We start from the raw sequence: 249,637 nt of genomic DNA on the forward strand, positions 1-249,637 counted from the left end.
TGGTCAACAGATATTAAATATCGCAGATCGCCAACTGAGAAAACATCCATAGAAATATATTGAAAAGGATATAGAGGAACATCATGACACACCAGAGTTAATTTCTGTAAACTTGGTGAATGAGCTGCACATATTAAACATTTCTGAATAAAATCCTTTATGTCTGCTGACATGTTTGGCCAGTAAATGTTAGCTCTAGCCAGACGAAGTGTACTTGATACTCCATTGTGAGATACATGTAGTCTATGTAACATTTCACTTTGTAATGATTTCGGAATAACTACTTGATCATTTCGAAATATCAAGCCATCAGAAGTAGATAATTCGTGACTAATCCCATTAAATATTTTCAGAGACTCTGGTAGTGCAGATATGTATTTAGGGAATCCATACTTTATATATTCTATTAACTTTAACAAAGTATCATCCTTCAATGTTTCTTCTTTAATTTTTTTTAATAACTGATCTGCAATTTTTAAATACTTAATCCTGGATATGTTAGCTATAATTTTGAATACTTTTCTTTCCTTCAACTTAGTTTCCAACTCATAATTCTTATCTATCTCTGACGTGACAGGAGCTCTTGATAAAGTATCTGCAACTTGATTGTCTTTACCTTGAATAAACACCAGATGGACATTGTATTTTTGAAGTGTTAACAACATCATTTGCAGACGCTTTGGAGCGTCTACCAGTGGCTTGTTAACAATATTTATGAGCGGTCGGTGGTCAGTTTTAACTATAGTCCTCGAGCTTCCTGCAATATATTGATTGAATCTGGTACATGCAAAAACTACCGCCAACATCTCTTTTTCTATCTGCGCGTATCTTTTTTCTGTAGAGGTTAAACATCTGGATGCAAAAGAAATTATCTTGTTATCCTGATACATAGCCGCACCAAGTCCAAACTCACTGGCATCACATTCTATAGTTACTTCTTTGTTTACATCGAAATATTGCAAGGTAGGTAAGTTACTAATGAGATTCTTCAAAGCTTGAAACTCTTTTTCTTCTTCAGCTGTCCAAACAAATTCTGTATCTCTTTTAGTCAAATTTCTCAGTTTATGTGCATGGAAACTTAGATTATTAATGAACTTGCTGAGGTAGCCTACCATGCCGAGGAATCTAAGCACATCTTTTGCATTTTTTGGTGTAGGCATATTAACTATGGCATCTACTTTGGTTTCATCTACCTTTAGACCTTCATTGGTAAGTACATGGCCATAAAATTTAACAGACTTATGAAGCAACTTAACTTTTTCTCTATTTAATTTACAGTTAACTTTACGTAATCGTTGCAACAATTTCTCAAAATTTTTATTATGGTCTACTGTAGCCTCCTCAATGGTATCTCCCACTCCATATATTAGGATATCATCTGCTATGATTTCAATTCCTTTCAGGTCCTTCAGAAGACTTGTAAGTTGTTGTTGGAATATCTCGGGTGAAACGCTGAGGCCAAAGGGTAATCTCTTCCACCTGAAACGGCCAAACGGGGTCCAAAATGTTGTTAATTTGCTACTACTTTCATTTAGTTTACATTGCCAGAAACCTTTTTTTGCATCGACAGTACTGAATATCTTAGCATTTTTTAGCTCAGGTAACATTTCATCCAGGGTATTAAATTGAAAATGGGGTCGTTTCAGCGCCTTATTCAAAGGTATAGGGTCAAGACAAATTCTAAACTTCTCATTTCTATTAACAATCAAAATATTATTTACCCAATCCGTGTGCTGTTTTTCTTTCACAATGATGCCATCTTTTTCCAACTTCTCCAATTCCACTTTCAATTTCTCTCGAAGACAGATTGGAACACGACGAGCCGGTTGTATTCGGGGAGGAACAGTTTCATCAATTTCCAAAGAAACTTCACCAGGAAGACTGCCATAACCTTCAAATACATCTGCATAACTTTCCAAAATCTTATTTATGTCAGTATTATGGTGAGATGAAATAGTGTCGCAGTACTTAATGAAACCTAAGGCAACACAGGCCTTTTCTGAAAGTAGTGGCTCATGCTTAACATCAACAATATGGAATTTAATTTTAAAATTTGTGTTCTTTCTTTTACAGGTAAATGTGGCAACACCATAATTTGATATAGGAGAGCCATTAAAGCATTTCAACTTCTGAGTAGCTGGAGCAAGAGAAGAAAGATTATTTTTTCCAGTTATTTTTTTATACTGCTCGGCTCCCATGACACAAACTTGTGCCCCGGTATCTAAAGTACAATAAATTTTATGCCATTCATCACCCTTTTTAAATAAGACCAGATACTTTATTTGCTCGGACCTCTGAAATGTATACGCTGTCGTCCGATGAATCATCTTCTACTTCTATTTCCTTCACCGAAACACCTTTCTTCTTACATACAGATTTGAAATGGTTACGACCTCCACAGCCTTCACATCGGGTACCCCAAGCTGGACAAACTTTTTTCTTAAACACATGCATATTACCGCAGAACTTGCACTTTTTAAGTCCTTCTGTAGCTTCCTTCTTCACATGTTTTGATATCTTGTTAACCTCATTAAAATTCTGCAAGTCTGACACATGAGCTGATGCCCTTTCTGCTGAACGGCATATGTTAATAGCAACATCTAAGGTAAGGTTCTCATTTCGCAGCAGTTCTGACATAACTTTGCTGTCTCTAATACCTACTACGATCCGGTCCCGCAGCATTTCTTCCTTGATAGTGTCGGGATAATGGCAAGGTTTTATTAATTTTCTTAGACTGAGCAAAAAATCATCAAAATTTTCGTCCGTGTTCTGGCCTCTAATATTGAAAACATAACGGGAGTGAATAATATTAGTCTTCTTTATGATTTCTTCTTCCATTCTAATGAATATAGATTTTTCTTTCTTTTTATCTTTCTCTGACAGGTTAAAATCCATGTACTTCTTCATAGCTGCGTTCCCAATGGCATTTAGTAGAATGCCCGCTTTTATTTCGTCTTTCTCGGGGCCCCAATTGTTCATACCAGTGGCTATACAGTAGTTTTCCCATCTGTTCCGAAAAAACTCCATATTCTCGTACAGGTCTCCAGTTTCCACTTCAAGAGGCTGGGGCCAGGGCACGCTTACGCTGGATTTTAAAGTGGATCCGACGGCGGCGTCGCTGGATGGCGCCGACATCCGAGTAATTTGCTGTTGCATCAATTCCATCTGCGTCTCCATAGTGCGCATCAATTGCGTCTGCTGCTCCAGCAGACGGATCAGATTTTCGTCAGCCATTTTTATGACACCATGTTTCTAATTTAAAGATATAATTAAACACTATTTTATTAGAAGAAATATAGTTTTAATTCTTCTTCTTCTTCTTTTAAAAATGGCCGCCTCGGTGATTCTTTAGCACAAAGTGGTGTACAAAAGCGAGGGAAAACATGACAAGTATAATAGACAACTGTCATGACATTGACATTACAATCTCGTTCATAAACTATGTTCGGGAACAGTACCTTTAGTACCTAGTTACGCAAAATATGAAAGTAAAAGAGAGGATTCACAATATTTTATTAGAAATAGAGAACTAAAGACAGAATATAGCAAAAATAAACACATCGTAGCAATTAGGACATGAAGATTAATTACCTGTGAAATGTATATTTTTCAGGATTATTCTTATGATTTACACTGCAAATACTTACAGCACAAGTCACAATTTTTAAATATAATAATATTTATTAAAATTAACAAACAAATTGAACAATATATTGGAAATACCGAAGGGGCATAAAAATGACTGACGACTTTTGACGACCTGTCAAATGAAAGTGGTTACAATTTTCATTAGACTGCCTCTCTCTTTTCATCTTGTTATAATTCCATAAAGGATTTTCTTCTCTCTCGCACTCTTTGTTGGTCTTTAGCATTATAGGTTTGTGGTATTTACAGAGGCAGCCACAGATTACTAGTTTAAATTTGTAGATGACAGCTGTCAGCTGACCTTGACACTTGACAGTTCGGTCGAAGTTTTTTTTTTGTTGGCTTTTGGCACTGACACCGGGGCTATAATATATTCCTACAAATTACAATATTTTTCATCATCGTGCTACTCACTACAGTCTAGTCAAAGTCTAAGTAAAAGTCAAAACAGTCAAGGAGTTAAAGGGCCCATTCACGGCAGGACTGCACGGCAGTCCTGCAGTGAATGGGCCTCACTGATTGGTTCACACTCGGTGTTTCCGGATGGCAGCACCGAGTGTGAACCAACCAGTGAGGCCTATTCAATGCAGGACTGCCGTGCAGTCCTGCCGTGAATGGGCCCTTTTAGGGTATGAGCGCACGGGCAACTTAGTTGCTCAGCGATTTATTTGTCTCTTGATGAAGTCTATGTGCTAGTATGAAAGTGCGCGCACGTAGAGACGCAACCCTGGGTAACTTTTTCGTTGCCCAGAGCCCGCGACGCAACTGTCTTCTTCCCTATTGGTTTCTATGCAAGTGCGCGCACGGGCAACAAAAAAGTTGCCGACCGGCCAGTTTCCACTCGACCGCCGCTGCGTGAGTTTGTGTGTACTTGCAGCAATGGGTTTCTAAAATACTAGAGTTAATACTAGAGTACTTTCGACACTCATTCTAAAGTAACTAAATTTTTTTTTTGGGTATGCTCTCAATTTCATAAAACTAGTATTTTAAATTTCCCGAGAGTCAGCCGATCGCTCCATAGTGGATGCACCCAATATTCTATTTTTCGACGCTTTCTTCGGTTTTTTATAGCGAGTGCAACGACCACAGCCGTCTCGACCAAATTCATGTTGATGACTGTCAAGAAAAAAACTGAAAAAAGTCGGGTTGCTGTCGCTCTCGTGCGCGCACCCCGGCGACATGCGACATGGCAATTATTTTTTCGAAAGAGACAAATAAATCGCCGAGCAACTAAGTTGCCCGTGCGCGCATGGTCTAAGTGTACTGTGTAAACACCATAAACTTGTAAAGCACAGTATATAAATAAGTCTATGGTAAACACCGTTATCCTTGAAAGTTGAAACCATTGAGGTACAGCCTTATATCGGTGTATAAGCGTCAAAAGCGTGTAATGTTATGTCCTACTTACTAGGACATAACAAAGGAGTCGGTCGGCATATTTCATGTAATAAAAGTGTTAATAAAGGTTTTTAGTGAACATTTAATGGTAGATATTGTTGAGTTTTGTGGTTCCGCTAAATAATAAACCATAAGAATAGTCAAAGAATGTCTCAAACACGTGGATTTAACATTAAATACCTAAGTTTTGAATAACGTTTTTTGGGATTTTCATTTGGTATTTTTGTAAGCTAAAAAGATAATTTATAAGTTTATTAATCCCTTATTCGTGCTATATAAGGCATTAGTGCTAAAAATTTCACATCAATTAATAATTTGGCTATAAAATTGCATAGCTTTTTGCGTGTGGTTATGGATTCTCATCACTTGAACTATAGTTAATCGATATCATAAACTAATTGACTTTCTTTCCTGTATGATAATGTGCTTCGAAATAATCGACAAATAGAAATATTCTAGAAAATAAACGCACACTACTTGTATGAAAATAAGCACAAAATGGCCACGCGATGACGGGCTAAGACTACATCTATACTATAATACTTAATCTATATGGTTGAAACTATCAAATGAGCCCATCAAAATGAACAACTTTTTCTATGAGAACAATGCTGGGAACTCATTTTTGAGTTCCCAGCATTGTTCTCATAGAAAAAGTTGTTCATTTTGATGGGCTCATTAATTGATGGTTTCAAGGATAATGGTGTTTATGTTACGCTCAAAGACCGAAAACGCTCAGTGAGCGAAAAAATGGCTCACAACGCGTTGTGGTAATAGTGAAACGGCCACTTCTGCGTAACTGGCCTGGTTTCATTGAAACCAGAGTGCTCTTATGTATTGCGCACACACTTGGGCACTATAAAATTACTCCTGCGTAACTGGCCTAATTTCATTGAAACCAGTGCTCTTGTGTATTGCGCACACACTTGGGTGCTATAAAATTACTCCTGAGTGACGACTTACCTGGTTTCAGAACGCGTCGTGGCCGTTTTCTCTAAGGCCACAACAAGGATTCGCGTCGTGGCTGTTTTTAAATGCTCAGAACGCGTCATGGCTTTTCTCGATTACCACAACGCGTTGTGTTCAAATAGCACGTCAGCCACGACACGAATTTCGCTTTGTGGTATTTCTGTGATTACCACAACGCGTCGTGGCCGTTTTCACTAGGGCCACGACGAGAAATCCGTTTCACTATGACCAGAACGCGTTGTGAGCCATTTTTATTTTTATTTATTTATTTAACAATTTATTGTGCACAAGAAACAATTACAATAATAATACGCTTTCTTTGAGCGTAACATTTACATTTTACACTAACATCTTGTATTTCTATGGTCGCTTCACACCACGTCAGTCTGGCCCCGTGCTAAGACCTGAACATCATACTTGGGCCGATTCACATCGGAACCAGCAGCGCAGCGGCGAGCATTTTCAGTGTCATATGATTTTAAACTCATCGTACTTATATTGGTCGTTAACTCGTTCTATATACAGCATACGGGGAATCTCCGCAGCCGAGATAACAACTAATGAAAGTTACTAGTCGATACGTGTTCGTTCGTACACCGCTTGCGGGGATCGCCCGCATGCTTTATACCACAGCTTTATACCGACGACCGTGAATCGAGATATCGACCAATAGCTATGAATGAATGAATGAATGATTATAGAACGAGTTAATTAATTAACGACCAATGAAACTGCGCCATTCTGACGGATTTAGAAAATATTAAAATCAATGATATTCTACATAAACAGATATGTTACGTCCATACTATTTTCCGGCTTAAATCTCTTCCGAACAGTTTTCAAATTCAAAATTGCACACATTGACAAATTTTACAGATAAGTGAAACAAAAGATACGACAAACCATTTACATAAAAGAGACAGTTCTATTTTTAAACATCGAATCGTATCGCTGTCCCTTTCTTCGCCTGAGCTATGACGAAAATTTAATTTTTTCCAGATTGTTCGAAAAAATAATTGAAAATGTAAATAATCGAGGTACTTATTTATTGTAATCAAGACATGTGGTAAGCATCAGTTTACATAGAAGTCTTTGGTGGTAAGAGATTCCATGTGTTTTGTTTACTTTCGAGTCATAATTGGTACATTTTCTATACACGCACGACGTCATTTTCAATTTATTTAGGTACGGTAAGACAAGACGCAGCACGTTCGTGACTGCGCTCGATGCAGACTAAACAACAGACGGCCCAATTGGGCCGTATTTGAATCTTCACAACGCGCGCGGTAGTAACATAATTATCTGCTTTGAGTTTTTCATCATTTATTAAAATGTTAAAATGAAAATAACATAGTTACTATTAAACATTTAACTGTGCCTGCTTAGATATTTTATTTTAGGAATGCTTAAGACTGGCCATAGACGGACCGCAAGTTGCAATCGGGGCCGACTGCACTAGAGTGGTCTCGTTGACCACTGCACGTTGGCAACACGACTGCATACTGCAGTCGACCATACCTTTGTTGTTCGACCGCACGTCTCATAAATATTTGGACATGTGTTGTGCATATTTTTAAAAATATGCACAATCTTACTTAAAATATAGAATATAAAATTTAAACCGAATAATAAAAGACAAATATATTTTTACAAATGTATTAAAACAGCAAGTTCAGATTACAATTTAGATACAAAGTTGAATGATAATTTGTGCACAAACATATAAATAACAGAGAGATGACTACAAGTATATTATTATAATAATATTATCTGCATGTTTATGACCAGTTCATTTTTTACTCCTAGAATGAAATCCAGTAGAATTACAATTATAAAAGTTTTTAAAGATTATTAAGTAATTATTATCGTTATAACACAGAAAAAATATGAAACAGAGATTCCATTGTCATGGTATAATAGGCAAAAAGAATATCACGACGAATAAACAACTAAGCAAAATAAGCAGTACATTTTGGTAAGTACCAAATTGAGTGGCTATTAATGTTAGATAAAGGTATTCCATGCTTAACAATAGTAGGAAGATATTACTTTATGCGTTCATAATTAATTTAGGTCTATACTATATTTTCTCTATATTTCGCTTTCTAAAGCCTCCACCCTTTTTTTTGTCAAACTTTTAGGATATTAAAATTAGCTTCTTGTCATTATTTCATTCCTTACCATTCTTTCTTTGCCTAGGAAAATAATATGAATATTGTAAACATTGCGAAACTTGTGAACAATGTATAAAACATATAAATAACTTATTACAGTATTCCAATAGGATTTCATTTTGCTGTCTAAGGCCGTGCGCCCATTGCGACTTTTTGTAGCGATGCAGTCGGCAGTCGCGATACTGTCGCATATTTGCATCGATACAGTCGCGATGCAGTCGCTAGCTGTGTGTTTTGTATGGAGTTGCAAGTGCGCTTCATAGTCGCGCGACTGCATCGCTACTAAAAGACGTCGCAGTGGCCAGTGGGCGAAGGTCCAAAATTAAAGTCAGCCTTCGCCTTAACATTAAATCTATTGTATTATATTTCCTATCATATTATTGTATTGTACTTATACTAATTATTTTGTCGATTTTAAAATTATTGCTTTATGCGATAAATATTTCCAAATCTAAGCAGTGTAGGAATATTCAGTCCATTTTGTGATACAATTCTTGCCTATGTGCTTTACTCTATATTCTAGGATCTAGAATCTAGAAATTAGGCCGTACACAACGTTAAGACTTAAGATAGATTTATTATTCAGGATGAAAAACAAGGTGATTTTTTTCTGAAAGTTATACAAGAAACAAAATCCGTCACTATGTTTTTGGTAGGGTGAAAGCAGGTGCGCTTTCTTAAAGCGATCTTAATTTTGTGCGCGGCCTTCATCGACTATTGTTTTCCGTGAAAATTGTGTGTTGTGTTATGTGTATTGAAAAAGAGTGCAAATTCGTCAATAAATATTTTGGCGATATGCGCACATCTGTGTACAATATTGTAGTACTATACTTAAAATCTAGACTTGTGGTAATAAGTAACGATCTAAAATGGAATGAGGCTATGTATTACTTGTGCATTAGACGTCAGACGTACCGACAGTATTATTTTTTTCGTACAACCCATGCAAAATATCTGTATGCTCCATTTGATGACACCATAACGATGCGGCCTTATTTTACTGTAGATGACGCTCGCAACCTTGTTGCGATAAAATTCGTTTATCGCGTGGGAACCGTACATTTATCCTGGTTAAAAATATCCTATGTCCTTTCCTGAGACCGCATTTATAGTATTAGAATGGATTTCAGCCGAAAGCCATTTTGACCGGGTTGTATTCTTTTACTCATGGATTGATTTAACAAAAATAAATACAAAACATACGTAAAACTCTAAACAAACAATTCAACATCAAGTCCAAGTAGAATTCTTGATTTACAGCAAAGAAATAAAACATTGTGATTTAAAAGTAAATAACAATGGAATTAAAACTCAGGTCCCAAGCAGTCGATCGCCATGAATTTTTAAGACAAAAAAAAAAAAGGTTTTTCCAGCTGTAGTCCTGAAATATCATTAGGCGCTTTGCAGACGACTAGGCGGGCCGGGCCGGTCAATTTCGCCGCGTCTGCCCGTCGATGTCTGCGGCTGCCCGCGCCGCGTACACAAAGCACACGCCGTCTACGTTACTTCATGTAAACTGGTTTGTGTGATCTACGACGGGCAGTCGCGGACATGCGCCGCCAGTGCCCACCGGGCACCAGTCGTGCGGTCTTTTTGCCCGCCGTGTGCGTTGGTAATATAGGATTCCCTTTGTGCTATCGTTCGCGGCGAAATTGACCGGCCCGGCCCGCCCCGTAGTCTGCAAAGCGCCTAACAGACTTTCAACAACCCAAAATCTTTAACGAAAAATTTTCATTCTATGACGCAAAAGTTGCAATTAAAAACTGATGAGGTTTTTTATCAAGCATACATTTTGATCTGAATACATCAACAATTAAAAAAAGTTTCAATCTGCGTCTCATTAATATCTCAAGCTAATTATCTATGTACGTAAGTACTATACGCAGCTATATTTTGCTATTCGATAACTGGCGTATGCAATTGAAATATTTTTATAAATATGATATACTTTATCTATTTTTAAAATATTTCAACATAATATTATACTAGCAAAGTGCCGCTACATGTCATTCAGGAGGCATTAGATGCCACATTTGAACTGCATGATTTAAGACTGATATACTACTAAGGCCTGCTAGCGCTAGTTTTACCCGTCGTTCGTGGGAAAACGAGACACAATAGATATTCTATTGTTATGTGTCTCGTTTTGAATTGTATATTGAAGTCATTCATGTTGTCTCAAGGGTTTGGCCTATATTAAGCCATTTTTATAACATACAGAGTAAGAACGAGTGGTGCTCTGGACTTTTATAGTTTTATAACTTGTAGGTTATTCTTATATAAAATTGTTTATTTTTGTGGATGGATATATTTTTAATTGACGGCACTATATTTCATATTTTTAAAAGTATATTATATTAACTCCGGTTTTTGGTATCAAGATCATAAACAGATCGAAACTAACAATAGCGTAAAATTATGATAAATGTTGGATGAGTATTATTTGTTACAATAGTTTATAAATAGTGTTAGTTACAAATTACAATAGATACCCATAGAGATTGTTATTTGAAGATTCTCTAGAACTTTAGCCTGACAGCAAAATTATAAACAAAAATTTTCCTACAATTCCGACAAAAGTTACAAGTACCAACCATTTAGGCTATGGTGTATTTACATAGACGGTAAAGATTCACTGGTATAAAAAAATTAGAGTTTCAAAAACCAATCGAAAAAAATATTTTAATTAGTAATTGTAATGAGCTCCAATACTTTTTAATTGGCTCCAATGATGAGGAAGTTCTAATAATATAGATTATAGTAGATTCATCAACGAGATCGCCAATAGCGATGAGATATAATTATTAGTGTTATCACGAGCAAAAACTACGATTAGTCGGTCGACCTCGATTTGTCCTATGAATTATACTGTTACTTGTTATCTAAGGCATATGTGCTGTGTTAAGGCGCTTCGTATTTGTTTTTTGTATGTAAAATGACAGTATATAAAAGGATAGGCACTGAACGGGCAGTGCAATTGTACATCAACAACAAACTAACTAAAGCTCGTGTACATTGAGCAAAACACATTAACAAATGCTCAAAATGGAACTTGGCAACACTGTGGCGACTAGATTTTGTTGCCAACATCGAAAACTTCGCCATTTGCATATTATTGCTTTTCTCACACTTTTTAAATGGCATCAGAATTTTTGTGACATTTTATCTCCTAAATTATTGATTATAAGTTCACAACGAGTTTTCTAAAATTTACTACTTTTTAACTTTTTAGGCGATGCTGTATACGTAAATGCGTTCAAATAGCCGCTCCCTATTAAAACATTTTGAGGCCCCTAGCCAGAGTTTAGATCGATTTCTTACAAACCATTGGGGGCCGCAAGCTCCGGGCTTCGTACGTATAGGGCCGATGCGACTCTACGTACCCTTATAATATTTAGTATGATGTACTATAAGTTCAGCAGCGGTGACGCATTATAAGGCGCCAAAATTAAGTTTTTATTAACTCGCTTTAATTTACTATTATGTGACGAGAGGCATTATGATCGTTAGGATTTGGTTAATTTACCCTAGTCCCCGATAACATCCGCTGGATGTCGCTGAGACTAGTTACCACATTAGGCGGTGCTCGAATCCGTTTGCACGCCGCTGACGGTAGCGCTGAGGTGTCCATTGACTAGTATATCCGACAGCGGGCCAAGGACGCCGGTCAGCGCATCGCTGAGGCGGTAGTAGTTCTGTTCGAGTATGGAGGCGTGGTACGTCAGCTGGTCCGCGCTGATCAGCCGCGCGTTCAGCTGCAGCGCGCTGTGGCATATCGTGAGGAACTCTCTGTAAACATAGACGTTATGTGGTAAAAAGAGATAACAATTAATCTGTTTCTTGATGATTTGAATTTCTTAAGATTATTTGTTTCAATAATAACTACTCTTCGAGTTTGACAATGACGAAAAGTTTTATATTAAAATTTAAAACGTATCATCAGTCATCAGTACGATATTCAATATCGTATCTCGCAATGTAAAATCGTTCTTATTCGGCCATCTCAGTAGCCTAGGCCTATTTTAAAAATATATACTCACTTGAATACGTTCTTGAGTTTGTCGACCATGTCGTCGGGGTACATCTGCGAGAGGTCGGGGTCGAGGAACGCGTTCGCGTACGCCAGCGGGCCCGCGTTCACTTGCGCGCACACGCTGCCCTGCAGCCTAAACATACACAAACATTATTATACCAAGATATTGTTTTGTAAGTTATTATTATTTTATGAAATAAGGGGGCAAACGAGCAAACGGGTCACCTGATGGAAAGAAATTACCGTCGCCCATGGACACTCGCAACATTAAATATGCGTTGCCGGCCTTTAAAGAAGGAATACGCTCTCTTCTGGAAGGTTTTTAGATCGTATTACGTAATTATTATGAAATATTTCTGCCGTATCTGGATATATTTTTTTCACTTTAAAAGTAAAATATTTTTTTAAACACGATAAAGATGGCTAAGCTAATAGACATGTATGATATGATCTATAGATGTATATATGCTCTTAGAAATTGCGCAAGAGGCACGTGACAGTTGCAAAATAATTTAATGTGCAAAAGCATAATATAATATGTTATTTGACTCGCTGAAGCTTTAACTTTTTCATTAGAGCACTTTTACAACAAAAATCTCGTATGCAGTATTCCTCTTTATTTATGTTACCTCAGCTGGAGTTTCTTGATATCCGGCGTGTTGGCGTTCACGATCTCCGTGAGTTCGGCGACCTGGGCCTCCATCTCGGCGAGCGCCACCTCGATGGGGCTCCGCTCCTGGACCTGCGTGTCCACCACCGCCACGCGCCGCTTCACGTACGGGAACCAGCTCTCCGCTGTGAATGACGTGTGGTGAGTGATAGACAGTGGCGGAGCAAGCCATGGGGCTGCACATTACATCAAATTTTTGGGCCCTCAGCTCAATATTCAATTTAGGATAAAAAGTATCCTAATAAATAATCCACTTTAAACGTGACTTTCTATTGTAGTACTATATCTCATCAACTGTTTAGTTGTTTTTACGTAAAAAAGTAAGTTAATCATCCACATGATACTTATAAACTTGCTGTACTGCATATATTGCAGTATGTGCTATGATAATTAATGTGAAACGTTGCGAGTAGAGGACGCCTTGGACGTGAAAAGTATTGGGCGGATTTTGATGAAAAATGGTATGGTATGGTTTCAGTTTTGTGATTTGGACCAATGTCGATTTTGCTCCAATGCTAATCCTTATTCCGAAAAAGTATCACGTTACACTAAAATACAATATCTTTACGCAGACGGAATTGCAGGTCAACGCATTTCTAATATGAATGTTTTATTGTACCGGTAAGATGCGTGAGCCGCAGCCACTGGTGGTGCACGGGCCCGCGCGCGGCGCCGTCCCGCGTGAAGGGCGTCTCGAACACGAAGCGGCGCACGTTGTGCACGCGCTCGAAGGAGCCCTCGCAGCCCGGCGGCGCCGCCCCCGCGCCCTCGGGAGCCGCGCGCACCCAGGTCACCTGGATGTACGCCAGCTTGCTGTCCAGCTCATCGCGATTCACCTGTACGAATAGGTTAGGGTGGCTAACACGAACTAGATAACATAGGTTCATAACATTGTGGCATGAAAATTTTGTGTAATCGTAGTGTTACATAAGTAGTTGGCAATAATCGGTTACGCTCTCTGGCAAGCTTATCATAATAATATTATATTATCGTCTAAAAAGCTCTGTGCAGACTTTGTAAAAACAAATAGACACATAACATGTAAAGCTAAATTGCTTCCTAAACAGGTGTGCTCGAAACATATTGTCACCTCTATCGTAATTCTACTGGTAAAATGTAACAACATATTAAACAAATACACTATTAATACAAATTAGGCATAATATGCAAAATATGCCATTTACTCCTTTAACTCTTAAAACTTGTATTTTTGTATTAAATCAGTGTTCAAGCGATTTAACCTTGAGTCTAGAATTAAAATACTCTAGACATGAGCTAGACACTCAAACCACTAGGCGATGCTTCGTGAGAGAATATTTGCTTGACTATTTTAATCGGCATGAATGCAAATTACTGACATTTCTTAGTTTACATCGCTGTAGCAAACACAAAATAATATTTAATGAACTTTACCATTTCATTTAAAAGCATGCAATAATAAAAACATAATATCTACCGGCGCGGAGTCCATGATCATCTTGACGTTGCCGGCGCCGAACTTCTGCTCGTAGAAGTCGTGCAGCTTCTCCGAGATCTCGCTCAGCGACGTCAGCTTCGGCTCCTTGTAGATGAACTCCACCCCCTCCTCGTCCTCGCCGAAGTATGCTTTGCCGAAAAACGCAACCCGGTAGAATCTGCCGAGGAGTCTCTTCCCGGAGTTGGTGACTTCGATGACCTTAGCGTAAGCCTTCGTGAGGTGCTGGTAGCAGGCGAGGAGGGCCTGGTAGTCCCTCCTCCTCTCGTACATGGGCACGATGAGGCGGTAGAGCGGGCCGAGCAGCTCGTACCTCTCGGCCTTGTCCGCGTACTCCGTGCACACGGTCAGCTGCTCCAGCAGCGCTTGCTCATTGTAGTGCACGTCAGTCATGCCTGGAACAAATTAAATAGGTGTTAGTTCTTTAGAATAAGCAGTTTATATTTAGTAGATATATTATATAGTTGAGTTGGCGACAAATTTCATCCAAATATTATATAGTTGAGTTGACGACAAATTTCATCCAACGGGGTTTTTGCAAAAAGATAAAAAGGTGCACCGCAGGCGCCCCTTCTTTAGCTCTATCAGGCACTGGTTGAAAAACAAAACCACCGAACAAAACGCACGGTTATTGATAAACTTTGATTGCCGTTTTCTGACTGAAGTCGGCCGATTCAAAGTCGTGTGGAGAGAGGAGAAGCATATTCTTCTGAGAGGGTCTCAGCAGAATATTCTTTTAGTTATTAATATCGCTCTTGCTCCAAGAATCTGATATTGATTTTGAGCCGTGAAGTCGTGTCGAGTCGCAGTCTTGTCATAACGAGTGTTATTATTACAAATGTTATTTAATCGAGCTACAATAATTAATAATTTAGATTTCATTTGGAGGCCGTATTGCGAAATTATAAAAAAGACGGCTTATTTGCAGGTTTTTAGTCTCAATGTCAAACCAAGTCTAGATTCTACATAAATTAAGATAAAATTAGGTAGCGCACGAAATTCGCAAGATCACTGATTATTAGAAAAACACTTTAAGAAATACCAGTTGATCCTAATCAACATCATAAATTATACTCTGTAGGTAAGCACTAGGTTACTTATATAGAAACTTGATTAAATAGTATTCAAGTTATAATTCCCAGCGCTCTAAGTTAATCATAAACAAGTTAGGTAGACACTATTTTTCAAACATGACATTTAGCAAAAAGGAAAACTCTGAATGTGGAAAGCATAAAAACTTAATCATCTATATATAGATAATAGATATGTTCATACTAAGAGTGAAAACCATTTAGGTTCTTCTTTTTAGGGTTCCATACCCAAAGGGTACAAACGGGACGCTATTACGGAGACTTCGCTGTCTGTCCCTCTGTCTATCACCAGGCTGTGTCTGGAAAACCGCAATAGCTAGATAGTTTAAATTTTCACAGTTTATCTATATCTACTAATACTTAATATACTTAATATTATAAAGCGGAAGAGTTTGTTTGTTTGTTTGTTTGAACGCGCTAACCTCAGGAACTACTGGTCCTGATTTGAAAAATTCGCTTTTTCGCACACAAACACCGTGCCGAAGTCTGGCAACGCCGCACAGCTGTGTCGGTCGGAGTGGGGGTGTTAGGTTTTTTCGTTACAGAATTTCTTGATTCGGTCACCGCGCTCAAAGCCCGCTATAAGAGCTATGTAATAGCTTAATATTAATTTTTAGACAATAAACGCAATTTTTTGTCTATTTTTGCTCCAAAATAATATTATCATTTTAATAAGTGTTACATCTTTATATCCTGCAGAAAGTATGGTTATAAAAGACGCTTAACCTAATGGACTCATTGTAATAATTGCTCTTATTGGCATATGTTTACGTTTAAGGCACGTTTTAGCTTTAACTAATAGCAACTGAAGTTACTTTTTATCTCAATATTTTACAGTTACTAAATACAGGAGGATGCTAAGAGCGAAATACATGACATAGGGTACGTGGTCACGTTACTGTGCTTCGTATTTTGTTAAAAAATTACGAAAAAAATATTTTGATAGTAATTAACAGCTTAGTTGAAAAATGGCGTTACAATCAAATGGTTTACTTTAATAAATTTTGCATATAAATGGTTTATCTTGGCGGATTTTCTTTTGCAAATTTTGTGGTAAGCTAAAACTTACGTACTTAGTTAAAACCTTCGTTGATTTAACCAAATCGTTATGGAACCATAACAGCCTGTATATTGGAAAAATGTGCATTTATATGCATTCATGCATAGCAAAAAGAGTCGTCTCAAGATAATGTATGCAGCATCGTAATTCGTGTCTAATAACATAATAATATATTAGAGACAAACTGCAGCTCCTCAACAACGATCGACGCGTCCGATGACTGCCTTGTCTATTTAAAAATATTAAAGAATTAAAAAAAGCGTAGCAAATGTCACTCCTTCACTCCTCCAATCAATGTATCTAACATATAGAATTTTGCATACTTTTTATACCACCTCGAATAAATCCTGTTCTTAAAAATAGCAGATAGCTGCATCAATTTTAATTTTGATTGAATTATTTTTCTCTATAAATACCACGCCCGGCCATGCACCGCTCGTAGTGCGGGTCCATTCTCGACGGTCGTGCGATATTTTGCGAATATTATGTTTGTCCGGCTAGTGTGCGTGCTGGCCCTGGTCGCAGTGGGGATCGAAGCCCAGAGAAACGTCAACAATTTACGACGGAGACCGACGAGAGTCAACGTCAGGCAGCGCAACCTTGCCCGTAACTCGACCATAGACGATGGCGAGATTAAGCTGGCTTTTGTTGTATGTATCCTGCAAGATGATATGAGGCCAGCAGTGCACGCTGATCTTACAGTGTATAATTACAGATTTTCAGACATGGCGACCGCACCTCTGGTCCGGAAGAGATCAAGAGGTTCCCTTCGGCCCATTTAAACAACTCCGTGTTTTATCCTTATGGAGAAAAGGGATTAACCAACGTGAGTAAACAGTTTGTCCAAATATTAATACAAATTCGAATCGGTCTGCGCTCTGTTAGAACAGCTGTTTCACTATAAAATACAATTGTGATAAATAAGGTCAAATTGGTAAAACTGCACCATTTTACAGGAAGGTAAAAGGCACGCTTACAACGTTGGGGAATACCTGAGGAAGCGCTACGATGGGTTCCTATCGGAGCTGTACCTACCGGAGGAGATTTCCATCCGTACCACTGACTTCGCCAGGACGAAGATGACCGTTCTGGCCGCCCTGGCCGGTCTCTACCCTCCGAATCGTCAGCAGAAGTGGAACTACTACCTCAACTGGCAGCCCATTCCTTACGACACGAGAACCGTGACCGAGGATGATGTGAGTAAGCGTTAGCTTGACCGTTTAATGCGTAGCACTTAAAGACCAACTAATGAATACCACACAATATATTATTCAAAACAGAATATTATAATAATTGAAAGAGCTCAAAAAATATTATAATATATTTCTTAAAGCTTTTTCTTCAATATGATACAAAGGTTTTATTGTTCTAGCTGTCAGTATACAAGAGCTGCCCCAAATACGCAAGCATAAAGACTAAAGTCTACGATGTACCTGAAGTGCACGAGAGGATTGAAGAGAATCGAGAATTCCTTAAGAATTTGAGCTCAAACGCGGGCTACGAGTTCAAGGGAACGTCAGACATGTATTTCTTTAACAACCTGGTTCACAGCTTGGTAAGTAGAAATAATTCGGATAATGGACGTCCGTAACGGAATGAATCGAACTAGGCTTGATACGCTACTGTCTATAGAATCTAGCTGCATTTTTAAACGTGATAAGCATAGATGAAAATATTAATTTTAGCGTATCTCGCGTCAGACGAAATTTAATCATATTATTATACTTGTTTCAGGAAAACGTGGGAGTGAAACTGCCCCAGTGGGTGCAAGATGCTAAACCAAAAATTACGGAACTGACAAGTTTAGAATTCGAGTGTGAATTCTACACTCCAGAACTGAAGAGAATGGGAGGAGGTACAGTGACCTAAAATACATTTTTACCCGTACATACACTAAAAAGTAAGGACCCTATTATTGTGTGGTGTGTTGTTATATTTAAATTGCATGAAGGATTACCGAATCGTCAATATTTTACGCCCTTAAATAAAGGGAGATTTCGGTTATGTTGACGTGGGAGAGCCATGCTTCGGCACGAATAGGCCGGCTCGACCGGAGAAATACCACGGGCTCACAGAAAACCGGCGTGAAACAGCGCTTGCGCTGTGTTGCGCCGAGTGAGAGAGTTCACCGGAGGCCCAATCCCCTACACTTTTCCCTTCCCTACCCTCTCCTATTTCCTTCCCTACCCTTACCTATTCCCTTCCCTACGCTCCCCTATTACCCTATCCCCTTTAAAAGGCCGGCAACGCACCTGCAGCTCTTCTGATGCTGCAAGTGTCCATGGGCGACGGAAGTTGTTTTCCATCAGGTGACCCGTTGGTTCGTTTGCCCCTTATTTCATAAAAAAAAATCTAAATGTATTTCTGTTAAATATCCAAAAACAAAGACGAAACGACTGCATGACACATCTTTTGCAGGAGTTGCTTTGGGCGAGTTCGTGGAGGCGAGCCGCGCGATAATGTCGGGCGACAGCTCGCAGCCCAAGGTGCACCTGCTGTCGGCGCACGAGAACTCCGTGGCGGGCTTCATGGCGGCCGCCGGCGTCTTCACCAAGCCCCACCAGCCCAGCTACGGCGCCACCTTCTCCCTCGAGCTGCGCCGCAACGTCACCACCAGCAAATACGGAGTCATGGTTTGTTATTTTTTGCAAAAAAAAAAAACCGGTGGAACAACTTTGAGAGAATCCATTATTAAAAAAGAATCGCCTGAAGTCAGACATAAGCAAAGTCAAGTTTGATAATAATGTGGATGATCCATACAATCGTTAGGCGCCATCATTTTCTTGTGCGTATCGAATAGCAATGTCATCAAATGCGTCGGAATTTTTGAAACAGGCATAATTTTTTTAGTGACATATTTTATTTTTCGTAACATTTTAAACTTTTTCAGGCCGTGTACTCCGCCCAGCCCGGAGGTCCTGGAGTGCAGTTGCCCATCCCGGGGTGCGAGGGACAGACCCTGTGTGACTTCGACACTTACCTGGACCTCAGAAAGGACATCTACATTTCACGCGACGAATACAAAAAGGAGTGCGGTGCCCAGTAAATTATAGTGTTTTGTTTTTATATTGTTAATTTTTAATAAAACGTTACGAATTACTATTGTTTATTTAATATCTTTTAGTTATCATATCAAAGATTAGAATAGGTACCTATCACTTTTCAATATAGAAATATGAGCTTGTTGTATTACCCGTTGGAATTATAAAAAAAAAATCAAGTGATTATGTGTGTGAAATAAATGTTATAACTCTGTATCTATCTCACATTTTCGGGTCGTGGCGTCATTTTTACCGTAACCAACTGATATTTTTGTAAATGAATTAATTTAAAATCAAATAATCATATTACATATTATATACATTTTTAATAAGAAACTTACAATTACTAAAATTATTTTTTCGAATTACTAAACACACACTTCACAAATCACAAGTTTTGAGATAGCTTTTATATTTGTTAAAAAAAAAAAAAATTGTATTTAGACGTTGCCTTCTTTTTAATATTATATTAAAACTAGATGACGCCCGCAACTTCGTTGCGCCAAAATTCGCTTATCGCGCGGGAACCGTACATTTTTCACGGATAAAAAGTATCCTATGTCCTTTCCCGGGACTCAAAGTATCTCCATACCTTTCAGCAAAATCGGTTCAGCAGTTTAGGTCTTGGGCGTGAAGAGGTAACAGACGTACACATTTTCACATTTATAATATTAGTATGGATAAAGGTCGGCAATTAGAATTCATTTGTAAATAATATTGATGTTAACGTTAATGTGCATCAACCAGTTAGACTGCAGACTACAAGGTATTCTACAGATTATTTTTCCGACCCAAATATCGACCAATAGAATTGCACCATTCGACGTCACGTGGTACAACCTACATGGTATTATACTGATAATTTTTTAAAAATTTTCTCTGGTAGTTGCTATATATAAAAAACAAATTCTAATTCTATTGGCCGACATTTGGGACGGAAAAATAATCCCCTGAATACCACACGAGCTTCAAAATTATCTGGCAATACCCGATAATTTTGAAGCTCTTGTGGTATCATAAGTGATTATCTGGGTGGGTCAGTTAAAGTGCAAAATGTTTATTCTATTCTTATTAAATTACATAAAACAGGTTCTTGTTTGAATAAAACATGTTATTTAGTTGTAAAGAATTATTTAATATATTTTTTGGACATAAACAAAGGAATAAATTATTATTTTTTAGGGTTCCGTACCAAAGGGTAAAAACGGGACCCCATTACTAAGACTTCGATGTCTGTCCGTCTGTCTGTCAGAGTTACAGCTCAAGAAATGCTATAGCTAGACTTCTGAAATTTTCACAGATGGTATCTGTTGCCTAACAAATACTAAAAACAAAATAAATTTAAAATTTCAGGGGGGCTACAACCAACGTGTTTTTTTTGCTATTTTTTGCTCGACGGCAATACATAGGACACACTTAAAATATTCATGAAATACTCAGTTTTTAACCGACTTCCAAAAAACGAGGAGGTTATATGTTCGGCTGTGGATTTTTTTTTAATAAAGATCCGAGTTTCAAAATTCTTTTTGTGTTGTATAGGGTTTCGCTCGAATTTGGTACCATGTTTACAAAAGTGGTGATCTGATGATGGGATCCATGAGGAATCGAGGGGACTCCTTGAAATTTATATGGAAACATATAGTGATTTCGATTTTTTCTGAAGCGTTCGAGGTAAATGCTATCAAATAGTAAGATTTCGCACCAGGTTAAACCCTGGATCCGAAGGTACCCAACAGAACTTTTGAAACATCATAGATACAGGTTCGGAGATTTCGGCGTTGTTTAAACAACTGAAAGCATAAGCCAATATATCAATTTGATTAAACATCATCATCACAACCATAATTATACCATGGGTCATCACTCATCACATTATGACCCAAATATTAGTACTTTTGGTGATATTTTGCATCGAAGCTGATGTTTTTGATGATTATTTCGCTGTTTGTGGACCAATTTTTATTTTCTAAATTTTGTATAACAATTACGAAAGTGGTGATCTGATGATGGGATATAATATGAGCAGCCGAGTTAAATCCTTGAAATTTATAAAAAAATCAAATGGCGGTTAAGAAGTTGTTTCTAGTAACTTTAACATATGTAACAAATAAGTGAAATTTCAAACAAAGGTGTCTTTGTTTGATCCGATGGCACTGAATATAACTCCTGAACCTTTAAAGATAATAGTTTGGAAATTGCAGCATCGCAAGCATTTACCACAATTCCGCTCACAGTAACATAATGTGAATATGTAGTTAACAATTAACATACAACAGAACTTAGCCAGCTAAGTTCTATGTCAAGTATCTCAGTTCTGGGCTGGTACCGACTTCAAACGAATGAAAATTGAGAACAGAATTGGTTGAGGTTTAGTCGAATTTTGAAAAAGGCTCTAATAAGGAATAAAAATTATTTCATACTTTTTAGTCTAATGTCATTTTTTCAGAATGTTGTTTTTACCTTGGAAGTCGGTTTAAATTTGTTAAAAAATAAGAAATGCTCTATTTTGGTACGGAACCCTTCGTGCGCGAGTCCAACTCGCACTTGGCCGATTTTTTAAAGTAAAATGTTACTTCACTAATTAAATATAACAGATCATATCAACTAGAAAACAAACAAAATAACAACAGTCTTAGGTTGAGAAGCTAAGCCCGGGCGCGTAGTAGCGGCCAGGTGGCGAGGGCCATCGAGATAGATACCTACCTCATGTAGTATGAAACCGCCATAGACCACGCGCACCTGTTTGCACGGCCACAACATACTTTCGATGGCCGCCGCGACCTGACCGCTAGTGCGCGCCTGGGCTAAAAGTCAAAATTTTTCGAAGGAAGAGAATGCAAAATATCTATATGTCGCAGCCGACTGGTTTAAATAGCCGTTCAATCAAACAGCTAGCCCTTTGACTGAACAACGCCATTCAATCACACGGCTATACGTCGTTTAGCCGACTTGTTGACTACAACGTTCAACACTACAGCAAGACGACGCTTAGCCAACTGGTTTGTTTTTGTTTTGGGGGCTGTGCCCCCCGAACCCCCCTTTCGGGGGAGGCTGCGTCCACCCATTTCATAATCCCGTAATTTCTCCTCGAATATTTGTTGAACTTTTAATTCACTCGTATGTGCCTCCACAATTTTTGTCTCTTTAATAACACTTGTAACTTTTACTAACTACTCTCTTTCCGAAAAACAACCACAAACACCAACCAACACCTGCGAGTTGACGCCATATTGTAAATAAAACGCACCTAGCGCCGCAGCGGTGCGCGCTGAACTACTTCAATTAGACGGCGGCTTTTGAATCAGCTGTAGTGTTAAACGTTTTGAGCGACTAAAATATTCAATATAAAAGCTAGACGTGTGATTGAATGGCGTTGTTCAGCCAAAGGGCTAGCCGTTTGATTAAACGGCTATTTAAACCAGTCGGCTGCGACATATATATTAATACGCAAGCGAAAAAATTTGTATCCCTTTTGACGAAAAACGCGGAAACGTAGGTTGAATGAAATTTTGCAGTTATAGTTTATATGGTGAAGGAGTGCATCGAGCTAATAGTATTTTAAAATATGCTTTTATCATACATTTTTTAACAAATAAAACATCACACACACTACAACACACACACATGAGAAATGACAGATTTTTGAGTGACAAGCCTATACATACGAATTATACTCTTTTATTTATGGTTGGAGTTGTTGACAACAAGTTGACGAATTGAAAATCTATTATAGTTTTTTTATTGAATCTAAGATACTATTAGACAATGCTTACACGGCCAGTCTGAGATCAGCTAAGTCCCAGAGACCAGAGTTGAAAAAAAATGATAGTCAAAAATTTTTTACAAAATATAGGTAGTAGTCCTAATGTCGTTGAAACTAAGGATGAATTTCGACCATTGGGCGATCTCTAGTAATATTAATTAAGCTTTTTTTTATGTAAAAATTTCACACCTTAACGGATGGTTTCAGGAAATCTGCAGATTACCCAGATAATGTGCACTTAAACGTATTCTGCATTCTAACGGCAACATTGATACTAATATAAAAAAGGTAGACTATAGCTGGGGCCTGCGATAGACTTCAAGGCACATTATTTTAATAAAATTTTAAAACATGTTTAAATTATGTAGATGATAAAATCCAGTTTTTGTATAGCATCCATTTCATCAGTGTACATAAAACAATCTCTCCGTATAAAACTGTGACTATAAGCGCTTCGTTCGTAGTGCTGGTTGATCCGCGACGGTCGCGCTCGGCGGCGGTGTGGACTGTGGAGATGTTTGTCCGACTCGTGTGTTTACTGGCAGTCGCGGCCGTCGGGGCCGATGCTCAGAACACCAACCTTAGGCGCAGACCGTCTAGATTCAGACCACCCAACAGCCTTGACTATGCAGACGATTCCGAGATCAAGCTAGCGTTTGCGGTACGTAAAACCTCTTTTTTATGTAAAATAAGGGAGAAAACTAGCAAACGGGTCACTTGATGGAAAGCAACTATCGTCGTCCATGGACACTCGCAACATCAGAAGAGCTGCAGGTGCGCTGCCGGCCTTTTAAGAGGGAATACGTTCTCTTCTTGAAGGTTTGCGGTCGTATTGGCCCGGAAATACTACCGGTGACAGTTCATTTATTTACTTCATGTACTATCAGAGAAGTTGATTCCTATGCAAATCGGGGACCTAAGTAGTTTGGTTGCGTTACGTCAAACCCAGCCGACAGATCACAATTAACATTGAATTGACATATTCGACCAAATAACGTTGGTCTGTCAATTGCATAAGAATCAACTTCCTCGATGGTACTATAAATAAAAAAAATACTGCCGTTTCAGATGTTCAGACATGGCGACCGGACACCCGATCCCGAGGAATTAGACAAATTTCCCGCCGCTCATATCAACTCGTCCGTATTTTATCCGTACAGTCTCAAAGCCTTAACTAATGTAAGTACGTTTTAATTTACTTTAATAATATATTCAGCTTCACGGTAAATAATTCATTACTGCGGAAAGTGTAGATATTATTACACATAACACTTCTCCTATTGTACTACTCCTCCTACTACACTGTACTTACGATATGAATAACCCTCATTAATTACACTAAAAACATACCACATTGCACTCAACAAATACGTACATCTGTTACTGACATTCAAATATACATAGCTGCGGCTACGACTAGTCTTCAGTTCAAATGACATTAATAAATGACAAAAATAAAACAAGATAATAATATATTAATAATATAAAGTCTATAAATATCATGTTATAATATTCCCAGCAGTAAACATAAAATGACGTATTTGTAATTTGTACACAAAATTTTATGGCAGTGAGTTTTGCTTAGCTCATATTTTATTCGAGTAGTAATATTGTTTTATAAGTAAGCCCAGATAAATAGAGACACGTCCAAACGTCAATGAAAAAGATGATGATGATGCCAATCTAGATGCAGATTATAGCATAGCTGAAACAGTATTAGAAGATGTTGTATAATTTAATAATAAACTCAATATCATTATCAAGGAAAACAAAAAAATGTTCTTACATAAAAAAAATAAACTTGTTGGATTGGCTCTTAAGGCAAATGAAAGTCATTCCAAATTATTATCTTGCAGTGACAATCCAAAATATGTAGAAATCCAAATCAATAGTAAACATAATAGGAAAGAAAATATTATGTTGATTTACTTAGATTAGGATGGGTCAATATAACACCGTCAATATTTCAAACAAATCAACATACCAAATTATACATATATATAGCAACCAATAAGAAAAAGCTCTTTTCAATTTCAGCTTGGGAAAAAACATGCGTACAACGTTGGAGAGTATCTGAGGAAGCGCTACAACGGGTTCCTGTCCGAACTTTACCTGCCGGAGGAGATCTCAATCCGCACCACCGACTACGCGCGGACGAAGATGACGGTGTTGGCAGCACTGGCCGGCCTCTACCCGCCGAGCCGTATTCAGAGATGGAACTATTTCCTCAATTGGCAACCCATTCCATACGACACTAGGAACTTCAAGGAGGACGATGTATGATATAGTTTTCACGTAGCTAAAAATCCTAAATCAGTGCCTTCGATCACACTTAAAAAAATGTAAATGTGACCGAAGGTATGGATGATAAGATTAAAAAAACATTACTTTACATCTTTCAGCTGCAAGTGTACAGAAGTTGTCCGAAATATGAAGTCATGAAAAATAGCGTTTACGATCTACCCGAAGTGAAAATCAGGGTTGATGAAAATCGGGAGTTCATGGACGAGTTGAGTGAGCACGCAGGGCGACCGATGAATACGCCGACCGATGTCTTCTTCTTAAGTAATTTAGCGCAGTGTCTGGTGAGTTACAATTACCTATTGAGGGCACACGACAAGAAAATATGCCACACATACACCCCCTTACTAATAAACGCTGTATAAGCTTTGAATAGTTATACAGTGTTTTGTCTTCTTCAATCCAATTATTTTTAATTATCACTTGTGTGACAGGAACAAAACTCTGTATAACTATTCAAAGCTTATACAACGTTAATTTACAACTTAAAGTGTATAGCTTGTTTCCAACTACATATCAGGTATTATTTTCAGTTAAATTAAGTACATTGTTTTCTTGATGCGACGATCATAAAAATTCTAACGTAATAAATCTGAAAAAGAACCTAAACGTGCATAAATTTTTATATTTCAGGAAAACGTTGGGCTGGAATTACCACAGTGGGTAAAAGATGCGAGACCAAAAATAAAAGAAATGACAAATTTAGAATTTGAATGTGAATTTTATACCCCAGAGCTGAAACGATTAGGAGGAGGTAATGCAATATTAATAAGTTAAATCTATGGTATAACGGAGATAATGTAAAAGTTACAGGAATCAGGAAACCACCTCGTTTTAAAAAACAAGAGATATCTTAAGACATTCAAATAAAACATATCAATAACACAGTCAAATAAATAAACATATCAATAAGACAGTTAAATAAAGCATAATTATGCCATAGGACTTTCATTCGTTTTGTCTAATTTTTTTTTTATATGGCGAGCAGCATCTTTTTGAACCCGTTTAGTCTATTTTTGTCTTCTTTTGTGTAACAACTACATAAGAGCTTATCTACACCAGATTGGCTAACTTTTCCATTCCAGGCGTGGTCCTGGGCGAGTTCATAGAGGCGAGCCGCGCTATAATGTCGGGCGACAGCTCGCAGCCCAAGGTGCACCTGCTGTCGGCGCACGAGAACTCCGTGGCGGGCTTCATGGCGGCCGCCGGCGTCTTCACCAAGCCGCACCAGCCCAGCTACGGCGCCACCTTCTCCCTGGAGCTACGCCGCAACGGCACCACCAGCAAATACGGAGTCTTGGTAGGGTCTCTTGGTTATACCCCAAATCAGAGAGTTGTAACATATAGCTTTAAATCACTTATTTATTTGGGTTAGGGTCATGTCACGGTATTTCGGCTATGGGACCACAATATTAAAAAAAAAATCTTTTTATCTATAAGTACGTTATCTCTTTCACGATGTTCCTCAGAAATCAGTAGAGTGTTTGTCTCGCTTTAATAATCTCTACGTTCAAATAATAGCATACTTTCAAAACCGCTTCATTAATCATTTGCCAAGAAAGAAAATAATAAGCAAGGTGTTTTTTTTCAGGCTGTATACGCTGCCCAAGCCGGCGGGCCGGGGGTGCGGGTCCCGATACCCAATTGCGGCGAGGACCCTCTGTGTGACTTTGACACCTTTGTTAACCTCACAAAAGAATTTGTGATCTCTAGAAGCAAATTCCAGGCCCACTGCTATTAAACCTAAATTATTTAAAATGTATTTTATTCGGAAAATAAATCTAACAGTTTGGTTAAATGTTAAAAGACACGAGGTAGTTCAAACGTGAACTTCCTGTACGAAACTGTACAGTATAAGACTCATTCGCATGTAATACTCGTAATCAAACTTTACCTGAACCTTACTTCAACAAAAATCATGGCTATTGCAGTATTTAATTAGTATTTTTCTGTATGTAAGTTATCAACGACACCAACGGTTAAAGTAGGTGAGGGACAAGTCGATGGCATGCTAAACAGTGAAAAAGTATCCAAGGAATCACTGATCTGGATCATAAAACAGACACTGCACAAGCTCAGCATTCCAGGCAATTCTTATAAATATCAATAAGGCTGTAGTTACGACGTATATTTGTGAGGAAATGCTTATCCGACTGATATGTATAACTGCAATAACTGCAGTTGCTTTAAGCTCTGCGAACGTACAACGAAACGATGTTAATGACCGAACAGCTCACCAAGATGAAGATTCCGAGCTCTTGCTAGCTTAATATGTTGTACGTATGTCAATCGATCAAACAAATCTAATTAAATCTAATTAACCCTACGAACACTAAATCAATCTTAGAATGCATTACCTTTCAGATGTTTAGATATGGAGACAGGACACCCAATGAAAATGAATTAGAGACTTTTCCATCAGCTAATATAAATGAGTCAATATTTTTTTCCATACGTAATAAAGGCTTTGACAAATGTAAGTAGCGAACTATCCTATTGTGCACGACAATAGCTCCTAATGTGTTCGTTTGGAAAATTAACCTTGTAATATTGTTATTTTAATTAGCCGAAAGCCGCATACAATTATTGTTTTTATAACGATTTACAATTAAGTGACTTATGTTTTTCGGCTGAAAACAACTCCTAAAACTAAACTAACTTAATTTGTATCAATTTTAAACAATAATAATTAAGCTACTAAGTTTACTGATAAAGCTAAGGAGGTGTTGGTAAAAGTACGAAAGAAAATAGCAGAATAACATATAGTTTACCAGCGCCTAATAAAACATATCTAGCGTTGTTACTAACAAGTCAGCGCTATGTGTTTAAGGAAGGAAAAATGAAAGGATATCACGTCAGAGAACAGCTGTAAAATAATTATTTTCAGAATTGTATTTGCCAGAAGAAATTTCTGTCCTATCTGCGCATTCTGCGAGGTGCAAAATGACTGCCCTGACCGCACTGGCCGGTATGTATCCACCAAATGATTTACAAAAATGGAACGAACTCCTTGACAGGCAATCTGTTCCATAGAAAAGTCATTCAAAGAAACACGACGAGGTAACACAACTAATCCTCAATTGACTTGTGAAATAACAATGTTTTCTAAGTAGAACCTTTATTATGTTTTTGAATATTTCAGCTACATGTTCCCCGTAGCTGTACGGTATTCAAAAGCCTTAAAAAACAAGTTCATAAATTACCAGAAATAATGGAGAAGATTGATAAATATAGATATTTCTTTGGTGAATTGAGCTCCAAGACTGGATATCAGTTTGAAAAGCCAAAACACGTCGCTCGTTTTAACAACTTAATACACGGCTTGGTAACTCTCTCAGAAGATTAAGATCAGGGCCTGCTGTTGGTGCATTCAAATTAAATATTAAAACCAAATTTTCAGGAAAATGTGAAGATGAAACTACCCGACTGGGTGAACGAAACAATACCAACGCTCCAGGAAGTAACGAACTTAGACTTCGAATGCTCGTTTTATACAGATCAACTTAAAGGCTGGGGGGAGGTAAAATTATAGTCATTTAGTTGAATCAACTCAATAATCATTGAGTTGGCTGGTTTTAAAATTCGTTTTAGAATAATTATTACGTTTATATCCAGTTTATTCATTAGTCCAGTTTATTCATTGTGTCATTCATATGTTTAATATTTAAGTATATTCGTAAATTAGCACCGAGTTGACTGGCTTATTATTATTTAAAATGTCTGCGACATATACACCATCATGAATAATATACATTCCTATGTGCCTCAAAGCTGTATCTTACATAAGGATTTTTATGATTTTTATACTTTTCAGGAGTGTTCGTGTATAACTTCATACAGGCCAGCATGGATGGATGGATGAATGGCAGGGAACCAGACAACCAAGATGCAACTGCTGGTGGGGCACGAGACTTCCGTGGCGGGCTTCATGGCCGCTGTACCGTGTTCACGAAGCCCGACCAACCCGGCTACGGAGCGACTTTCTCCCTAGAGTTGCGAAGGGTCAAAGCTACTAATGACGTTGGAGTAACGGTATGGGTTAACTTAAAAAGATTTTTTAAAAGTTACGTAGCAGTAACTGCATGTTAGCTGCATAAGAAAAACTAGCTCTCAGCTAATATAAGGAGCTTTTTCACCCACGATGGTTAGATTCCTTCCACTGCAGTTGCCACCATAATTATTGTGAAGCATGCACAGTTGTCGTAGACTGTAGTAAGCAATTATTGTTGGTACTTGGTAATCGCTTTTTTAGGGTTCCGTACCCAAAGGTAAAAACGGGACCCTATTACTAAGACTTCGTTGTCTGTCCGTCTGTCTGTCTGTTTCCAGGCTGTAACTCAAGAGCGGCTATAGCTAGACTTCTGAAATTTTCACAGATTATGTATATCTGTTGCCGCTATAACAACAAATATTAAAAATAAAATAAAGTTAATATTTAAGGGGGGTTCCCATACAAGAAACGTGATTTTTTTGGACTTTTTAGCTCGTAACCAATAATGGCAACCGCTAGGCACTTGAAATTTTCACAAAAAACTTAATTATATTGTTACTTTAATAATTAATAATAAAATTAAATAAAAGTAAATATTTAAGGGGAGCTCTCATACAAAAACACAATTTTTTGTCTACTTTCGCTCTATACCGGTAGGAACCCTTCGTGCGCGAGTCCGACTCGCACTTGGCCGATTATTCATTTATTTCAAGAAACTTAAACACTAACACGGTTTATCGGCAAGTGAGTGCTTGTATAATGTATTGGTCCATTATGTACGGACACCACTGAAAACTCTGAGTATTATGTGAACCTATATATTAATACGCGAATGAAAAACTTTGTAACCCTTTTTACGAAAAATGGGGAAACGTAAGTGCATGAAATTTTGCACAGTTATAGTTTATATGGTGAAGGAGTGCATCGAACTAATATTATTTTGAAATTATGCTTTTATCATACATTTTTTAACAAATAAACATTACACACACTACAACACACACACATGAGAAATGACAGATTTTTGAGTGACAAGCCTATACATACGAATTATACTCTTTTATTTATGGTTGAAGACTGTTGACAACAAGTTGACAAATTGAAAATGGATTACAGTTTCTTTTATTGAATCTAAGATACTATTACACGGCCAGTCTGAGATCAGTCCCAGAGACAAAAGTTGAAAAAAAAAAATGATAAAGTCAATATTTTTTACAAAATATAGGTAGTAGTCCTAATGTCGTTGAAACTAAGGTCGAATTTCGACTATTGGGCGATCTCTAGTAATAATTAATCACTTTCGTTTAACACGTTATGATTTTCCGGTGACGTTCCTACTATGTATTTGAATGAATCATGAAACTTGGCAACGCCGGAGGAAACTTTCAGTGGAATCTTTTTCCTTTTTTACAGGCAACGTATTTGCCATCACCCGGTCAACCTTTGAAGATTCTTCCTATACCGAACTGTGGAGCAACGAATATCTGTAACTAATAATACTTTCATGAAACTTACCGAGGAGTACGCTCTATCCAGAGAACAATACTTCATAGAATGCGGGACTTCTAGTACAATTAAAACTTAAATATATTTTTTTCTCCAAGGAATACAACATATTATATATATATTTCTCGACGTTAGATATAAAATATTAATAGGCCGCTGATCATTAATGGCGTCAAAATTGTAAAGATTAGCATTTAAATATTATAATTCATAATAAACGTTTTCCGTAGCGTCGAGGCGTATAACATATTATATTATGAATCATTAAAATTATTGCTATTCCTACTAATAATAATTATATTATAATAATTATAATAATTCCTCAATAGGGATGATGACAAGGTCAAAGATTAGCGAATTTTGTTAATAAAATAAAGAAATCACGGTAAAAAATAAGTGTTCCCAAAGTTTCAGCTTGATAGCATTTGTTTTTTTTTTGTTATGCGCCTTTAAAGTTGGATATTCAAGTCGATTTTTTTTTCAATTAAATTTCTTAATATTTGTATACAATTCGATAACTTATCCAATTATAAGCAACTTTTGTTATGAAACCACTTTCATAAACGCAATATTTAATATACCTGTCGAATAAAGTTGTCTCCGGATGCGTACAAACTACGAAAGACTGACGTCATACTTTAGTAGCACTACAATGGAGCGTTTCGGGCAGGTCTTTTTTATGAGATATTTGAATTGTCATATCATGGTGAATTATTAAGCTATCAGAGTCATTCTTTCAACGATGTTTCTATTTTTTAAGTGTCTTACAATTACCGGTAAGAAAAAAATAGTCATCATGCCTATTATTCACTGAGGCTCAAGGCTTTTCAAGTTCACACTCCACAAGCCTTCTAAGAAAATGTACGTAGTTGATGACGTGCAAAATAAATTTCCACAAATAAATAGAAAATCCGTTTTAAATTTTAATTGCGAAAAACTGCTCTGTACCAATTGAAATTTCTGCTCTACGCAGATAATTCTGGCATGTTAATTTTTGTTTTATTAAAAAAATTATAAAGGGATTAAAATTGACAAGAACTCAATTGAAGACAGGATGAAGTGGGTGATTAACAATAATTTGAAAATGTTAGTTTTTTTGCATAAATGGCGGATTTAGGACCGGAAAATGATTTGAAATAAATAAAATGAGGATTTTATGTAAGGCCAGATACTAAATATACTAGCCAGATGATGAAGTAGGTAAATAGCAAGGTTGGGAAAAATATATTATTTGCCCTTATTCTTTAATTGTATCTTTGCTGTTAGCTGATAATAATTAGTTGGCTTTTGCAGGCGAAATCCTCACTTCTGCAGGCGAAATCCTCAACCGCCGTTTCCTTGGAGCTCACGCACCGAATGTAGACGTCCATTAATTATTATATTATCTAATATCTATTTGGGTATTGAGTAGGTAAATATAGTTTTTTGCAAGTGATGGGTTTCGTTATTTTAATGAATTATAATTTCTTCATAAGTCTTCGACATTTATTTTGTTTTTGCCTCACTTTGATATTTTAAATATGAGGAAATAAGATGACACACATAGCACACGACACAGAAGTTGCAGTAGTGGGAATGTGTAGTGGGCCAATTGCCCGTTTAAAAAAATTTGATGAATAAAGTTTAGATATAATCGGAAAGATTCGAAATAGTAAGGTTAATTAGAATGTTTATGTTTTGAATAAAAGTAAACATCCAAATCGAAGTAACAAAATGTAAAATAATATCTCTGAACTCTTTACACGGAATCATCCTTAAGTATTATCAGTTATCACACATCCTAAAGTATTATGACTTAGATTTGTTACACTCTGTATATCTAACTCTACTTTCTTTAATTCGATCTAAGATGGAGTGAGCATTTCATCACTGATCATACTCGTATTAGATTCGGCGATTATTTCGCGCACAAGTGGCACGGTTCTTATATTATCAGAGCGGTGTGTCTATTATACTACCTAATATATAAGCGCGGGAGAGGCTGGCAGTACGATAGTCGAAATCGGCTCGAGCGCGCGCGATAATGTCAATAGGAAAACCTCGATTTTAAATTTCGAATTAAAAATGGGGCCGATCTGTTTCGCTCTTCTGTCGGTGGTCGGCGGTGTGCTCGGGGATAGCCAGTACCTGAACCACGCGCACCCGGTGGGTCTGGTAGGGGATACCAACAACAAGGTCGATTCGGTCGACAATGGCTTGGCAGACACCGATCTGTTGATGGCATTCGCGGTGAGTTTGTAAGAAAGGCTTTTTAATTTAGTGCATACCAGTATCCCGGTGCAGTTTAGTTCATTCTTTGATTTATTCCCTTTTGCCATAAAAAGTGTTAACTTGGTTGGATGTTTTGAAATAGCCAATAAGAATATTTTGACATAAAGCGGACTCGATCGAACCAGGAACAAATCTGCATAATAGTGAAGTAGAACCAGGTTACTCAACGTCGCACTGCAGTTCTTTAAAAAAATATAATAGCATAAGAGTGAAATTGGTTTGTGTTTAGGTATTCAGACACGGCGACAGGACACCGGATGAAGAGGAAATGGCCAAGTTCCCATCAGAACCGGACCAATACAAAGATATATTTTTCCCCTTCGGGAAGAAAGCTTTGACTAACGTGAGTGATACTCGACATTCTTCTAATGGTTTCTAAAAGGTACAAGCATTTTATGTAAATTTATCAATTGCTCGAAGTATTTAACATGAAGCACATTTTAGGCGGGAAAACAACGAGGTTTCCGAGTGGGAGAGTTTCTGAGGAAGAGATACAACGGCCTCATTTCCAGCTTGTACTTGCCCGACGAAGTCGTGATCAGGACGACCGACTACGCGCGCACCAAGATGACCGCGCTGGCGGCTCTGGCTGCGCTATTCCCTCCCCCACCAGCTCAGCGGTGGAACCCATTCCTCAACTGGCAGCCAGTGCCCTACAGCACGGAGGCGTATAACGATGATGATGTAAGTAGTACACGGTACCTGCACACCAGGTTTAAAAAATACATTTAAGAAGCAACATCAATTTAGTGTTCACAATGATATTTAACAGCTGTTGTTGTTATTCTTGTTGAATTACGTTAGTAATTATATTGTACATATAATATAGAATTACATTCGTCGGATATAAGGTAAACTGAAACTAAGAACAGGTAATGCCGATCACGTTTGCAGAATGTGATAATTTACGAACGAGCATCTCGCTATATTTTTTGCTTCCCAGATCCCACATCTTTTATTAATTTAAAATAATCCATGGCCTACACAAATGTTTATTTCATTAGTATTCCCATATTGTCATATCAACTTTATTATAGGGATTTCCAGCTATTCGCTGGTGGCATTACTATATCCAAAATTTTTCAATTCGCCAAATATATTTTTTGGATCTATTACAAACTGATTAATCACATTATTTTCAGCTCATGTACTACTACAATTGTCCCCGCTACACGAAATTGCACAAGGACACTTACGACTTACCCGAAATAAAGGAAACTTTGAAGCAGTACAAGAAAGTTTTCGACTATTTGACCGAAAAGACTGGCGCCGACATTAATACACCAGAAGACGCCTTCTTCTTAGACAATTTATTCCAGACTTTGGTAATTAAAACAATAGCTACATTGTCATATCTTGACATTTTAAAGCAAACAGGTGCAATAATTTATGGATATTTTCAGGCAAACGTTGGCGTGAAGCCTCCAGCGTGGGCCGACGAGGTGATGCCCAAAATAAAGGAGCTAACTATCCTCGAATACGCGACGGAGTATTACAACAACGAATTGATTCGCTTGTCGTCAGGTAAGAAAAACTAGCGTAAACCCAATAAAGGAAATCGACGTAATAGTCAATGAAAAATAAATTGAAACGTTTTTGTTGCAGGTGTACTATTAGCTGAAGTCGTGAATGCAACCAACGCGGCCATCAAGGGTGACACCGAGCAGCCTAAATTGCGTCTCTACTCGGCTCACGAGAACAACGTGGCCGGTTTCATGGCAGCCATTGGAGTATTCAAGCCGCACCAGCCCTCGTACGGCTCGCTCATATCATTGGAGTTACGGAAGAAACGCTCGACCGGTCAATACGGAGTTGCAGTAAGGACATCAAATTGTCTTAAAATCTCAATAGCATATAATTTTTTTTTTTTATTTGGTTTGCTGACGATACGATTAAAGGTGACGATCCTTTAGACAAATCTTCGGTAGAGTCAGAAGATTTGTCTAAAAGATAGTCACCTTAATAATGGAAAACCATGATAGCCAAGCCACCTTAAACGCAGAATATATATTAGTAGTACCAACCTTAAATTCGTAGCTATCATATGCGTACAGTCGATTTCGATCAAAGGCGATTATTATTATTAGTAGTAGAGTATTTTTCCATCTTAGGCCGTATCAGATGGGGCGTGAAATATGCCGTCTGTATTATGGCTCTGAAACTAAACTATGAGTTATAACTGTGTAATATGTGTTCTATCTTTGACTTCCTTTCAGGCGGTCTACGCGAGAACACCCGAGAAACCAGAAGAAATACTGCCGATCGACGGCTGCGGTGGACAACTATTCTGTGATTACGACAGATTCATAACTCTATCTCAGGACCACATCCTAGCGAAGAGCGAGTTCAAGAAGAGATGTACTCTTTAAGTCGCAGTTTTATTGTTATTAATTTAAAAATTGATTTGAAATGAACGATATAAAATTAAGCACAACTTTCGTTATAAAATCTGATTTTAGCTCTACGTAGAGTTTTTTTTTTAAAGAAACTCCAGCTCGAAATATTTTTTCTTGGAACTTTTGCTGGATTTAAAGACGATGTGAAAAAAATTTACAAATCGTATTATTTATCATCAATTATATTTTATCAAGTTAATGGAACAAATAATTAATTAACTCGAACAGCATTTAAATATATTTAGTAGAAACAAGTTTATGAATGGTTAATAAAGCGGCTGTGATTATTATTATTGTGTTTTAATTACCCGCCTAACATTTGGAACACTGAAGTAATTATTTAGGTACAGACCTGAATTAAATATCAAAATTATTGAAATGTTAGCAATTTTCTACATACCTAGCAGGCAAAAGGCCATATAAAATCGCTTTAAATAATTTATGACATATTTGATTAAGTACAATTTTCTTAATTTTAAAATTACTAAGAACCTGTTTTACCACTTCCTGATAAAGTACCGGATAGGCTATCCACAACTTTTTTGACAGATTCTCCATACTCTATCTGTCAAGTAAAGTGGTGAATAGCCTATCCAGCACTTATCAGGAAGTGGTGAAACAGGTTAATATAGATTCCATTAGATATATGTGGTAAACCTAGTATGCGTATATTTTGTAAATGCTTAGCTTGGTAAAAAATTATAGCAAAATAGAATTCTAAATTAAAGTCTCAAAGGAAATTCTAGCAGGTACCAACAGTTTCCATAATTTTATCACGAAGTTAGTAACTTTATCATCAGTACTAGTAAAACATTTCGATTCGAGTTTCCTGGGATTATGTGTAATGGAAAACACAAGATTTTCCCTGATAACATAAGGAACGAAACCTGCTCAGCAGCCTTAACCTGAAAGTGAGGTTACTACAATCGAGTAGTAATAAAAAACTATATCTCGTTAATCATTATACACATTAGTATTATATTCATTGTGTTAGATAAGAATAAACATTGTTTGATGAGCATTTAGTATGGAGTTGTTGTAGGAGCGAGTTGCATGTAAAATATGTGCCGTCTATAGAAATGGTACAGCTAACGAGGATACTTTGCGTCAAGTGAGTGTTTTATTTGGATTTTTTCTAAGTACCGGCCCGCATATCCAGCACGCTTCATACGTAATGTAGTGCAGATTGCGAATTATTTCATTTGCATCTGTACGTCACATTTTAAGGCTAATTAAGTTATCTGTAATTATTATTTCAGCATATCATTAAGTTTGACATACGCACTCAGATACATTTAATTAACCCCCGACAAAAAAGAGGGGTTTGACGTGTCTGTCTGTCGGTCTGTCTGTCTGTCTGTCTGTCTGTAGCATCGTAGCATCCAAACGGGTGGACCGATTTTGATCTAGTTTTTTTGTTTGAAAGCTGACTTAATTGAGAGTGTTCTTAGCTATAGTTCATCATCATCAGCCTGCTCCGTGCTGAAAAATCGCGGTTCATCTGGTTCGTGAAGGGCCGATTAGCAACTTGCAGTCATTTGGCGGGCTTTATTGCATTCTAGTTCGTGACATTTATGAATATTTACACATTAATGGAAAGTTCACCTGGTGCTGCAGCATCACCTGGTAATCAATAGGATACCCAGCTCCTCACCAAATTAGAGCAATGGTTTCGTGTTTGGGCTCATTTTATTTGCGACAACTAGTAAGACGTAGATAACCACAAAATTTTTGCATGCTGCTGCTACAGCATCACCTGGGTCTATAGGAGCCGAGCTCCATATGAACCCAAAGTTGAGGTTTCATGTTTGGACTCATATTGACGGACTCATCCAAAAGGACATTCCTAGATAGTATTCATTGGGATATAATAATAATATGATCCTGTTGATAGAAGTTACTTTAACCAAGACTAGTTTTAAAAGCATGAAATAAAATTAAATTAAGAAATAAAAAAAAACCCCGTCAAACAACTTTAAAAAGTAATGAAATTATATATTTTACTGACTTTAAGTTTAAATAATTCCTAAGTGTACCTAAAGTGATATTTTAGTCTATAATTATTGTTGTCAAGGTGTGTCGGGTGACCGCTAATGTAGATGTTTGATTTCACATACCATTATAGTTTATGGGTCAGTTTTCAGCAAACTAAATCGAGACAATCAGTGACATGGCGATACAAAATGCAATGACACTGTTGGCGGTCCCCCGACACACCGTGACAACAATTATGGACTAAAATATGACTTTACACTTAGGAATTATTTAAACTTAAAGTCAGTAAAATATACTATTTCATTACTTTTTAAAGTTGTTTGGCGGGGGTTTCTTTAAAATTTCTTAATTTAATTTTATTATGATGTATGAGGCTTATGTGATTTTTTGTTAAAAATTAATTATAGTTAAGTAATTAATATTTATCTCTAAGTGCGACAGTTAGCGATCAATTTGAAGAAAAAAATGAGGATGAAAAAAAAACACGTGGGCTGTTTATTAGGATTTATTATGTAGAGCTTTATCCTTAAAGACGTCGTATAGGTAAACTAATCGAAATTAATGTATGATTTATTTTTATTATAATATTATACTTACTAGTTTTTTTAGTAATATATACTATTAAAGTTGCCACTTGCCGCTACTTCATCCCCATCAACGCATAAGATGAATGATAATAATTTTCTCCGATATTTCCATTGATTCTTTGCTCCCATGACCATCCTATGCCAGGTCGCAGCGTAATGTTATTTAGCCTAAAGCCTGCCTTTACCAGTGGACTATCCAACACAAAAAAATATTTTTTAAACATTTTACTATCCACGAAAATCGAAACGGGTAGTGTTTAGCCTAAAATACATGCACGACATGAGGGGACTTTTAGATCGACAGCTCCTGGACCATAAGCGCTTTGAAACAAAAACAATCTCTTCAGCTTTATAATATTATAAGGGTAGATTAGGGTTTGCAAGAAATGATCACCATAGATCGACAAAGAGATGATGTGAACATAAATTATGGACAAATCAGATACAGGTTAAAAAAGAAATTGATATTAAAACCAAATTAATTTTGTATAAATTATACGTATTATTATAAGATAATTTTATGGTTCTTTATCCAGTGAAGTTCTCAAGAAGATTATTTACACGGATTCAGATAAATTTAGGTACTACGTAATTAAGGATAATACAATTTCCTTATTGTTGTAAGCCAGTATTAAAACTTATTATAATAATATGAGTTCGGTGATTTTTAATGAAAAAGTATTTTTCTACTTTAAGCCAGTGCTATTCAGCAAGCACCAGAGGTCACGCTTTTTTAGCCTGAGGGCCGAATATGATTATTATATTGGCATATACAATGGTAGCTGCGCCTATGACTAGATTAAGGTCTAATAGAAAAAAAATTACAAGTGAAAATAAAAACTTATGAATTCGTTTTTTCACTTATTTTGCACTGGTGCTTAGTATTTATTCAATCTGCTAAATTGGACAGTCAGTCATCAACTCGTGGGTCCGCATTTTCTCACATGTGAGAAAATTCTGACCCCTCTTTGGAGTGCTATTGACAGTTCCGAGTGCTAAGATTAGCACCCTCATGCTGGTAGCTGGTCTAGATTGTTTAGTTCTAAGTCGTAAACGTTTCCTCAAAGTGAATCAGAAAAATGTTGAAACAAGAAAAACATACAAGTCATTATATTACAAGGTTCAAACACTTACGGATTTTGTCGCGGAGCACTTTTATTAATCCCGACGTTTCGGCTACTTTACAGCGGCCGTGGTCACGGGTGACAGGCGTCCAATTTATTGAAGTTCTTCAACTACCCGAAGATTCATCAATTTTTGTTTGCGTTCCGATCTACGCAGAATGAACTTACAGTGTCATGAAGCCGAGGTTTCCTAGATTTGTGCTTTAGTTTATTTATCACTGGATCCCAACTAGATGGCAGCACCCAACCATCTTCGCGGTTAAAATTAGGGTGTTTTTTAATTTCAATGGCCTCGCGTATCATTCTTGGGCGGTATCTTGCTTCTTTTGCCAGTACTCGTGGCTTATCAAATCTTATGTAATGGCGAGGTTGATCCAGTGTGTGTTCACAAGTCCGCAATTTGTGAACACACACTGGATCAACCTCGCCATTACATAAGATTTTCTATCTTGCTTCTTTTGCCAGTACTTGTGGCTTATCAAATCGAGGCCATTGAAATACGCGAGGCCATTGAAATTAAAAAACACAATAATTTTAACCGCGAAGATAGTTGGGTGCCGCCATCTAGTTGGGATCCAGTGATAAATAAACTACAGCACAAATCTAGGAAACCTCGGCTTCATGACACTGTAAGTTCGTTCTGCGTAGATCGGAACGCAAACAAAAATTGATGAATCTTCGGGTAGTTGAAGAACTTCAATAAATTGGACGCCTGTCACCTCAGTCCACCCGTGACCACGGCCGCTGTAAAGTAGCCGAAACGTCGGGATTAATAAAAGTGCTCCGCGACAAAATCCGTAAGTGTTTGAACCTTGTAATATAATGAGTGATACTCGCGTAAACCTAAGAAATCATAACATACAAGTCTCTCAATACTTTAAGGGAATTTAAACATCTTTATTTGCATAAGTCAGAGGGATAAGGGAACAAATACTTCAATATTTAACATGTATGTGTAGCGCATCAAATAAACACAAGTGCAGTATGCGGTGTGATGTCAAGACGAGCCGATTGCTCGCATTGTGACGCGCGCGAGGCGTAGCCCGCAGGTACAAGCGACAATGTCAACTCGCGCGCCTGTGAATAGACACCGTGTAATCGATTGGACAAAGTCAATCATCTGAGTGGCAGGTCGACGCGACCGTGAAACTCCCGAGCGTTCGCGCTCAGTGGGACCCGACTGCGCGCCTCGACCACTTCCGCCCCCGATTCTGTGACATTCGCGGCCATTAGGACACGATGGGCTTCTGACGTGCCATGCGCCGCGTGTGACGGAACAGTGGACGGATTGAAAAACGATGTAGAGCTGTTGACCCGGCGGAGGAAAATGTGAGTGAGCGAGTGCTAAACGATTCGCACGTGTAGATAATACACTCATTATGAAATAGTGTTGTCGCTAATAAATGAGACGTATTACACCTGTAATTCGCTGGTATTTCAATTGTTGATTGAGTTTGTCGAGGTCCAGAACGTAATTATTATGCGACTACGAGTGGTCAGATCCCGCACCGACATAACAATGCGACTCTATAATAACTACATTAGATGTTATCTTCGCGAACAGAACAATACTTCCCTACAATCACGGATTATTTTCGCAATAAGGGCTAATTAAGTAGGTAGGTATTTAGGTGGTTGTAAAAAGATGTAGCTTCCTTGTAATAATTAAAGTTTTATGGTGTTGTCTAGTAATTGATGATAACAATAATTATAGTAATATTATCTAAATCAACTCAAAGTTTTATTTGCATTTTACAGTATCAATTATTTTATTTTGCAACTTGTTTACATATACCTTCTGCTTGTAATTATTGAATTCACTGCCCATGCTCTACCGGCGAGCGTACTCAAGAAGTCGGTTTTCAAGACACTAAAGTTTTCGTAGAGGCTCTACGAAAATAAAGTCTACGATTTAAAAATTACTTTCTTTGGCATGAAGCTTAATAATAACAACCTACTTATACAGTTATGCTTAATATGTTCATGTTGACAAACGATAAATTTTTTCTTAATAATTTTTATACGTGGGAGAGCCATGCTTCGGCACGAATGGACCGGCTCGACCGGAGAAATACCACGTTGTCACAGAAAACCGGCGTGAAACAAGCCGAGTGAGTGAGTTTACCGGAGGCCCAATCCCCTACCCTATTCCCTTTCCTACCCTCCCCTATTCCCTTCCCTTCCCATCCCTACCCTCCCCTATTACCCTATTCCCTCTTAAAAGGCCGGCAACGCACATGCAGCTCTTCTGATGCTGCGAGTGTCCATGGGCGACGTGAGTTGCTTTCCATCAGGTGACCCGTTTGCTCGTTTGCCCCCTTATTTCATAAAAAAATAAAATAACAAAAAGCAATTTAGACGTATGAGCATAGTTTCTAACTGGAAAGAGGGTATGTCTAACTTTTATATATATTTTAACAGACCAAACCGCAGCCATCTTACAAATATTTTTGTTTGATAACATGTACCTAGTCACCGTTGCCCAAGAGCCGGGTGGCCATCAAAGTTCGGTACACCTTTACCACTTGATACCTCCTGAACTGCAACCTATAAGCTTCATAGTCGCTGGTCGTTTTTTCCTCTATAGGGGGACAAGTATAGAAAAATTTTCAGCTTTTATGGAATGACGAAGGTCTGGCAGACGTGGAGCCGTACAACGAAACCGCTTTGAGACTAAATCAAATGAATCGGAATGACGCGTCCCACTCTAAGCGAAATGACGTCGTTAGAGTAGGATGCAGCATTCTCATTCGATTGTTTGAGTCTCAAACGGTTTCGTAGTAGGCCTCCTGGTTCTTGCTCTACAAGGAACTATGTCGAATGTGTTTTGGTGCAGGAAAGAGGGCGGTCACGAGGAGGAGGCAAGCGCTGCGCCGCCGCCGGCTGCGGCACAGAGCACGCGCATCGAGCACGCGTGCTGCTGCCTCGGGGTGCTGGTGGGCATCTGCCTCATCTCAGGTAAGTGGATAGTACTTTTACTGAAAAGTCTACTTTTGGGACCAATAAACGAAATGTCATGATGGCACCACTGCGTAGACTCCTTTCTATATCACGATAGAGAATCACTGACTGGACTATGACTTGCAAACCTCATTAATCGCCTATAGCAGGGGTTCCAAAACTTATTTTGTCTACTGCCCACTTTGAGAACAAATTATGTTTTAGCGCCCCCTTTGTTTCAATTAAAAATTAATCCAGATGAATAATTAAGTCACCCCCCCAAGCCTCTCCACAAAGCCGCAATTTTTTTCTGGGTCCCACATTCTTTAGACCTTCAGCGCCCACAAGGAGGCGTTATCGCCCACTTTGGGAAAGGCTGGCCTATAGATGTCAGATGCCATGTTATAAAAAAAAACCTATTCTACAGCCATCGCAGCCGTGCTCATGATGAAGGACACCACGGTGGAAGTGACGGTGCTGCGACAGGTGCACGTGGTAAGGCTTATATTTCAGAACCTTGTGAGTAGGTACTCGAGTTATTCGAATAATCCAAAGCAACATTTCTGTGCAGCTGATGTCCCACGGCGAGCGCACGCCCAGCGAGGAGGAGTTGGCGATGCTGGGAGCTCCACCACCCGACCATGTGTTCGCGCCCTACGGGGCTGGAGCTTTGACCAACGTAGGTTCCAAAATTACCCTTACATATTAGCTGGCCGTCGCGTCGTTACAAGGCGCGTAAAATTTTATGGTGCTCGGCAAAACTAAAAGGGGGATGCAGGGCGTAGTGCTTTTAGGTCTCTTTGGTGGGGCGAGGAGCGAGTGAGATCTCGATATTGGCAGATCAGAGATCCGAAGGGTCACTTTTGGTAGATGGCAATCAGACGGTCTTATGGACAAAACTATGATATTGGATACATATGCACCGAATGCCCCCTCTAGTTTCTCCAAATGATCTCAAAATAGTGCGCGGCCTACACTACTTGGCAATATGATTCTATTATCATTTATTCATATATTAACAACAAAGTCTCCAAACGGTAGCTGTACCACTCTGGTTTTGCCGACGACAAACGATAGTATATTATAATTTAAGCCTTGGAATTATTAATGTGGATTTTTAATATCGCTATCTTCAATTCGTAATGCTCGATTTTATAATGGTGTTGCGAATATGTTTGAAATAATTGTGCAAGTGACATTGAACGTACTTTCAGCCATCGAATGATCACTAAATCAAATCAGCGAGTACGGTTGGCGACTGACGTAGTGTATCACTTTGCGATCTTATTAGCGGGCACCGAGGTTTGAATTCGGTACACCAGATATGTCCATGACTGTACCAATACCTAGTTAACAAAGGGGCATTACAGCGTGTTTCCGCGATTCATCATTTGCAGTATTATACCATTGCGGCTATTCACACATACAAATTATTTACAATACAAGATGACAAATTGAATTTTAAAAATGCTATAATATGTTCTGAATATGCGCTATTGAATCGTGGGAATCTCAGTTAAATTGTTGTCCAATACTCGAATATGGCAAAATAGTAATCTTACTTTAAACTAAAAATAATAAAGACTAGTCAATAGACCTGTTTAATACAGGTTCCAAGGGAAGACATGCAAATTACATTGAGAACCGATTAATGGGTGTGCGATCAAAGAGCATACATAAATTCCCATTAGCCAAAAATACATTTAAAAACTAGTTTTAACGTTTTTTAAACCGCGCGTTTGATACATTGTTTATAATTTGCACAAAACAATCAACCGAATTCAGATATTGTGAGGTTGTATGTCTAAGATATTAATATCTTGGCTAACGAAGCGGCGACTTCCCGCAGGGGGAGCGAAGGCCGGCTGTCGGCACTCGGCAGGATCGAGGTGTCGCGAAGATTAGCCGACAGTAACAATGATTTATGGTCCGCATCGCACTACGCCGCGTCACTTTCCACGCTATTTCTGTTACAGGAGGGCAAAATGCTGACGTTCGAGATGGGCGCGCTGCTTAGGAAGAGATATATCGATTTCCTTGGGCCGTATTATCTCGCAGGTAAATATCAATGTTTCATCCTAATCTTAGAATTGAAATGTCAGGTGTCAGGTTTGGCAGGCAAAGGCCACAAGGAGGCAAAATTAACTAAAAGCGGGTGGCAGGCCTTATACTCTATTAACCCTAAAAGTCCAATATAGCGATCTTTCTAGACCACAATAAAAAAAATCGTTTCAACCTCTCTGATGGATGGGCACTAGTAAAATGTAAGCTGTCAAAATTTGTAAAAGAGAGTATGAGAATTCAGAAAAATAAACAAAGTTTTTATTACAAAATGTCACAAGCAGCTACGTTTTCAAGTTGCGATAACTACTGGTAATATTAGAAAACATTGTTTTTGATACTCATAGCTTTTTCACAAAACATTCAAGGGCCGCAAGTAAGATGTTCGCGGGCCGCGTGTTACCGACCGCTGGTCTAAAGGAATTGACGTTGAATTTACATGAACTTATAGAAGGTCTTGTTGATTGTTCATCTTTTTAACTTAGGATCAATTCATACTAGATCAATACACAACGAAGCGAAAGTTTTGTTGAAAACGAACGAATGTCGCTGGATCCGAAATAACAATTACAAGCTCTAAATTTACCAGACCAACATCAAACATCCCCAACCTTTTTGAGATGGAAAACAACCAAACTTTTTTTCTTACAGACAAGAGCATCGTCATAGCATCAGACACGAACCTCAGCAAGATGACTGCCCTGCTGATATCGGCGGGGCTGTGGCCGCCGCCGCCGGACCAGGTGTGGAACGACACTATGGACTGGCAGCCTGTCCCATACACTTACCCGCCGAGGAGCGAGGATTATGTAAGTTGGAGATATTATTTTGAGGTATAGGGCCGGAAGAAACAGATGGATTGCTCAATTTAAAGCAGGTGATAGCGAATGCAGAGGGATGTACCCCCTGCACTCTGGTCACACTGGTTGAATCTAGAATAAAGCTGCTAAGCTTTCCTACCTCTACTACAATAATATAATTTTAGATCATCAGCAACTAAACTTGGGGGGGGGGGGGGGTTGGGGGGTGATTTTTTTCATCAGGTATCAGGATGCATTTTAAATTGAAACAATGGGGGCGCTAAAATATAATTTGTTCTTAAAGTGGGCGGTAGACAAAATAAGTTTGGGAACCTCTGCTTTAAAGGATTATACGTCATGAATGATATTACGTCATGAAATTCAACGTCTAACGGCCGTTCCCAATATTTGATCTATCTCTGGTTTTGCCCTACTAGAGATAGGAATAGCTCACATTAGACATTATGTCAATTGTGAGCTATTCCTATCTCTAGTAGGGCAAAACCAGATATAGATCAAATATTGAGAACGGCCGTTATACAGCGAATCAAATCGCCGATTGGCGTAACAACTAATTCAACGTTTGCAAGATTCACAAGACGTGATTTTCAGGAAAAAACATTCCTAATCTTGATAAACAGAATAAATACCAGCTGTTGATTCTGATCCGCCATTTTATATAAGCTATTTATATTAATGTATATTTAATACATTTGAAACGTTACTTTAGCTATTATATGAAGAGAACTGTCCCCGATACAGACAGGAAAAGGAGAGGTTGTTAGAAGCGTTCACAGAGGAGGGTCTACTCGCTCCGTACCGCGATCTCTTTCATAAGATAGCGCAGATGACGGGAGCCAACTTCACCACGCCGCAGGACGCGTACAACTTAAACAATCTGTTTATTATACAGGTAAATATGATCTATGAGCTGCAACACTACTGGCCACGCTCCACGTGTCTAGATATGAATATAGCTATAGAGTCCTAACTTATTTACGGACAAACGGACAATCAGAAAAAGTAGGCCGCAGTTTTTCTCTGTGACCTCTATCTATGGGCTTAGTCTCTACCTCTTTTAAGACATGTGAAAGGTACGCAGATATGTGAAAAAAAAATATAAAAACGAAATTGTTATGTTAACACAGAAATTATGTAACAGGCCACGGCCCACGAGTATTAAAATAGAGAAAATATTGTTAGATAACCAAAATATCTGTTCTGTCCAGTTTACATTGTGCATTGTAAAGAGCTCTATTTGTCTGTGTCAATTATATTAATGGCTGATTATATTTTTGGACAAAATACAATTGATAAATTACCTTAAATACATTACAGATTTTTGTTAAAACCGGAACCTTTTGTGGCGGTACCCACAATTCGCCTAACATTCCTGCATCGCGCTATCGAAGTTTTCTGAGCGCGTCGGTATATATGTCGTAGGATGATTTGATAAATCGGATTATCGCGAAAATTCTAGGGACTTCGCGAAAACACGGATAATTAGACAATGGTGATAACATTTTTCAACCTTACTGACAAAAGGTCGTGTTTTCGCGAAAACGCGAGTCGCCTTAGTAAGATTGCGAAACTAATCGTTAGTTATTATCTAAAAAAAATCACTGATTGGTCGGTTTAAGCGCTCCACGACAACATCTTCTCTGATTGGTTGAAGACTTGACGTTTTAAATGTCAATTCATTGTCACGCGTTGTTTTTTTTTGTGGTCGTTTTTGTAAGCGAGCTAGCAGTTTTTGATATTTTTAATGTGTTTAAACTTGCAGTCAACAAGACGTGAAATTAGTGCTGAAAGTTCAACAGATCCAGAAACTAATTCTGAGGTTATGGTTGAGATTGAGAAAAAGGTTAAATAAAAAGTAAAGTTCCTATGAAGAGGCATTGTCATATCTTACCCTTTATAATTCTATGGTGTAATACCTCAAAGATACATATAGCAAAAGATCCGGCCAGAAAGCAAAAATCAAGCCAATCAGCGTTAAGAATGTGCAATGTTACTAAGGCAACTCGTGTTTTCGCAAAAAACCTAGAATTTTCGAGATAATTCGATTTCTCAAATCATCCTACGACATATATACGACAGCTGAAATGTATCACGTGGGCTTCGGCCTGACCGAGCATAACACCTCGCTCGGTCGGAAGATCTTCCTTTGTGGCGGCCACGCACAATCCCACACATTACTTTTTATTTTGTCATCATTGAAGTCCAGTTTTCACTTTATTTATGGTTGCCTTTGTTATAACTTACAATCCAAACACTCAAAATTCTTTTTAGGATGACATAAAAGTAGCGAATCCAAAATGGGCAAAGCACGTGAAAAGAAGGCTGCTGGAGGTAGCGCGGCTGGAGTACTCCATGATGTTCCACAACAACCTACTGAGAAGACTTAGCGGAGGTAAACTATAACGATTCTATTTCCTGCAGATTTTGCGAATCGAAGGGCGGATTCGACCAAACTGGAGTAAAATTTTACTCGAGTATAACTGTTTCCTAATCTAAGAGTAAGCTGGTTTTGCGTTTTTCCAATGTCTTATCCAAGAATAAGGTAATTACACGGGAGTAAATTTTTACACGGGCGATTTTGATGGAGTAAATATTAAACTGAGAATAGTTGCACCTATGATAATATATTAACCCTATCTTTCTATGATATAGTAACTAGTAACCCTTTCTCAACTCAAAGAGTTGCACAGCAGAGTGTCAACTTTCACGGTCGGTGTCATTATGAACTATAATTGACATTTTATTTCATACTCTTCGAGTAACTTATAATTGCGGTAAAACGAAAACGAAGAGATCCTAGAGTAAATTGAAAGAGTAAAATTATTCTCATATAGTTATACTCGTGTAACTTCAAGTTTGGTCGAATCCGGCCTAAAATTTTTTATCATGTTGTGCCATTTTTTCGCACATCCGTGATACTTTTATACATATTACAAAACAAAGTCGCATTTTTTCCTTCATGTCCCTTTGTTCACTTTAATCTTTAAAACTACGCAACGGATTTTGATGATTTTTTCAGTGTTAGATAGCCCATTTATCGAGGAAGGCTATAGGCTATATTAATATCTAATATAATATAATATCTATGGACGCTTCACACCACGTCAGTCTGGCCCCGTGCTAAGTACCTAAAGGACTTGTGTTACAGGTACCAGACAACGGAAATATATTTAATACTTTTATACTATACATATATTTAAGATTTTTATTATATCATACACATATTTAATACACATCCAGACCCGGGAACATTGAAAACTTTTTGTTCCGTCGGCGGGATTCGAACCCGCGACCCCCGGCTTGAGCTACCAACGCGCTCACCACTGAGCCACAGAGGTCGTATATTTTATCACGCTAAGACAAATAGGAGCGAAGAAATAGAGGAAAATGTGGAAAAAACGGGGAAAATTATTTGAAAGGGCTAACTTGGTCGCGCTACTAGTCTAAGGAACTACTGGTCCGATTTGAAAAATTATTTCAGTGTTAGATAGCCCATTTCTTGAGGAAGACTATAGGCTATATTTTATCACGCTAACACGCAGGAGAATGTGGAAAAAACGGGGGAAATTATTTGAAAGGGCTTATCTCGCGAACTACTGGAGCAATTTTTATGTTATTTGGCACAGATAAGAAGTAGACCACGTGAAGGATCATAGGATTTTAATATTTTTTTCTGGGGCTATATATTTCATACCCGTGCGACGTCGGGGCGGGTCGCTAGTAATATTATAAACCCGAAACTATTTCTGTCTGACGAACCGATTGTGGTTTAATTTGGTATGGTACTTTGAGTCCCGAAAAATTACATAAGATTTTTTTATGCCAATAGAATTTTCGAGCGAGAAATTAATTTCAGCGCAACGCAGTTGCGAGCAACTCTAACTTAGGTATGGAAAATTAGTTAATATTAGTTTATTGATGAATGACTGTATTAAATCATGCTAGGTAACAAATTAACATTTATCGGGTCTTGAGAGTACGAACGAAAAAACAAGAAAAACTTGAAATGTCAAGTAGTTAAATACTACCTAACTAGGCGGAAATTTAGACAAATTCCATGGCGCTAATAGCCTGTAGGTGTCAATTAATTTTCAAAAATAAAAAAAGGCAAATCAATTATTGCTTTAACCTATTAAATAACGCGGAAATACGAAACTAATCTGCCTAAAACATGACTTATTACATTGAGGACCAATTTCAATGACGATCGTTAAAGTTAATACTCGAATTAGTATCACGTCACCTCTTTCGTTTTTTAAATCAATGAAAGATACGAAATGACATTTTAACAAGCTGTTAACACTAACAGATGTTAGTGAAATTGGGCCTGAAGGTTGGGTCACTATTCTCGATAAAATATATATAAATATAAAAAGAACCACTCTGGTACTTTATCCATTGCAGTTCATACCTTTAATAACTTATTAATTATTATAATACCACGATCATCATCATAGTAAGTATAAATAAATAATTGCCCCTTCTGCTGTAAGATAATAAAGACTTAAAGCAGAAAAACCGATCTAAAGTTTCTATAACATGCAATACGCTGATGAAGGAATCTACATTCCAAACTCATCTTGCAAGCTGCGGAAAATGGAAATGTTACCAGTCGGCAACTGGGCAACTTGGCATATACAAATCAGTATTACATTATGTGTAATCGACATTGTTGCTTAACTGATACAAGTTTTCATCCGATACCTACTGGCTACGGGGAACCCCGCTAGGCGTCTCTTTGCCAATCCTTTAATTTATGCACGGCTATTTATAGTCACAAGTCACGTGATAAGTTTTTATCATGTAGGTCACGTGACACGTGTTACCTATTACCGGTACAATGATCTTAATTATTTTTTAACAGCTCCCCTAATCGTTTAACAATGTTAAGTTTAAGTTAACACAAATGGAGAACCCATGATTACTATAGGTAGTGTAGAAATTAGTACAGTGATTTTATTGATAATGATCTCATTAAGGTGACACCTTGAAAATAATTTAGCTGCAACGATATCCATTTTTCTCAACAATGACTAAAGCTAAGAAATTAAAGTTCATTGTCAGTATTAATCATGTCTTTATCTTTGAATTACCCATAGCATAACACGATTGGTCAACTTTTATAACACAGAATAATTAATCCTCTATAAAAACAAAAGACTCTATAAAAACAGGGATTTTATTTTTGCCAACAGAGGAGAGTGATTTAAGCTTCCAAAATTTGTATACATAGATTAGTTCAAGCATACACTATAATTTGCCCATAGCTTATATGAAATATATTTATGGTTTTTAAATTACGCGACAAAAACCATTTTGTCGCTTACGCCCTTTCCATTTCTTGTTTTCTATGAGAGGCCGGCCCGACCTCTCATAGAAAACAAGCGATTTAAAACATATCCAAAATGATTTTTTATTTACTTTAACGCGGCGTCACCTTAAACTATTGAATAGATAATATTTAACATAAAATATTTATCTTTACTTTTTATATCTGCTGGCAATTTTCCAAACGTGTTACTTTTATTCGACATTCAAAAACACCTCTTTTATTCAGAAAATCTACCTAATTAAAAATTCGACCAACTAAGCGTTTTTTCGACTTCCATAAACTACTCGTAATTTTATTTCAGGCGCTCTGCTCCAGCAAATAATCAAGGAGGCGATATCGAGCACAGCGGACGCGTCGAGTCCATCCGTGATAGTGCGTATAGGGACGCCGGTTACGGTCGCGGCGCTGCTGTCGGCGTGCGTCGCGCCCCCGCCCCGCCTCCCCGACCCCGGCGTCGCCCTGTTGTTCGAGTTGCACGAGCGACAACCCAACAGAAACGATCAGAACAATTTGAGCGCCGAAAGGAGATACGGTTTCAAGGTTATATTGGCGGTTTATTAAGTGGATACGTGATCTTGCATATAAAAATTAAAAAACGCAGGGCTGCGTGCGTGCTCCACGAGAACGTTTTGCAAATTAAACGCCGGCTTTTTAGATACGAATTAGAGATTAGTGTAGCGTGCAGTAAGTAGTAATTGTTAACATCACTGTTTTGTTAAAAGATGGGTTGACAAAGTTTAGATTTTGTATGAAATAAATAATTTTTATCTCGATTAACATTACATTTTATGTATTCGATTGTTTGGCATTAAGCTTGTCCTAATGTTTAATTACAGATATACTATTGGGACGACGATTCTGCCGAGCCACGTTTGATGGAAGTACCGGGTTGCGACTCGTTCTGCCCGCTAGACACTTTTATTGACATCACCAAATATATTGTGACACACGACTATAAGAAAGACTGCACGTTTGATACGGACATCTAGTGTCCTTATTATAAAGAAGCACCAAAGAACGCAACGGAAAGGAGCTAAAATATTAAATAATTGGGTGTGATTTTAAAATACGTATTTAAGTAAAAATATAAAATAAAATAATGTGATAAATTTGAATAATCCGTTTTTATAGGAGATAAATATAAATTAAAGTTAGTAGCGTTGTTTCACTTACCTTCGTCGATTTTCATGCCGATTTCGTCTTTGGGGATGTTCATGGAGATATCGGCAAACACCTCAGCACCCCAGCTCTGGTTACCACGAAGCTTCAGGTACTCAGCTATCAAGGCGGCGATGTGAAGTTGACAGCACATAGCCTATGAATTATTTTGCTTTATAGGTATTGAAGAAGTTAACAAATTGATTAGACTACCATGATACGAATCATAACATTAGTATTGTTTTACTGTAAAACTATTCATAAGTTTTCAGCAAATCATCAATCAATAAAAGATCGATAAATAAAGATATTTACGCATTGTGTGTTGCCGGGTTTTGCATATAATTAAAAAGATTAAAAAAACCCCCGCCAAACAACTTTAAAAAGTAATGAAATAATATATTTTACTGACTTTAAGTTTAAATAATTCCTAAGTGTAAAGTGATATTTGAGTCCATAATTGTTGTCACGATGTGTCGGGGGACCGCCAACAGTGTCATTTGCATTTTGTATCGCCATGTCACTGATTGTCTCGATACTATAATGTTTTGTGAAATCAAACATCTACATTAGCGGTCCCCCGACACACCTTGACAACAATTATGGACTAAAATATCACTTTACACTTAGGAATTATTTAAACTTAAAGTCAGTAAAACATATTATTTCATTACTTTTTAAAGTTGTTTGGCGGGGTTTTTTTTAAATTTCTTAATTTAATTTTATTTCATGCTTTTTAAACTTGTGTTGGTAAAAGTGCAAAATAATTCCTATCAACAGGATCATATTATACCCCAATGAATACCATCTAGGAATGTCCTTTTGGATGAGGCCGTCTTGCGTCAATATGAATCCAAACATGAAACCTCCACTTTGGGTTCATATGGAGCTCGGCTCCTATAGACCCAGGTGATGCTGCAGCAGCAGCATGCAAAAATTTATTGGTTATCTACGTCTTACTAGTTGTCGCAATTAAAATGAGCACAAACACGAAACCATTGCTCTAAGTTGGTGAGGAGTTGGGTATCCTATTGATTACCAGGTGATGCTGCAGCACCAGGTCAACTTTCCATTAATGTGTAAATATTCATGAATGTCACGACCTAGAATGCAATAAAGCCCACCAAACGACTGCAAGTTGCTAATCGCCCTTCACGAACCAGATGAACTGCGATTTTTCAGCACGGAGCAGGCTGATGATGATGAATTATAGCTAAGAACACTCAATTAAGTCAGCTTTCAAACAAAAAACAGACAGACAGACAGACAGACAGACAGACAGGCAGACAGGCAGACAGACAGACAGACAGACAGACAGACAGACAGACAGACAGACAGACAGACAGACACGTCAAACTTATAACACCCCTCTTTTTTGTCGGGGGTTAAAAACAGTATACCTCGTCGTGATCCGCATGTCTCACATGATGCTCAGCTAGCGTGTGCAGCCACGCGTGTCGCAGGCGGGGCGAGCCGCGACACGAACGCGCCAGTGCGTACTGTAGCTCCGCTAGCTGCACGCTGCCAGCACCTAAACAGCAATGATATTATTTATTTTGTTCAAAAAGCGATTACTTACTGTAATCGCTTAGTTTGAAAATTCTCAGAAAACCCTGCGTCTTCTGTAGTTAGTAAAGTAAACTGACCATCAGCCGAGGCACCAGCGAGACGGGCGCGCGCGCCCACCGCTGTGCGTACGCGCCGCACCAGCTCTGCAACTTCACCCGCTAGACCTGCAAAACAGCTTTACATAAGCACTAGAATTTAAATTTTAATAATACAATAACGTAATATTTATGGATTGTTAATTACAATAAAAAAAAAATTATTACAAAACTATAGAATATAACTATCTAGAGGTATAATATATATATTATTAACAAAGTATTTACCCATTCCTTTCATAACTTTATCACCGGTAGCAAAGCAGTTGATGAACGACAATGATTCTTGGAAACGTTTGCAGTTGAGAGAATTGGGACTATCCAGTAGCTTTGACACTGCAATGATGACCTATAAGAAATATAAAAATCTTTTAAAAGATAGGAAAAAATCTACATTTTCACTACATCTGAATGTAGTTGGCATACATAACATACCACAAGTACTAGTAGTGGTGGTACTACGCCAAATCTAGTATTTGTGACAATTGTAAATGGTAATCAATGAACCGACTATCGAAAAATACTAATAATCTCAATTTAACTTCTTAGCAGTCTTTAATTTTACAATTAGTTAATGCCACGGTTATGAAATTTTTAACTATACCTGCAAATGCACACGCGTAAGACATCCGCCGTTGCCGTGCGAGAAGTTCGCCCGCATGAGCAGGTAGAGCGCGGCAGCCGCCTCGCGCCGCACGCCGCCCGCGCGCGCTGCCATCAGACGCACGATCGCTCGGACCACGCCCCCGCATAGTGATCCGCTCCCTATATTATATCAAATTATTTTTTATCTACTGCTACGTAGAATGTTGTAAAATATTTGTCGACTTTATTTGTGTATTATGTGGGAATCAATTAGGGATTTTTATACGTCTTAAGAGATTTTCTCTATGAATCCTACTAATATTATAAAGGCGAAAGTTTGTTTGGATGTATGGATGTATGGATGTGTGGATGTATGGATGTTTGTTACTCTTTCACGCAAAAACTACTGAACGGATTTTAATGAAACTTTACAATAATATAGCTTATACATCAGAATAACACATAGGCTATAATTTTAACCGACTTTCAAAATGGGGGAAGTGTTATGTTCGTTTTCTTATGTTCAACGATTACTCCGCCGTTTGTTAACCGATTTTCAAAATTTTTCTTTTGGTATATAGGGTATCATCCCAATTTGGTATTATATTCACAAAAGTGGTGATCTAATGAAGGATCCATAAGTAATCGAGGGAAATCCTCAAAATTTATAGGGAAACATGTGGTGACTTCGGTTTCGTGAAAAGTATTCTAAGCATATGCTACCAACAAGTAAGATTTTATACCTGGTATACCGTGGTTCGGAAGGTGCTGAGAGAACTCCTGATTCTTTATAGATACAAGTTTGGGAGTTTCGGCGTTGTTTTAAGAACGGAAAGCATATGCTACTATGCAAATTACATTCATCATCATCATCATCACTACCATAATATTATATCATGCATCGTCCCATGGTTATGACTTATGAGCCTATAATGACCCTGTTATTGGTACTTTTCATAGTCTTTTAGATCGAGACTCGAGTTTGTCAAGCGATAATTAAAAAAAGATCTATACCTACCTAATATTATAAACCTGAAGAGTATGTTTGCTTGAACGCGTTAATCTCAGGAACTACAGGTCCGATTTAAAAACTTATTTCAGTGTTAGATAGCTCATTTATCGAGTAAGACTATAGGCTAAATATTATCACGCTAAGACTAATACGACCGAAGAAACTCAGGAAAATGTGGGAAAAACGGAGGAAATATAAGAAATTACCAACTACTGGAGCAATTTTTATGGCAATATTAAGCACAGATATAGAGTAGACCAAGTGAAGGGAGTAGGGACATAAGCTACTTTTTATGGGAAAATGTACGGTTTCTGTAAAATTCCTAATTTACGCGGGCGAAGCCGCGCGGGACATCTAGTCTCTTTATATTCTGAAAACACGGACTTAACCATTGATAACTTCATCAAATTTTACTACTGGCAGAAACGAATTAGATGAAACGAATTTGGCATGGAAAGATTTTGAGAGACAGAAAACATAGTTTTATTGCGGAAAGTTTCTACGCGATAAACAAATTTTGGTGGAGGTGTGGGCGTCATCTAGTAAGTGTTATATTGCAATTCATTTTACATTTTAACTCTTTACAATATTTCACCACGTTACCTTGGAAAAGTGTCTCCGAAAACTGATTAATGTATGCTCGCAATGCTGCGAATAGATGCTTGTACAGCGTTTCACTTTGTGGATACTGTAATAGCTTGAGGTAGGGTTTGGCGGCGACGCCATCGGCGGGCCCGAGATGTTTCATAAACAAGCACGCGCGGTCGATTATCATGAGACCCACTTCGGTTGCTAAGCAACCGGCAGATATCACCATGTGCTCTGCGATTTCTTGTTCTGAAATTCAAAAACCATTAACACATAAGAATGATATTGTAGATAATGGGCCACATTGAGTAAGCGTAAAGGTGAGACTGCACTAGGCGTAATTACACTGCAGTAAAACGACGCGACATTTCAGCCTGCCTAGCAATACGCCAACGAGATATCTCACTCTCGAGATAATTAAAAACTACTCGTCTCATAATGTCAAAATCTCGACATTATCTCGACAAAACTCTATAAAATGTGTTACTTCGATGATAGATCTACGCGAGGAAAAATGTTTTCCATGCTAGGGTCAATAGAGACGAAGAGACAAACCATCAAACATCGAGAAAACATGTAGAATGAGATATCTCGTTGGCGTATGCTAGGCAGGCTGGTTTCATAGAAAATGACGTCTTGTGTCGCGTATGTTCATACATTCATGATTTCATGCAAATAATATTTGCCGTGACGTGTCACGACTCACGTAGCTCCGCTGCAGCGTAGTGTCGTTTAGTGCGGTCTCGCTTTAATTTTAAAACCCACCTTCATTAATTTGAGTATTGACTAGATTCTCTCTATTTACTGTGTTGTTTTTTTCTACTATAATCGGTGGTTCCTTCGAGAAATCAGGCGGGCTCATTCTTGCGGGTAGAGTTCTAGCCTTCACCGGTTTCGGTTTGCCGTTACAATCCGGTGTCGTCACTTTCAATTCGGACAGAATTTTCTTTCTACCCACATATTGAAATTGTTCCGCACAGATTCTAAAAGAAATAATGTATTTGTTTAGTGCTCTATGCTCTGAATAAATAATTCTTAATTATAATATACACATACAGTCCATACCAAAAATGATTGCAAGACGTAACCATCTGTAAGATAATTTTAAAAAGAAGAGAACACTAGAGTAAACTTACTCTAGAACATTAAAGAAGGACTGCTGCTGTGCCGGCGAGTGAGTCTTCCACCACTCCACCAGTCTTTCCTCGTCCAAATACTTCAAAACGAATAAGAAACACAGAAGCACGTCTCGCACCTCCTCGGGGGACATCACACCAAACCTGAATGCAGATAAACGTGTTTCTTGAGTTTACTCTTATTAGCTCTAATATAAAATTATCAGGTAGGTAAGTAGAAAAACCGGTCAAGTGTGAGTCAGACTAGAGCAAGTACCTATACTTTTATATGAAACGGCAAAACAACAGTTTGTTAATATTCTTACATAATATATTATTTTCATTCTGTTAAGAATTAGTTATATCAGCTACGGAATTACCTCATTTCTGAGAATTTCCAGTGTGTTACAATCACGTTACATAAGACACAGCCCAGTGACAACAGAGATACGGACATTGGAGTGTTTTAAGTTTAGATAGGTAAAACTATACGAAATAAATTGAAGAAACAGCAGAAAATATTTGAGTACAATAGTGGCGTTTTACCTACCAATAAAACGCATATTAATTTACTTACCTTATTCGAAGCTTATTTAATTGAGATAGGCACTACGTTTCCCGCCATTATATTCATACTATTGACTTCCGGTTGCTCCCACTTTCGTCCCACCATGGTGAAGAGGTAGGGAGTGTTTATAAAAGCGAGCTAACTCGTCTGCCAGTTTATTGCGTCTTAATTCACCAGGCAGAATTTAAACTATAAGCTTCGAATAAGGTAAGTAAATTAATATGCGTTTTATTGGTAGGTAAAACGCCACTATTAATTCCCTGTACCGTTATTCGAAGCTTATTTAATTGAGAACTGTTTGTTATCGCCTGGTGGGAACGAAAGCTTAAAGAATGTATATTAGACGCCAATGTGAATGATACAAAATTATAATATAAACTAATTAGTTTATTTTTAAAAACCAGTTGTACTAACAAGTACATAATATAAATAAACAAAGAAAATTATCAAAAAAATATTAATATCATAATCAATTGTTTTTTAAAGTAATTAATCTATCGCATTAAAAAACCTTGTTACAGACCTATTTGAGGCCGTTGCGGGTAGAACTTCTCGTCTATAGAACTTACTGAAAGTATTCTGGGATCGCCAATTTCCCCTAGATAAAATATCGTCTATTGGAAAATTGTCCACCCAATTTTTTGATGCAACTGCTGAGCGAATACTTCCCGGCGTAGCAGTTATACCCGCATCTTTGAAAAGGGATTTGATCCACCCTGAAATAATGGTCCTCGAGGCAGGTCTAATCTGACCTCTGAAAGTAATAAATAAATTATGTAAATTATTTGTATTCCGCCTAGAATCCAATACCTCAATAGTTCTTATGACCCAATAAACAGGATCTAAATTAATATTACTTAAGTTAGCAGCCAATCTCCATCCAGATTGCCTGTAATCAGAAGAGTCAGTTTTTGAGCCAAAAGATGGCCAAAATATTATTTCATTAGTATTTTGTATACAATGGTCATTATCAACCTTTAGCAGGGTTAGATCGTGAATTCTTCTACCAGAACATAAGAGCAGTAAAACGGCTGTATGTCTTTGTACTTGAAAAGGGTTGTCATGTTCTAAAGCGTAATTACTTAGATATGATGCCAAACTATCTGTATTCCATATTGGTGGTTTTGAAATTACAGGTTTTTGTAAAGCTATAGATTTTAACATTTGCTTAACTATAATATTAGAACTAATTACTCCAGCCGAATTCGGGTTACATAGAGTTGAAACAACAGACTTGTGCAAAAGAATAGTGTTATAAGATAAGTTATGAACTAAATGAAGGTCTGACAAAAACCTGGCTACATCTTCACCCTGTGGATTATATGAATCGACTTGATTTTGGTTTGACCAGTGTAGCCATCGTTTCCAAGCAACATTATAAGTTTTTTGAGTAGAATTACGCCATGACTTACGTAGCAGATCTACTTGCCGTTCGCTCCAGAGCCTGTAGACAAGTGGCAAAGCGCTAACGCTAACGCTAGCGCTAACGCTACAAAATGTATGCGATTTGACATAAGTCATCGCTTCGCTAGCGAATACTAATGTCAAATCCATACATTTTGTAGCGCTAGCGTTAGCCTTAGCGTTAGCGTTTTGCCATTTGTCTACGGGGGCAGGTTCTTATGCTCTGACTCCACCCCCACATTTCCAAACTTCCAGTGTCATCTTGTGGACACCGGGTGGTGGCAGACCCGTCGACACGTCGATGAGAAACTTGTTCAGGCGTGGAATTGTGTATGGAGCGGCTATCGCTCGGGCTTTCAGATCTGCTCGCCAGTAGACTTTGCTCCAGCGGGGGACTACCAGCAAGTATATTCCCACATGCGCCCGACTGGAAGCGAAGAGATCGATCACTGGAATGCCCCATCTGCGGAAAATTTTGTTTGTGCATTCGGGCGTCAGATGCCACTCTGGGTTCCGACGAAGCCTTGACAAATGGTCGGCTTGGCTGTTGTACATCCCTGGAATGTGAAAAACTTTGAGGTGTATTTGATATCGTTCCAAAATTTCGAAAATTTTGTAAGTTAAATCTAAAAGTTTTTGAGATTTGGTGCCGCCTTCGTGACGAAGGTAAGCGATTACAGTTTTACTGTCGCATTGTACTAAAACTGTGCTATTAGTCATTATTTTATGATGACTTTGAAAAACTTTTAATATCGCTAACATTTCTTTTTGGTTACAATGGAGCGTGATTTCGTCTTGCGACCAAAAACCGGCCAGACTCAAATTATTAAGACGAGCGCCCCATGCGATGTCAGAAGCATCAGTCGTAAGATAATGCGATGGTGGAGACATATGAATAGCTGAAGGCTTACGGCAATTCTTGAGCCACCAATCCAAATTGTTCCTGGCATCTGCCGGAATCGTATGCCATCTGGTGTCTGATTTTAACATTCTGTTGAGCAGCATCAAAAGCGCACGGAAATTGAGCCGACCTGTGGGTACAGTAAAACTAGCAAAATTTAATAGACCAACTAAGCTCTGTATCTCTTTAAGGGATACACGTTGCTTATTACGAATTTCACACATTTTGGTTTTTAGAAATTGTAATTTCTCTATAGGAAGTCGCTTTATATTAGTAGTAGGATTCCACTCGACTCCTAAATAAACTATCGACTTAGATGGAACAAGGATTGATTTTTCCTTGTTGATAATCCATCCTAAAAATTCCAAGGTTTGTACGGCAACATGAACATGTCTCCTTAACTCATTAGCCGATTGATGGGCTATTAAAAAATCATCTAAATAAACCAAGATACGAATACCTTTTTTGCGAAGAACTTGAGCCACCCAGTTGGTAACTGTCGCGAAAGCTTTTGGAGCAGTACTCAGTCCAAAAGGTAGACACGTCATTTCCCAAAGTTGCTTTTGATATATCAGGCGCAAGAATCTTCGATGACTCTGTGCGACTCGGATGTGAAAGTATGCCTGCGACAGATCCACTTTGCAGAGCCAGTCTCCTGGTTGAAGAAAATCTGGAACCCGAAACATGTTAAGAAGTTTGAACTTCGTTGTTATGATATAGTGATTCAGAGCCTTTAAGTTGAAGACAGGCCGTGCAGTACCGTCCGTTTTGCGTACTAAAAACATTGAGGAAAGGAAGCTTGGGGATGGATTGCATCGCTCCAAGACTCCTTCTTCGCTCATTTTGTGGATAGCGGCAGTCATATCGCGAGAACGAGGAATCCCTACTGTTCTCTTTTGTATTCCCACATGAATAAGAGGGGGCTTTTTGCGAAATGGTATACGATACCTGGAAATCATTTTCAGTATTGTTTCTGGTGCTCCCAACCGCCTCCATTGATCCACATATTGAGCGAGACGGCCGGCCTGATATTTTGTGTCAAAAACGCCGTCGCTTAGCCTCACCGGTGTTGCGAGAAGGTGAGGCGGCACGTTTATGTCCAGATCCTCTGTTTGCCTGTTTAAAGTGGTTACGTGATGTGCCACGTCCACGAAATGACCCACGATTACTCGGTAGGACTGAATGAGAGCCGTGGTGACTGCTACCTTGCGGGGGCAGATCGTTTGGGTAACAACCACAACAACCCTGTAAGGGTTTTTTATGAGATGCGTGCTCCTGGAAGGAGACGCTGGGCTTTTTACCCTCTGCCTGCAAGGTGACCGCACGCGATTTTCTCAAAGGCCAAAAACACTTTCGACTACCACCTGCTTTGTCTACCGTTGATGTAAATTTTTCTGCGTTAAAAAGATTGGTACACGAAGGAGGTATTTTCCGAATCACTGCCTTTATTGTCGGATCGCGAACTTGTTTTGTTATAACCTCTCGTCTCATTTGCAGAACCTCAGCACGGTGACCACATATGATCTGCAACATATCTGAGGAGATTTTCTGATACTCACCATCAGAAAAAAGCTCAGATAATTTGTTATTAACACCTGTATAATCAGGATTCTCCTCCTTAAACCATTTTGTGAAGTCAGTGAGTAGTTTTTGTAGAGAGTCGCGTTGTTTTATGACGCACATAGTAAGCGCTCCAAAAGCCTTATCTAACTGTACCAAATGAGAAGATTGGAGATTTAGAACCTCTTCATTCATCTCCAAGCTCGTGAATCCCGGAGATGATAGATAAGTTTTTTGTGCTTCTGCATACCTTATGTCACTCCAAGAGACGTCGTCTAAATGTTGGAGGTCACATAGAAGCTTTAAATGATTTTCTGAGGATTTGGGAACCGATGGTTCCTTTAATTTCGTTTGAATATTAAGCGTTAATTCTTTTTCAGGAATATCATCATATAGGTTGCGGCTAACGCTGGAAAACACAGAAACATTGTCTTCGTCCTCATTTAAATACTGATTATTATTCTGATGTGGCTGAAATTGGTTAGCTAAAAATTTTTTTATATCACTCATTTCTTTGTACATCCGTTTGTATTTTACGGTCCGAGTGATGCCTGCGTTTGCCCCTCCTTTTTTTGCTACGGTGCTTAGCCGACTCTAAAGAGTCAGTGGATGAGCTATCACTATCGGAGCTAGAATTCGAATCGTCATAAACATTACGTTGCGGTGCAGACGGACCTGCAACTGGCTCGTCATTTTCGCGTATTCCACTAGCATTCCCACTCATCCTAAAAATAAAACGTCAATAATGTTGCAAAGCTAATCATTAAATTAATAATTTCATTAAAATAAACAAAATTGTTTATAAACTTGTAATAAATAAAATATATTATTTGTTATTTAATTTTATTTGAACGGAAAAAACCGTTAAAGAAAAATAAGATGAAAATATTTTATACTATTTTCAGTAATAGTACATAATTACAATATAATTAAAAACGATCGTGTTATTATAATATTATAATAACAAAATAAATTATTAAATACGATTATTTATTCTCGTATTAAATTTAATTATTATTAAAAGAAGATAACATACCTGTAGATACTTATTAATTTTTATTTCTTGAAAATAAATTGCACTTATAATACCTGTGTAGAAAAACACTACCGTCTCGGGCGGGAAACAAGACGCCAATGAACTGGCAGACGAGTTAGCTCGCTTTTATAAACACTCCCTACCTCTTCACCATGGTGGGACGAAAGTGGGAGCAACCGGAAGTCAATAGTATGAATATAATGGCGGGAAACGTAGTGCCTATCTCAATTAAATAAGCTTCGAATAACGGTACAGGGAATTAATATACAAATACTCTCATTGCACCCACCTATTGACTTGGTCTCCGATCTCGCTCATATCGATCTTCGCATTTCGAGGTAGCGAGTCTCCGCCGGACATCGTGGACACTGACTCTAGAGAGCTTTGCGACATACTATTTGCATTATCTACAAACAAAGTGATAGACAAATCACAAACATTTAGGAAGAAAACTAACGAAAACACACAGGTACCAATAATAATCATTAATACATACCTTTGGCTAGGTTAGATAGGTTAGGTGGTTCTTTGAAATGCGACGAGTTTCGAACGGGCGTATGATCGAAATGTAACGTCAGTCTGTTCCTACGTGGCGTACTGTTGGCGGATAGAGCTTCCTTTTGCACGTTGTTGAGCGGTAAGATTGCCGTTATATCCCCATCTACTTTATCATGACCATTCTCTAAGATAGGACTTGCTAAATTTTTTGTAACTAATCTATGAGCATTTTCTGAAAGGGACAAAAAATGTTTTTAAATTAGCGCGAGTCAAAATCATTCTGCATACATTCAACAGTTTTTTGGGCTTCAATAATCGCAGCAACGCGCCAATTACATCACCAAGCAGCACATATCTCCCAATAATATTTGGCATTTAAAAACTATATCAATTGGCTAGTAATAAAAAAACTTACCAAGTACCACAGTAAGCCACGGTGCGTACAGTTGCGCGAGCCGCGCGCGTGCTTGCCGCGAGCGGTAGCGGTCGTCGTGCTCGTGTTTGGCGAGCAGCGAGCGGAGCGCCCCCAGCGCCGCGCGACGCTTCTGCGGAGCCTCACGCAACGACTGTTCTGTCTGCAACAAAGTATAAAATTAATTGTCACCGGAAAAACATTGTTCAAAACGAAACAGCGTGTATGTATCAATATGTATAACGTAACGGCGTTTTTAACATTTTAGACTCCCCTCTCCGCCAACGTAACGCATCCTAACATTTCATAAGAACCCCACTCCTCAGACCTGACAATCATGTTATCTTAAAGCATTTTGCTTAATAATTGAAATGTATTAACTTACATGTTTTAATAGCATACCGGCGAGAAAGTGTCTCATGATAAAATCATCTGTTAGTTTTAACTTTGCTGGATCTGAAAATAATGGCAATATAAGTAAATCAGAAAATAATTTACAAGAGCAATTTTAAGATGAGAAATAAAAAAAGATATCATATAATATGGGAAACAACTGAAATACCTGTATCACAATCTTTGGCTAACTTATTGGCTTGCAATGGCAAGTTAAATGGCACGTAGTGTTCATGAGCGCATATCGTTTGTAAGAAGGTGAACTTGAAGTCGAACAAAGCTTTCGGATCGCACGTTTTAAACTTCTCCAAATACTTTTTTATCTGACGAAATATGAAACCTCTGTCCATGAACGATAGGCACGACTGAAAAAAAAGGTTCATTATTTAAGAATAAACCAATGATATATTATATGAAAAACTCAAAGCAGATATGTTACTACCGCGCGCGTTGTGAAGCTTCAAATACGACCCAATTGGGTCGTCTTTTATTTAGTCTGTCTCTTTTATGTAAATGGCATTTCGTATCTTTTGTTTCACTTATCTGTCAAATTTGTCAATGTGGTTCGGAAGAGATTTAAACCGGAAAATAGTATGAACGTAACAGATCTGTATAAGTAGAATATCATTGGAATAAACAGTTAAATATTAAATAAAACTAGAACAGAAGGGTTTAAATCTTGCTTAATATACAACAATATTACCTTCAAGAAGAGAGCGAGATTCTTATTGAAAACATGAGTTTGGACAGGTTGCTGCAGTATATAAGACGGTTCGACAGTGCTCACTAACTTGTCAATGTTGTCCAACAGATCAGTGTGAAAGCGCTCATGTCGAGACATCTGAAATGATAAAATTCGCAGTAATAGAAACTGGCAGAACTTTAAAGACATTTTAAAAAATAGCAACAAAACTTACTTTTATTCTTCCCGTATTTATCAAATATTGCGCCATACTTTTTGTGATGATGTCGAAGAAGAAACTTGAGTATTGCATGAATTTGTTCCCCAACAGAAAGTCTTGCTGGTTCGGATCCACGAACATGTGTAGAGGCGCCGTCAGCATTGTATGAAGTTTAAACTCAACACAGTTGAACACATACTGAAATCAATACATGTTCTGATTATGATGAAGTATTCAGATGAAAATAATTACATGGGAACCACAAGTGCCAGTTTAAGTTTTAGTTCATTAAAGAAAAAATATCAAGCCGTTTAAGTTTCTTTCCTGTAAGTCTTGAAATGCGTATCACAGTATTTAATTTACCTTTACGTAACTATCGAGGAGATCTTTGCGTCCATAATCATGAAGCATATGTACGAAGTGAACAATCAGCTTTACCACTTGATAGCCCATGTCATGAGAATAGCCTCGTTCAATTGTCTGCAAACAAAGATAACCATTACAACCTACTTTTTATTTACCCTCGTAAATTATTGAAAGCTACGTTGTTTTAGTTATCCGCTGTGTTAATATTTGTATTAAATGGAGTTTTTGATTGGAGGATTAGAGAAATTACACTTCGCCGAGCGCACTAACACTCACCATGAGATCAAACAGCTGGTTCAGTATAGTGGGCAGGAACGCAATGAGGTCTGCGAGCGCGGTGGCGTGCGCGGCCTTGAGCGCGGCGCACACGTCGTGCCACGTCGCTGCCGCGGACCCGGGCGACGACGCCGGCTCGCCGCCGCGTACTAAGCGCTCCACCTGAAAAATAATGATTACTATTAAACGACTTCTAAAAAAGAGACGTGGGAGAGCCATGCTTCGGCACGAATGGGCCGGCTCGACTGGAGAAATACCACGTTCTCACAAAAAACCGGCGTGAAAAAGCGCTTGCGCTGTGTTTCGCCGAGTGAGTTTACCGGAGGCCCAATCCTCTACCCTATTTCCGTCCCTTCCCATCCGTACCCTCCCCTATTACCCTATTTCTTCTTAAAAGGCCGGCAACGCACCTGCAGCTCTTCTGATGCTACGAGTGTCTATGGGCGACGGAAGTTGCTTTCCATCAGGTGACACGTTTGCTCGTTTGCCCCCTTATTTCATAAAAAAAGGAGGATGTTGCTTATGTAAGACGTTAAACTATAGATAGAATATTATGGTCTCCAGTGATGATTGATTGAAGTTTTTTAAAAACTATATTAACACTGATAACTATAAAAAAACGACACCGATAATGGCACCAGTTATACAGATTGTGATGCTGGATCAGCTTTATATGAATGTAAACAGGATCAAAATACGTTTTAATACAGTCGAGCATTCAGTATGTGATGACTACCACTGTAACCAGTAGACAACTCACAAAACTGGATAAAATAGTAAATCCGTGTTAGTTACTCGCATGTGTATCTAGTTTGAAATGTAAAATTTGAACTAAAAAGTAGAGAATATTACCTGTGCGAATAAATTATGAAGGGGCGTGTCTCTTGTTACTACTGTAGACTCCAGCACAAGTTGACATCGAAATAGCTGCTTTTCGCTTTCAACCCATACTACCTCTGGTCCCGTATTCTGAAAAAAAAAATACAGAATCTGAATTTAGCTTTTGACAATATACTGACCTCAGTATTACCTTACCTTTTGCATATTAAATTACTTTATATTTTTATGAATCTTACCCCTTTGCCAAGTCCTAGCGGATGGATGGATAAGTATCCAGAAGGCAAGTGTGTAGCGATGGGCAAATTCACGAACTCTTCAATCAGCTTATCATTTTTTAACAAAGGCACCCATGCGTAACTGTAACAAATTATTGATTTTAATTGAAGTAAATAAGCAATAGGCTACTTGACCTCATTTTTTTCTTCGTGCTAATCGCTTCATAATCATTCATTATTACAAAAAAAGCTAATATTTTAATATTTTACACAGTAGAAACCCATAAAAATGTTAATTGAAAAATATGCCTTATAAATGGCGCCGAAAACACTGTCCGCCATAGTGTGACGTCAAACGTTTTGTATTTTAAGCTCTCTTTATTGAACATTTTTTTATATGCTAAATGTACGCGTCTAAAAGTGCCCAAAAATTATAAAAGAATTAAATAAGAAATTAAAAATCATTTGTAATGTTGAAAAATTTTGGAGAAAAGTTTTGGCCATTTCATTTCCCGTCTACAATAAATGGAGATAATTTATAAAACTGATGTTTTATTTGAATTATTCAAGAAAATATATTTTACAAATCTTACTAGGCTTATTTTTATTATTTATGTACAAATAAACTTACATATAACGAGCGCGATAAATAAAAGATATTAAATTACGAATAGAGTGACGTCACATCCAATTCGGAAGTACCGCAAAAGCGTTTTCGTCAGTACAAATCCTATTTTCATAAAATCATATTTTCAAATCGACTTTATTTATCAATCATAAGCTTTTATTTGATGATAAGGGTGAAAAGCAGACCCCTAGACGATAAAGTTTATTGCGCAATATCACGAATTATGCAATAATATTGACCGTCTAGGATTAACATTGAACGCGCCTTTCAATCTTATTGTCAGATAAATTGTTCAATAAAATATTTCAATGATATCGATTATCGCACTATAAAATTGATCGTCTAGGGGTCCACTAACACAAAACTTTGCTTACCCAATACAAGTCTCGACGCTGTTTTCGTTCTTCTTAGCGATATCGCAGGATATATGGTGGAAGGTGAATAGCAGATGGTGGGAAGTGGTGATGGTGGTGGGCAGGCGGATTTTCACCTCGTCGCTCCAGCTGGGACTGGCGTTGTGGTGGAGCACCGAGCAGCGGTATTGGGACGTCATGCCGTAGCGACCGTATATCGCCTGTAGAAGGTTCCAGAATGAAATATGTAATTACAACCAAATCATAGAATGAAATTAAATTGAATAAAGCAATATTTGGATATAATTATGTAGGTTTTCACCTTTATATACAGATGGTAGTAGATATTGTAGTTAAATACTAGCGTATGTCTTTGTCTAACCAGCAAATTTTCCAAGTTTTCAGAAAATTACAAAAGGCTAATGTTATATACGCGTATTAGTAACTTCATTCTCAAATCCTCAGTGAATCAACATAACAGGCGCACGTATACGCATGCGAGTACGCAAGTTGCGGCTGCTTAAATTGCTTAGCAATTTCTAACTATACTAGTTTTATATTATTTATATAGTGAAAAGTTTATTTTAGTGAAAAGCAAGACCTTCACACACCTGTAAAGAGTTCCCTTCGCCCGTATCATTCTCTTTTAGTTCGACCGTGCACGCAATGTTGCGCGCTCTAGCGAACATCTTCTGCGACTCGAAGTTGAGCGACAGTGGGCGTACGTACAGATGATGAACGAATGCAGCGTGCGGCTGTTCTGTGTCTACGGATAGATTCGCCAGTTCTAGTGACAGTGGCGCCATCGGTGGTAGCGGGAAAGGCTTGAGCGCGGCGTATGAGGGGGTCATACAATCTGCAATTAAAGATTGAATAAGCTTTTGATACTAAAGAGTAAAATAATAACAACATATTTTGCCGTCGGAATAAATACTGCTTGTGACTGATACAGGATTAAGGGATTTTACATATCTTTTCGGATCTATTAATCATTAAATTATGAAAGATATAGCAAACAAATGCCTACTTTGTATTTGTTCGTTGCTCTGCTGTATCTGTATGCTCAGCCACCCCGGTATTGCAGTAAGTTTGGCGAGTTTCTCTGGTTTCCTGTAGTCTGACAGTATTTTTAGTAGATCGTCATCGGACATTTTGTTCGGTTCTTGCCTATATATGGCTGAGAATTCTGGCGCTGTGTCTAAGTCATTGCTGTATAATCTGTAGAAGAAAAAGAAGCATCCTACTATATCATATTTTAGGTGTTATGCGCTCGCTAAACGGTAATTCTGCATTACATGCATTACGTGCTGTAATGCACGAATTATCGTGTATTGCAGTGAATGATGCGAATTACATGCAAACTACGTGCTGTACCACGTGCTGTACATTGAATTACAACTTCTTTAATTTTTCAGCACGACATGAGTTACGTGCTGTAATTCACGCATGATCGTTTATTGTAGTGAATGACGCGAATGACATGCAAACTACGTGCTGTACATTGATTTACAAGTGGTTTAATTTTTCGTCATGCAATAATGCAGCGGATCGCGCGATCGGCATGTCATCGGCATGCCCATGGGACAACTCAGTTCCAGGGTGGTGCTCCCGAACACTTAAAAAAATTATGCGTTTCTTTGAACAGGGCATACAAACTGTTAATGTGCGCAAAATTAATAAATCAAATAATATGTTTTGCCATAATATAATATTTTATTGCTAATAAATAACTTTTGGACGAATATAGGCTGATATGATGATGATGATGATGAAATAACTTTTTCAATTTAATTTATACAAAAAACGTCGGTAAGTATTTACAAGAACGTATCGTGATCTCCGTGGTCCAGTGGTTTAGCGTGGTCGTGGGTTTGATTCTCGCGTTGGAAACAATATTTTATTTCCAAGATTGGTTAGGACAATGCAGGCTGATCACCTAATCGTCTGACAAGTAATGATCCATGCGTCGGATGGGCATGTAAAAAGTCGGCCCTGCGCCTGATCTTTCGCCAGTCGTGTCGTTCTTTCGGCCCACTGGGCTAGGAGAGTAAAAGGAATAGAGAATATACCTACTCTTGTGTACTGTGCACACATTTGAGCACTATAAAATTACTCCTGTAGGATGGTCTCAATGAAACCGGCCACCGTCACCGAAACCTCTGTGGGAAACCGGAAATATTTGTACAATAATTTATTCAAGGTGCAATGAATAAGATTATCATCATAAAAAACTTGAGAGGTGTCAAGGGACACCCGGATGGAACGAAGGTCCAGTTTACATGTTATACTAGTTACTTTAAAAACTATAGCAAAAATGCTAAATAGTTGTAAGCCGTGCGGTAGTGCTTGTTTCTCTCCCCGTCTCTAGCATTGAACAGTGCGGTGAAGCGACGTCTATTTTTGAGTGTAGGGGAACTGCATGCAAAACGGACCATGCAGGCAAAACGGAACGGTCAAATTACTTGAAACCTACTAGGGCCATCTATTTGCTAGGTAACGCTACTAATTACTCGGGCCCTTCCCGTTCTCGGTCATTGCCGGCGAAACTGTCATACGGAACAGCGGATTTTTATTGCGGTTAAATATTTTTTTCACATTTTGATTTAAAAAACACAATTTTTGACCAGTCCGCACTTTTGTTGTAATTAATATTTTCTATTTAATGATATGACACAGTGTTCTGCATGATTTTAATTTTAATATAGTATGTAAAGAATGAAAGGGGTAAAACGGTTAACTTCAAAATGTGACATTTATTCATGAGAACCTAAAAACAAAAAAGACGGGTGCAGTGCATGATTTGTCTCCTCTAGGCAGATTGTAGTTTAGTTGTACACAACATTTATTTGTAAAAGGTATTTCCCAAATGACATATGCATTGGGACCATTTTGCCCTTTACCGTGGTCCATTTTACCTTCACACGCAGGCAAAATGGCCTGTGTGATTAATAGGAATTGTAGAGTGATTAATAATAAAGATATTCTATAAAAAATTTAATAGTAAAGCTATATTTGTTGATGTAAGACGAGTTTTGCCTTAAATATACAATTTTGCCTTCAGTTCCCCTATACAGGTTTTTATTACTTACATAAGAAATAATACCTATCTAAGCCCGGGTGTCCTTTGACACCTCTCAAGTTTTTTTTTGTTTATTTTCCGTTATTATGGTGTGTGAAATATTTTTGTGACATTATACATTTATTCGAGCTAATTTTTTTTTTTAATTTTTGGCAGTTTAGAGTTTAGACTGAAATGTTTCTTAAAATGTTTAACCTATACTTGGTACTACTAATATATATTCTGTGCCTAAACATAAATTAAAAAAATATATAAGTACTTATCGGATATAATAGGTACTTATGTGTTTTTTTTTCTTCTGTTCTGCGTAGCTAGCACGGGGTTTCCCAGTCGATTCTTCGGAAGAAAGTAATGGCAGTTTCTTTCCCATGTCTACATATCTTATTCCCGAGCATGGCACCACCCATCGACTTGAGTTTCAGTGGACAAAGACAAGAAACTCTTTCCATAGCAACCATTAAAGCAACGGCAATTTTTTTTTTTGACATTTAGTTTCTTGGTTCTTTTTTTTTAATTATGGCACCTCGGCTATAAAACCATGGCCAGTGTCGAGTAAATGGCGGCAAATTCAAAAAATCGACGTGTAGCAACCTTGTCTATAGCCAGAATTATAGTTTTGATCTACGAAATACGAATAATAAAAACTAAGGAACTTTATTATTCGTAGTTTGTAGATCAAAACTATAATTCAGGCTATAGACAGGGTTGCTATACATCGATTTTTTGAATTTGCCGCCATTTACTCGACACTGGCCATGGTTTTATAGCCAAGTGCCATAATAAAAATAAAAACAGAATCAAGAAACTAAATGTCAAAAGCGGATCGTCATGCTTGACTTATAGATTTTCAAAAGCAAAAGATATCGAGATAGGAAAGAAACTTTTACTCCAATGTTTTTCCGGTAAAACTGTCAAAATTTAGTTTCTTTCGTTTGTCTACGTGCTTGTGCTAGCTATGCTGAATTTCGAAATTTAATAATAGAATAGAGGAGGAGATAATTTTCCGAGCTCCACGCGGTAACTTTTTTTCGCATTTCATTTAATTTAATTTTATTTGTTTATTAATTTACGTTTTAGTTTTATTGTTCAATATAGTGTTTTAATATGTAACTTCTTTCAATACATATCTGTATCTATCTAATATCACAACTAATATATAAAAATAAGTCGGGGTTTCCTTCCTGACGCTATAACTCCAGAACGCACGAACCGATTTCCACGATTTTGCATTCGTTGGAAAGGTCTCGGGCTCCGTGAGGTTTATAAAACAAAAAAAAACAGAAAAACCTCAAGAGAAAAGCAGGAAAACTGGGTAAACAGGCAAAACAACATTTGCCGGGACAGCTAGTACTTATAAAACAAAGTCGCTTTTTTTCCCTCATGTCCCTTTGTTCCCTTTAATCTTTAAAACTACGCAACGGATTTTGATGATTTTCTCAGTGTTAGATAGCCCATTTATCGAGGAAGGCTATAGGCTATATTTTATCACGCTAAGACTAATAGGAGCGAAGAAATAGATGAAAATGTGGAAAATTATTTGAAAGGGCTATCTTGAACGCGCTAATCTCAGGAACTACTGGTCCGATTTGAAAAATTCTTTCAGTGTTAGATAGTCCTTTTATTGAGGAAGTCTATAGGCTATATTTTATCACGCTAAGACTAATAGAAGAATGCGGAAAAAACGGAGGAAATAATTTGAAAGGGCTTATCTCGCGAACTACTGCGGCAATTTTTATGTTATTTGGCACAGATAAGAAGTAGCCCACGTGAAGGATCATAGGCTATCGATTTTAATCAGTTTTTTAGTGGCTATATATTTTATACCTACCCGTGCGACGCCGGGGCGGGTCGCTAGTTTTAATTAACTTGTTAATAACACGAGTGTGTTTATTATGGCAAAAGCTCCGCCACCCGTGTACAGACACCAGCACTAAATTTTAATTATTATTTTTAATAGTTTATAACATAAATTATAATAATTAGTTTTTAATAGTTTATAATATAAATTATAAACTATTGAGAACAATTAAAATTTTGTATATTTTTTTAATGAAATAAGGGGGCAAACGAGCAAAGCAGGTCACCTGACGGAAAGAAACTTCCGTCGCCCATGGACACTCGCAGCATTAGAAGAGCTGCAGGTGCGTTGCTGCCGCAGGGCCGTCTCTAGCCCATGTGGCGCCCGTGTGCAAACATTACCCTAGCGCCCCCTAAGAAGCGCGCGCGCGGTCAAAATGAAATGGGTACAAAGTAAAAGTACAGTTTGTCCGGCCGTTTGAGGGTGAGGACTCTAGGCGGTGGCTTCCTTCGTTCCACCAGACGAACTATAACAGCACATCAAGTTAGTATAGGTACTGTCAAATTTCTCCAATATAAATAGATAACAAACTCTATTGTTATTTGTTTGTAGATTGAAGTTTTTTTCGGTTTTGACCATGATGTCTTGACTGACCCTAACAAGCTTAACCCCAAAACATAAATTTTATATCGCTTAAGTACTTCAATTTTACTTTAAATTTCATGTTATATACTTATTAAACATCACATCATCACAACATCGGTATTAATTCGATTTCATTATTCGATTTCATTGAAGAGCTCTAACTTCTCTACATCCGAAGAGCCAGCATGGCACAGTTTGTTTTCTAAATTAGAACACTATGCTTTTCACATTTAAGGTTCATTTCACGTTGAAAAATAAAGATTATAATATTTATATTGCAAAAGCCGAGCCGCTAATGGCGCGCCTTGCTTTGCTGTAATTCTACAAATATAAGAAGAGCTTCGGATATTACACAAAAATTATGCTACAAATACCCATTCTGTTTAGATCTTGCAGATTCTGTGAAGAGGAGGATGAAACACCTATTCACCTTCTCCTCGACTGCCCTGCTCTACTACAGAGCAGGAACAGGCACCTTGGTCGCCACGAATACTCGTCCACAGAGGAAATTCGTGGCACCAACCCCAACCATATCGTTCAATTTATGAGCAGTATTGGGTTGGGGATGATATTCTAGTGCGAAGGAGTCACAATAGATCCTCATGGGTCGCAGTGACGTCAGGGCTACAGAGACCTGCCTTCTTTAAAAAAAAATTACCCAAAAATGTTTTCAAACTGGAGTTCTTTTTACGTTGGTCAATAAAGCGTGGGCCGTGGCGGCCGGCCAGCGCGGGCGCGCGCCAAGTGCGAGCGGCGCTCGGTGCCCCTAGGACCGCGGCGCCCGTGTGCACCGCACACGTTGCACCTATGGGAAAGACGCCCCTGAGGGGAGGGTAGGGATGGGAAGGGAAGGGAATAGGGTAAGGGATTGGGCCTCCGGTAAACTCACTCACTCGGTGAAACACAGCGCAAGCGCTGTTTCATGCCGGTTTTCTGTGAGAACGTGGTATTTCTCCGGTCGAGCCGGCCCATTCGTGCCGAAGCATGGCTCTCCCACGTATTTTTTAGTTTAGTAAATAACATTATTATTATACTCTTGAATTATCCTCCTGAATTATCATGCTGCATGATGAAAAATGAGCGTTCATCATGCAGCATGTAATTCACGTAAATGAATGGTCATGCTGAATTACCGTGTACGGGGTACTTTAGAAATTTATACAGTATCTGACAGTAAATGTAAATTTTTAGACCATTCATCGTCAATCACGTGAAATATAATTCCCGAACTCAAAATATTTCTATACCTTTTTCAAATCAGCTCAGCATTTAAAACATGAAGAGGTAACAGACAAACAAACATAGTTTCTATAGTATGAATGTAGGGTAAATGACTAGTAGATTGGACAGTACTAGTCATTGGAAAAAGCACAAAAACACCATATTTATTAATGTTGCTTTAAAAACTGACTGTTTTTCTTTAAAAACAGGCGTTCTTTTACTGTAAAAACAGGAAATTTTTAAAGCAACATTAATAAATATTGTGTTTTTGTGCTTTTTCCAATGACTGGTACTCTCCAATCTACTAGTCATTTACCTTAACAAAGAAGGTTATGACACTTACCTAAACAGTGGTTTTGCCGCCCAAGCGAAGGGCATCCTGTAATTGCCAATTCGGTTGGCATACGCTTGAACGGTTTTGTGCACTTTCAGTCCCAATCGAGGGTCTTTGGTTGCCTTCAAATAGGGCTCCAGTACATGACTCACATGTCCCTGAAGTATTTTATCTATTTTCACTACTAAAAATAAATCCGGGTGTGGATTGTTCACTGATAACACCACCTAAAATCATAGGGAAAAAAATTTTATCTCCAAATTTAATAAGCACAAAAATATTTTTCCTCTTAGGTACTAATAAAGATATCACAACGCATCAATATTCCAGATATAAACAAACAACAAGGTTCTTGTTGTTGTGTTGAATTATATTCATTATTTATTAGATGACGCCCGCAATTCCGTTGCGCCAAAATTCGTATATCGCACGGGAACCGTAAATTTTTCCGGGATAAAAATATCCTACGTCCTTTCCCGGGACTCAAAGTACGAGGGCTGCTATTTATGTATCCGGAACTGGCCACTTACAAGAACAATATTTAAAAAGTAATTACAACATTTGAAAATAGAACTCTTTGGTTGAAGAATACATTTTGTTTCATGTGACTGTCAATTATTTTTCCATTGTGGCGTCATTTTGAAAATTGCGTGTCTTCATTTGCCATGGATTTAACGCGTGAACATTTTCGTGCAATGATTTACTACGATTTTCGGCGTGGGCTAAATCAACAACAGTGCTTTATTCAACTCACCGCAACTTTTGGAGATGAAGCACCATCAAAAACCACTGTTTATCACTGGTACAGTGAGTTTAATCGTGGGCGGTCTATGCTCACGGATGAAAATAAAGAAGGTCGCCCAAAAACAGCTGTTGTCCCACAAAATATAGATGCTGTGCGGGAACTAATAATGCGTGATCGTCATGTTACATATCGCGAGATAGAGGCGTCCTTAGGCATAAGTATGACGAGCATACATAAGATATTACACGAACATTTGGCTGTAAAAAAAATATGTTCGCGTTGGATTCCGCACAACTTGACAATCGATCAAAAACGGGCTCGTGTCGATTGGTGCAAAAAAATGATAAAAAAATACAACCATGGTACGTCAAAAGCCGTTTATAATATCTACACAGGTGATGAATCTTGGATCTATGCATATGACCCCGAAACTAAACAACAGTCAACGGTGTGGGTGTTCCAAGATGAGCCGAAACCAACAAAAGTTACTCGTGCAAAAAGTACTTTGAAGCAAATGGTCGCCTGTTCTTTTGGAATTAATGGACATGTGGCTACAGTGCCATTAGAGAATCGTACAACGGTTAATTCTGAATGGTATACGACCATTTGTTTACCAGAAGTCTTTGAAGAAATAAGAAAGGACAACCGACAACGCAGAATCATATTACATCACGACAATGCTAGCTGTCACACCTCAGCGGAAACAACTCAGTTTTTGGAGGGTCAAAAGATCGAATTGACTGGTCATCCGCCGTACAGCCCTGATTTGGCACCTAACGATTTCTTTTTATTTCCATACGCGAAGAACATATTACGTGGTCAACGTTTTTCGAGCCGCGAAGAGGCTGTTGATGCGTTCAAAATGCACGTTTTGGAGATACCTCAATCAGAATGGAAAAAGTGCTATGAAAATTGGTTCCAGCGTATGCAAAAGTGTGTCGATCATCGCGGCGAATATTTTGAAAAGCAATAAAACCATATTAAATGATATATGTTTGTTTCTTTTTTTAATTCCGGATACATAAATAGCAGCCCTCGTATCTTCATATCATATTTCATCAAAATCGGTTCACTGTTCAGCGGTTCGAGCGTGAAGAGGTAACAGACAGACAGACACACTTTCGCATTTATAATATTAAGGGCCTGTTTCACCACTTCCTGATAAGGCTATCCACCACTTAACTTGACAGATGAAGTATGGAGAATCAAAAAAGCTGTGAATAGCCTATTCGGCACTTTATCAGAAAGTGTTGAAACAGGCCCTAAGTATGGATTAAAGTTAATTATAAAGTATTATAGAATTTCTTAATATCACATTTAAAAAAAAAAGCTAGCGCGATAGCTCAGCGAGTTTTAAACACATGAAGGTCATTTCAAACATACTGTACTATGTTTACTACAGACTCTTTGTTTTGTTTAACTCGCATACAGTACATCTAAACGTTGAACAGCAGAGGAACTAAATGTTCCATTTATCTCGGCGAGCTAACTGGCATCCATAAACAAATGAATAGGTATGCTAATACATTACGCAAATATGTATGTGTTACTTTGTGTTTCCAAAATAGTGTTCCCATGACATTGAGATTAGACAAAACGTGTCTGTTTACTAGATGTAGCGCCATATAAGTTATCTAGATTGAGATGTTTATCAGGTTACATGAGTGAGTAGGTTTATTCTTTGTCTATTAGAGTAGGTAGGTAAGTCAATAGAATTATTAATAAACAATTATAGTTCCTTTTTAAGTGTATTATCTACCATACTATATCATTGACAGATAGTATTGTTTGTAAAGTCTCCATCCATTTTGACAGAATACCACAGTGAGATAGAGTGTTACTTGTCTAATTATTAACGTTCATTTATTGCCAAGTTCAAACTATATAGTCTGCAAGGCCCCTTTCCATCACGAATACCACAGTAACATCACTATCCCCTGGAACTCCTTTTGGCCTGCTCAGTGATGTAGCCAATGACTGAACAATGGTAGATCCTTTCACGTAGATTCATTTGCCTCTTTGCCCCGCAATTCTCATAAAAAAACAATTCACCTGTCGCTTCGACCTGAACCACTCCTCGGGGATCTGTTTGACGTCGACCTTGACATCGTAGCTGAAGTTTTCAACCAGCGTCTTGGTGCACTCCACCTCCTTGACTAGATCCCGGACTGCCGGATGGTTGAGGTCGAAGTGGAAGTCCTCGGTCAGCTTCCTCCCCAACCGCGCGTCGTATAGCGCGAGCCTCGTGTAGTAGGGTTCCACTTGGCATAGCAGCTCCTTGTCGCCGTCAATCGGCGCTTGTAACCTAAACTTCAAGCTGTCGCACTTGAGCAAGTATCTTTGGCCGAAATGCTCCCTGAAAAAAAAAAGAAAGAATATTCAGTTTTCTCGCACTTTTTATTATTTATTCTTGTTAAAGGTTTTTTTAATCTATATGAAATAATACGTGGAAAACGTTTCTTGGAAGTTTAAGAACCTCTGCTATAGGCATTATACGATATCGTTACTTATGTTTCGCTAAACAGAGTAGTTTTTTTATATCTTTCTAATTTGGAGTTACTAAATATTACTACTACATATGTGCATGCTCATATCAAGGCTACTTTTTGTTCACATTTAGTTTTTCACCAAAACCACATGTTGTTACTAATAATATAGACTATAAATAACTAAATTACTTTTAGGAACATGACGAAGAACTAATTGATTTTAAATGAATGTATTCAGGATAAAGATATTTTTACTTTTTTATAATTAATAAAGTAATACTGAGATATTTCATTCAATAAAGCTCCTGCTTTATTGAATGAAATATCCCAGTAATAATGGATCTCGTTGGGCAGAAGCTGCGACGAAAAATGTATGTGTCTAGACTCTAGTCTAGCTTAACCCCAGAGAATCCGTTCAATGAAGGCCGTGACCTCAAAAGCTAGACTTTTTGGATGTCTTAGTTAGAACGGAGCAAAGAAATTAATTTAAGCGTAACGCAATAAACGAACGTGTACAGAATACTAATCGAGGTCTTTATCGAAGCACCAGCGGGCAGCAACGTCAGAGCTTAATGTCAGATGGACAAAACTTGATTTTGTGCACTCACATATTATTTGCATTATGTAATAGCCTTAATTCTCTGCTCAAATAATCTCTAGCCAAACATGTTTTATTTACACACGTAAAGTCAGGTACAATCAGTATGTTGGAACTTGGAATACCATTCATGAAGATCCAGACTCGTTTCGAACCGCACGAGTCAGATCGGCCTGCGATCAGCCCGAACGAATAGATCAACCGTCCCGTATATGTGTGCCTTTATAGTCGTTTCCTTACCTACTGTAATTCATGTTACAATTATTTTATAAATAATTCGAGTTGCTGATCGTATCTACTCCTAATTATATTCTTTCTTTTCGTATTAATTGGCTTAGATAACTATCGATATCTCCATGTGAACTGCACAACTACAAGGCTTCCTCGTTACATTATAATACTCAACGATACTTTTGTGGCACACTGTTTATAAAGTAGATGATGTAATGACTAATGTAGAACATCAAACTGACATGAGAACTCATAAATCATATTTTTTGTAGACATTTGATAAGAACTCGGCATATTAATGGTTGTAACAATGTAAGTAAGTATCATATTATGCACTTCTCTACTTTAAAAAACTTTTATATTGTACTATCGAAGTTTTTTTTTTTTTTAATGAAATAAGGGGGCAAACGAGCAAACGGGTCACCTGATGGAAAGCAACTTCCGTCGCCCATGAACACTCGCAGCATCAGAAGAGCTGCAATTGCGTTGCCGACCTTTTAAGAGGGAATAGGGTAATAGGGGAGGGTAGGGAAGGGAAGGGAATAGTTGAGGGTAGGGAAGGGAATAGGGTAGGGGTTAGGGGATTGGGCCTCCGGTAAACTCACTCACTCGGCGAAACACAGCGCAAGCGCTGTTTCACGCCGTTTTTCTGTGAGAACGTGGTATTTATCCGGTCGAGCCGGCCCATTCGTGCCGAAGCATGGCTCTCCCACGTATGAAATACGGTTAATAAGTTGACGGAGCAACATCATTTGGTCGAATTATGACAACTCAATTTTAGTCCGCTGGGTTTGACACAATGCGACCAAACTACGTGGTCCGCCATCTGCCTAGGAATCAACTGCTCTGATAGTACCATCATAGAAATTGATTCCTGGGCAGAGGACCTTCACTATTTGGTCGAGTTCTGTTAGTCGTGATCTGTCGGCTGGGATTAACGTAGCCGGACTAAACAAAAATCCATCATCTGCCTATGAATAAATTTCTTATAGAACATTCGAATAAACATTTGAATAGCGCCGATAATGAGTTGTTGATAACAGTACGTTCTAATGAACTTTATATTTAGGGAGTTCCCATTTGTAACATTGTCGGTAATTACTAATTAGCTTTCAACCGCGCGGGCGCAGTGATACGATGAGTAGCACGATAACAAAAAATAATTCTCATAATTGCTTGTTTACGGATACAAACTGAAAAGCATACAAATTACAAACTATATATAGATAAATGTGAAAATTATATAAATAATGAAAAATAATGAAAAGTATACAAACTTTTGTACAAAAAACCTTGCACATAAAATATCAATTGATGCAAAAACGTTACAAAACTTCTCAGATAACATTTAGTTTTATAGACGCTTGCCTAATCGATAAATATAAATTGCGGCGAATTTATAAATCCTATGCAACGTTGTAAATGTTAAAAAGTCTCAGCATAGGAATAGAAAATATGTGTTTAATTTTTTTTCCAAATATTACTGATTTACTATCAATAATATTATGTAAATATGACCGAAACTCATGTATGTAATGCAACATCTATTGAAGATACCGTTATATTTACATTATTTGAGGCTAGGAGTATAAACTATAAACGACGCGGTGACGCAACGTACGTTTTCACTGCACTTGCGTACGGTGTGTGCGCATGGGACGCTCAGGCATCCGCAACCTTTCGCAACAAATATACCTGTCGCTACATCGTAATGTCTGGTCGCCAAGCAGATAAAAATTTGACCCATTGGTTTATCTCTCTCATCTTTTTTCACTCACGCATTAGAATTGAAAAGATACAATAGGTCAATTGACGATTTCTGCATACTCCACTACAGGACATCAACCAGTGTTATATCCATACTAATATTATAAATGCGAAGGTGTGTCTGTCTGTCTGTGACCTCTTTACGGCCAAATCGCTGAACCGATCTTGCTGAAATTTCCCATGATACCTTGAGTCCCGGGAAGGAACATAGGATACTTTTTATCCCGGAAAAACGGTTCCCGCGCAATAAAGTAATTTTGGCAATCTAGTAAGTAATAAGCTAATAAGTAAATTACATATCGCCACAGCAAGGCTGTAACAATCACTATGATACATACTTGAAGGGTTCCAACTGCGGTTCCGGTGTGGGTTCCCTCCGGAGCGGCAAGGTGAATATGTTGGTGCGGCAGTCGGCGCGCGCGGCGGCAATAGACATGTCGGTCTCGCGGGAGTACCGCATCAGGAGCGGGTTCATGCTGTGCTCGAGCCCCTTGAGGGTGCCGTACGTGGCGGGCGGGGGCTCCGCCGTCAGAGATATATCCGCGTCTGCGTGGATAAATATTTATTAAAACCTTTCGACTATATAGCAAGATCACATTATTTAACACTAGATGTTCCACGCGCCTTCGTCCACGTAAATTAGTAATTTTACGGAAACCGCAAAAAATAGCCTATATCCCTTCACGTGGTTCTTCCTGACATCTATTGGCGAATAATAATACTATTTTGTTAGCAACTAATTGTTTTAACGACCAGCAGATGGCGTTATTAAGTAACAAGAAGTCAATGAGTGTTTGCTATACCGAGCAAAGCTCGCTCATCCAGGCTAATATTAGTATACATAGAATATGTAGATTAGACATCATTTTTAATCTATTAACATCTCAATTATTAAATTCAAATTCACTACTTCAGGCGCTACTTTAGAACAGCTAACATACACACATATATCACCCTTCATGGCTTAGCTTAAGTCGGATAATAGTACAGATCAGTTTCTCACTTTTACCTACGAGTTTTCACACCTGATCGCTTGTTTGTAGAAACCTGTGACAGTTAGAAACTCTAGAAAAGTGACAAACTCTCGAGGAATAAAGAAAACGTTTTGCGGTTGAAGAGTCAAGTGACCATAAAATTGATCTTCTATAATGGTTCACTGGATCTAGATAGTGTCATCTAAAATAATCTTGATTCGTAACAATAATAATTTGGAAGTTTCTTCATAGAAATGAATATTTGAGATACTTGAACTACATAATTGATAGGTCATAATAATCAATATAGAATCTAGTAATTACTTTTTAAGAAAAAGTCTCTTCTAGACTTATTTTGCCTAGTCTGTCTTAGGGCCTAGGAATGGTACACTAAATAGATTGCCTACAAAAAGCGATTCAATTTCAATAGCCTATCTGCACAATTATGCAGAAAATCGCATCGCGTGCATCAGGAGCATTGTCATTTTGTGTGCGGCGGAAATGTGGAGAGAATTCAGCACAAACGCACATCCAGACACGGCAATTAATCTACACAATGATATTCACGTTTTGTAAACGTATGAAACCTGTACCATATGTATAATCACCAGCTATGTTATAAATTACAATGTTAAGTTTAATGAAGTCTGCAAAAATGCCTGTTGCCTGAGTGCAAAAATACTTTTGTAAGAATTCATCTTGACAATATTTGCAGGGCGCAAATTGTCAAGATGAATTCTCACAAAAGATACAGATTAATGATACACAATTTTCATATTAGCTTTATGCTTCAATAAATTATTATTTTTAACAAAAAATTAAAACCGACTTCCAAGGTAGAAACAATAATAACATCCTTATAATATGAACTAAAAAGTATTAAATAATTTTTCGTATCTAATAGTGCCTTTTTCCGAATTCGGCTAAACCTCAACTAATTCTGTACTCAATCTTCATCATTTTGAAGTTGCTACCAGCTGAATCTTTAGTTCTCTGACAGAATATTTGAAACTTTTGGAACTGGCACCGACTTCAAAATTATGAAGATTGAGTACAGAAATAGTTGAGGTTTAGCCGAATTCACTATTAGATACGAAAAATTATTTAATACTTCTGCGCCTCCATTTTTTCTAATTTCTTCTAAACGGAGAGTTTTCTGGGGGTGGAAACGGTAAGTAGGAGTTTTTCTCACCCAAAACAATCCTCCTTAACCCATGACACCAACATTTAATTGACGTAGGTTCCTAAACCTTAGCCAAATTTTTCTAAGTATTTTCGCCATACTAACAAGGGTCACTTTTCGGCCTGTCATTCGACAGGGGTTGATTTTTGAGAAAAGTTTATCTGAGCTTTTTTGCTTCCCTTGGTGCCCCCTATCGATTGGTATAATAAAAAGGGGTGGTCATAGGGGGTTGTATTTTTGTCGTCAAAATTTTTCTTAGTATTTTCGCCATACTAAAGAGGTTCGTATATCGGCCGTGGGTTGATTTTTGAGAAAAGTTTATTTGAGCTTTCTTACTCCCCTTGGCGCCCCCTATCGATTGGTGTATTCAAAAGGGGTGGTTATAAGAGATTGAATTTTTTCGTCCAAATTTTTTTAAGTATTTTCTCCGTGCTAACGAGGGTCACATTTCGGCCTGTCTTTCGACAGGTATTGATTTTTGAGAAAAGTTTATCTGAGCTTTTTTGCTCCCCTTGGCGCCCCCTATCGATTGGTATATTCAAAAAGGGTGGTTATAAGAGGTTAAAATTTTGACGAATTCTAAGTATTTTTTCCATAGTGCCCCGTTTCCTTCAGTCCAACCCAAATGTGTGCCTTACGCTCTGGAGTAAAGGTTGAATTTGTTACTTATGTTCAATTTTGTGGTACTTGAAATATTATGTATTTTGAAACAACATTAAGTATATTTTTTTATAATAAAATCGCTTTGAAATATACCAAATAAATAAGGACATAACGTGATGACTGATGATATTTTATGGTGTTGTGTGTATATTGTATCCATATACAACCATGTGAGTTGTGACATTGGTGACCCTGACATGGTAGTGATGATGATGATGATGATGAATGTAATTTGCATAGTAGCATATGCTTTCAGTTCCTAAAACAACGCCTAAACCCCAAAACTTGTATCTACAGGGTGTAACAAAAATAAGTGATAATACTTTAGGGTGTGTACGTGTTCCTTGAAGAGACTTCACTGTGAAAGTAGCAGCGCTGAAAGACCAAAATTTTTTTTACTTTTGTATGGGGAAACTCGTGACGCTCGGGCCCTTGCCCATACAAAAGTGAAAAAAATTTTTGGTCTTTCAGCGCTGCTACTTTCACAGTGAACTCTCTACAAGGAACACGTACACACCCTAAAGTATTATCACTTATTTTCGTTACACACTGTATAAGGAATCCGGAGTTCTCTTAGTATCTTCGGAACCATAGTATACCTTGGTGCAAAATCTTGCGTTTTGGTAGCATATGCTTAGGATGCTTCTCATAAAACCAAAATCACCATATGTTTCCATATAAATTTTGAGGAGTTCCCTCGATTACTCATGGATTCCATCATCAGATCACCACTTTTGTGAAAATGGGACTAAATTGGAGTGAAAGCTAATATAACAAAACAAAAATTTTGAAAATCGGTTCACAAACGGCGGAGTAGTGGTCGAACATACAAAAATAAAAAAAATAAAAAAAAAATATCCACAGCCGAATATATAACCTCCTCGTTTTTTGGAAGTCGGTTAAAAATTCAAAGAATGAGTAACTTCGCCACAATGTTCAATCGAATGGGCGAGATCCCATTCGTTTTGTCCGAAAGATTTTTTTTCTTTTGCCTAAGTTTGTCAGGTGGTTGTTGCTGTAGGACAGTTTGGGTAAATACCCAATCTGTCATATTGTAACTTTTACTACCCACTCCTCTTAGTTCTTACTCATATGCAGTAAAACGAATTACTGATAAGATATTAATATGTTCTTATCAGGGACCAACCCAACTTTGGAAACTCCTAATGGAGTTAATACTTTTTGTAAAGTTAATACTTTTTGTAGCAAATTTAGATGTAACACTGTTTTGATACAAAAATAATAAAAACATTTTAGACGCTTTGGTGTACAATGGTCTATGTAATAATATGTTACAAGTGTAATTTTTTTTTTAATGAAATAAGGGGGCAAACGAGCAAACGGGTCACCTGATGGAAAGCAACTTCCGTCGCCCATGGACACTCGCAGCATCAGAAGAGCTGCATGTGCGTTGCCGGCCTTTTAAGGGGGAATAGGGTAATAGGGGAGGGTAGGGAAGGGAAGGGAATAGGGGAGAGTAGGAAAGGGAATAGGGTAGGGGATTGGGCCTCCGGTAAACTCACTCACTCGGCGAAACACAGCGCAAGCGCTGTTTCACGCCGGTTTTCTGTGAGAACGTGGTATTTATCCGGTCGAGCCGGCCCATTCGTGCCGAAGCATGGCTCTCCCACGTATAAAATATTAAGTCTGTACTAACTCTGTAACTCGCTGCAAGCAAAATCATATCATAGATGTTACAGTATCCAACAGGAACACCACTTTTTCAGGATAAGTAATATAATAATAATAATATAATAATAATACGTTTATTGATATCCCAAAAACTTACATCTTATTTACAGGCAATGAATATTGTACACAATTAGGATTTAAACTCGGATGGCACAGGTTGGTTGATCTCTGACTTCGAAACTATTATAATGTGATATCGGAGTCAGTGATTCTCACAGTTGAGGCGGTTGTAAAAGAAGTACAATCCAATGTTCATGTTATTATAATTTAATCTATCATGTTTTTGGGTTTAGTAAACAAATACTTTTAGATATTATATATTAAATGTAAAACATATGCTGGAGTTAAGGATAAATAGGTCATTTTGTGTGTGTGTGTGTGCGTGTGTATGTTTGTGTTTATAATGTCCTAGCCCTACGACACGAGTGTCTTGGGTTCAGTAAATGGTACTGTCTAGGGGGAAAGAAGGGTGTGTGTGTGTGTGTGTGTGTGTTCAGTGTATTCGTGTGAGTGCTTGTATGAGCGCTGAAAGTGCGAGCCCCATAGCCCTACGACAGTGTCTTGGGTTCAGTAAGTAAAAACTGCTATGGTGCAAGAATTAGAGATGTTGTGTGTTTGTGTGGGTACTAAGTATATTAAATGTATACTACATTTATTTTCATGCCATCATGATTCATATCTAGGGTGCAAATATTTGTGATTACGGAATCAACTTTTTGACTTTTAACACATAAGACCTAATACATTGTGTCATGGTGCGAGTGTGTGTGTATGTGAGTGTGTGTGTGTGTATGTGTGTGTGTTTGTGTGTGTGTGTTAGAGTGCATAATATGAACTCAGGCGGTGCATGCACCATAGCCCTACGACAGCGTCTTGGGTTCAGTAGAAAATACTGCTATGGTGCATTAGTGTGGGATGTGTGAGTGTATATGTGCTATGATTGCCGTTACTAAATACATATTTTAATAGATCATAATATTATATCATATAATGTATGCTACAAGTTTTAATATACGACTACAAGGAGACTTTCAGTTTCTTGATAAGATAGCTTAAGGAGGTATGTAGTGATGGCTTTCTTTACATCATATCTCGAAAGCGGATATATAGAAATTATGGAATTGATTTTATTATATATTTTAGACGAGAGTATATTATATTGACGTGCAGCGAAAGTGGTTTTATGTTTATTTACTGGGCAGATTCTTCCACGTGTACGTCGACTAGTGTTAGGTGAATCAAAAGGTAAGGAGGCATGCTTACGAAGTACTGTACGCAGAATATGTAGCTGGCGGACAGTCAAGACATTGCATTCAGAGTACAAAAGTTCAGTGCTATACCTGATATCTTTAAATGTCATTATTTTTAGGATAGCTCTTTGGGCTCTCTCAAGTGACAACATTATACTGGACCCAGCCCAACCAAGCCTGGGATGCAGTATGTCAGGATTGACTGGCATAATGATAAGTATATCATTCTAGTCAATTCGGAACTAGCCATGTGCCTTATAATTTTGAATAAATATATTAATTTGCGGACGCATGCGTTGAGAGCTGATATTTGGGAATGCCAATTGAGATTTGCATCTATATATACTCCTAGATATTTTACTGTCGAGGTGGTTTTTATAGTAGTACATCCACAATGATCAGTCGGTGATTTACAAGTGTGTGATACTATTGTTGATAGATTGAATTTTGGACCTGATGATGGGGTGACAGAGAAAGCAATGATATTAGCTTTAACTATGTGTTAGACAAGATCCTAAGCCCTACCTTTGATAAATTAGACTTTCATATATTTTTAAGTGAAAGTTTGGGGGTGTTAGGTGTATAAACATTATATAATTATACAAACCCAAAACTGTATAATAATAGATAGTGTTTTAGGGCTGTTAAATCACCACTGACCTTTATCAATAATCTCGTCATTCTGGTGATTATCCTGGTCCTGGTTCTTCTTCAGAGCCGCGTTGAACACGTTGAGCCAATCGTTCAACTCCTCCTCGTTTTCAGCAGCAAAGGTGTAACCCTTGTTGCCGGCCATACGAAGTTCGAAGCAGAACCGACCGCGCTTGGCATTCTATGAGGGAAGCAAATGAAAAGTAAATATTTTCAGTTCGAAACTTTTTACTTTAGAGTAGATAAGTTGCATGTTTTCCCACGGCTGCAACTTTGCTGTATAAAAATAAGCTGTTTCATAAAAAAGCGCCTTAGCAGTTAGCACTTATGTACCAGTTATCTTATGTACCACCAATTTTTTCGTTAGTACGGAAGTTTGTGCCATGTAAAAAGTTGCCAAAGTCAAGAGCATATTTAGGCACTGTCGAAACGGAATAAATATTCACTATGACGTTTTAATAAAAGAGTGTTAAATTGTCCAATAAGATTTGGGACATCGTAAATAACAAAAAATTTAATTAGTCTAACCGACTGACCTTTTTGGAGATTTGAGCAAGTTATAGAAGACTTAAACAAAATTAGTTATTTTCTTTCAGACTTGGGCTAAGTTAAGAAATTGTATGTTCGTCATCCTTATTTAATTTTATTGACAGCTAGAAAATGGAGCCTGTATAGGTATGCAGTTGATGAGAGCAGCGGATACGTTAGCTCTCACGAGAAACGCGTCCTCACTCGTCAAATGACCTACTGCACGCCCTGCGCTTTCTACATACCGCGCGACATTGTTTTGGTGACTACAGTATACTCATAAAAATATTAACGAAAGAAGAATATACTACGAAATGTAAAAAAAAATATTTTTCCTGAACCTTGTCGTTTTTTTTTTTATTTCGCTAAAACGTGTATCCTTTCCTGCCTGCCTGGTACTCAAACCAGTGCCGTAAATAGCCTTTTTTGCGCCCTGTGCCGTGTGTGAGATTCTATAACTGCGCCCCTGTTTATTTTTTAGATATTATAGGTACCCGAGCAATGCTACGTATAGACCCCTCTGATCTGGCCATTCTTGCGCCTCCCCCAAAGTCTACGCCCTGTGCCTGGGCACCGGTGCTACCGCCCTATTTACGGCACTGACTCAAACTACCAAATTGCATTAAAATCGGTTTAAGCGTGTAGACTGTAGAGGCGATAGACTTACAGATTACAGATGCATTCAATTGTATGTACATAAGTACATACTTTGTTCATTCCAATGATTTGTTTGAAAATTAGACTAATGAATTTGGTATTACAACTACGGTAAAGGTACAGTCCATCAAGAAAGTGAAGAAATTAAAAAGTGGCAACATCGTAGTGTCATCCCTTTTTTTCTTACATTGATTTGAAAGTGATGACACTACAATGTTGCCACTTTTTAATTTCTTCACTTTCTTGACAGACTATAGGTCCCCGTACCTAAGACTTAACTTAAAGCTTTCAGAAAGAGACATCAATTATAATTTACTAGCTGTTGCCCGCGACTTCGTCCGCGAGGACTTTAGTTTTATTAGAATCATAAAAAGTTTATTGTGCGGGAACCGTATATTTTCCGGGATAAAAAGTATCCATTGTCCTTTCCCGAGACTGAAAGTATTGCCATACCAAATTTCATCAAAATAGATTGAATAGTTTAGGCGATAATCATAAAAGTTTATTGTGCGGGAACCGTACATTTTCTGGGACAAAATTAGTATTCCTTGTCCTTTTTCGGGACTCAAAGTATCTTTATAACAAATTTCAGCACAATGGGTCCAGCCGTTTACGCGTGATGTCGTGACCACGCGAAATATAACGTTCCGCGCAGCATCGCCCGCGTAAATTAGATATTTCACAGACAAATTAGTCCACAAAAAAATGATCCTTCACGTGGTCTACTTCTTATCTGTGCCAAATAACAGAAAAATTGCTCCAGTAGTTCGTGATATACGCCTTTTCAAATAATTTCCCCCATTTTTCCACATTTTACTCTATTTCTTCGCTCCCATTAGTTTTAGCGTGATAAAATATAACCTATAGCCTTTCTCAATAAATGGGCTATCTAACACTGAAATAATTTTTCAAATCGGACCAGTAGTTCCTGAGATTAGCGCGTTCAAATAAGCCCTTTTAAATAATTTTCCCCCGTTTTTTTCCACACTTTCTTCTATTTCTTCGCTCCTATTAGTCTTAGTGCGATAAAATATAGCCTATAGCCTTCCTCGATAAATAGGCTATCTAACATTGGAAGAATTTTTTAAGCCGAACCAGTAGTTCCTGAAATTAGCGCGTTCAAATAAGCCCTTTTAAATAATTTTCCCCCGTTTTTTTCCACACTTTCCTCTATTTCTTCGCTCCCAATAGTATTAGTGTGATAAAATATAGCCTATAGCCTTCCTCGATAAATGGGCTATCTAACACTGAAAGAATTTTTCAAATCAGACCAGTAGTTCTTGAGATTAGCGCGTTCAAACAAACAAACAAACAAATAAACAAACTCTTCCCAATTATAATATTAGTATAGATATGCGTATTTTATGGACTTGTCGAATCGTAAGTAAACCGCTATTTCTTATACAGTTTATGTACTTGACATGTAGTACGTATACAGATACTGCATATTCATTTACTCAATTTATGAACATGACTTATAAAAACCGTTAAATTCAAAAGTAGGACGTCAATTTACCTTAACAACATCGGAGCAGAAGTCCATGACGATGGTGAGCTTGGTGTCCGTTTTCTTCTCATCTTTATACACCTCGAGTATATAAGCACCGTCTGCCTCCTTCACCATTGAGCAGTACCGTTTCTTGAACGACTTCGATGCCAAATTACTGAATATCCTGTCTGAACCGATTTCAGGTCCCTTGAGTAAGTAGCCCTCTTTGGTACCAATATCGACTTTAGTTTGAGCATCATGTTCCGTGTCTGTCTCTGTATCAATGTCGTAAACTTCCTCTATCAATTTGCTATCAATTGGCCTGTATAAAGTAAGAAATACAGCTGTTTTTAAATATCATGAATTACACTTAATGCTTTAATAATTATGCATTAATATACTATAAAAAAGTTTATAAGATGCTATTGTAAACAGTCATAACTTCTTCTATTAATATCACTGAACCTAGGCTATATTAATATTATAAGTAAATAATGTAATATTCAAAACAAACCACATTAAAAGGTTAACTATGAATAAAATGCAATTATGAATTTAAATTATAATATAAGGATAGGTCAAATGGTCACTAACAGTTTTACACACAGATAAGCTAATTTATACAGAAACTGCAACAAAAGATCCTTTGTACGCATACATACAAATTCGCCTTTGAAAATAAACAGTCAGTTTATTGTTTAAAAAAACAACATTGTAAAGATAACAGAGGGGCCGTTTTATTGAATTAAATATAGTACATTCTTTAATTGAATCTGTACAAATCTATACTAATATTATAAAGAGGTAAACTTTGTTTGTTTGTTTAATTGTAATGAATAGGCTCAAAAACTACTGGACCGATTTTAAAAATTCTTTCACCATTCGAAAGCTACATTATTTACGAGTAACATAGGCTACTTTTTATTTTGAAAAATATAGGGTTCCGTAAGATATTTCAGTTTTTCGGAAACAATCAGAAAATTTACTTATTTTGCGTACGCTGCCTAAACTATAAAAGATAGAACCATACAATGTTCTAAATAAATGTAGATCTTATAAATATCTACAAAAATGTCCGCGACACACTATACCTATCTATGTCAAGTGAGGCACAACAACCATTTTTTTATTTAAAAATCTTGATTTTTTTGGACTACATTTAAACGCATTTAATTTACTCATGCTAATAATCCTTATCAAAATAAATTATTTCATCTCTAAGTACAGTTTATGTAGACAATATTTGGTCTTTGATTGATTAAAATTGGACGTTTGGTTTAGAAGTTATGGCGAAATTAAAATATTGCGATTTTCGCCCGTTTCGAAGTGGGCGCTGCTACCAAGGCGGGGTCGGGGGTGCGCTCGCGGCAGAGGAGTTTAGATCTATTCAGAGTATTGACTATTGAGTAGTAATGTAGATCTATCAGTAGTATCGACGGAGAGCTGACGACCAAATCAGCCATGTAGCTTCAGCTGTGTTAAAACTCCGTTAGCTACTTCCCTGAACAACCCTTTCTGATAATTTGCGTGCTGGCAGGCTGTGGGCGGTGGGTGTGGGAGTAGTGAGGTGGGGAAAAAAGAAAAAAAATGTAGGTTCAGCTGTATTAAAACTCCGTTAGCTACTTCCCTGAACAACCCTTTCTGATAATCTGTGTGCTGGCAGGCCGTGGACGGTGGGTATGGAAGTAGTGGGGTGGGGAAAAAATTGGAAAAAATGTAGTTTCAGCGACTTAATATACTATGACTTAATAGTGTTTGCGATGGTACCTACATGTTAATTTATAATTTTTTCACATAGATAATAAAGAATAACCGGCCAAGTGCGAGACGGGCTCACGCACGAAGGGTTCCGTATTTCAGAAGTCTATCTATAGATATAAATTTCAGAAGTCTTTCTATAGCGGTCTTTGTGATACAGCCTGGAGTCATACAGTCAGTCATATTTTTTTCATTTTTCCCCACCCCACCACTCCCACACCCACCGCCCACGGCCTGCCAGCACGCAGATTATCAGAAAGGGTTGTTCAGGGAAGTAGCTAACAGAGTTTTAACACAGCTGAAGCTACATGACTGATTTGGTCGTCAGCTCTTAGTCGAGTAGTAGTAGAAGATCTATGAGTAAACAAACAAAGTTTACCTCTTTATAATATTAGTATAGATTAAAAACTACTGAATCGATTTTAATCATTTTTTCAGTGAGTGACATAGTGAGTGACATATTTTTAACCCGTGCAAAGCCGGGGCGGGTCGCTAGTTTTTACATAAAGGTAAAGTTATGATACAGATAATTCAAAATATTTGTGTTTGGTTTTAGTTCAAATTAAAGTTGAAAATTTTACTGTATACAAGGGCACACTCTTACAAAACAAGTATAAGTTGGATAAACACTAATACTTGTTATCTAATGGCTCATCCACATACAAACAAGTGAAGGATTGGTTTTTCTATTACCATGTTCTACAGCAAATGACTCAGATTTTAGTGCATGTGCTATTTATTCCTTCTAATGTGAAAACAAACATGACCATGAAATGTATGCTAAGTGGTATGTTAATCAGATGCTTTTGTAAATTATAATCAGTTATTTCAATTAATTTATTCATATAATTCATAGGTGAAAGTTGTGGATAGTAGAATTGTAAAAATAAAAAGGTTGTATAAAATCCATGTTCATATAATTTTCTTTTTTTGGTATGGTAAAAAAAAATATTTACTTAACTCAAAAAAACAAAGAATGTTTAAAATATTTTAGCCCATTTATATTATTATGACCACATAAACATAACAGGAAAATGTGTTACCTTGGTAAATTCAGATAAGTGCCAGAGTAGCTGCTATATTTAAAATGCACTAGATTCCAACTGGAGGCATAACTGAGCAGAGCCTGCCGTGTCAACAGGGGACATGTTGAGGCAGTTCTGACGTCCGGCACGGCAGTGGTCACTGTTCTCCATCTCCGAGGTAGAACAACACTCTGGAAAATGTGTAAAATAGTAGGAAAAGTTGACTATCTCATAGAATGCTAGTATAATCTACTATTATTATTATTATTAATTAACTAAAAACAATTTTATTTACGTAAATAAAACTTACCGAAACATCATCAGATGGATAAAGAAGTATATCTCGAAGTGGATCATTCAGTAGTAAGGTTTTGTTTTCCTGTATGTACTTTTCAAAGTCCAAAACCGTACACTTGTTTGCAAGAATATTCTACAAAAAAATTACCACAGTATTATCAAGTAAGTTTGTACCTAGTGACTTGAAAAATATTTAAAAAAAAATGTTAAAAAAGTGTTGTATTTATTGGAACTATTATTAGAAATGAATTATGAGTAGATAAAAATAGTTAAAAGCTCTGATATTATTAATAGGTACCTAGTTTATAATGAATAATGATACTGCAATCGTGATAACAGTAAGAAGCATTAAAAATTTAAAACGTGAAAACTAAACTGTTATTTCAATCGCTACAACATTATTTCTCCTAATGAGTAGTTTAAATATAAATTATTATTAGAAACACCGCCTTATTTTCTAATATTTACCTCGTACTCAGCGCCATTCTTTTTGCTTTTAGAATTAACAGGAGGCATTTTAAAAGCTTAAAATTAGGTCACTGCTAAGTCCACATAGTACTGTTTAGCAAAGATGTTTATTTTTTAAACCATTTTCAACAGAAATAAAACACGAAAGAACCATTACAACAATAATAAAAAAGCCGATATTTCACAAACCACTTCTGCAAATTCTAGGCGACATTTGACATTTTGACAATATTCAAATCTGCCAGAAAATAGTTTGACATTGACATTTGACAGGCATAGACATCGACATAAAGTTATTTTTATTTATAGTTAACTTGTAACTATGAGTTAAATATCTAAAAGTCTTAACAAAATATATTTTTTTCATTACTCGCTCGTGGCTCGATCGCAAGGAAGGCACTCTCTCATTTCACACCTCACACAGATGCTGACCAGGCACGGGTACTTCGGTCGGTACCTGTGCGAGATCATCGGAAGAGAAGAGACCCCAAGATGCCACCATTGTGACACGGACAGGGACATGTCACATGACCGCTCACCGCGCACACTGTGTCGGTCTGTCCCTCTTCAAATGGACAACTTGCGGCCCTCACGACTGCCATCGGATCTGGTACCGCACCGCCAAAGAGGAGGCCGAGCGCACTACACGAGTGGGAGGCGCTCGCGGCTCGACCCCCGAAGAAGAAGTCGGCTAAGGCAACGTAGAGTCAACCATAACGACCAAACGTTCCGCCGTAGCCGGGGAGCTTGGGGGAGGACAGCTTGGGGGAGGACAGGACAGGAGGGGGATGGACATCGGCGTGCGCATCACATCATCACGCACGACCCACTCGGAGGCTCTCCCCCGATTGGGTCGTGAACGTGATGCACCAGCGCATCGCGACGTAAACGCAGAAAAATGGCTTAGACAAGCCCTTGTAGGTCTCTGTTTGGCCTGGGGGGCGACTGAACGCCCCTACATAGATGTGTCTACCTGTCTGCTAGAACTGCGATACTAAAGTAATAATTATAACTTCTAAATGGGTAGGAAAATTAAATAAATATTATTTAAGTACCATTATCTTCCACAGATATTTATTAAAGTTCATCACATCACTTGTTGGATGGATGGATTTACACAGTTGTGTAAATCCATAGTAGTTACCTATAGGTCTACCAAAATCTGATAGCAAAAAGTGAGAAAAGAAATTGACTAGCAATACCGGGGTAATTGGAATAAAACATTTTGTTCCTTTTTAGGGTTCCGTACCCAAAGGTTAAAAACGGGACCCGATTACTTAGACTTCGACGTCTGTCCGTCTGTCTCCAGGCTGTAACTCAAGATCGGTAATAGCTAGAGAGTTGAAATTTTCACAGACTATGTATTTCTGTTGCCGTTATAACAACAAATACTAAAAACAAAATAAATTAAACATTTAAGGGGGGCTCCCATACAACAACAGTTAGGCACTTGAAATTTTCACAAAAGCCTTAATTATATATGTACTTTAATAATTATTAATTATAATATATCTAAATAAAATAAAAATGTACTCGTAGCTTCACTCTGCATCCTCTATCGGTTGTATCACGAGGAGTGCTCTGAGGAATTGTTCGGAATCATACCACCTGCAACATTTCGCCATCGTCCCACGCGAAAAACATACCATCCTCATTACCTTGATGAGTGGCAATCTTCCACCGTGGGTTTTTCGCGTAACTTTCTGCCGCGCACTGTAAAACTCTGGAACGAACTGTCACCAGCAGTATTTCCGGACCTATACGACCTGCAAACCTTCAAGAAGAGAGCGTATTCCCTCTTAAAAGGCCGGCAGCGCCCCTGCAGTCCTGCAGTCCATGGGCGACGGAAGTTGCTTTCCATCAGGTGACCCGTTTGCTCGTTTGCCCCCTTATTTCATAAAAAAAAATATATATATATCCTCTACAGAAACATCATATTTTAACGTGATTAAAATATGTTTATTACTAGAATTAAGATTAGAATATAGATATAATTAGAACCAGGACAGACGCAAAAACTGGAAGACCCAATAAGGCCTGCATTTACTGCTATTAATTAATTTTTATATTATATTAATCAAAGTTAAGACTTTGCTCGGTACATAATAAACAGGATAAGTCCTGTGATATGCGTAAAGCTCGGAAATATAATGAAGGTTAACACTTCCCACATACTTATCTAAGTTTTCTTTTTGAAAACATTTTTATGTTTGTGATTTTTTTTCCTTCATACTGCCTTAGGAGACAAAAGAATTTCTTGTCATGAATATTAGTGAAAATTAAAAAGACAAGTGTTGATAATGTATTAAATGTATATTTTTTATAATAAACAAAGTGTGGTTTATTTAATAGAATCAAAAAAGTATAAATATTACTTTGTAAAACCTGCATTTAATGACATTTATGAACGCGATCAAAATGCTCTACGCGCAAACTGTACTCGTGTAATTTTTAGGGGCGCGGGTGCTGGCGGGCTAGGAAATTTTATAATACAAAATGTTGGTAATCAGAGAAGGTGATTGAGGCAGATGGCGGACCTACGTTATTCGGTCAGGTTATGCAAAACCCAGCCGATATGATGGACATAATCCGACCAAATAACGTAGGTCCGCCAACTGCCTATATGAATCAATTTCTTCGATGGTATAGTTCCTTCTATAATTACAGTCCTAACGAAACATGTTTGGTACCTTGCTCACGTACCATAGAAATTACTTAAGTAAAATAAAAAATATGTACACAATATTCTAAACCAACACACACGTCACACTAGTCATATTGGTAGGAAGGTACTTTATTTGTTTATACCTTTGCTTTACAAATAACAATATTTTGCCTTTACAATATTTGGCACTGAGTAGGTATATTTTCATAGATTTAAACTTTTCATTGTAGGTACCTACCTATTGATAGTTATTTTATAATATTATACTATCTCTTATTCACTCACTTTTGATCATTTTACTAATAAAATGCCCTAATAATAATATTATTAAGTAATATTATGTTTGTTCATCAAGTACAAATTTAAAACACGATTTTGACGAAACAGTTGTAAAATTATTGGTTTATCCGCGATTATAATATTTAGGTACAATATTTTATATTATGTTACAACAAAATTAAAAATAAAATAAAAATATAATAATTATCTAAAATATATAATATGTTATCAGTTATATTTCATCATTGGCACTGTATATTTACAGTTAATTGGTTTTTTGGTTGACATAATATGGCACTACATCACGAAAACGTACAATTAATAAATTTTACATCGTTTTATTAACGTCTTTTGGCAGCCTAAACCTGCTAACTATTCCCTTCAAAAACTTGCCGTTCTATGGTAGGTATACGCAACTCATTTGACGACATCATTTTACCACCAGTTTTACTACGAACGAGGTGCGGCTTTAGCAGTCGTACTGTTCGAGGGCAGACTGCAAGAGCAGCGCGACGTCGGGGTAGGGCGCAGCCCGGGGCGAGGAGCGGGGCACGTAGCGCGAGCCCGGCGCCGCGGCCCCCCGTCAGGTGAACTCCTCCACGTCGTCGTCCTCACTGAACTCCGAGTCGGGGTCCGAGTCCGGCAGGGGCTTCAGGTAGTCCACGTTCGGCGGCGTCGTCGGCACCAGGTACCCGGCCGAGTCCAGCGGCGCGGGCGGCGGCCGCGGCAGCCGCACCGGCTGCACCGCTCCGCCGGCCGCCGACGCCGTCTCCAGCTTGCCGCAGATCTCGTCGAACCCGATCCGGTCCCGGGGGTCGGTCGCCCAGCACGCCCGCATCAGCTCGCACGCAAACCGCGGGCAGTCGTCCGGCGGCACGAGCAGGATACCCTGGAGGATCTTCTTCGTGGCCCCGTCGTTGTTGCAGCCGTAGAAGGGCTGCTTGCCCCGGCTGTATATCTCCCACAGCACCACGCCGTACGACCACACGTCCGACTCGTGCGTGAATCGGCCGTATACGATGCTCTCGGGCGACATCCACCGCACCGGCATCGGCCGCTCGCCGCCCATCTTGTAGTAGTCGCACGTGTAGACGTCGCGCGACATCCCGAAGTCCGCGATTTTCACCGCCAGGTTGGCGCCGACCAGGCAGTTCCTAGCGGCGAGGTCGCGGTGGACGAATCTCCGCGAGGCGAGGTACTGCATCCCGCACGCGACCTGCAGGGCCACGTGCAGCAGGGCGGCGTCGTCTAGCGTGAGGCCGTTCCGACCTCCTCCCCTCGAGCCGCGCAGCACGCCCGCTAGGTCGCCCCACTCCATGTATTCAAATACCATCCATGGGCTGACGTTTGTGTCATCTGTAATGAAAAATGGAATGCTTTACCACTATCACTTGTTTGACACACCAAATACATTGCATTTCAAAGACCTAGGAACTTATTAAAATATTATGATAGTTTCCTCTTACCTCTGTACACCACACCGATCAGGGACAGAATGTTGGTGTGTCGGAACGTGGACATGATGGACACTTCTCTGACGAAGTCCTCTTCTGCAGTCCGGCCCGCGCTATCTTTGAGGACTTTAATCGCGACCACCTGCTCATTCGTTACACTCCGAAGTACTCCTGTCCAAATTAAGTTTTTCATCAGTAAATATCAAATCTGTGATCACGAAGAACGATCATACATTTTTAAAGCCAAAGCTCTTAGTAACGTTACTGGATAGTGGATACTAATTCGAATTTGAAAATTAATCCTTATATTCCAAGTGTTTGGCTATAGAGTATAAAAGTTATAGAACCTGTCTCTACAATACCATTATAGGAATTTTGTCGTTGGTCAAGGTATGTAAAGTCAAGACTCAAGAGTGTAACTAACCTTTGTACACTTTTCCGAAGCAACCCTCGCCGACCTCCTCTAGGAAGGTGAGCGCGTTCCTCTCCAGCAGCGTGACCTCGGCCTCGTCCGTCTTGTTCGGGAGAGGCGCAGGTGTGGGGGGCGCGGGAGCGGGGGCGGTGCCGGCGCCGCACACGCCATACTGCGGGTTCGTTATATACCGTTCAGCGAGCAGCGGCTCCCCCGGCCGTACGCGCTACAACATAACGCATACTAAGCCACATCGCCAAAGCGAAAGCGTGGTAATGGACCCTTAAACTCGAAATACATGCACTTATCACAACGAGCTTAGCGGGCTTATCATGACCACAGTAGAAATGCGAAAGAATAGAACACTGATATGACTTTTACTGTCTGTCACTTTGTCCTTTGTCTATTCTTCCGTAGAAACAAACCCTTTCTTTCATAATGTGGTGGTCGTGCTAAGCGCACTAGATATTCATGGAAAAGACGATGTAATTTAATACCCGGCTTAAAGCTTATAAGCCAGAATCGAGTGCCGTCTCGTTAAAAATGAGTCCCGTATCTTGGCAAAGCTCCTTGAGAGTTTTCGAGGGGATTGTATGATTCAATGAAGACGTATTATGTTTCCAACAGCCCATAACGCAGACATTCCATATTTATTTAGGCCACTTGAAACTAGAGTGCAATATTTAGGTAATTATCAAACATAATATTATTAAACTAGACCCAATGTTAATGATAATATCCCATTTAAGAAATCAGAATATGTAGTAACCTAAATTCGTTTAGAAATGATCATTGAAAAGTTGCACGAGCAGATTTTATTGATTCAGATGTGAATTTCAGCGAGCGTAAGGCCAAACAACGGTATAAAAACTTACGGGCTTTATTTTTCCATCCACGTTGCACATTCGCCTTTTAATATACAGAGCGACCACAAATAGAACTAATATGAACACGGTGCAGCCAGATATTGCTAAGACGCTCGAACTCATATAAGTACTGGAGCTTATGAAAGATTCTTCCCTCGAGGACTCCTCGGTTATCATTTCACTAGGGTAAATTCCGGGCACCTGAAACAAGAAATTAGAAAAGAATGAATCTTTTAGTAATATCTACGAGGGCTGCTATTTATGTATCCGGAACTGGCCACTTACAAGAACAATATTTAAAAAGTAATTACAACATTTGAAAATAGAACTCTTTGGTTGAAGAATACATTTTGTTTCATGTGACTGTCAATTATTTTTCCATTGTGGCGTCATTTTGAAAATTGCGTGTCTTCATTTGCCATGGATTTAACGCGTGAACATTTTCGTGCAATGATTTACTACGATTTTCGGCGTGGGCTAAATCAACAACAGTGCTTTATTCAACTCACCGCAACTTTTGGAGATGAAGCACCATCAAAAACCACTGTTTATCACTGGTACAGTGAGTTTAATCGTGGGCGGTCTATGCTCACGGATGAAAATAAAGAAGGTCGCCCAAAAACAGCTGTTGTCCCACAAAATATAGATGCTGTGCGGGAACTAATAATGCGTGATCGTCATGTTACATATCGCGAGATAGAGGCGTCCTTAGGCATAAGTATGACGAGCATACATAAGATATTACACGAACATTTGGCTGTAAAAAAAATATGTTCGCGTTGGATTCCGCACAACTTGACAATCGATCAAAAACGGGCTCGTGTCGATTGGTGCAAAAAAATGATAAAAAAATACAACCGTGGTACGTCAAAAGCCGTTTATAATATCTACACAGGTGATGAATCTTGGATCTATGCATATGACCCCGAAACTAAACAACAGTCAACGGTGTGGGTGTTCCAAGATGAGCCGAAACCAACAAAAGTTACTCGTGCAAAAAGTACTTTGAAGCAAATGGTCGCCTGTTTTTTTGGAATTAATGGACATGTGGCTACAGTGCCATTAGAGAATCGTAAAACGGTTAATTCTGAATGGTATACGACCATTTGTTTACCAGAAGTCTTTGAAGAAATAAGAAAGGACAACCGACAACGCAGAATCATATTACATCACGACAATGCTAGCTGTCACACCTCAGCTGAAACAACTCAGTTTTTGGAGGGTCAAAAGATCGAATTGACTGGTCATCCGCCGTACAGCCCTGATTTGGCACCTAACGATTTCTTTTTATTTCCATACGCGAAGAACAAATTACGTGGTCAACGTTTTTCGAGCCGCGAAGAGGCTGTTGATGCGTTCAAAATGCACGTTTTGGAGATACCTCAATCAGAATGGAAAAAGTGCTATGAAAATTGGTTCCAGCGTATGCAAAAGTGTGTCGATCATCGCGGCGAATATTTTGAAAAGCAATAAAACCATATTAAATGATATATGTTTGTTTCTTTTTTTAATTCCGGATACATAAATAGCAGCCCTCGTATGTATTTGCCTCTATTTTAGGTTCTAACAGAGCTTTCAAAGTGAAGCTCGAAAGCTCATTTGTATAAATTGTAGGTATTTAAATCTGAATACAATTCTAGAAGATTAGAACGAAGCTTTAATTTATTTATGGTGCACGTATCTAGGTCATTCATTCGTAAATTGAAACTACGGTGATGTTTTTAAGAAAGAAGGAGAAAGGGCCATCTTTCACGTAAAATAAATAAATAAAAATTGTTTTATTCTCTCATCTGAATAAATTTGAAACAAATGTTTAAAGAAAGTCTACATGGTGCCTACCACCGGTTCGGAATAACAATTTCCTAGTTTTCCCTCAAACGTTTTACGCCACCAATTTAGGCCGAAGTTCAGTTGATATATTATCCTAAGATCCGACCGTAAAATCCTGCATGAATCGTTTATTTCGATCAAATATATTTTTAAATAATCTTTAGAACGTATAGAATGGATTAATGTTGGGTTGCCTTGTTAAAAATAGCCGCAAGTACCTCTAATTGAGTAAAATGAAAGCCCGTAATACAAATTTGCGTGTATTCAATGGAAAAATAAGAACTAAGAAGGAATGACATTGAGGAATGACAGGACACTACGCATAAAAATAAAAACGCCTGTTAAATAAAAATTGCAATCTTGCGGTTTCTCGACGTCCTCAAATTATCCCAGGCATAATAATTGTAGGCCTGAACATTTATCTTAAACAAAAGTGATGGCAACCCCAGTTTGTGGCTATCGTGCAACTGGCAACCATGGATATTCATGCACAAAATGCATAAAACTTTAATTTTGTATCAAAATTATTAAAAAAATCGATGCTTCAATTTTGATGATGAACTATGTCTGTTTACGGGCTGGCAACCCTAGGTTGCGGCCGACTTAGAGCTGGCAACCATTTATACCTTATTTTGTCTCGTCATTTTCTTTCAAATGATGTAAAATTTACTGAAAAAAATATTCAAACAAATTATGCATTTATCTCATGAACATTAAACTTAATTAGAGTTACTTGCGGCTACTTTTGACAAGGCAACCCAACATTAATCCATTCTATACGTTCTAAAGATTATTTTAAAATAAACTTGATCGAAAAAAACGATTCCTGCAGGATTTTACGGTCGGATCCAATATTAATACGTCATTATTGCTTCGGCTGTTCTATTCCAATAAAAGCAAGCAGCGGTGCCGAATAATTAAGTGCACCATGTACGAAATAAAAACTAGCCCATGTAGTACAATAAAATTTGATGGTCGCTTAACGTGAACGACAGGACGTTATCATGAATATTTATCAGCTGCGATGGAAAAACACTGATTTAGGCTCCCGACCGCTTAGCAGTGACAGCGTAATAAATCAATAGTCTAATTTATAGACATAGTACTCAGAATATAGATTGGATAAACTTTCTACTCTAGTTCTCCTCGAATCTAATTTAATGAACGTTAAGCACTTTCATAATGAGCAAAGTAGAATGAAACACCCAATTTGCTCTATATAGCTTTATTGGTGAATGTGGAAAGACAAAGTTATGGAGTTATAACAAACTACTAGTACTTTAAAAGTAATATAGCATATTAGGGTGGGTTACACCAACTTACTTTAACTATAACTTTATATTTAACCATAACAAAATGTCAAAATATGAACTATCAAATCCCTAGTAAAAGTCCATAATGGACGCCATATTTATATACCTATATTATATAGACTAGCGACCCGCCCCGGCTTCGCACGGGTAAAAAATATATAGCCTATGTCACTCACTGAAAAAATGATTAAAATCGATTCAGTAGTTTTTAATCTATACTAATATTATAAAGAGGTAAACTTTGTTTGTTAACTCATAGATCTTCTACTACTACTCGACTAAGAGCTGACGACCAAATCGGTCATGTAGCTTCAGCTGTGTTAAAACTCCGTTAGCTACTTCCCTGAACAACCCTTTCTGATAATCTGCGTGCTGGCAGGCCGTGGGCGGTGGGTGTGGGAGTGGTGGGGTGGGGAAAAATGAAAAAAATATGACTCCAGGCTGTATCACAAGGACCGCTATAGATAGACTTCTGAAATACGGAACCCTTCGTGCGTGAGCCCGTCTCGCACTTGGCCGGTTATTCTTTATTATCTATGTGAAAAAATTAAAAATTAACATGTAGGTACCATCGCAAACACTATTAAGTCGCTGAAACTACATTTTTTCCAATTTTTTTCCCCACCCCACTACTTCCACACCCACCGTCCACGTCCTGCCAGCACACAGATTATCAGAAAGGGTTGTTCAGGGAAGTAGCTAACGGAGTTTTAATACAGCTGAACCTACATTTTTTTCTTTCTTTCCCCATCCCACTACTCCCACACCCACCGCCCACAGCCTGCCAGCACGCAAATTATCAGAAAGGGTTGTTCAGGGAAGTAGCTAACGGAGTTTTAACACAGCTGAAGCTACATGGCTGATTTGGTCGTCAGCTCTCCGTCGATACTACTGATAGATCTACATTACTACTCAATAGTCAATACTCTGAATAGATCTAAACTCCTCTGCCGCGAGCGCACCCCTGACCCCGCCTTGGTAGCAGCGCCCACTTCGAAACGTGCGAAAATCGCAATATTTTAATTTCACCATAACTTTTAAACCAAACGTCCAATTTTAATCAATCAAAGACCAAATATTGTCTACATAAACTGTACTTAGAGATGAAATAGTTTATTTTGATAAGGATTATTAGCATGAGTAAATTAAATGCGTTTAAATGTAGTCCAAAAAAATCAAAATTTTTAAATAAAAAAATGGTTGTTGTGCCTCACTTGACATAGATAGGTATAGTGTGTCGCGGACATTTTTGTAGATATTTATAAGATCTACATTTATTTACAGCATTGTATGGTTCTATCTTTTATAGTTTAGGTAGCGTACGCAAAATAAGTAAATTTTCTTGTTGTTTCCGAAAAACTGAAATATCTTACGGAACCCTATATTTTCCAAAATAAAAAGTAGCCTATGTTACTCGTAAATAATGTAGCTTTCGAATGGTGAAAGATTTTTTAAAATCGGTCCAGTAGTTTTTGAGCCTATTCATTACAATTAAACAAACAAACAAACAAACTAAGTTTACCTCTTTATAATATTAGTATAGACTAGTATAGATAACCTTAACCTTATCTATAACTACGCCTCTGGTGCAACCCACCCTTAATGAAGTGAAGTGTGAACATTCAAAAACCAGAAAATGGCTGATGATGTTGGTTGTTTGCTGCACAAATAATATATTATACTCAATCAATTCAGGTGACAATTTTACACAGATCGATGCGTTGTATTTTAATTAGGAACATCCATTACACATCGCGATAAACACGTATCCTCGGAGTGGTGATGGAAGATTAGGACTAAGGATAATGAAGATTGATCTCACCTGCGCGGTGGGCGGCGGGAACCGCTCCGTGGCGTTGGACGGCCGCGGCGGGATCACGTTGTGGATCGCCTGCCGCTGGGTCAGGGGCACTGGAACATACGAATAAGTATAAGAATATCACTAACGTTTAGCTTCAGACAGTTCGGATATATAAGAATCTCAATCTCCAGTTCCTAATAGAGTTTTTTGGCATCTAGAACTGTCCCGGGGCAGGGCAGGGAATGGATACGAAAATAGCCAAATAAAACCGGTGATCCACGAAGTACTTAGACTTCGTACTAGTAATACGCAGTAATACTTAAGTAGTAATTTAAACTTCGGCTATCCGTTTGTCGTATCCATTCGGCCTACCCTGCCTCGGAGCAGTTCTAGATGCCGAAAACTCAAAACGCTTTATTAAGGGTTTTTGGCATTAATCGAAAGTTGACCTGGTGCTGCAACATCATCTGGTAATCAATAGGATACCCAAGTCCCAACTCCTCACCGACTTCGAGCAATGGTTTCGTGTTTGGACTCATTTTAATTGCGACAACTAGTAAGACGTAGACAAACAGTAAATATATGCATGCTGCTGCTGCAGCATCACCTGGATTTTATAGGAGCTGAGCTCCATATGAGCCTAAAGTGGAGGATTCATGTTTGGACTCATATTGACGGCCTCATCCAAGAGGACTTTCATAGATTGTATTCATTGGGATATGATTCTGTTAATAGGAATTATTCCGCACTTTAACCAACACAAGTTTAAAAAGCATAAAATAAAATTAAATTAAGAAATTAAAAAAAAAACCCGCCAAAAATCTTCAAAAAGTAATGAAATAATATTTACTGACTTTAAGTTTAAATAATTCCTAAGCGTAAAGTGATATTTTAGTCCATAATATTGTTGTCAAGGTGTGTCGGGAGACCGCTAATGTAGATGTTTGATTTCGGATAACATTATAGTTTAAGGGTTAAGAGTCCACACCGCCCTTTTATCCATACAAACGTTGTCCCCTGTTTCCTCCCTGAATATTGCTAGTAGAGTTATATTTTTTCCTGAATATCTACGGCCACTAATACAATGTCCCTATGTTTTCTTTTTTTCATAATTTAGTTATTAAATAAGATATGAACGTTCAAAAACCCAAAAAAATGGCCAGATTTTCCGCCGTGTTCAAACATCCAGAAAACAGATTTGGCTAGATTATACAAAAAAAACATAGGAACACAACTCAAGCCTTTATTTAATCTTTATTGAAAAAAGTGCTTAAATTGGTTAAGTTTTGGAGAAGGAATCAGGGGACAACGAATCGTGATTTTCTGGATTTTCTGCAATTATATCTATCGCGTTCTGCGGTATGGGCTTGAGGTAAGGAAGACAGCTATAGATATTACATGTACTTTTTATTCATTTCTCTAGCCCCTGGTGTATCCTCTTAAGAGCGCACCTGACCCTAACTGAACTACATACTTAAACCTAGATCTCAAAATCTGTAAGGTCTAGAAAACTGATTTTTTGACACAAGTAACTTCAGTTCATGAAGATTAAATGCTCAAGACGAAAACACGATTACTGAAAAAATGCTCGATAGTTTATTTTTTACAAAAAACCTAGTTTTAGACACATTTTTGCTTGGATCTTCGAAGTTGCCTGTCTTTTCTTTAATATTTTTTAATATCTAAAAAGGCGTTGATAAAACTTAAATTTGCTCAAAACACTTTTTCATAATCACTATAGTTCGTCTTTTATTCAAGTAAAACTAACTTGGGGATGATTCCGCGCCGCCTTTTTCACCTGGCATATGAAAGACGGGCGTGAGTGTGAAGAGAGGAGGACGATGTTTGATTTTTGGAGTAGGAACGCTCTTAATTCACAGCGAACCGAAACGAGACAATCAGTGACTTGGCGATACAAAATGCAAAAGTCGCTGTTGGCACTTGGCGGTCCCCCGACACACCGTGACAACAATACCTTTACACTTAGGAATTATTATTTGAACCTAAAGTCAGTAAATATTATTTCATTACTTTTTGGTGTTTTTTGGCGGGGTTTTTTTTTAATTTCTTAATTTATTGACGTTAACCAATCAATGATTCGGACGTTATAATATATTCTGGGTTAAGTCAATGTTAGTCGTTGATCTCTACGAATAATATATTATTCGTAGGGTACTGGACATACAGTTAATAATCCGACCAAAATCCGGCATGTTGCAGACGTCATAATGTCAAAATGTTGGCAGACACGTTTTCTAGTCGAACAAAACTTTTTGTCAACTGTCTGTGCTGGCGCTGCCATCTACCGTGCGACTTTCCATGCATTTTTATTTTGCAGTTCACTGATTACTCGATGCAATCGTTTACAACCTAGACACTGTAATGCCGCAATGCAACAAGTTCCGGTGTGGGATTAAGCGATCAGTGTGTATCGTTCATCACGCGGCTAAAAATAAAACATATATTGCAGTCTAATTATATCTGTTACAGAAGCTTATAATTAAGATTAAGGTTACAGTGAAAAGGCATTTCTGCTGATGCCTTTCGCAAAACTTTATAGTCTTTTTCTTACGGTTGTAGCACCATATGCAAGCTTAGCTTGTAGACCTAATCGGTACCCTTTTCCCTTTCCTACCCTCTCCTATTTCGTTCCCTACCCTCCCCTATTCCCTTCCCTACTCTCCCCTTTTACCCTATTTCCTCTTAAAAGGCCGGAAACGCACCTAGAGCTTTTCTGATGCTACGAGTGTTCATGGGCGACGGAAGTTGCTTTCCATCAGGTGACCCGTTTGCTCGCTTGCCCCCTTATTTCATAAAAAAAGACTAGTATAACGACCGAGCATTATAGGCGGTTAATGTTCCATAACAACCATTAAACCTGCAGTGTTGTGCACATTCATATGAAAATTTTGTGCTAATTAATAGTGCTCGTAAACGTATGTGCTTGTCAAGGTCCTCTTTCCTCCTGTCTCCTCCTGACAGTCTCTTGTGGAACTCTACCTACTTTATGCTACTCTACGCACTTTTAATCTATTGTCCAGACAACTCCTTTTTTGGCAGGCTTGTGGATGAATACCCATGCACTAATCTAAGTGCCTGCATGATCCTTTCAACCGGTTGGTCGCGATTAAAGGTGCCTGTGCTTCTTAAGCATACCCTTCTTTTTGGTTTCACAAATCCCTCCACCTACCGATCGCAGTCTGAGGTATAATTCTATTAAATGACACACTCTAATCTACGCACCTGTACTCCTGGGGCATATGACGCCCTCCTTGGCGGGCTCCCCATTGGAGGTGCAGACGCAGTAGTGGACGGTGGCGTTGACGGGCTTGCAGGCCGCCTCCGCGCCGCATGACGACGTGCCGCAGCCCCCGTTTATGTAGTTTACTGGAAGAGTTAAAATAAATTGTCATTTATACAGTAATACAATTAATTATGTACACCAACCTTTCCTAAAGTGGGCGTTAACGCCCTTGTGGGCGCTGAAGGTCTAAAGGATGTGGGACCCAGAATAAAATGGGGGCGTTGTGTAGCGACTTGGTGGGTGATATTTTGTAATTTCATTTCATCTGGATGGATTTTAAATTAAATGCATCTACTCCCTCACATTAGTTATAATTATAAAAAAAATAATAAAGGTAATAAAAACCCCGGAATTGCATTCCCGAATTTTCTTCAATCCCGGAAATTGAAGAAAATTCGGGTAAAAATATGGTTCGAAAAGGACTAATTTAGCATTTTGTATTCATGTTTATATTTGAAAATATAACTTTACGTTAACAATTTGTCCTGTAGGCGGTTGATTATTATTATTGACAGGTTTAATTGTAGCTGTAGCGTTGGTACACAGCGTATGGACGTGTCACTGCACAAAATCACCACACCCAGTCACCCACACTGTGTAAAGTAAATGCCCACACAATGTTTCATGTCAAATTTTACTCGTTACCTTGTGTCTAATTCTATGATTTCAAGTTGCTAATTATATTTCTAATATTTATTATCTGCTGTAGACAGACCATAATATTGTTATGTTTAAAACACATTCATTAAACTTTCAAAGTTTTTCTAACAAAGCCAGCTGGCCTTATAGGAAAACTTAGCAAATTTTTCTTATAACATTAACGGCTATCTTTGTGTTGTATAATTTTGAATTTGAACGTAAAACATCAAGAACTTACTTGTGGAGTCTTCCGTCCACTGCTTGGGGCGGGCTTCCTCCCGCGCCACACGCGCTAACCTCTCAGACTTCCCACGAGACGGCTGCAACAAAAGAAAAAAATATTATGTAGATCTAAGTACTGTTTAAAAATTGTACTATTAGAAAAATTTATTCATTCATTCTCTGTCGTTTTTTCGAGATATATAGAGCACAATCGCCAGATCTTAACTAACATAATCAGGGCCCCCGTAAGGACTACTGGCGCCTGTGTGCAAAAAAAAAAAAAAAAGGATTTTGGCGCCCCTTTAGGCAAATTTTTTGGGTCCTTGGTTTTGGAGCCCTAAAGATGTCGATTTGGCGCCCCTAAAGGATGGCGCCCGTGTGCATTGCACACATTGCACATATGGTAGCGGGGGCCCTGAACATAATTGACCTAGCATAAGCGACCAAATACGAGCACCGTAGGCCCGGCATCTGGACAATGAATCAATTTCTTTGATGATAACTACCTTCGATGGTAAATATTGTACTTCAGGTTTATAAATTTTGCACTGATTGCTATATTTTAATATCGTATAAATACGACGTCGTCTTTTGCACGTCTAGCATTTTATCAATCTTAAAAATAGTTTCATTAATATTGTAGGTACTATTCACGAATGCTCTACAAAATATATTTTCAGATGTGCATACATTTTCCTAATTGTAATTACTAATTACGGCACACAGATATTTATAACAGTTCTCAAATAGATCACCGTTTCTCCGAATCAATTAGTAACATCGATCATACAATCCATTTTCTTCCGCGATTACTATGACTAATACTGGTGATTGATCAGTGATCACTATTATAAGCATCTCAAATTAAATGTTAAAGACTATCATTGTTACTGTAAGTGCTTTTGAACCTGAATTTATGCTTTGATTCTACTACATTATGAAATATCTTCTTCCTTTTAAATTTTAGGATTTAAAGAATTTAGAAAATATTGACGCAGCTTCATTTCTTCTTCGATTCAATTCGTTCTCAGACCACTAAATAGTTACACAAAGTACAAAAGGTATCACACAAAGTATAAAAGGTATATCTATAGGGCAACGCAAGGGCAAAGGGGCCTTCGAACTATAACGTTTAAAAAACCCTTTAAACGTTAGTTTGAAGGTCCCTTTACCCGTTGGGTCATGAGTCATGACTCATGACGGATAACTATGAATTCCACCATGTTTGCTCTTGCTTAATTTTTGCTCTAATATCTGCTAATAAACTCAATCTTAGCAATAAAAGTGCGAAATGATTGTCACTAAAATTGCAAATGTGTATGCAGCATGCATGCCAGAATTCGTAGAAATTCTTTACGTTCGTAATCGCTTCTATTGGAAAAAAGTGGAGAGGAAGCATTACATTTTATTGGAACAAACATTTTTAAAGGTATACTTGATCGAAGGAACGAAGTTGCATTATTGTAGCGATAGAATCGGGGCTCTGCAGATGCTGCAGTTATTTCGGATGTCTTATCGGTCGACTCGAGGCGGGCGCAGCGAATCGATATTCATAAATAAACGCATAAACTACGCTTATTGATATTTTATGACCCTTATTTGAGGTTCGATCGCCCATACGTATTTCAACGATTTCATAACTCCCAAATATTGGTATTTCAACGGATTCTACGATATATTGTCGCTTTATTGTTATTGTATAGTAAAGTTCGAGATCATTCGTCGTATCGTGTAACGGTGCAGTCGATGAACAATATTTATGTATCGATTTCAATATAGTTCTCGATGTCAATGACCACACAAGACGCATATCGGAAATGCAAGTGTTTATTTTAATTTGCCCGTAATTCATCTGATTGGGAATTGTTATAGTTCCTTACCGTATTTAACCTACTTAGTTCAAAAAGGATCCAACCACAGTATACAAAAGGTTCGACTGTATTTTTTTCTTCCTAGAAAGTGTTATTAGTTATAATCTGTATATATAAAACTCAAAAGTGACTGACTGATTGACATAGTCATCTATCAACGCACAGCCCAAACCACTGGACGGATCGGGCTGAAATTTGGCATGCAGGTAGATGTTATAACGTAGGTATCCGCTAAGAAAGGATTTTGATAAATTCCAACCCCAAGGGGTTCAAATAGGGGATGAAAGTTTGTATATAATAATACTTCTTAACGCGAGCGAAGCCGCGGGTAAAAGCTCGTATATTATATGGCCAAAGATCGTCATATTAGAAAACCTGGGTAGGCAATAAAAGTAGTCTCGTGTAACTTAAACAAGTATTTTCTTTTCATAATTTATAAGGTTGTTATAATATCTAGGCTGGACTCATGCTTTGAATACCATGGCTATTAAAAACTTAAAACTAAAAATATACCTTTATCATAGTAAGTGTGTTACAAAGCACTGTAACAAAGTACTAGTCGTGTGTTACAAGCGTGATGCAGTTACCAGCAACAGGTATTCTGCTATTGCTGATTTCAAAACGTAGTTGCTCTTTAATAAATAAGTTTTTGTGTTGAGGGTTTTACAGTTTTTAAACAAAATTAAAATACTTAAATATATCAAATTGTTAAATGGTTCACTAAAATATTATGATGAAATTAAACTCCATATTATGTCATAAAATTAAAAAAGATTGGCGGAAAAAGTGTAGGTTCTATGGATAGTTTAGTATAGAGCTTAAATTAAGCTTTGCTTCTCTATGTGCTAAAGTTTGAAACTATAATATCGTTTAATCCTTCGATCGTGGAAAAACCAGACACAATAGCTTATCTATTGTTATCGCGGTCGCATGTGGCCGCTTGGAAGTTGAAACTAGAAGCAACCATTTGTTAGACTGTAGAAACGTAATGACATTTTCCTTTTATCATTGAGGTCCGATTTCATAAACGTCTGTTAAAGTTAATGCTCGAATTAGTATCACGTTAAGGCGCAGACAGCTGCCAATTTGACATCTTTGTGCAGTTTTCTAGACGTATGTATTTCATTGATTGGCACAAAAAAAATATATGTGATTTTTGATTATATTTGGAAAAGCTTGTCCGATTTAAATAATAAAATAATGTACTCCTACTGGATGAAAAAAAATACCAAAGTCACATCTTTCGGGAACTTTAAACAGTTCTAACTAAAGTAATAATACAATCTATGCTTTAAAAATTTGTTTATTTGATACCTTTTACAAAAATCCAAAGATTGCCCGATTTAATTTTCGGCTCTGACATCTAGATTTCCCACAATATTTATTTTTCCTCTAACAAACGAAAAATGTATCCACGCTTCTGAGTGAACATTTCACATCTCTCTCTCTCGCATGAAAACCGACAGTGTTCGCTGAGGCGCGGTGCTATGTGGACGTGTGACGGATTTCGCTCTGCCGATATTGTGATTTAGTGTAATTGAAGCGTTTAGTTCTTAAAATTTGTATATAGGTATTTCTCATTGTTTTATAGTATATTAAGTTTATTCTGTAAATATTTGAAATTATATTGCGCGTCTGTAAAAATGGGTGACAAGAAAAAGAAAAGACGTCCAGCAAAAAAGCGACAGCTTCGTGAAAGCCACAAACACATGATGGAAGTAAAAGTAAGTTCAATTTTATCTACTGTCTAGTTGCGTACGTCTTTATTAAAAAAACAACGAACAATTACGACCCCGAATCAAAATATTTCGTCTCTCTCAATGTGTTTTAGGATAGCCAGGATCGTTGTGCCAAATAAAACATAAAAAACTGTTTTACGATTGATTACGATTTACGAAAATCCTCTAAGATTCGAACCATAGACCTTGGAAATTGACATAATAATGTTATCACAATCGTTGTGATAACATTATATCAATTTCCAATCGGCCTATGGTTCGAATCTTAGAGGATTTTCGTAAATCGTAATACAGTTTTTATGTTTTATTTTATCACTGATAATAATTTTGCTTTGTATCTGAACATTTATGTTGGAGTTTTGCACTCCAAAATAAATGTTCAAAAAGTTAAAAAATCACCACTCATAAAGTTGATTATTTCGTTAGCCTAAATAAGTTTTAGCGTCGCGCGTCGGGGATCGTTCTGATAAATCAATATTCAATCGGTCTATGGATCGAGTTTCAGAGAATTTTCGTAATACTTTTTATGGTTTTTTTTTATCACTATTAGCACAGAATAAATAATAGTACAAGTACTATAATTAGGTACTATAAGTTCATTTTGCTTTGAATCTGAAGTTTTATTTAGGCCTTTATTATTTAATTTTTTATTGCAGGCGGCGGAAAACCATGGATAGTGCAATTATTGATAACCCAAACGAATCACCAAATGCTAATTCAGATCCAGCGGCAGGTAGTATGTTGGAAAGGTAATATAAGTTTATTTATCTACTTATTATAAGTTGTAACCAAACGTCCTTCACGACTACGAAACACAGCGCAAGGGCTGTTTCACGCCGGTTTTCCTGAGTCCGTGGTATTTCTCTGGTCGAGTCGGCCCATTCGTGCCAAAGCGTGGCTCATTCATTGTATTTTTTATGATCCAGTTTATCTATTACAAGCTATTTTAGCCTTTTTATGATATTATTATGATTTAATTTTTTTCCAGTCGACCGAAAACGATGGAATTAGATAATAACACAGTGGGAAATGTAGCAAATGCCGATCGCAATATAGCGACGGGTAGTATTTTAAAAAGGCAAGTATATTTTTACAATTACGATAGGCTAGGTATAATAAGTTTATTACTATTTGAGCGCGATGCGATTGCGCGATTCTTTCAGCTCTATTCAAGGACATGCTCCGTAAGGGCCGGGACACAAAATCACGGCATGACGACGCGACGTCGTACGGCGCCGGACCGTGTTTTTGTGTTACGGCCCTAATAGGGTGCGGCTTCACTGCGGAGTAGGGGTGAGCGTTATTTCACGTCACTATAGTTACAATAACTAGCTACATACAGTAACCGAATAACTAGTTTCGAGTCGTATTTATATAGTAGAGTAGTGATTTTTGTAACGTTTTTATTGCATTGGGTGGTATGAAGTACCGTCGAGCGATCGTCGCGTTGTTTCGTTTGGAGTCGCAGCGCCCGCCGCCCACTGCACCGGTCGACCTAGCGAGCGACAGCGAGTTTGCTATAGTCCGCGCGGAACTAGTTGGCCGCGCCGCCGGTATGTGAGCATACCAGCGGCGCGGCCAACTAGTTCCGCGCAGATTACCTAGCAAAAATATTAATTAGTTTATATCAATACTAATATTATAATTGGGAAGAGTTTGTTTGTTTGTTTGAACGCGCTAATCTCAGGAACTACTGGTCCGATTTGTAAAAAGGCTATAGGCTATAGGCCCGCGCGCGCGCCTCATCCCGGCGTAACCCCCTTTCATTCCGAGCGAGTGACCTTTCTGCAACGATTTTAAATGGGATAAAATATTGTCATTTAAAAAAAATAACACCCATTTTTTTGGTTAAATGGGCTCTCCTAATGATACCTAAGCCCTGCGGGTCTAAAATGGTAATATTTAGCAATTCCTCTCAATCAATTCAGCAAATGAATTGTCAAAACTGACAAATGTCAAATCAGTACAAAAATACAAAAATGAATTGCAGGCAGAGTTGCATTTTGCGATATTAGAGAAATGAATCATATTATGATTCGTCTCATGATTCAACAAAGCGACCATTTTAGCCCCGCTGGAATAATTGGGCAGGAAGGTTTAATTGAGAATGTTTCTAGGTATGCCAAATTGCTTGAAATTTTATCACAGTAAAGCCTGTATGTATACAAATACATTAGTTTTTGTTGCAGTCAAAAATACCTTGTAGTTTTGATTTTATAGGCATTCAAAGTTTCGAAAAATATCGATTCCCGCTAACAGTCCCGCGACCGCTTGTGACGTCATATCACAATTTCGGCGCGCGGGCCCCATACAATAAACGTGATTTTTTGCTCTATCTCAATAACGGCAACAGGTAGGCACTTGAAATTTTCACCGAGGCCTTAATTATATGTGTACTTTAATAATTAATAATAATATTATATTATGTTACTAATCGGACTCACTTATGAATACACATACCTTTATAGTGCAAAATAGGCCAAAATTTGTGATTTTTGTATAAGCCCCCCTTAATTTTTTATTTTATTATAATATTATTATTGATTATTAAAGTACATATATAATTAAGGCCTTGATGAAAATTTCAAGTGCCTACCTGTTGCAGTTATTGAGATAGAGAAAAAAATCACGTTTAGTGTATGGGGCCCGCGCGGCGAAATTGTGATATGACGTCACACCGTTACCGGGCGCCCGCGTCGTACAGTTACAACTTGTTTCGTCGGTTAAAAATCACATAACGACCCACCCCTACTGCGGAGTGCAGCGTATTAGCCTAATAAATTTTTTAGTATACCTTTTTAATGAAATTAGAAGGCAAACGAGCAAAAGGCTTTTTTAAATATTGAGTTCTGTATAATTTTATCCTAATTCCCATTTCCCAATAATCGAAAAGTTTAGTAACATAATATTATTATTAATTATTAAAGTACATATATAATTAAGGCCTTGATGAAAATTTCAAGTGCCTACCTATTGCAGTTATTGAGATAGAGCAAAAAATCACGTTTATTGTATGGGGCCCGCGCGGCGAAATTGTGATATGACGTCACACCGTTACCGGGCGCCCGCGTCGTACAGTTACAACTTGTTTCGTCGGTTAAAAATCACATAACGACCCACCCCTACTGCGGAGTGCAGCGTATTAGCCTAATAAAATTTTTAGTATACCTTTTTAATGAAATTAGAAGGCAAACGAGCAAAAGGCTTTTTTCAATATTGAGTTCTGTATAATTTTATCCTAATTCCTATTTCCCAATAATCGAAAAGTTAATCATTTTAATTTATGAAATTTTGTGGTGATCCAGTTTTTAAACTGTTGTTAAATGTCGATGTCTCAAAGTATAAACTTACTTACAGGCTGGAAGAAAAAAGTACCCATGACACTGGACTATGTAGTTTGGAGGCTGAATGTGATGCTGAAAAGCTTATTGTTGAAACTGCACTTCCTCAGAAGAAACCTGATGTCGGAAGAAGAATTATAAGTGTTTCATATTTTTATAAGAGGTTGCAAGAAATTTCTCATCATGGTCCTCTTGGATGTGCTTTAACTGACATAGAACTAGTAGGTGAAAAGCAAGATGGCCTCAATTCAAAATTCACATTTCTATGCATACTTTGCAATCTAATATTGATAATTGATAGTGACTCAAATGAAGACCATTACATGCCTATCAATAATAATAAGGCAATATTCGTAACCTGAAATATGGAGCTGCCCTTGCACCTTATAAAACCAGGAGTGATTTTTGTATATATTTAATTTGCCCTGTTTATCTATTTTCCAAAATGTAACTTTTTGTTGTGTTATAGCAGCGTCTACACCAATGTTATATGCTGTGATGGGACATTTAATTTCTAAAATAGTTTTTTCATCGCAAATTCCATCGGGCGTTGCTCCTAAAAATGGCAAGTCTGTATCTATAAATAGCCCGCAAGGCTTTACTTTAATTCCTTCTTGTAATTCTAAATCCCTTATTGCTTGTTTTTAATTTTCTTGGCCATGTTTGATAGAAGAAAGGAAGCTTATTTTTTATATAAAATGTCTTTTACTAGGTTAGCACTTGCAGTGTTGGGTCTTCTTTTTATCACCCGGCCAAAGTTTTCTAATAATTTTCTAATAACTTCATCATGATCACGCTTTGGGTCAAATTTGTGTCTTTGATGGGATATTTCGTATCAGTTTGTAAATTTTTAGCCTATTACAGAAGTTCCGAAGTAGGTGATTTCGGCATTCAATTTTCTCGACACAGGGTTTGTACGTGTTCCTTGTTGAGAGTTCACTGTAAAAGTAGCAGCGCTGAAAGACCTTATTTTTTTTTCTTTTCTATGGGGAAAGTCGTGACACTTGCCCTTGCTCATACAAAAGAAAAAAAATCGTCTTTCAGAGCTGCTACTTTCACAGTGAACTCTCTACAAGGAACACGTACACACCCTAAAGTATTATTACTTGTTTTTGTTACACACTGTATATACATATATATATATATATATATATATATACATAGCTGGGCATTAACTCGTTAATCCGTTAATCGTTAATTAACGAAGTTAACATTTTGATTAACGGATTAACTTTTAAAAATATTAACGGACTGGTTAACTTCCATTAATATGCAGAAGTCCGTTAATCGTTAATCCAATGCCTACTATTTACCGCACGGCACCGCGGCGCCGCGCGAAAACAGGTTCAGACGAAACATAAATAATACTAGATATACATTTTCAGGCGCATGCGAGTGAGAAGATATTTGTTTCGTTTTATCATTTCATTACTCAGCGCCGATGCTTATAGAAAGAGTGATTTGTTTATTGTTATTATAAATCATATTTTGCATGTTGATAAAGAAGAGTGCAGTATAATTTAGTTACCTAACTAAATTATACTTATATACATGCAAATGATTTATAATAACAATAAACTATATCTATAATAATTATTGTATTGTAATTTCTACCTAGAATACAATAATTATAGAAGTATTTTGTTTTGTCCCTAACCTGTTAACTTCCAAAACCTTAAACCAACAGGTTTTATATGTACACTAACGCAATGATATAAGTTACAACAAAGCCATATTACACATATTAACGGATTAACGATTAACGTTAACTTGCGCTAATTCGTCCGCAGTGTAACGCTGTAACGTTTAACGAAGCTAACATTTTTTTTAACGGATTAACGAGTAACGAAGTTAACTATTTGATTAACGGTGCCCAGCTATGTATATATATACTATGGGTACTTTATATATTGATAAGTGCATTTGTTGAATAAATAATAGTAAATTATTATAACCTGAGACTGACGGCGACCATTAAGTTTGTGCGACGGGATAGCGATCAACGTTGCCATGGTGACATACTTACCTATTTACGGCCGTTCCCAATATTTGATCTATCTCTGGTTTTGCCCTACTAGGAATAGCTCACAATTGACATAAAATATATGTCCCTAATGTCTAATGTGAGCTCTTCATATCTCTAGTAGGGCAAAACCAGAGATAGATCATATATTGGGAACGGCCGTTAGTCACTTAATTAAAATAATAATATTATCGTAAATATAATATTATGGCAAAGCAACGTTTGCAGGGACAGTAAAAAACGATTCCTGAATTTTGTTTTATTTCTTGCTGTACTTATGTAATTGTAATTTTAATGTAAATTGTAATGTAACAGAAAAAATGTTTATGAAAAAAATTTAATGTTTTTACGCAGTTGGGTTTTGTCATTATTTTATAATATAATAGGTATATTATAAAAGAATAACTGTGTTTTATTTACCATAAGTAAGCCTTACACGCTACGGTCTACCGGGGACGGGAGAGATCCACCTGTACAGCACGCAGGTATGCCTGCACAGGTATACCGGTATGTGTGTGGGATCTGGTCGCCTGCGCAGGTCCAAAAAACTGCACAGGTATATTCCCTCACACATTCCGGTCTACCTGCGTAACGTGTATGGCTTACATTACTACCACAATAGACATAACGAATCAGTATAATATCGACTTCAAAGATTCCCGCGTATCCTCGAGGACAAACGTGCATTTTTTGTAAGGTTCAGGCATTTATGCACTTTAGTTTAATGATTATAAAGTTTATTTTCAAGTGCGTTAATATTACCTCTCCGCTGTGCTCCGTTCTATCTGCATTCTGCACTAATCTTAACATGAGTAAATAATATAATTTATCATCATCGAAAATCGCTTCCGCTCCTCAGTGGAGCCGCACTCTTATAGTTCGCTCACGGAAGTATAGTATATAGTATTTATTTATTACGCGCCATCTATTGAAATCTCTATGCGACAGCTCAATATTAATCAAACCTATCTTTTAGAAGTTCCCGGTTTAGCCGCTAGCAAAGCTGGCGCTGTCTTATCGGACAATTAGGGGGCGTGGCTTAGAAATGCGAATCCTCAAGGTCATTGGCAGTTGTCAGCGTCTTAACTTTTTCGTTTTTCGCACTAATGAAAGAGAAGACAATATGACATTTTAACAAGCCGTTTACACTAACAGACGTTGGTGAAATTGAGCCATAATATCAGAGCACACATCACACTCCATGAGCAGTTTGTTGACTAGGTCTACTAAATGACTACATTTCCCCGAGTCTCGTCGTATTTTTTAAATATTAATAATAGTATTCGTTTGAATAGTCTCATTATACAAGATGATAGTGTAAACACCAAATGAGCCCGTTAAAATGAATAACTTTTTCTATGAGAACAATGCAACAAACAATTTTAACAAAAAGATAGGGCAAAAGGCCCCATTCTTTGCTTTTTCATACCAGGGGGTCGCATCATGAAAAAGGCTCAAAAACGCTAGTCTCTAGTCTATAACTCTACACTATACCAAAAGTCGATGTCGATCCTGAGCAATCAAAGATTAATAATATGTCCCTTACTCGTAATCACGGCATTGGTGGACGTGGACTGCAGTGGAGACGCCGCGAAGCTAGCCGGAGGACAAATTCGTCGCCTCGCGAGACAAACAGCGTAACGAGCCGTGATAATGATATATTTCTCTATTAATAATATTGAGATTAAAATGCAAGTTCGAAATATATGGGGGCCGTGATTGCTGGTATAAATCATTTGTACCAGTTGAATCACGCCTCCTCTAGCCTACACCGTGCGCGTGAGCTCTAATCCGCCTAGGGCACTATTTTGTAGATAAATAATAAATGCTTATGAAATTAATTATTAATTTTACGCCGCGGAACCGTTCGTTATTTGAAAGCGCACGTACCTACTACGGAATGGAGAGTTTTTTTTTTTATAAATCAGTAAAATCACTTATCACTAGATTACTGTTAAACTTCGTATCACTTTCCTTCCTGTATAAACCTTTCCTGGACTTCTACCACAGACTTCTACGGATATAAGACTAAAATGAGCCAAATCGGTTCACCCGTTCTCGAGTTTTAGCGAGACTAACAAAATTTATTATTATTTATCTAAATAAATAATAATAAATTTTGAGTCTAAACTCTGAGGCCTAATTTACACCATTGACCATTTTGATTGAAAATTCACACCTTCTACTTCATATCTACAGGGTGTAACAAAAATAAGTGATAATACTTCTATACTCTACACATACTAGGGTGTGTACGTGTTCCTTGTAGAGAGTTCACTGTGAAAGTAGCAGCGCTGAAAGACCAAAATATTTTTTTTCCTTTGTATGGGGAAACTCGTGACGCTCGGGCTCTTGCCCATACAAAAGTGAAAAAAAAAATTCGTCTTTCAGCGCTTCCACTTTCACAGTGAACTCTCTACAAGGAACACGTACACACCCTAAAGTATTATCACTTATTTTTGTTACACACTGTATAAACTTCGATGAAACAAAAAAAAGATATAAGTTATAATGATGTTTAACTTTAACCCAGACTGGCGCAAGTATTATGACGACTATTATCGTATAGGACCTATACGGTAATTGCTTATGAAATATAGTGTTTTCTGCTTGTAAATATTATTTTAAGTGTAAGTGCGGTTAGTTAATTTCGAAATGACTATAACTTTAGCATAAACAAACATTTAAATTGAAGGTTGACGAACAGTTACATTCATTACATTTCAAATTAATATTTAAATCCATACTAACTATTATAATAAATGTGAAAGTGTACTGACTGTCTGTCTATGTATTACGTTTTCACGCCCAAACCGCTGGACTTACTTTGGGTCTGAGGAAAGGACATTACGATACTTTTTATTCTGGAAAAATGTACGGTTTCCGCGCTTCGATCACTAATATTAGTGATCGAAGTTTCCGCGTGATAAACGAATTTTGATGCTACGTAGTTGCCCCGGACGCCATCTTACTAGTAATTAAAAAAAATGGTAAAATATAAAATATAATCTGCCGCTAATCGCTACACTTTATTAAATGGAATCCAAAATAATATTCTACTACTTTTATAGTGACGACCTCTGTGGCTCAGTTGGTGGGCTGTTGGTAGTTCAAGCCGGGGGTCGCGGGTTCGAATCCCGCCGACGGAACAAAAAGTTTTCAAAGTTTCTGGGTCATGGATATGTATTTAATATTATGTGTATTTGTGTATTATATAATAAAAATCTTAAATATATGTATAGTATAAAAGTATTAAGAGGAGTCCACACCGCCCTTTTTTCCATACAAACGATGTCCCCTGTTTCCTCCCTGGATAATGCTAGTAGAGTTATAATTTTTTTCCTGAATGTCTACAATACAATGTACCTATGTTTTATTTTTTTCATAATTTAATTATTAAATAAGATATGAACGTTCAAAAACCTAAAAAAATGGCCAGATTTTCCGCTGTGTTCACACATCCAGAAAACAGATTTGGCTAGATTGTAAAAAAAAAAAAACATAGGAACACAGCTCAAGCCTTTCTTTAATCTTTAATGAAAAAAGTACTTAAATCGGTTAAGTTTTGGAGAAGGAATCAGGGGACAACGAATCGTTGATTTTCTGCAGTTGTCTCTATCGCGTTCTGCGGTATAGGCTTGAGGTAAGGGAGACAGCTATAGATATTACACGTACTTTTTATTCATTTCTCTAGCCCCTGGTGTAGCCTCTTAAATACATTTCCGTTGTCTGGTACCCGTAACACAAGTCCTTCGAGTACTTTAGCACGGGGCCAGACTGACGTGATGTGAAGCGTCCATAGATATATGTATATAATATTCTACGTTTTAGGTCACTGACCATAGGTTTATATCACGTAAGTATATTATAATGACTCAAATGCCCTATTTAATTGTTTCTTAATACGGTACTGATGTTATAAATTACATTTTTTTCTACCGACTTGACCTTCCGCAGCCGGTGATAAGATATAACAACACTTTCGTCATGAGTGGATTCCGGGTACCACCCGGTATCCTTATACCGGGGTGTCCGCACTGTGAATTTTAACCGCGCGTATTTGTCGCAGTTCTGTAACACATTGAACCTTTTGAGAGTATCCGCACTGAGGATGAAAAAAATATATGAAAAAATTCGCGCGGACAAAACCGGGCGGTTAAATTCACAGTGCGGACAGGCCCTAATGCAAACACAAACCACCTTCCCTGGAAATAAACAGCGAACATTACAACGTCTGCTTGTCTTTGTCTGACACATTGGAAAAGTAACTTTTTTTATAAAAAAGGGGGCAAACGGGTCTCCTTCTGGAAATCAACTACCGTCGCTCATGGACACTCGCAACACTAGAAGAAGAGTGCGTTGTCGGCCTTTTTGTAGCGTATTCCCTCTTAAAATTATTGCAGGTCGTATTGGTCCGGAAATACTTACATCAGTATTACCGGACCATTACGACCTGCAAACCTTCAAGAAGAGAGCGTATTCCCTCTTAAAATTGTAATTCGTTTCAGAGTTGAATGAGAGAATGTTAAATACGCTTGTACGAAATACGTATATCAGTACGAAATACGAATTTAAGAATCTGTGATATAATGACTAATGAGTATGACGATCAAATCGAAAAATTTCATATCCATACATAAATAATGTGAAATTAATAACAATATTGGGACAAAACCATAAAGTTAATATACCTAGTATATTAACTTTATGGTCAAAACACAAAAAGAAAATTGGAATTCCAATTTCAGTTCTCTCCAGATTAGTTTCAAAATTTTATAAAATATATTTACAAGCTATTTGCTCATTTCCTTGTAGTAATTGATTATTGTTGGTCAGGTTGTTCTAGGAAGGGAACAAAAGAATGAATTCGGGAGGCGCAGGGCGCACCGGGTGTGTACACCTGGCAGCGCGGCCGATCATTAAAAATGTTTATTTAAAAATCCGACCGCTTAACTGCGCACGATTCATACGAGAGAGATCTATGCAGCTTCGCAGATAGATTTTTTACTATTTTTGTTAAATTTGTTCCTCCTTTTTTGCTTTCTACTAAATTTATAATAAATTAGTTTTCTTAACAAGCAAACCTAAATGTAACTCATTGGGGAAAACTGTTGGAAAAACTTTTTCGCAGTATTCTTATTATTTACTAACTTTTGCTCATGCTATTTTGCTTTCTACTAAATTTATAATAAATGAATTTTGTTAACTAGCAAACCTTTGTAACTTGCCTACTGGGGAAAACTGATGGAAAACATTTTTCACGACATTTTAATTTAAGTAGGTATTTTTTTTTAAGTTTAAGTGTTATGTAAATCATACATTAATTACCTAAAAATACACATAGTAATCTAAAATCAGTATTAAGTATTAAACTATAAAGTTTCCTATCTTGAACTTAAAGTTATACTAGCATTCTTACGAGTTACGAGTTACGACAGACGTCCATTTGTGATAGTCTTCCTATTCCACCGATAAAAGGACTTCTGCTTATTGAACTACGATTTTCAATATTATTTTTTATTCTAGAAGAATGAGTTCACAGTAAACATTGCATAACCCGCGTCCGATCGGCCACTATAGTTGTCTATTTTCCTACTGCCGGCCCCAGCCGCTCCGACTTTGCTATTTAACAAAACAAAAGTCTCTCCCAAATATAAACAACATATCAATCCGTTAGAGGTTTAAATATACAAAGTAAGCCCTTCATGTATTGTTTTATTTAAATAATAATACAATATATTACAGGGGGAATAATAAGTGGTTTTTTCGGAGGTTATCCTTTTGAAATAGTTTTTGTGGTATTGATCAAAATGTATAATTAATTACAAACATCGATTTAAGCTTTTACGTTCGTAAATCTTCATTACCGTCGGCTGCCTAGTCACTGTGGGTATTAATAAACTGTGTTAAACAGTACCTACCTACTTTCTAAAAAATTAAGGCTCTAAGAACATTTGACGAAAATTATGATAATTTTAGTAGAGTAAATACGTCTTTTGCTTTTTACATGTTTTCCTCAAAGAAGCTCACACAAGAAGCGCACGCAAACACGAATCTTTGGATAAGAGTTATTATGTAAATATTTGGAGTCACGGTTTGTTTCAAGGCACCGGAATAGCCCCCTAGAACTGTCAACTCCCAACACTTTTTAAGATCCCGCGGCTGCTGCGATAATGTCGGAGTGTTTACTCAACAATAAAAGGCGCCTACGGCACTAAACTACGACATAAAAAGTTTAAAAAGCTCTCAGTAGATCAAACAAGACGAGTCGCAGTCGCAGGCGGCGCGGTGTACGGTTACCGCGCTCGGGTCACATTTGTCCCATATAATAAACACCAGATTGGTGTCAAAACGAACGCTTTTTATTATCCCATCAACCCGTAAAACGCCCAATTCCATATGGGCTTGTTTGTTTACGAATAAATCTCGGAAGACAAAAGTGACTCTTCATCGTAAATTATATTCGGCATGTTTTTGTAGTAGCAACACAAACTCTCATTCATGAGTTTTTCGTTAATATTATAATAGCGGTAAGTGAGAATTAAACGTTGTCCGTAGATTACGTTTATTAATTTTGTATGAAACAATAAATTAAATCTTAAGAAAACAAATTCTAAAGTTTCAGATATCTCCAATTTTTTTTGTTTGTGCAACGATAACTAGCGCGACGTTATTTAGAGTTTCAGCACTTTAGCTTTCGAACTCCTGGACCCAGGTACTCTATGATCAAGAGTCAATTACGAAAATATACCCCTGGTAATAATAATAATATGGTTGTCCTGGTAATAATAATATATTTATTTCGCTAGCCAAGCTGTCCTGTAAATTCGCAAGTTAAAGAGAAAGCTACACTCTACAGCAAGCGCGAGAAACGCGATAATTTAACATTGAGCACTGCAATTTGTCAGTTGTGTACTAACATGGCTTTCATGTTTTTCATTTACATTAGAATTTGTTTGTTAGAGAGATGTGCAATAGTTTTCGTTGGGTATGTAACACGAAGTAAAAGTTTTCTTTAAAATCGTTTTAAAAAAAGAAACAGACATTTGATTTGGAATATCGCTTAAAAACTAAAATCCCACTTTTCGTGGTGTAAATATAAAACATTAGAAAGCTTTAAGCTTTCAATTGTATAAAAGTTTAATCGTTCTCGAATAATGAAAAAGCTTCAGGCATTTTAGTCTCTACATTCACAATTTTCTGTCGACTTCTTTTGAGTTCATACAGTAATTTCATTTAAGTAAATAAGTATGTTTGTATCCTTGCAGCCGTAGGACGTAGGTATTTGTCACATTCGGGCACCGCGTCACCGCGCCTTAATACGGATATGCGCATTTGGAGCATGGAACATTATTGCAACTCGCTAGGTGCACGACTATATCCAGACCGGCTGTTGACCCACGCTTCCTTTTGACAATTTATTTATATCCATGGTCAGGGTCTCGCACCTGGCTCCTGAGAATCACGAATAGAAAGGCTTAAACCCGATAAAGCCTACGGGAACATCGCATCGAGTAGGTATATCAGAGAGAAGATATCACTTTAAGAGAAGATTTATAGGCCAGTGGCCGACTTAGGTAATTTGGTCAGATTATGTCAAGCTAACCCGAAAAGTTTAAAATCTTTTTCACATAACCTATTCAAGTCAATTATGATAGTACAGTTGGTACAGCTACATAGAGTAATATCCTGAAAACATTAATATTGTTTAGTTTATTTGTCGTCATGATTATTAACTGCACTAGTTTTTAATACTTATTAACTTCAAAAGTATTTCTTTCACCGCTATCGATTTTAATGAACTTGGTAAGGTCAAGTCTCTGGAAAGTTTCCTGTGCGAACTGTGTGTTGTGGACATCTTAGGTAAGTGATATCTGCTGGTACCGTACTCATAGTGATTTCGAGGGAACAATGTGAAGCTGTCAATACAAATTGCGGTAACGACGATCGGCCGACCCACATACTCACCATGAACCTTTAATAATTAGAGTAGCAGAATGCATTGCGCAATATGCATTTGTATTTACACTTGAAATTTGATTTGTGAGCACGATCCCGATTCCGCATCATTGATTTATCTAATTATGTAAAGTTTGTTATCAATCAATGTAAAGCTTTGTGATTAGAGCCAAAGGGAGTATTTTGCTCTCTGGGTTAAGTGGATATTACTCTTTGGCTCTGGACACGCAAGAAAATTTTTGCTCCAATCGACATACAAATTACAAATTCATAAAATCGAAGGTTTCGGGGGAGACTCCGGAATGAAGCGCGCGTCACGTCACTGATAGCATCGTGATAAAGTGTAGTTATTAAGTGTATATAATTTATATGTATGTTAGTCATTAAGGTATATATTGTATGGGCCTATGTAGCCTGATATAAATAAATAAATAAATAAATAAATAAAAAATAAATAAAATACACTGTTACAACGACTGCCTAGATATTGCTCTATTATTATCAAATTATTTTCGTTGTCATAGCATTAGATAAGTCGATTAACTACACATTTTCAGAACATAACGAATCACTTGAAAAACAATAAAATGTAATTTATTTTCTGACTGCGCATTACTTTTAATATTAGCAAATTCTTTTTGACTAGCTTGTCTATTATTGCAAATATTACAAGACTTCGAGCCATACATCGGTTTTATTCATTTGTTTCGTTAGAAAACAATTATTTTTCAATGAAAATGAAACATCAATTGAAAAGTTATGAATGATTTTGATGAAATTCATCGTTTCTTAGTTTTTCTCTATCTAAATTAAAAGATTTTGGTAAATCTGGCTGAAACCTTTTGTAATTGATTGCGTTGAGGTAATACAATACGTGAGATGGGTAACGTGGAGATGATCTGCATAAAATCGATGTTAGTGTTACCATTATTATAATGTCGTTACAAGCGACGTGCAAACAATGAGGGGTGACAGGATTTCAGCTTGACTGTAAATCCAAGAAAATATCCACTTCTGAGAACGTGTACTCTGTAGTGTAACACATGAATCGACGTCGACGAGGGGAGGACTTAATTTAATATTACCTACCATTTAAATCATTGTTGTCTTTTTGATAATGTTTTTTTTAATAAATTATAGCATTATAATGTTAACATGGGCTTGACCTCCTAAAATTTCAGTCTTTTTATTGACAATTTCATAAAAATGTGATCGGATAATGTACACTCATACATGGGCGTACCGAGGGGAGGGGGGGAAAACAGGGGCAGGGCAGCTGGCCCCCCTGGATCATGTTGACGTTCCTACTAAGTATATTATCTGGTACTTTCATCTATAAAAATTAAACTGGGTACGCCCATGCACTCATAGCAATCATTGTGAACTATAGAAGTGCATGACGGACGACGGTGTAGGTGGTTGGCAACGAGATTCTGATCCCGGTGCCCCACGATAACACCCAAAATCAATATCTGTCTGTCACCATTCGCTATCAATTATCGAGACGCATTTCACTATCTCTTATTTTGAGCCGTAACGAGCTTCACAAAAAATGTACTCCGATACTCGTGTCATCCATGCAGCCTCAGAAATAGCTTCGTAAATAATCACACGATCTATAAATCACATAAATAATGGAAATTTCGATACGAGCCGTGTTTATCGATCGATATATCGTATGGGAGCAATAGATACGATAAAATATTTACATTATGTAGAACGGTTGGTAAAAATTGTTCGCGTGGGTCGGTTGTCTAGTGTCAGACGGCGGGAGTGCGGCGTGGGATGTATCTTCTAGCATCCACATCACAAAAACGCGATCGCCCTTGAGTTGCCCGGATCTGTTTATTCGACTGTCGTCTAACACTTAGCCGGCGCGGGCGCTCGCTATTTTCGCGCGGCGTCTAGGGAACTGCTCCTTTGATATGATGAAGACTGAAGGCAGCCCGATCTCGCATCTCAATGGAGCGACAAGGTCGCAGCGCCCGGTTCAATTGGCAGTCGTGTGCTTTCACCTAGTTCGTTTAGCACCATATTGCACGCTAGACTGACGGACAACGTACGTGTTCGGAGCGGGCTAATAAACAACCCAATTTTATCGTGATACATATAAATGAAGTGTATGTAGTCCGAAACCAAACTTTATCTTGAAGCTCCATCAGATAAGCTGCGTAACATTGTTTTTCGATGTTCCCATTGAGACCGTTCCCGGTCTAGTTTCTCGAAAAAGGCTTTCGAGTAAACCTACTCATTTTGCAGAATTTTGAGTCTAGATACAACAGATTATTCGAATAACGGATTCGAGAAACTCACTATTATATCAAACTCCGAAAATGCAAGAAAATTTCAATAACTCGCAATCGATATCTGCAATCGAGATGAATGATATCTTCGGCATACCATCGATTACGCGGTCTCGGAACATATAATTATTAATTAGCCGATAAATTTAGAAGACACTATCGATTTATCGTCGCAATTATAGTCGACGTCGAGGAATCCTTAATCTATCGAATCTGCGATGGCTGTCTTTGGTGTTGGCGGGAAAAACGCGGGAATTCGCGCGCTGGCCATGTAGGGCTAGCCAGCTCGCTGGGCCAGTGCGGTTTATGGAAGGGCCCGGCGGGTAAGTGACGTTAATTAGCTCCTACATCAGTTCCCACTGTACGAGGCGCTGCGGGAGCGGGTAGAATGCCATTATGTCGAACCGATTGTCGCCAATAAATTCTTAGCGAGATTCTCATGAGCCGGTTCATGCAAACATAACAATAAGGTGGAGTATATTATGTGCATTTTGCATACTTTGTATTTTTTCATAAACCCAGTAGCTTATAAGCATGTTTTTTCAGGGCGTTCAATTTTATTCCCATAGAACAAATCTCAAAAATAACGGCGAGTTAATGAATCGTGTCACGACGGAGTCAGCGGGCCGGGGATAATACTGTTTGAAGTGTCATTGATCACCTCGGCCGATCTCCGATCAGAGTCAATGTTGGGACTCCTACTATCGGTACATGTTTTATTACGCTAATTTGTACGTCATATAAAAATTATCTAGCAATAAAATTGATTTACACAGACATTCGACTAATCAATGTGTTATTTATTGCGGCGCATAGAGCCCGAGTACGGACATTTACATTTCAATAGGAAACGTTGGACCAATCCAACACGTTACACGCGTTATCGATGGCTCCATACAATCTGACATTGGACAATGAGAATTTTAAATAACATTATACAGTTGAAAATGCGGGTGGCTAGACTTCTTGAGTCTAGAGCTTAGACTAGACCTACAGGATCGGATAGAACGCCCAATGATTGGAAATTCTAAATTTAAATATTGTAGTACTTAATTCATCCTAAAATACAAGTTTTAAACTACATCAAAATCATCTAATGTTACGTATTTTAAGTATTACTTTGAACACAAGGCGGTGGTGTAAAGCAGTATTATATTTATAGAGCGCGGCTTTTGACTCGGTCGTGGGTTCGATTCCCGCGTTGGAAACATGTTATTTCCAAGTTTGGTTAGGACAATGCAGGCTGATCATCTGATTGTCTGACAAGTAAGATGATCCATGCGACGGATGGGCATGTAAAAAGTCGGTCCTGCGCCTGATCTCTTGCCGGTCGTGTCGGTCTACCGTCCCACTGGGTTATGAGAGTAAAGGAATAGAGAGTGCTCTTGTGTACTGCGCACACACTTGGGCACTATAAAATTACTCCTGCGTAGCTGGCCTGGTTTCAATGAAACCGGCCACCGTCACCGAAACCGGTGTGGGAGCTATTATTATAAAGCAGTATTAGATGACTCTACAACTAATGCTTCTTTAGTTGCAACTTAAATATTAAGTCTCTTCATAACTTTATGCAAAATGTATTTAGCATTTATTTAAGCGGAGTTAATTTGAGTATGATAAGGGTCCAACTCGGTATGAAAACACCGCGATATAAAAATGTTTATATGACGGTCGTAAAACATAGAGCAATAATTTAAGATGCTTTCGAAGATAACCTTCTCACTTCTGTCAAATATTGTGAATAGTCTTCGTGTTTACGTTGTTTGTTATCACAGCTACTTTAACATTTTCTAACTATAAACACTAAATAGCTTTAGATTATCAAATATCAATAAACAAAATCTTTTAAGACGTCCAGGATTTTAATGCTTACCTATTTTGGTACTCAAACACCTCAAGTATTTGCAACGGATACCCAAGGCGATTACATTAAATACTTGCAAATAATTATATAACTCTAATATAATATAAGTTTATACTAGGAAAACTATATACTTAGAGCCATTTCAAGCTTAGAGTTTTTTGAAACTCCTTTCTCTCTTTATGAATCAAATCATACGTAGCTCATAACAGCTATCTTGTTCATACAAGATAATGTAGCCAAGCCACAGAATATACAGTGTGTAACAAAAATAAGTGATAATACTTTAGGGTGTGTATGTGTTCCTTGTAGAGAGTTCACTGTGAAAGTAGCAGATCCGAAAGACGAAATTTTTTTTTCACTATTGTATGGGCAAGGCCCCGAGCGTCACGAGTTTCCCCATACAAAAGTGAAAAAAAATTTTGGTCTTTCAGCGCTGCTACTTTCACAGTGAACTCTCTATAAGGAACACGTATACACCCTAAAGTATTATCACTTATTTTTGTTACACCCTGTATATTAGTATGGCCAAACATAAACGCCTCTGTGGTCCTGTGGTTAAGAGCGTGGCTCTTGACTCGGAGGTCGTGGGTTTGATTCCCGGGTTGGAAACATATTATTTCCAAGTTCGGTTAGGACAATGCAGGCTGATCACTTGATTTTCTGACAAGAACGATGATCCATGCGTCGGATGGGCACTGGTTTATGAGAGTAAAGGAATAGAGAGTGATCTTGTGTACTGCGCACACAATTGGGCACTATAAAATTACTCCTGCGTATATGGCCTGGTTTCAATGAAACCGGCCACCGCAACCGAAAGGTGTGGGGAGTTATCATTATGTAGCCTGTCTGCCTTACAATATATTTTTTACAAAACAATTTTCGAAGTTGTGACCATAAAAAGAATCGATTAAGTCACCTTAAACCACTGATTAACTTATTTAATAAATTAGCTGTTTAGGGAACCTTAATTTTAATAAATACATTTTAAGGCTGATACGCCTGATAGCCGATTTTAAGTACGCTGTATAAATACGTCTTTAAAACGCATGCAATCCGACAATTTTTCAATTTGATTGCCATCATATTTTAGAAATCAAGCTTAATTTATCACAATATAAAGTAAACACCTTATATGGTTCGTATTTATACGGCAGTTAATCTTACTAAATCGATTTATTCCACAGTAATTGTAAATTATTAATAACAATTATAACTTACGTACTCAATATTTTTGGTTTAGAAGCCAAAAGAAAAAATTCCAAACTTCCGTGCTTGTGAGTTGTGACTTGTGACTCGTGATTTCCACTATATTTTTTTACAACAGTACCTACGTACATTAGTTACTATAATTATTGATGTTGGATGGACCGTCATGGATGCGAGAAAAAGGTTCCAGATCTATTGATCGATCCATCCGATGATCGTGCATCCAGCATCCAGCGTGCTCTAAAAAAACGTCTCTACACTATAATAGAGCCCATAATCTGTGTAATATAGTATTTTGCATTATCATACTTTTCAGGGTTTACCCTGTAACATGTTTCTACATCTCTTATTCATCAGACTTTGAAAAAATATTAATGACCGAAGAATCATAAATTCCTAGAAAATATTCGAAACTAGAAAATATTTTTGACGTGGGAGAGCCATGCTTCGACACGAATGGGCCGGCTCGACCGGAGAAATACCACGTCCTCACAGAAAACCGGCGTGAAACAGCGCTTCCGCTGTGTTTCGCCGAGTAAGTGAGTTTACCGGAGGCCCAATCCCCTACCCTTTTCCTTTTCCTACCCTCCCCTATTTCCTTCCGTACCCTCCCCTATTCCCTTCCGTACCCTCCCCTATTCCCTTCCCTACCCTCCCTTATTACCCCTTAGAAGGCCGGCAACGCACCTGCAGCTCTTCTGATGCTGCGAGTGTCCATGGGCGACGGAAGTTGCTTTCCATCAGGTGACCCGTTTGCTCGTTTGCCCCCTTATTTCATAAAAAAAAAAACTCCCAACAGTATATGGAAACAGCGGTGTATTCATTTACTACGGGTATCGCCTGTCAAAGCCAGCTTCGTCCAAGCGAATGCGAGAGTCGAATAAAATATTTCGATTCTTTAGAAAATATTCCATTGAAAATATTCTGTAAACCTTGTGCAAAGTTAGGGAAAATTCTTTGCTGGTGCATAAAGTACAAAGTGCTGCAGATTTTAATTGGGACTAAATTAAAAGAGATCTTTATTTTATTGCCGTCTAAAAAGCAAAACTATCGTCTACGCAGAAAAACTAAAGCTTGTTTTTGGAGTCTAAACTATTTTCTACGCAATACGGAATTATTAAACTAAAATCTAAAACTAGTTCATCCTCTATACCCTGTACAATATATAGGAAGACGTAATAATCCAGGATAAAATTATGAATACTATTATGCAGTCAAAAATAACTCTTAGATAGGATAAAATGTCACACTGCACACATAATGAAACCACAATATTAACGGCCTTTTTCTCATTTCCATCGATTTTGCCTGTTTCGTCTGATCTGCAGCTCGACTGATGCTACTTTTTCGTCGTAGTGTCAACATACATGAAGTATACACACGATCCACGAGGGCAAGACAATCGCAGTGAAGATGTCTGCGTTATCTGCGTTTATCGGTGGGACGTGACCCCGCTATCGCTCCGCCCGCCCAGCCCCGTGCTGCGGACTGCGGTGAACGAACAACGCTCTCCTCGCTTAGAGCAAGCGCTGGGTGCAGTCGACTATGCGAAATTTGAGGACCGCGTTCTGTGAATAGTTAGCTCAGAAAAGCATGCAGATTATGACTCTGAATGTTGCCAGGAGATGTATCGGTCCATTTATTTATTTTTTAAATCTTTTACATAAATTTTAACATTTTGTAATAAAATCGAAAAATGCTACTGGCAAGTGGCAACATTCAGAATCATAATTTGCATGATTTTCTGAGTTCCACCTATTCACTGAATGCGGTCCTCGCATTTTGCATACTCAACTGAATCCAGAAAACGCGCTACTCGCCTCGCTCGCTTGCCGAACTAAAACCATTCATTTAGAAATGCCCATCCGTCTGTTAATTTATTATAAGACCACCTTCGTTGCATCAGATAAAGTTTTTGTGTGAGAATATTATTATGATTAACGATTAATAATTTTTGTTATTAATAAAGGATTTAATTGAATATTCGATACCCACAAATCAAATTGTTTTAATTAAAATTGACATAACACAGAATGTAATTTACAGCTGTATGCCGTATGCTTTCTTTTTTTTTTTTTGTTACAATCATTACTTACGACGGTTTTACACGACTGTTCCAGAAGATGTACTGTATATTTGGCTAGAGTTTTTATTTGTCAGTAATAAGATCAAAGCGGTAAATTAGTTTAACAATTAGATCATAGATCTCCTAGCAAGAAATTTCAGGATCTTCTATTAATAATGTTATTGTTTAAGGTAAATGTTAGAATTTGACAAGTTCCAGGCGCGCCCGGCCCCGCACCTGAATCAATCTCTACCTGAAAATATGATTTTGGCATTTGACATGGTATCATCTTCTAACGTAAACATACAATAATTAAGTATTCGCTTTAAACCCGTGGAAATATATGAAAAGATCTTATCTTCCAAGCAAAGAGTTGCATTTAGTTTTGTCCACTAAAGTTGTCGTTTTAAAAGCTCTTTTAGATTTTAGATAGCGGCACAGAATGAAGATTGTTTTAGTCATTTAAGGCTTCAATTCTAAGGTATTGAAACGTCATGCACACGGTCTCATTGTTTGATAAAACCGGATGGCAAAGAAATGCGCACAATAAGGGTTGTTGTTCGAAGACTCCGCATGCGGTTATAAGGCGTGCTACCGGGGACGCCAGTAGATTGGTGTTACTGATACTCATTTAGGTTAGTATGAATTAATCCATACCTAATATTATAAATGCGATAGTGTGTCTGTCTGTCTGTTTGTTACCTCTTCACGCTCAAACCGCTGAACCGATTTGGCTAATAAAATTTGGCATGGAGATATTTTGAGTCACGGGAAAGGACATAGGATACTTTTTATCCCGGAAAAATGTACGGTTCCCGCGCGATAAACGAGTTTTGACGCAACGGAGTTGCGGGCGTCTTCTAGTTTGAACTTTTGAACTACTACATAATATTACGGCCGCAACTCCTACATTTAACTTCTTATTTTGTTTTACAAACAAATTTTCCCCGTTGTTTTACAACCGATAATACTTTAAAAGTTATAAAATAGCATTTAATTCAATGACTTCAATAATTTGAAACTAACGGTTCATAATATTTCTATTCCAATAACAAGATTCTGGGAATTACCAAAATTCTGTTGATAAGCACGCAGAGGTCAGAGTGTAAAGTCGGTTGTAGGTACATTAAAGGAGTAAATTCAGATAAAATTACTACGAACGTTGTTTTGCCACAAAAAGCTCATTATTATAAGCAGAAGGTCGTTAAATTACACACAAATAACACTAAATAACGGTACAAATTAGTAAAATCACCATACGCAGTAAAATAATGGAACATGGAATCCTCTTACGGTTCGTGTCATTATTATAAAATATTATCTATTCGTTGTACAAAAAATTCATATGAATATGGCAGACGTACACGTCCAGTTCGGGTCGACTCAATTTTTGTTTTTTGTTTTAATCTGTCGGTTATTATAACCCGACCAAATTGCGTAGCCCCACCTATACCTATGAATCAATTTCTCTCAAAAACGATGCTGACAGTATAGCTTTAGGAGGGGCCATGCTGGGCGACAGAGCGCCGGATAAAAAGGGGCGCTGAAGGCAAATAAAAGGGGTGCCAAATTTTTTCAATACTTTCAGCACCCTGGGCGCCGAAGAAATCTCGCCCAGGGCGCTGGTAGTGCTAAAACCGGCTCTGGATGTTGAAAAGATTAAACTCCTGTCAGTGTTAGGTTTATTTTCGTTACGGAATTTCTTGATTCGGTCGCCGCGCTCAAAGCCCGAGGTAAAAGCTATACAATAGCTTAAAAGCTTCAGAAACCTGGCAGCAGTCATGTACTTACGACTTGTACAAGAGGAAATGGTGGGCAGATCTAATTAATTGCATTAGTCAACTTAATGACGAGATTATATTTTAATGTCTCACTTAATGCCGTTTCGGAGGATTTCAAAACGGGCAACAAAGTTCCGATCGTGTTATATTTTACGACGTTATAAATTAAAAGCCTGTTTTATTTTAAATAAGTTTTGTCAGCAATGTCAAACTAAGGCTGCGTTCACACCAAACTGACAGACAGCGCTGACTAGGGCTGTAGCAAGCTCACTTTCTTAAGGCGAGGATAAAGCCCAATTTGTTATATCGTGACTCCCGGTTTACCTAGTTCCAATATAATAACGAAGTGTTAAAAAATATGAGATATAAAGCACAATATTCAAAATACCTTAAACCATAAACATTTTAATAAAACATAATACTTTGGCTGTAATTAATTTACAAACTTACCTCCGAAATAACTCTATTTCATCGAAATATAAGTATTAACTAGGATAATTGTACATTTTATTTGAATAAATTGTTAGTAAATCTATAATAAAAATTCTTTAACCGAACAATTTTGTTTCTTAATATTTATTTCCAAAGATATTTAAAAAAAACACGAAAAATAGAGAAGATCTGCCCGAACCTGTAGTTTTATGCTAAGCTAAAATTAATCTTATTGCGATGCGTATACGCTTGGTCTTTGGTTGTGTGCAAGGTTATCGTTTTTGATTGAGATTAATCCCCGCCTTAACGAAATACTTAATAGCTAAAAAGCTGTGTAATTACACACTTTTTAGCTATTAAGTATTTATAATATAATACTGTCGGTTAGGTATTAATGAAAAAGTGATATTAAGTTGGAAGTACTATAAACGGCATTAAACTCGCTAACTTTCGACGGCTGACAACCAGTTTGGCGTGAACGCAGCCTTATTACCAAAAGGGTTAGGCTACGTGTTTTATTACACTATTTTATTAGTGATTTTATTAGGTGGTACAGAATTTAACCTTTTTAATGAATGACCTATCTTTACATCAACTTATTATACTTTTAAATAAAAACGACAATAAAAACGTTTTACTTAGAAGCTGTATCTAATAAAATTTCTGTCTTTCAGATAACATTTGTGTAAACATAAGTACCGTATTATCTGTTTCGTTATTATTATGTTAATATAATCCGTATGTGTAGCATGTAGAGTATTGTAGGATATGTCTACGAAATATTAACTGTTAAATATTTTACACGTCTCCAAGGGAACTTTCGCCCTCTTTAGTTATTACTATACTAAATTAAAACCTTTAGCCTATACGACCTACGATTTTGAGATAGGCTACCTTGAATCTATATTATATTTTTGCTGCTATTATATTTTTACTAGCTATGCAAATATCAAATATAAAATATCAAATTCCCTGTCAAATTTTGTCGAAATCGCTCCAACTGTTTACGCGTGAACAAGTAACAAACATACAAACTCACAAACTTTCGCCTTTACAATATTAGTATGATTCCCATTAAGAGGATACACCAGAGGCGAGAGAAATTGAAAATAGGTATTTGAAAATGTATGTCTCACCAATCTCAAGTCTCCCACCGCAGAGCGCAATAGAGACAATACGACAAAAGTTCTAATAAAAGAACAGAAAATCTTCGATTCGTTGTCCGCTGATTCCTTCTCCAAAACTTAACCGATTTATGTACTTTTTTCATTAAGAATTAAAGCAAGGCTTAAACTGTGTTCCTATGTTTTATTTTTTTTGTATATTCTAGCCAGTTTTGTTTTCTAGGTGTTTGAACATAGAGGAAAATCTGGCCATTTTTTTGGGTTTTTGGACGTTCTTATCTTTTTTAATAATAAAATTATAAAGAAAACATAGGGACATACTAATAGTGGCCATAGATATTCAGGAAAAAAATTATAACTCTACCGGCATTATCCAGGGAGGAAACAGGGGATAACGTTTGTATGGAAAAACGGCGGTGTGGACTCCTCTTAAAGCGCTTATTACACTTGTGCACAGAGATAACTAAAAACCAAAAAATTAATTATAAACCAAAAAACATTTTGAAAAAAAGATTTTATTTAAATAGTCTAAAAAGAAGAATATTAGATTCTCCTTAAAAATTTTAACTATTAAGTTATAATCCTCAATATATTAAACAATTTGCATGATAATAAAAGCTTGTCGCGAGACTTAACAATCTATCAGTACTTACTTGATAAAATTAAAATAAAAATATAATATTAATTTACTCAGTTAAAACGTTATATAGAAATTGGTACTAGTTTATTTACAAATTTTATTATCATGCAAATTGTATAATATATTGAGGATTATAACTTAATAGTTAAAATTTTTAAGGAGAATCTAATATTCTTCTTTTAGACTATTTAAATAAAAGCTTTTTTTCAAAAAGTTTTTTGTTAACTAAGTACTTTTAGTTTTTTTATCGAAGCTGTTAGTAATATCCAGAATTCAGCTCTAAATTATTTAGTTATTAACTCGTCGAATAAAACTGTTTTGTGTATAGTTTCTTATTGTTTTAGCACACCGAGTAACACAGCTTGCCCCATTTTCTTTACGTGAACTTTTCTTATAATAATTCATGAATAATTACAAAAAAAAGAACATTAAATTTTAAAGCTCAAAAAAAATGGTACTTAAGTAAAGTTTTTTTAACAACTTTCTTTTGATAACAATAATATTTGCGAAGATTTTCATCTATTATAATTTATATTATAATATTTTAGTACCTAAATATATAAATCAGTCATGATGAAAAAACACTAGTTAAGCATTATTAAGTAGCTTATTTCTTTTTCTTTTTAAGTAAAAGTTAACATTATGGTACAAAAGACATCTTATAAAAAATTATGTTAAACTAAAATAACATTTGTACAAGAGAATTCAAACGCTAACAACTCACGCGACGTTCTTTACGCAGAAAATATTTCTACATCTACATACCTACTCGTAGCTAGATCAAAAAACTAACCTGGCATATTCCCAAAGTGTGTGACATACTTAGGTCAACCTACCGTATGTCAACGACCCAAGCAACGTGGAATCGCACGTACGTATTCCACATTAGATCTGATAAGGACTAGAAATATAATAGGGTAATTTATTACAATAAAGATAATGATCACCAACACTCGGTGAACATTAAGTGAGAGTTTCGACATTTTCCGCGGCGGGACATCCACTGAGCATCTGACGCGTCGCAAATCTATGAATTTATCTCGCGTGTACAGTCAAACAAATATCCGATATTCAAATGTTGGACCTTAATGTTAAAGTATAAGCTCTAAAAGTAGTCAACTTCATGTTTTATCGACCGTGCTTCATACGGCTATACCACAACTAACCAACCGCAGCATATCAGATTTATAAGAGCTTCATAACAATAATTTTATGATTATACTACATATAAGCCAAGTCGAATATGAATGCAATTCATTAGGTGTGGCTGGTGCTTGCAATCTTTTTACTATCGCTACCATCACATTTGAAAATCAGAAATCTGCTTATTTATTCCATGGAAATCTTTAATAAATATGATTTTCAAGATAATCTAACTTGTGCCTAGATACTGTTATTATAAATCTGAAAATGTTTGTTACCTTTTAAAGCTATTATACAGTTACAAAGTTCCTGTGTAGTGTGTGATACTTAAACGAATTATTGCTTAACCTATTCATAATAATAGTAGAGACCTAGAAAAAATCGAAATAGATCCAGCCTTTAAAAATATTTAACGAATAAGAATAAACAGTCACTTTAATCTCCAAATCTATAACTGAGTAGGTATTTGGTAAAACTGACAAGGAAATAGGTTAGCCAAACAAAACTCATAGTATTTACGTTAATCCTTCGGAAACTTTTTAAAACTTTAAGCTCTTAAAGGAATTTCCTAGCTTAGAATGCAATGTTAAGCTTTGATTATATTGTAGTTATTTTTTCTCTAAACATAAATTACTACTTATCACATTTTATCTCCCGAACATAATTTATATATTTTTTTTATAAACCGAAAATTTTCGGAGTTTCACAGTCAATGTAGGAGACTTATGTTCAAACCTCCATTTAATTACAGTTTACGTCTCTGAGTGCGTCAGTAGTAGATTTAATTTGAAGTTTTAACTTTAGACTTTTAGAGTAACAATAACAAAACAAATCCGTGTAGCGTGGCATCTCGGTTACTGCAAACACTGTATATAACAGCGATTACACGCAGATCGACGGTAATGTTGCACCGCGTCACCGTTTAAGTGTAACAAAGCCTTAATGGTTACCTTACCCGGCAATTCCAGCCTACGCCTCCACCCTAATCAATCCATAATAACCGATTGGAAAGTTCACTCTATCATTACTCTGTAATAGAAACATCGACTATCGAGAGCTTTAGCCAAACAACTGTTGGATTTCTTTGTGTTGTAATTTCAAGCCATCGTCATGCTCATCAAATAATATCTAGATTTAAATAAAATGTTTAAATAATAGGTATATAATATTTGGCTTACTGTGATTCGTTTGATTTTATCGGATTTAAATGACAGCTAATAGCAGTTATTAAAAAACCATTTCTTCTCAAACTATTGCTATCGTTTATAATTAGTTTTACTTATATTCGTTGGTTTTTTCTTTATTTATTTTTATAACAATAGATGTTGATTGTTACACATTGTATACGCCCGTGGGCAGCCTCCCAGCAGGTAGGTGTGAATCACGATTATTCACTTAAAAAACCAGTCGATAATTGTTCGACAAACAGAATTCGTTAAAATCTGATTGCAGTATATTTTGTTAGCCGCCAATTAATACCTGTTTGTTCTTCGTATTGTCAATTAATCGTTTTAGTTTAAAATTCTAACGTTCTGTAGAAGTAAATTATAGAAAGAGTATGTTACAAAAAGTTATAATATAACACAACTCGGAAATTTCAGTTCAGATCTTGGTTTTACTTAGTAAAAGAAAAAAGAATATCCAACCTTCTACTTTTTTGGAAGTAGGTTAAAAGGTAGAAAAATAGCACAACAATTTTGGTAAAGCTGAGTAACTATTTAGAAATCTGTGAAAAAACCTCGTTATTAACGTTAACGGAAAAGAAATCTGGACATTTTCATAATTGCATTGTCAAGACTTTTAATCCTTCGATATTCCACCATGTGGCTGAAAGTCAGTCTCTCAGAAGCTAAGAGGCAGACTTTCAGCCACATGGTGGACTGGTATGATCAAAGAAATAGCAGTAAATGGTATAAATCAACCACCGAAGAATGAATTTCTAGGCCCAAATATACTAGGAGAGCCGATCCTACGTAAAGTGGGAAAGAGCTAAGAAGAAGATTTAGCGGCAACATGGTCAATATTACACATGTGAAGGTTTTCATTACATCTGCACATTTATGATCTGCTTTTAGCTCAATTTACGGATGTGAAACCGCAGTAGTATGTGGATCAGTAAACTGTATGTGGTGGGACTTTCCTGTGCAAACAGCACGTCATATGCTCCAGGCTTTCACCAATTAGCCTAGACCTGACATGGACTTTTTTGGTGTAAATTTGATGGAAACGAGTGGTGATAATCCTAACTAGAACTTGTATTTTATGGTGATTGGCTATGATGTAAGCGTTTAACTTTAGAGATAAAATCAAATACTCGTTAATTTGTCAGTCAGTTTACTTTACGAGACAAAACAAGACAAATATTATATTTTTGGCTGAGAATTAAATATTATATTCAATCGTAAGCAAGTTTTCGGAAACGTAGCACCTCCATCGTGGGTATCGCAGACACAATAGAAAAAACAAAATGAATTAATTTATTAATAGTTAATTAATTACATTCAGTTAATTAATTCGGAAAAAGATTTTTGAGGCATCCAATGCAGAATTTGAATCAATACGAAAAACTTATTAAAAGGAAAAGAAATATTTTTCACGGAAACCAGTAGTAGTTCTTCTAAAAAGTCATCAGCCGTTTTGGGCTTCTGGCTTATCAATGAATATTATTTTATGGAAATGAAATTAATCATATTGTATAAATGTATTAGTCAATGGTATAACTATTATTAATCAGATTGTGATAATTGATTATAATAATTAGTTAATCTTAAATCATATTTATTGTACGCAAAATCTACTCTTGTACAAAATTTTAGCGCGCAGTTTGAGCGCGGTGTGAGCCTGAAGAGGTAACAGACAGACAGACAGACAGACAGACTGACACAATTTCGCATTTGCAATATTAGTATTAGTATGGATACATTTTTTTTGTTGGAAAACCGGACGATCAGACGGACGGACAGACCGAAATTATAAGGGTTCCTTGTTAAAAACGGAACATTTATAACGTAATAAATAATAATATATTATATATATCAGTCTACATGTCTTTGTCCTCTAGTTCCCTACTTGTTCTCTACTACACATTTTTTATAGTTACTATAATAATTATATTATTAACTATTAATAATTTATATACTTACTATAATTTCAATTTTATAGTCCGAAGGAAATTATTATAACAATAATTGTTATTGCTTTACTTTGGAAGTAAAAAAACGGATTGGAATTTTCGTAAAATGTAGAGCGATGTAACTGAGATATATTTACTCAACCATATAAATAAATATCATATGAATTAATTGATGAACGAAAAAAAAAAAGTGTTACAAGTGCAAATACTCCTTTATGTAACAGGATACTTATCAGAGTATCAGCCATAACGCGGCCACTAGAATGTCTGTATAAATGATTTATTTATGATCGTGGGACATACGATGACGTGCAAATCAGCGAACGGAAATGACGCACGAAGGTTTCTATTACTGGGGGACGGAACCCAAAATTTGTCTGACACCATGAGCACGTCACGCGAAAATTACACGCGCGGCCCGTAGAGTTTACACCGGGCACCGACATACGCGTGTTTTCTTGCGTACTCCTAGTCCAGTGCCCACTGCGCCAATTGCCAATTCTCACTAATATTATAAATGAGAAACTGTGTCGATCTCCCTGTTATACTATGCCTGTGACCTCTTCACCATTCTTCACGCTATGAAGCTATTAATATGACATTTGGTGTGGAGATACTTTGATACGGGAAAGAAAACGGGAAAGTTTTTGTTGCGAAAAATGATGATTAAAAAATAATATATTTATTATTCTACAGTCTGCTTCAAAAGGTTAACCGTTAACGCACAATAATTATGGGAGTTGTGGCCACGTAGCTGCTCTACATCGTAGCAGCTGTTTGTATATATTCTAGTGTTCATATTATATTATGTAAGAACTTATGGAAATTAATAATTTTTTTCTATAACTTCTAAGTTAATACCTAAATAAGTAATGACATCTTTCTCATAAATTATAAAATTATCAAGCATTAAATGCGAAAGAAAACTAATTCGTCGCGAATTTTCTTTAATTTCCCGTTATCTTATGGAAAACATTTACTTAATAGAGCCATTGTTTTCCGTAATTATAATATTGTTACGGTAATTAGTAATTACTTAAAACTGTTACAATATAGTACAACATTACTAATTACTTTAATGTAGGCAGCGACGACAGCAGCTCTAACAGATTAAGGTAGAGTATCGCTATACATTATTGTTTTTCCTAATTACTGCATAATATGTTATAGGATTTATCTTTTCTTTATTTTACTAATGAAAACAATTTATCCGTTATAGTTTTAGATAATAAAAAAACAAACTACCCGCACTTTTATCGAAAACAGAGATTAAAAAGTTTTTACTTTCTACTCCAAAAGCTTTCAAATATTGTTATACTTATCTAATACCTATAGTTAAGATATAAAACTTTTAAAGCAAATAAGTTTTAGGAGATATAAGTACATCATTCAACAAGTGTTAACAATACTACTATATCACTCAACTAGTTTCTTCAGCAGTAGAAAAACCTAGAAAAATCTCTTTTTACCGGTCTACAATAAATTATATATTTTGCAGGTCCCAATTTTTTATAAGCTCACCTTTCGCTTCCGATTAGGCCGTTTCTCGGTTTGATTCCTCCTGACGTTCATCGTTTCATATTATCACGTCGCGCGTCTGTATCACAACACTAATTTATCCTTCCAAAAATAAGAGCACTTCACTAGCACTGGAGAGTCTGGCGCGAGTCATGTTGCTTGAGTTGCGGGACACGCGGGAGTTACGGGACAAGCGGGAGTTGCGGGACACGCGGGTCTTGCGGGACACGCGGGATGTGCGGGATGCGTCTCTCCGCGGCATCACGCTGTGTCGGAGTGGCGGTCGGCCGCCGCGCCGCGCCGAGCGCCGGCCCGCGCCGCTCGCTACATTTAATTACTATTTACCCCTATTTACTAAACACTATTTACTGTTCCCATAACGTGGATACAAATATTTGGCCGAATCTTTGATTAGTCATAATAATTAGGTTTGCACCTAATTAACAAGTTTTGAACTTAGACAAGCATTTCCAAGTACGATATATTTTGAAATAGAGTTAACTTTACTTACCACCGTACTCAGAGACATTTAATTATCAAACCTTCAATTTCATGAAGAGTTTGACAGATAACGTATGGGGCTTATGTCAAAATTTTGAATTAATTACATTTAGCCCCAATTTCACCAACGACTGTTAAAGTTAACGCTCGAATTAGTATCATGTTACCTCTTTCATTTTTCTTATGAATGAAAGAGAAGACATGACATTTTAACAAGCTGTTAACACTAACATACGTTGGTGAAATTGGGGCTTAAGCTTTTAAGTAATAAATTTAATGTTCCACTATGAGTAACAGACAACAGTTAATAATAGTATGTTTTTGCAAGTTTAACATATTTTACAAAATCGTTAATTGCATACCAATGGTTCCGTACTGTAATTGAGTGTAAACAAGATGTAAACAAATAACGATTTACAAATCGTTTGCAAACGGTTTCCATGAATATTTTGTTTATGGAACATTTTTAACGTTTCAATCAAGAATACGATCACAAAAGCAAAAATCAACCAAGTACGTGTAGACCATACATAGAATAGGATTCAGTAGGCATTCCAATTAACTCTATTTATTTACGAACAGTGAAGTGAACTTATTTACGAAAAGTAAGTGAAGTTACAGTGAAGTCTTAGGGCCAGGCAACAACACTGCGTTGCGACTTGCGGCATCCTATTGCAACAACAACCCTTGTTGAGCAATGTAGATTTTGACTTGGCCCCATAACTTCTAAGCTATGAAGGTAATAATGGCTTTGTTGTTAGGACTATCATAAATTGGATGGTACACGATATACGAATGGATATGAACGAAACTGAAAAGGCCGCGACTGAACTGCAGAACTCAGTAGACTGTACATTGTACACACCTACCACTTCTGTGGTCCGTGCATCTACAACCTCCCTTCCTTCATTATCTTCTGGTACTGGTCTGGACACTATTTAGTATTTACCAAGCCGAAATGAGGGCGATATGAAAAACAGTACGACAATTCACATGATTACCCTACACACGCTCATGTTGCTCAGTTATCATAGTGGAAACAATGATATGTTATTAACTTATTACTAAGTAAAAAATATAAAAGCAATACAAAATTTTGGCTATGACAATTTTCAGCAGCCATTTCGGGTTTTGAGCTGATCACAGCAACAAGAATGTAGAGTAGTCGCTTTATATTCGCTTCTCCTTTTTAAAGATATTTTTAGTACTTAATGCAACTATTTTCAAAGTGTGCTCCGCAGAACCCTGGGCTGGGGCTCCGCAAATACCTTGCAGGGGCTCCGCGAACGATACATAAATTATTGTATTTAGAAATATCAGCAGACACCAGCATAGAGGCAATAATTGATTCATTCAAAGACAAAATTTTTGAGGATTCGCCAATAATGTAATTTCTGAGGGTTCCGCCAAAAAATTGAAAACAACTGCATTAATGGATCCAATATGTAATAAACAGACGAACGTATAACCTCCTTCTTTTAGGAAGTCGGTTCAAAATCATAACTATTATCATGAAGCTCTTCAATGTATCGAGCATGGATCAAACTTCAAGTAGTAGTAGTTAACTTCCCAAGTAAACTCTACTTGTAGAGATGATATACGTTATTATACCCTCTTTCTAATTAAGTCTGCTGTCTTTATATATCCTGTGATTTTGCCAGTGCCAGACTCAGACAAAGATACCTTGTATAGTTTTTGGCCATGTAATATAATAATAAAAGTATAATAATTATTAATTATAATACCCCCCCCCCCCCCCCACCGGTTTCGGTGACGGTGGCCGGTTTCATTGAAACCAGGCCAGGTACAGGTACAGAAGTAATTTTATAGTGCCCAAGTGTGTGCGCAGTACACAAGAGCACTTTCTATTCCTTTACTCTCATAACCCAGTGGGACGGAAGACCGACACGACTGGCGAGAGATCAGGCGCAGGACCGACTTTTTACATGCCCATCCGACGCATGGATCATCTTATTTGTCAGACAATCAGGTGATCAGCCTGCAATGTCCTAACCAAACTTGGAAATAATACGTTTCCAACGCGGGAATCGAACCCTTGACCTCCGAGTCAAGAGCCACGCTCTTAACCACTGGAATAATATGTCCTAAACTAATACTTACACTGTTTTATTAATTAATAAAACCTGCTTCTTGCATCTACCTTTGTAACTATACAAATCCGCAATGTCATTTTTTGTTGCAAACATTTTAAGCTGCGTAATAAATCACTGATGTAAGATAGAGCTTTACCTCAAGTTTTTTGTCATATAACCGGTATATTGAGACATTAAATAAAATAGTAAAATAATTGATCATTTTTTGCTTTCCAGTATAATGATCAGCATTTTATACTCTTTTTAAAAAATCCGTCCAGAACAGAGTGTGTTCTTAAAAGGCCGACAACGCACTTGCAACTCTTCTGATGTTGCGAGTATCCATGGGCGACGCCATCAGCTGTGGCTTATTTTATTTGTGAAAAAAACACTTTAAATTCGATTATTACAATTTACAACTGGTGTAGTGTCTAATGCGGAATGTCTATGTAGAGTTTCTAATGAGAAACATAATAAGTATTAATTTATTGGAAACTCAATTTTTTAAATCTATACATCTATACATATAAATAAAATTGGAGTGTCTGTTTGTAATATTAAAATAACCGTTTTTTACTACATGCATATGAATATTGAGACGGTACTTACACCAAAATAATAATTTTTAGAATGTTTGTCTGTCTGTATGTCTGTCTGTTTGTTCCGGCTAATCTCCGAAATGGCTGGACCGATTTCGACGGGACTTTTATTGGCAGATAGCTGATGTAATAAGGAGTAACTTAGGCTAATTTTTAACCGACTTCCAAAAAGGAGGAGAATATTTTTTTACTTTTTTATTTTTACCTATGTATTTTACATTTTGTTGACGCGGACGAAGTCGCGGGTAACAGCTAGTTTATATATAAAAGAAAACATGACATCTTAAAAAGTGTGCGAAACACTCTGTTTATCGGGTTGTTTTACATAATGCCGTTTAAACGCAATCAAAATCAGAGCAGTAATGGCTAATGGAGGGACGATGACGATTTTCACTTAAAGCGACTCGGGCTGATAACTATTGGTACTCGCACATTGTGATGAGCGCAGCGGAGCGGGCCGCATTATTCATGCAAGTTGAAAGACCGAAAACGCGATGGGTCATACAACACTGTAAAACTGCGGCCCACCCCGCTGCGACCCTTCACAATGTGCGCGTACCTTAAAAGGTAATGAATATAAGCGAGCTGTAATAACATAACGTCGCCACGACTCGACGGCCGCATACAAATTGTCCGTACATTTAGTTTGCACTCACTTTATGTTTACGCGTTTATAACTGCTTTAATGGCAAATATTGCGAAAATTGTATTTTACAGCTTCGGCTACTTTGTTTGATGTTCGAATTTTATTACATTTCATCTTATTGGATCTTCGAAAAGTAGTTTTATACTGTTAGTACACCCTGCACTGTTTTTTTTTACGTAGTTCTGTATTGCTATTCTACACTACACTATCTATCGTTCCCTTTCTTTCTGTATTTTGAAATTATAAATAATCGGCCAAGTGCGAGTCGGACTCGCGCACGAAGGATTCCGTACCGTTATAGAGCGAAAATAATGAAAAAATTGTGTTTTTTGTTTGGGAGCCCCCCTTAATTATTTATTTTATTTTAATTTTATTATTTAAAAAGTACACACATAATTGAGGATTTTCTGAAAATTTCAAGTGTCTATATATGGCAACATATAGATATGGATAACGAGCCAAAAAGACCAAAAAATAACGTTTGTTGTATTGGCGCCCCCCTTAAATATTAACTTTGTTTTATTTTTAGTATTTATTGTTATAGCGGCACCAGAAATACATAATCTGTGAAAATTTCAGAAGCCTAGCTATAGCGGTTCTTGAGTTACAGCCTTTTCCCCTTTGGGTACGGAATTCTAAAAATTGCAGAATAAACAATTTATCTTTCTATTACAGAATAGAATTAAAACTTTGCATATAATATATTATGCATATTTTCGATAGGTACCTGCCACCTTTAAAAATTTTGATATTCATAAAGGACTGTTTATTTTTAATTCTTTATTCAATTTTAGTATTTCGTTGTTGTTAAGGCACAATTCTTTGTAAAGAATTGCTTGCTTAATATCAAAAGGTTTCAATACATTTTCTTAATTCGTTCTGTATGTCCACTTAGTTTGAAGAATAACAATTACAATTTAAGGCACCTTCGTATAGGGTGAAGCCAAACGAGCGTAATTTGTGAGTTGTGAGTCGCAGAATTTCGGCTGGCAGAAATTCTGCTGCATTCAGTTTCATACAAAAGTCCTGTTTGATTCACACGAGCGTAATTTTGTGAGTCATGAGTCATGATTTGTATGAAAAGATATTTACGCGGCAGAAATTCTGCGACTCACGATTCCCAAAATTACGTTTGGCTTCACCCTAATTCTTATTCGGATGATCGACCAAGGGTTTTTAGTTATTTACCAGTTCATTTACCTACTTATACAAATACTTGTAACATATTTTATTGGTAATAAACTTCAATGATCTTTGGCTTTTATGTTTCAAGCGATATCTCTTAGCTGTACGGACAAAAATACTGGTAATGTTCAATATAAATAAATAATAAATATTGACCCAAAATATTATTATTTTTTATCGTCCAGGCTCCAGACGTTTCTTTGAATTTGGGTATTTCCGTAGTGCGAATTTGGTAATTATTATAATATTTATCTCGACTGTCCGAAGTTTATTTTGTTTTCATTATTTAATTTATCATATACTTTATATTTTATGACCAATTAGTTATAATAATTTTTATAGTTCTAAGAAGTTCTAAGTTCAATGAAAGTTGTAAGAAGTTAAAGACGGTACAAATTACACTTAAACTCAATTTAATTTAGAAAAATTGAGTTTTAGTTGCACGTAGTAACTAGTAAATACAAGCGAGACTTTGTAGACTTACCGCCGTCCGCCGTACCACAGTATAGCAATATTAGTATATGTCATATTGCTATACTGTGGCCGTACTCAAAGACATTTAATTATGATTAACCTTCAATGAAATGAAGATTTTGGCGTAAAATAATATGTTACATGCAGTATGAGGCTATAACACTGACCTCTATAATACACTGGACAGGCGATCGCTATCAATAAAATATTCCTATTTGAAAGTCGCCATATTGGCGCTGATAGCTATGTGAAAGCAGTAGTGAGTGTATTTGGAACTACTATTTTGCAAATGGCGGTTGTCATTTCCTATATAAATTAGTTCACAGTACGCTCACCGCGGCGCTTCAAATCGGCATAAGAAATAGCTGTCATTTTGTACGGCATAGCCTGTCCAGTGTATTATAGAGGTCAGTGGGCTATAATATGTCAATTTTTTTATTAATCTACGCGAGCGAAAAACTTTGGATTCCTATAATTCCCCTTTAACGAAAAATGCGGAAATGTAGGTGATTGAAATTTTGCACATAGTTTATGTGGTGAAGGAGAGCATCGAGCTAATATTATTTTGAAGTTATGCTTTTATCATACATTTTTGTAACAAATAAAACATTACACACACTACAACACACACTAGGAGATTTTGATTGACAAGCCTATACACACGAATTGTACTCTTTTATTTATGGTTGAAGTCTGTTGTCAAATTGAGAATAGATTTGTTTTTTTTTTACTGAATCTTAAAATATACGGTTAGACAATTAATACACGGCCAGTCTGTGATCATTTGACTGTATTAATCTGAGACTGTCGCAAAATTTGTGTCTAAAAATAATAAAGCATAAAGTTAATATTATACCTAACGGAATAGAGCAACAATCTCGAGCTGTCAAACGAAACCGAAATTAGTTTACATCTGTGTGTAAAAATATGTGTACGAATAGGTACACTTACACAAGCATGATTGAACATGAATTCTATTAGATTAAATTACCAACGTGCCTTTAAGTGCCGACTGGACGTCAAAAAAAGAGTTATGCTGTCATGTATCACACGTCTCTTTTTACCACGCAGTGTTACTGATAGTGACATCTCACTTGCTCAGGCCTTTATTTCTCTATTCCGCTAGATATATTTTACTTTATGCTTTACTTTATGTAATTATCTCAATAATATTTTGACAATAGAATAGAAAAGCGTTGAAATTTGAAACTTAGGTATAATTTAATATTTTTTTTTGAGGTCGAATTTCGACCATTGGGCAATGTGTAGTTACATTTAACTCTACTAACACTCTGACTGCGGCAGTTAAGTAAGTATTAAAAGTATTTAATACGATAACGATTTTTAATTTATAATCAATTCTGGTTTTGTTCGTCGAATCCACAATTATAGGAGGCTAGCCCGGCGAGAAGAACCGGCGTAAGGCTTTTTCCACACGGCGCCGCAGCGGCAGCCTTTTTCGCCGCCGCGGTGCCTCAGAACCTGCGGTGTCTCCACTGCAGGTTCTGCGGCGCGATCATGGGTCCGACTAGTATCGTATGTTTGTTAAAAACTGCGGCATCGCCGCGCCGTGGCAAAAGCGCTTATATTCCACTTGTCCTATTTAGAAGTCCTAGTTAGGATCCTAAAAAGGAGACAAATTAGAAGCTTCTTATTCCACTTGTCCTAATTTAGTGACTAAATCGGTTGTCATTTTGGTCAGACGTCTTCTTAATGGCTCCAGTTCTGTCAAAGCAACAAAAAATTGGTCGCCGCCGCCGCGTCGTATGAAATGGGCCCATAGAATTAATACAAGGATGAGTATGCAGCGGCGCAGCGCGGCTGCGGTGACGGTGCCGCTGCCGCTGCGGCGCGTGTTTAAACACGCTAAGATAAACTCGCGATACACTGAAAATGTAGTTCGTGTAGCAACAAAATAATTTACATACTTACATTTAAACAATAGTTTACAGCTAGTGACGGAACAAAGAACGTTGATCTATTTTCCTATAATTTATGTTACAATTCGGAAATATTTTTCAAATGTAATAAAATGTTCGAACGCATATTGTTTTCTCATCCACCCACGGTTATTATTGCGATTTGCGAATCGTAACTGTCCGCTTTTGTTTATGCTTTGCTTTCAAGTTTTTAACATCAATCACGCTAGCTCACAGGCCACAGCGATACACGAGTACCTACCGTGTCTCGTTGAAAATATCACTTTTGGACGTGGCATGTCGAGGTGCAAAACATGTCACCTGAAAGGCTTCATTTTTGTTCTGACTTCTGAGGTCGTTTTTATTAGGGTTCTGTACCCAAAGGGTGAAAACGGGACCCTATTACTAAGATGTCTGTCCGTCCGTCCGTCCATCCATCCGTTCGTCCGTCTGTCTGTCTGTCTCCAAGATGAACTCAAGAACCGCTATCTGTAACCGCAATCTGTAAAAATTCAGAAGTCTAGCTTCTGAATTTTTTACAGATTGTGTAATGTGTATATCTGTTGCCGCTATAACAACAAATACTGAACTTTTTTTGGTAAACAATACAAACAAAACTAAAGAATTAAAAACATTTCAACACCTTTACCAATAGGTGCTTAAGGGGGGCTCCCATACAAAAAAACGTGATTTTTGGCCTTTTTTGCTTGTAATCAATAATGGTAACAGCTAGGCACTTGAAATTTTCACAAAATCTTTAATTATATTTGTACTTTAATAATTGAAATTATAATTAAAATTTAATAATTGATATTAAAATTTAAAAAAAGTAAATATCGCTCATACAAAAAACACAATATTTTTTCGTCTACTTTCGCTCTGTACTGGTACGGAACCCTTCATGCGCGAGTCCGACTCGCACTTGGCTGATTTTTAAATGCAACGTACCTACATACAAAAAGTTGTATTTTAAATGATTTTGGAATAAATGAGCATTGTAATGATAATGATCACGGCCCACACCCAAAACAGCCTTCTTATACTCTATTAAAGTTTTCTATCAAGTACACGTCGTAGCTCGTAGGGCGTCCAGATTTTTAAAATCATTCGCTCAAAATATAAACGGAAGATCGAATAAAAAGTAAGGAAGTACTTCCGTTACTTGTTCAAAGTTTAATCGAATATTGGAGGAACTTTGACGCGGCGTAAACATCTCCGTGGCAAGTAAGTCCAACTGTTATATCCTGCGGATACTCCCGAGAGGAATCCAGCTTCCTGCGAGATTGAACCCGTGACCTTCGAGTATTTCTACGAACTGAGATTTCATTGTTTAATTGATTCCAGTAGTCTGTAGTCGGTCCAATTTTGATGAAATTTAACACAGTTTAAGTAGACAAGGATCTATGATCTAGGATATTATTATTGCAATAAAATGGACATGGCCAGGATGCCAGTGCCAAGACGTATCTCCGCGCTTAGAATAAAGCATAATGGCATGCCACCCGAGCTGAAATGCGACTATCCTGTCGAGCGTCGAACGAGCAAACGGGTCACCTGAAAGCAACTTCCGTCGCCTATGGACACTCGCAGCATCAGAAGAGCTGCAGGTGCGTTGCCGGCCTTTTAAGAGGGAATAAGGTAATAGGGGAGGGTAGGGAAGGGAAAAGAGTAGGGGATTGGGCCTCCGGTAAACTCACTCACTCGGCGAAACACAGCGCAAGCGCTGTTTCACGCCGGTTTTCTGTGAGCCCGTGGTATTTCTCCGGTCGAGCCGGCCCATTGAAATGAACTTATTTTGTCTACTGCCCACTTCGAAAAAAGATTATGTTTTAGCGCCCCCCTTGTTTCAATTTAAAATGCATCCAGATGAAATAAATCACCTCCAAGCCTCTTCATAACGCCTCCGTTTTTTTCTGGGTACCACACCGCCCCCCTTTAGACCTTCAGCGCCTACAAGGGAGCGTTATCGTCCACTTTGGGAAAGGCTGCTCTAGCATATCAAAGAAAATACATATTATTGAACCCAAAAATGTAAATCCCTTTTTTCTAGCCCAATTAATTACAAAACTAAAAAAATGCAATTATTTAATATAATCACTTTATTAAACACAACAAAATATACATTTTCATTTAATTTTTTCAATTGTGAACATAAAGCAGTTAAGTACTTACTTAATTTCCAATTTCCTCTATTTCAGTAACCTTGTTAGTAGAATTAATAATATGAGCCAGGAATTTGGAAAGAGTTTTAATCCCCTGCTGCAGCACAATAATGTGCATTGCTGAATAATGTTAAATAATTGAGTTTCTTAAGGCGTATTCTCCGACCGGTTCATGAAATATAATACCTTGGTATTATAATAATTATGTGTTGTGCTGAGTTTTCTTATACGATATAGACGAGCACCCAGTTGGGAATGTTTAAAGCTATTTAACATTTCTTTAAAACGTGTAATATATGTTTTAAAAAAATGTACGTTTAATATACGTTTTGTACATAAACATATTATGTTTCTTATTGTATTCAAAACTTGGGTAACTTGTGGATTTAAAAGCAAAAACTTTCAATAAATCAGTAGAAGGCATTACAATAAACATACAAATTTTAATCGTTTATCGCGGAGAGCCGTACTTTTAATATGACAAACCTTTTCTTTGTCCCTTTTTGGAACTTAAAGTAACATTACACAAAATTTTATCCAAATTGGTTCAGCGGTCCTAAGCCTGAAACAAATAAACAGTCAGAGAGTCACACTTTGGCATTTACAATACTAGTATGCTGTACATACTATGTACATACTATGTACATATTTAGTATAATATTCTAATTTATTGCTTACACCCATATCGATGTAAAAATATGGCCGCTAATTCTCGCATTGTATCAGTGATAAATGAGACACCATTCTGTAATGACAGCCAAGTTGCAGACATGCTTTATAACACATTTGTCTTCCGTGGTCAGCTGGTCAAACGTGAGCCAGTAAAGGTAAATTGTGGTCATCCATAATTCTGCGAGCACAATGAGAAACGTATTGAGTAATTGATTTATGTTAACAAAACCCACTCTTGTAAAGTTAATTTACTGTGAAATCGCCTGACTTCAGTGAAATTTTAGGTAAGTAAAAGTAAGTTCTGACCAAAAATATGCTAACTTATAAATTATAATATAACTTAACTTAAATTAGATTTGTATATTATTATGGATACAAACTACTAACCGAATTTCAGTACTGAGTATGGAAAAGTTTGTCTGCGTCCTTTCAGAACGTTTATCCAAGCTTTAGACTGAACAATATAAAGCTTGCGACCTTATTATTAGGTAAGATTGAATTTTGTTTTAATCATATCTTTCATTTTATGTGGAGTGTAGAATTATAATGCTTGGCAGATGCAGCTCTTTAGCAACTGTACAGTGTACAGTCTGTCGTACCCACGTTCAACCGAAGCTTACCTTCTCCTGTCACAATTAATAAGTAATAAGGACACGATTAATAGGTGTAATATATCACTAGCGAGTAGGCTCAGAAATCATTTGTGTTGTGACTCGTGTAAGCCGTGGGCTACGGCGCGCGGCGGCGGACCCGACAGACTTTATTTTCTCCATAAATATGGTTAATGGTTACCACCGTGTCAGACGCCAGCACTATAACCCGACTGTCGACGGCTGTAACGATTTGTTCGTTACGATACGTTTCGAGTTGTAGTACCCCTGACAGCATCTTTAAGTTAACCGCATAGTAACCACATAGGGTTGTCAGTCGGATGTAAATGTAAAAAGTACCCAGTAGCCGATTTTCAGACCAGTGGGTCTGAGAATCGGCTACTAGGATCAGTGGAATATGCATAATATAAAATTTGGTTAAAATCAGTAAAGCCGTTTCGGAGGAGTACGCTATCTAACATTAATATATGACACGAGAATTTTATATATTAGATTTAAAAAAAATGATATTTAAAGGTTTATATTAATTCAATTATATATTGATTGATTTAGAAAAGAAACATGAAGTTATCAAGAAGATGTGTCCAACTTTTTACAGAAATGTCCAGACTCCAGCTACGCTGGCTGGTCCCTGAGCTGCGGCTTCTACTATTGGCAACCCTACTCCACGATGTTGAATGCACTGTAGTCAGTAGTATTTATTTCAAGAGTTAAGAGGAGTCCACACCGCCCTTTTGTCCATACAAACGTTGTCCCCTGTTTTCTCCCTGGATAATGCTAGTAGAGTTATAATTTTTTTCCTGAATATCTACAGCCATTAATACAATGTCCCTATGTTTTCTTTTTTTTTTCATAATTTAATTATTAAATAAGATATACGTTCAAAAACCCAAAAAATGGCCAGATGTTCCGATGTGTTCAAACATCCAGAAAACAGATTTGACTAGATTATATAAAAAAAAATATAGAAACACAGCTCAAGCCTTTTTAGGGTTCCGTAGTTTTAATCTTTAATGAAAAAAGTACTTAAATCGGTTAAGATTGGATAAGGAATTAGGGGACAACGAATCGTTGATTTTCTGCAGTTGTCTCTATCGCGTTCCGCGGTATTAGGCTTGAGGTAAGGGAGACAGCTATAGATATTACACGTTCCTTTATTTCACTTCTCTAGCCCCTGGTGTATCCTCTTAAATGCAGTCTGTAGAGTGTGGCAGATAGCTTGCGATCTGTAAGCGACAGTTTGATTAATTTTCGATGTGTTCGCAACACTCGCGGTTTAAATACTTCAACTGAACTACATCATACCTCCAAAGAATTGTAGAGTCTTACATTCTTTGGAGGTTTTACATTATCAACATACATTTAAATACAAAATATTATGTACAGGATATTTTAGTATACTGTATAAGGTAGGTATTTAAACCTTCTGCGAATGACATAGGTCTGCGCACGTGTCTGTTCACCTTTTTATCTTCCGCTGCCTTATGTTTTTATCTTTTGGATACTCACCTACGTCAAGTTGGCCTCTATGCACCAAGAAGGTCACTGCATACAAAATGTGCCACCGGGGCGCGTCCCATACTGCCTCATGTGCAATTCTGATTTCACTTCGCCTCATCAATAATTGATTCCACTTGTTGCTCGGGATACGACGTTCTCAGGCTCTCCACGAACCTAATTAAGTTTTATTGTTATCGATATTTCAAAGTCAGATTCGAGACATCAGGCTAATAAGTCGTAATGAAGCCTTCGGCAGACCGCCGACTGCAGATATCAAAGGTAATTGAATAAGTTTAGGACTCAGGTATTTATGTTCTAGTTTAGTTTATTACGTAGTTTTAGAATATTACGAGTACCTATACTCGTAATATTCTAAAACGAAATGTTGCCTTGGAGACTTTAACTTTGAACCGTATATTTTGCCGTGGCCCGTGGCTCACGTTAGAAAAATTTCCTAAGTCCTATAATTAGGTCCTTTTTATACAATTTAAAGTATTTCTATAGTCGGTAGTCGATTAATGGATGATATAAAATGATTCTACCATATTTATGTTTTAAAATAAACGTGGGTAAACTCCACTCAAAGTTTATAATAAAAACAGGAGCACGTGGAAGCATATTTTAATACTTGTTAATATTAATTATATAATAAATTAACTCGGAAAAAATATAATTAGTGGACCGATATAAACCTTCCTTATAAGTAGGAAAGCAAACTGATTTTGATTTCCATTAAGGGCACACTATGAACAACAAAGACTGTTTGCTTGAATAACACGTATGGCTCTTGAGGTGAGAGGCATAATAATATGAGTAATAGTTGATATCTAATGTAATAGACGACTGATTTATCTTTGTCATCCATCGCTTTAAAACATCCACAAAAGGTTTTGAAAGCAAACCAATGCGTCCGAGCTATACAGCTCGGACGATTCCATACGGAATCGGGGCCTGAAAGGTTCGGAGCGCAGCTTTCAACTATGTATCGGAAAATACCCCACATTCCGTAAAATTCCTTGACAAATCCTCGCCATGTGGACGTAGGATATTTAACACGCAGAGGTTAACTTAGCATTCGATTTGATAGGGTCTAAGAACGAGGTTCCTACTTAACTTCTGCGTGTATCTAACAATACACGAGTAAGTTCTGTTTACTTAAATGATATTGTCATTCACTGTCGTTAATCGTGTGGCTAATTAGTAATGTAGTGACTTAATAGCTACTAGTATCGTACGCGTTCTGCCTGCTAATGTTCCCTTTATGGCGTTGGAGAGCTGCGGTATGTCAGTATGAGGAGGCTTAACTGAAACTTGAGGTTATAGTAAATTGTTGTTGATTTTGCTACTTTTACAGTTTAAATTTTATATACATATACCTACATAACCTATAATAAATAATAATAATAATGTGATATTACAATGGGGGTTTTTCATGGCAAAATATAACCGTTATGCTGAGAAGAGGCTTTTAAATACTTGAAAACTTTATCAAGTTTCCCATATGAAGGTAGCTACGTTATAACCTAACTAACTAACTAACCTAACTTATACGTATACGTTAAGAGGGCGACTAACCCCAAAAATCAAACATCGTCCTTCTCTCCTCGGGGCTTATTTTCAAGTATAAAAATAAATTATAAAATCGAAACTTTAGGGTTAGTCGCAACCTTAACAGCATAATTACTTTTAACTCTTAAAGAAAAATTGGACATGACATTCTTTATACACTTAACGAGGACACGATTGAATCTTTCCAACAATCTTGTTGTAACATTGTGTGCCATATAGAGCGAAAACACTGAGTAATTAAATTCACAAAAGGCACGTTGTCTATCTCACGGAAATCTATGTCAGTGCCTTTATTTATGTCTATGGCTATAAGGAGCTAGAGTTGTAAATCAAATCACCAAAATTTCGCACCAGCCACGATGGCCGGAGAATAATAAAATATGGCCGCGAGCAACAACTCGGTGTACGAAATTATAATTGAATTTCTTAAGCTTGCGAACTTATTTATTCTACATGTTTCCAAACAACCGAAATGAACTCTTGAATCCCTAAAAATGTTTAGTTATGTCTAGACATAGTACCTAGGTATAGTATGTAGGCATTAAGCATATTTAATGCCTGGACATGTATTAGGCATGACTTGTATTAGGCATATCTAGGGGCAACGAGCAAAAACAAGACCTGCTGCACTAAAAAAACCCTACTCATCTAAGTCGGTCAGCACTCATTAGTCATTATCGTTTTATTAATTAAAGGTACGATACCAATAGCTGATGTGTATGATCTGCATATGTGTTTTTTTATCTCGAAGCGCAAAAAAATTTAAAGTGCCTGCGCCTAAAATAGTAGCTGTCTTGCGGAAAAATATTTTTCATGTTTTCAAACATTACATTAAAATGTCTAAGCAGCAATGTTAACAATAGATTAGTTGTAGATATTGTACAAGGAATTTTATAAATAGTACGTAGCGAAGTCTGAAGATTTATGGATTACAACTAGATTCGGATGTGCTTTAAATGTGATGATTTAACTATTAATAATTATTGGTGTGCGATCCCAAAATGCGTTGCAATTTCCATACAAATAGTCTCTATAATGCAAATGCGTTACGGAGATCTGGCCATCATAAAATATATATATTTAGTCTAAGGCTCGATATTTTATATATATTAATATGTCCGCACGAACGCGCCTTTTGGCGAATGATAAGGATTTACACTCATACCATAGCAATGAATGTTGCGATTACTTTCCTTATAATCTCCAAAGAAAAAGGTTGTCCTACACACCATAATTTTGGATCAAATTGGGAGCCCAAATTATGATTTCCTTTAAAACATTTTTATAAGAAATTCGCCAAGACATAGTGCCACAAATTATTATCAAAAGGGTTTAACTAGATTTAGCATTCGGTTTCACTTGACGACTTATCAGGCGTATCACGACCAGTTCCAATCGTGCCACAATCAATTAGCTAATTTAATTAATTTGAAAACAGTCACGCAGGCCCTATCCCTGCGGACTAGTGATCTGGGGGCACGGCAGTGCCCCAGCCAAGCTTTTTAGCAAAGGCACGGCCGTACCATACTTTTCTCGAAGCGGTTCGCGGCTATTTCACACCCCCTTTATCTTCGATGTTAACAAAGATAGGGATTTAGAATTTCGGTCACTAGGAGTAAGTATTAAAACTACTTATCCTCCAAATTACAGGAAATTTCGATTAATAGTTTAATAGTTACGGATGGTCAAAGTTGCTACATTTTGTCACTCACTGACTGAGAGATCATCAAAATTCTAAGGTACTTCTAGCAGACTTAGAACCTTGAAATCTGGTACCCGGATAGATCTTTATTCACAATGAAAGGAAAAATTATGAAACCAGCCAAGTGCGAGTCGGACTGGCGTACATAGGGTTCCGTACCGTTAATTTGTATGGGAGCCCCCCGTAAATAATAAGTTTATTTAATTTTTATTACTAATTATCAAAGTTAAAATACAGTTGAGTATTTTCTTAAATTTTCAAAAACCTTACTGTTACTATTGATATAGAGTAAAAAACGGGAAAAGTCGTGTTTGTTGTATGAGGCCCCCCATTAATAATTTATTTTATTTAAATTGGATTATTAGCTTTAATAACGACACTAGAAATACATATTTTGTGAAAATTGCAACTGTCAAGCTATTGCGGTTCTTGATATCCACCCTGGTGACATACGGATGGACGACGGACAGACAGCGAAGACTTATTAATAATAGTGTCCCGTTTTCATCTTTTGGGCAGGGAAACCTATAAACTGAAAATTAATTAATAATAATATAATAATACTTTATTAAATAACAGAAAAGATTTTTATGTTTGTAACTTTGCAAGAACAGTATGAGTTTCGACTGCATATTTGTTTTACATACAAAAGACTTTGAGTTAGTTATGTACTGAATGAAATGGTATCAATGGAATAAAAATAGTATTAACAACGTTAACAATGAAACAATAATTAAATCCGTTTAAAATATAAATGTAATCAGTACTGCAATATTATACACTCCTGACTATAGATGTGAAGCCGGTTGCTAACATTACTAGCCAAGCGGCGAATATCGGCTTTTTTGGCTTATTATCATTACTAGCGATAAATAGCGGCTGGTAACGGCTTGTTACATTTCATTGATATTGATATAGACTACTGAATGAAATATTAAAGTACACATCTAACTAAGGACTTTGAGAAAAATTAAAGTACCTGCATGTTGCCATTAATGATATAGAGGAAAAAGGCAAAAAAAAAACACATTTGTTGTATGGGAGCCCCCTATAATTATTATTATATTAAATATTTGATTGATATAGATTACATTCTGAATCTGTGTTAAAGTGTTAATAGTACTATTTAAAATAATATATATTTAAATAAATAGTAAGTAAGTATATTTATTTTTATTATTATTAATATTTTAATTATTTTAATTTTTAAATTATTTTTTAATGAAGTATTTAATTATTTTTAAATTTTTATTACTTTTTTATTTTTAATTTTTTAAATTTTAATTATTTTTATTAATTTTTATTTTTAATTTTTTAATTATTTTAATTAATTTTACATAAAAAGTATTTTAATTATTATCAATATTAATTAAATAATATATTTAAATAAATAGTGTATTTTAAATAATAATTTAACAATAAAAAGCATTGAAAATAGTTTTATTCTTCGATGCTCAAGTCAGGTAACAAGCGGCTGTTTATCCGGTAACAAGCTGCTGTTTATTCGTTTCTAGCGGCTGCTATCGGTTACTACCCGCTTACAAGCCGCTGGTTTACAACTATACTCCTGACTCGCTCGATATATGGGAGTTTTAAGTTATCACATGAAATAAGGTGTGCTCCTTTCCTGCGAGGAACGTTGAGACGCTTACATCAGTGCTGCTATGTATTCAACGGTAATGCTAAAATGACCACCTTTAAGTATTAAAGCTTAAGAGTCAATTATGAATGAATATAATAATTGACTCAGAACTCAGAAGTATTTACATTACGTTGTCCACCTCTAGAACAAACGAAGCCTCAAAGAAACAATACAAAGGAGATAGAAAATGAGTGCTAAGCTAAGTACAAAGTTATCACCTGACCTGAAAAGAAAAGAAAAATAAACCTTCAAAAAAGAAATGAAATCCCACCAAAAACATTTAAAAATGTAAAAGGAGCCAAGCAAAATATTGCATAGATTTAATACTTCTGTCGTAAAAAGTTTTCAGATCACATTCAAGCCAAGCCTTCAACTTATTTTGTAATTTAAATCAATATTCAGTAAATGTATCAATAGATTTCTTTATTTTATAATTATTATAATGGCTTAGCAATGAGCACAAGAGAAACAAATTATTATAAAACTGCATATTTGGAGGATTTCAAATATGAAATCGTGTACGTATACACAGACGGCAAGCGTAAAATGTTGTATGTAACGACGCATGTGACCGATGGTACCCAATAAGTCGATGATTATTTCTCTAGTGCTCATTGCCAAGCCAAGATTTAAATTACAAAATAAGTTGAAGGCTTGGCTTGAATGTGATCTGAAAACTTTTTACGACAGTAGTATTAAATCTTTGCAATATTTTGCTTGGCTCCTTTTACATTTTTAAATGTTTTTGGTGGGATTAGATATACTGTAAACTGTTACAAGTTACTACTGCACCGTGGAAACTGCTTTGCAAGAGCCCATTACCGCGACATAATGTCCATACTGTGACTTTTACTTCAACCTCAACATAGAGTGTTCTCACAAAGCAGTATTACCTTTATAGAATATTAAGATGATTATGTGCCAAAAAGAGGCGCGTTTTCTAAGTATTTCACCTGTTATCATGAAAACTATAGGTGTTAAAACTCAACACTCATAGGTAGATGGCGTCACTTATTTGCCTAAACAATAGTTTCTCTTGGATATTGTAATACGCGGGAAATACCATAGACATAAGCAATGTTAATGAGATGCCGCTCGCGGCGTGAATAGCAAGTCGCAAGTGAACAGCAGCCAGTGACGATGTAGGTCGCTCCCGTCACGCACGCTCCATCTTCTATTGTCTCCTGTCTTTGTGCCAGCGATAATGCTTTGAAGGCACCCGCCGCGTTTGTCACCGACTTGTACTTTCTACTGCTTTGCAAACGGTTGAAACAGTGATACCGGGCTGGTAGAAGTCTAAAAAAAATGAAGCGGATAGGTAGAGCAATAATTTTTAGTTTCATTTTCAAGGTAGATGGTTGAATCATGGATGGTCCATAGTTTAGTAGAATCTATGTACCTAAACAGAAAAAAATGTTTACAAAATTCTAAAATTAGAAGTAATGATTTCAAATGATTCCAAAATTATAGAGTCTAAACTCTAGAGTCTAGAGTCTAGACGATCACCGATAAAACTGTTGAATTAAAAAAATCGGCGATCGTTAATAATTTTGCTGAATGTGCTGAATATTATGTTATTTTTACTATATTTTATAATTATTAATACATAAAGCTGAAGAGTTTCTTTGTTTGAACGCGCTAATCTCAGGAACTACTGGTACGATTTGAAAAATTATTTCAGTGTTAGATAGCTCATTTATCGAGAAAGGCCCTATAGCCTATGCTATACGTTACCATGCTAAGAGTAATAGGAACGAAGAAACAGAGGAAAATGTGGAAAAACGGGGAAATTGTTTGAAAGTTCTTATCTCACGATCTACTGGAGCAAGTTTTATTTTAAATTTGCTAAAGTTTGTCAAAGATTTTCATAATTAAAACTTTGTCTTACTACTTAAGTACTTACTATGAGATTAATATTACTTGGATTTTAAAATATGTTATGTAAAGACATTTTTTTCGAAATGTACTAACCTATACTATCAAGTTAAGTAATTAATTGTTATCTGCTGCTAGTGGTACCCCAACTTTGCGTCCTTGTTTAGTAGAGCAAATTTTTACACATTTTTATTAAAATAGAAGAACGTGTCCCGAAGTAAATAACAATGGACCAAATGAAACCACATAACTTCGTCCTATGTAAATAAATAATGTGTGAGAAAATAATTCTTAAATCATATTGAATTTATGTGACTGTTATTCTCACGAGAAAAAATACTAATTACTTTTATATATACATTCAGTCGCTGGGTTATGATTTTTTATTGACGCTTATTTACTTATATATAAATCGGCTAGCTTAGGAGCAAAAAAGAAAATTTATTTTCGCTGCAGGGAAAATTTCGTGGGAGTTTTTCTTGTGATCGGATATTCAGCCATAAAAGAAAATGTCTTCAGAAATAAAAATATTAATTGATAATATAATTGAATCAATGATTTCTAAAACACCATAAGTAACTAAAAGTAAAATTTTCAGGAGACACAAAAACCTGGATAATTTTTGATAATGCAAGTAATTTATAATTATGTATATTATATTTTATATTTCTGTATATATAGCTCCTAATAATGTATTTTTATACATCTTTTTATTTTATTTTAGTATAAATAAATGGATAATAAAGTTTTTCACTTATGTGCTTTTGATATTAAATCTGTTACTTGTGTTGTTTTGATACCCAAGAAACTACTGTAACAAAATAATAACTCAAATACTCATATTTATTCAACTTTATTAATCTTAAAATCATAACATAATGTTGCTATTGCCCATGCCTACTTTTATAGTTATGCATCATCTCCCACTTCATCTACATATTCTACTGTTGTAGTTGGCCACTCCAAAATTTCATCATAGAAGTCTTTAAAGGTGTCAGGGACATAGGAAATTAACTTTTTGATTTTTTTTTATATTTATCGGTACCAAAAGTTCGAAACGTAATGTTGGTCGAATTTATTGCTAATTTACGCCATTGAAGGTCAAACAAAGGTTAAACTTGGGTTAAACGTATTTGTTCAAAAATATAAGTAACTAATGGGTATTTTTTTCGTTTAAATACAGAAAAACGATCACTGACCTTATTCCTCGAAATGTTTTTGTAATGAGCAAAATTTAAAAAAATGGACAATCCCCATTGTATGCACTTGTGTTGTTCTAACAATCACCGAAGAGAAATGTCAGTCAGTTATGTTGTTCTAACACTAAGCGGTATTTTCAGTAGTTCAATTTACATAGAAAACGCAAAGCAGTTGTGTTGTTTTAATGCACAATTTATTAATGGCCATAGACTAAATCCAAAATCGCTATAAACTCGATTTCGACAAAAATGTTAGTTATGTTGTTTTAGAAATCATCGATTCAATTATAATTAAAAGCTGATATAATAATATTATATTATAAAAAAGGAAACATGATTAACTTACTAAGGTTGAGTTGCACCAGAGGCGTGGTTAAAGAAGTTATAGCTGTTAAATATGGCGTTCTTTAGCTTTAACTTTAACTGGAGAAATTCACAGATGTCTGTTGCGTTTATTTTTTTTATTGAAGCTACAGGTAACGGGATTGAGTGTATAAAAAATTGAATTATCCGTAAAAATCGACAGGAAAAATATAACACTGTAAAACATAGTAAATTTTCAGATATACGTATGAGGCATGAGCGGAGGTTAAATATGGCTTCCTTGGACGCCATATTTAACTTTAACCAAAGATTTGACATTTTGCACTGTAGAAGTTAAAGTTACAGTTATAGTTAAAGTTTTGGTGCAACCCAACCTAAGTTAAAAGTTCAATTTTCTCGTTAATTGTGTGTACAGTACTCGAATGACATTTTAATTTTGGCGCATTTTTGGGCAGAATAATAATATCTTAAAATCCTAAAAAATCTTGTACCGTACTTATGTTTTAAAATTTGCAACTATTTTAGTCATGCTCAGTGTATAAAAGAGAAGACTATAACAGTCATTAGATAGTCTTGCAGAACAAGTGAGGAGCGTGCTTGAAATATTAAAATGAGATTTCCATGCCTTAGTTGCCAGCATTACTGATTACATGAATAGTGTAAATGAATAAATTATATATTTTCCGGGAATATACTCATTACTACCATACTAGCTGTTTGACCGAGCTTCGCTCGGTATCCGATGAAAATAATATTTTCTAAAAATGATTCCTAGCTAGATCGATTTATCGCCCCCGAAACCGATACGATAACGATATACTAAATTTCATGAAAATCGTTGGAGGAATACATTTTGTACATAAATTGGTTCAAGCACACACTTTAATTTGCCCATGAAGCTTGAATATGAAATGTATTTATGGTTTTTAAATTACGACAAAATCCATTTTGTCGCTTACTCTGCTGATTTTTTGCTGTTCCATTGCTTCTTTCATAGAAAACAAGCAATTTAAAACATATCCAACACGGTTTTTTACTTTAACGCGGCGTCACCTTAAAACTTGTGATACCTCTGAGTTACGTCTGAAAATTATAATGTGAAGTGTATAATTCCTAAAAAATCTTTTAGTTTATACCTCTGTACCTACTAATAATCTGCAATCTACATGCAGGTACAACTGTTGTAAATCCCTCTGAAGAAAAACCAGGCTTTACTAATATGTGAAGCCTGGTTTTTCTTCTGAGGGAACGCCAACTTGTTAAGGTAGGGATTTGATTGATAATTCTTGTCGATCTTTTATAACATGTAACAAGTAATATATAAGACCAGGAAAACCTATAAGAATAAAGTTATATGAAACTATTCTACTGAGGTATTGATCAGTTTTGTGTATAATATTATGCACCTCCATAATATTAAACACATAAAACTGTTCACGTCACATTGTCGAAAGTAAACTTGCAATAAAATTTTAATAGTAAAGTAAAAGCTGTAAGCGTAGAGTTGAGCCATCACAAGGTCCAGAGGTTATACAAACATAAATTTTATGATCCCGAATCATCAATCGAATAAAATGGTCAGATGATATTGTGTTACCAGCGCAGCTTGCTTAGTCAAAATGGATTCGCTAGTTTCACTTTCGAAGTTAGATGTCAAAAATGCGTGTAATTTGATAGAAATGCTAGTAGTTACAGTAAATGAAGGTAAAAATCAGGTACAACCTCCGATTTTGTTGAACCTCCATCGATTTGGATGAAAATTTGGGGATGAAGTACGTTAAACCCTCTACTTTAAAAGTTGCATACGCCCGTATTGTGCTTTTTGTATTTTAGGGGTGAAATTCACCCCTTTTGTTAAAAAATAGAAATATGCAGATTCAATCGTTCTGGCTTGATTATTGTGTTTAATTTAATAAAATAAATGTTTTCATTCATGAATATTTAATTAATTTTTCAAACCTTTTAGCAACGTTCCCATTAATCGTGACAAAACATTTTTTGTATTTCTGAGCTTTAAAATTACATATTTACATTACATAAACAGTAGTTTGATATTTATATGATATAATTTTTGAATAAGAGTAACATGTAAACCCCTTTATTGCAGAATCACTGTAAAAATTGGGTTCAAAAACTTAATAGGTTTAAGTTTTTGAACCCAATTTTTTCAGTTTTTTTTTTTTAGCCTATACTATCCCTGCTGGGCAAAGGCCCTCCGGGGCCCGCTCATGCGATATATATCAAACCCCTTACATTTTTGACATAGAACTTCAGTATCGAAACTAGCGAATGTATTTTGACTAAGTACTGAGGTATCCTACCTGAGTACTTAGTCAAAATACATTCGCTAGTTTACCATCGTGTGTGGTCCGATTTACAGTCACTACGTATGTAATATGTATGTGTATAGCCGCATCGTAATGATGATCTCCCGCGTCACTCCTGCGTCATAGTGCCAAAAAATCGTCCACAATGCAAAGGTCGTTCGAAATGAAAACGGGGAAATTAGGAAGCGGCGGGTCGAGGAGGAAGCGAGTAATTATTACGTGTAGAATACACGTACGGCGGCATATTCTCACATTATTATGCAAATGAGCTGTTGTTTCAATCTGAAAAGGATTCGTGAACCTAATTTATGGTTCACAGTTTTTTTCCCGAGGTGCTGGCGTGGAAGATTAATGTAGAGCTCGCTTTTGACCACTTTGACGGTTATTTGGTACTAGATGACGCCCGCAACTCCGTTGCGCCAAAACTCGTTTATCGCGCAAGAACCGTACATTTTCCGGGATCCTATGTCCTTTCCTGGGACTCAAACTATCCCCATACCAAATTTCAGCAAAATCGGTTCAGCGGTTTGGGCGTGAAGAGGTAACAGACAGACAGACATACAGACGAACAGACAAACAGACAGACAGACAGACATACAGACAGACACACTTTCGCATTTATAATATTAGTATGGACTTTATAAATGTACAAATATAGTACAGTAAAAGTAGTAAAAATAATGCCCGTAAAAACGCTACACATAAACAATGTAAGCTCTCAATGTCCAGTTAAGAGGATACAACAGCGGCTAGAGAAATGAAAAAAAAGTACGTGTAATATCTATAGCTGTCTCCCTTACCTCAAGCGTATACCGCAGAACGCGATAGAGACAACTGCAGAAAATCCAGAAAATCAACGATTCGTTGTCCCCTGATTCCTTCTCCAAAACTTAACCGATTTAAGTACTTTTTTCATTAAAGATTAAAAAAAGGCTTGAGCTGTGTTCCTATGTTTTGCTTTTTTTGTATAATCTAGCCAAATCTGTTTTCTGGACGTTTGAACACAGTGGAAAATCTGGCCATTTTTTGGGTTTTTGAACGTTCATATCTTATTTAATAATTAAATTATGAAAAAAAAGAAAACATAGGGACATTGTATTAGTGGCCGTAAATATTCAGGAAAAAAATTATAACTCTACTAGCATTATCCAGGGAGGAAACAGGGGACAACGTTTGTATGGAAGAAAGGGCGGTGTGGAATCCTCTTAAATTATAAATTGAAATAAACAGATAATATAAATGCACCGATCCTACAATGAATGGTGTCAGGTAACTCTGCAGATATTTTAAGAGTTCGTATTTATTGAATCTCGTTTTTATGTGACGTTAACGCCGCTGTATTGTGCAGTCAATAATGTGGGATTACGTTTATAAATTACTTTGTTTAAATGTTTATTCCCAATAACTGTAAACCCTTAAATGGAAGATATTATGTTTGACTCTATATAAAATACAAAATATTATGTATTTTGTTCCGCGTTGAATTTGGATTGACCTGAATGCAAAACAATTGATCTAGATAACTATTTGCAGTAGCGAATACTTATCTAGATCTAGATTTTTACTCCCTTAAATAAAGGGATGGAAAGATTTTTAACGAAGCACAAAAAGAGGGGCTCTACATTTTCTCTACGACTATAGCTCCTAAGCTGTCAAGTAATGAAGCTTAAGAGAAGCAATATTAGTAGATTGTTTTCTGAGATAAGCTTTAATAATATTAATAATATATTAATAATATATCTATGGACGCTTCACACCACGTCAGTCTGGCCCCGCGCTAAGTACCTAAAGGACTTGTGTTACAGGTACCAGACAACGGAAATATATTTAATACTTTTATACTATACATATATTTAAGATTTTTATTATATCATACACATATTTAATACACATCCAGACCCGGGAACTTTGAAAACTCTTTGTTCCGTCGGCGGGATTCGAACCCGCGACCTCCAGCTTGAGTTACCGACGCGCTCACCACTGAGCCACAGACGTCGTCAACTTTTTGCTTCCTAGTGTTAGATTTTTTATTGATGTAACATAAATACCTAGAAATAAATTATACTTTCTGTTACGACTTACGTAATAATATTGTAAGTATTTTGACATACATATTGATATATAATTTAATGCATTCTTTACAAATTACATTGCAATTGCAACATAGGTTAGAATGTAAGTGGTTGTAATATTTTTATTGATTCAACAACTCTATTACAGATCTAAAGGCTCCATTTTGTCGCTTTTTTACATTTTTACATTTAATAGTGTGGCAAAATATGTTTGTGACGGAGCTTTGTTATTCTGAAGAACACTTTACGAGCTGAGATTAGTTTAACTGTCTAAAGTTTAACGATTATTTCTTTAAAGAATTCTTACCAACTCGGCATTTTTGTGTGACGAACCAAAAAGTTTAAATATCTAACTAGCTTTTAATCTATAACGATGCTGTAAGCAAATTGTGTAATTGTAATTCGTTATGTCATTTTTGTGTTAATGAAATGAAGTGAAAAGTTTTTTAACTAAGTAACATAGACTCACTTATTAGTAAAGGCTTATAAATTTACGTGGGAGAGCCATGCTTCGGCACGAATAGGCCGGCTCGACCGGAAAAATACCACGGGCTCACAGAAAACCGGTGTGAAACAGCACTTGCGCTGTGTTTCGCCGAGTGAGTGAGTTTACCGGAGGCCCAATCCCCTACCCTATTCCCTTTCCTACCCTCCCCTATTCCATTCCCTCCCCTATTTTCTTCCCTTCCCTTCCCTATCCTCCCCTATTACCCTATTCCCTCTTAAAAGGCCGGCAACGCACCTGCAGCTCTTCTGATGCTGCGAGTGGCCATGGGCGACGGAAGTTGCTTTCCATCAGGTGACCCGTTTGCTCGTTTGTCCCCATTTTCATTTAAAAAAATGTTAGTAACATAATATTTTAGGTTGTAAAGCAATTAGTAACATAGAATATCATTGTTGTAAAGAAGTAACAAATCTAGATATCGCACCGACTGTTTAACTCTGTCTCAAATAAATATAATAAACTCAGAAAACTACCAATTGAGTACCTACCCAAAAGCTCTGCAGTCTACCGCAACGTTTAGTGTTAAATGAAAGCTTTTCCAAAGCCACCTGCCACGAAATCTGGCAGCGGAAAACGCGTGCCATTACAGAACGCACGAGATAGGCTGACATAAATTTAGTATCGTATGCCACAGTTCATAGAACTTAAATTGTTTGTCTGAGGCATGAGTTGGCAGCGTGAGGCGATGTGGAAAGTCATTATGTTATCAGAGAAATGCGCGCCCCGTACTATCGGCGACCACTTATCACGCATTGTCCTATAGATGTTTATTGATTAACATTCTTGAACTTTGTGCATGTAAACATCCCCAGTATCTTTATTGCTTCCTAAAAATAAAGGGTGAATTACGCGGAGTTCGAGCTAAGATACCCGTTTTAGAAGTTCCACTTTGATAGGAATATCAATATGCATAATTTTGTATTGAATTATGTACTCTTTCTCTAATGACTTATGTTTCACAGTTTTTTTTAAAAGCATTTATCTATTCAATGACTATTAATTGAACGCGCTATTGAATGAATAGACTTCCGCAGTAAGCTCAGAAATCGGGCGTCAGATATCTCCAAGAATATATTTGCGAGCAAACACTAGTGATATTTTCAACTATCACAATTCACAATATAACATTACAGCCGTGTTCTCGCAAAAAGTTATTGAGTATTGTCTTTCAGGGCCCACAATTTACTGGAACAAAACGCTTTTCGCTATAAAACGGCTCGCAAATTGTAATTATCACCACTGGAAAATCAGATGAAATACGGCCTTACATCGCTCGCAAGTCGCAACTCGCGAACGCAGAATTATTACTTGAACACCTCGCACTCATGTAAACACATAATATTATATGATATAAGTATACTTAGCTCCCCACATAGAGCTGTGTGATGGCTTCTAGTTTGTTAATTTGTTACACGTCATTTATGAATTTCTCCTCCCTTGATGCATAAGAAATTGTCGTTGTTAAAAATAAAATACTCGTATAGGTATATAGATTATAGATGGACACCATCGCCATCATCATATCAATACAGGGTGTAACAAAACTAAATAAAGAGGACCTACAAACACCCTAAAGTAGTATCCTACTTTAGGCCTTAGGGTGTTTATAGGTCCTCTCACCTCTGTATAGAGTTCAATGTGAAAGTAGCAGCGCTGAAAAAGTAACTTTTTTTCACCTTTGTATGGGAAAACCCATGACGCTCGGGCGCTTGCCCATACAAATCACAAAAAATTGCTCTTTTAGCGCTGCACTAGGTAGGTATCACAGTGAACTCTATACAGTGTGTAACAAAAATAAGTGATAATAATTTAGGGTATGTACGAGTTCCTTGTAGAGAGTTCACTGTGAAAGTAGCAGCACTGAAAGACGATTTTTTTCACTTTTGTATGGGCAAGGACCCGAGCGTCACGAGTTTCCCCATACAAAAGTGAAAAAAAAAATTGGTCTTTCAGCGCTGCTACTTTCACAGTGAACTCATTACAAGGAACATGTACACACCCTAAAGTTAGTTTTGTTACACCCTCTTAAAGCCTCTACATTCTACAATAAGCAATGTATTGGGTCATTTTGTCTTGCTGTATAATAATTTAGAATATAATTTTCTGGAAAGTGCTAAAAAACAGTCGCTGATCTGATCTGATCAAACTTGGTTAAGGGCCCTTCCACACGACCTATTTTTACGCTCGTTTGTATCGATTCAAACGCAAGTTGAACGCTCAGCAAACAGAAGGAAGCCGACACGTTTGAAACTGTATATATTATGCCAAAACACAATGAAAACGCGCAGAAGACGAGTGCGTCAGAAACGCGCGTCGTCAGTGCGCAAAAAATACGTCGTGTAGATAGGCCCTAATGGTCAAGTGGCATATAAACCTTACTACTTACTAGTAATCCCCGTTTGTTTGTGATAGCTTAACTTTATATTATCCGTGAATTTATTACAATCATTAAGCAGGCTTTGTAGCTCGCTTTGGGCGATGTCTTGTAACTATAGTGTTACAAATGTCCAAGTGGGCCGATGCCTATCTCCGGTGTTGCCAACTATAAATAATATAATTGAATATATTTCACAATGTTTGTAACGTTCAGTTCTAGTTCATTTACTTAAATTGCTGTACGATATTATTTTGTTTTGTTTCACTAACCGCGCGGTAACCAAGTTCTAGAAGTACTAGTAGAACTTAAAATATTTAAAATGCAAGTACTTATCTTTTAATTATTAATTTGTAATCGTAACTTATTGTGCCGGAAACGCATTTGCATCACAATAATCTAGGCCCTGCCTCTGCTACCTAAACGCCAGCAGTCAAGCAGGTCGGAAATCATTTACAATGGTTACGAAATCGTAGTGGATAAGCGTTAACGATAAGATGGCTCGATGTTTAGAACATGTGGTATCGCGAGCCCATCTCTGACACCAGCTCGGCGCTGTCGTCAGCGAAATGCGATTTATCGCTGGGTCCAGCCGCTGGCCACAACGCAACCTGTTGTTCGGTTCCGCCTCTTTACTCGTCGCCTTTACATAACAGGGCTGACAGAATTATTAATTAAAAATGAATTAAGTAATTATTAATACCCGTGTTAAAATAATACTGTTAGGTACCTACTACCTCTACAAATAAAGTTTTAACATAGGAGAGCCAATCATCAAAACGACTTCATATGGGTGGTTGGTCCGTGACTTCATGGGACTATGGTCTCGAAGGGTTAGTGGGGTTTCGGTATTTTATTAGACTCCGTAATAAATTAAATATCAATCTACTTCACATGATAATGAGTTAAAAGTAAATAATAAATCCAATAAAGGAGGTATACATAATATATTCATGATGATTAACTGAAATGTAATTAAAAAATTGTAAGCCCTGAGGGGAACAAAGGGTTTTGTTAATTACTGGATGTAATGAAATGGACCGAGGGGTGAGCACAGGCCCGCAGCATCCCCCAGCCCTAGGCTTTTATAGACACCCTGTATTACATTGTAGCGCACTTCGTATTTAGCATTTTTATTGGAAAGTGGGTGTGTTAATGGGGAAAGTTAGTAAACATGGGGAAGTTCCATTGGAAAATATTAATCGATTTGCAATCGGACGCAACCCTAGCGTCGAGGTCTGCAAATTAGTAGAGAAGATTGAGTACAAGAGGTGTCGGATTACGAGCGTTGGACTGGCTGCGGCCGGCCTCCTCGCTACGACCTCGTATTTATTGTCATTCTCGCTTTCTACACCATACAAGAGCATATCAATTATTTGCAATGTATTTTCAATAAAACTAACCGTGTGTTTAATAAAACTCAGCTCGACTCTAGATTTCGCTGCAAACGAAATTCCAGTCGCGAGTTCAACAAACTTTTGTTCTTCGCTCGATCTCTTATCGCAAGTTTCACTTTATTACTGACTTTGACTGATCAACTGTGATAGAGGACGGAATACCTACGTAATCTATCTTTCGCGTTAAATTAACTTTATGATAAGTGTATACCGTATGTGACGCTCACACTTATTGTGAGTAGGTTTTAAGACTTTTAAGTAATTATGCGATGTACGATTATTATTATCCATGAGAGTAAATAACATAGCGAATAGGAAAACACGACCTCGTGTAGGTAACACACAGATTTTATAAGTACTAATGACAAAGCTGCATCAAGATTCAAAGAACAAAACTTTAAATTATAAAATGTCAGTATGAAATTCTGTGCCTCTCTGTCCATTTTCATTACCTACCTACCAAGGATTACCATGTAACTTGACGACATTTTAACTATGTTCCAGCAAATTAAACTCTTTTCAATATAATATTTTAATTTACGATTGAAAAAGGTTTATTTAATAAAAATAACGGCTTCATCTGAAGATGTAATCGGTCGGCAATACTCGGCGGTCTGGTCGCAATTACCCCGGCGCGGACTTCCATCGACAGGGCACGGTAAATTAGCGAAAAACGATCAAACGCGAGCCGCCGACCGCCCGCGCCATTCGACGCACATCTCAGTGCCCATTGATGAATAAATATACAGATCCGTCTAAACTCTAATACAAAGGGGAAAAGTGCACGTAGCGCCGCGCCGCGCGCGCCCCAACAAGCAACAAGAATCCTTTGAAATACTTTCAGAGACAAAACTGATTGACTGATCAGTGATAGAAACAACACACACTACACAGTCTTTATACTTAGTATAGGTTCCCTAGAACATTTTTTTTTATTACTATCAAGCTAATTTTTCGTGAGTAGCTTCTTATTTTTGATAAGACGAACAACAATTTCCTCTGCGAAAATTCTCGAAAGAAGTAGCTAACAGAGATAGAAATAATTTAATATTTTGATTTGATGGTCCTAAAATATGGATTATTCTATTTGTAGGAAAATGTTACTGTTAAATTATTATATAACTATTAAGGGTGGGTTGAACCAGAGGCGTGGTTATAGTTACAGTTATGGTCAAAGTTTTGGTTATAGTCAGTTAAGGCTAACTTAACTTTGACCACAGAATTTGAATTAAATGAACGTGGGCGAGGGCGCTGCTGGTAAAGGAGAACTGTCAAAAATGGCGTTTTTGTATGATGATAGCGTTAGTTCCTTTTTTCGCCACGTTCATTTAAAGCCTTGTCGAGCTCTATGGTTATCGTTAAATCTGGGGTCAATTATTGACTTTAACCAAAGATTTGATATTTTGCATTGTAGTTATAGTTAAAGTTACAGTTATAGTAAGTTGGTGCAATCCACTCTAAAACATATCAATTTACAAAAAATCTGCTGGTTAGAGTTCCGTAGTCAACCAAGTTTTGTTGATTACAGAACCCTAAAACGGAACCCTAACCAGATAATTCTTTGTGTTATTTAATTCGTGTTATTTAAAATTGAATACGTGTGCAAAAATGTAGCTAGTAGAGTTAAATTTTTGCACACATATTCATGTTTATTATGATGTTCGCAACTAGGCATCCACATTCAACATTTTTCGGAATTTAACGATAAATAATCTAATGATTTCATTCCCTGTGAACCACCAAGTTTCTCCATTTCAATAACTTATCTACTTCTCTTCAAGATTTTATATCAATGGAAATTGTAGGGGCTCGTACACGCTCATTACGTATCAATTTCTTCTTGAATAAAGCAATATTATAATGTGATTACGTTCATTATTTAATACGCTTATGTCGATGAAAGTCTTTGAGCATGCGAAACATTATAATGCTATCAACACGTGTTTTCCGACGTCTTTATTTTTTGGTTCAGTCCCAATTATTTAAACGGTTTTATAGTCTGATAAATATTTCTAGTCCTATGTATGAATATTTATTCGTTATAATAGATGGAAATTCAAATCATTATTTACAACTATGTACTCTTATTCTCCTGTCTAGTGTCTATTGACACCCTAGGTAAACGAAGAAAGAACATATTGTCGACAAAGACTTTGGTACAAAAAAGTAAAATAGAATAAATACCTACACCACATTAAATTAGCAAGAATAAATTATATTTAATGATCAGGACAACCACACCAATATTTAGTGAAATGTGCTGCCACTTCAATTCGGAATGAATGAAGAATTGTATTCGCGTTCTCAGAGCTCTTGATCTCGTAGTCTGAAGGACGACCTATCAACATGATATTCTAATTAAGTCTCTACAAAAGGCGGGCTTATATTCAGATTAATGATCGACACCAGATTTTTTTGCATTTTAGTAAATAAAGCCGACCTTCCGACCGAATTATGAACCTACTGAATTATGAAAGTTAAAATAAGATGCTGATTGTGTACATTGAAAAAATAAAATAAAAAATAAATAAAAGTAACAATACTTAAAAATTTATTAAATAATTACAAATAAATAGCCAAAGTTCAACAGGTTTCTCAAAAGTATAATAATTCAATCGGCTACGAACTCGTAGGTACCATGCGATGGAGTTTTCTTTGAAATGAGGACAAAGCATAGAGTTTATTGTTGCTATAATATGTTTTAAAAAATATGTTTATTTCAGGCTGTTTGAACCCATATTATGTTAGTAAACAATAAACCTAAAAACTATACAAGTATATCTGTTATCCATACTAATATTATAAATGCGAAAGTATCTCTGTCTGTCTGTCTGTCTGTCTTGCTTTCACGCCAAAACTACTGAACCGATTGCAATGAAATTTTGTATACAGTTATTCTAGAGTCTGAGAAAGGACATAGGCTACATTTTGATGTGGGAAAATATCTTATTTCCATGAAAATTTCGATGAAAATGAATTCGCATTGCGCGTGGCCAGCGCTCATCCCGGGGGTCCTGGGTTCGAGTCCCGCAGGCGGAACAAAAAGTTTTCAATTTTCCTGGGTCTTGGATGTGTATTAAAATAAAATTTCAAAAATCTTAAACATATTTTATGTATAATATTATAAAAAATCCAGAAATATATCGATGGAATGAACATTTTAGTTCTAATACGATTCAACAGATGGCGTTTTATTTTTTACTTTATTGTAACATAGAACTAATCATACTTATTAGTTAGTATGTTTTTGTTTATATTTTTAATACGTTAGAATATGATGTTTAATCCATACTAATATTATAAATGCGAAAGTATCTCTGTCTGTCTGTCTGTCTGTCTGTCTGTCTGTCTTGCTTTCACGCCAAAACTACTGAACCGATTGCAATGAAATTTTGTATACAGTTATTCTAGAGTCTGAGAAAGGACATAGGCTACATTTTGATGTGGGAAAATATCTTATTTCCATGAAAATTTCGATGAAAATGAATTCGCATTGCGCGTGGCCAGCGCTCATCCCGGGGGTCCTGGGTTCGAGTCCCGCAGGCGGAACAAAAAGTTTTCAATTTTCCTGGGTCTTGGATGTGTATTAAAATAAAATTTCAAAAATCTTAAACATATTTTATGTACTAGCTGTTGCCCGCGACTTCGTCCGCGTGGACTTCAGTTTATAGCGCGCGATGTCAACAAAATTGGTGTCAAAAGCTTTTATAAAAAAAACCCTGGTACCCCTTAAATCAATAGAGCTGTGCAGTGTGCACACAATAAGTATTTCATTTTTTTATATTAAACTTTATATTTTATGCCAAATTTTAAAGCTTATTTAGCCCTCCAATTACACAACTTTACCCATAAACTATTTATCATTGATAGATTTAAGGTTACGTCACACACAGATAAAGTACTGAGTTATTTAATACCGTAGAATAGATATAACAATCGAAAAAAATCGAAACTTAAATGTAAGATGATACCACGTCTTATAGAAAGACTTTTGAGCAAGCGTCAGCGCGATGTAGAAGACTCACGGCGCCATCTATTATGAATTGTTGGAACTAACTTAATTTGAACAAATTTATTATATTATATATACATTTTCACCCCCTTACAACCCTTTTTTGCAGTAAAAAAAAGTAGCCTATGTCCTTTCTCAGGCTTTAGACTATCTGTATACAAAATTTCATTACAATCGGTTCGGAAGTTTTGGCGTTTGGCGTGAAAGCGAGACTGACAGACAGACAGACAGACAGACAGAGATACTTTTGGCGTTTGGCGTGAAAGCGAGACTGACAGACAGACAGACAGACAGAGATACGTTCGCATTTATAATATTAGTATAGATTATGTGCACACTGCACAGCTGTTTTTGGGTATTTTGATTAATTAAGGGCCGCGCTACACCGGAATAGCAGCGGCGAGGCGAGCACTTTCAGCGCTGCCATTCCGGTGTAGCGCGGCCCTAAGAGGGGTACCACTTGCCAGGGTTTTAAAAAGTTTTTAAATTTGACAAATTTTGTTGGCACCGCGCGCTATAAACTAAAGTCCACGCAGACGAAGTCGCGGGCAACAGCTAGTAAAAAATAAATTAGTTTAAGTATTTGCCACCTTCTGGCGCTGAGCACCTTCAGAATGCTGTTGGGGCTGCCCCGCGTGCGGAACATCAGCGATGCAATGCGACGTCGCAGTACGGTGTGAAAACCGTCTGTGCGCAAACATCGCCGATGCACTACACCAGCGAGGGAGCCCCACCAACACCCTAAAAGCATTATTATATTGTACTCGGAGAGCGTTGATGGCCCGCTGAGTATAGTTGACCCACAGATTGCAGGTGTAGAGTGTTTGACAGAATGCTTTAAATATTGTAATCATCACAATATGTAATCATCACATCACAAACACCTTGCGAATCTGCGCGCCAACATATTACAGCGGACCGCCATCGCTCTCCTCTCCCTTTCGATGTCTCCATCGTCTTTTAAATCCTCGGTGACCACATGACCGAGGTATTTAAATTCCTTTACTCTTCGGAGCGCAACACCATTGAGCAGCACTGGTGCTATATCTACGATTTTACGAGCCCTTGAATTAAATATCATGAGCTCGCTATTCTTTACATTATATATAAGACCGTCGTACGACCTGGCGTAACTTTCACACACACTTATCATTTTTGTAAGAGCGGCTATTGATGGGCTGAGCAACACCATATCATCGGCGTAACTGATACTGTTAAGTGTTAATACAGAGACCATCAATAAAACAGCCTACTCTGGTGTCGCTCAGTTCAGCAATCAGCCTGCCCGTGTACCTACAAGTTGAAGAGAGAAGGAGACGTTATCCCCCCTTGTCTCACTCCACACACCAACCTGTATTTGTCGGAGAGTTCTCGGAGCCATTTGACCTGGTTAGTTTGGTGGCCATATTAATTAGAATTTTATACATTTATATTGGAAAGTTTGAACGGAACCTAATACGTACCTAATTTAAATGTTTTGGTATAAGCGAGCTAGCTATGATACAATTTTTCGTGTTTAGGTGAAAAATTGCCTATTTACAAAAACTAATATATGTTAATTATAATTATTATGGTTAGTTAATGACCGTCGTGGAGATTGCTTGAGGTTTTTTTTATAAAATGCTTTTGCTCACACGCTAGTGTGTTTCTTCTCATTAAATTGATCATAGTTGCTTTCATCCTTTCCGTCAGTCTTATTTATCTGGATGACCGTCTCCCGCGGTTGCAAGATCAAGAAATACACGAGGAGCAGCGCATAACTCAGTGACATCGCGCCCAGAGTCACACACACCACGTAATTTCTCCACCAATCATGGAGTTTGTTATCGATAGTCGCCCATAATAGGATGAATATAATGATCTCTACCGTGCACACCAGGAACCAGAACGCGTGCCACACGCGGACGTGCCGGAAACGGATCTTGAACTCCATCAGGCAAAACAGGTAAACGAACGCGAGAAACAAGTAGAACGATCTCCGAACCGAGCTGGCCTGGGGAACTATCAGAAACAGGAGCATCACCTGGTAGTGCGAGAACAGAATGATGATCGCTAGGACTGGGAAAAAATTAATAAATGCGGCTATAGAGAGCAGGCGGGCCACGAAGAAGGAGTACCAGCCGAGGAAGTGGACCAGCGCGGCCGTGGTGTCCGGCGGCTCCAGGCCCCGCATGTACCACCGGGGCGCTCGGTGGGGAATGTCCGGCTCTTCCTGGACGATCTCCCGGTGCTTGCGACGCGGCGGCGCCGACAGCCACGCGGGGAGGGCCTCGGCGTTCTCCACCATGCGCTCCGCCCACACGGCCAGCGTACCCGGCCGCGGCGCCGGTGCCAGCGGTGGCGGAGGGACGTCCACCGTCTCTATCACGTATTCCGGCTGCGTGTTACGCCTGTACGGTGCCACCCGGTCAATTATGGAGATCGGTCGCACGTACTCGTCGTCGCTATCCAGGCGGTCCTCCGGCGACACCGGCGGGGTGTAGTCGGAGCTCGTGTCGGATTCCGTGTCGTCGAAGAACAGGGAACTTTTCGTCTTTGCTTCAGAAGACCTCGGCGAAAACTGTATCATGTCACTGATGACCTGTTCCCTGTCGTATTCTCGGGAGGATGTGGATCGTCGTTTCAGAATCGGTTCGTAAATATGTTCAGTTTCGTTGTCTTTACCATCCTCAGGATTTTCTTGTGTGTCAGTTTTGTCCATCACGTGAGATCCTATCGTGAGGTTCCACGGGTACCTCCGCCCGCATAGTTTCTCCCTCTCGAATCTTCTATACATAGTCGCGGTACTAGCCATTCTCAGCGACGACGCAACTAAGCTAACAGCTTGTATATTAACTGCAAATAACGAACGATATAGGTCAACGATGTAATGTTATGACTTTGCACTTTGGCAACATAATATTTGTTAAGTAAATGAAACTGTTGCAGAGCTAATACTTATTACAGTGCCTAAGTAGACACTAGGGGAAGTAGGTAGAGGACGTTACTCAGTTATTCCGTCTATACTCTTAAGAGGATTCGACACCACCATTTTTCCATACAAACGTTGTCCCCTGTTTCCTCCCTGGATAATGCCGGTAGAGTTATGATTTTTTTCCTGAATATCTATGGCCACTATTAGCATGTCCCTATGTTTTCTTTTTTTTTTCATAATTTTATTATAAAAAAAGATAAGAACGTCCAAAAACTTAAAAAAATGTCCAGATTTTCCTCTGTGTTCAAACACCCAGAAAACAAAACTGGCTAAAATATACAAAAAAAGGAAAACATAGGAACATAGCTCAAGCCTTGCTTTAATTCTTAATGAAAAAAGTACTTAAATCAGTTAAGTTTTTGAGAAGGAGTCAGCGGACAACGAATCGAAGATTTTCTGTTCTTTTATTAGAACTTTTGTCGTGTTGTCTCTATCGCGCTCTGCGGTGGGAGACTTGAGATTGGTGAGACAGCAATACATTTTCAAATACCTATTTTCAATTTCTCTCGCCCCTGGTGTATCCTCTTAACTACGTTATCTATAGTCATTCGATGCTAAAATGCTAAAATTAACTTAAGTACCAACTACTTACTACTTTTAAGGCTCGTGTAACTGGTAACTACTTACTTTTATCAAAAGCTGGATTGTTGAATCGTCCCATCATATCGAGTAAGTTGACAACGGCGATCGGGGCCGAATGTATGAACGACTGAAGGAACAAGTACAGTTCCATGGGAGACGGCTTCCTAGCGCGAGAAATTGCTTCCTTTATTCTTTCGTCATCTTCTTCTCTGGACGCATACATTGCCTCCGTCCACCAGAATATAAGGTAAGTGTACCTAAAATATAATACGTAGGTAATCTGAATAAGGAGTTAGCTTACCTAACGATAATCCTAAATTTTATTGTTCAGTAGGTATAGTGTACTACTTAAGTACTAGGTTCCTATTTTAATGAAATAAATGGATATGAGGTTTATACCTACCTATTTAGTATTTAGTCAAATTGCCGACTCCAATTTAATTCAGCAAGTAGGTACGTACCTATGTACGTACTTGGGTAAATTTACTTATTTTATAGCTCGGCTTCAGCTGGTCAAGTGTTTTTTTTTTTATGAAATAAGGGGGTAAACGAGCAAACGGGTCACCTGATGGAAAGCAACTTCTGTCGCCCATGGACACTCGCAGCATCAGAAGAGATGCAGGTGCGTTGCCGGCCTTTTAAGAGGGAATAGGGCAATAGGTGAGGGTAGGGATGGAAAGGGAAGGGAAGGGATGGGAATAGGGGAGGGTAGGGAAGGGAATAGGGTAGGGGATTGGGCCTCCGCTAAACTCACTCACTCGGCGAAACACAGCGCAAGCGCTGTTTCACGCTGGTTTTCTGTGAGAACGTGGTATTTCTCCGGTCGAGCCGGCCCATTCGTGCCGAAGCATGGATCCCACGTATACGGTTTGTTATACTTACAGCCTATTTGTCAGCATTTAATAGCTCAGTAACGTATTTTGAACCTACAATAGATAGTTACATATTATAGTAAATTTTTTTTTTTTTTATGTAAACTCAATACTGTATGGAATTCAATAAAGCTTTATTTATTTTTATTTATTATAGTAAAATTTTACCTTCCAATAGCAGCCACAGGAAAGAAGACTATGTTTGAAATTTGTGTAACGATCCAGAATATTTCCTTCTTGTGTATGTTCAGTGAAAACGCTGACTCCTCTGTCTGCAGCCCCGGAGGTGGGGAGGCGAGGGTGAATATGACGGAAATTAGAGCTGGTAACACCATGAGTATCGAACATATTGTGGCTATTCTGTGAAGATTACAGAAAGTTAGTTTCATCATGGAATGGTTTCATTGATCCTTTCACAACAATTAATTTGGTCGCAAGTTTGAGACTTGCGACAGCTACACGGCCCTGTTCCCACAAAATAATGCAACCCGGGTTACATCGTTTTGTAATAATAGGTAAGTATAGTTTAAAGGCGAATGCAGAAAAATGTATGGACCAAAAACCCGTAATCGATTGAAACCGACTGAATATATCGCATAGTAGACTACGTGCTACTACGTACGTATTGAAAATACTGCTAGCACTCATTGCAGTTTATTTCAAAGTTTTACAGTATGCAGCAGAAAGTTAATAATAAACAGTATTACAGTTATTACATGTTAACTGCTAACACTGAATTTTTTTTAATCGGACCATAGTTTCTGAGATTAGCGCGTTCAAATAAGCCCTTTCAAATAATTTCCCCCCGTTTTTTTTACATTTTCCTCTATTTCTTCGCTCCTATTAGTCCTAGCGTGATAAAATATAGCCTTCCTCGATATGGACTATCTAACACTGAAATAATTTTTCAAATCGGACCAGTAGTTCCTGAGATTAGCGCGTTCAAACAAACAAACTAACAAACTCTTCCGCGTTATAATTTTAGTAAGTATATAGATTTTGCTGTAACCCAAAATGTGGATTTTTTAAAAACACTGTAATCCGGGTTGCAGCGTTTAGTAACCGTGGTAGCCAGTAGGATAACAATCGCCCAAGTTTGAGCGTATTTTTATTTTTGCAAAACGCTGCATACCTACTGCCACGACAAAATCAAAATCAAAAATATTTATTTCCAAATAGGTTAACAAAGTTAACACTTTTAGAACGTCGTGTCTACATGAGGCCTATCACCACATGTTTTTATAGTACTTACTAGCTGTTGCCCGCGACTTCGTCCGCGTGGACTTCAGTTTATAGCGCGCGATGTCAACAAAATTGGTGTCAAAAGCTTTTATAAAAAAACCCTGGTACCCCTTAAATCAATACAGCTATGCAGTGTGCAAACAATAAGTACTTCATTTTTGTATGTTAAACTTTATATATTATGCCAAATTTTAAAGCTTATTTAGCCCCCCAATTACACAACTTTACCCATAAACTATTTATCATTGATAGGTTTAGCCCCAATTTCACCAACGTCTGTTAGTGTTAACAGCTTGTTAAAATATTCTGTCTTCTCTTTCATTCATATGAAAAACGAAACAGCTAACGTGATACTAATTCGAGCATTAACTTTAACAGTCGTTGGTGAAATTTGGTCTTAAGGTTACGTCACTGCCTGCACAGATAAAGTACTGAGTTATTTAATACCGTAGAATAGATATAACAATCGAAAAAAATCGAGACTTAAATGTAAGATGATACCACCTCTTATAGAAAGACTTTTGAGCAAGCGTCAGCGCCATGTAGAAGACGCACGGCGCCATATGAACGCCATTATGAATTTTTTGAACAAATTTACGACCCTTACAACCCTTTTTTCCAGTAAAAAAGTAGCCTGTGTCCTTTCTCAGGCTTTAGACTATCAGTATACAAAATTTCATTACAATCGGTTCGGTAGTTTTGGCGTTTGGCGTGAAAGCGAGACTGACAGACAGACAGACAGACAGAGATACTTTCGCATTCATAATATTAGTACAGATTATGTGCACACTGCACAGCTGTTTTTGGGTATTTTGATTAATTAAGGGCCGCGCTACACCGGAATGGCAGCGGCGAGGCGAGCACTTTCAGCGCTGCCATTCCGGTGTAGCGGAAATCGCTGCGCGGCCCTAAGAGGGGTACCACTTACCAGGGTTTTAAAAAGTTTTTAAATTTGACACAAATTTTGTTGACACCGCGCGCTATAAACTAAAGTCCACGCGGACGAAGTCGCGGGCAACAGCTAGTTATGAATAAAAACAATAATATATAATAAAGTAGGTATGATTAGTTCTGTTATAATAATGAAGTAAAAAATAAAGCGCCATCTGTTTTCATATATTAGAATTAAAATGTAAAAATATTTTCTGGATGGAATATAGGCCAACACAACACACTCGAACTCCTTAGAAATGCAGTAGGAGTTCTATAAGATCAGATAGATTGATTATTATTATAGCAAGTGATAATATTATTAAACATAATATTCTAACGTATTAAAAACTATAAACAAAAACATAATAACTAATAAGTATGATTAGTTCTATGTTACAACGAAGTAAAAAAAAGCGCCATCTGTTGAATCGTATTAGAACTAAAATGTTCATTCCATCGATATATTTCTGGATTTTTTATAATATTATACATAAAATATGTTTAAGATTTTTGAAATTTTATTTTAATACACATCCAAGACCCAGGAACATTGAAAACTTTTTGTTCCGCCTGCGGGACTCGAACCCAGGACCCCCGGGATGAGCGCTGGCCACGCGCAATGCGAATTCATTTTCATCGATATTTTCATGGAAATAAGATATTTTCCCACATCAAAATGTAGCCTATGTCCTTTCTCAGACTCTAGAATAACTGTATACAAAATTTCATTGCAATCGGTTCAGTAGTTTTGGCGTGAAAGCAAGACAGACAGACAGACAGACAGACAGACAGACAGACAGAGATACTTTCGCATTTATAATATTAGTATGGATTGATAATTAAAAAAATACGATAAAATAATGTTCTAATGTAAAATTATAATTTATAAGTAATCATCTCATATACTTATTATAAACCATGTATGTACCTAAAAAATTAAAGTGTCTTAACACACTTTGCCGAATTTCCGCGGCGGAAGTTCGGCTTGATTCCGCCTGTAATGTATTTTAAATTACCGATGACACACCATGCCGAAATTCCGTCGCGATATATTGTATGCGTTTGACATTGCTGACGATAATCATGCGGAATTTCCGCCGCGGAACTTCGGCATAGTGTGTTTAGATACAAACTCATTATTTGCAAGTTGACGTGTTACAGGATAAAGCATTTTGTCCTAACAGGGCCGTAAAGTAAAAAGTACGTGGATTCTTTTCGATGTTTTTTGATATTAATATAAATAAAGGTATACCGTATATCTATCGTATAATCGTACCTAAAATACACGAAAATGTGTAATTATTCTAAGGGCACGTTATTTCGTTAACTATATACTTTAAATACATTTTTAAGGTCCGCAATATCTATTAGGATAAGGTACTTACAAGTCTTACAACAGAAAATCATAGCCACCCACTTTTGTGGGTTACAACTTAAAAACGACTAACGACGGCATAGAACTAGCGACTTCTAGCTCGAACATAAAAACGCTAACGATGTACTGGACCACATAGGTCGTTAACATTTTATATTGTTATAGAAAAATAAACTTACGTTTTGTCTCCCTTAATAATGTTTTCTACTATGAGCGCGAAATCAAAACAAATAACTAGTAAGTACACCACTAGACCACCACACGATGGCAGCACTCTGTGGAGCAGTACCGCCTGCCAAGCTGGCAGCTTCCATCCCAGAACTTCTCCGGATATTTCCTTGTCATATTCACACACCACCATTCTTAACCACTAGACTTTAATTCCACTCTCATTATTACTTTTTCTTGGTCACCTAAATACTATAGTCCTCCAATGTTTTGAATTTAACCAAGCTTTGTTTGCGAACAAATGAGTCAAGTTAAATGCAACCCACGCCTATTGATAAAGAGATAACCGGATAAGATAACTACGTAGTCGAAATGATAAGCTCGACATACTTTTCATTATTTCAAGAACACAATTTACCTAGCTGTGAAAAACTTCACAAAATGGAGAAAGATAGTTAGATGCCATCCAGGGCCCCCGTGCATCACAGGGGACATGACCCCCCCGAAAATCTAAGGTAAAATTGAAAAATCTCAAAATCTTGCCAAAGAATAAAAGGAAATTTTTAGCTATCCCCTAACCACCACTTCGCCCGACAGCTGCTGTGAACCCAGAACCGTCCGAGGGCGCAGATATAAAAAATAGTGTAGTGACTACTGAGGGGTCCCCCCCCCCCCCCAAATTTCAGGCTGCGACCGCTCCTGCTAACAACATCATCTCAGTAAACTTTCAAAATAATTTATTATTTGAACGAAAAGTTTCTTTATACTTCACCGAATAGGTACATTTTTTTAGTTATTTATTATTTATTTATTTACTTATTTAATTCATAACATGTAAAATTACAATTCTGACAAAATATTGTCTTTAACCCGACTGATCTTTCTTTAGTTGATCGACTATTACTCAATAACATAGGAAGACTTCTTAGCCGTGATAGTTTTCCTTTTAAATTCAGCATATTTCCTACTCCCGTGAATTTTTTCACATTTTCAGAAGCTACCGTTTACCTGGTAGAAGGAGCACTGGACTCTAACGACTTTTTCCACTTTAAAACGTAATATTTCACAAACGGATTCATAAATCGAAAAATGATCCGTCCGTCTGCTCTGTTCGTCTGTCTAGACCAGTGCTCCCCAACCTTTTTTCCATACGTGCCACAAATATGTTTTCATCTTGCTGTCGCGGGCCGCAACAAAAATTTTTAGGGTTAAAAATAACGTTCTTCAAAATTAACTAACGATTTAAAAATGGAAAAAAATCACGACTTTCACTACGAGTTTACATTATTTTCCCGGTGGGCGTAAATTCCAAAAGTGGTTTAACATCACGCGGGCCACAGATAAAGTCCCGCCGCGCCGGGCCGCATGCGGCTCACGGGCCGCGGGTTGGGGATAGCTGGTTGGGGGTCGGCAAGTAATTTTAGGTGGGGTCCGGATACTGTGGGAAATTTTTCACGAGGTCCAGAAAAAACACACGTCTTGTCCTATGTAGCTTAAAAATATTATTTTAATTAATAAAGGTATTACGTAAACCTTATCTATGTATTAATTGGTACTTGGTATAATTTATAAAATACATTCCAATATTTCGCGGTCCGAGATTCGACCTTTCGCGGTCCGCATACGGACCGCGGTCCGCCTGTTGCCTACCGCTGCTCTAGAGCGTTTCTTTGGTGAAATTTTTATTTCTATACTTGCGTGCAAATTGCGAAGAAATCGTTAATAATTAAAAAAATATAATTAGCATTAAATAAATTAATGCTATAGATAGTTAAAGATTAAATTAATGCTATAGATAGTTATTGTAATTGTTAACTAATACTACAGCCTTAAAACAAAAAACAGTGAGATTGGCATAAAATTTTAAAATTTAATTGCTGATTATTGACATCTTTCTTTTAAAAAATCCTAACAATTTGGTTGCAATAGCTCGTACTGCTATCCATTCCCCTAAAAATTGAGTTTTAATTGAGAGAAAAGTTTTTCATTGACCTTATGAAAGTTATGATGAACTCCTGAGGGATACCATCCCACTCTATATATCCTGTATAGCCACCCGGAGGTGCTGAAGGATCTCTGCGGCAGGAGTCCTGGCCCTAACCCTCCTCTGGGGTTCGCCTAATGGCCGCTCTATAGGATTAATATAATATGTAATTGATTGTACTTGGTTCTTGGTGGAAATTCATGTTGAATTCTATAAAACACTATTTTTCGTGCACTTTTTCCACTATATTCAGAAATAATTATAAATTTTAACAAATTACACGACCGGTTTCGAAATAAATCATCTTCATACACTAAGTACACCTGAAGATGATTTATTTCGAAACCGGTCGTGTAATTTGTTAAAATTTATAATTATTTCTGAATATAGTGGAAAAAGTGCACGAAAAATAGTGTTTTATAGTATTCTATACGATTAAGATCTGGGGGTCCTTGCTGGCCAATGCGTAACTGAAATTCCGACCTCGGAGAGACATTGACGAACTATCTCAGCAACGTGCGGTCGAACATTGTCCTGCATCAAAATGAAACCTTCACCAACAAACCCATCGTATGGCACCGCATGATATCATAGCACACCCTGGATGTAGCGATGAGCAGTCAAAGTGCCAAGGCACGGCCCGGTTTCGAGCTCAAGATCGTTTTTTTGCACCAAGAGAAGTACCGCCCCAAACAGTCCCCGAACCCCCGCCAAATGGAACCATTTCGTTAATGCACACCTACGCAAATCATTCTCATTGTCTAAGGCAGGGGTTTCCAAACTGTGCGCCGCGGCGCCCTGGTGCGCCGTGGAAAGGCAAGAGAAGAAAAGAAGAAATATTATAAAATCTATACTTAATATTATAATAATACAGTAGAATCCGTTTATTATGACTCCGCCTATATTGACCAACCGGTTATTATGACGTAATTACACTACGAAGTTTGGTTTTCATATAAAATTCTTTATAAAAAAGTCGGATATAATGACTTCCCTTACAGTGACATGTCGCTTATTATGACCCATTTTTAATAAATTATGTCCGGTTATATTGACCGACATGATTCTTTACACCTCCGGTAATGTTCGTTGATTCCCGACGACGTTCGGCACGTGGATTGTTTTTGTTTTGAATCTCAGTGAGTAATTGACGTTTTTCGTTTGTTACTGTGAAAAAAATGTCGTCTCAACGACGTAAAGCATTTACAATTGTAAATAAGTTATTTCTCAGTGTGGATTTGGTACGGGGGGGTGTTTACCCCTCCTCCCCACTGCCCCCTCACCTCCGCTCCCCATCAATCTTGGGGTTGGTTTCCGAAACTTTACCTTGACTTTACCTACTACAATCCATACTTTTCTCATTCTCTATAAATGAGAAAAGTAGGTATGAATAATAAAAAACTTGTAAATTATTAATAACATTTAAGTTATTAATAACATTTATTAGAAAACTAGAATAAAAAGGAGTTTTAATTTGAATAAATGTAAAGCGTACAGCGTTACGTTAGTAACATAGAATATCATTGCGTACAGCGTATTTTTTTTTAAATTACCAGATTTTAATATTATATTCTATAGTGGTCGTTGTATGCATTATATTTGGCAACTTTTTTAGAATCTCTAGAGGGGGCAGCAGGCCCTGCCTCCCCCCCTTGGCGACGACCTCCATTAAAAAAGTGTCAAGTACGCTGGACTTAGGTACCCCTTGAAATAACAGCTATTTTTGTGCCTATTTGAAGCGTAATCAGCCCCCCCAATGCGGGGGAAGAAAACTAAATATTATGACGTTTGAATGTCGCCATATTGGCGCTGTAGCAGTAGTACTTGGAAGTAATTGGAACTAATACTAGTGATAACAACCAATAATGATTAAGCGGCCATTTGCAATTTACGTCAAATTTAGTTCTCTTATATAGGCACAAAAAGCAGGTGGGTTAGGTGGGTATCATAAGTCCAGCGAACTTGTATAATGGAGGTCAGTGGATATAGCGAATACGCTATATCCACTGACCTCCAATAACTGTTCAATAGAACACAAACGGGCGCGGCGGGGTGAGCCGATTTTTTTGCACGCAAGTGTACATAATATTCAGTTTTAACTAAACTTTAATAATTGCCATTTTATGGTAAGCAAAACTTAGTGCGCGAGTCCCACTCGCTCTTGGGCGATTTTTAAATTATGGACTCGATATTCTAACTCTGCCAACCATAAAATTTCTTAAATATCTTCATTCAAAAATGAATAATATATTTTATTTGCACACTTTGATAAAAATAATTAAAAATTTCTTATGTCACAGCTGTTCTGACATCTGTCAATGTTTGACAACCGTCAGTCCGGAAACGTCATTCTTACATTTTGTGGATGTAAAATTTGTATTATTTCTTGTCCTTTACTTTAATATATGACCGTATTGTTTCCGTGAGAGGTAATCTTTTTGTCTTATGTAACACAAACTAACCTTCAAAACCAATTATGTATAGACGAGTGATAAAAACTATCAATAACCTTCAAGCTCCATCATTTTTAAAACATGCATCTTTACCGAATAAAAAACACAGTATAGATCGAAGATTTTTGTCCTGTGGTAGTTGTTTACGAACGCCTCGAGTGCCACCCAAACCGCAGACATCTGCAGCTATAGCTAGCAAGTACGAAATAATATCAGAAAAAAATGCCCAAGTTATAGAACATACTGCAGATGAAGTTGTCTCCGAGGAACCGTTTAACATGATTAGCGATGAGTTTGAAGGAATCAATATGGAAAGTATGTTTAACTCCTGTACAGACCTTAAAGTAATAATATGTACCTAATTCTAACTACAATACATTTAACATTTTTCAGGAGGAAAGAATGGTGTTTTCGAAATAGAGGATCTTGTAGATTTACTACAAAGAGAAAACTCAAAGGATATATTTGTTGCAACAGTCCCAAAAGAAATTAATTTTGTTCAGTACATTTGTATTGTCAGCGGTAGAAGTAAGAGACATCTCCTTGCTTTAGCAGAATTTGTTCGGAAAGTTTATAAAAACAAATGCCACAAGAGTGACCCTATACCCAGAATTGAAGGCAAAGATTCTGAGGAGTGGATGGCATTAGATTTAGGTAAAAAAACATAATAATTAAACAGCATAACTTAATGTAATAGCACAATGATGTTTTATATTAACTGAAATCATGATGTTTTAAAATAACCTTTTATTTTCAGGTAATATTGCTCTACATATTTTTTCAGAGAAGACTCGTCAAATATATGACTTGGAAACACTTTGGGCTGTTGGGTATGAATTTGACAAGCAGATAAATAAGACAAGTGAAGTAGTAGATATGCTCGAAAACTACAGCACATACCTAAAAGACTTGAAGCCTTTAGCATAATTAGATAATGGACCCAAAAATTCGAAGTATTTCTGACTGCTGTGAACATTCTAATAGTCCATAATTATATTGAAATATAGGAAAAATGTATAAATAAAATTTGCTAGAAAAGTCTCATATAAAATGTTTACTTTCATTACATAATATTTAAAAATACATAAAGTAAGAATTATATATATAACTTAAAAATTTGTTTGATTATTTATTTGACCAATTCCTATTCCATCAGTATAGAAAACCATTTTAATATTATAAGTAGTGTACTTATTATACAATATTTTTATCAATTAATAATATTTATTTTCAGTGTCTAATGATTATAAAATAATTTGGCATAACTCTTTATACACTATTATTTAGTGAATGCTAAATGCGTTACAATTATTAATATTTAAAATTGAATAAAATTAAAGAAAGAATATAGCTGACTCAATTACATTTACACCACAATCACAAGATCAATACTTCAGTCAAATTGCACTTGCACATTCTAAATAGCCTAATTTTAATCTAAGCGGCAAATTTGGAAGCTTACTATTTAGTGCTATCTCTTACATAAAATATTACATGGAAGGCAATAAATTAAAGTTTAATTTAAAAGATTGATGGCAAATTATGTTGTATTTATGGGTGTTTTAAAAAATATTGGACCTCTTTTTGTAAGTCTTTCATGGTAGAACTTATCTTTATTAGCTCTTTAAAAAAACCTTTCAATGCTTACTCTTTGTGCATTTTTATTAAAGCAAAGTGCAGTGTGAGATTTATGGAATATTTTGTTACTATTTTCTTAACACTGCATTTGTTTAATCATAAAAAATTATCATTTTAGATATTTTTTTTGTATATCCCATTTTGTAAATGCCATACCAAAATTACAAATAAAGTCAAATTACAAAGTGCAAACTTACATACTTAGTTCAAGTTCACAAACATTTTTCTTGTTGCAATTTTTAACACAATCCAAACATCAATTAAGACAATATGGCCACACTGCGTCTGACTCCAGCACCTGAATTGACATTGTCTAAACTTGACCACTTTTTAAGGCCATTTTTGATAACTTCTGCTGCAATTTTATCCTCCATCACTCTCGACATGGCTTCCAATTTCTGTGCTCTCTCCTTGCTCAGTGGCTCGCTGGGGAAGGCTAGATCATTCGCTTCGGCTAAAGTACGCAGATCAAAATAATACTTGGCATAAACACTGGATGGTACGTTGATGTTAAATTGAAGCATCTCGAGAAATTGACGCTCCAGCTCATTCATGTCTTCCACTGTGATCTCTTTAAGTATCTGGCAGTAATCAACATTCCACACAGCCTGGTCGTCCCAAACTTTGCTAGCCAGCAGGATAGCTCCCAAAACTATCCTTTTCCAGTTGGAAGGTGCAATATCTAGTTCTGCACAGATAAGTAGCCTCTCCAAATACACTAATGTTATAATAGCACATTCAGCAGTCAATTGGGCAGCATTGAACAGTGTTCTTACAAACTTATAGATTTGCTTATGTTCAGGGTTATACTTATCATAGTCATCCCCGACACCCTCTTTACTCATTGGGTGCAGTTTCTCATCAAATATATCCAATCTTCGTTCGGAAGTTCTATTCTTAATGTGATAGTAAATAGCTAGAGCGACACATTTTACAGTATTCTTTAAATTTGGCTGAGACACAGTACTATCATCTAAGTAAATAGTCGAACAGGAACTGCTTTTTTTTAATTTGTTATCTGCTATTTGATGCTGACTACGCTTTCTTGTAATCCCATTTTCGATGGATGCTTTCGATCTCTCCATAAAAATGGTCCCAGCAATAGGATCTTGCGAGGGATCGATGTCTCCATCGTCAGGTTCCCTTTCGCTGATGTGTTGTAAATTGTTTGAACTCACTTCACCTTCTGGGAGGTAATCAAGTTTCACGATGTCCTTCCGAATCGGGGACGGACTTCGGTAACAGCAGCAACTGTTTTGATTACCCATTATTAAAACAGCGATTATTGTTATAAATAATTAATCATTATTCTATATGCACACGTTTAAACACACTTAAATATAGTGCCGAGTCGCTAGTGTGACATAAAAGGCCCATAGTATCTAAAACAAAAGACATGAATACTATTATTTAAATCATGTGACTTTAAACTGGTTATTATAAAAGATTAATTTTCATTTGTTGTACCTTTATATTTAAAAATCACATCACTATGTAAATTAAAACATAAAAAATAAAGTGGAAAACGCTGCAAAGTACATTTTTCAGAGGTCTGACTTCTGAGGTAATGACAATTGACAGGATTCAGGGGAAACGTCAATTGTCAAACAAACTGCGCTGTCAGTTTTTCCATAGACTTTTTTTTTTTTTTTTTGTTAATTCGTCCCGGTCGGGACAGGCAAAGGGAGCGTTGCCCATACAGCCATTTCTATGTTTTCTCTATTTAATGAATGATAGTGAAGGCCGAAGCCAATTCTTTTATATTAACCATCTGAAATAGAGTTTTCATCAGGCCGAAGCCAATTCTTTGATATAAATAATATGAATAATAAGTTTTTCATCAGGCCGAAGCCATTTCTCATGTTTTGATAGTATTGTTTTGTTTAATTAATACTGTCCCTTCTTCAATTTGACATATTGTCGTCATTGGTCATTGTCTTCATTGTCTTGACGTGGTCTTGACTCTTGACAGATGCCTAAAAAGGCTAAAAAGTCTGCTAATAAACAGTTCAAAGTTATGTACATTAAATAATATTTTATTACTAAAACTAAGAAAAACGAGATGAAAAGCAAATATAAAAGAGAATTATTTACAACCACAAAGTACTTATATATAATTAGGAAATTTACAACACATAACCGTTACAGAGAACTATCTCTGTGTTACTATATACAATCTCAAGGTATATAGGTAATGACTGATGAGTACCTATTTAATTATATATTATCACCAATGGTAGAAAGGACGTACTCATATATTGGCTTATAACAATCGGGTGTTTTCAGAAGCTGCTGAAGGGAGTGCGGGATGGCTTCAGCAGTTTTAAAGATATCCATCAAGTGATTAATAAAAATAAATCTTTGAAGAGTAAAACTGTTACAAGTAAAGAAAATGTGATCCAAGGTTTGTTCAGAATGATTACAGTAATTACAAACGGGTGAAGACAATATATTCAATCTATGAAGATGAGCATTAAATCGACAGTGACCAAGTCTAAGACGGCAAATAGTAGAATAAAATTTCCTGTCATGAAATGAAACACCTTTAGTAAACCATGGGACTGACAACTCCTGTTTAATCTTAGAATACCATTTTCCTTTGGTTTCCATGGTCTGTTTCCAAAAATTTGTAAATTCGATTTTAAAGGTTTCTTTTATTTTGACTAAAACGTCAGATTCTGGAAGACATATGTTTTTAATACAATGCTCCTGAGAACAAGTAGTTATAGCTCTTGCTAAAAAATCGGCTTGTTCATTTCCCTTAACACCAGACTAAAACTATATTTTTTTTTGTTTAATGTTGTTAATTTTGTATATTTTTCTCTAATATCATGGATAATATAGTTAGTTGTAGCACAAAATTTGGGGTTATTTAAGTTTTGAAGAACGCTAAGACTATCGGACACTATAATCCATTTATCATAAACTTGAGTTTCAATATATTCTAATGCAGACAGAACTGCTAAACACTCAGCAGTAAAAATACTTGTTAAATTTGGAAGCCTAATACCATATCCTTTCTTATCCTGTTTAATATATATGGCTGCTGATACAGCCTCAGAAGTCTTTGAACCATCAGTATAGACTTGTTGATAACCAACTAGGTTACTTAGTAAAAGGTAGACATCTTCTTTGCACTTCAAAGAATTATCAATTACAATTTTTAGTGGAAAATATTTAGAGCTAAATGTGCTCATATAGCAAGGCCATAAGTCACTTTCATATAAGTTATAGTCTTGCTTTATTTTTACAATTTCAGGTATGTATAGACTATAGTAAAAATATTTGTAAAAAAATAAACAAAACCTATATTTCAGTACTTATTTCACAAAAGGTAACGTTATCAAATAACATATATTTACCGTTATAAATCCTATTTACCGTTATAACATTTAGCGGTATTAATTCCAATTTTTACCGTTATTTCTAGTATCGGGTAAATTTTCATACCGTTATATATGCCCTTGAAGCAATAACGTTATGAAAAAATACCGGTATTTGAAGCCCTGCTTAGGAGTTGAAACATCTGTTGAAATCATAAACTTAATATACCTAGCGGAATAGAGCAACAATCTCTTAATCCGCGGTAACTTTAAACCGCGGTATAACTTTGAATAATACATTATTGTATTATTAAACCGCGTTATTAAATCGCGGTGTAACTTTGAATGTTACACCGACACATTATTGTATTGTTAAAACAACATTATTGTATTGTTTAAAGTTATACCGTGGTTTAAAGTTACCCAAAATGACTGTAACAACTTTATGACGAGTTATGCCTTGACATATTATGACTCACTTGCTCACGCGGTCTTGTGACTTGTCTTTGCATTATTAAACTTTTGATTTTCAAAGTTAAACCGCAAGTCAAAGTTACCCAAAATGAGCGTATTTTATTTAACTAAATTTAGACGTCTAAATGATTTAGTAACTAAATAATTTAGTCAAGTGGAATAACATTTAGAAAGCTAGGATCCTAATTAGTGTACTAAATCGGAAAAAGTGTGGCTTCTGACTGACTAAATCAGTGTTGCCAGATGGTTTCAACCTTTTATTGTATTAAAGTCAATATAATATATTATGAACGATCTGGAATCCATTCGTAGGTAATTACTAAAGTCTGCTGGTTCTAAGTAGTTCAGCAAGTTCATAATTCATAATTTTTTGTGGAGCAAAAATTCTTTCAACCATCTTTTTCGCCTTTTATTTATTTTGATTTTCATTGAGCCAACAGCTAACTCTAAGCCTATAAGAAGACCAATTTTTTGTTGCTTTGACAGAACTGGAGCCATTTATAAGAAGACGTCTGGCCAAAATCGTCGCGTCGTCACAACTGATTTAGTTACTGAATTAGGACAAGTGAAATAAGAAGCTTCTAATTATTAGTCTTCTTTTAGGATTCTAAATTTAGTCAAATGTAATAGTTTTAACAACTGTAGTCATTTCAAGTGAGACTTTTCCTCAATGATCTTCTACTTAAACAGATATGTTACGTCCATACTATTTTCCGGCTTAAATCTCTTCCGAACAATTTTCAAATTCAAAATTGCAAACATTGACAAATTTGACAGATAAGTGAAACAAAAGATACGAAAAACCATTTACATAAAAGAGACAGTTCTATTTTTAAACGTCGAATCGTATCGCTGTCTCTTTCTTTGCCTGAGCTATGACGAAAATTCGATTTTTTCCAGATTGTTCGAAAAAATAATTGGAAATGTAAACAATCGAGGTATTTATTGCAATCAAGACATGTGGTAAGAGATTCCATATGTTTTGTTTACTTTTGCGTCATAATTGGTACATTTTCGAAACACGCACGACGTCATTACCTATCAATTTATTTAGGTAAGACAAGACGCGGCACGTTCGTGACTGTGCTCGATGCAGACTAAATAACAGACGGCCCAATTGGGCCGTATTTGAATCATCACAACGCGCGCGGTAGTAGCATATCTGCTTTGAGTTTTACGTCATTGCTTTTCCTACAAACACTTTAAAAAATATATTTTGTCTATTGTCAATGTCGAAATTCGAAATCTTTACTCTGTCATCTGTGTTCGAAATATAAAAAAAATTTATAATGGCCGCCTTGTGAATTGTGATACATTTGCATGGCGTCTTCTTGTATTTGTGAAAAATCCAAAATATTGTTGTGTATTACTGCTGTTTAGTGAATACAATTAACTTAGGATTTAAAATAATTTCCTTTATCACATTATAAGTTACTAGTTAGCAGGTCTTTTTCTAACACTAGCGCACTTAGCCATAACCGCGAATACAATGCGTCGAAAAAGCGAACGTACCGCTAGTAAAAAAGGTAAACCTTCACCAGAGAAAAAAGAAAAAGAGAAAGTCAAGAGGAAGAGTACAAGACGTCGTAAACAATCTTCATCTTCTGAAAATGAATCAACAGAAGAGACAGTTCCCGCTCAGCCAACTGAGGTTATCGAGGTTAAAGCTGATCCTCCAGTTACGCCTACCAAACAGATTAGCCCTGAAGAATCAGAGGATCAGGTTTGGCAGGTAAAATCTGCTGGTTCTGGAGACGGAGGAGAAATACAAAAAATTAAAATTTGCCTCACCCGCCCCTCTTCTACACCCGAGAGGGTGGACAGATCACCGCGCAGCAAAAGAAAGCATTCGCGTGCCACTAGCTCTAGTGATACTCCCAGCACGGAGGGAGATGAGAAGAAAAAATCGAAACATCGATCAAAGCGCTCCATTGAACCGAAGGATGATACTGAAAAAAATCAAGAAAGTCCCGACGAGGCTGAAGCTGATACACCCACTGAGGCTCCAAAAAAATCTTCGGTGCCAATAGATAGTAAAGACTCAGATGTGACAGACACTGCTGTAGAGCAATCCCAAGTGTCAACAACAAATCAAGAAACAAAAGATGATAATGAAACAGCTATGGAAACTGAAGACACTCATCCAGAAGATCAAACAAACAAGAAAAGTGAAAGTGAGGCTAAAGATGAAGATAAAGGCGTTGACAATGCGGCAGAGGAAAAGACATCAGATGCAGACACCACAGTATCATCTCCTAAAAATGAAGATGTTGAACAAGATACTGTCGAAGTTCCCGTACAGACCAGCCTCACCCGGGAAAGGAGTCTATCTGCTGATCAATCAGAAGTTCTAGAATTGCAAGCTGATGAGAGCAAACTGTGTGAATCATCAGACTTGAATATTAATGAAAGTCAAGAAAGTGAAGCGGACGACAAAACAGACAAGACCCAGAATCAAGAGCCTATGGTGACAGAAACGGTTTCCAGTGAGGTAAGTATGAGTGAGAGTAAAGATGACATTTCAGGACAACCCGAATCTAACGAAGAAAATAAAGTTAGTACTAATATGACTGATGTTGTAGACTGTTCACAAAGCTCAAAACCTGTAAGTGCTGAAAATGTTCCAGAAGAAATGAATGATGAAGAAAGAAATAAAAGTAGTCCAAAAAATAGAACCCAAAAAGATGATACTCCAGAAATTAAAGATGTTCAAAATGGGCAAACAGCACTGGTGTCCAACCGTAAAAGAAGATGGGGATCTCGAACTGCCAAACTGACATCCCAAAAGTCAATAACTATATCAACTGACGTTCTCAAGGAAATTATACCCGATGTAAAACCAGTCGAATTTGATGAAGTTGTAGAAGAAAAGAAACATAAGAGAGTTGAGGTTCCAGATAAAGTGGACCGACCTATTCTACCCAAGATTGTTATTGACAACACTGAGAGTGCTAGGAATGAGCCACGATTTGAAGATAAAGAAAATGTAAAAAATAAAGATGTCCATTTGGCAGCCTCGAGAAAAATATCCATTGTAAAAGACGAGGAAAGCATCATTGCCAGACCACCGAGTCCACCCAGACACAAACAATCAAACATATTGTTTATTACAAATTTAGTGAGACCATTCACATTGCTGCAACTTAAGAATTTGTTACAAAGAACAGGTCGGATAGTTGAAGATGGATTTTGGATTGACAGAATCAAGTCTAAATGCTATGTGAAATATGAACTTGAGGAGTAAGTAATACTTTACATTAAAATATTTGAGGCGATATTAGATTTTAGAACACTAGATCTGATTATGTTCTATTAATGTACTATTAATCTAATTCTTATTTTTTATCATATAAGCTTGTAGAGCATTCAGCAAGCAGTATTTTCATCACATATTAGGGATTTTGACACAATTTATAATTCACTTTCAATATCTCATAACTATATATAACTTTCCAGCCAAGCAGTGGAAACAAGGCATGCTTTACATGGTGTGACATGGCCAGTTTCAAATCCAAAAACTTTGCATGTTGACTTCTCTACACAAGAGGACTTTGACCGAGCAAAAGCTAATGATACAACAGATACAGCTCCAGTTTCCACCATTCCCGGCACTGTAGAAGATTGGTTAAGAGAGCAGGACATGAAACGAGAAAGGGGAGAAATGGTAATATTTGTAATACTATGACTTGTGACTATAATTTTTAAGTATGCTTTCTCCATGAAATTCTATAAATGATATGTTTTTATTTAAATCATACTTTTTCTATTTGCATTTTAACATATGTATTAATTGCTTTGCATTTATTTAAAGGAGAAGCCATGGGAAAGAAAGACTGTGACAAGAGAGTGGGACGTTGGTAAAAACGACAAAGACAAGGAAGCAGGCAGACATGTTGACAAGTTTGCAAAGGATGAACGCCTACATGACAAGAGAAGACACAGGTCACATGAACGAAGTCCAGAGCCAGGTAACAATTTCTAATAGATTTTTAGATTTTCTAAATTTAAGACTATTTTCATATTCACAGCAAAGTATGCTTAAATTATAGTAAAATTATATTACTCTCATATTATACACAAAATACTTCATGAATATTCATAATAACAAAAACACAAAGATACTATTAATAAATAAAATTAATAAATTGAAAAATTAATTTTATTTAACTTTTTTTTAGCCAAGAAGTTTAAGAAGAAAGAAGAGGAAGCTCCTGCTAAACTTTTAGATGATTTATTCAGGAAGACCAAAACAACTCCTTGCATATACTGGCTCCCGCTGTCTGCTGAAACGGTAAATTTAAAATTTGATCTTTTACATATAAATAGCATTAGAAATCTTTATCATACATTTAACACTTGTTCCCCTAATACAAAAAGCAACAAATAAAAGTATATTATTTATTTTAATATTATTCAATGACGACTTTATAGAATATAAATTATTTAAATTACAGATCGCTGTAAAGGAAGAGCAACGCAGGCAGCACATGGCCGAGCACGAGCGCCGTATGCAGGAGATGCGTCGCACTCACCGCAGACATTAGCATGGTCCGTCCCACGCTGCCAACAAAATACACATACAACCACACACAATCACTGTCATAACATATTCACCACACTCATTTTTTTCCCAATACTCATTTCATACACATTTTAATTTTAATTATTCCTTGTGATTCACACTTTTCTTTTCAGATTTCTGTAGCTTTAGTTTTATAGAGTTTTATAGAGTGTAAAATGGATAGGTTAAAGAGATATTCAAGATTTTAAGAAGACATTGTGTGATTGAATCGAGCGAGCGAATAATTAAATTTATGCGAAATGTTATAGAAAGGAACTGCTCGGAGGAAATCCTATGATTAATTCGTCGTTGGAGTGATGGAGTCACTCGATTCCTCGCGCGGGAGCCGCATTGTAATACTGATTGCGTCGCTGTTTCGTGATGGAAGATATTGGTGATTTCATCATGTATTCGCCCTCGGTCGGATGTTTCGACTTTGGAGGTCACGTTGTTGATGTTGTTCAACGAAAAAGAATATTTCGAATGTGTAAGATGAGCTCGACGATGTGTAAAATGATAGCTCGAACTTAGAAAAGCTAAAGCTAAAAGTATGGAGTATCACAGACTCGAAAGACAAAGATCAGACAGAATGTCTAGCTATACTATCGATTGTTGTTTCTACATTTTGTCATGGTGTCAACATGGGAAAATTGGAAGTTATAAAGGACATGAAAATTTTCGGACTTCAATCAATGAATCTTCAAGGTTAAACTGGATTTATATGGAATTATTATCGTCGTAATAATATGAAATATTGTTTAATGTAAAATAAACGTCTTCTCATTTATTTTTGTATTTTATTATATGTTAATTACCTACTTCTGTCTAATGTCTTAAATAGTTATCAATATTATTTTCGCAGTGCCATTCAAATTATATTTTGACGATAAAAAATATTTAAGTAATAGTTTTTCTTTTATTCTGTTTTAATTACCTATCTTAAAAGGTAAATGCTAGGCATTATTTAACATTATCTCTTATCAAATCCGACCTATTAACATGGAGTTAAAGAATTTTTACAATTAGGTGTTCCTTATCAATGAATATCAATTTGTTTATCATAGGATAAAGTAATTTTCTGATATACAATCTTTCAAGACAGTCTTGTTGGCGGATTTCGTCCGTCAACTGATGCAGGCGAAATCGTTAAAATGGTGAGTTAGCAATATTATAATTTCTGAAGATTAAGTTTAAAAATCAACACGTTATTAAATGCGCAAGTCGTTCATAAGTTCAGAGCTATTCTATTTTATCTCGGACCAAATATTGGTCTGAGTATTTTATATAAAGTAGTATTTACAGCATATTCCTATACAAAATCTTTCTGTAAAGGTATACAATAATATGACATACTTACTGGATTAGAAGAGGGCAGCTACTTAAAATATTTAAAACTGCACTTGGCGGTACCAATAAGAATCTGCCTTGCTGGCAGACATTTGACTACAGACCTTAATTAGGGCAGTAGACAGTAGTGTGTATATGTTCGTTCTGGCTCACGCTAAAACCAGCGTAAGATCTCTATGTAGGTGTAGTATGTATGTGAGTGGTGTATCATGTTATGTTGGTTGTGGTTGAAAAAAGGCTGAAAAACAGAGCATCATCAGCGTTAGCGTTGTCTATTTGGGGATGCGGGTCGGCACGGCGGCAGCGGCGACGGCGTCGTCAGCGGCCTTGTGAGCGGTGGTGGTGGTGATGGCATCATCATCATCATCAGCGGTGGCGGCGCCGGCGGCGGCCTCGTGAGCGGGCTCGGGGTGGTTGGTCGGCCGTCGGGATCGCCGGCGGGGTCGCTAGCGGGGTCGTTGACGTCAGTGGTGGTCAACATTTAACATGATAATAATATGATATACCTCTCAGATATTACTTACCTACATACGACACCTACATAGATCTTCTTACGCTGGTTTTTGCGTGAGCCAGAACAAACATATTATACACACTAAGTAGGTACCTACTTAGGGCTCAGGTATGAAATATACCTAAGCCTTTACCTTTGTAAGGCCCGACTTTAACCATGCCATTTTATTTGTAAGATTCGCTGGTGTTTATTTGTGGTGGTGGTGGGAGCAGCGTTGGCGCAGAATCCCATCACAATGGAGGAGTTCGTCAGTGGACACTTCGCGCAAAGAGGTTTCACTGGTACATGGATATCTGGTAAAGTGTTATTCTTATATTCTTACTAATAGACATAATATGCAGAAAATACCTAACTACCTATATGTAGGTACATGGTATGCTTGTCTTTGTCCGGCATATTGAAAACGTCAGATGAGAAACAAAGAAAGCGGACGGAGCGGAACGGAAAAAATATTTTTAATAATAAGGGCCTAGTGCACCTTTTGTAGAAGAAAGGTATCTTCCAGATTCCGACCAAAGTAGGTATATCCATCAAAGTTACTTTGTTGTTTCTATACCTATACCTATAATATTTTTTTGACGTGGGAGAGCCTTGCTTCGGCACGAATGGGCCGGTTCGACCGGAGAAATACCACGGGCTCACAGAAAACCGCCGTGAAACAGCGCTTGCGCTGTGTTTCGCCGAGTGAGTGAGTTTACCCTAGGCCCAATCCCCTACCTTTTTCCCTCCCCCATTTCCTTCCCTACCCTCCCCTATTCCCTTTCCTACCCTCCCCTATTACCCTATTCCCTCTTAAAAGGCCGGCAACGCACCTGCAGCTCTTCTGATGTCCATGGCCGAAGGAAGTCGCTTTCCATCAGGTTTGCTCGTTTGCCCCCTTGTTGCTCGTTTGTTTTTATTTCATTTAAAAAATAGCCAATTGAGGCATTGAATTAAGTATCTACAATAATAATTGTTTACCACTACACTATTTTGATGTCAAACATGTTGCAGTTAACTTCTTCACAGAGATCAGCAGCAAAGGAATTTCCAATCAGTCTTATTACCTACCTAATAAATTATTGTAAATCCTACATTCCGAGTTAACATACCTATTACTAGCTATTTGACCGAGCTTTGCTCGGTATTCGATAAAACATGAGTAAAATGACATTTTCTAAAAATGATTCCTAGCTAGATCGATTTATCGCCCCCGAAACCCCCTATATACTTACTAAATTTCATGAAAATCGTTGGAGCCGATTCCGAGATTCCAATTATATATTTATATACAAGAATTGCTCGTTTAAAGATATAATATTTGGTTCCAGACACGGAGTTCACGTACACGATACCTGGCGAGCCCGGCATTTACATCTTCGACGTCCCCACACTGACGAGGAGCGTGCTTGTGTCCGGGGAACTTATGGTAACATCATAACATCATATTTTTTTAGGAGCCTGTGTTGTCCCACTGCCGGGCAAAGGCCTCCCCCAAAGTCTTCCAGTTCTCTCGATCCAACGAACATCGTTTTATAATATTATTATATTCTGATATATTTGAAAGAGAATTAAATTACAAATAATATACAGTATAGTACCTATCTATTATAACAACTGAAGTCAATACCAGCTTTCTAAGAGAGTCATCTTAGAATCGAAATTACATTATTTGCAGTTTTATTTTGTAATTGCGATAGTGTTTATAAGTAACCGAAACTCCGAAACTAATATTATGTAGGTATTTCCGCTACCCAGCCCGGATATAATATGTCGCAGCCAACTGGTTAAAATAGCCGTTCAATCAAACAGCTAGCCCTTTGACTGAACAACGCCATTCAATCACACGGCTATACGTCGTTTAGCCGACTTGTTGACTGCAACTTCAATACTACAGCTGGGTGACGCTTAGCCAACTGGTTAAATAAGTAGGTCGCGGCCTAGGGGCGGCAGATTTCGTACATAGGGCAGCGGAAATAAAGTGGCTTACCTACACTTAAAAAAAATATACACTTATTCGGCACTGCAGGTACCCGGGCGTAACATAGATTCTTGTAAACATAGGTACATGCGACCTCTGTGGCTCAGTGGTGAGCGAGTTGATAGCTCAAGGCGGGGGTCGCGGGTTCGAATCCCGCCGACGGAACAAAAAGTTTTCAATGTTCTCTGGTCTGGATGTGTATTAAATTAATATTATGTGTATGATATAATAAAAATCTTAAATATATGTATAGTATAAAAGTATTAAATATATTTCCGTTGTCTGGTACCTGTAACACAAGCCTTTAGGTACTTAGCACGGGGCCAGACTGACGTGGTGTGAAGCGTCCATAGATATTATTATTATTATGCAAACACCACAAAACGATGCCCACAACATATCAACCAATATAACAACCAAATTTCAATTTTCAGAACAACCTGAACACAAACAACCCAATTCTATCGGCTGATCGACAGTATATTTTGGCTCCAAGCGAAGTTGAATCCGTGAGTATTGCCTTATAGTATGTAATATTATAGTTCAGTTATAGTATTAAGTAAGTACACACTATATTACTAGCTGTCCCGGTGAACTTCGTGTCACTTTAAAACCTTCCGGACTACTACGAATATTTTAAGACTAAAATTAGCCCAATCCGTTCAGCCATTTTCAAGTTTTAGCGTTACTAACACAATTGAAAATCCATTTTTATATATAGATATAAAATTTTATTTAATTAGCTTAAATAAAATTTATTATTGTATCGTGACCGTGACACTGCAACAATACTTAGATAAGTATATCTTATAGAAGATATTTGAATGTTGTAGCTGCTAAAATACACAATCAATTAAATAGTTGTTATTTTATAGAGATTTTGTATAGTATAATCAAAATGTAAATGTAAGATAATATGCTAATGAATAAATCCAGTATTCCTTCAGATTATTATTATTATATTATATATTATATTATAATAATTTATTAGATCTAGATCGTAAAAACACTGTAGGTTCCTAAGGGCTCAGGTACTGCATAATTAAATTCTGAAAGTAAGAAAAACACATTTTATTGATACTAACTACTACAGTAACTGCAGTAATTAGGTTTATTGATAAGTTTTTATTGTAGTAACAAACATTATCTTGATCCTTAGGTACCTTGATAATGTGAATTTTTTCAATAGCTAAATCATGAATTCATGACTATTAACGATTAGAGTTATGTACTTAAATATTATAATCGTTTCGTTTCTCAATTTTAAGTGTACCTAATACATAAAAGCTCGCAGGACCATACTTTCTGTTATTTTATGATTTCACTAGGTATTGAGGTTTTCAAGGTATGTAGGTGAATTTTCATCATAAAGATACATAATATATTACATTATCCTTTATTTCCAGGTGTACCGATATTCAACAACGGCCCGCTTTTCGCTGTATAACATTGCTACCGCGTAAGTTGGATTCCATTGTATTTTTGTATTATATTTACCTCTATTCGTCGGAACTCGGAATAAAACTTAAAGCGAGACCGTGCTAAGTGGCAAGTTATGCTGATTGCTGCGGTGGAGCGACGCGACACTTCACGTACCTACTTCTGTAGACTGTAGTACACACGCGACACAAAGCGTCACTTTGTGTCGCGTAGCGCCTTGTTGTGCCATACTGCGGCTTAGCTCATACGATTACACCGCAGCAGTACAACAACAGCAACAGCAGTCTTAGGGTCAATTCAGACCGCAACGTGACGAGGCGAGGCGCGACGCGACCTAAATTTCTATGGATTTGACAGATGTTGTCAGCGTGAGACGTCTTGCGAATCTGTCAAGTCCATACTAATTTAGAAATGCATCTACGCGTCGCGTTGCGGTCTGAATTGACCCTTAAGGTCAATATCAATCCTTGGTTATTTGTATGTAAAACAACGCAACGACAGCGCTGCGTTGACGCAACGCTGACGCAACGCGCCGTGTGCACTGGCTCTACGGGTCTAATTGAAAGGGAATTGACCCTAAGGCGGTCTCACCTTTAACCTTCCAGGCAAACGGTCCAAATCGCGAACCACCAGCGTCTGCAACTGTGCATCTACGGCGGCGGTCACTCGCTGGCGTATGTCCTGGACAACAACCTGTACTATCTGCCCGAGAGCAGCAACACCGCCATACAGCTGACCACAGATGGTATACCCGGCGTCGTCTATAACGGCCATGCGGATTGGGTCTATGAAGGTGTGTTTTGATGGTATATTAAAGACATGAGTAAATAATATGGCTCTTATATTAATATTTTTGAAAACAGCTTGTATCGTAACTAAAGTTTGAATTACTTTCATAGTCATTTCAAAATAACAATATTGATTAATTTCCTATTCCTTCGTTTTCGAAGCGTGATGGCAATATGTTTCACTAGTAAAAGAGGCATATCTATGTATGCTTTATTCATGAATTCTAACGTGATCCGCGACTGAACTATAATTTTAATTTTATACCATTAGAGACAAATGGACGACATACGATTGTTTGGTCGAGTCATGTCAAGTCAATATGCTAGTTAAATGTAGCTTAAATGTAGCAGCTGGGCTTGACATAATCCTACCAAATTACGCAGTTCCGCTATCTACGTATAAAAAAGGCAGTAAGTAAAGAAAAAAAAATGTGTTGCACTTCGGGGACATTTTTTATCAACGCAATAATTATAATTCTCATACGTCTAGTCGGACGCACACAAACGCAGTCTGGCAACGTCCTTCCACACCCCGAGCCACACCGAGCCGAAGTCTGCCGAACTTATTACGGTGTCCGAATCAAGAAATTTTTTCATTCGGTCGCTGCGCTCTAAACCCGCGATAAAAGCTATGCAATAGCTTGAAAATCTGTATCTTTATCGTAAACAATCCAAAACCAATTGCTAACCGTTACAGAGGACGTGCTATACACGGGCCAGGCGACATGGTTCTCCCCCGACGGCGCGTACCTCGCTTTCGCCAGCTTCGACGACACGGAGGTCGAGAGCTACTCCTACTACTACTTCGAGGACAAGTCCGATCCTGAGGACCTTTACCCCGAGCTGGTCGACCTCAAGTATCCCAAGGTATGATGCGTTATGAAAATAAATAGTAGGAAAAAAGTTAGAATACATAATACCCTTTTGCTCTTGTCTGAGTTAAGACTTAAGTGAATATGTCGTGGCCGTCTTCTACGGTTACGGCTTTGATTGACTTAACAATTGATTTTTGGAGTTTCAACCAATCAGGAGGCGTTTGATGTTAGTTAGACATTTAACACTTCTTTACCGAGCTTGCAACTTTATCGAATGTGTATAAATGTTGGTTTTGATTGAAATATCAAGTTGCAGATGATTTCTTATGACATCAATAGATTTATTATTTTGATACTGACCTCTTAAATTTCCAGGTCGGCCGCAAGAACCCAACCGTGACTCTCCGAGTAGTCGACCTGAATGCCCTGGTAAACCAGAACCAGATGACTTTCAAGACCTTGGAAGCACCGGTCGCCGTCACGGAAGACCACATTCTCGGCGGTGTCACGTGGACCGCTGCTAACGAGATTGCGGTCCACTGGCTCAATAGAAGACAGAACTATACCGTGCTGAGGATTTGCAATGTTGTCACTGATGTTTGCGAGGTGAGGAAGAGATATTTTGCTAGGAGAGTGTTTATTAAAGTGTTTTGATCGTTTGGCGAAAGTATAGGTAGTATAATCAGTGCATGAGTCTTATAATTTTATAACGTACAATAGCTACCAGTTACGCGTCACACCGTCCTTCTGATCGCGATCTACCTATCCGGTCACTGATCGACCAATAAAATCTCTTCTTACCCTGCTCTCCAAAGACACCTTAAACTGCTTAAACATACTACATTCCACAATCCTTATTTCCCTTCCTTTTTTACCAAGTAATGCAACTTCTTCAGTGCCGGTTTTAGGACTACCAGCGCCCTGGGTGGGATTTCTTCGGCGCGCAGGGTGCTGGTAGACGGGCTTCGGCCTGACCGAGCATGCTATCTCGCTTGGTCGGAAGATCTTCCTTTTCCACGGAGTAGAGCTTACGCGTTCTCGCGACTTGGCAACGGGAAGGCGAAGAGTACCGACGGATTTTAGTGGGTAGGACTGCGGTCACTTACCATCGTAAGGATCAGAAGAAGGAGGCCGCAGCGAGCCCCACATACTCGTGGGGGAGTCCCCAATTCCCCCGGGATGCGTCAATGCATTTCCCGTCGAAAAAAAAAAAGGGTGCTGGTAGACGGTAGTAATTGCCTTTGGCCCCCCTTTTTTATCCGGCGCCCTGGGCGGTCGCCTAGCGTCGCCCTCTCCTAACGCCGCTCTTTATTTCACTAATTGTCAAATATACATAGGCTATGTATATTTGACAATTAGTACCTAATATAGCTTTATTAAATCTATCATTGTTTTTCAGGAGGAGCACCGTCAACAACCAAACGGTTGGGTGCCAATAGCGTTGCCGCGGTTCAGCGCGAACGGCGACTTCTACGTATCGACGCGGTGGTCGCTGGAGCAGGCGGACGGCAGCATATGGCAGCACCTTTACTTGTCCATGCGACTTGGTGGGGAGATCGTGTCGTCCTCCATCACGCCCGGACGCGCTACCGTCAATAATTTCGTTGGCATGGATGAAGCTAATTTGGCCTAGTGAGTAATTCTTTTTACCGAAGGTCAAAGGAAGGGTAATGATTTAAACAGTTTTTGTAATAATATGTAGGCTCGTACTACCGCTTAAACTGCTGATCCCATATACGCACACGTAAATCTATTCGTGTAGCTACTCCTCTCGCACGACCGCCACCGCCACGGACATTCAGCGACCATTTACAATGTTGCTTATAGTGCTGAGTTGTAATAATCTCATTCTCGTGTTACCATAACTTTTGTTTGTCTGTTATATTGAAGGAGGCGATGGGTAGACAAGGACGAAACATTGTATAACATTATCCATTGTGTAACAGTTTTCATTAGTAAGTAGGAATTAAATTCAACAGGTTTTCAATAGTTAGAAACAGTTTCTAACTAGTAACTATTCCCTTCCCTACCCTATTACAGTATTCCCTCTTAAAAAGCTGGCAACGCACCTGCAGCTCTTCTGATGTTGCAAGTGTCCATGGGCGACGGAAGTTGCTTACCATCAGGTGACCCGTTTGCCACCTTATTTTATAAAAAAAAAATATTATTATGAAATCTCATTTCAAGTAAATGTATCCCTTAGCTACTTCACCCGCACGCTAGAGGGCGAGCCGTGGCGGTCGGAGCTGCGCGTGGCGGGCGCGCGCGCGGCCTGCCTCAGCTGCGGGGTGACGCTGCCGGGCGGCGGGCCGTGCGCCTGGGCCGCCGCCACCGCCTCCACTAACGCCAGATACCTGTCCCTCACCTGCTCCTCGCCTGCTGAACCCGCCGCTACCTATATTATTGATCCTTTGGTAAGTTTGTTGACCTGAGGCCGTAGATAAAGTCCCTTTCGGTAAAAACGATGACGTAATTCGTTATCAAAATGTATGGGATGTGACATTAGTCTTCGCAAGCGAAATGTCATTTAGAGATGACTTATGTCAAACCGCATACATTTTGATAACGAATTTTGTCATCGTTTTTAGCGAAAGATACTTTGTCTAGGGCCTCAGGGTCCCATAGGTTGAACTTCATGTGGAATAATTGAGACTTCTGTCTTCTTAATAAGTAAATGAATAATAATTTTGAATGTATGTTTTATAAATGCCGTGCTGCTTCGTGTCTTGATGTATAGGAGACCCTAGGTGCCTTAAGATTACTTATTGATTACCCTTTTTTAAACGATAATTCGCTGTAAAGTAGGAACTTTCCTTTACTTGTCTGCTGAGCTTGCAGCGTGCTTAGAAACCATAGCCATGATAATTGTAATAATAACAATATACCACATATTTTTATTGTGTGGAAGGAAGAGAGGGATAAGGATCTCAAAAGGAGGGATTTTAAGTGGTGGCCCTCATATTAAGTGATCCTTATTGTTCTGCATAGATTTTTAGAATGTAATGTACCATCAAAGAAATTTATTCCTAGGCAGTTGACAGACCAACGTCATTTTGTCGGATCATGTCAATTCAATGTAAATTGTGATCTGTCGGCTGGGTTTGACGTAACGCGACCAAACTACGTAGGTCCCCCATCTGCCTAGGAATCAACTTCTCTGATATTACTTCACTAATGTCGCTAAAATATAATAATTATTAATAACCAACATGTAATAATCTTGAATGTAAAAACAATTATTATTAACATTGTAACAGACCAACCAAATCCTATACACGTGGGAGGACAACCAGATAGTGCGGGATCGGCTGGTGGGGAAGGACATCCCCAGTTCCCTTATCACCACCGTCCCCCTGGGCAACGGCCACCCGGCGCCGGTCCGGCTCTGGCTGCCGCCCGGCCTGGACCTCAACGACACAGACACTAAGTACTCCATGGTCTACTACGTCTACTCCGGACCGAATACTAACACGGTGTACGATACGTTCACTATTGGTAAGTTTAACTATGTAGGTTTTTATAATATAAATGTGTAATATTAGATTCTGCTACTTGTACTATTATCTATTCTGTGATTCTGCTCAGACGTGACGCGTAGACGCCGTGAGATGCATTTCTTGTATTAAATTGACAGACTTCGATTGCGTAATATCAGAGTAGACAGAACTAAGGAGTACCTCGACTTCAAACCATAGAATAGGTGGTAGGCACCAGTATAGTCCCGACGTTCAGAGAATATTTTGAAAAAAATATATTCTGAATAAAAAAATTGAAATAAGTAAGTAGGTATATAATATTCTGAATAAATATAAAAAAAATAAAAAAATATACGCGATTTGGGCGCAATCTGGTAATATTACTGCATCGATGCATCGCCCCCTAGAGGCATAAATGTTAACTAATTAGATGCCATACAAATTGTTGTTCTACGCCGGCGAATAGACAATAGAGACAAACTCGCACAGCAGTTTAAGGCTCAAATGAGTTACAATTTCTTTTGCTCTCAGGATCTTATCTTAGATAAAGAGAGAATTCCAATACGAAATCGAAAATCTGTAAATCGCGATGCATTTCAGTACAGAACTTTGGCTACAAACTTGTAACAAACATCCATTCCAGGTTACCACTCGTACCTGACGACGTCTCGCAACACTGTGTACATGCTGGCGGACGGGCGCGGCGCGGGACTCAACGGCCAGGACATCTTGTACTCGCTCAACAACGCGCTCGGCACTGTTGAGGTCGAGGACCACTTCGTCATACTGAGGTGGGTGGTTGTCAAATAAATGAGAGATTGTAAACAGTCGCTTATTTTTATGAGTACATCGACTGCTAAAAGTTTGACCACTATTTAAATAACGTCTTGTATGTTTGTGTTCCGCAAACTTTTTGTGTTCGAGGTACCTACGGACTACGTCTAGGAAAATGATGGAGGTACCGTCGAAGAAATTGATTCATAGGCAGTTGACGGACCTACGTCATATTTTGATCGAATTATGTCAATTCAATATAAGTCAGGTGTCGCCCGTGTCGGCTGAGGTTGACAAATAACGCCAAATTATGTAGGTCCGTCATCTGCCTATGAATCTACTTCTCTGATGTACTTACAACACAAATTAATCATGTGCTCGGAGTGCACTTCCCTTCGTCGATCGTCCTGAGATGGTCACTTTTATGGTTCTCATAAACTAGGATAACCTAAGTTCGATGACCTTTTCTGAGGCAACCAGTCCACGTACCCCATTTGTGGAACACTGCTGTATGTAATGGAGTAATGTTGTTGTTGCAGACAAGTGCTGGACCGCTTCCAGTTCATAGACCGGTCGCGCGTGGCGATCTGGGGCCACAGCTACGGCGGGTACGCGACGCTGCTCACGATGCTGCACGACGACGACCACCTGTTCCAGTGCGGCGTCTCCGGCGCTCCCGTCACGTCCTGGCTGTACTATAGTGAGTATCTGCAATACAAAGATAACTTTCGTTGGACTATAGTGAGTATTTATTGAACTACAAAGATTACTTTCGTTGGTTGAAGTTGATACTTCAAGAATGTGGAAAATGGTTATTGACTTGGTGTCAATAACCATTTACCACTATAATTTTCAGAAGGTTTGTTACACTACAATCTAGCGTTATGAAAACTATGTATTAAGATTTATAATTATTGAGTCATACTATAATTTTCAGAAGGTTTGTTACACTACAATCTGGCGTTATGAAAACTATGTATTGAGATTTATAATTATTGAGTCATAATACTAACTATGTATTGAGATTTATAATTATTGAGTCATAATACTAACTATGTATTGAGATTTATAATTATTGAGTCATAATACTAACTATGTATTGAGATTTATAATTATTACTAATCAATATGTGGTGATGTAAATACGACATAAACGAGTTTTATATAATTAACGTATTCTTTGTGTGTAAAATTATGTACCATCGAGGAAGTTGATTCCTATGCAATTGACAGACCAACGTTGTTTGGTCGAATATGTCAATTCAATGTTAATTGTGATCTGTCAGCTGGGTTTGACGTAACGCAACCAAACTACTTAGGTCCCCGATTTGCATAGGAATCAACTTCTCTGATAGTACGATTGCTAGATGTCCTTCATGTGAGGCAACAATTCTGATGAACTTTTTTCAGACGTCAATAATTAATTAATAAATAATAAAGTAGTTGGACTGGAATTGTGAAAGGTTGACAAAAGATTTATTAAGTAGGTATGCAGATAATTATTGTATTAAAACGTGAACACTTGTGTATAAATTATGTTATCATCACAATTTATGATTAACATCAAGATAAAAAACTGAATCATTTGTAATATCTGCATTTACTATTATATTTTTATAGCCGTAAAAGCAAAATATGTTGTTATTGTATGTGTCTATTCTGTAAATTCCTGTTGCATCGCAACTTCTGTGAATAATTAACAGATTCTGAAGCAGTTCATTCACTACTTAAAGCGCACGACGGCGGCACGCGTCGACGGCAGCCGTCGACTGCCGTCGACAAGTGTAAAAAAAATCAATCCAAAAATATCCGACTGCCGTAGACGCGTGCCGTTCGTCTGTAAGAAGCCTTAGGTAGTTTTGCTTGTCAAATTGTGGTTTACTTACCGTTTACATCATAATAATATGAAATGTAGGGATAACTTACTATGTCCGGTCGCGAAGGACCTATTGACGCACACACACACACACACACACACACACACACACACACACACACACACACACACACACACACACACACACACACACACACATACTTTGCCTCGAATGTAACGAACAGGTAGCGGTCATGCGCTTTCATCTTAATCACGTGATTATATCTTCCGATTCAGACACGATGTACACCGAGCGCTACATGGGTCTGCCGACGCCGGAGGACAATCTGGCGGGCTACCAGGCGGGCGATGTAACGCTCCTGGCGGAGAAACTCCGCGGCCACGACTTCTACGTGATGCACGGCAACGCGGACGACAACGTCCACTACCAGAACGCCGCTAAACTGTACCGCGCGCTTCAGGAGCTGGATATACCCTTCGAGCAGATGGTAATTAGATGAGCCATTAATTTATTTATGAACTATATCCAATATAATATTTAACTCCCACACTGATTTCGGTGATGGTGGCCGGTTTCATTGAAACCAAACCAGTTACGCAACTGGAGTAATTTTATAGTGCCCAAGGGAGTGCGCAGTACACAAGAGCACTCTATATTCCCTTAGTGTCATAACTCATGACTTATGACTCATAAGTCATAACCCAGTGGTACGGACATAAAGTTAATATACCTAGCGGAATAGAGAAACAAAGGCCTGAGCAAGAGAAATGTCACTATCAGTAACACTGCGTGGTAAAAAGAGACGAGTGATACATGACATCAGCACCCTTTTTTTAATGTCCAGTCGGCACGTGCCGCGCGTTGATAATTTAATCTCATAGAAATCATGTTCAATCATGCTTGTGCAGCGTTGCCAGATTTTTTTTGTGCCAAGTCGGGACTTTGGAACATTTTGAGTGAAAAAGCGGGATTCTTCAGTCAAAAGCGGCACAAAGTATAAAAAGGTATAAAATCAAAAGTGTTTTAATGTTTCTCTTTTTATTTGCGTTAAAATAACGTTTACGTGACAAAGGGTGGCTAAAGTAGCCAAAGAAAATCCACCCCCTCTACCTCCCACACCCCACACTCATCTTCACGCAACTTTCTTTCTCAGCATGCTGCACGTAAGTTCGGACTTTCCCCGAAAAGCGGGACTGAGCCTGTCACGCGCGGGACATTTAATTTTGATGAAAAAATCGGGACGTCCTGCCAAAATCGGGACGTCTGGAAACGCTGTGCTTGTGTTAGTGTATACGTACACATATTTTTCACACAGATAAAAACCAATTTCGGTTTCGTTTGACAGCTCGAGATTGTTGCTCTATTCCGCTGGGTATATTAACTTTATGGGTATGGATGATAAGGCTACATAGCGGCACCTGGTGGCAAAATATAGAATTTCAAACACCCTCATTCTCTGTCTTTTCGTCTCCCCGCCTGCCTGTTCGTCAATATTGAGTACGGATATTGTTTTCAGTCGTATCCGGACGAGGCGCACAGTTTGGCGGGCGTGAACATGCACCGATACAACGCCATGAACAGATACTTCGAGAGGTGCATTCGGATGCCACAGGAGATACAGGCCTAACTTATAAAACGAACTAAATAGTGGCCACACTCAGAGATTACTTCTACATCTAACTTAAACTATCGGCTGTAACATTAATCTACTGAAGATTTTGACAGTAACCATTTTCTGTCAGACTCGTCATTTAATTAAAATGAAGTGACCAATAAATGTCTGGATGCGGCTAATAATAATAATGCCAAGTATTTTAAACTGTTGTATTCAAACTCGAGCTTGTATTAAATTCAAACAATGGTTATTTGTGAGCCGTGACAGTTTATATGGCAACATTATCAATTTATTAATTCCTAATTGTATATTTTAAGATAATAAAACTTTTTTATAATATTGACGATCGTTTTCATTAAGTCCTCCATAATGACTAGTCTTTGAGAGATTGTAGAAGTCACTATTTTGAGAAATTGTAGGCTATATTACTTTTTTTTTTTTAATGAAATAAGGAGGGCAAACGAGCAAACGGGTCACCTGATGGAAAGCAACTTCCGTCGCCCATGGACACTCGCAGCATCAGAAGAGCTGCAGGTGCGTTGCCGGCCTTTTAAGAGGGAATAGGGTAATAGGGGAGGGTATATATGGAAAGGGAAGGGAATAGGGGAGGGTAGGGAAGGGAATAGGGTAGGGGATTGGGTTTCCGGTAAACTCACTTACTCGGCGAAACACAGCGCAAGCGCTGTTTCACGCCGGTTTTCTGTGAGAACGTGGTATTTCTCCGGTCGAGCCGGCCCATTCGTGCCGAAGCATGGCTCTCCCACGTATAAAATCTCACTTTCATCTACATTGTAATTTGTACATAATACTACAGATACGAATTATTACTCGTGTTGAAACCAGAATACAACCAACGACTGTTAAAGTTAATGCTCGAATTAGTATCACGTTACCTCTTTCGTTTTTCTTATGAAGAAAGAGAAGCCATGACAATTTAACAAGCTGTTAACACTAACAGACGTTGGTGAAATTGGGGCTAATACTAGCCACATTTAAAATCGATATTTTTTTTATAATTTCAACCCGAAACGTCCTTGAATTGACGCAACTTTTACTCTTGAATTCACAAATTAGATTAATTGCTTTAATAACATTATAAAATAGAATATACTCAGATAAAAATACAGTATCCGAAAGGATGTGGCAGGCATTTAACATTTAAAATTAAACCATAAAACACATGCTCAAGGTAATAGAGGACATTTAAGTGAACTTATTGAAACAAGCCACTGCCAAGCGACAGTCAAATATCAAGCTCAGATCTACAAGGTTGTTGGCGAGTCGATGACATTTTCATGGGGTGCGGATGCGAAACTGTTGTTACCGAGATGGCGGCTGCATGAAATGTAACCAGCGATAATTAGGCTACATACTTATGTATAATAATGTAAGATGTTGACAGGAAAGCTGGTGTGAAATAGCTATTTTTAATAAGAAATATTACGTAAAGGTTGGAGCAGAGGGCGTTGGGCGTGACACGACATATTAGAATTATGTTCTCAGCAGCATGAACAGTAAACTTTTTTTTACTGTCTTTGCTGGTGCTGCACTCTAGCGTGAAAACATTGCAATGATATATCCTATTCTTTTCCTGTCTCTTTCGTTAATTCTATCTCTCGGTACAGTAAAGAAGCGCGATAACATTATATTTATGTGCGAGTAGAGACGACAAGTAGCGAAAAGTGAATGTACGAAAATCTGCGAACCGGACTTTAGGAGTAAGAATAAAACTTTTTTAGTCATCGTTTTGTTTATTTCGACTTACATCCTAGACTGTAGCTATAATTAACTTTATCTAACTATTTGTACCTACGTTGATTTGCTGGCGAGGCTACTTTGTGGCCGCTAGACGATGGACAATACAATATGTTATTATAATAATTAATCGAGATTATAGACTCTAGACCACAGTGGGCGATTTCGATGGGTTTTCACTGCGATCAAGCCCACTGTTATCAAGGATCACTAACCTCCTTTCTATAACAATATTCGAACCATGTTTTCAGACGTACTTATTATTCAATATGCTCTTGTCTGATACGTTAGAAAAGTCACTTGACAGACAAAAACAAAACATTATACATCTATTATAACGTCTGTAGATACATTGTATTTTAATAAGACGTAAGGAAGTAGATACTTAATTATAGTCAAAGAGACCAGTGCTTAGCTCTGAGACTGCAGCATCCGGCAAAAGTGAAAGGAAGTCGGCGTAGATTATACAACAGTTCGCGATCGTTATGTCGAGTCAGCTGTTGTGCAGACTTCATCCTTTGACCTCACTTGAATTTACATTACGAACATTATAGCCAATAAAATTACAATGTCATAAAATTACCGTAGTTGTTGACTTTCGACATCGAGAGTAGAAGCTAAAGGGCCCAAGACTCACCTGTGTTCTCTCGCTTAGCCGTCTTAATACACTTCCTGGTGGTATTTGGCATGCACTATAAAAAAATTTATTCATCGTCGGATGGCGGACCTTCCTATTTTGGTAGAGTTACATCAAGTTCAGTGATGGTATATTACCTAATTTAGTAGAAAAAAATTATATTTGACCGGGTAAGTCGGTTGACTTCCCCGATTAAATAACTTACTAACTACAATGAATACTTAAATTAAACAACATTGTCAAATATTATCATACTTGAACAGTCTCTAGAGTGCAATATTTGCTATCTATCTAAAAGCTTGTCTATCTTATTAGACTATCGTTTCACAAAAAGCTCGAATAATGTAATTTTTTTTAATGAAATAAGTGGGCAAACGAGCAAACGGGTCACCTGATGGAAATGCAACTTCCGTCGCCCATGGACGCTCGCAGCATCAGAAGAGCTGCAGGTGCGTTGCCGGCCTTTTAAAAGGGAACATAAGAAGAACAGTTACCCGGAAGATGGCCCTAACGGTCCGAATCGCATTTCCTAAAAATCTCCGATCATAACAAAGAATTTATTGCAGTCGCGTTTGGTCATGGGGCAATAACCGAAATATTAACGAGACAAACTCGTTATTCAAATGTTCAAATTATTCAAAATTAACGTTTTGTTTTGTTTATGCTTGTGTGTTCAACCTAAATACCACACCTCCAAGTTCCTACATTACGAGTACCATCATTTGCAAATCATCTGTCATAGTATTATGATCACTTATGCATAGTTAAGTTAATAGTTAAGCATAATGAAGGCAATTTAATTGAGTGAACCACCTAATTACTTTTTAATTTTAATTATGATTATTATTATTCAGTTATCCAGGGCCCGATCTAAGGGGGGGCGAGCCGGACATTTGCCCAGAGCGGCAAAAATGAGGGGCGGCGAAATTGACTTATTCCTATCTTCCAACCTAGCCATCCACCACTTAAGTTTGAGAATTTTACCAACTAACCTACCTTAAGTTTGCTAGTGGAAATATTTGAGTATTTTATTTAAATATTCCTCCCATTTTCCCCCAACAAATATGTTTCCTGTATATGTAAAGGGCGGCGAAAATGATCTTTGCCTGGAGCGGCTAAATGGCTAGATCGGGTCCTATGGGTAATCCATTAAAATATATTAAAAACATCGACGACGGGAATTTAATTTGACATTTAGCAATCATAATAATATAATATAAGTACGCATTTACTTTGTTTTATTTTTTGGTTGTTCAACCTAGGCATGTAATTATGAGTAAGGCTATGTATTATAATTTACAATTATAATATACAATCGCTATTATGACACTAACGATCATTGCCTTATAAGGTCGGAAGTAAGGGAATCTTTTGTTTCAAAATTTATTTACTACATTGAATTATTACTCAAGAATAAAATAGCACGTTGTCCTCAGAAGTAAGGACGCGATATTAATGACTTCCTGTGGTAACTTCTTCTGTCAATGTCGGCTTATTGATTTCTTTATCTTTCGATCCCATCAAAGCCCATACATTGGTGTTTATTTAAATAAGTGTAATAAAATCAAAGCTGTTTAGTGCATTACTGATAGCATTAGCTAATTATATCGGTAAACTTCACATCTTAGCTAACTTTTAGCCGGCTAAATTGTACCACCCTAGTAAAATGTATGTCATGTTTATTAGGAGGACACCTTAATACAAGTAGACTCTTGTGTAATACGCACAGAGCCGTCGCTAGCAGCTGACATAACAGCAGTAGCGCACTCACTCTTACGTCACGAGGCATTGTACTCCATGCTTCATAGAAGCAACACAACTAAATTAATGAGCTACCAGCTATACTTAGAACTAAATCAAGCTATAGTCCATACTTTTTCGAAGGAAAAATATTACTAGTTTGGCTAGTCTACCTACTTACTACAGCAGCCACAGGGGCCACCGTAAAGCACTTTATAATTTCTTACGGTCTTACGGATTTAAACACCTATTGAACAGTTGATTAGAAAAAAAAAACAGTACAAAATGGTCTCAAAACAACTGTTCAATAGATGTTTAGATCTTTTGTAGTAAGACCTTTAGAGTTTAGATACACGTAGAGAATTATGGAATTGGAATATTTTATGGAACAATGCCTATAGTTACATGCTCATATTGTTCATCACAGTTCCCAACGATAGGTGACTCCGAGTCTGAGAGGAGAATGGGAGTTGCATCAAATCATGGATGCCATAACCATATTTTTGAGTACAAAACGACGACTAGAGCCGCTGTAGTTAATGATTACATAAATTATTATTTTCTCTTTAATCACCTTGTTTATAATATAGATCTAGACAGCCAACATCGGTTTCTCTGTTGTGTCCGCACCAAGTAGAGCGTAACGACACGAGACGCAAGTGTAACATCTTAGCACATATTTTATACAGTCGCATTCATTAGGCTAACATTGTTACCCACAAAATATAGCCCGTAACTTGCTTGCGTCGTTTTCCACTTGGTCACCGTAGTCCGTACATTTTGCTGCAATATAAACTATTCTATGCCCCTTCCCGAGGCTCAATGGTATCTCCATTCCAAATATCATCGAAATTAGTTCAGCGATTTGGATGAAAAGAGTTAGGTAGCGGACAGAATAGACGCTTTAGCATTATTCGTGTACTCCTAAGTCCTACTACTCTCCTAACCTTTTCCTTATCAACCTATCGCGATGTTTCAAAGATGTAGAGGTCAAGAAGCTTATGTTATACATTTTAATATTATACATCGGAAGTTATAATTTTTAACAACTACAATTTTCTAATTTTGGTTTTACAGAAAGTGTTGTGTAGTATAGACTAAGATAATGTAACCCACATAGGTAATATTTACTATAGACACATTATAGAGTACTATGTGACGTAAGAGCTCTCTATTAAAATGTTTTTTAATATTCGACCCACTGCAGCACTCATCGCTTAGAGCATTACACAACTGAACAAATTAATCGAATAATAACAATATTATTAATTGCTAATACATTCATTATTTAATAGTTTAACGAGAAATATATTATAGTACGTTGCTCTACATAAAACTCGCATAATGCATTAAATGTAGAGCAGTAGGAAAACCTGTTTAAAAAAATAGATACGAGTATATACATTTGTGAATTAATTTTCGCAAAAGTTCATTATGTAGAGAAAGTAGAGATTTTTAGACTCATATTCTCATAAACAGCGAAAGTGACCGCAGACAGTACTAGACTGATCCTAGGAATAAATTAAAATTATGGAGGATATTAAAATTTAATGTGAAATCATAATAAATAAGTATTATAAATGCGAGAGAAATTTATTTGATGAAATTAAGCCCTCGAAAACTTTGGGACGTGTGACGGTTTTGTATCTACGATTTTCCAACGCACGTGACGACGTGTAATGTCCCTTTAATTTTAAGGTAAGTAACATAAACACCTTGACTATGTACAAAAGTACAATCAGTTGTGATTCAGTATTATAACCAATCCTTGACATTAAGAAAGCCCTTCGCTGCACACCCGGAATGAAAGGCTAACTAAGGTCTCTGATGATGGAACAAATAGGTATAAGCTACAAACTTCTTCAGTCTTCCTTCTGTGGCCGAAAATCGCAATAATGACGTAACGAATTCCCGTTAAGGTGAAATCTCCAGGACAACGAACAGGTTCCCAAAAAGTTCAGGTCGGCGCGCCGCAATGAGCGCGCGCGCAGCGTGCACGCAGCCGCGCACGCAGTTTGCGTCCGTGCGCCGCGGCGGATTCTCGCGACTCGTGGAGTGATGTGCTGATTGGACCACTTAACTCATTGAGGACCTGACCTCTTTACTGCGGTCCTGTGATTTGAATCATGGTGATTATATTTGCTCGTCTTTCATGATTTCCGCGTAGATTTTGTTTAAAATAATAATTATGTCTTTATATTAGAGTTGAATCGGTTTCGTGTTTTGATTTATTTTGTAATGCTTTTCAAATTGTAGTGAATATTTTTTTTACAAAATGTTAACAATTTTTTTCAGGGATTTTTTTCAGTCATACATTATTAACTTTTTTATTATAATAGTAACTATAAAGGCTAAAGCTTTTATAATGTATCGTAGCTCTATTATAGATAGGTTGTTTGCTTTAAATACACGGTATTCGCAAATATACAACATTAAAATTTAATTAATTAACATTAAAAGTGGGAAATTTTTAGTTTTCCTAGTATTTATTTGGATTTTGGGTCCACATTTAAAGTGATGTGCTTTTTATAGAAAGTGGATAGGTGCTTTGTAAACATTGGTACTTCAAGTGCTTTGTGAACTTTGGTACTCAAACATTACAATTTACAACATGCCTAATTATTTCTATTAAAGGTAGGTATTACATCTTAAAAAATGTTTCTGTTTTCTTTCTGAAAACATAAAGTGTTTTATTTCTGCGTTCTAATGAATTAGTATTTCATAACATTAGAATAAAAATATAAAATTCTCCTAAGTATTAAAAATAATCAATTAGGTACCAAACCTGCCATTACTTACTGCATAAAATTATTTCTCGAGGAAAAAACACTAAACATCTATGAAAGTCACTAGCCAAATGCCTTTTTAAGATTTTGATGTCTTTCTTTTAACAATAAAACAATCATGTGTGTGTGAAACAGGCCCTTAGCTTTGTAAATATTATATAACCTATGACCACTACGTACCTACTTTTATGACTTAAAAGCAATCATGCATGCCTAAAAAATAAAAACAATAGACTAATTATTAGCCTTTTGGTATAGGTTGTAAATTGGAACCACTAAGATTGGAACAATATTCATTACTGATTAGAAATCATTAAATAGTTCATGTTCTTGATTAATGAAAACTAAAAAAAAACATGATAATATGAATTAAATGTATTCATTGCATATTGCTGGGCCATCTGACTTCTGAGTTCTAACTCATTGTCTGCCGAAAAGTGACAATACAGAAGTTAAATGTATAAGCAAACAAGGTTGTTTATTATTAAAAAAAACATGATAAAATTGTTCCCATGGCAAGGAGCCTTTTCGTAACGTACCATTTTCATTGCAACACAACTGCGAAAATTACAACGCGTATACTGTATAGTGTATAATATGGGACAGACTACAGTCACTAATTCCATTGTGGCCTGTGGGGCACTCATCTCATTACCACAGTCCACAGCAGCGCCGTTTGTGTCTACACTGTACTCACTAACAAGTAGCAGGTCGCTTTTGTGTGGGAAATATTAACACCATACGACTGGGATTACCAAGTTCTTATATTGTTTTAGGCTTACAAATTCTTTGAATTACAAATTCAAAGAGATATCACGTCACGTCACAATGAATGGATGACTCTACGTTTAAATCAAAGTAAACTTTGCCATTAAAATAACACTCATTCTAATATTATAAATCCGAAAGTGTATTTTTCGCTGTTTCTTCTTCGATCTTCATGCCTTATTCGCTTAACCGATTTTGATGAACCGTATGTATATTTATACAAAGTTTGTATATCCATACTACCATACTAATATTATAAATGCGAAAGTGTGTCTGTCTGTCTGTCTGTCCGTCTGTCTGTCTGTCTGTCTGTCTGTTACCTCTTTATGCTCAAACCGCTGAACCGATTTTCCTGAAATTTGGCATGGAGATACTTTGAGACCCGGGAAAGGACATAGGATACTTTTTATCCCGGAAAAATGTACGGTTCCCGCGCGATAAACTAATTTTGGCGCAACGGAGTTGCGGGCGTCATCTAGTACTTATTATAAAATTTGAGCTCTAGGAAAGCACTTAGAATAGTTTTCATCCCGGCAAAAAGTACCGTTCCCATGTGATAAACAAATTCGGGCTTAACAACTATGCAGGTAACAAGTAGGAAATACAATATAGTCAGATTTTTGCATAAAATGGTGAAAAATTTTTCAAATAAATACTCTAGTCACATAAGTTTTCGTGACAAAAAGCAAGGCCAAGTAACAATCACTATGGGCGAGCACGTGCAACTGACTGGTAATATAAGTGGTAAGCCAGCACCGGCTTCATACGGCGTACCCTATTTTGCTAATCGTGTATTGTTAACAGGTACTTAATAGTACTAATTAACTGACGTAACTTACCGTAGACTGGATTTTGATAAAGGTAGTATAAGAATCAATTAAAAACGTAAGTAGATGAAGTGGACAACTAACATTTTATAACATCTATGTATTAATACGCGAGCGAAAAACTTTGGATCCCTTTTGACGAAAAATGCGGAAACGTAGGTGAATGAAATTTCACACATGAAGGAGTGCATCGAGCTAGTATTGTTTTGAAATTATGATTTTATCAAATATTTTCATTAATAAATAAAACATTACACACACTAGGGACAAGCCTATACATACGAATTATACTCTTATAATTATTTATGGTTGAAGTAGACTTCAACTATAGATAATTGTCAAATATTTTTTTTATTGAATCTTAAATACTGTTAAGTAGTTAATTACTCGGCCAGTCTGTCATCATTTGACTTTATTAATCTGCGACTGTCGCAAGAATTATGTCTAAAAATAATAAAGTCAAATTTTTCACAATAGAATATCGAAATAGAAAAGCGAACGAAAATATACTTATAAGTACTTAATTAATTTTTTTATTTGAGGTCGAATTTCAACCATTGGGCGATCTTTAGTAATTAATCACTCACTTTTCCCTAATAATTTCAACAAACTCTGTAACTTACCTGTTATACAATATACATACTTTGGCTATACATAAACTTTTTATTATCCATATTTTATTATTTTAAATTATTTTACCAGTCCTAAATAGCCATTTATGCAAAAATACGAACATTTTCAAATTTAAATTGCTTTTTATTAATATCAATTGTTCGTTACCCACTTTATCCGCTTGCGTCGTCATTATTAAGTTTTATCCTGTTGTTAAGTACAGGTAAACATAGTTTAAGTAGCAAAACTATCGAAAACATTAATTTACAACGTACTTTGATTCTAAATTGTTATAGTAAAATATTTTTAAAACATTTTCCTCAAGTTATTATGAAAATTTCCGTCAGATTTAAACGGTTCATCGAAAACATAATTAAAATAAGTAAATGTATTTTCGTTTTGTACAAATATAATATTTTTGTGATTATTGAATATGAATTAACTTATTGTGACTTGTGTGGAGGTTAAATATATAAGTGGTAACTGGTAGGTTAGTTTTATACAAGTGTACAAGACATTCTCCGAATCTATGTCATTATGCCACCTAGAAAATAATAATAATTATGTACTTAAGTAGCTTAAAAGTGGGTAAGTACATAACAATAATAACGACTTAACTAGATCAAAGTCTTATTATGTTACGTTCTAGATCAAGGGCCTCCTCTTCTAAAGGTCAATATTACATAGATCTGGCTATTGATACCAATAAATAAATAAAAAAACTATAGTACCGTAACGTACCAATACCTTTAGATAGGCACTGGAGAATCACTTTAAATAATGTTTTGTCATGAAGACAGGCAAATTATGGCAATTATAACATGACGCCCGCAACTCTGTTGCGCCAAAATCGCGGGAACCATACATTTTTCCGAGATAGAAAGTATTTTATGTTCTTTCTCGGGATCCAAAGTATTTCCATACCAAACAGGAAAATCGGTCCAGCGGCTTGAGCGTGATGGAGGTAACAGACAGACAGACACACTTTGACATTTATAATATTAGAATGGATTGTGCAATTATCGTCTAAATCATGATATTTAGACGATAATTGCACAGGTATATCTTAAAATTGAAAGAGAAATTGTACAATCTAATGGGGATTGTCCACTTTTTTTAAATTTGCTCATTACAAAAACATTTCGAGGAAGAGGAGGTCAGTGCTCGTTTTTCTGTATATAAACGAAAAAAATAGCCATTAGTTACTTATATTTTTGAACAAATGTGTTTAACCTTTGTTTGACCTGCAATGGCGTTAAATTAGCAATAAATTCGACCAACATTACGTTTCGAACTTTTGGTAAGCTTCTCGTATCAGCTTTCACATAATGAGAACTTGCATTTGACGAAGCAGCCATTATAAATAAGATTGAAAGAAAATTTAAAACATACTGCAGAGGTCAATTGGCCGCCGATGATGACGTCAGAGCGAAACTTTAAAAATTTATTGAGAAAAAACTAGCCAATGAATTTCAAAATTATTTAATTTATATTCTTAAATTCCCTATTTTAACGAAAAAAAAAAATAAAAAGTACATGTGATTTTTTTTTTGGACAATGCCCATTGTGTATTTTCTGACTGATAACAAGACGCTGTTAAGCATATTTGTGTGTCATCAACATCACTCATCCCGCAAAAATTACGTATTGAGTTCATAACTCAATACGTAATTTGCAGTCATGTTCTTTAGATAATTAATTTAAAACAAGACTGCATTCTTAACTCAACATTTTTTTCTGTGGGTAATGGGTTTGTACACAAAATATGCTTAACAGAGACCAACTATAAGTTTTAATACTTTATAGCAGGGGTTACCAAATGGCGGACCACGGCCCGCATCCGGACCGCCGACTCACCATGGTGTGCGGACCAAGCATTTTCTAAGATGAACTTTGTTGAAATAAATTTCGGTCTCGACTTACTGATCAACATCTCCAGGATTTAATAGCTTGCACCAATTTCACTCCAAACATCAGAGAGTTAACAATTAGCTACAAAAATTGACACTTTTCTCATTGATATAATTGTAAATGATTATGGAAAGAAAAATCTAGTTTGTAATTTCCATAATGTGCGGACCGCGAAGGTCATTTCATTTCTTAAAATGGACCCTTAGCGAAATTAATAGGTGACCCCTGCTTTATAGTCTCGAGTTGTCGACTCTATAATCTATATACAAAATATCATTATTATTTTTAACAAAAATTAAAATTGATTTCCAAGGTAAAAACAATAATAATATGAACTAAAACGTATTAAATAATAGTGCCTTTTTTAGAATTCTTCTAAATTTCAACTATTTCTGTACATACTACAACAGTCTTCATTATTTGAAGTCTGTACCAGCTAATTTTATCGTGAGTTCAGTCAATGTCAGAATATCTGAAGCTTTTGGGACTGGTACCGACTTCAAAGTAATGAAGACTGTAGTATGTACAGAAATAGTTGAGATTTAGACGAATTCTGAAAAAGGCACTATTATAGAGTAAGAGTTATTTAATACGTTTTAGTTCATATTATTATTATTTTTACCTTGGAAGTCGGTTTTAATTTTTTGTTAAAAATAATAATTTCACTCTATTTAGTTATCTACAAGATAAGGCTTTATGCGTAAATAACCACCACGAATGTTAACTATTCACATTATGTTACTGTAAGCGAAATTGTGGTAAATGCTTGCAGTTATCTAAGCGATGCTGCAATTTAAAAACTTTTATCTTTAAAGGTTCAGGAGTTCTGTTCAGTGCCTTTGGACCAAGAGACACCTTCGTATGAACTTTCTCTTATTCGTAACATACGTTTAAGTTACTAGAAACAACATTTTAACCACTATGTGTCTTTTGATAAATTTCAAGGATTTCCCTCGATTGCTCATAGATCCCATCATCAGCTATATTATATCCTATACAACAACACAAGAATTTTGAAAATCGGTCCACAAACAGCGAAATAATCATCAAAAACATCTGCTTCGATGCAAAATACCACGAAAAGCATCAATAATTGGGTCATAATGTGATGACCCATGGCATAATTATGATTTTTATGATGATGATAAAATAAATTGATGTGTTGGCTTATGCTTTCAGTTGTTTAAACAACGCCAAAATCTCCGAACCTGTATCTATAAGGATTCAAAAGTTCTGTTGGGTACCTTCGGATCCAGGGTATAACCTGGTGCGAAATCTTACTTTTTGGTAGCATTCACCTCGAATGCTTCAGAAAAAATTGAAATCACTATATGTTTCCATACAAACAAGGAGTCCTCTCGATTCCTCCAGGATCCCATCATCAGATCACCACTTTCGTGAACATGGTAACAAATTCGAGTTAAACCCTATACAACACAAAAATAATTTTGAAAAACGGATCACAAACACAAAAATCAATAAAAATTTTGAAGAACAAATAAATGAAAGCATTAAAAAAATATAAAATGGATTCAAAGGAACGATCTAATAATAAATTTGGAAAAAACTAAAATGATCCAATTTCATCAACGTACAAATAAAATCAAATTAAATATAGAATATCAAGACATCCCGATAGAAGATACTCAAACTACAAAATTTTTAGGTATTATATTAGATGACAAACTTAATTGGAAAGCTCATTGTGACTCATTGTGTAAGAAGTTGCATCAATATGCATACGTTCTTTATATGCTGAATAATGTCTCACATACATAGCCTGTTTTAATAGCTTTTAATACCTATGTTAAGTCTTCTTTGAGATATGGTGTTGTCTTTTGGGGTAATTCATCCAATAGGGAACTTGTTTTCAAGGCACAAAAAAGATGTCACAGAGCCGTTTTTCGTATAAAACAGAATGAAAGTTGTGTACGATACTTTAAAAAATATAATGTACTCCCTCTTGCAAGCGACGATATCAAAATACTCTTGCAAGCATGTATATACTTGAATGCGCCTCAAGGGCGTCGCCAGCCGATGGCGCAGGGTGGGGAAAGTTGACTTTACCTACTACAGTCTACAATTCATACTTTACTCACTCTCTATAAATGAGAAAAGTAGGTATGAATTGTAGGTAAAGTCGACAGCACATGAAATTTTTCACTTGTACTACGAGCCTTACATCTATTACCAGATTTTAATATTATAGTGGTCGTTGCTTTTGCATTATATTTGGCAACGTTTTTTAGAGTCTCTAGGGGGGGGCAGCTGCCCCTCCCTGCCCCCCCCTGGCGACGCCCTTGATGCGCCTTATTAGTTAAAACCAATATAAATATATTTCCAAAACTTAAAAGCAACAGACTTAAATTAAGAGTTGGGACTATAACCCGTAATACAACATTTATGCAAAAGGGAGTAATAGGCATGGTAACATTAATTTATAATAGATTGCCTACGGACATAAAAAAAAAAATTGAAAACTTAAACATGTTTAAAAGAAATCTAAAAAATTCTTAATTGACAAATGCTATTATACTGTAAATGACTTTTTAAATGAAAATATTTTTTAATGAACTGTATGACATGATATTATTCTTATATTTTGATAATTAATAATTATTGTAATTAAATTGACTATAAATTGACATAATAAAATCCATACTTACCTATAATTTGACTTTTAAAATATAATAATTCTCCATAAAATACAATTAAATAATGAATTATAATATGATTAATAATAATAGATTTTGTTATGTCTAATTACTTATTATTATTGACAATTGGTAATATTTAAATAAGTTAACCATACAGCACACATAAGCCTCTTTTAATTAACACATTTGGAATATACAGTGTGTAACAAAAATAAGTGATAATACTTTAGGGTGTGTACGTGTTCCTTGTAGAGAGTTCACTGTGAAAGTAGCAGCTCTGAACGACGAATTTTTTTTTCACTTTTGTATGGGCAAGGGCCCGAGCGTCACGAGTTTCCCCATACAAAAGTGAAAAAAATTTTTGGTCTTTCAGCGCTGCTACTTTCACAGTAAACTCTCTGCAAGAAACACGTACACACCCTAAAGTATTATCACTTATTTTTGTTACACCCTGTATAATATTTTATACTTTGTTAATTTGTAAGAATAGTAATATTTCATATTATTAAATTGTAGTTTATAAGCTAAACAGTTGCATGCCCAGTTGGGCAAATGTGATGATACGATTGTGAAATCTACTAACTACTTTAAGTACTAACTCACATTTTGCAAATAAAGAAATTGAATTGAATTGAATTGAAACGGCTGAGTTATCGTTGAACATACAAAAAAAAAAAAAGATACATACAGCCGAACGTATAACCTCCTCCTTTTTGGAAGTCGGTAAAATAAATATTCATACTAGTCAGATAAATAAATCTTTTAGTAACTTTTATACACAAAAAGTTGTAAACCAAAGAACATTCCTAAGTACGTACTTAGGTTGAGAATAGTGTTCTGCACTCTGCAGTAGCCTAAATTAAAAGTTTTTGCTCTCTATAGCTTGATGATACTTGTGACGATAACTTTGCGACGACGGAATAAAAATATTTTGAACAGCATTCTTTTTAGGGTTCCGTAGCCAAAATATGGCAAAAAACGGAACCCTTATAGATTCGTCATGTCTATCTGTCTGTCTGTCTGTCCGTCCGTATGTTACAACCACTTTTCTCCGAAACTATAAGAGCTATAACTATTGAAATTTGGTGAGTAGATGTACCTAGTCTGTAAACCGCATTAAGCCTTTGATACAAAAATGCAAAAATTATTGAAATCCCCATAGGTACAACTGAAACAAAAAAAAATTTCATCTAACCTATGCGTGTGGGGTATCTATGGATAGGTCTTGAAAAATAATATTGAGGTTTCTAATATAATTTTTTACTAACCTGAATAGTTTGCGACAGAGACTCTTCCAAAGTGGTAAAATGTGTGCCCCCCCCTCTAACTTCTAAAGTACAACATGGTAAGTCAAAAAAAATAATATATGATGTACATTACTATAAAAACTACCAACGAAAATTGGTTTGAACGAGATCTAGCAAGCAGTTTTTTTATACGTCATAAATGGTTAACCTTAATTTAACTTTCATTAAATCAACTGAAAAATAAAAATAAATCAAAAAACCTTTTAATTTTATAAAAATAAATCTTATTGCTGCTGCGGAACCCTTCATGGGTGACCCCAACTCGCACTTGGCCGGCTTTTCATCACTACCGATGACGGAAACTTTTTATTATTATATTATTTTTATTAACGAAGATAATAATGAATAGGCAAAATAATATGTATGTTTAAATAACACATTGGGAAAAAACCGTCCATCATGTTATCAAAGTTATATTTGGAGTCAATTTGTGATACCTCGTAAAAAATTGACCTTACAAATTAGCCGCGGGTACAAGATAATAGAGTTCGTCACCGATATAGAGTTCTTAGTCAACTTAGATTCGATAATTTCGATAGCGAAGTAAAACTATATAAATAAACACAATTTTAAATATTGTTGGTCTTACTAAAACTCGAGAACGGCTGGATCGATTTGGCTAATTTTAGTTTTAAAATATTCCTAGTAGCCTAGAGAAGGAGGATATTAGGAGGGCAGTGGTACGAAGTTCACCGGGTCATCTAATCATAATCATAATTTTATTTGCTAGAATGTGGTTTCTATATAAGTAATAATTCTAGTGAAGAATAAAAAATTAATAAGCTATAACGCGTAACACACTGTGCAAATCCTAATACATTTTTGATTTCTAACTTCGCTATCAACGTTTTCGAATGCATTTAGTCTAACAGTATTTTTCAGAGTGAGATTGATAGGTAGCGCATGTTGATGAATAAATTTTGGATGATTTATTAAAGCTGGAAGCTCTATAGGTCCAAATCGTGACTCATGTATTTAAATAAATACGATATATCCATATTTGTCACAGCATGTAGTAATAAGTAGCTCCGTTATTCAGAATATCAACAGGTTTTAAAAGACGACATTTGTGAATCGTACTATGAAGCAAAAACTTTGATATTTTTGGAGTTCAAAAGTAGATATTTAGTCTTTTAGCGCTGAAACTTACTCATTGAACGAGAGGTCCCATATACAGGGTGTAACAAAAACAAGTGATAATACTTTAGGGTGTGTACGTAGAGATTTCACTGTGAAAGTAGCAGCGATGAAAGACCAAAATTTTTTTTCACTTTTGTATGGGCAAGGGCCCGAGCGTCACGAGTTTCCCGATACAAAAGTGAAAAAAATTTTTGGTCTTTCAGCGCTGCTACTTTCACAGTGAATTCTCTACAGGGAACACGTGCACACCCTAAATTATTATCACTTGTTTTTGTTACACACTGTATAATGGGCTGAATAAAAAAAAACTTACACAGTGAATTTTATGCCTTATAGGACACATACCCATCACTTTGTTTTATTACACCCTAGAGAATAAGTTGAACATAGAATTACAACATTTCTTGAAAATGCTTGCAGCCGAATCCATATAAGTATAGAAATGTACAACATCGTCTCATACGAAGTATTGGAGATGTTTATCTTTATTCCTAGGAATAGCTACTGCAGCTTGCACGACCAATTCCGATGCACTGGCGGGCGAGTTCCCATGACCTACAAATTAAGATTATTAACCTTTAACCTTTCACAACGGAGACATTTTGTCACAAATCTTTGACTCCGTGTTGTTTATAGCGAATGACTTCATGACTTTATTGACTGTAATTTTACACTTACGTACATAAAATATAAGAAGTAAAGTAAAATTTAAAGTATCACGATTATATCGGTTTCATATGACACAAAATGTAAATAAAATTGTTAAAAAAAGCAATTTACTTAATCTGGAACCTAGATCATAGTCTCGTTTACATACAAAATATGTAAACAAAAAATGGCGCCCGTTTAGTTTAATGCAGTTATTCAACTTTAGAAAGTGGATTTGCGAAATTGTTTGGTTATGAGCCGTCTCTTATAATAATACATTTTAAATTAACATATTGACTAAATGTTGCCTATGACCTCGTCTACGCAAAAGGAAATCGCGCCTACAGTTTAGTCACAGTAGAAAGTAGGCTTTGCCCTTACCTCGTTTTCTCAAAAACAAATCCAAATCGGTCTAATAATAATTTTGGAGCCTATTTAAACCAATAGGGATGATGACAAGGTCAAAGATTAGCGAATTTTGTTAATAATAATAAAGAAATCACGGTAAAAAATAAGTGTTCCCAAAGTTTCAGCTTGATAGCATTTGTATTTTTTTTTATATGCGCCTTCAAAGTTGGATATTCAAGTCGAATTTTTTTTACTAAAATAAATAATTTTTGTATACAATTCGATAAGTTATGCAATTAAAAGCAACTTTTGTTATGAAACCACTTTCATAAACGCAATATTTAATATACCTGTCGAACAAAGTTGTCTCCCGATGCATACAAACTACGAAGGACTGACGTCATACTTTCGTAGCACTTTGTATGGAGCGTTTCGGGCAGGTCTTTTTTATGAGATATTTGAATTGTCATATCTTGGTGAATTTTTAAGCTATCAGAGTAATTCTTTCAACGATGTTTCTATTTTTTAACGGCCGTTCGCAATATTCAATCTATCTCTGGTTTGACATACAACCGATCAAAGCTAACATTGATTTGACATAAAATATTATATGTCTCTAATGTCTAATGTGAGCTATTCCTATCTCTAGTAGGGCAAAACCAGAGATAGATCAAATATTGGGAATGGCCGTAAGTGTCTTTCAATTACCGATAAGAAAAAAAAATAGTCATCATGCCTATTTCAATGGGGTCCTTTAAATCGTACTTCAGAGGGTGCATCTAGTCTATGGATATAGGAATATTATATCGTCATGAAATCGATCGTTTAATTTTCTACTCCAGTGGTTCCCAACCTTTTTTTCATATGGGCCACAAACATGTTTTGGGCTTAGTGTCTCGGGCCGCAACAAAAAAAATAGGGTGAAAAAATAACGTTCTTCAGAATTAACGATTTAAAAGTGGAACAAATTTCACGACTTTCACGACAACTTCAAATTATTTTTATCGGTGGGCGTGAATTTCAATATTATAATTTAAGGCGACGCCTTGATAATTTAGCTAGATGCAACACCTTAATTTGTGTAAATATTTCCTCATTAAAAGATACAAGAAAAGAGAACCTGTTGTGTCTTTTTGTGAATGTTTACAATTTACATAATATGAATAATGTAGACATGTACAACAAATAGTTGAATTAAATAAAATATATAAAAAAACAACATTGTAATGCTGTTGTAGTTGCGGTATATTTTATCGGCGAGCGTCCTGGCGTGGTGCGTGGTGGCGACGCCATCACCCCAGAGCTTCCTGAAGACCTTCGCGCTGGAAGAGCTGGTGCCGCTCCAGCACGCCTTCTTCCCCGCCCGCCTCGCCGCAGAATGGGTGTCAGGTAAAAATTAAAATCCTTAGAAGGAGGAATAAATAAGTACGAAAGTGTTCGGTACCTACACGACTGGCAAAAATCAGGCGGACTTTTTACATGTCCATCCGTGTATGGTCCTTGCATGTACTATCCAAACTAGGAATTAATAAAAAAAATGTTGCACCACCATGCAACGCTGAAATCGACATCACCACCTACTGCGGTGGCACCGCAGTAGGTAGCCAAGTCAAGGAGGCATTAACTATAGTCAGATAGGATACACATATATCAGATAGGTACAATATTTTAACTTTTAACCCCTTTCAGACACGGAGTACATCGTGATGGAGCCGACGGCTGTGAACAAGTACGATGCCCTCACCGACAACTACGTCACCCTGCTCGACCAGGCTGATCTGGTAAATTCCTTTAGCCCCTATGATATTCTATCTTATATCTTTAAATGAGCAATTCTTATATATATATATATATATATATATATATATATATATATATATATATATATATATATATATATATATATATATATATATATATATATATATATATATATATATATATATATATATATAGGGCTATATATATATATATATATATATATATATATATAGCCCTATTTGATTTGTTCATTTTGACTATTTGCTCGAAACGTCGCGGTAATACTGTCATATCTATACAAAAATTGTCGAGCACCGCTAGCAAAATGGTTTAACTGCAGTACCTCTTTTCTGACTCGATATGAAAATAATCTAAATTATACTTATTTATTTTTTATTACAATAATAATTAGGGTCGTCTTAGGGCCAGTCGTCCATATCCTTCCTTTGTTTGTCTCTTTTACATAATTTTGTCACGTACCAAGATTACATAAATTATACTTACTCATAATAATTAAAGAGTAATCTTCTTATCATAAGTTATACTTTGCGCTTAAATACCGAGGAATCCCGTAAGGGGTAACCTAAGGATTGAACTCTACATTGACAAAAATCCTGATTCATTTTTTTTTATTCTTCCACAGTAAGTATCCCTAAATGTTTAGGTTCTGAAAAAGTGATCATTGAATTATGTAGATAGGTACCATTAATACTCATCCACAAAATATTTCGTGGCATCAACCTCAACTGTATCGTTCAATTTATGAGCAGTATTGGGTTGGGGACGGTACTCTAGTGTGAAGGAGTTACAATAGATCCTCATGGGTCGCAGTGACGTCAGGGCTACAATGACTACCTTCAAAAAATACACATTTTTTTGTAAAAAACCAATTAAGATTTATGATATTTGTTACAGGTGAAGTTAGGAAGATACGTGATGCTCAAGTTTTCCAGCGACCAGAAGTATTTATTGTTAGCAGATAACTTGCAGAAGGTAAGAAATAATAATTTTGTTATTATGAGGCTTCTCTCCTATTATGTAATAGTTACCATCAGAGAAATTGATTCTTAGGCAAAAGGCGCACCTAAAATAATATGTTATTTGGTCAGGTTATGTCAATTTAATGTTAATCATGGACCACGGTCCTATCGGCTAGGCTTGACATAACCCGACCAAATTATTATGTTCTATGTCCTGTCTCTGGACTCAAAGTATCTCCATACCAAATTTCAGCAAAATCGGTTTTAACGGTTTGGGCGTGAAGCGGTAACATACAGACACACTTTGGCATTTACAATTTAAGTATGTCATAATGTGTAAAAATAAGTATATTAATAAATTTTATTATTAATTTTTAATTTTCTTAATTCAAATTTTTTTATATTAATTATTAATTTTCTTAATAAAGATTAATAATTAGAATTTAGAAATGATTTCTCGCTAGTCGCGCTATATTTACTGTTATTAAGCGAACACATTCCATAGTTGATCGAACAATTTATATAAAAAGGTTAATTAATTCAATCAGCAATAAATTTTATTATATTATTGAGAAAAATTGTTTTAGAACGCGGAAGTTGTTAGATAACAATTTTTATTTCTGTGATTTGATGATCTAAAATCTAAATTATTATTATAAAATGTGGACCAATAAGCCCACGCCACGAAGTGTGTTATAATTTAAAGATGCCTGTTCTACTATGGAGTTAAAAGTTGTGATTTTTTAAATTAAGAGTGACAGAGAAAACTTACAAATTATTAGCTATTCTTTGTCACACGCGCACGCTTACCTAGATTACGATTCCACAAACAAAGATTAGCGCAAAATGTTCCTGTAGCCCTAGCACGGCCACCAGTAGAAATGCGTAAGTATGGACAAACTGTGGAGATAAACTTAAGGTAGCGTTCCGATCTTTTTTCGTTACCCTAAAATTCAATTAAAATGCCACTTTATGACAGACTACAGTCCTAAAAATTCAAATAACATCCTACTTCATGACATATATACTATATATAGTCTGTCATAAAGTGGCATTTTAATTGATTTTTTGTCGATCGGAAAGATCGGAACGGACTTTAAGTTTATGTCCACAGTTTGTCCATACTTTCGCATTTCTACTGGTGGCCGTGCTAGGGCTACTGGAATAGGTTCGTAGCTCTCAAAAGAATGGAGTTTTTATGGAAACAGATAGCGTTTGGGAGGAAGTAATGAATATTCACTTAGTGGTATCAGACCAAAGATTATTCGTATAATATTATTAAGTAAAATAATTACTAGCCATTTCATAAGCCTTTATTCTCGTTAATTGTCACTGTAACCGCAATTCAAGTAACCTACACCTAAATGTTACTAGTGCTGTTAAAACTTTAACATGCTAGTAAAATTTAATAGTTTAATTAAATACGCAAGTCACTGCTATTAGAATTACTATTAAATGACATTTTTCAATACTTGTTTTGGGGCCCTAGCACACGACAACTTTTTGTAGTGATGCACTACTAATATATATTCTGTGGTAATGCTAAACGGTTGTTTGTCGCATTTTTTTTTATGAAATAAGGGGGCAAACGAGCAAACGGGTCACCTGATGGAAAGCAACATCCGTCGCCCATGGACACTCGCAGCATCAGAAGAGCTGCAGGTGCGTTGCCGGCGCGCTTTTAAGAGCGAATAGGGTAATAGGGGAGGGTAGGGATGGGAAGGGAAGGGAATTGGGGATGATAGGGAAGGGAATTGGGTCTCCGGTAAACTCACTAACTCGGCGAAACACAGCGCAAGCGCTGTTTCACGCCGGTTTTCTGTGAGAACGTGGTATTTCTCCGGTCGAGCCGGCCCATTCGTGCCGAAGCATGGCTCTCCCACGTATAAAAATATTTGTAACGAGCTCCTCAGTCCTCACTCCTGTAGCAATGCTAAGCGTCCCGTGTGCTAGGCTAGGGGCGCTAGGGCACACAGCTAGGGGACTGCTTCGGTGCAGACGCGTGACAGTATCGCTACTGCATCGCTACAAAAGGTCGCCGTGTGCTAGGACCCATTAGTTGTTTTTATAGACGTCGACAGGTGTTATAATAGTATAAGTCCAAAGCTCCTTCCTAGATAGTGCTGTTCTCTCAATGTGTTTCACGCAAGCTTCAATAGTACCTAATCACAAAATAATATTTTTTTTCAGATTTATCGATACTCTTCTATAGGAGATTATTTCATCTATAATCTAGAAGACAAGTAAGTAAATACATAATATAATAATATATTAAGTATTTAATATTCTTCTTTTCGGATGCTCATGTATTAAAATAAGCGTAACGTGGCTGCGATCGGACTCACGTTCTCGGGATGAATTGCAAAGAAATTGTACGTGGTCACTTAATATGATATTATCTATGTACGAAGAAATTGATTCCTAGCCAGATTTTCCCAAGAGCTAGTGACAGCCAAACTTTCGACATTGTATAAAACCTGAAAGTTTTTCTGTATATCACCCCATACGCCTATAGGGGTCAGAACGACCAGCAACTACGGAGTTTTGGACTCGCGGTTAGGAGGTATCTAATTCTGAAGGTCTATTTAACCTTCGGTAAAGTATAAAGCTCATTTTTTTATCTTATATAACTGTAGGAATCTCGTCATCCATTGCGTGGTACTTATATGACAGTTGCTTCCCATTGCCAGACCACCCCAAAGTGTAATAATTTAGGAGTCTCTGGCTAGTACCCAGGACCCGATCTAGCCATTTAGCCGCTCCAGGCAAAGATCATTTTCGCCGCCCTTTACATATACAGGAAACATATTTGTTGAGGAATTTGTTAAAATACTCAAATATTTCCACTAGCAAACTTAAGGTAGGTTAGCTGGTAAAATTCTCAAAGTTAAGTGATGGATAGCTAGGTTGGAAGATAGGAATAAGTCAATTTCGCCGCCCCTCATTTTTGCCGCTCTGGGCAAATGCGCGGCTCGCCCCCCCTTAGATCGGGCCCTGCTAGTACCCGTTCTAGAATACGTACCAGCACGCTCCACACCTTTGAAATGTCACGGTAACAGTCGCGTCTAATCAGGATACACTTAAGATAAAATACTAGGTACTTTTTGTTTGAATTTTAAATCGAGAAAGCGTGACTGTGTGTCCAGCATAACGAATTATCGGTCACGGTTCTTATTACTCGATTTTATTCAGGATTATATTGATTTATAGCAATTTGAATCGGAAATTGTGCAAGAAATTTTATATGTAATTCATTTAGTAAAGGCGTCGACGTAAAAAAATGACTAAAAGACTGCATTTTAACTAAACATGAATTTTGCACCCTTTGTTAAAACAAGGCAGGTAGGCTAGACAGGCCATAAGCAAATTACATCTTACTGTACCTACCAACTGTAAAAACTAAGACTTCACTGTCTGTATGTTGTCATCACCAGGCTGTATCTCAAGTAAAAGTAATGTAATTGAAGACGTAAGCGGACGAAGTGGGTAAGTAACAATTTGAAAACTAACGATTTTTTGCATAAATGGAGGCTTCAATCCGGAAAAGTGATTCAGAATAAAAAAATGTGGATTCTGTGTACAGCTTAATATATTAGCCGGATGGCGTAATATTTAAGTTACAAGGTTTGTTTAATTTATAAAGGGAAAAATTAATAACTGCTCTTTTAATTTATAAGGGAAAAATTTATATCTACTCATGTCTTCAATTGTAGCAGCTACGATTTAAAAATTTTACTCGCTGGAAAATAATACGAGTAGTTATAGTAGATAGAGCTAAAGGATCTAGTATCAGTTACGAAAGTGAAACATTGCCGCAACGTACGCGCCCCACATACCTACTCAGTCCTACTCGAGGAAACACGCACGAGATATAGACAGTTATTAATTTACTTGGGACAAGAATGCGGCCCTTGTCGATCACTATGTTTTAGAACGTTTTCCGCAGTTTAGCCACGGTACACGTGGTTAAGACTTACCATGGCGAACAAATATTCATGTAGAGACGTTCATATTTCCTTTAAAATTTTATTATTCATGTGTCTACTTATATGTTGATGAATAATATTCATCTGTAGCTTTTGAAAGTACACTACATTGGGGTGAGTTACTTGGACCTTAGCCGCATTGTAACCTTTCGAATTAACTTTTTAGCTCTACCATTAACGTTTTATAATAACAAAAGTAAGCAAAAATGTGCACAATCAGTAATACAACTGGTTCGATGATGAGAAAATATCATGGAAAGTGTTATCTAATGATCCATGTGATTTATTGATCGAGTCGAAACCGCCCACGGCTCCACTCCGGATATTTTATACTATAATTGCCGTTTGCTGCGTGGGCAGCGAACCAGTTTTACTACACAATACGCACCGCTACGTGCGTGAAATCGCAGGATTCATATTTTGATCGATAATGATCTATATTGTGAACCCGGACACGAAAATGTGGTCCGGTTTTCGGAAAATGTATCAATCAGTGGGAGTGGCTACTTGATATCCTTGATTTTATTTGTTAAGACAGTTAAGATTAATTGGTATTAATTAAAAACATAAAAATATCCTGTCTACTCGAAAACGCTACAATTATTATCATCTGTACTACCTTATAGCTTGAGGTACAGCTAAAGGTGAACAATTTCGTGGCCTATCCCTTTAATAGTTTTGTGAGGAAAACTTTAATAATATTTACAGTGCGAAAAGCTATCTTGAAACATTTTTATATTTGCCAGAAGCTAACACTACACGGATGTAATTTTACGACTTTCTATAGAATCTATTTATTTACCTGTAACGTTTGTTCGCCAGGAGCATATCTAAGCTCGGCAAGGGGCCCCTCCAGGTGGTGGTCTGGAGCGGGAGCTCTCTGGCTTACGTGCAGGACAACAACGTGTACTACGTGGCCGACGCGTCGCGCCCCGACGCCGCCTCCCCGCTCACTACAGAGGGAGTCCCCGGGGAGGTGTACTATGGCGCCACCGACTGGATTTATGAAGGTTCATATTTATTTAGAGAAAATTTATACCCGCGTGATGTAGAATAGAGCTATGCATAAAGACGTCACGATACAGCAGAAGTGTTTTATTATGGTCGAATTGAGAATATCGAAATTATATTTCAAAAAACCGGTCTTTGTAATACTTTTATAGTTAGTTCCATTTTGATTTGACAGAGGAGATCTTCGACGCAGCCGAAGGGCTGTGGTTTTCCCCGAACGGTGCCTACTTGGCTGTAGCCTCCTTCAACGACACGTTAGTGGAGTCCGCCATTTACCCCTACTACGGAACTCCATCCAACATCAGCAACCAATATATAGAACTCGTTTCGTTTAAGTACCCCAAGGTGAGATCTACCAGTGTAAATTGCTTAATTTAGATTTCAGTGTACTCAAATATAAATTAAAAATATTTTTGTCAGGCAGGTCGCACAAACCCAAAGGTGGGGCTGAGAGTGTACAAGCTGGACGAAAAGGACAGCAAGACTTTCGCTATACCGGTGCCAATCGAAGTCGTCGGACAGGACTACATTCTGGGGAACGTGAAGTGGGCGACAGACGAGAACGTCGTGGTGCTGTGGCTCAACAGGAGACAGAATACGAGCTCCCTCATAAACTGTAACCTACGCGAGAACAAATGTAGCATCCTCAAGCAGCAGAACGAGCCAGATGGCTGGATAGATATCTCTGATCCGCTTTTCGATGCGTCCGGCCTCAAGATGCTTCAGATTCAACCGTTGTACTTCGAGAAGAACCGGTTCATGCACGTCGCCCGCTTCGACTTCAACACTCTAGTCATAGAAGACTTGAGTCCCGGGAACGCGACGGTGATGAAGATCCTGGGATGGGATCAGGAAACCGATTCGGTTTACTACATCGTATCCCCCGGGACGGAGCCATGGCAGCGGCAGCTGTGGGTGACCAAGAAGGGTGTGCCCAAATGCATATCCTGCCGGCACGCCCACTGTAACAATGTGGATGGGGATTTCTCCTCCGGCGGGAGTTACGGCATAATCACATGCAGCGCCATCAACTATCCTCCTACTACGTACTTATACAATGCCCGGGTATGTAACTACGTACTTTGCACTTTGTATGCTAATGAACTGACCGCGCGAAGCCAAAAGATGGGAGTAGATAACTTACTTTACTCGTTTTCCTCATATTGTGTATCATTTTCTTGGTATTTCTATCTATTCATTTTCGTGGTATTTCCTGGTATGTTTGTTTGTACTCAACTTTGGTTTCAAATAAAGGTCAGAATATTTAATTTAATATAGAAGCGAGAACTTTTTAAATGCGTCGGATATGGAAATTAATAAACTTGCAAAACTGCTAACGACACTGTTGAGAACATTAAAAGTGGGACGGGTTGCTCACCAGCCACCTTCTGTCAATTCTCTCAGTTCACTGTTTGTCTAAAAGGAATGTTGCCAATAAACAACACTGATTTCAGAGCAACCAATTCAGGCTGTTATCGGATAACGTGGAGTTGGCGGAACGGTTGAAGAAGTACCGCATGCCGATGGTACTGTTCAATAAGCTAAAGCTGGCGGGTGGGGTGCCGGCGCACATCAAGCTGCTGCTGCCGCCGGAGATGGAGGCGGGCAGGAAGTACCCCATGATCGTGAGGGTCTACGCCGGGCCCGGGACCACGAGGGTTAAAGACAGCTACGATTTAGGTGAGAGACATGTTGATGTTATTTTTGAGTCGTGCTAAGCTCCGAGTGTAATAAAGTGGCAAGTGGCCCCAGTTGGAAAAACTACAACAGCTGCAAAACATGACGATATTGCTATCGTCATATAAAATACAGATGTGCCGATAATGTAGAGCTAGAGAGACTGAGAAAGAGGGAGAGAGAAATAATAATATATTATTATGTAAATGCGAATGTGTGTCTCTCTGTCTCCTACCACTACAAGCTAAGCCGCTGAATCGATTTAGATGAAATTTGGTTTGTTAAAATTATTATCGATGTAATTCACAATGTGATTGGTAGAAGTTCAGAAGAACGAAAGAACACTTTGCTCATCATCAAAATTGGACACTATGAACCTATACAACCTCTACAGTCTACACACTTTGCTCATCATCAAAATCCGTAACGTCACCAATGTATATTAATCGAACACTCAACCTAAAGGACCTCTACATCAATTCCAGAGTACTACAGCACATACCTGGCCAGCAACCGCAGCATGATCGTGGGGTCGGTGGACGTGCGCGGCTCCGGCGCGATGGGCGTCGACAACATGCACGCCGTCAACAACGCGCTCGGCACCATCGAGGTCACCGACACGCTGGCCGCCATCAAGTACTGTATAACATCAAATTTTATCAAACTAACCTAAACCTTTAAAAATCCCCGACTGCAACGCTCACTGCCGCACTCAGAGACATATTATACGGTATGTTAATTTTGACATAAGCCCTATACATTATTATCTGTCAAACTCTATAATAGCCCATCAATTTGTCTATCACTTTGACGATGTAGACTCATCGAGTTTTTTTAATTTTTTTTTATTATGGAATATAATTTTTATTATTTTATTATGGAATTTATTATGCCCCCTGCAAACGAGCAAACGGGTCACCTGATGGAAAGCAACTTCCGCCCATGGACACTCGCAGCATCAGAAGAGCTGCAGGTGCGTTGCCGGCCTTTTAAGAGGGAATAGGGTAATATAGGGGGGGTAGGGATGGGAAGGGAAGGGAAAAGGGGAGGGTAAGGAAGGGAATAGGGTAGGGGATTGGGCCTCCGGTAAACTCACTCACTCGGCGAAACACGGTTTTCTGTGAGAACGTGGTATTTCCCCGGTCGAGCCGGCCCATTCGTGCCCAAGCATGGCTCTCCCACGTATAAAATAGTACCGTAGATTTTTCAAGCGACACTATGTATTACAATAATGAAGATAAAGTTTAAAATCATATTATTATGATACTGAAAGTGTTCGCCTCGCCGCTGCCATTCCGATGTAGCGCGGCCCTTAATGTTCCAACGCTTAACAATAGGTGATAAAAACGGTTCACAAAATCCGCTCAAAATTAAATAGCATTGGCGATGAATCTACGACCTAATCTTCTTCAGGACTTTTTATCCAAGGAACTATGGTTATTTCTTCTCTACGAAGACCGGAAACAAATCGTAAAGGCCAGAAACTTTCATTCGAACGCCATGCTGGGAACGGTAGAAAACTGATAATTTTTCCGATAAAACTGTCAAAATTTAGATTCTTTCGTTTGTCTAGTATGCTAGGGCAGCTTGTAATTGAATATATCCCACCGTATTCCAGGAAGCTAATCTCCCAGTACGACTTCATCGACCCGCAGCGCGTGGGCGTATGGGGCTGGAGCTACGGCGGGTACGCCACAACCATGATGCTCATCAAGGACGAGGACAGGACCCTCGCGTGCGGCGCCGCGGTTGCGCCCGTCACCTCCTGGCTCTATTACGGTAAGATGAGACGGCTTGGTGAACACGTTTTCTTTATTACTTATAGGGTCAATTCAGACCGCAACACGACGCGTAGATGCATTCCTAAAGTATGGATTTATGCATCTACGCGTCGCGTTACGGTCTGAATTGACCCTTATAGAATCAAATATATGTGGAATCAAATCAAAAATATATGGAATCGACATGACGGGAGTCGAATGTCGACTTCATAATATTATCGAACGATTAAATTCCCGAAGCCGAGTAGAAACAGAAATCGCCCCGCTTGTCAGACGTACCACATTTTTCAAGGCCCTTTGAAGGCCTAGCTAGGGAACCTAACTCCCTAAAATCTAAATACTATTTGACTTAGGGTTAATTCAGACCCTTACACTGCAGGGCAGTGTATTAAGGATCAATTCAGTGTAAATTCAGGGGGATTAGGTCTCTGAATATAGTGTGGTTTAATACAGACTACAGTAGGCAAAATTTACTAATACTGTTATACTTCTTATGGAATGGGCACAGTCATAATTGTCATACGATATTCTTTAAGTATTAATATGCACTTTTATACAATATACTACCCAAAATCATTTACATTGAACGAACTTTTAACCTCTTGTTTAAATTAAAACAATCAAAAGCAATCGAACGAAAAATGCAGCAATGAACTTTACATGAAAACAACACTTTAACTTTGAGGAAAAAATATTGCGAGAACTCTGCTGCAGTCGCTATCAGCTATCTCAAAAGAAAATTTAAACTAGCTTCATCAACTCAAGCCATTAAGCTTTAAGTAATTAGTTAACGCAAAACTTAAACTTTGCTATTGTAAACTTATAAGTTTAGTATTCAAGTTTTTAAATCTAATCTTTTAATTAACTTGAAATTGCGTATATTTTATTTTGGTTTGGAACTAAGTTTTAAATAAATTGGTTTATTTTGTACCATAGGAACTTTAAATAAGTACTGTATAATAAATGTGTTTTAGGACTTGTGTGCACGTAGATTATTATTATTATTATTATTTAAAAAAACAACACACAAACAAATACAAAATATTTTATAAATCAAAAAGTGGTTTTGCAGATAATTTACAATTAAAAAAACTTGAGAGGTGTCAAGGGACACCCGGATGGAACGAAGTAATAAAAAGAGAAAAAAGAGAGAAATAAAGAGAGAGAGAGAGAACGCGCTACCGCACGGCTTACAACTATATTTTTTTTTTCTCTAGTTGTAATATACCGACACTTTTGTGTCATGTCATTACAACTTTTTTCGTCTAGCCACCTTTCGCAACGCGCGATAAGGAACTTCGTTCCAATACTCAACAATTAAGAATAAAAGAAAGTTAATTAAGATTTGAGTATAATAATTATACTGTGGCATAATATTTGCATTCTAATCATTTGGCATTAATATTGAAAAAGTAGGACAATCGAAATAATAAACTTTATTAATTCACAAGTCAAGAGTTTGGAATTAAATTTACTCCACCCAGCTTGAGTGACCCCTCTCCACCAAGCCAATGTCACAACATCTAAAGGCAAAGGATGGAGCAGCATAAAATCTAAGGAAATCGGAAAATGTCGGACCTACTGGCCGCCACACCGACTGGGACCTCACCGTTCAAAACATTAATGTTATTATTATGTAATTTATAAAACATACTTTTTTAACGACACTTTTTTTTATATAAGTAATATATATATATATATATATATATATATATATATATATGTTACTTATATAAAAAAAAGTTATTATGAATATATATATTATGAATTTGAATTAATTGTGGTCCATCACGCCATGGATAATAATATTATGAATTTGAATTAATTGTGGTCCATCACGCCATGGACACTTTATATATATATATATATATATATATATATATATATATATATATATATATATATATATATATATATATATATATATATATATATATATATATATATATATATATAAAGTGTCCATGGCGTGATGGACCACAATTAATTCAAATTCATAATATTATTTCAATTATCCTTGGTGCGAAAAATCTAAATAATAAAATAACAAAAAAAAGTGGACGAACAGTCCATAGACGGCCACAATTTTATAATAATAAAAAAAAAGAGTTTGGAATGAAGGGCCAGCTATCATTATTATAGAGTTCGACTCGTCATAAATTTTCATTTATTCATCAAGTGTTAATCGAATCAACTTAATATAAATAATATTATATAATATATAGTGCACGAAAGTACTATGAGGAAGTTGATTCCTAGGCAGATGGGGGACCTGTGTAGTTTGGTACTTTTTAGTCTTATAAATTCTTAAATAGTGTACCGGATCTACCAACGATTGTATAATTTACTTTTTCGATCTATAATTATAATCGATTGAATATAAAAATCTGATGTAGTAAAGCACAGCTATACTTTTAACGCTCCTTCTGGTATGGTAGGGTAAAGTCTGTCTGTTAATGCCTCCTCATGCTTGGACCGCTGAACCGATTTTGATCAAACTTGACTATGCAGAGATTTTGGAATTCCGGGAAAGGACATAGGATCGTTTCTATCCCCGAAAAACGTACAGGTTCCCGCGCCATACCTTAATGATTTGCTCTAAAACGGTTTAACTTTTTGTTATGTAGATATTTTGTGAGACGGAAACTTTTTCATCGCTTAAATTTTCTATGTCCTCTCATAGCAAAATTTTTGTTGCGAAAAAACTGTACGGTGCCCACGTGAAAAACGAATCTTGATGCATTGGAGTTAAGACTTACGGGCGTCATTGTTACCTTATATCGTTCTAGACACAATCTACACGGAACGCTACATGGATACGCCTGCGAATAACCCGGCCGGGTACGCACGCGGCGACGTCATACCGCAGGCGGGCAAGTTGCGCGGCCGCCGCTACCTCATCGTCCACGGCACCGGCGACGACAACGTCCACTTCCAGCACTCCCTCCAGCTCGCTAAGCAGCTGCAGCTCGAGGACATCGAGTTTGAACAGATGGTAGGAATTGCTGGAATCACAGTGGGCCCAAGACGCCAATGTCCGACATTTAGCCATGTCTCAGTATTACAATAAATATTGTAATACTGTGGCTATGTAAGAGTACGTGACATGCCATGCTAATATACATTGCATTGTCCTGGGCGTGTCGGATATTGGCATCGTTCGGAGCCATTTTGACTGATAAAATATAACATGAACACATCGTAAATGACGTCGAACTTTTAATCAACACCGATCATTTAAGGCTTCGGCTAAACCTACGCGTCAGTAGACGCCTGCGCGACTACGCTGCGAAATCGTAGATTATTCCCGCTCTGCCGACGCGAACGTCCCGCGTTGCAGACGCTCCCGCTTCGCAGTCGCTTTGGTCGCGTAGGTTTGGGCGAAGCTTTAGTTGTAATGAAAACGTAATAAAATGAAACCTTCCCAAAACCAGTGCTGATTTAGATAATAAGTATGCTCTTCGAATTATATATTTAATTATGTGGAAAGCCCATCGAAAAGTTGTTTATCTTTTTTCAGAGTTACACGGACGAAAACCATTCCTTGCGAAGCGTCAGTCGACATTTCTACCATACCCTAGATCGCTTTTGGACCAGTTGCTTCAAATAGTTCCTAACGCGAGGATTAGGAAGTATTTGACAAGGAGTGAAAGGAACTTAGTTGTATGTACGACGTACGTGTATATATTAGTCATAATAGATTGTAATTTTGAAAATAACAGGAAGACGATTGTAAATAAATTCTGTTACAAAGTGTTTAGATATTCGCTATATCAAACAACTAATGACTCTTATATTAAGTAAATGTTACGCAGTGTTGAAGTATGTAGTTTACTTAATGTTAAACACTTTCACGTGAGCATAATAATTATTATTATATATTATGCGATACGAGAATTGAAACTTAAATAAATATTTATTTATATCTCCGTTTGTTTTCTTTAATCTAGCCGAATAATTAATTCTTAACTTTTTGTAAAACTTACAGAAATGTACTATCAGAGAAGTTGATTCCTAGGCAGATGGGGGACTACGTAGTTTGGTCGTGACATAAACCTATAATGCTATATATTAAGTCTATACGTCAAACCCAGCCGACAGATCATTAAATTATAACATTAAATTGACACCGATCAATTGACGTTGGTCTGTCAAATGTCTAGGAATCAATTTCCTCTTGTACATAATGAACCATTGACATAAAAGTCTTTGTAACGAACCGACATACAACAGGGATTACAAGACAAGGTCGTAACGTCAAAAAAATATTTTTTTTTATGTAAAAGGTAATTTTTTCGATGTAAATGTCGCAGCCGACTGGTTTAAATAGCCGTTCAATCAAACAGCTAGCCCTTTGACTGAACAACGCCATTTAATCACACGGCTAGCTTCTATATTGAATATTTTAGTCGCTCAAAACGTTCAACACTACAGCTGATTCAAAAGCCGCCGTCTAATTGAAGTAGTTTAGCGTGCACCGCTGCGGCGCTAGGTGCGTTTTATTTACAATATGGCGTCAACTAGCAGGTGTTTGTTGGTGTTTGTGGTTGTTTTTCGGAAACAAAGTAGTTAATAAAAGTTACAAGTGTTATTAAAGAGACAAAAATTGTGGACGCACATACGAGTGAATCAAAATTTCAACAAATATTCGAGGAGAAATTACGGGATTATGAAATGGATGGATGCAGCCCTCCCGAAAGGGGGGTTCGGGGGGCACAGCCCCCCGTCAAAGTAAAAACAAACACAATCCAGAAAGTCCAAAAGTTGGTTAGGTTAGGTTAGAACTTAGACCACAACACAGAGGGAGCCGAGCGAGCGCAACAAGTGTGCTGCGGCAGCAGCCAGCGCCAAAAAAAGGGGGCTCGGGGGGCGCAGCCCCCCGCCAAAACAAAAACAAACACAATCCAGAAAGTCCAAAAGTAGGTTAGATTAGAACTGTGACTGTGCTGCGGCAGCAGCCGGCGACCGTCACAAAACACACCTCAGAATTTTCTATTTTTACTTATTGCATTAAACTTTTGGTCATCCCTTAAACTTAATCCGAGAATAATCTTTCGATAAAATACAAAAAGTTTTCCTATTCTCTCAAATTACATATTAAGCTAATGGTTGCCCTAGTTAATTTGCCATTAAACCAGTTGGCTAAGCGTCGTCTAGCTGTAGCGTTGAACGTTGTAGTCAACAAGTCGGCTAAACGACGTATAGCCGTGTGATTGAATGGCGCTGTTCAGTCAAAGGGCTAGCTGTTTGATTGAACGGCTATTTTAACCAGTTGGCTGCGACATAAATATAAATGAGTTTAATTACTCTTTTTTTTCTTGTAATTTTTCAATTGTTAAGTATATTTTTTGATATATAATAAAAAATGACCTAAAAATGGCTTACAATTTATACCAAAGATTTTTACTAAGGTGTCGGGGAATCGAGACAGTAGCGGTCAGGGAGCCTGTCAAAAAACTTGTCGTTTACTATAATAGGTCTACCAGAATCTGATGGCAAAAAGTGAGAAACTAAATTGACTCTAGCAATACCGGGGTAATTAGAATAAAACATTTTGATCCTAAGAGGTCAATTATATTCTAAATACAGTGCATTTATAATTAACACGTTCAGACCGGGGTGTACCACCGGTGAAGCACGGAGTACTCGCTGACAGGGCGGGGTGTACCACCGGTGGCCACATCACACCTGACTTTTAATGTACTAAGAAATTCGTGCCGCCTTGAAAGCGAGTATTGTAATTACCGTTCCCGCCCTGTAAAATCGACAAAATTTCATAGTGTAGCTCAGGAGATGGATATTATTTCGGGAAGTAAAAAAAAACAGGATTGAAAAATTATACCTACTTATTAGAAACAAAATATGACAAAATCACGATAAATGGTACGAAATGCAAATTATTTCTACTGGATCAAATTAAAAAAATGTTTATTTATAGGAAAACTAAATCAAACATGAAAAAAATTATAAAGACATTGATAGTACAAGACGAAAATTATTTTTGATGAGTCACATGCAGAGCAAAACGTATTCACGCGTTTTGATTTTTTTCTGGCCATAGCCGCAGATTCGGTTGTTGTAATACGGTCGTAACAAGGCCTGCATCTCTTTCGAGTATTTCTAAGCATTCCTTCGGTTTTCTCTGACTTATGTTTTGGCTTCCGTTGAACAATCGGCTCACCTTCCTCTGCAGCATCATCGGGTCGATTATCAGTGCTAGACTTGCTAATCATCTCTTTTATAATTTGTTCCCAGAATTCTAAAATACTTAGTTTCTTTCCTTCTCCAAACTTCTGCCAAGCATTTAATAACAATTTCGGTGATAAGTTTGCGGTACCACTTTAGGGTTTTTCTAAGGCTGGTATAGTACGAAGCCATCTGATCTGATACATATCCACGCGTGATGAGTGATGAGCACAGCCGTAGCTAGAGGGGGGCATTGGGGGCAATGCCCTACTTTAAAATCATAATGCCCTTCCTTAAAAATACCAAAATCCAAGAAAATCAATCAATTATGATTATTTTTTTACTTCTGCCCTACCTGTAACCAATGCTGCCCTACCTCAAATCTGACTCTAGCTACAGCCCTGGTGATGAGACAAAACAATTGACCTATTATAGGATTGTGAGATCGTTAGAAAGAGAGATAATGCATAATTCATGCATAATCGTTGGCTGCGTCTACCGGTGGCGCACCCCGCCCGGCAGGTCTTTCGGTTTATGGGGCGGTGATGTACCACCGGTGGCCACATGAACATTTGCCCCGTTTGGATATCATATACCAGTTCATGAGGTCCCGGTCTGAACGTGTTAAGCGCCTAGACTAAAAAGGCGGCTACCGCCTCGTTTCGCCGAGTGCAGTATAGTCGCTGTTCAAATACAGAGCAATAATATTATTATATTGAAGGGAAAGAATAAGTTAAGAACCCAATAAGTATATTATAGTGAATGTCTCAGGCGGATCTTTTTAACCGACACTAAAACAAGAGGAGTGCCCGAGAGTAAATTACAAGGAGCTGCACAGTGAATTAACTTCGTATCTTCACTTTATTGGCCTATTAAAACTATACGGCTTTTTTATGGCTGTATGTTATAACTGATATGGACGAGGAATGCGGTGATTTGCATCTGTACAGAGAATCTGGGTTAGTATTCTTAGGCCATTACTTCTATTTGTAATATTAATGCAGCTTTGGTCCTAGTCCGATACAGTTTGTACCCTTCAAACAAAAAAGGATCCTTAATATGCAAGGTGCAACAAAACATAGTGATAATCAATGATATTAAAATATGAAGAACACAAAAGTGGTAATGCTTAAGAGTGCGGACTCCGGGTGCCATCGCAATTCTCATACAAACGTAATACCAAGATAATTTCCCATAGGAGAATATTTACCATATTTGAGTTATTATTCAGCTTATGATAGTAATAACCTAGGTTCCTGTACAAAGATTCACTGCAAAATATTTACATACCAAAAAATATGAACCATTACAATTTAGTATGTAAATATTGTAATCGTTCATATTTTTCTTTGTACAGGAACCTAGGTAATTACTATCTTAAGCTGAATAATAACTCAAATATGGTAAATATTCTCGTATGGGAAATTATCTTATTATATTACGTTTGTATGAGAACTACGATGGCACCCGGACTCTTAAGGGTGTGAATGTGTCCCTTGTATCTAAGTTCACTGTCAAAGTAGCAGCGCTGTAAGTATTTTTTTTTACTTTTGTATGGTAAAATTTATGACGTTACGGCGCTGGCCTATACTATGCCAAAAAAAACTTTTCAGCGCTGCAACTTTCACAGTATGTAAGATATAAGATACTCATACACACCCTAAAATGTTATCACTTGCGCAGATCTGAGTTAAAGTTAACTCTGAGTTAAACATCATGTCATATCTGTTACTAACCAAGTGAGTGATAGAGATGACATGATGTTTAACTCAGAGTTAACTTTAACCCCGGTCTACGCAAGTCCGCCTTAGACTGGTATAAATAGTCAGTACTTAAGATGGGACCCGGTCTCAAGATGCGGTTCGGCTCTGTGATGGTCCAAATTTTAACAGCCAATCAATCACAGAGCCTGAACCGTTTTTTGAGACCGAGATGTATCTTGAGTACTGACTATTTATACCAGCCTTAGTTTTGTTACACTCTGTTAAACCTATTAAACCTGAAACATTAATTAAACACAAGAATACAATTATTAATGTCGTCGTACGATGCTTTAGTAATAAAATTCTATTACATTTACTGACAATCATGTCAGTAAGTGATTATCACATTGAGCCTACGAGTATAAAGCAAATAGTATTTGAATAATCTGTTAAATTTCCGCAGTGGTAATGGTTTGAAACACGTTTGTTATCTCATTAACAATATGATGTTGTCCGGCATGTTTGTGAACCGCAACACGCGCCACGCTGCAGACCTCGTAAATTTAGTGCTAACTTAATTATTGAAATTTTGTGGTTTCAATCACATTATGTTATTTATTGCTGCAGAGTGACATACTTTTATAAGAGCATAGTGAGTTTGGATGGGAAATGTAATGGAATAGAAATAAGGTATGGCTAGAAACGTAGAGGAAGGAATAAATTCTGAAATGCGGTTCCTTGCATTAGAATGCCGAAGATTTTAAACTCTGTGTCAAATTCTCAAATTCTGTATAATAATATAATAATTATATAAGTATATGGACGCTTCACACCACGTCAGTCTGGCCCCGTGCTAAGTACCTGAAGGACTTGTGTTACAGGTACCAGACAACGGAAATATATTTAATATTTTTATACTATACATATTATATTTAAGAATTTTATTATATTATGGTACACATACATACATACATGCATACATCCATGACCCAGGAACTTTGAAAACTTTTTGTTCCGTCGGCGGGATTCGAACCCGCGACCCCCGGCTTGAGCTACCAACAGCCCACCAACAGAGCCACAGAGGTCGGCAAACTTCAAAACATCATAGGACATACCTAAAGACATTTAATTTTCCTCGCTTCTACATTGATTTCTTGAACTTCAGGTAAATCTATTTAATGCTTTCTTCAATTATATTGAGACCGTCCAAGTCTAGAATACAATGCAATTTAAAACAAAACGATTAGAGAGTCTGCTGGCAATGAGTGTGGCGTTAAAACCGGCGCCGCAGCGGCGCGGCCGGCGCGGACCCACATAACACATGA

The 249,637-nt window shown here is 37.1% G+C and overlaps 9 protein-coding genes and 1 pseudogene across 13 annotated transcripts; 6 read left to right on the forward strand and 4 right to left on the reverse strand.

Annotated features, from left to right (window-relative positions):
* Positions 1–735: 735 nt before the first annotated feature.
* LOC121729251 (dedicator of cytokinesis protein 9) lies at positions 736–92,852 on the reverse strand. 2 transcript variants are annotated; one of them, XM_042117719.1, is made up of 36 exons: positions 92,660–92,852; positions 92,205–92,324; positions 91,913–92,085; positions 89,139–89,433; positions 86,447–86,618; positions 80,363–80,570; positions 76,992–77,295; positions 74,204–74,421; positions 68,145–68,335; positions 67,729–67,973; positions 67,139–67,338; positions 66,158–66,278; positions 65,934–66,050; positions 65,082–65,243; positions 64,803–64,919; positions 64,455–64,637; positions 64,241–64,378; positions 63,707–63,902; positions 63,530–63,600; positions 63,148–63,307; positions 62,731–62,964; positions 62,524–62,641; positions 56,787–56,930; positions 56,416–56,633; positions 55,666–55,899; positions 54,070–54,230; positions 53,694–53,814; positions 53,448–53,534; positions 53,202–53,332; positions 51,817–51,958; positions 14,346–14,758; positions 13,509–13,725; positions 12,849–13,014; positions 12,227–12,352; positions 11,729–11,975; positions 736–747 (listed from the first exon to the last, which is right to left on the reverse strand). In XM_042117719.1, exons 1-35 carry the CDS (start codon positions 92,705–92,707, stop codon positions 11,762–11,764), a joined length of 6,165 nt encoding a protein of 2,054 aa, XP_041973653.1. In that variant the 5' UTR covers positions 92,708–92,852; the 3' UTR covers positions 736–747; positions 11,729–11,761. The 2 variants fall into 2 exon arrangements, with proteins under 2 accessions (XP_041973653.1, XP_041973645.1); XM_042117711.1 differs by lacking the exon at positions 736–747 and having other exon boundaries at positions 9,837–11,975.
* Positions 16,753–19,582, forward strand: LOC121729299 (venom acid phosphatase Acph-1-like). Its single transcript, XM_042117774.1, has 7 exons — positions 16,753–17,164; positions 17,230–17,340; positions 17,471–17,710; positions 17,887–18,069; positions 18,249–18,369; positions 18,933–19,147; positions 19,405–19,582. Exons 1-7 carry the CDS (start codon positions 17,000–17,002, stop codon positions 19,558–19,560), a joined length of 1,191 nt encoding a protein of 396 aa, XP_041973708.1. The 5' UTR covers positions 16,753–16,999; the 3' UTR covers positions 19,561–19,582.
* Positions 23,705–27,377, forward strand: LOC121729309 (venom acid phosphatase Acph-1-like). The gene is made up of 7 exons (XM_042117783.1): positions 23,705–23,979; positions 24,387–24,497; positions 25,356–25,595; positions 25,721–25,903; positions 26,253–26,373; positions 26,705–26,919; positions 27,211–27,377. The coding sequence occupies exons 1-7, from the start codon at positions 23,833–23,835 to the stop codon at positions 27,358–27,360; spliced, it is 1,167 nt and encodes a 388-aa protein (XP_041973717.1). The 5' UTR covers positions 23,705–23,832; the 3' UTR covers positions 27,361–27,377.
* Positions 36,838–51,798, forward strand: LOC121729286 (venom acid phosphatase Acph-1-like). Of its 2 annotated transcripts, none has more exons than XM_042117754.1 (10): positions 36,838–36,894; positions 42,326–42,447; positions 42,857–42,924; positions 43,001–43,108; positions 44,406–44,487; positions 45,142–45,299; positions 46,021–46,203; positions 47,583–47,703; positions 50,945–51,183; positions 51,480–51,798. In XM_042117754.1, the coding sequence occupies exons 1-10, from the start codon at positions 36,863–36,865 to the stop codon at positions 51,630–51,632; spliced, it is 1,266 nt and encodes a 421-aa protein (XP_041973688.1). In that variant the 5' UTR covers positions 36,838–36,862; the 3' UTR covers positions 51,633–51,798. The 2 variants fall into 2 exon arrangements, with proteins under 2 accessions (XP_041973688.1, XP_041973696.1); XM_042117762.1 differs by lacking the exon at positions 36,838–36,894 and adding an exon at positions 40,492–40,818.
* Positions 89,862–141,849, reverse strand: LOC121729268 (tyrosine-protein kinase transmembrane receptor Ror-like). 3 transcript variants are annotated; one of them, XR_006035941.1, is made up of 9 exons: positions 141,590–141,849; positions 107,461–107,542; positions 106,523–106,666; positions 103,301–103,389; positions 98,345–98,536; positions 97,482–97,695; positions 97,070–97,228; positions 95,920–96,959; positions 89,862–89,872 (listed from the first exon to the last, which is right to left on the reverse strand). XR_006035941.1 is itself a non-coding variant. In XM_042117742.1 (8 exons), the coding sequence occupies exons 1-8, from the start codon at positions 141,638–141,640 to the stop codon at positions 96,187–96,189; spliced, it is 1,650 nt and encodes a 549-aa protein (XP_041973676.1). In that variant the 5' UTR covers positions 141,641–141,849; the 3' UTR covers positions 95,842–96,186. The 3 variants fall into 3 exon arrangements, 2 of the variants coding, with proteins under 2 accessions (XP_041973676.1, XP_041973665.1); XM_042117742.1 differs by lacking the exon at positions 89,862–89,872 and having other exon boundaries at positions 95,842–96,959; positions 97,482–97,641; XM_042117731.1 differs by lacking the exon at positions 89,862–89,872 and having other exon boundaries at positions 95,842–96,959.
* A 33,666-nt stretch (positions 141,850–175,515) lies between these two features.
* On the reverse strand, positions 175,516–183,446 carry LOC121729552. The gene is made up of 4 exons (XM_042118101.1): positions 183,104–183,446; positions 179,543–179,734; positions 178,548–178,759; positions 175,516–177,781 (listed from the first exon to the last, which is right to left on the reverse strand). Exons 1-4 carry the CDS (start codon positions 183,283–183,285, stop codon positions 176,577–176,579), a joined length of 1,791 nt encoding a protein of 596 aa, XP_041974035.1. The 5' UTR covers positions 183,286–183,446; the 3' UTR covers positions 175,516–176,576.
* A 3,976-nt stretch (positions 183,447–187,422) lies between these two features.
* LOC121726978 lies at positions 187,423–188,590 on the forward strand. The gene is made up of 3 exons (XM_042114646.1): positions 187,423–187,844; positions 187,923–188,183; positions 188,287–188,590. Exons 1-3 carry the CDS (start codon positions 187,553–187,555, stop codon positions 188,454–188,456), a joined length of 723 nt encoding a protein of 240 aa, XP_041970580.1. The 5' UTR covers positions 187,423–187,552; the 3' UTR covers positions 188,457–188,590.
* A 485-nt stretch (positions 188,591–189,075) lies between these two features.
* LOC121726970 (cyclin-Y-like protein 1) lies at positions 189,076–190,741 on the reverse strand. Its single transcript, XM_042114635.1, has 2 exons — positions 190,635–190,741; positions 189,076–190,549 (listed from the first exon to the last, which is right to left on the reverse strand). The coding sequence occupies exon 2, from the start codon at positions 190,433–190,435 to the stop codon at positions 189,428–189,430; it is 1,008 nt and encodes a 335-aa protein (XP_041970569.1). The 5' UTR covers positions 190,436–190,549; positions 190,635–190,741; the 3' UTR covers positions 189,076–189,427.
* A 3,506-nt stretch (positions 190,742–194,247) lies between these two features.
* LOC121731428 lies at positions 194,248–212,160 on the forward strand (annotated as a pseudogene).
* Positions 212,161–218,236: 6,076 nt separating this feature from the next.
* Positions 218,237–244,288, forward strand: LOC121731420 (venom dipeptidyl peptidase 4-like). The gene is made up of 13 exons (XM_042120838.1): positions 218,237–218,352; positions 230,466–230,616; positions 230,917–231,008; positions 231,904–231,981; positions 234,159–234,211; positions 236,777–236,964; positions 237,141–237,310; positions 237,386–238,030; positions 238,420–238,645; positions 239,128–239,278; positions 240,261–240,421; positions 243,213–243,418; positions 243,944–244,288. Exons 1-13 carry the CDS (start codon positions 218,350–218,352, stop codon positions 244,031–244,033), a joined length of 2,214 nt encoding a protein of 737 aa, XP_041976772.1. The 5' UTR covers positions 218,237–218,349; the 3' UTR covers positions 244,034–244,288.
* The last annotated feature ends 5,349 nt before the right edge of the window (positions 244,289–249,637 follow it).

Source organism: Aricia agestis, chromosome 1 (genome assembly GCF_905147365.1).
Source record: "Aricia agestis chromosome 1, ilAriAges1.1, whole genome shotgun sequence".
In the NCBI taxonomy this organism is placed as follows: domain Eukaryota; kingdom Metazoa; phylum Arthropoda; class Insecta; order Lepidoptera; family Lycaenidae; genus Aricia; species Aricia agestis.

Bases quoted from the DNA above. Each gene is read 5' to 3' on its own strand.
- LOC121729268 (XM_042117731.1), bottom strand. From the start codon at position 141,640: ATGAACGTCAGGAGGAATCAAACCGAGAAACGGCCTAATCGGAAGCGA. The intron at 103,390-106,522 runs GTGCGTAGATTA...CGTATGTTCCAG, and splicing joins CATATGCCCCAGGAGTACAG to TGCCCCTGACCCAGCGGCAG. The intron at 96,960-97,069 runs GTAAGAGGAAAC...TTTTCATTACAG, and splicing joins GATCGGTGTGGTGTACAGAG to ATGACACAAACGTCAGCCCA.
- LOC121726978 (XM_042114646.1), top strand. From the start codon at position 187,553: ATGTATAGACGAGTGATAAAAACTATCAATAACCTTCAAGCTCCATCA. The intron at 187,845-187,922 runs GTATGTTTAACT...AACATTTTTCAG, and splicing joins TGAAGGAATCAATATGGAAA to GAGGAAAGAATGGTGTTTTC. The intron at 188,184-188,286 runs GTAAAAAAACAT...TTTTATTTTCAG, and splicing joins GTGGATGGCATTAGATTTAG to GTAATATTGCTCTACATATT.
- LOC121729552 (XM_042118101.1), bottom strand. From the start codon at position 183,285: ATGGTGGTGTGTGAATATGACAAGGAAATATCCGGAGAAGTTCTGGGA. The intron at 179,735-183,103 runs GTAAGTTTATTT...TAATCTTCACAG, and splicing joins ATTATTAAGGGAGACAAAAC to AATAGCCACAATATGTTCGA. The intron at 177,782-178,547 runs GTAAGTAGTTAC...CGTTATTTGCAG, and splicing joins CAATCCAGCTTTTGATAAAA to TTAATATACAAGCTGTTAGC.
- LOC121729286 (XM_042117754.1), top strand. From the start codon at position 36,863: ATGGTACAGCTAACGAGGATACTTTGCGTCAA. The intron at 36,895-42,325 runs GTGAGTGTTTTA...GTTTTGGTGCAG, and splicing joins ACGAGGATACTTTGCGTCAA to GAAAGAGGGCGGTCACGAGG. The intron at 51,184-51,479 runs GTTATATTGGCG...GTTTAATTACAG, and splicing joins AAAGGAGATACGGTTTCAAG to ATATACTATTGGGACGACGA.
- LOC121729299 (XM_042117774.1), top strand. From the start codon at position 17,000: ATGTTTGTCCGGCTAGTGTGCGTGCTGGCCCTGGTCGCAGTGGGGATC. The intron at 18,070-18,248 runs GTAAGTAGAAAT...TACTTGTTTCAG, and splicing joins ACAACCTGGTTCACAGCTTG to GAAAACGTGGGAGTGAAACT. The intron at 18,370-18,932 runs GTACAGTGACCT...CATCTTTTGCAG, and splicing joins ACTGAAGAGAATGGGAGGAG to GAGTTGCTTTGGGCGAGTTC.
- LOC121731420 (XM_042120838.1), top strand. The intron at 238,031-238,419 runs GTATGTAACTAC...CACTGATTTCAG, and splicing joins CGTACTTATACAATGCCCGG to AGCAACCAATTCAGGCTGTT. The intron at 240,422-243,212 runs GTAAGATGAGAC...ATATCGTTCTAG, and splicing joins CACCTCCTGGCTCTATTACG to ACACAATCTACACGGAACGC.
- LOC121729309 (XM_042117783.1), top strand. From the start codon at position 23,833: ATGTTTGTCCGACTCGTGTGTTTACTGGCAGTCGCGGCCGTCGGGGCC. The intron at 23,980-24,386 runs GTACGTAAAACC...CTGCCGTTTCAG, and splicing joins AGATCAAGCTAGCGTTTGCG to ATGTTCAGACATGGCGACCG. The intron at 25,904-26,252 runs GTGAGTTACAAT...TTTATATTTCAG, and splicing joins GTAATTTAGCGCAGTGTCTG to GAAAACGTTGGGCTGGAATT.
- LOC121726970 (XM_042114635.1), bottom strand. From the start codon at position 190,435: ATGGGTAATCAAAACAGTTGCTGCTGTTACCGAAGTCCGTCCCCGATT.
- LOC121729251 (XM_042117719.1), bottom strand. From the start codon at position 92,707: ATGCCTCCTGTTAATTCTAAAAGCAAAAAGAATGGCGCTGAGTACGAG. The intron at 64,920-65,081 runs GTGAGTGTTAGT...CTTTGTTTGCAG, and splicing joins ACCAGCTGTTTGATCTCATG to ACAATTGAACGAGGCTATTC. The intron at 64,638-64,802 runs GTAAATTAAATA...TATTGATTTCAG, and splicing joins TCCTCGATAGTTACGTAAAG to TATGTGTTCAACTGTGTTGA.